This window comes from Diorhabda carinulata, chromosome 4 (genome assembly GCF_026250575.1).
Source record: "Diorhabda carinulata isolate Delta chromosome 4, icDioCari1.1, whole genome shotgun sequence".
Taxonomy (NCBI): domain Eukaryota; kingdom Metazoa; phylum Arthropoda; class Insecta; order Coleoptera; family Chrysomelidae; genus Diorhabda; species Diorhabda carinulata.
Window position 1 is genome coordinate 4,466,039 of NC_079463.1, and position 288,358 is coordinate 4,754,396.

The 288,358-nt window shown below is 32.0% G+C and overlaps 14 protein-coding genes across 22 annotated transcripts; 6 read left to right on the forward strand and 8 right to left on the reverse strand.

The window, feature by feature from the left end:
- Positions 1–3,223: 3,223 nt before the first annotated feature.
- LOC130892268 (frizzled-4-like) lies at positions 3,224–39,470 on the forward strand. The gene is made up of 5 exons (XM_057797549.1): positions 3,224–3,901; positions 5,352–5,620; positions 30,662–30,828; positions 36,128–36,491; positions 37,727–39,470. The coding sequence occupies exons 1-5, from the start codon at positions 3,344–3,346 to the stop codon at positions 37,950–37,952; spliced, it is 1,584 nt and encodes a 527-aa protein (XP_057653532.1). The 5' UTR covers positions 3,224–3,343; the 3' UTR covers positions 37,953–39,470.
- A 408-nt stretch (positions 39,471–39,878) lies between these two features.
- Positions 39,879–42,195, reverse strand: LOC130892269 (evolutionarily conserved signaling intermediate in Toll pathway, mitochondrial). The gene is made up of 3 exons (XM_057797550.1): positions 41,679–42,195; positions 41,169–41,606; positions 39,879–40,406 (listed from the first exon to the last, which is right to left on the reverse strand). The coding sequence occupies exons 1-3, from the start codon at positions 42,019–42,021 to the stop codon at positions 40,015–40,017; spliced, it is 1,173 nt and encodes a 390-aa protein (XP_057653533.1). The 5' UTR covers positions 42,022–42,195; the 3' UTR covers positions 39,879–40,014.
- Positions 42,196–43,957: 1,762 nt separating this feature from the next.
- LOC130892270 (uncharacterized protein CG7065-like) lies at positions 43,958–54,765 on the reverse strand. 2 transcript variants are annotated; one of them, XM_057797551.1, is made up of 15 exons: positions 54,608–54,765; positions 54,113–54,240; positions 51,276–51,584; positions 51,013–51,183; positions 50,666–50,942; positions 49,958–50,185; positions 49,665–49,845; positions 49,283–49,564; positions 48,914–49,230; positions 47,725–47,941; positions 47,465–47,601; positions 47,088–47,357; positions 46,520–46,776; positions 45,887–46,360; positions 43,958–45,481 (listed from the first exon to the last, which is right to left on the reverse strand). In XM_057797551.1, the coding sequence occupies exons 2-15, from the start codon at positions 54,176–54,178 to the stop codon at positions 44,030–44,032; spliced, it is 4,638 nt and encodes a 1,545-aa protein (XP_057653534.1). In that variant the 5' UTR covers positions 54,179–54,240; positions 54,608–54,765; the 3' UTR covers positions 43,958–44,029. The 2 variants fall into 2 exon arrangements, with proteins under 2 accessions (XP_057653534.1, XP_057653535.1); XM_057797552.1 differs by lacking the exon at positions 54,113–54,240 and having other exon boundaries at positions 54,608–54,741.
- A 15,810-nt stretch (positions 54,766–70,575) lies between these two features.
- On the forward strand, positions 70,576–149,667 carry LOC130892953 (orexin/Hypocretin receptor type 1-like). Its single transcript, XM_057798704.1, has 8 exons — positions 70,576–70,799; positions 86,993–87,221; positions 88,572–88,885; positions 110,956–111,103; positions 121,063–121,281; positions 141,845–142,019; positions 144,447–144,559; positions 147,227–149,667. Exons 2-8 carry the CDS (start codon positions 87,035–87,037, stop codon positions 147,460–147,462), a joined length of 1,392 nt encoding a protein of 463 aa, XP_057654687.1. The 5' UTR covers positions 70,576–70,799; positions 86,993–87,034; the 3' UTR covers positions 147,463–149,667.
- Positions 135,789–139,546, forward strand: LOC130892952 (facilitated trehalose transporter Tret1-2 homolog). The gene is made up of 2 exons (XM_057798703.1): positions 135,789–136,060; positions 138,024–139,546. The coding sequence occupies exons 1-2, from the start codon at positions 135,919–135,921 to the stop codon at positions 139,367–139,369; spliced, it is 1,488 nt and encodes a 495-aa protein (XP_057654686.1). The 5' UTR covers positions 135,789–135,918; the 3' UTR covers positions 139,370–139,546.
- A 3,301-nt stretch (positions 149,668–152,968) lies between the features above and the next one.
- Positions 152,969–161,158, reverse strand: LOC130893506 (prostaglandin reductase 1-like). The gene is made up of 6 exons (XM_057799707.1): positions 161,024–161,158; positions 158,375–158,477; positions 157,673–157,864; positions 157,015–157,288; positions 154,404–154,503; positions 152,969–153,291 (listed from the first exon to the last, which is right to left on the reverse strand). The coding sequence occupies exons 1-6, from the start codon at positions 161,127–161,129 to the stop codon at positions 153,062–153,064; spliced, it is 1,005 nt and encodes a 334-aa protein (XP_057655690.1). The 5' UTR covers positions 161,130–161,158; the 3' UTR covers positions 152,969–153,061.
- A 1,048-nt stretch (positions 161,159–162,206) lies between these two features.
- Positions 162,207–166,343, reverse strand: LOC130893507 (prostaglandin reductase 1-like). The gene is made up of 6 exons (XM_057799708.1): positions 166,181–166,343; positions 165,033–165,135; positions 164,504–164,695; positions 163,502–163,775; positions 162,987–163,086; positions 162,207–162,462 (listed from the first exon to the last, which is right to left on the reverse strand). The coding sequence occupies exons 1-6, from the start codon at positions 166,341–166,343 to the stop codon at positions 162,233–162,235; spliced, it is 1,062 nt and encodes a 353-aa protein (XP_057655691.1). The 3' UTR covers positions 162,207–162,232.
- An 8,171-nt stretch (positions 166,344–174,514) lies between these two features.
- On the reverse strand, positions 174,515–182,695 carry LOC130893508 (probable serine/threonine-protein kinase clkA). Its single transcript, XM_057799709.1, has 7 exons — positions 182,451–182,695; positions 181,443–181,727; positions 180,800–181,077; positions 178,981–179,063; positions 177,664–177,699; positions 175,642–175,774; positions 174,515–174,684 (listed from the first exon to the last, which is right to left on the reverse strand). Exons 1-7 carry the CDS (start codon positions 182,678–182,680, stop codon positions 174,620–174,622), a joined length of 1,110 nt encoding a protein of 369 aa, XP_057655692.1. The 5' UTR covers positions 182,681–182,695; the 3' UTR covers positions 174,515–174,619.
- Positions 182,696–184,034: 1,339 nt separating this feature from the next.
- LOC130893509 (neutral alpha-glucosidase C-like) lies at positions 184,035–193,217 on the forward strand. Its single transcript, XM_057799710.1, has 6 exons — positions 184,035–185,165; positions 185,824–186,025; positions 187,678–187,947; positions 189,324–189,771; positions 191,872–192,212; positions 192,790–193,217. Exons 1-6 carry the CDS (start codon positions 184,165–184,167, stop codon positions 193,105–193,107), a joined length of 2,580 nt encoding a protein of 859 aa, XP_057655693.1. The 5' UTR covers positions 184,035–184,164; the 3' UTR covers positions 193,108–193,217.
- A 1,041-nt stretch (positions 193,218–194,258) lies between these two features.
- On the forward strand, positions 194,259–201,668 carry LOC130893512 (beta-ureidopropionase-like). Of its 3 annotated transcripts, XR_009059215.1 has the most exons (9): positions 194,259–194,395; positions 195,497–195,756; positions 197,400–197,494; positions 197,998–198,204; positions 198,822–198,932; positions 199,046–199,255; positions 199,479–199,565; positions 199,649–199,838; positions 201,521–201,668. XR_009059215.1 is itself a non-coding variant. In XM_057799719.1 (8 exons), exons 1-8 carry the CDS (start codon positions 194,292–194,294, stop codon positions 201,623–201,625), a joined length of 1,179 nt encoding a protein of 392 aa, XP_057655702.1. In that variant the 5' UTR covers positions 194,259–194,291; the 3' UTR covers positions 201,626–201,668. The 3 variants fall into 3 exon arrangements, 2 of the variants coding, with proteins under 2 accessions (XP_057655702.1, XP_057655703.1); XM_057799719.1 differs by lacking the exon at positions 199,649–199,838; XM_057799720.1 differs by lacking the exon at positions 199,649–199,838 and having other exon boundaries at positions 194,305–194,399.
- A 1,201-nt stretch (positions 201,669–202,869) lies between these two features.
- Positions 202,870–211,900, reverse strand: LOC130893513 (beta-ureidopropionase-like). Its single transcript, XM_057799722.1, has 8 exons — positions 211,698–211,900; positions 210,066–210,328; positions 209,030–209,124; positions 208,181–208,387; positions 207,461–207,565; positions 205,693–205,899; positions 203,856–203,942; positions 202,870–203,001 (listed from the first exon to the last, which is right to left on the reverse strand). The coding sequence occupies exons 1-8, from the start codon at positions 211,799–211,801 to the stop codon at positions 202,900–202,902; spliced, it is 1,170 nt and encodes a 389-aa protein (XP_057655705.1). The 5' UTR covers positions 211,802–211,900; the 3' UTR covers positions 202,870–202,899.
- A 1,840-nt stretch (positions 211,901–213,740) lies between these two features.
- LOC130893514 (zinc finger HIT domain-containing protein 2) lies at positions 213,741–216,736 on the reverse strand. Its single transcript, XM_057799723.1, has 5 exons — positions 216,579–216,736; positions 216,095–216,526; positions 215,781–215,925; positions 214,404–214,613; positions 213,741–214,149 (listed from the first exon to the last, which is right to left on the reverse strand). Exons 1-5 carry the CDS (start codon positions 216,647–216,649, stop codon positions 213,844–213,846), a joined length of 1,164 nt encoding a protein of 387 aa, XP_057655706.1. The 5' UTR covers positions 216,650–216,736; the 3' UTR covers positions 213,741–213,843.
- Positions 216,737–216,830: 94 nt separating this feature from the next.
- LOC130893511 (WD repeat-containing protein 18) lies at positions 216,831–219,378 on the forward strand. Its single transcript, XM_057799718.1, has 3 exons — positions 216,831–217,312; positions 218,266–218,600; positions 218,657–219,378. Exons 1-3 carry the CDS (start codon positions 217,083–217,085, stop codon positions 219,322–219,324), a joined length of 1,233 nt encoding a protein of 410 aa, XP_057655701.1. The 5' UTR covers positions 216,831–217,082; the 3' UTR covers positions 219,325–219,378.
- Positions 219,379–220,038: 660 nt separating this feature from the next.
- LOC130893510 (band 4.1-like protein 5) lies at positions 220,039–233,164 on the reverse strand. 6 transcript variants are annotated; one of them, XM_057799715.1, is made up of 13 exons: positions 232,786–233,164; positions 229,591–229,738; positions 229,174–229,350; positions 228,719–228,927; positions 228,436–228,629; positions 228,052–228,267; positions 227,703–227,872; positions 227,344–227,455; positions 227,087–227,286; positions 226,308–226,418; positions 225,345–225,448; positions 223,923–224,303; positions 220,039–223,729 (listed from the first exon to the last, which is right to left on the reverse strand). In XM_057799715.1, exons 1-13 carry the CDS (start codon positions 232,930–232,932, stop codon positions 223,553–223,555), a joined length of 2,346 nt encoding a protein of 781 aa, XP_057655698.1. In that variant the 5' UTR covers positions 232,933–233,164; the 3' UTR covers positions 220,039–223,552. The 6 variants fall into 6 exon arrangements, with proteins under 6 accessions (XP_057655698.1, XP_057655697.1, XP_057655695.1 ...); XM_057799714.1 differs by having other exon boundaries at positions 226,308–226,421; positions 232,786–233,134; XM_057799712.1 differs by having other exon boundaries at positions 226,308–226,421; positions 227,344–227,470; positions 232,786–233,124.
- Between the last annotated feature and the right edge of the window lie 55,194 nt (positions 233,165–288,358).

Below are 288,358 nucleotides of genomic sequence, written 5' to 3' on the forward strand. Positions count from 1 at the left end.
TGCTACGTCCTGGATTAAACCAAGTTATCATCGATTTGCAGCCTAACCTTATTCCAATAATATCGATAGTTTTCTATTTAAATCAATTGACAAATTTCCATACTGAATGTTGAAAAAGTAGGTAACAAAAAAAATGACATGTATTAGATCAGTGATCTTATTATATTGTGTGATTGACGTTTAAAAAAGAAGAAGATAAATAACCTTTTTAGAGTATATAAATATGGACATGTTCCAATTAAAAAACTGTGAATAATATAACAAAGATAAGATATCAATAAACCAAATATAAAAACTTATTACTTGTAAGTTCTAGATTGGAGATATATGCAAAATAGACCCTTTTTTCATAATTCTTGATTGTCGCCCCTCCCAAAACATATCTTTGAATCCTCCTATGGCTCTGTTATCGAAAAAAAGATTAATTCACGTTTTATTTAGGTTTTGATACACATAATTCGCTATATTTTTTCTCCAAACCTCGTATATCTTGCGAAATAATTTTGTTATCATTAGAAATGAGCCAAATAAATCGTCTCATATACCCACGTACTTTGTTCTATTTTGACACTATTGGTTTTAACATCAAAGGAAGAAGTTTGTGAATAAAAATGGTTGAATCTACAATGTGTGAAAAGAAATGTGGATGCTTATTGGTGAAAAAACTAATAGCTCGAGTTTGTTGTGATTAAAATTTAATGTAAATGTTTAGAATAAAACTGTAAACGGAGTCATAATATACTGAACATCTGTTGGTGGTGGAAGCGAAGAAAGTAAACCAAGAAAACTGATTTTCTTTTGATGATAAGAGTTTATTTTTTTTAGTATAATAATATCAGTAAACAGTAACTATATAAAAGTTTGTATTAAGAAACAACTATATGGATTTAAAATCCTTCAAAGGTTTGTTTAAATTTTATTCAATATGATGTTTGATACAAAAATAAAATGAATTGAATTTCGTCAAAAACAAATTGAAAAGGTAGAATGAAATCTGAATTCGCGTCCCTCAAACTAATGCCTTAGACCAGCAATACCCCAACATAAAATCAATGACTGGAAGCATTTTTAGAAAGCTTCTTTCGAAATTGCGAAAGATAGCCGTTGACCTATTTTTAGGTCTCTTTTTGCCGACTTTTCAGCACCTTGTTTCAACGCAAAAGTTCTTTCATTTTCCACACATTTTCGTATATTTTTGGATGGAAAAATTTTTGTTTATCGAAGCACCTACCTTCATTAAAAAAGTCATATAACTAACAGCAATTCAGTCTTAATTTCTAGTTAGCTGGTATCTTTGGACCATCTTCGTTTAGTATTCTGTGTACATTTTAGTAATTTAGTCCTTTTAGAAATTTTTTGCATTATTAGACACTATTCTGGTCATCATCCATTCAGTTGTCTGATTCCCTTCATTATTGTAAGATATTTAGATCCTGTAAGAGCTTTATCTATGAATAAAGCCTCTTCTGATCTTATAGGAACTTAACCATTAATAATATATCTTCTGACCAAGTTCAATTCAATCTTTCGAAATTTCTTCTGATACTTTTTGGCTACTTAGTCTTTTGTTATTTGGCTCTTTAATTTTCTATAGGAACTTCTTATGGTCATCTTTGATTCGATTTTTTGTGATTTTCTTTCTCCAGCATTACACCCTCTTCTTCTATTAATTAAAACCTTTTATGCGCACATTTAATTCGAATTTATGCGATTTCAACCTCTATATTTCGATTACTTAGCTTCTGCAGTTCACCTTTCTACTTTTTGGTCTCTATAAAAACATTTTACATCAATGAAGCATCTTTCCACTATCTCCATTAGGTCTTTTGTGTTTTTTCATCGCATTTTTTGATAACTAACTCCTTTTAGAAGCTTTCTCCAATGATGAAGCCTCTCTGGTCGTCTTAGTTCCAGTTTTTAATGATTTTTTTGCGCTATTTTTAGTCCTAGCGATTTATTACGTTGATAAAACTTCTCTTGGTCAAATTTAATTCAGTCTATCGAGATTTTTCTCGCTACTTTTTTGTTACTTGGTCTTCTATAATTCACATTCCTACTTTTTGTTCTTTCTTCATTAGTAAACCTTCCAGAAAGTTTTTCCATCAACAAAGTCGTCTTCGTTTCAGTTTCTTGTGATATCCTTCGTTATTTTTGGTTATTTGGATCCTACAAGATCACTCTTCATCAAATTTAAGTCAGACTTCCGATTTTTCCTATTTTTTTGTTCCTTAATTTTCTTTAGTTCACCTTTTTGGTTCCTGTAGGACGTTTCTCCATTAATATTTCTCTTTTGACCGTCTGAGTTTGGTCTTTTGTGATTTTCTCAGAGATTTTGGTCCTAGCAACGTCTTTTATAACCAAATTTGATTATGCTTTTTGAGATTCTTCGTTCAGTCTAATTGAAAATATCATTAACCTCATTTTCTTATCACATCTCGTATATATTAGTAAATTTTCATAACGTATAGGTACATTTTTTTGAGAGTGCCTGCAGCTTTATCTTCCAATGGAAGCCTGTATAAACTTTAAAATAGTCAAGTCGAATCCAAAGTTATGAAATAAAAGCGATCTATAAATTTGTAGTGAGTGGCTTGTTTCTTTTAAGTTGACCAAAATGCTGTTCTCTTTGAAATAGAAACAACTGTTTTTTAACAATAGAAAAGAAAAAATTTATCAAAAATTTCGAATTACCTTATATAAATGTGAATTGTAAAAAAAATCTGTTATATTGAGGTTGAATAAATATATCAAAATTAAAATTTGAAACTTTTCATTGTGAACATCGTCAGTTGTTAAAAGTTTCACAAAACTCAATCAAATTAAAATTGGGCCTTGAAATCACTATTGATATTATCAATGAAATGATTAATACTATAAATAATTGAACCTTTGATAGAAAATCAAACTATCATCTCCTCGTGAGAATACTTTTGAAATAAAAAATAAAGTGAACGATTTAGTAGCATAATAGTTTTATAATGATCTTTGTTTTTCTATTAAATTAATTGTATTGTGTCAAGGTAAGAAATTTCTTAGCATAATTAATCATATTGACACATCCTCCCATTCCCCTCAAGCACGCTCATTCCGCTAACTAACCTGCCTAAAATAGCTTGTTTGGTTTTTTCAACAAGCAGGTCCATCTTATGGAGCCTGTAAGCTTAATTTGAATAATCGTTTCTACTCGGTTATTTTCGTGAAGGTTTCGGTTGAACAACATTCCAAAACCGCGTTCGTCTACCTACCTACTCGACAAGAATTTCAGTGCGAGCAAAGTTATTCTGTCGGAGGTCGGTTTAAGAGAAGGGTGTTGCGTGTGTGCTGTAAACATAACCTATAAACAATGTTTTTGTTATTGTTGTTTGGTTTCTTCTGGGGAGTTTCTATTTCTGAACCTCTAATGAGAAATTGTGAACCTATTCGCGTAGAAATGTGTATGATGTGGTATAATTCGACAAGTATGCCCAATTTAGGAGGTAATGACATTCAACAAGAAGCTGATTTACAATTACAATCGTTTTCACCGTTGATTCAATACGGTTGCAGTCAAAATTTAAAACTTTTTTTGTGTGCCGTTTATGTACCAATGTGTACTGAAAAAGTTTCTAATCCCATCGGCCCTTGTCGAGGACTTTGCGAGGGAGTGAGATCACGATGTTACCCCGTCCTTCAGGGTTTTGGATTTCCTTGGCCAGACGCCCTCAACTGTTCCAGATTTCCTGAAGTTAATAATCACGAACACATGTGCATAGACGGGCCTAAAGATGAAATTGATATCAGGGCTCCTGTTGATCCAGTTGTACAAAAATTTGACTGTGAGCTGAGAAAAAACGGAGAGGGTTGTCTGACGGGATGTAATTCTATAATTATGTTCGATGAATCTGAGCAAAAGTTTGCAGAGGTAAGATTTATTGTATTTTTTGAAAAATTATTTTAATGAGATATTTATAATTGTGACAGTTTAAATGACTCAATTTCTTAAAGTTAAATAAATGAGTATTAATTAAAAAATGTCACATTATTGTTCAATACATAAAATTGAACAGGGTCGTATTAAGATTCAATCATACATCAATGAGGAAATATCATCGTCTAAAAAATTAATTATGAAAAAAGTAAGCAAATTACATAGAAATGCAAAAAATAAAAAAAAATGAGATGGCTGCGAGAAGATCCAAAAAAGAATTGGAATATAAATGTAGACGAGAAAATAAATTACAATATTTCATTTACAAGCTAAAGGCAGATATTGTGAAATAAAATTAGATAATTTAAAGCCATTCTGACATTCATAAAATTGAGGTTATGTAGAAATAACTAGACTTGTATTCGTAAACGAGAATACTAAGAAAAGAATTTTAATGAAAGTATGTGTACGAGCGTGGAGGCCAGACATGTGTTTTCGATAATTCGCGATCGTATTTTACTTTAAATCCGAATGCACAAAGAAAAACAAATCTTACAAAGGAAACAGTGTGTTTATAAACATGGGGAATATTGCCATGAGTTGACATTAAATAAACAATCTATTCAAGCTGTCAAAATATTGTCAGTTTAAATGTGTGTTTTTATATCTAGCACAGTTTTTATTTGGTAAAATTATATACAGCGTCCTCACGAAAACATACACCATATGGAAAATTTCTTTATTATGGGTTTTTCTAAAAAAAGCTATTCTTGGTAAAATTTTGTGCATTCCCCGAAAACAAACATGCGCCAGCCGTTACTAGAAATGATACGGGGTGTGTTCAAAATATATATTGAAAAAATCAATTTTTTTATTAAATTTATAGAATATCTTCTCGTTAAAGATAAATGAATTGGGTAGAATTGTTTTCTGCACCTATTTTTCTCATATAGTAACATCTTATGAGATTAGTACTATCCATATGGCGTAATAAAATTTGTAATAATCCCATAATGTATCTCTTTTGTCCAATGAAGAGATCGATTATGATAATTAATGTTGCTGGAGAATATAATTTATACTTTTTACATAAAACTTTTTTTTCGAGCAACGAGTTGCGCTAGCACTGAGTCTAGTAGGACAGTAACTTGGCATTTCCCCCTTTTTTTCTATAAAGTTCTTCTCTACTAAGTCTTATGGATGGCTAGTTTAATAAAAACTTGTTTATATTGAAGTAATATACCAAAAAATGACTCATAGCAGCTCTAGCACTTTATGAACTTGACCGGTATCGCTAGTTTGTTATAAAACTGTTTCATAGTAAAATAATGTATCAAAAAATGCTTAATAAACTCAAGTACTATCATCTTAAAATATATTCAATCATTTCTTGTTCACTACATTCACGATGATAAACAAAACGTAATGAATTTAATTGTTGCAGGTTTGGGTGACTGTGTGGGGTTTTATTTGCCTTGTAATAAGTTTGGCATCGGCAATGACGTTAACTATTGGAGGCGGTCGTGTAAAAGCACGACCGCTGCTCAGTTTGGCTCTTTGCTATGTATTGATGAGCGCTGGCTGGGCTATAAGAATGTTTGCTGGAAGAATGTCAACATCTTGTCCGAAATCGCCTGAAGACGGACTTTCTAATATCAATTGCGCCGTCATCTTTCTACTTTTGTACTACTTTGGAATGGCAGCGAATGCTTGGTAAGCATTTTATGTTAATGTGTGTTTTTAACTGAATTTTGATTGGATTGGATATCAATCTCTGATATACAGTGTATTGTACATAATACTTTTATTATTAGATTCTATGTGTGACTTTTATTGAAATTAGTTATATTCAGAATCAAACTTTACAGTACCATATAAAGTGTTTTTTATCATTGTTGAAGTCTACGGCTATATTTGCGTTCTGGACGCGGCACCACGTTGGAATCAACGTCGCCGAGTTGTAAATTCTTTGCACATGGCCACGTTTGAGCGTTTTCCTACTTCAGATCAGATAAAACCGTGGAAGACAATGTACTCTTAGTAATTATTGTCTGGATGTTTTTTCGGAAAAAGCCGATATTTATCCAGTTAACGAGAAAGGCTTTTTTCCATACTTTAACATGTTAGAGAAGGTTTACAGAGACAAATAAAGTTTTCTCGTAAAGTTGCCCGTCAAAAGACTGAATGAAACGTGGTCAATACAATAATTAAATGTCGACGTATATATAAGAAACTGAGGAGGGTGATGTCTCGACGTTCGAAAAACTCATAAATGGGATGAAACTAAAAAATATATTGGATATTGAGGCGTATTCTGATAGAGATCTACTCTAAAAAAAAACAAAGCTCGTCCAATGAAGATATACTCATTCTAAAGTACAGAAAAAACCTTTCTTTGTGGTTTCAAACAATACCAAATAATGTGTTAAACTGTCCACATGTATTACATTACTCAATAAGTCGTGTGACTGACACACAGATGGCGCTGCCATTATCCCATCCATATGACTGACGGTGACAGCCTTTTGAGTGAAGCTGCTTTTGTTATTTTGGAAAGAATGGATTCAAAACAATTTCGTGTGTTAATTTATAATTGCTTCTTGATGAAAAAGTGTTATCCGGACTCTGCTGCATTGAAAAGAACCATTTGTTATTGGTTTGATGAATTTAAACGTGGTCAATCAGACACCGATAATGGTGAACGTTCTGGTCGTCCAATTGAGGTGGTTACTCTAGAAAACATCAAAAAAGTCCACAAATCGATTATACCTAATTGCAAATTGAAATTTCGTAAAATAGTTGAGGCCGTAGATATCAGAAGACAGTGTGTTTACGATTATGCATGGACATTTGACCACGAAAAAGCTTTTTCAAAGTGGGTGCCGCGTTTACTTACAGTCGATCAAAAACAACAACGTGTTGATGATCCAGAGCAGTGTTTGGCAATGTTTACACATAATAAATTAGATTTTTTGCGTCGATATGTGACAATGGATGAAACATGGATCCATCACTTCACTCCGGAATCAAAAGGATCATCATCTGAGTGGACTGCAGCCGGTGAATCAAGTCTGAAGTGTCCAAAGACACAACAGTCAGCTGAGAAGGTTATGGCTTCAGTATTTTGGGATGCGTATGAAATATTGTTTATCGACTATTAACAAAAGGGAGATACAACCACTACTGAATTCTACAGAGAGTGGTTGGATCGTTTGAATGCAAAAAGACGGCCTAATATGTCCACCGTATAGTCTAGATCTGGCCCCCAGTGATTACTGGTTATTCGCTGATCTCAAAAAATCCTCACCTGTAAGAAAATCAACTAAAACGAAGATGCAAGTGATGAAACTGAAACTTATTTTAATGCAAAAGACAAATACTTTTACTAGCACGGCATTGAGAAGTTGTAGAAGCGTTGGAATTATTGTATTGCTCTTAAAGGAGATTAAATTGAAATAAAATCAATTTTTGGCAAAAAATATGTTTTTCTTATTGCGTTAACTGAATGAATATTATTTGAAAAATCCGTATCGCTGTGACCAGGATTCAAGAATTAATACCATAAAGTGTGGGCGTCCAAAATATTATCCCATCGTTTCCGACCTCACTGTATACAATAAACGCTCGTCTTGTATGTTATTACTATGGTCATTTACTATAAAACTATTTTGCACAGGATGCAACAACTTTTTAGTAAAATTAAACTTAACTCAATAGCGGAATCTCCAGCTAATTATTAGAAAGTAATAGCTCCCATACGGCCAACTTTTTTCTTTACATTTCTGTATTTATCTGTTCACAATATATTTTTCAACTTTCTCATCATCAGCATCTATTATTGAAATTATTCTTAAAGACCAATTGTGTAAAGATTTACGCTATAAATTTCAAAAACAATCTAAAACCAAAATGGATCCTTATAGACCATAAGACGTATAAGCACATAGCAGGTGTTTCAAGTAAAGGTGTTAAATATATATCCATCTTATTATTAACCCTAAATTATGCATTACAAATAATAGGAAATTTGACTTGTTAATTATGAATTTTATACCGAACTTTTTCTTACAATAAATGCAGATGTTTGATATAATGAAATGTCAAGAATCAATCATGTAGTATATAGTAATGAATAATTACTTTAGTTTTCATTCCTCCAACCAGGGGCGGCTAACGCATAAGCCCTCTCAACATGATTAAGTGTTAGATCTGTTTTTTGAAAATTAAAACTAGTGAAAGCTCGGTGAATACAAAAAAAATTGACAAAGGAACAAACCTTCTACAAAGTGAGTTTGTTTCAAAACACATACAATTTTTGACCACCAAATTCGACTGCCTACAGTTTTCTCTTCTCCGTTAATTTCCCTTTTTATGAAGCTACATCACATTTGCTTCCTGATTCGTCTACCCTATAAACTGATTACACCATTATTATAACAAAGAACTGAAAAGAAAGCTAAAGAATCACGATGGAGTGAGTCTTACTGATCAAACACTCCAAGAGATCCAAAAAATTCATAACCATATTATTTAAGAAGTGTGAGGAATTTCTCCAGACATTAAATTAGGTCTTTTGACATGATATTGCTCTGTCAAAAATTACCTTAACCGTTAGGCATGGTAGAAGACGACTACTGCAGATTATGCTGTGCTAACAAGCTTTAGAGACAGCAGATAGCTAATGTCAAGCTCATTTCAGACAAAGACAAAGAACCTTATGAAGTGAGATCTTCCTTTGATCCTTTGAAATAAGTCTACGGATTTTTGAGATACAGAGTCAGGCACAAAATTTCTATTAGATCTAGATCAATTTTTGGAGAGCTTGGGATCTACTAAACGAAAAAAGCTACGCTTTCACTCTAATGGTAGCAAATTTTGTGTATATGTGGAGTTATAAATCCAAATCTGGAAAAAAGTAAGCGGTTTTCAACAAATTTTAGAGTCAATCAAGTTCATCATTAAGTTTTTGAGAAACTGTTCGATTTTTTCAAAAACAGATCCATTACATCACCAACTTTTTGGAAAATTGATAGATTTTCTCAAAAAAGATCACAAAATTTTGGAATTTCCCATAAAAAACCTATATATTATCAAAGTTGAAAAACTGATTGAATTTTCCAAAAAAGACTCCGAAAAAAATGTAATATTCGTGAAATTTCTGGAATATCCTAAAAACCCCAGTTATCACAATCTTGGGACCTACTAGACTTAAAAAACTACGTCTGTGCTCTAATCGTAGAAAATCTTGTCTACATTGAAAGAGTATTTAGTAACGTTTTAGTCCGACTCTGGAGAAAGTAAGAAATTTTCAACCACCACACATACCAAAAAATGTTGGGGATACTCATATTAAGCACGTAGCCAAAATTTTGATGTTCCAAAAAAAATACAGTAACTATTCTATGCCTTATTTATAATTGCATTTATAATTTATAACCTGCCATAGACATGTCATGATACGAGTGTTATTAAGATATATATTTGATAAAATAGCAATAAAAAGTGTGTAAACCATTAAATAACTCTACTTCTATTTGTATTGGTAGACGGATTAAGAAGACAGCTGTTTTATACCGCCAATTTTCTACCAATATAAAGTATCAATATAAAATTGCCTTTTACGTACCTTGGAAATGATCAATTTGAACTTAACAGGTGAAACTCAATTTTTAATTTGAAAATAGTGATACTATACACCCAAGTGCATCATAGGCTTCGATCTAATTTGAAAGATTAATTTCGACAATCTTCGAATGCACTGTCGTTATGGCTCGTAAAACGGTTACTATTTCGAATTTTCCAATAAAATAAAGGTAAATTTTTGAGAAAATATTAAAATTTTCCAAAAAATATCCAGTTAATCACCAAATTTTTGGAATCTTTCAAAAACATTCAATATGTCACCCAAATCTCAAAAAATTATTAGAATTTTCCAGTCAAGACTCCAGTACACCTTGAAATATTTAATGAACCATTCCATTTTTCCTAAATATCTAGTACAGATTCTGTAAATCAGCAAATTTTTGTAAATTTTTGAAATTTTTCTAAAACTTTTAATATGTCACTAAAATCTTAAGAAATTGCTAGAATTTTTCCAAAAAAAGATAGTGCAAATCACCAAATTTTTAGAAATTTTTGAAATCTTTCAAAAAGATTCGATATGTCATCTAAATCTATTAGAATTTTCCACTCAAATGTATGTAAATGACGAAATTTTTGAGAAATTGTTGAAATTTTCTAAAAACAATAAGGTATATTATCAAGTTTTAAAAAACTGGATGTTACAAATATATTTTAAAAAAGATTCTGTAAAACAACAAATTTGTGTAAATTTTTTGAAATTTTTCGAAAACATTCAGTATATCACCAAAATCTCAAGAAATTGTAAGAAATTTCCAGTCAAGACACCAAAAATCACCAAAATTTTGAGATTTTTTGTATTTTTTATAAAAGATAAAGTACATCATCAAGTTTTATAAAAACTGTTAGAACTTTACAAAAAAGATCGAGTACATGACCAAACGTATTTGAAATTGGTTTCATTATCTAAAAAGGTCTAATGCTTCACCAAATTCATGAGAAATTTTTAAAATATACTATAAAAAATCCTGTAGATAATAATTTTTTTGTGAAATTCCTAAAAAAACCAGTGCATCACCAAAATTTTTGAAAATTGTATGAATTTTCTAAAATTTTAATAAACCATTTGATTTTTCCAAAAATATCTCGTACATCACCAAATTTTTGACACATTGTTGAAATTTTCCAAAAAAAGATCGTGCAAATCATCGTGTGTCATCTAAATTTTGGGAAATTATTAGAATTTTCCACTCAAATGTATGTAAATCATGAAATTTTTGAGAAATTTTAAGAAATTGTTACAATTGTCTGAAAAAGATTCTGTAAATCAACAAATTTTTGTAAATTTTTGAAATTTTTCTAAAACATTTGATATGTCACCAAAACCTTAAGAAATTGCTAGAATTTTCCAGTCAAGACACCAATTTTTGAGACATTTTTGGAATTTTCCAAACAAATCCAAATTCATAAGTATTTTTCAAGAAAATTCAGTACATAACCAATTTTTCGAGAAATTATCAGGATTTGCAAAAAATCCAGTTCTCGATGGAAGCTTGATGAAGAACTTGAACTCACGTTGCTCAAAGAGCCCTGAAGAATAATCCTACAATTTTCTTTTTTTGTAATGACTTTGTCTCTTTTGATTCACACAGTTGGTTCGCTAAAAGTCTTCATGTCTACCTTACTCACCAGATATGGAGAAGCTTTCCACAAAATACCCAACTCCCATACTATACGAAGGGATATTAATGTTTAATACGACCCGCAAAAACCATAATACATGTAGTTATTGCTGCACAATTAACAACAAGAACAAACATGTCCATTTATAGCGTCGATCAAATTTCTCTTCGTCTACCACCTACGACGGAAATATTATTCAGTTAGACATCGTTTTCAAAGACCTAATAAACTTTATTATAAACATAGATTTAAATATCTTCGTCTTTAATCAACCAACGAACTGATTAACAATTTCCCGTTGTTTTTATATCGCCTCTGGCAGTAAGAACTTCGTTTTGAAGAAGTAATAAAACTTTTAAAACGAGATATTTTATTGCAGAACCTAAACACTTTTATCTTGTTATTCACAAGTCGCAAGCTGATAATTATTTTTTGTTTTGTCGTTGCAGACTGCACATTTTACAAGCTTTTATATAGACCAAATAACTGCGAAAATTAAGTATCGTTATTCCCATAAATCAAGGTGACGAAATATATACAAGCTGTAACCAAATGATTAATTTTAAACTGAAAACTGACCAGATATTAACACGCCTTGTTTTAACCAATGTGTAGCCACACTCTCTCAAGATCAAACATTTAACCCTCGAAGTAGTTTTCTGTCGATGTAACCTCCATTATATCTTATTCGTCCACTTCTAGTCACTTGTTTTTTATCCACCATTGGCATATTCAAGATCAAAAATGTATACTTAAAAAACATTTTTAGTCACTTGTTTTATCTAATTCATATCCAAAATGCCTCAAGATCAAACATTCAATCTCTAGCTAACAGACCTGGCAGACTTCATACTGCCTCAATCGATAATTAAAGAACCTAAACTTTTGTGTAAAATAAACTTAAAACAAACAAAAGGAATCTTTTTTTTATTAAAAAAATGCTCGGTATCAAGTTGTATTTATCGATTAATGACACATGATATTGCTTACTTACAAAACACAATTTTTCTGAAATACTGGCTATTTAAAGCTTTCTAATAAACTTTATTTTTTGTTTTGTTTTGTGGTACGTGAATAAACAAAGATGACGGTTTTCCGACTAGCGAATACGCGACGTATAATTGTCCATGCGCGAAATAGGGAAACTCCAAGTTGATTCCGAAAAATTCCGAGGATTGGCCTTGCGATTTATTTATGGTTATCGCAAAGTCCAGACGTACCGGAAATTGTAAACGTTTAACGAATCATCGGTATACGCGTGATCAAGGCATCCTCTCCTTTTGTATTCTCTCAATTTTGACAGCAATACTATTTTCTTTATCTTTCTCTCTCTGCTCATCAGTGCGGTTAGCACGTGAAGTAGCAATTCGCACTTTTGATTGACTGCGACGACCAAAGTCTTCCGCACGTAGCGGTAATCGTCACTCGCAAAGATAGAAAGATGCACTCTTTGTCTGAGGTATGGATCAACATATAAGATGGATCGACGATGTAGGAAAGTTCTCAGATCTGTAAAGAAAAGAATTTTCAAGGTTACAATGCCCAAGCCCCTGCAAGATTAGAAAATAGAACTAGTTTTTGTCTAGTTGCGAATCCCAAATTCTCTAGCGTTTTTAAGACGCGATAACGTCCTTGATTCCGCTGGCGCATGGAGGAGGACGAAACTGCATACCACGTTATCTGTGAGTGACCTGCACTCACACGGGCGCGGTTTAAACACCTGGATAAACCCCACAACATTCCTAACGACATCAAAGATTTCAAGCCAAAGCGCCTGATCGGCTTCTCAAAGGACATCGGACTTTGGTAACGTCAAGTTGGGCACGACAGACCTATCTGAAGGCATATGTGCCCAACAGCCCACACCTACGAACTATGATGAAGTTCCCTGGTTAACTGTTAAATTAAAATCCAATTCCTTTTTCAAACGCTTCACTTTGGTCGCAATCTTCACTAATATCAGAAAATGATGAGAAATAGTTTTTGTCTCTCTAAATCAAACATACCCTCTTAAAGAGTACAAATAAGAGAATCCTCAGATTTGTTAAAACAAGAAAATCCAAAGATATGTCTGTTTAATCAAGGATAGATTCCTCAAAGAAAGTCTCCAGGTACTATTTTAATTCATAAACTGTTTCATTATAGAAGCGATTTTCTCTGGTTGTAGGAGAGGCTCCAGTTCTCTATAGAATCAAAAATTGTTTTCTTGCGGAAGAGTTTGGGTCTAATCTCCAAACACTATTCCTTTCTAAAATCGATATAAAAAAGTCCATCTTCTACGGTGCATCAAAAACTATTTGCTGTTGTCCATCTCGAAATTCTCATCGTTTCTCAAGTCGACATAAAAGATGTTAAAACCAAGAAGTCCTAGAATTATTTCCATAGAAATACTCTAAACTCTTTACAAAGATGACAAAACATCAAAGTAAAATTTCTTAATGAAGAAGCTGCATTTCAAAAATTTTGTTTGTAACGACATAAAGCAAGTTTCCATTTAGAAACTTTGGTTTCATGAACTCATTTCAAAATGTAGAATAACTCAAGTTATAAATGTGATATTTAATCTAAAAAATCCGTGAAGGTAAGCCACTGACTGATTCAATATCCATTTAAATATCGCCGTTGCAGCACCGAAAGAAAAAACGAAGAACTAAAAGAGAGTCGAGAAAATACCTGGCCTTCCACTGTGACAGGTCCGCTTCTCTCGTTTAATTTATAACTGGAAGACTAGAGACCCTTGTTACCTAAAAAAGAAATATTAATAATTCTCTTTAATTTATACCTTGATGGCTGCATGTTTATTTACACAACGCTGGTTAATTGCCTGTTATACGAAATTAAATATTTAATGGACACTTTAATTTTATATTGGATGGTCGAAGAACGATCGACTAGAAGGTTTACTTAGGTTATGTAGTTCTTCTCGAGTATTTGCTTTAGAAGTGTTGGTTTCTCGCTCAACTTGAATCCGGTTTGTTTGTGAACATCTTCAAGAGAATAATTTAGATAAATAGATACATATTCGTATCTCATAGGATTGCGTATTTGTGCTCGTTGGTGGTATAATTTGTTTTAATTTAATAAAATTCTAAAAAGAAATACAATCTTTTGTTGTTTCCAAGATTTTTTGTATAGTTCGAAAGTCACCGATCCTGAAGACTCGCATATGAAATTAAATTATATAAATTTCAATGATAAAAAAATGAAAAAGAAAAGTGAATATTTTTAAAAGCAAATGTCATTCTGTTAAATGGAGGTGTTCTTCTATACACATTGTTTGACTTAATCCTCCCTCCCTGTGCATATGAAAAGGTAGATTTAGGAAGTGTTGTATGTAAAGAGATAAGGCAGGTAAAAATGAAAACGCAAGAATATACCCGTTTTTGTCAAATTTGACAACAAAGGACCAAATTCGTCTGCGTCTGATGCCAATTGTGAGATACGGAATTGACAGTATTTTTTCCAAAGCTAATTTTATGGTTGGTAGAATTGGAATTAGCTGTATTGGAGCAACATTTTCCACTGATAAATCAGCGGCGTCGCGTGGCTCAATACATCGAAGGTACACAACGTCAAATACAAAAGATTTTGTCAAAAACTGATATTACTGGAAACAACCGAAATTGTTTGCATTAAACTTGTTTTTTTTATGTTTCATGTTAATAATACTTAATTAACTGGGAAAAATACAGGGTATGACTTGGAGCTTTAAGGGCTGTTATAAATTTCTTTTTCTTCAAGCTTCTAGTTCTAGAAGTCTCAATTGAAGACAGGCTAAACTGGAAACAATTGTTAGAACCAAATTGAAAAGAAATATATTTATAGTCTATTTTAATCAATAAGAAATTAATTAAATGGTGAGGCATTTGTAATCCATAGGCGTATCACTTAATTTAGTAAAATGTTTTCAAGCTATACTTGAAGTAGTTTCGTATGAAATAACTTGGCCCCCCTTTACTATATGGAATAAACTAAAATCGTATTTTAGATGAAATTTGTCGGGAAGAGATTCTTGGAATAAAAAAAAACAAAGTTTTAACTTTTATTGGGACATAGATACTTATAAATATTATGATACGTCTATGTAACATATAAGACACACGGTTTTTGAAGAGTCCAAACTTTTTTTATTGTTCTGTACAGATTAGGTTCATTATAGACATACAAACATGTATTAGCTCAGATACATTTATGAAAATTTTAGGAAATATTTAGATTATTAGGATATTCATTTCAAGTGGAAGTGATTTTTTTTTAAGAAATAGCCCAAAATTCCAGTTATGATTCCGAAAAATTGAAAGGAGTCGCAAAGACGATTATATTTAGTCCGCAGGGATTTTTATACATAAACAGAAATGTGTATCGAAGGTACATAACCTCAATATAAATATTATAAGAAATCACAGGTTTAAACTATTTTTATTTTGTTGGTTTATGTGACTGTTGACTAAAGATTTAATAACGGCCATAAAACGAAAAAATATTGCCACTTGTTAACAATCCTGGATGATTTATGCGTAGCAATATAATTTTTAAATCTGTGGCTCAAAATGGTCAAATAACCTGCTACGTGGACCCTCGTCTAGGTAGAAATTTAAAACCGACTTTTAGAACAACCATATTTTATCTGATCCTACAGAAAATACATCTGCATTCATTTATATAAACTGTCAGAGATGGATAGTTTTACGGAAGATTTTTGAAGGTAAAATATTTATTGTGTTCCAGTCACAAAACCAGACAATACAAATATATATTCATAGACATTAATTTTGAAAGTAAATAAACTAACCAACTGTTCAAAGAACAGTAGTCCTTATCAAACAAGCCTTTATTAATAAAAAAAAAAATAGAACTTGCAACTTCCAACTTTTCATTTGGAAAGTGTTAGTTCAGTCAATCTTGACATTCGGTGATAATAAATTTACAAGATGAAAATTTTTCAAAATAAAATTATTAAATTGCCCACCATTCCCATGTATGGAAAAAATTTCACTCGAGGTCAAAGGTTTTTCGCGATTTTCTGCAATACGTTTTTCCTACGGTTTTCCTGCGAGCCACCATTTAATTCAAAAGTTTGTAAAAGTTGCGATTGTCATATGACACGTTTCCACATCACCAGTGAGATTTTTCCAGTAGACCTGTTCCATAAGTTTTGATTCTGCTTAATTTGTATCCATTTCCAAGTAGCGGAAAATAACAAAGTTTCGAAAAATCTCAATAAAAAAGTAAAGAAGTTTATTCGTTCGATTCATAACCTTCAAATTCTTCTTGTTATTCTTGATCTTCTTCTAGGTTCTTTTTCTTTTTGTTTTTCATCAACATTACACCGATTCCACGTCAGAAGAGATCTTAAGCAAGGGGATGCTCTTTCTTGGATTCTTCTTGTTATTCTTCTTGATCTTCTTCTAATTCTTTGCCTTATTGTTGTTTTTCATCAACATCATGTCGATTCTACGTCAGAACAGGTCTTAAGCAAGGGGATGCTCTGTCTTGTATTATTCTTGTTATTCTTCTTGATCTTCTTCTGGTTCTTTTTCTTATTGTTTTTCATCAACATTACGCCGATTCCACGTCACAAGAGATCTTAAGCAAAGGGATGTTCTTTCTTGTATTCTTTTTGATCTTTCTCTGGTTCTTTTTCTTATTGTTGTTTTTCATTAACATCACGCCGATTCCACGTCAGAAGAGATCTTAAGCGAGAGGATGCTCTGTCTTGTATTATTCTTGTTATTCTTCTTGATCTTCTTCTAGTTCTTTGCCTTGTTGTTGTTTTTCATCAACATCACGACGATTGTACGTCAGAAGAGTTCTGAGAGAAGGGTGTACGCAGACGATGTTAACCTGCTAAGCAGAAGGGAAATAGATGTTAGAGAGGACTTCCGGAGATTCAATGAAGAATCCAATCGAGCAGGGCTAAAACGAACTGAGAACACGCAGACACGACAGCGTTTACGGTAGATAACTATACCTTCGATCGTGTTGACAACTTCAAATATCTTGGGTCTCTCATAACTGATAACAACGAGATTGCACTGGAGATACAGGAGAGAGTGAAAACGTTCTCATGCTTCTGAAACCCGGGCAATGACTGCTAGAGACGAACTGAGACTCAACTCGTGGTAGAGGAAAGGCAATTTCGTAATAAAACTTTAAATAATAAGGTCTAAAATCGAACAATTAAGTTCACAAGCTACGCAGAAACTTACAGTAAAAGCATTTCTTCACCCCATAGCGGATATTCTCAAAAGGTCATCAGCTGATGTTGACAATTTGTTAGATTCCTCAATTGCGACGTTTTTAACTTATTGAGAAACGTCAAATTAGCCTATTTTACTATGGATTATATAATCGAAATTATACGAGGTAATTTAATTAAATAACCTACTACATGTCCTTTCAAGCACATATTCACTGTATTAAATAGTTAGTCAACGACATGAATTTCCTCGGACATAATAACTCCATGGTAACTATTGTACATAAATTACATGAAATGTCACTATAAATGACAGTAAAAGGTTTAATGTTAAGTTTAAAATACGTTTCTGTGATGTACATAGACAGTTTCAATTGTACATTAACAAGAAAATTTATAGTCGGCAGGACAATGGTACCACATTCTAGTCGGCGGATTGTTCGATACGAGACGGTGTTAAAATCATTGGCGTTTCATTATTATCGAACAAATTGAGATTTAAAACTTGTTCAACAAATAAATTTTGTAACTGAATCGTTTAAATCTATTTGTAAGAAACGTAAATTAAATCAACACACATCGGGACCGATTTTATCATTACTGCGAGATGAGATGTTATTAACTGCGTAAGAATCCAACAACATAAGGTGAAGAAAACGTTGCCAAATCTATTCAAATACAACGTGGTGCATTTGAAGAACGAAATCGTGGAAAAACGGCCCCATTTGAATAGGAGGCTCCTGCATCAACCGTATTTTCTATATCTGAACCCTGGTGATTTTCCTTCTAACTAGTTCCAATTTTGTTTGATTATGGCTAACAAAAGGCTCATAGTGATTGTACAGAAATTTGGATTATTCTCTCTTATAGTTGACTTATTATTTTGTAATTAATTGGAATAAATGATCGTTTTAATAGGTTGCTTTATTCAATATCATTTTAAAACTATTTATTTACCTTTTTTTCTATCATTGAAAACAGAACTCGTTCTCTTGGTGGTATGTTTATAATAAAACTGCACTCTTAACATCATCTGAAAACTAACAGACAATTCACGTTTATTACAAAAGAAAAATAAACTTTGTTAGTTATACAATGAAAAATTAATTATATAAAGAAGCCCACTATAATTGAACCTTTACTATTTTAGCCTATATTTTTATAATGACACTTGTTTCCTTCGATGTTAATTAAAAAAGATACCATCCTCTCCGTGTTTCAGATTTAGCAAAATATATAGAGATTTTAAGAACCCTACAGCAGAACCCTCCACATTGTTTCACGATGTGGAGAATACCTGATATTTCACGAATGAAAAAGTCATATAATTGCAAATTCGGAATAGTTCCTGCAGTAAATAACAAAAAAAAAAGCCCTAGGAGAATATAGAAATACGAAAGTGCATTGTTGAAAAGGAAAAAAAAATGATAATTAGAAAGATAAACAAAATGTGAAATTGTAAAAAGAAAGAAGAATATTGAAGTTAAAGAAAATAGATTAAATATAGAAAGCAAAGAAATAAGGAATTAAAAGAGATAATGGTGAATACTGAAATACCAGAAGTTGTATGTAGAAGGCAACCGGTCATGAAATAAGATTTTAAAATTTGAATATTTAAGATATTAAACACAAAAACAACAGAAAGAGAAAGCTAGAAGACAATGAAAATAAAGGACCAATAACATTGTCACGCAAGATAATTATGTAATTATTATAATTTCTTTTCGTTCACATAAATTGTAGATTTCCTTACAGATGGATTAATCAAAAAGGATTTCCACCACGACTGTTTAATTTTATAAAACGCAGTTCCGAGATATGAAAGGTTCAAAGAGAAAATGATAAGTATTGGGAGTTCCGGGTAGTTTGAGAACAGACTTATACACTGTTTCTAATTGAACCGACCGCTTAAGCTACCATTATACTAGGATGGTAGCATCCCACTTTGAGTCGAATTTTTGTTGGGATGCTAGCATCCCGGACTGCTATTTTATTTTATTTTTTTGCCAGTCGTCAATATGGCCCCAACGAATGCTGATGATGTTACTAATTAAGAAAAGAAGGCATCGTGCAAAAGGAAGTTTAGTGTGGACCCCTTTTTAGCAGTCCGTCGTGTTAAAAAAGATTTCCATGCATTCAGTTTGTCAATCTTGTTGGTGTAGCTTTCTAACTTTGTATCCCAAATACAAGGATGTTTTTCCACTTCACATATTAAATTTTCTACGTCCAGTTTGTTATCGTTTGTTATATTTTTCAATACGTTTCAACTCTTTCTTTTTCTTTTTTAATTCTAGTTCTTTTTGTTTGGTTTTAGGCCTACTTTTGTTTTCCGTAAGCTCAGGTTCAGGTTTTTCCAGAGACGAGCCTTCCGAAGTAGCATTTCTTATGTCACCCACAACACTTTCACTCACGCCATCAAACACTTAACTTTCCATCGCAAAACACACTAAAGATATATTGTACTAGACACAGTAATCACTCGACTCGAGACGATACGTGCAGTGCAGTCAGCAGTCTTAGGCTCTCACGCGATCAAACTGCACCCGCATATGTCAAATAGAGCGCCTGCTCGGATGCTAGCAGCCTAGTATAATGCGCCGCACTTGAACCAATGACCTACAATCGATTTTGTGCATCCCGGGATGCATAAAGCGATCGGCTGCTCGCTTTTCAGCATCCCAGCCGGGATGCACAAAATCGAGCCTCCGGTGGCATTTCTAGTGCTCCTCCTCAAGATGTCTTCTCGAATATCTCGGAGCGTAGTTCAATAAATAATACGTGGAGTTTCGTCTACATCAGAATTGGACAAACTTTTTAGAGGGAGTACCAGATAAAACGAAAAATTATGCACATTAAACAGCATGCTGAAAATGTCCAGGTCGTCTTCGATAACCTCGATGTCTTTGAATCTTCACGTTTTTCTCATATCTAACTCTTAAGTTTGTCTTCCGTAACTGCATTTTTAGTAAAAAATAAGTTATTTTTGACTAGTTTTCTGGAAAATAGTGCAAACGTACCCGTCAAGTAATGTTAGATGCTACCCACAGATGGAGTCAATGTCTATGTGTACCAGTTTTCGGTGCTTTCCTTTATTCAAAACCCTGTCGCGGGCCGAAATAAACTGGACCGAGGGCCGTATTTGTCCCGCGGCCTGTACTTTGTCCATAATCTTTGCATCTTGAACATTGAATATCTTGCGCGATGTCCATCGTTCGAAAGTACCGGAAATCAAGCCAATGCTCAGCCTTAGCTGATTTCTTTCTATACTACTACCCCTCAGTACATTGAATGGCACTCTGAAAAGCGTATTTGTAGGTCGCATACCAGAACTGATAGAGTTTCACTACGTTTCTAAAAAAGTACTTAAAACTATCAGTCAATATTCGCGTCATTGTTTGTTGCAAGTCACCCACTGTACATAAGATAACTGAATTTTCCGTGAATATAATATAACAGTCATTGAATATCCACTTTCAACGCCTGATTTAGCCATGTGCGATTTCTGGTTATTCTTTGATCTAAAGAAACATTTACGTAGTCGACGTATGAAATATTTTTTTGTCTGCGGACATCCCTATATACATTAGTGCTTTTCTTAGAGAGCACCTACTACTACATTAGTAAATAGAAATGCAAACATGGAAATCTAATGGTGAGAAATATTCTCAAACTTTGTTCAAATACTGGCGATTCTTCCTTGTTTAGTTTGGGTTGACACAACAATGTTTATGGTTAGAAGTTTTTTGTAGTGAACCACTTCTCAACAAGAATATACTAAAAAAAAACATGTCCACAAGTTGTCAGTTTAAATATTTGATAATAAAGGTAGCTGCCGACTTACCTGTTACTATATGTGTTTGATGTCGACATTACATGTTTTTACGTATTGAAATTTAGAGTATTCAAAAAAAAAACGTTATATTTACCAAATATTTTCAATTTTCCGAAATATAAAAAAAACAGTTGATCTTCCAGATCAAAAGTTTCTTGATTTTTTCTGATATTATGGATCTATCCCGTTAAATTGCAAATAAGTGATCTCGTTTAAAGAGAAATAAATCTTTTCCATCAGGACACCGCTTCTTGTCTCACTTAGTTGATTGCTATGGTTGATATTCAAATATTGCATTTAGAATTTGTTCATCACCCGCCGTATTAACAAGATCTGATCCCCAGTGACTTTTTCCTGTTTCCTAACCTTAAAGTTTCTATCTTATATTAATCTAACTGTGAAGAATCATAAATCTACCTATTAACTTTTATTTATTATTGTATTCGTTAATAAGATTTATTTTAAACTGACCGTCCTCAACGTCTTACTTAAGCAGTTCCATATGTCCCTTAGACACTTGAAGTTCCATTAACTTATCAAATTACTTACCCTTATTTTTGTATTGATGTGACGTGACGACCATAAATATTATTAATTATGGCTTTTGTATATAATAGGATTAGTATTTAAATAAATAAATAACAGAATGCGTACCAATAGTTACATATACGAATACCCTTTTCAAAAAACGACCTTCACGCTATTACAACTTCCTAAAAATCAACCTTCAATAACAGAGAGCGGCTGTTAAGGTATGTACCATCGATTGCTTGGTCGTCAACCTGAATATTTCCATCTCTCTCACGCCGAGCTGTCCAAACCAAGAAAACGTCGTGATTCAACATTATAACAAGTGTAAAATATTCGTATTAAATTTTTTGTCTTCGGTTTTAACGAGGCGTTAAGCAGTCAATGTTACGATCTCCACGGGTTCTTCACGGCATCCCATGATTTGTTATTAACCGACCGAGCGATGTTATCTCTTTCAATGGATTAATGGTGAAACCAACGTCGAACAGTCGTTAGACCAGTGAAGCGAGACTTTTTTTCCATAGATGCAAATTAAATATCACAAATATGTATTCTGATTTGTTAATTTTTAGAAATTTCTATAATATATAAAAATTTGATATAACTAGATTACAGTACTGATTATAACAGTTTGACACAGTAGAAAATATTTATAGACTAGATCACTGAGTTATCGTTCAGGCTCTACTATAATAAAATGGATCGAAACAATTTGAAAATTAGTGTAAAGCTTCATGAAATTTGAGATTTTTGCAAACACAATCTAATTAATATATTGACATAACTACTTGCCATCAGTGTATATGTTGTTACCATCAGCATGTGATTGTTAGTACTCCCTCAGCTGTGAGTTTTATACGTTTATGTGGAACCAGTCACAAAAATGAAAAAGAAAAATTAACCGTAAGTCCATTAGTAAAGTTAATGTGAGTCTGGTAATGCAAGATATGACTCTTTTCACTCGGACTAAATAATCAGGTCAACCTTCAATGAACCAGAGGTATTCTGTGGTTTCCCATCAAATCACAAAACGATTGCAGTAAATTTTTTACCAGATTGTAATATTGATAATTGTTTTCAGTGTTTTCTTGACTTTAAGAATGTTCAAAGTCGAACCAACCGCAAGGCATGAGTGTAGATCCGATTCGCATACTCTTCGCGGCTCGTTCCCTGAAAATTGTCGGTTTTTGTCCGGCGATAAAGGGCTCGCGGTCGCTCAGTTTGCTCAGTCGCTCAGTAGCAATTATTTCTTTAAGGTGCAACTATAAATTGCGCAAAGTAGTAAAGCACTTTCTGTAGTGTTTTCACTGTCCATACCTACTACAAATGAACTTTGATTACAAGACGTACATAGGCGTCAAGAGCGCGAACTATACTGTGAGCCCGGCGCGAACCTGCAAGTGTAGATTGTTGGCAATATTATTCGCGATTAGCGCTGCTATTTACGCCGTGATTCGCGTGCAAGTGAGGATCAGCTATAATATATGACGTTAAAAAATTTGCCTGGTCTATATACCTATTATTTATAGACTAGTAAAGTCATTCGTTCTACACTCTCTCATTTAATAATGGCAGCTTCGAATACGTTTACAGTATACACTATACAGTTTTTTTGTCTATATACTTTCACATAACCGTATTTCGTTGTTAAAATCTTTGTACTTAAATCACCAGGGATTTCTAAATAGATCTGAAGTAGCATTTGTCAGTTCGAGTGTACTAATTAGTTAAATTTCTGTCGAGGGTTGAATACAATGAGTTTAGCAATGGGGTTCGAAAAACTCGATGGGAATATAAAAGTAAACTATAAGAACTTATAATTAATAATATTTGTTGTACTAGTCTTCGGGTAATTCTCATCAAATCTTGAAATTACCTATCAATAAATGAGAATGAGAATAAATGAGTTTTGACTATTTAAATGTGAGGGAATGATGAGTGAGGTTAGAAAATGATTTATTCTTTATGAAATCGTATTAATTATTTTTTACATATATATGAAATTAACTTATAAATTATGAAATAAACCAAATTGAGTTTCAATAAGCAAAAATTTACGAAAACCGGATGGATCTAGTTTGATAATTACCTCATAATTCCCTCCCGTTTATTCAAAATAAGGAAATGACTGTGAGAGAATGACAAAACAAATCATAACTACGTCATCAAAATTGAAATACAATTTTTTTATTCGTCACTGTGATGGAATGAATGAGTAAAATGCAATATTTAAAAAATTTCAATGAAATCTTCTTCCAACAAACTTGATGTGTCTATGATATGAAGTCTACTACCAACTGTCAAAAATTAATCGGATTATTAGTTCTCAAAAATATATTTACTTATCAACTGTTGGTAATACTGTAAGGGAAAGATTATTTTTCATGGGACAAATATTGCGTTAACATTAGACAAATATTTGATGTGTCTATGATATGAAATCTACTACCAACTGTCAAAAACTAATCGGATTATTAGTTCTCAAAAATATACTTACTTATCAACTGTTGGTAATACTGTAAGGGAAAGATTATTTTTCATGGGACAAATATTGCGTTAACATTAGACAAATATTTGATGACTCATGATCTTAAATTCAGAAAAAGTTTGTTGTATTTACAATAGATAAGTCATAGTTCCAAACGTATTTTTGAAAAACTTTTTTGATAAAAACTTTCGACCATGTTCTAATCTGGATATTGGGACATAGTGAGGGAATGATTTTTATCCTTGATGATGTTCTTTCGAAGAAAAAACTTCCTAAGTCGGTTAGATTTATTTTAAAAGCTGCTATGGCAGGAATTTCAAGATTTCATGAGAATTGTCCCTTTATAAACACCATTCAATATTCTATATTACATAGGAGATAAAATAAATGCGTCATCCATATTTTCATGTTAATACAAAGTTGTATTCGCATCACGGTACTAATTGATAATTTACCCATGGTGAAATAAATCTAAGAAACACCCTCGATAATTAACAGACACACTAAAGTCTTTGGTATAATTCATTCGGAAACTAGTTTCAGTTGCACTGACATCAGGGAGTAGGTGTTTCTGAAATTCTCTTCGTATTGCTATCGTCAAGTTCATGCGTGTTAAAGTCGAGCAGAACAGCTTAAGAAATTAGCACACGAACGGAACGGGTGCAGAAATAAGAGATAGAAAATTTTTATATCAATAATAATTACTGTCTATGTGAATTACTTCATATTTAATTTAATTAATGAACTTTTAAAAGAAAATTATTTGCAGATTCCATTAAAATTATATAATTTTGTTTATTTATGTATTAATAACACTGGTCAACAAAATTTGAACTTATAAGGATAAAGCTCATAAAAAGCTCTATATTTTTTACGTTAACATATAGCACGGTCAAAAATATCTCGCCAGGAGCCAAATTGACTAACTTAACCAAATCTCCTTTAATTATATAAGTAAACGAACCCTTTGTAACCACGAAAGGAATAGTCAATTTGATTCCCGTCGAAATACTTTGTGTCATAACAGCCAAAAGGATAACCTTTTTTATAGAGCTTTTTATGAGCTTCATTTTTTATTTGAGACTTTTTTCTCTAAAATAAATATTTAGTAAAATTTTTATAACTTTGAGGTGGGTTGAAAAGCAAACAAAGCGATGCATCAATAAAAATTATTTTAGGGATTATCTTTAATATTATATCGCCTTCGATTTTTTGTAGTGAAACACAAATTTCTTGTTATAGATACTCCAATTCTGATTGAAATATAAGTACAGGCGCATTTCCTACACATTATTATAGTAGACTGATTTTTTTACGTAATGTGAACAAAATGGCCTCAGTAACCCTACAGAACCATCTAATGGAGACTAACTTGTACTTATCAGTTTTTCTTAGATAAGAAAAACACTATTTTCACATAGTTAACAATTTGACTACTTTGTTGTTATTTTTTAAAAACTTGTTGTTAGTCCAGTGATTGTTTTGACCAAAACGACCAAAAAATGCAAATGAACCGAGAAAACTGATTTTTAGATTTCAAATTGTCGGTCACCCTAGATTTCCTATCTGGTCTCTTTCGAGAATATTTTTAAAAAGCACGATTGATGAAGCATTCAGTAGTTTTCCCATTGTAGATTCCATATAATTGTATTTACTAAGGGTCGTATCATACTAGCGGATTGTGAGCGTCTTCAAAGCGGAGCGATCACACCGCGCTCGCGCAGCGAATTCGTTGCGAACGAGAAACGAGGTCGCTGCGAATAGCAGCGTGGACGCCATTTTGTACTGTCGCGTACAAACGTTAATGAGGGTAAAGTTAACGTTAACGTCGTTACTGATAAATCTGACAACTTCCTCTTTTAGCTTTTTAGATCTCAAACTGTTCAAAATGGTCTCCATGTTTCTCAATTTTTTTGTCCCAGTTGTGTGTGTAATGAAGCTGACTACTGTTTGATGTCAATTAAGACTAATTAATTTTCCCGTTTTAATTAGTTTCCTAAGCAAAATTAATAAAATGAATCTTTCAATAATCCAAAATTTTAATACCAGTAACATAAATTGAATCCATCACTTGATGGACTCGATGTTATTGATGACTTTCTATTTTGAAACAGGTAAATGGACTTCTCCTGATGGAATCCAGATAAAATATAAACCAATTAATATTCAATAAGATAAGTAAAACCAATTCCAACGCCGATCAAATTTCATGTTTATTTATAAGTAATATGTCGATATAAAAAACAGATAATTGAAATCTTTTAAAACTGACAGTGAAGTACAACTCGATATAATCGAAAAAACGTCTTTCATTCATAGAGAATCATCTTGTCTATGGTTTTACTTAGTCTGTTCTCTAAGATACTCTCGTGGGTTTTAGTACCTACTTTTTTAAAAAGTAGTAAAATTAAACCTATTTCCTAATCTGTATGAATTTTCTATTATCTTACTAAATTTTTAGAAAATTTTTTCGATCTCTTGCATTTTCATTTGGACCATATACTAATTGTTTCTACAGTTTCTACATTAAGTAATCCCAAAATCAAACGAAGAGCAAAATAATAAAAGGGAATGCGCCAACTCGTCATTTTAATACTTACCATAAGATTTTAACTTCTGTTACAATGTGATCGTTGTTGTCATGAAGATTAGACAACTCGTGATCGTGGTTGTCATGAAGATTAGAACTTATAGAAAATTATATTAAAACTGAACTTTATTTTTCTTTTGTTCTGTGGTATACCATTTTCGGACATACCCCTGGTATTCTGTTTTAAATTATCTTCGAACACAGCTTCGGTTAGAGCCCTATACGATCGAACGATGCAATAAAGAAAAAAAAAACTACTCCGTTGCTATAATAAGTTACGACGGGTATTATCTGGTTAGAATATGTCAGGTAACGATGTGGGCGTGACCGGACTGCACGGAATTTCTTGAAGGATTAAAATCAGTTAATATTTTGACATTGATTATATGTTTGGATTAGAGAAGACAAACAAGATTTATAATCTGTGTTTTATTGACTTTATCTATCAAATTAATTTTGAAAAATAAATTATTAAGAAATCGATTCTAATTTTGTTGATGACGGTGTTCAATAAGGAACGACTGAGCTAGTTTTTTGAAATTTGCTGCTCGACATTTTGACTTACAAATTGCAACTCAAAAATGTTCACGATTATATGAAGACAAATCATCACGTATGAGGAATTGGTTTGGGGTAATAGGACCGGTCTAAACATTACGAGAATTAGTCTTTTGTAGTTTCAAGTAAAACGGGGGCTAAAAGAAAATATCCTAAATTTTCCACCTCTCCTTGTAACAATATCAGATGAATTTAAACGTGGTCAATCAGACACCGATGATGGCGAACGTTCTGGTCGTCCAATTGAGGTGGTTACTCCAGAAAACATCAAAAAAGTCTACAAATCGATTATACCTAATTGTAAATTGAAATTTCGTGAAATAGCTGAGGCCGTAGATATCAGAACACAGTGTGTTTACGATTATGCATGAACATTTGACCATGAAAAAGCTTTTTCAAAGTGGGTGCCGCGTTTACTTACAGTCGATCGAAAACAATAACGTGTTGATGATTCAGAGCAATGTTTGGACATGTTTACACGTAATAAATTTAATTTTTTGCGTCGATATGTGACAATGGATGAAACATGGATCCATCACTTCACTCTTGAATCAAAACGATCGTCATCTGAGTGGACTGCAGCCGGTGAATCAAATCCGAAGTGTCCAAAGGCACAACAGTCAGCTGGGAAGGTTATGGCTTCAGTATTTTGGGATGCGCATGGAATATTGTTCATCGACTATTACCAAAAGGGAGATACATCAATAGCGAATACTACATAGAGTTGTTGTATCGTTTGAACAAAAGTTTCACTGATTCACAAGTCGATGGCAACGGTAATTGATCGAATTACACTTGGAAGTGCTTTCTCATCCACCGTATAGTCCAAATCAGGCCCCCAGTGACTACTGGCTATTCGCTGATCTGATAAAAATGCTCGCTAGTAAGAAATTCAGCTCAGATGAAGAAGCAATTTCTGAAACCGAAGCTTATTTTGAGACAAAAGACAAATCTCTTTACAATCACGGTATCGAGAAGTTAGAGAAGCGTCGGAATGTTTGTATTGGTCTTGAAGGAGATTACATTGAATAAAATCGATTTGTCGCAAAACAATTTTCATTTGATGAGAATATTAATGATGAGATAAAACCTGTGACATATAATTTTTGGAAATTATAATTTTATAAACTTATGTTGCTGAAACTATCAAACAACTTTGATTTAGAATACTTTTTTAAACAATAAACCAATAAAATTGAAAACTACAATAGACCATTGTCTCTTTTATATATATTATATTGTGAATTACTCGTGCAATTTTTCCCAGTCGGTAAAAGAACACAACAGGTTCGAATATAGGAACAATAGAGCATCTTATTAACTCGACAAGATCGTTTATTTCTCCATCGTTTCGTTATTTTCCTTTGCCAAGTATAAATATCTTGGTCCGACAACTAACATGCCATAAATCTTCAGATAATTTGAATATCCACTTGTTTCTAATATTCGGAGAATTCGATTTAAATAATGCCTGCTGCTTAAACTTCAATCTTTAATTAGGTGGGATGCATTCGACTTGTTTGGAAAGAGATTTTGTTCAGAATATAATTTATTTATTTAAGCTTGCTATAATTTGCGATAGATATGAATCATATCTGAAATGCTGCCCTAAAATCTCATTTCTTGGAATTCCGCAATGAAGAAGATTGAATCAGGTATTCTGTCAGTTGCCAATCGGAACGTTTACGCTCAGATCGGATGTTGCATATAGCATTCAAAAACTGTGACCTCAATCCATATCTTTATTGTATATTATGTCCCGATTATAGCAAATTATGAATGAATTTATGAAGAGTGGTTTGATTAGAATCAATCAATTAAATCCATTAAGTATCGATCATTCTTTTGTCTAATGTATCTCATCTGAAGTACCCCAACCCGGCGCTTTTGATACTGAATAAACGGATGGGAAACAACTAGATCCATGTAGAAGATAAGAAAATTGACAAACGTTGATACATCAAATGATATTTCGGTTATCTGCTTTTAAGTAAACATTTCAAATTTACAATGATAACAGATAATATAATAAATTGAGTATATCAATATAGACATAAATTATGTAAAAAATAAATTATTTTTATTGAAATGAAATGAAAAATAAGGAACCGATTACAAAGGTCCGGATAAACCAACGAATTTTAAATTCAAATATTTAAAAGTGGTATATAAAAAATAAACTTGTAGAGATACATTTCATAAACAAAAAACATATGACACACAGAAATTTGACATGTCTAAGTAAATTATACAAGCTTAACCACGGTTTTACTAGTAAATTCAAATATTCGCCAACGACGTTTTTTGAATGGATTCGTCGATTTCCGTAATCGCGGCAGCCCCAAATTTGATCTTGAGATATCGTTCTCAAGGTCAACATCAAAACCACGAAATTTATTATATTTTGTGAATGTTGACGTGAAATTCCAAGCACTACTAAATGTAAAGTGACCAAATGACCAAGAAAAGGTACTTAAATTTACAAAAATTGGAACAGTAAGTTTTGGAATAGAACAAATCGGTGAAGAAACTACTTCGTCACTGGATTTATATTTTTGAATTTACCCAACATCAAAACCACAAATTTTATTATATTTTTTGCATAGGACGTAAAATGCGAAGCACGTCTCCCTGTATATAGATAGCATGTTTCCGGAATCAGCAAAACTGAGTGAAAAGTGACCAAATCACCAAGAGAAGGAACTGTTGCAAAAATGAAACAGTAAGCTCTGAAATACAAGAAATGGTTGGAGCAACTTCTTTACTTGATAGGTGAAAGCGTATTTTTAAGTTTACTTTACTTCAAAACCACCAATTTTCTGCGTAAGAAACATAGCTACGAAAAAGAAAGCATTGAAATTATAATAAATTATCAGAGAAGATTTTTTTGCTTGATGACTGTAATAGTATATTACTTGACTTTAAATTTTTATTGTAAACACTAATATAACCTCAAAAAATCATATTGTCTACTTCTTCAGTCTTCTTAAATTTGGCCTTTTGCTTTTCGGCACCCAGCCAGATTCATATTGTATTCCCTCTATCGTTCGAGACCATACAAGAAAAAGAAGCATTTCGATACATGTATGTTTTGTTATGTTTAGTACACATGTGAAATAAGCTAGTTTATTAGGTAAAAATGAATGTACGATGTACGACAAACAATTTTATTCTGTTTTTTGCATAATTCCAAGCGGGAAAAACGTTTCTTGATTCATATGCATATTCTACTTTTAACATAAATCTAAAGTAAAATATGTGTTGGAATCTCTAGTTTATTATATTTTTTTCAGGTGGGTATGCCTCTGCGGTTGGTGGGTAGCCCGAGTTGGACTTTCCTGGTCTCCTGATAAAATGAGAAGCTTAAATTCCGTTCTCCATGTTTGTGCATGGACTTTACCGGCTGCCCAAACGGTTTCAGCTTTAGTTAGAAGAGACGTGGACTCTGACGATTTAACAGGTAAGCTAAATACCGAATCCCAAAATATTTCTCGTCGCATAGAACTAAATCTTGAGATTAAAGCGGATCCGGTTAGATAATAAGATTTAATTGACATAAATTCTCGAATAAATTGCATGTGAAGTTGTCATTATTAACGTATTTGTCTACTTTTTCACTTATTTTCATTTGTTTTTGACGCCCTAATCGACAATTTAACCAATTTACACACTCCAAATTTACTACATCATCATAGATAGATGAGACAAATGCATGGCTGGAGAAGTATTATGGTGACCATGAATAAAACGTGGATTGGACTAGCCAAAATTACAGCTTATGTGTTATTTATCAGACGACCTTAAACGCCAAAGATAATGCACAAGTTGAGAAAAATGGCGATCAAATTGGATCACTTTCTTCATATCTGTCCTCCAACGACTATTGGTTGTTTTGAAACCTGAAAACTCCTCTAAACCAAAAATTGAATCGAATGATGAAATCAACAATGAAACAGAAGCTTATTTTTATAAATGTTTTTTTACTAAACATCCTTGTGAGTTTCTTATTTCAGCTCGATTCAAAACTTTACGTTAAAGCATTGTTATCGTCTTTTTGGTCGGCAGTGTATAAAAATTGTTAATTTGTTAAAACCTACGGCATATTTATAATAATTTACTGCTCTATAGAATCGCACTAGTCATCTGAACAAACACAATAAAAACCAATTATGACGGAACTCGATTCTTCAAACCGGTTCATATAACAAGCATGAAAAACTTAAGATGGTTTGACGGACCTGTCTCGTTTGGAAGATAAAGTCATTAAACAGGTGAATATCGCGTGGAATTTTAAATGCGCCATTTTGACGCGTGTTTGAAAATACTCTAAATGGTTTTTCTAATAATTTAACTGAGTTGATAATAGTTTTATTTGGCGTGTCTCGCAATTTTAATACCGACGCTTTTTTGATTACTCGATCGTGTTTTTTATTTATACTAATCAGTTCTGATTAAATCTTCGTTTTTGTTTGAAAAATGTACGTATGAAAACACGATAAAGCATCTTAAGAAAAATATGTGAATTGATACGGGATGTGGTGACATAACATTTTATTTGATTCTGTAGGCACGTTCCAAAGTTTTGTTTTACATAGTTTTGAAGATCGAATCATGTAGGTGACTTCGATAAACGTTCTTTTTTAATTCTGAAGGTCTTCTGAACTGCTCACTTAAACCAAGAGATCAAAAAACCCCATAGAAACAACCACAAAAGGAAAAATCGAGAAAAAAATCGTCCCTGAATAAAATGAGGCGTTCTGAGAAGTGTTGGAATACTGTTCTTATGAATATTATTATGTCAAAACCATCTATTCATTCTTTATATTTCAATATATTTATTGGCTCTTATTCTCTAGTCCACGTCTCTTCTTTTTTCCATAAGACTCAAAATTTTGTTTACTTATTGGAATCCTTAACCGTTTCTCTCTATTCGTGATTTTAGTTTTAATTATTTCGAATCTTTCTCCTGTAAAACAATCACTAGTTAAAAGTTTTACTCCAAGTTTTTTTTGCTACTTGAACTGTATTTATTAACAAAAATATAACACTTTTTTTAAAGTCTGGCAACATTGTAAATATGTGATCTCGTAGTCCTTCAGTGACGCGAACCAAATTTTTATAATATAAGCCTACATTACAAATTCACGTTTCCATGTCTCTTACTTATTATTTCCTTCCATAATAAATTCTTCGTTCTTAAAATCGATCTGTAGATATACATTTTTCAAATCCTGAGATCTTAGCGGTATATTATTAATTTTTTTATGAAACCGGTTTCATCCTATATTTTATATTCACTTCCACTTATGTAGATGAGAATCTACTTTACAGGTACTAATTATATGTATACCCCTTGTTTGTTTGTACAACTAAAAAAAAACTATTCTTTCGAATACATAATAACCGTTTACGATATAAAAAAAATCCAGTATTTGTATTACGGTTGTTAAGTCGAAAAAAGATAATAGGCTCATAATTGAGGACAGTCTTTTTTGGTAGTAATCGATAATCGATTTCCAATCTTAAGGAACGTCATTATATATGTTTGTGTGTACCGCAGACTGATTGATAAATAGAGAAAGCTTCGATTTGGTTTCAACAAAAAATAAATATGTAGCACGGGTTCATATTTCAGCCTCTATTCTTATAAATTACTTCATATGTCATCTGTGAAGTCTATGTGTCATTTGTCACGAGCTCTGTGTCATATGTCACTGTTCTGCGTCTTGTGTTATGTATAATTTGTGAAGTTTCCCTATGTCATTCACGTTTTCTTTCTATCGCCTTTTGATACTATAAAGAAATTGGACTAAAAAAGACAGAAAAAAGGTTTTTAAGGTTAGGATTAAGTTGCGTTCGATAAGGTTAAGCACGGAGTGAAATTAACGTATACCACAGAACTGGTTCTGTTGGATCGCATGAGGCAATCTAAGAAAACAGCTAATCTACGTCAAACTGGTTGCGTGGGGTAAAGAAATGAGTTTTTCGTATGTACTCGTGGTAACTTTTCTTGTTTTTTTCGCTAGGGAGAGCTATTTTTAATTGCTTTTTTACTTCATGGAGTTAAAAAGACTCCATAGATACTTTTTAGATTTGTATTTTACTCAGTTTTCAAGTCGACTTTCAAGCAATTTAAAAAATTTAGGACATTTGTGACTGTTTTGTGCCTAAATTTTTTGAACATTAATTTTAACTGTTGCTTTCATGTTTATCAAACATGAGTGAACACTTTCTAAGGTTGCAAAATGATAACCCAGTGGTAGTTAAAAGGTACAAGGACAAACTTGAAGCTTTAGGTGGTATGATGAAAAGAGCTTTCGTCAGAATCCTGCTAAGTTTCCAATATATTTTATTCTAAAATCGACCAAATTAGGTTGCAAGCCACACAAAGACTTTAGACAAAGCATTCGTTTATTCCACGGCGGGTATTTTCTATAAAATCTGGGGAAATGCGTGTCTAACGCATCAACTCACTTGAAATATTGATGATAAAATGTTAAATTTTACCCAACAATATCATTTGGGGGTTGAGATTAATTTAGAATTCGATTCAACTAATTTCCACTAGAACTCGTGATATAAGCGTATATTCTAAATACCTAGTCCGGTCCTTAACTCGACCGTCAATAAGGATAATTATCAATTATCCGATAATGAAAATTATTTTGCTTTGCATGCTAAATAATTGTGATATATGCAAGAACTGCTTGTTACGATATAATCGCTTCGGATACGGTCATCTGCTCGAAATAAGTCGTCGTTTATTAAAATTAATTAAGTTCGTATACTATAAAGAGAAAATATTGTGATAATTCTGTTAAACATTTAAATGTAGTAATTAGAGTCTCAATTCATTCTAAATACTACTTTTCATATTCAGTTTCACACGTTAAGTCCGACAACAAGGTATTCGATTACATTCGGCCCTTTTAAACGTCAAAGTTGTGTGATGTTGATCTTTGGTACCATCTTTGTTTTTATACAAGGATTGTCTATAAAATATAAGGTTCCCGAGAAGCTAAGGACGCTACGTAGCTTGGCTCTTTTTATCCCAGTCTACAACCTTCATGGAAATCGTGAAAGATGGAGCTACACCATTTGATTCTCATGCCAGGTACGAATTACGCTGTGGTTAGTTTTTTATGTGCAAAAAACCTTCCTCTAGTGGAAAAAGCAATGCTGAAAGATCGAAGGGTGACGGTTCGGGACGTCAGCGAGATGATATCTGATGTCAGCAAGTCCTGTATCCACAACATTTTGTGAGTCGGTTAGAATATGCCAAGGTTTGTGCAAGATGGATCCCGAAAATGCTGAAGTATGAAAACAACACAGAAAAAAATTTCCAACTTGTCCGAGATTTGCCTGTGCTAATATTAATCTAATTAGACATTTTCTTTGTAGAATAATGTATCGTTAATAGCTAAAAAAACTCATTCTTTTGCTTGTAATTGAAGCGTGATACGTTGAAACGCTTCGAGGGTTGTTTGCCAACTTTTCTGTCAATTTACGATCGCAAACAAGCGATATTCAAACCAATATGCAAAACAGCTGCCTATACGTGCATCAGATTGCATTCAATATGCTTTGTCTTAACCGCGTGACATTATTCACGACTAGTGACTTGAAAACAAAAGATGCAGTTTCCATTTCATGTACATCTAGATGGAGAAAACTCGAGTGCAGACACACAGGACCGTCCTCAATCAAATAACATTCATAAGAACGAAAAAGCTATGAATTATCATTTATAAAAGTTTTTAAAAATTCTCTTTTTCGTGTATTAGATTCATTTCCAAGAATTTTTGAATATCAAAAAATTATAAATTCAATTATAAAGATTCAAAAAGTCTTGAAACGGAATCTAATACACGAAAAGTAGTGTTTTGAAAGTGGATCACGTTCGTAAGATGGCTGCTACATATTTTTGAGATGTAAAAATTGAAAAAAGAATAATTTTTCTTGTTAAAACAGATTTAAATTTTGATATTAATGATGTAGGTGATCTGTTGATTAATATGAACTCGCAAATTGTCAGTGTTAAATCATATTATGATGAAAAACTGCGAATAGTCGAAATGTCAATTTTTTCTTACAAAAATTATTTAAAAAATGATCGTATGGAACGGTTTTTGGACACACTGTGTCCTGAGTACGCCAACTAACTTTTTACTGATAAGTGAAATTAATTGATTTTCAAAAAACAAGTAAAATGTGGGGTAAAAGTGATAGCGGGATAAAAATGATTCTTCCCGCTTTGGAAATTGTTATATATTTTGTGGGATAAAAGAAAAATGTTTATTTTCTTTTACCGACAAGAAAGTGGATTGAAATCTCGTTCCGTCAAAAAAATTTCTCTCCCGTTATATGCGCTGTAATTTTTTAAAAATTGAGCAAAATTGTTTCATCACGTCCGAATATTGCATAATTTGGGGTTGTGTGGCCCATTAAAAGTGCTTGTGGATAAATTTGACGTCTTGCAGAAATATCATTAAACTTTTGCTGTCCTCTCTTTAATTTCGAGACAAATTCTGGACTAATGGGGTCGTTTTAAGTAAAATCTGATTTTAGAAAATAAAAAATTCAGATTTAATGTCTTATAATTAGATTTTTATTGGAACATGTCCCCCTCATCACAAAATTCCAGATCAAATGAACTGCAAGAAAAAAATTTACTTATTAACTTATTTATTTTCAAAATTTGTTGTTGTGAGAGAATGTTCCACAGCAATTCATACTGAAAATAATCCATTATTTTCCAGGTACCTGCTATATCGGCAACAGAAACTCAACAACCCTCTTGACTTTAGTTTTGATTCCGTATCTCTTTTATTTCATTATTGGGACCATCTTACTTCTCTTAGGATGTATATACGTTATGAGAAAACCGCAATCATTGGCTTCTGCACCTCTTACAAACGCAGCTCCTAGGAAAGAAAGTGATTTTTTGGGCGCGATTTGCACATTGTATGCTATTCCTACATTTTGCGTCATGGTCAATATCTGTTATGAATATAATAATAGGGAAAGATGGTTCGCCGGCGAGAGAAAACCGGCATTGTGGGCATTTTTACTTAAATACTTCATGAACTTTTTCATCGGAGTCAGTAGCGTTTTCTGGATTTGGTAAGTATATACATACACATCCTCAATTATAGTCGAAGATAAAATACGAAATCTTGTCATATAAACATTTTTAAAAGAGTATTATGCATTTCATATACTAAATTTAAACTTGACGATCTGGAAATGAGCCACATTTTTATAGAACACATTAGGCTGGAACCTATTCTGGCGCCTTCATTCAAAAGTTTGGAGAACGGACATTCCTAATAAATAATTTTTCCTCAAAAAGTTATTTATTGATCAAATAAAGACCCAACGTTCTAAATTCACGCACTTAAGTCAGGGTCTATTTTACTTTTACCAAAAAGTTTGTGATGTAACAATAAGTCCTTAAATTCTCGAAAAACCAAAATAAAAACTCTAATCCTGGAAACAGCCACTCTTCTCAGATCGAATGTTGAAAACAAATCAGAGTTGTATACTAGGCAGTCAAAGAAAATCCAAATTCTAGTTCTTTAAGCATTTCTTAAAATATGCTAAAAAAAGAGTTTGTCTTGCAGCCAGATTGCCATCGTTCCCATTTACTTGGTTCAAAGTACATATCATCTATGAAGTATATTGAAGTTCTATTTAATACCAAAAAGGTAGATAATTAGAGGTTAACTTGAAGCTTATTTTACACCCCTATCAGAGCTGATTCAGTTCGCCTCCAGTTCCAGAGTTCTAGTAAACTATACTTTTTACCAAGAGGATAGATCTTAGCTCCTAGAAATTTCTTATCCAAAGCACTTTGTCTAAATGCTTGCATCAGCCACACATTCTAAAACTAAATAAACAGAATTTGGAATTATCAGTTTTCAGTGTTCTAAGTTTCTTCCCCCCACAGAATCTGTATTGATCAGTTTCTGCTAGACCTTCCAGTGCTTCTTGAGCGGGCAGTGTTCTAAGTTTTACCCCACCCCCCACAGAATCTGCATTTATCAGTTCCTGCTAGACCTTCCAGTGCTTTCTGAAATGGTAGAAATCTGTAATAAAGTATAAACTTCACAGTTACTTTTCGAAGTAAGGGAAGGCATTGCGAGAGTATTTTTTTCGACATTCTTTGTTCCAGACCAATGAATTCCCTTTTTCTGATCTCTCCATTTGATTCCTATGTGCCAGGAAACTAAAAAGATTCTGTTATACATTTCGTCAATTTTCTACTGCGCATGTCATTTTCAAGTTAACACATGGAAGCTCATTGTTTTAATAGCTTCTTGAAAGTCACATTTTTGATAGTTGAATTTTTTATGTAGGTCTATGAAAAGTGTGTTGGCTTGGAAATCCGTCTTACGACGACTTGGTCCAAGAAAACAGCCGCCATTGAAAGTACAAACAATGCCACAACAAATGATGCGTTACATGCCTACACAAACGGTATCTACTAGCTTAAGTACCACTTCTAAGCATTCTACAAGAACGCATCCTCATAGAAAACCCAGGGTGCATCATATGAGAACGGGAAGTGAAACAATTATATAAATCTGATTGTATTTCGAATAGGTCAACAAATGATACATTATTATGGCTTAATTGTAATATTTACTAAGCCAAAAGCGATGACGTTACTTTTTGTTTTTGATACTCACAATTTTTTTTCTACAATCACTTTAGTTCGGTTATTAATATGAATTTTAATTTGGTGGTTGAAAAATTACTTCATTTTATTTGTGGTATTCAAATATTCACACTACACGTAGTACATTACTGTTCATCCCGTAATGTATATTATTCCAGTATTTATTAAAAGATATTAAGGAAAAGTTATCAGTATAAAAAGACATTATTGAATAGTAATCAATGATTTTGTAAATTGTACCAAAAACGTTTGTTTACCAAGTGATTGTAGAAAAATAGTTAAGGGGCTAAGAGTTATCGTTATTCAGAAGACTACATTGACAAATTTTTAGTTGCACCTCGTAAATATTAATGATCTCTAAGAATGGGTACATTGTTTAAAGAATAACGATAATTCTGTAGACATTTTGTTTTCCTGCCGCATGTACATTAAAGGAGAGATGAAAATATAAATTTGAAGATTTTTTCAAAAAAATCTCCTTTATTTGCCTTTTGTAAATAGTCTGTGATTATTTGTATACAAAGTAATTTATTTTTTACGTGTCAAATAATTAATCAATGCATATATTTTTATTTTATAACTTTTTCATAAATAAAAATTGTAAATATTTTTTTTAAAATTGTTAAGAATAATTTTAGGTGTCCTTCTTTTCTGCTAATTGACTATTTCTCAATCGAACAAACTGTGACAATAGTTTATCTATTTATTGTTTGTCAAATCTTAGCTAAAATCAAGAAATCGCCAAGAAAAACCACCTAAATAAAATTACCAGCTTCTTGAATTCTGTATTAACAGTAAATATAAGTGGACACATTTCATCATTTACCTTCACTTGGAAATAATTTTTTCTCCCATTGTCTTGTTTGCAATAAGAGAAGAATCGAATTTATAGATTATAATCCGTATTCTTATAAAATCATCCCTGAATTAAGGTCTAGGGCAAAATAATTTATTATATGAATTCATTAAAAAGATCTAAAGTTCCTGTAAAATTTAACATGTATGTAACATATTTAATTCAATATTTATTTAACATGTTCTGCTTCTTATTTCATTTGATGCGCTTATTTTGTCATTTTTATTTATTCCACAAAAAATATTGTCAGTTTTATGACAATTTGTACTTCACTATCATAGGAGAGGGTGTTAGACTTAAATCTAAACTAAATCCTCAAAGGTATCAATACACTCACAAGTATTTTTTTCTGTGCCTTCTAATTGAAAATACTGTATTTATATCTGTGCCATTTAATTTAGCTACAGTATTTCTCGAAAAAGTTCTATTTTTTATTATATAATAATATTTTTATACAAATATGTTGTAATATCTACTTATCCATGTATTTATTTAGTATTTAAGTTTGTGTAAAATGTAATGTGATATATGTGTAGGAGTAGTTGAATAAATAACACTTTTGTTATATTATTGTTTTATTTACTTGTAACTTCCATCAGAACTAAACTAATGGCAGGTATGTTCAGTATTTTTCACATTAAACAACAGTTTGGATGTCTTCCAATTATTATAACAAATGGAATTCTTAAAATCACAATTAGAAATAACACAAGACAAATTGTACAGAAAAACTGAAATGCATTCTCCAAGAAATAAGTTTTCTTCTACATCTCTTTTATGCCCGTTGGAGAATAAGATTATTGAAATTTTAGTTTTCATTTTTATTTTATCCATTTTCTCTACTATTTCTGATTCTTTGCTATATTTTTCCCCTCCTTCTTGTGCTACTTGTAGTCAAGTTTTCCTTATTGTTCAACTCGATTTAAAAAAAAAAACTAAATAGTATCTGCACAAAACATAAGTCAATTCAAGGTAAGCTCACATTTCAATATGTTTATTTAAATTATATATTTCATTACATAAGAAATAACAAAAACATTTTACAATTCATATTACCAGTTGCAAAAACATTTTACTTCAACAATGCTCCATTTTCAATGTTCTTTACCTCACGTTTCTTCTAATTTCTTTGTTTCCACTTTATTTTGTTCATCTATTTCTAAATTTGTAACTTCTTTACTAGCTGATCTTAATTTAAACACAACAGGCACTTTTCCTAAGTTGGGATAACCATCTTTTTCTAAATGTCTAATCCAAGATAATAATGAGTCCTTACTGGAGGTACCGGTCGCACATACTGAAAATATCACTCCATCATCTTGTTCATGAACAGAAGGTATCACTTTAACATGTTTTGCAACTGGAGGCTTCAATGTGAATAAAGACACGTTCAAATCACTCACGTCATCAGGATTTTTATCTTGTTCTATTATAGGTTTTGCTTCTCCTCTTAAGATGAAGTAGTTTATTGGATTACCTTTTATCCAAACTTTAAAAGAACCTAAAATAGTGTAAATGATTAATTTTCCCCTGTACCTTTACCAAAATAAAAAATTTCTAATTAAAATGAAAGTCTTGAGCTACATGTTGCAATTAAGAAAATGTTTGTCTAAATGATTTTTTATATTGGATTTATTCAGTTTCATATTACATTTTTTTTGGAAAATAACACACTATCTATACATTTTAATGTAACAAAGTTTAGACCCAAAGGAGAAATATGATTATAATTATATTCATTTTGAAGGCATGGATGGGTTAGCTATATAACTGCAATCAATTAAACAGAAAGTGAACACGAGACCCCCAAATGAAATATTGGCATCTAGAGACCTCTAATCAATTAACTAAATCTGTACTGAATAGTTGAAAGGGGTAGATCCACGAAAGTCTGTCTCCGACCATCAATGAGAAATGTACAGATTTATAGTATACATATACAGTTATATACCAAAACTATGTATATAAGCAGGACAGATAAAGGAACACAATTTTATTCTGATATAGGAGTGCAAAAAAACTCTAAATGCAATAATAGCAATAATTGAAACAATAACAAGTAAAGCTAAAAGACATCTTAAATCAAGATGATTAAATGACTAAAAATATACAAAGGTCTAAGAAATAAGAAATTTATATAAAACCTTACATTCTATTAGAATATGATAGAAACATGAGGTTGATATGATTTTTTTATATCAGATAACTTAATTCCTTGTGTAATAAAATTAAATTCAACAAGTAAAAATTAGTTTTGACTAACCTTCTACAAAAATTGGTTTATCTAATTGATGCTCATTCAGTAACCGCCTTTGAGTTTTACTCTGTGCACTAACAATCCATGTATCATCAATTGAATCGGGGATTTCTGAAGTCTGATAAACACTCACAACAGAATTCACATCAACACTACTAATCCTTTCGATAGCATATTTTGCTAAATCAAATGTGTCTTTAGGTAGAGGATCGGGAACAGGCCAAGGAGATAAGTTTTTAAACTTGGGCATCCAGTACATCATTCTCCAATATTTTCTAAGCGGATAACCTCTTCTTCCAAATATATTGAGTAACATATCTTCCATTTCCATATCTGGCATCACACCATTATCTTCCATTTGTTCTAATAAATCTATAATACATTGTTGTTGTTTTGGATAATGCATGAATTCAGCTTGAATTATGTTCTGGGGAATAAATTTTCCTGAAAGAAAAATCAAGTTAGGTAGCTTCATCAACCTTAACAATAAAATTTACAAGCTTTAAACATATTAACCTTTGGGAAGAATATCGATAAGTGATTTATACACCTCTAAATCTCTATTAACCCCAAATTCCTCCATATTCTTTAGAGCTGAATAAATAAACTCGACGTGTCCTCTTCGATAAATATGATCCCTATTTATGAAAATTTTTACCATTTCCAGATACGAATTTTTGTTTTTATTTTGTATATTTTCAAAAGAATCTTTTAACGTTAATGCTGTGGGGTTTTTCTCTTCCTCTTTGTTACACCTGGTTGCAGAAAGTCTCATATATTTAGGAAAATTGGCGTTAAATTGACATTGCTTTGATTTAGAAAGAACCGAACAACATCGTAATATCTTTTTTGAAAACATATCGGAAAATATAATTATAATTAATAACCTCTTCTACATCATTAAACTAAACTCTTCTTCTTTTAGTATTTTTTATGTAATAAGGAACCTTCCTTGTCTAACAAAAATCCATTTCTGTTTCTTGAATGCAGAATAATAATAGCTAATAATTTGGACACACTTCGAATGTAGTCTGATGATGTATTGTACTAAGCATTCACGGTTCCTGAAATACTTTTTTATGTGTTCCACAAAGCGGCTACGATCGTTATGGTCTCAGCGAGAACGTCTCATGACGTCATAACTAATGTTCACGACGATCCTTTTCGAGAGGTAGGTCAAAGTGAGAGTTAAAAGAATTCGCGGAATTTTCAAAACTCAAGCAACGCCGATTGCAACCATAAGAATATATCTCATTTGAGGTATGCGGTATGGGATATTATGAGTACTTTTGATATTTTGATCTTACTCTAATGTAAATATCTAAGCACTTCACTAAAAAGTTCAATAACTTATAAAATAACCTCTTGAAACTTTCGCTTCATTTTTCTGTTTTGCCATTCCTTTATATTTATCTCAAGGCTCATAACGCCTCGTAATCCATATCACTTGGATTTACGATTATAACGATCAGTACTAAGTGGAACGGGAAAGATCGTGGTCATGAACGTGATTGGTTAGCGTGCTTTGTTCAGAATATGTTCTATGAACGATTCATGTACAGCTAAAATTTGAATTCAAAAATAGTTAAGAGAATAAAATTTATATAATTAACTCGCTGAAGATTTATTCTTGATATATAAAAGTATAAAGTTTTTTATAAAACGTGTAATAACCAAATGATTAATATTTATGTATTATTTATTCTGGTTGATTTCATGGAAAAAATATTATTGCACAACCCAGGTAAATGTTACATTTTGAGTTTGAATGGTTCTTCTTAACTAAAAATTAAATTTTGCTAACCTTTTTCTATGCAGTTTTGGAAATATGCGGAATGATGCTGAAGCTATTTTACCTCTTAGAGGAAAAATTCAAATCATACAAATTAGATACCTACTCTATAGCAACAAATCTGTAGCTTCCATTCTTTTCAGCATTTCAAAGCCATTAGTATTAGTTTTATAATGTGTGGTTTATGTTGTTATTGAGTTATTTTTTTTGTAAAGAAAAAATATTAAACGAAAAGGAATCTTAAACAATAAAACACAGTGAAAAAAATACAAGCTTAAATTCATAAAAATAATAATTTATTTGAAAGTAACCTATCAATTATTAGTATTCCTTCCCCTGGTCCTAATGTAAGCTTCTAATCGCTTTTTATGGATCGAATAAGTTTCTGGACTCAATCTTATTTGATGTTATAACATGCTTAAGTGAGCGCTGTTTTGAGGTCCGAATTCGTGGCTGGTGTATGATTTCTAGCCCAAACTTTTCTCTCAAGTATATGCTCGATAATATTAAAGTATAAATAAATTGAATTGGTAACTACCTGTTTGACAACTTTCTTAATAAAATATTGATATTAATGTAAAATATTAATTATTAGATTTTGATTGCACATATATAGTAATACTACCTGGACTTTTATCCACTTGTGACGGTGGTTAAATAATAGTTATGTTAAGTGTACGTCATGAAAAATAAAAAAACGTGTAATTTGATTTTGATTAACAAACTCGATTCTGTGTTACAGGTGAAAATTATATACTTAATGTATATTTTGAGTAACGTAGGCCTTCAATATGGAAGTTTTAGTAAACACTTGCAGTTTGAATATTTCACATAGATTAGGGTAAAATTTGTATCAAAAATAATATTCGTGGATATATTTAAATGTAAAATAGAGAGGTGCAGGTAGTACTTTTTGGACCTAGTTTTCAGAGAGATATTAATCCACAAGTAGCGGCATTGTTTGATTTATATTATCTTGAAAGTGAGTTTAAGAAGAAAAAAATCCACATTAACTATTGTATAATTATCGTACAATATTAAACTACAATTAAATATAAAACTAAAACTTAAGCATTTACCACCTATTCAAGTTACCACTAGGTTTTGAAAAATCTGGAGCCGGTAACCGTTGAAAGTTCCTTTGATTACCAGGACCTGATCTATTTTTATTAAACGCGTCACCATCAAACGGACCCTTACCGAGCCCGAAATTTCCGGCACCTCCTAATCCTGGTCCTCCCTGTCTTGTACCCATCATTCGTGGTCCATTCAATCCTGGCGCTCCTAGTGAATTCAAAGGCTGTCTATTAATTCCGGTATTACCAAAACTTCTATCATCAAATCCGGGCCCTAATCGACCTGGGCCACCTAACGCTGCTCTATCCTGTCCTGGTCCAAATCCTGATTTAAATCTATCATCAGATCCTGTCCCGAATCTATCTGGCACAACCGGTCCCAACCTATCGGGGCCTCCTAACCCAAGTCTGTCATTTCCTCCTGAACCATACCTATCTGGAATTCCAGGCATTTGAAAATCTAAAGCTGACCCATGCCTATCCAAGCTTCCTGGACCAAGTCTATTGGATCCGAATCGGTCTTGACCAACGGGACCAAATCGATCAGAGCCTCCCGGTCCGAATCGTTCAGGGGTTGGCCCAAATCGATCAGAACTACCTGGTACGAATCGATCAGGACCTCCAGGTCCAAATCGGTCGGGACCTCCAGGTCTAAATCGATCTGGTTCTGTGGGTATAAATCGATCAGGGCCTACTGGCGCAAAGCGATCAGAACCTCCTTGTCCGAATCGATCAAAAACTCCAGATCCAAACCTGTCATTTTCACCTCGAAGTGGCATTCTGTTAATATCTGGTCCTCTAGGTCCATCATTTTGATTTGATCCTACATGAAAATTTTTATTAGTTACGTCCAACGGTCTATTTATATCAAAATGGTCTCTGTCTATTGCACCACTGTTTTGTCCTTCTTTTAAGAAATCTGATTTCAATTGTCCTAAATCAAAATTCAACGTTGGTTGATTGTTTGACATTGTTGGTTTAAAATTACTTTGATTATCATTTGCCGACATATTTTTAACATTATTCACAATACTCGCTAAACTAGCAACATTAATATTAAGTAATCTACTTAAATCCATAGTTGTTGTTGTACTTGTAGGTGGGGGATTAGACGAAGCAGGTTGGCCTAATCCTAACAAATCAATATTTTTAGTTGTTGTAGAATTGTTTTTACTAATATTACTCATAAGCTGCGATATGAGATCTTTAGCGTTGGTTAAATTGGATCTGTTTTGGTCGTATTTCATCGTTTCTTCAACTACTTTCTTATTTTGTTCCATTTCCTTCTCTTTTACGTTTTTAGAGACGGTTTTTACAACATCTTCGAAAGTATATTCATCCTCTTCTGAATCTACATTGACTTTTTTATCAGATTTATCATTTTCTGGTTCCGCTTCATTGTGATTATCTTTTTCTGTTTCTTCTTCTTCATCAGATTCAACATTTTCCAACTACAAAAAAATTAACATATTAGTATATTCAAAAATGATCTTGCATTTTATAGGTCTTTGCATTGACTCAATGAGTTATAACTTCCCTCATAAACTAGTGTTGCTATGTTATGTACATTTAACAAATCATTTCACTCTAGACCAGTGTTAGGTTAATCTTGTAGCACTCTAATAGCTTTTTAAGAAAAATTTCTCTTTTCTGTGTTTCTTTTAATATGTAAAATAGACAATTTTAGTCATTAGATAAACATTCCAAATCAAACATGTATGAAAACCACAGTTGTTAGTTAAATTTATAATTTACATCATTAACAGTAATTTATAGTTTGTATATGTGATTAATTGATCCTAAATGAAATATCTTTTCCGGCCTTATTAGGTAAATAACTATTTTGTAATTGTTACCTCTTCGTTTCCAAGATTATCTTCAAATCTATTTGAGAAGGGACTACCCTTTTCACTAGATTTACTCCTGGTTTTAGATTCTTCTACACCTTCATTGGAACAATCTTTGATGCTGTCAATCGATTCATCTTTTGTTTTTGAATTTGGTTCCAAGTTAACAAACTTTCTCAACTTTTCAACTCTGTCCGGTTCTTGGTATTCTAATTTTTTCAGGTAATTTATCAAGTTATGTTGTTCTTCTGTAGATAAATCTTTGAAATTTTGCAGAAGCGTTTGTAAATCAGAATCTGACAAATTTTCCATGTTACTTATAGACGTTTTTCCCGGACTTGGCGTTAATGGTTCTGTAATTTTGTCCAAATCGATAATTGTTTTAGTTTCTTTCTTTCCAAATTCGTTTCCACTGATCATATTTAAGAAACCAGCCGTTGTTATAGGTTTGCTGACTACTTTAGACGCTTCTGCCATACCGACCTGAAAATTTTTAAATTGTTTACAAACATCCGGCGATTATCATGAGTTTCAGCAATATTGTACTTATCTGCGTTTTGCTACATACAATTTTTTGGCACCTAATATTGAAATTGATATTTTAGCAATTCTTCATTAATAAAGACATCATTTTCAACTTACCACTGCATTTATAAGTTGTTCTAATTCAGCTTGAGTTACGTCAGTCTTTCCCTGAAGAATTAATGCATTTGCAATTTGTTTGGCGATGGCGGCTTTGTCTACTTTACCAGTAGCAGTAACAGTTGGTAATTTTGGAAGCAACTTTTCTCGTTGTCCTTTTCTTTTTCCTGCCAAATGGATTAAACTTGCTATTTTCTTTATCGCCTTTTTGAAGGCTCTTTGTTGTATGTGGTCCACTAATCCAGCAAACATCTGACCTGAAATTATATGAAACATACTAAGTATGCCATGAATGTGACACAATTTTGTAATCACATTATTTCCACTACCACTATATCAACACATTACCTTATTGAGAAATGTGGTGCAAATATTTACCAGAATCATAGAAAAGAGATTAAGGGAAATATTAGAAAAAGCTCAGTTTGAATTCCGACCCCTTTAGAGGTACTCAGGACGAGATATTCATACTGAGACAAACAGCAGAGAAAGTAATAAGAAAAAAAGAGGAATTTACACCTGTATTTCATCAATCTTGTAAAAGCCAAATTTAACCGAATTCACTCACCTTTCAATTTTTCTTTAATAGTTTCAAAAAGGACACAATTTATTTCATTGTCCAAAAGTTGTTCAGAACTGTTAGCCTCACTTTTTTCCATCGCCAAAGCCTGAGCCAAAAGATCGACAACTTTGGGACCCAAAGATCCTAAACGTTCTTCAAGCGCCGTAAGAATACGAAGAACATCGACAACATTAACTTCCACGTCATCGTCGTTATCTTCGAGAATCGGAACAACATCCCGCATACTTGGAGGTGGTAGATAAGGATTTCTGTATACTATAAAAAATGTTTCTAGTTGTATTCACGAACATTAATTTAATCTATGGTTTTTACAACGATGTTAATACCAGTAGTTGTAAGGCTAATTAATTTCACTATTATACCTGAATCTCTCTCCCAAGGTAGATCAGCTACAGTCCTAATTCTTTCCTTGCCTCGTAAATCTCTTTCGAATGAGCTCTCCCTTATTTGTCTCTTCTTTTCATAACTCCTTTCCCTTGAAGGCGATTTGGAATCATCCCTGAAAATGATTTAAAAAGACATACTGTATATTTTTTATATTGAAATTATAGAAAGGAGGTAATATATTACCTTTCTTTAAAATAACAAGATTAAGATGTAATTATTGTAAGAAAAAAATTACCTTGAACTGTCCGATATGTCACTGATAGGAGAAGCATTTTTGATTCGTTGTTTATCATTTAGTAGTTTCTTTTTACTCTGGATTGGGTAGTCTCTAGATCTAGATCTCGATCGAGTGTAACGAACAGGACTACGATTTTTCTTGGTAAGATTCCTTTCTCTAGATATTCTCAGTCGAGGACTCGGTGAACGTCTCTTAATTTTTCTACTTCCTTCACCTATTAATATATGGAGGAATTAAAATATACGAAACAGGCTGGAGAATCAGAAATAATAGAGAAATCGATGAAATACCAGGCAATTAAAAAACATTAAAGAGGGTTAAGATGGAGGACAATCTCTATGAAGACTTACAAATAATTAATGGGAGAGGATTGGGAACGTTGGTGAAGAACAGACCAGTTTGGAGGCCCCAACCTATAGTGCAAATTGGAAATGTATCACCTATATTAATAGAGGTATCCAAATTATACAACAGTGATAGAATACTTTCATTGGTAATCTACAATACATATCAATTTACACCAACTTGTTGCCAACCAATTCAAAAAAATTGAAAATTCCAGACCTAAAAGTTTCTATTGAATAAAAAATATTTCTTAACAAGTGAATAAACAATGACAGAGTTTATACCTTGTTCTTGATGAAAGAAAAAATGAAAATGCTTAAAATGTTTCAGCAGTATAAGAAGAAATGTATCCTTAAATCTCATAAAACAAGACTAGTATCAGTACTTCATTTACACTTTTTGTGAAGTTGTGTTACAACTGTAGTTTGCTATTTTGGTTTTTGGGAATCAAATCAGAAGTCATAATCTCTTTATTTATATATATTTATACAAAATTTTCACAAAAACTATATATACTTACAAATATGAAATCTGATCAGCTTTCTTCTATTTATTGGGAGACATTTTTGTGTAATAAAGGAACATCTGTGAAGTGTTGATGTTAGAGGAATACCTTCAACCCTTTTGTCAATAAATTCAATATCAATAAAATACCATATAAACCGAATCATCAGTACTTCTATTAATATAAAATAAGTTGCCATGTGAGGTGGTAATTATGATATTAAACTTACCATAAAGTGAGGGAATATTATAAGCAATAAGATACAACAGGAATGACATTTAAATTTTCGAATATTCATTTTAACTATTTTAGCTTGAATTAGTATGAAATGTTTACCTCTGCTTTTCGTTGCATCGTCCCAAATCACTTTTCTTTCTTCATCTTTATCTTCGATAATGATAACATCATTATCCTGATCGGGAAGTGCAGCCATGGGAAGCGGTTTCTGCACATTCATAGAGGTACCTGCTCCAATTTTAAATTTAATCGGATTAATTTCTTCTGGAAGAGCTAGACGTTTTCTCAACGCTTCTTTGCGATTCCTCAATTCGTCACTGTGTAATTCAACTAAACGTTTATTCCAGAATTCTATCCATTCTGGTTTGAAATCATATTTGGAAGCGTCTTTGCCTTCGTTTTTCAATTCCTTGTACCTACAATATGAAATGTATTTCTAATAATTTGAACCAATCATTAATTTTTCACCTCCGATTCCAAAATTTTTTCCATTCTTCATTATAATGAGGATGTTTTTCTGGATTTTTCTCATGTTGTTTCAATGTTTTAAACATATCATTCTCAATAGCCCTTGCAAGTTTTTTGTATTCCTCCATTTTTCTCATTTTTTCTTTTTCTTGTTCAGATTTGAATGAGGGAGATTTGGATCGACGTCTGATCGGAGATCTTCGCCTAGGAGATGGAGACCTACGTCTAGTAGGTGATGGTGTTCTACGTCTAGGAATAGATCTACGTCTTGGAGATCTCCGCCTGAAAGAAATATGTTCATCATATGATTAAACTTTTACATCATTTCTCAACAATGAGACAATTTATTGTGATTTCAATAGCTCAATACAGAATAATGTACCTTCCATATGAAAGCTGGACATCAGGAGGTTTACCTCCTCTTTGAGAAGCATACATATCCCTTCTATTAGCTTTATCACTATTGTCACTCCTATCAGAAAGACTCGATAGACTTGATAAAGATCTTCTTCTGATTGGTTGTTTCTGAACAATTTGAGTCGCCACTTTATTTGGTTGAGGTGCTAAAATTATATATACATATATATATATATATATATATATATATATATATATATATATATATATATAAATGTTTTCTTAAAAAAATTATTAATTATAAAAACATATATTAACCTCCACCCTCTTTGCTGTTCTGTATAGGTGGTTTCTGACTCTGAACTACTGTTGAAAAAGCTGGTTCTTGTTTCCTCGGATTAGTTTGAGCGTTTCCTTTTGTCTTTTTTGAAGGCATATTTACGACGGGAGGAGAAGGACTACGCTTCTTGAAAGGTTTTTCTATGTAAGCTGTTGTAGCACCCCAATTATTTGAGGAAGACGGCTCATTCTGTTTCTCTTCTGGAGCTAAAATATGTAAATTGCAATTAACTCACACACACATGAGGTTTTTCTAATTAATAGGCATTGCATATTAAAAAGAGGAAGGTTTTAAATTATTGTGTTGTTGTTGTTTTCGATATCTCAATAAGAATGGATTTTAGAAACAGTTTATAGCAAGAAAATGTTTTATAACAAAAAGGCAAGTTGAGAAATTATTTAGGAGAATTGGTATTTTATTTTTTGAAGCAATATAATACTTGATCACATTTAAAAAGAGATCAAAGGACCAACTTTGAATACTTGGAACATACTATATCAATTTAGGTCTATAGTATCGGAAAATATTTTTTTAAAACAGGAATTTCATTGTAAATTCATTAACCAATTTACCAGTTTAGATGTTACTGAATTGTCACCAATATATTCCTTCTCATTTCAATAAGAAGCTAATATTCTACTTTACGATTATATACAAGTTTGGTAGTAGAAAAAATATTAACTTACTGTCTACATTTTTCGTTAACTCGTCGTGTACGACAAGCTCTTCGAAAGTATAGCCACTCATTTCTGAGAAGTGCCTTCCTTTGCCAACAATTTTAAGATAGTGCATCCTGTCCTTTTGAAACTTATCCTTTTCGATTGGGTACGGTTTCAGTCGACCGAATTTTTTCTCTATACCTTCAGCAATTTTTTGCAGTGTCGTCTGCCAATTTCTTCTATACTGTTTGGTATTATAAGGAGCCAGTAAACGCCAACAAGTCGGAAAATGTTTTTGTAAGTACTGAAAATTATTTTTCAAATCCTCAAATCAATACTTATGAAACATTAATGGACAGAAAAATTAATTTTACCTGAGAAATATGATTGTAACTAGCTAGATGAGTTAAAACAGTACGTGGATCTCCTCTTTTATCACATAATATGCATAAATAATATGGTTCCTTTGAAGGATCGTCATCTTGCAGTTCTATAAGATATTCCAAAGCCACCAAAGGTCCAAATCTGAACCCATCTAGACGTTCCTAAAACAATATACCAATAAAATTAAAATCTACTTCTAATTTCATAAAACCAAAAATATACTGTACTGTTATCTGGTAAAATAACAAATTACCTGAATGATAGATACTCTACAGGCATCTTCAAAGCCTGGTGGTATTGGTTCTCCTGGTGCTACTTCGACAACAGTTTCAGGAGGTGGAGTATCATTTTTAAGATTCTCCACATTATGGTGTGTATTAAATATGGATAGAGCATGTCGTCTGCCCAACTCATGTTGAAAAACACGTCCCATAACTGGACATTCACAGGCATTACAATACCAATGCTCAGATCCATTTTGAATAGTTAAATCAAATACGTTCGAATATTTTCCGTTTTTTAAAAAGGCTTTTTGGGAAAGTAAGCGCTGTTGTTCACTTTCCTGAAAATTAATAATTTATAAAAGTCTTGTTATGCACAGACAAAATATGATTTTCTTAACGGATATAAACTAAAATTAAGAATTATGTGGTACCCAAATGAAAAAGCAATTAGCCAATGAACTGGAACAAGTATATGAATCATATTTAGAATTGACAGTATTCTTATGAACTATTAAGGGAAGAGTGCCAAATAAAATGCAAATGCAATTATATTCGGCACTGACATCTTCAAGATCATAAATCGTAAGAATTTCTGTCATCTCTATTATTACATTTTTGAAAATATATTATGATTAGAGGAACTTACTGGATTTACATTTTCCACCAGAAAAACTATATATTTAGTATTCAGTAGAAAATAAAAACATACATACAAATAACTTAAATGGAAACCAATATGTAGATAGTTTAATAGTAAAGTCTAATAATTTACTCCAATGATATAATACCATCTATTTGTTACACTTTTCTTTTTGATGTTACACTTTTAATACATTTCACAACCCAAAAAATGGTCTAATAATGCTTATTTTTTAATCTCAAACTTTAGGTTTCGACACAATATTTATTTTTTTTTTTTCATAAAAAAGTATAACAGACATTAAAAAAGGCTCCTCAATACTACAAGACAACATTTTCATCTCAATATAATTCTCCAATATTATAGAACTTTACAACCATAAAGTGATTAAGCTCCTCCTTGGTTTCACATTTGCCAAAAGTCTCTACAGTGATGCATTTAAATTGAACAGCTATAATCACTTAATCCACGTCTTTATATCTTTCTCATTTTTTTTAAATGAGCTAGTATAGTGCCTCTATCAAAGAATAACTCTTCTTGTCTATTTTCTAAAATGTAGTTTTTCTCAATTTTTTCAATAGTCACAGCTCTTCCAGAACATTTAGTGCCTTTAGCGACCAAGTAACCTAAGTTTTTCTAAACGTTAGTTAGCTGATTTTTATCCATAAAAATGCACATGTCACATATGTCACTCATTTTTAAATATAATATATGTCACTAGAATTAAAATATTGTCGAAAGGTAAAAGGAATTTGGCAAAACAAACTGGCCAAAATAAAATTTCATTCTAATCTTTATCGTTTTAAGTAGTTGCACTTTTGTCTCCCGAACTACTTATCTATTGGTTGTAGATTTCATAATGCTTGACAAAGGTCACATTTAAAGATGTACCAAAGAATTTGTTGCAACCAAATTCCTTTTTTAAATTATAACGTTCACTACACACTTTTTCAAAAACACTGAAATTATCAACTAATAGAAAACAGCATTTTATCTTAATTCTAAATTCATAGAGATATTTGAAGATTTTCCCAATCAGGCTTTGGTTAAGTAGAAAAGAAGAAAATAACAAGCATAATTGGACATATTTATCTACAAAATTTAGAGAAAATGATAATTTTTTTTTCATATTTCTTGTAGTTAGCAAATGTGTTAAATAATCGAGTAATCAGTTAATTTGAAACTGGTTTAAACCAAACTTAGTTCGGTTAAATTATACCGAAATATAAGTTTCATATAAGAGCAGTTAATATTTGTAAGGATATGATAAATAACTTGAACCGCCCATACCTCAGACCTTAATTTCAATCTATTGATGGACATCTACTCCAATAACAAGATAAATAAGTGGAAATAAAACAAATACATTTACTTATAATAGAAGTTGTATTTTTAGATGAAGCTATAGATTTTTTTTTCAAGAAAATATAATAACTTTATGAAAACAGGCACGTATTTAAATTATAAGTATTTATTAAAATGATTTGACAGAGTAATTTTCCAGATTTACAAAGAAAGTTTTTGTTGTAATTTGATTATATATTGAATAAATTTAACCATGGACAAGACTTAAAACCAATATGGTTATGTCAAATAGCTAAAAGTTATATTTATGTTCATATAAATAAGGATATGAAGGTTTTATCACCAACCTACGAAAATTATATTAAACATCGTATCTAAGTTGATTTACATAAACTTAGATAATGAAGTACCATATAGCAATTGAATGCTCTTTAAAACATTTTATTGGTAGTAGTGTAACATATATTAAATGAATGATTATAAAAGTTTTAGAGATGATATAGTGTAAATTTTAATGTGGTCACCAATTCTCTAAGCATAAAAGAACCTTGTTAAATAAATAACGTGCTTACCATTTCTTAAAAATATTCATATTTAATGATAAAAATATGTGCGACATATTCACATTCACTAGAAACCTGTACCATGACTTGATATACATGAGTGTTTAAGAAAATTTGATATTTTTTGTTGAATTCGTTTTTCATAGGGTTACATAGGTATTTACTGTTTTTTTTTGAAAAACAGTATTTGTACATACTTTGTTGTGATGTTTAAAAATTTAAACATCATAATGAAAATTATTGCAATCTGCAATATTGAAATAAAGATTAAAATAAAAAAAATCCTTACTTACCTACACTTGTACAAATTGTAAAAAAATCTACACATTTCAATAATAAAAATACAAGAATTAAGTACCTTTTTAGTAAGTGAAGAATACATAATCGGAGGATCATCTTCAGTACCGGGAGCACAAGGTTCCATTTTTTAACACTACACTTTTCCAGAAAACGAATTTCTAATGTAACAGCAGTATTTATAAAATGCTGAAAAAAATCGTTGGATTATTTAGAGCTTCTATCATGAAATTTCTATTAGTTTCCAGTAAGACTTACCGTAAAAATATACATGTATTCAAAATACCTGCTAAAAAATTTTATAGTCGTAGGTTTATTTTTAAATTTACCGCCACAAACACATCACATAATGGCCGACTCAAATTTTCGATGAAAAATTTCTTTCAACCAATCTTTTCACACAAATACACAAGATGTAATAATAACGTTTTGATTATGGGAAAAGATTAATAGACAGTATAAAAATAATTTAATTTTTATAAGAATACAGTCGGCGAATTAAAGCGTATGCATATGTTTCTAAAAATATAGTTAATATAAAATTAACTATGCTTACCTAATTTTTGTGTATATAATATGAGCAATAACAAAATATTGAGCAATTTAATAACTTTTTGGGCACTAAATTACTCTCAACCAATATATCTTCTAAAAACATATAGACGCTAATCTGAAATTTGACAAATTGTCTATTCTGACAGATTAAAATGATATGTCAAATTTCATTCAGAGAATATAAATATCAGACTCTTACATTTTTTTAACACTAAATCTATGTAGTATGACGAGAATTCTATTTTTTTTTTCAGGATAAAGTCGAAATATAATTTTTTAGTTATCTCATTCAATTTTCAATAATATTGAAACATTTTCAAAGAATTTCTATAGGCAGCACATATATTTTTCTCGTAATATATGTTGCCTATCAGAACCTTTATTGAAAACGATAGATTTGAGCTTAGATATAAATGTGAGTTCATAAAAAACAAAAGGACCTCATATTTTTATTTCCATTTAAACAATATTTTATATATTCAGAATAAAATAATACATATTAAAATGATTAATTAATGGTACAAATTATATGTTAATGTAATACGTGTTGTCTAGCTGGTGGGTCGGGAGATCACATGGTCAATGATCAATGGCAAAATGTAATAATGCCCAATAACTGTTCACTTAAACCGTTCAGGATACGACAATATGTAGTCACAATAACGACGTCTGTTCATAATAAACTTAATAATAGTAAAAAATAAATTCGTTTCGTGATACTCTCAATTACTTTTGTTGTTAATTCACTTATTCAACACAAAGATAAGCTCTCAAAATAATTACTCAATACACAGGCCGTATGTCTTTTATAAAGAAATAATACAATTAAAGGTTGCTATCCTTTAGTTCTTTTATGTTACGGGGAGATTAGCAATATTAGTGTACTGGCACTGTTGCATTTTTTGCGAGCAGTTGCCGGGGTATATGAATAAAAAACAAAATGCCGCAAAAGCAGAGACCAAAAGATTAAATAGCAAAAGAGTTGCCATTTTTAATTATTATGGCTCTGGGAATACGTATACGCTGTTATTTTTTACAGAATGTAACGAACAACGAAATACAATAGATACGTAAATATAATATAATATAGTATACCGAGTGTTGACTAAAATGATATAAACATATTGTCACACACCAAATGGTCCGAATTATCGAGTAATAGAGTAATAGAGTATAGAGGTTTATTTCAAAGTACATTATCGAGAGTGATGATGATCTTTTGTGTTTATTTAAAATAATGTATGAAGGGTTTGATAAACAGATACTGTCTTCTCTTTTTTTCAAAAATTTGAGAAGTATAAATCTTCTGGTGCTTCGTTGTAATTGTTAGTGGATCGAATTGAAGCTGGTTTGAATAAAATATAGTGAAAGTCATCAAAATAACATAGATTTATAAAAAAGAAGATGGTATGAAAAGTGGCGGGAGCTTCGCGTGTATTATTTGCTTTAAGGTTAGAATGTAGATATATAAGTTTCAAGCATTTTCTATTAAATACTTATTTAAAATTAAATTATTATTATTATATTGGACGATACAAATAACAAATGTAACCCAACAGTCGTCTAGTAACCAGAGCACAGCTGACTTAGTTTATTTAAGTATGAAAATATTCTTTAACTATCTAATGAATTTATTTTTTAATTCATTGAAATTACCTCATCGCCGCGTTCTAGTTGCGAGTGTTTTTTGCTTTAGTCTTGTAACTAGAGAATAGATAATCGGGAAAGAACAAGTGTTTTTGCTTTCGAATGTGGAGCGGAAACAAAAAAAATCGTTACCGTTTTAACAATTTTTGTTTAGTTGTAATTTTATTACAGCTCGCTATATCCGCTAGTTGATTAAATTTGTCGAATACGGTAACTATTCGGTTGGATGGAAATACTTTTAACTTAAAGTTAAAAATTTGCAGCTAAGGCAAGCCATACATTCCCAGTTGTACTGTTCTCGACATAATACGAGTTTTATGTAAATTGAACAAAACCATTTACTTAAAAATACAGAAACGACTAAAAACTTCATTCTGTTGAAATTTTCCACAATTCCATTTGTCTTGGAATCGAATTTCGTAAAGTCGTAGAATAATGAAGATAATGATGTTCGACAAAAAATAACTAATAAGTAGTGGGTACATTATTGATTTTAATTAAAAGTGCAATTGACATGGATTTTTTTTACACTTCCGAGACAAAAAAAAACAATCAAAGCAGTGGGCTGCGAAGGGCATAACTCCCTTGTTATATCACCGCTCATTTATTTTTATGTAACGCTTGTTTGGGACCACGAAGGCACACGAAATTTTGAACATCTGTTACCGATGTCTATCGCAAATTTCGTTCTTCTTCAGATTTTTCATATGAAACCGTAAATTTTCTTGAATTTCTAGTTTGCTACCGTATCCCATTGAAAGAACTTACGGAGGGAGACCATGGAGTTAATATTAAAGATAATCTGAGCTAGAGTAGCAATTTCTGTTATAAGGGAAACTATTTAACACAATTACTTGACAAAGTAATGACAGTTATTACGAAAAATAACCGCAATTGTAAAATTAAAAAGTACTTCTCATTGGACATGAATAACAGAGAATACAGTAGATATTCTGTGTTTTAAATTTAAATGAACCGCGAAAATAAATTAGTTCTGCCACGTACAATCGAGGGCACTGGCATCGAGAATCCTTTATGTTGTTTCCACTAAATAAAAACGAAGGTAACCTAACCTAACCTAACCTAACCTAACGAAGCTTATACTTATTCTTATGGTATGTTCTGTGTCATTCAGTATGCATCGTACTCTAGATCTGCCACTTTCTAACCTAATTTGTCTTTGAGGAGGTCTTTTTGCAAAGAACGCCCACATAAAATGTAATAATATTAAACGATGTATGCAAAGAAAAACACGTAATGGTCCAGAGATCGAAGAAATAATATTTTCTAATTGTAAAATTTCCAGCGAGTTTCGTAAATATGATTTAATAAGAAACTCGTAAATTGGGACTTTATTGAATGGATATAATAAATTCCTAGTTGATAATTGAAAAGTTCGTTCAAGTTGTCGGTGTTTCATTATTAATTTTTTATCTCTCGTATGTTAATTCTGTATAGCCGAGTTGGGTACGGCATAATTTAAAAAACTGTATATATTTGATTTAAAGCAAATACGCCGAAATAAATTTCTCTGTTGACAGTGCGAATTTTAATACTTGTGAGTAAATTGAATCATATACAGGGAATGCTCAAAAAATCGCCGTTTTTAATTCCCAATTTACTAAATTAATAATAAACATTAGGCTGCAATTTAGCAACGTAACCTGTTGATCCAAATGTACTACCTATATAGTAATAACCTTAATTACATAATTTGTACTGCTTGCGTATCCTCTAGTTTCCGGAACCACTGCGAAGGTTAGTGTAAACTAAGCATACCAAATAAATATTCATTTCTCAGTATGTAATCTATATTCGTAGTTTCTGTCGGTTTCATAGTTTGTGATTGGTAATAAAATCAAAGTTATTACTATAAAATATATATTTGGCGCAGTCGGTAGGATTATAACGAAAGATATCCAACGCGGAAAACTATTAGTTATTTTATTAGTGAAGTGAGAATCGAATCAATAAAAGTTCCATCCAAAGAAATCCAAGACCAAGGACAAATGAAAATCGTACTATTAGTGGAACTATTTTCATTTATTTATTTATTGTATATGTTAGCCTCCTCTAGTACTTTTTCTTTCTTTAGTGATAACGAGAACTAACTAGAGTTAACTTCAAATACCGAAAAGTTTGAGATAATTTTTTTCAAAAGACAGTAATATAGAAATGGCAAATCTTTTTAATTTAAGTGAAGTTAGTGCCTAAACCATTCCAGATTTTGTTGGTTACGAAAATAAGCTGCAATTTTTATTAAAAAATATCGATAGTAATATGAATCGGGGGGTGTAATTTGGGCGCTAACCATCCTTCTTTACCTGTCTGACCAAGAAGGGTAGATAATCCGACATGTATTTTCGGCGCTAAGAAGTGCAGGTAGGTCGAGTCATAAAATAACCCAATAAAGGGAAAGTTGAGAGATTTTTAAGTAGGTTATTTTATATGTAATATGTACTTAAGTACTAAATAAAAATATAAAGAAATATAAAATTTACTTTATTCTGTAGAGTGTTACAAAAATGTTGTGAGGAAACTTTATTAAGGGCAGATTTTTCATTTAAAAAAAGTGAAAAGTAGCCCCCTCTAACGGTAAATTTTTTCAGACCTTAAGTGATAATAGATCATTTCTCTTATAGGAAAATCTAAAAATACAAAAATATATCTTATTATAAATGTCGGTGATTTAATAAATAACTGTATTTCATAAATCATGTACTTCAGTCGGTTAGGGCCCAAAATACACATTGGATTAAAATGACCCTTCGGTCTTGGCGTCTAGTTTACATGTTGTAAAAAGTACATTAATCCTTTAGCGCCCAAATTACATCTGCCTATATGAATAATTGTAAATTTTGAAAACTAAATCATCTACGTAGAATTCAAATATAAAAAAATATTTATTATAATTATGTATGCTGTTCCCAATGTGTTTATAATCTCAAATTTTCTGCAGTTTTTGATGATCTCACCCCCTTGGATTTTGGTTTTCTAGCGTTGAACCGGTTTCTTCACATTTACTGACCTTATCATGACATTTGCGCTAACAGGAAACTAATTCTGAAAAATATAGTTTTATGTGTTTAATATCAGTTTTATCTAATTTTAGAAAGTTTTACTAATAAATCGAGTTTATAATACCCTCATACCCAAAGTATTTTTACAAAACATGTTTTTTTACCGCATAGTTGTTACATTTGGACAAATTGTAAAATTTGAACGATAATGAGATGCAAACCTATTCAGTTGGAATTTGGGATTTAATCCGCTCAGGCCATTTTAATCTCTTTTTGAGAAATCTTCGTTTGAAACATATTTATTCAATAGCTTTATCAATTTGGTTTTTCCCAGTTTCAGATATATTTTATAAAATAGTCATTTGAACTTAATTTCTTTTTCTAATCATTAGTATTCTCTTTCTAATTTGAGTTCAAGTATTTTCTTTTTTCTTGAGACCAAAATTCTTTGACAAACTTAACAAATTTAACCGAAAATACCGTTCAAATAATCAATACCGCTTAAGATAAATATTCCAAACTATATAATTAAAATTCTAATTATTAATTTATTCAGTTAATTTCCCGACTTTATTTTAAATCCTTTTAAAACTGAAATAAGTTGATAATTGAAATCATACAGTGTTTTTTGTAATCTTAGATTTCGTTCTCAATTTACTATTTGTTGTTGAATATTTTTTAAAAACCAAACTTTGTTATCATTTATAGTGAGTTCGCCCAGTTTTTTTACGTTTTCTTTTTTATTTTCTATTTATTATTCCGTTAATTCGTTGTCTAATTTCTAATGTTATTTGTTCATCCACTTAATAGCTTCCATAATTGTTGCTTGCTTTTTCTTCCATACTATTTATACAGACAAAATTCGTAGAGACGTAAAATTCCAAGGTGTAAGATTTCCCAAACGAAACTAATAAAACAATAATACCCTATTATTCGAAGGGATAAATTTCAGTTATTGGTCGTCAAAATGTTCTAGCGCTCGGGAATTGTTCAGGATAGAAAGAGAATTGGAATAAAGAGTAAGTTAAGACGCAATAGGAATTTTTATGGTCCCGACATATCAGCATTACCGATAAAATAAGTAATTTTACGTTAAAAAATGTGTGATCACATAATTTAATGGTCAGTTTTTATTTTCTGATTTTTTAATGATTCGTAAGCAAAATTCGATTAACCAAACTAAAGAGTTCCTGAAAACTTTTTGTTTATTTGAGCTCGACGGATTTTACATTTTCTTTGTTCCCCAACGTATATTGAAAGAGAAACCTTTATTTTCAAAATGGTTTTTACCAGCGAATTGAATTTTATCACAGTTTTAATTTATTCGGCACAAACATTCATTTCATCAATACTTATACACGAATTATCTCAAATGATTTATTGATATAAACTCAAAGCCTCACTTAAACATTTGCGAATTTGTCTCTTAACACGTAAACCGCCGAATTGTAACAAATAAAACAGTTTCATATCGTTCACTAAGATATTCAAATATGAACCAAAATTCAATTTTTGCCACTATTGCACCTCTGATCCTAAACGCAATAATTTTATCATATTCTGCGAACTAAAGTAGATTTTGGAACAATATTCGAGGATAATGACGTAGTGGTACAAGATTTTGATCCTGGGGAACCTGCAAATAAAGGAGATATAAGGAACTGAATTTCGGAAGTTTTTGAGTTCCATCCGAATTTTTGCTGCTAGATGGCAGCATCTTTTAGGTTTGAGTACGTGTAGTGGGCGGTTCCACTGTAACTGAGCTACTTACAGATTCCTCGAACGGCGTCTAAACGGTGCCGTGGTTAGGTTACGTTTGGTTAAATTGAGCTAGATTAAGTTAGGTTAGGTTGGGAGAAGATGCCTGTTTTCGATTTTCTATTCTTTTGTGGACCATTTTATCGGTCGCGCGAATCGTAATTAGTAAAAAAAAAACCCTTATCTACATCGACCTCTCCGTAAGCGAAATATAATTAATCACTTTCTCATTTTCATGTACATTATTTATGTGAAATTTCATCAGGATTGGAGGTAGGTGATATACTAAACTCAATACAATTCATTTGGTCCACAGAGCCACAAATGACAGTTCAAAAGAGACATTAGCAAACAGCGCAATAAATATTTCAAGTGTAAGAAGATAAAATTTAAAAAAAATCGTTGTAAAGTCCTCTGGGTGAGCAAACGTTTAAATATTTGGGACTACTGTGATTGAAGAAATGAGTGTTATGGAGGTTTGAAGTTTTTTTCGTGTTCTTATAGCTTTTTTTCTGAATTAGTTTTGTAACCTCACCTTCCCTTGCTGGATACTTTTTTTCAAAACAATTTTAATCAACAAATAAATTTATTAAACAAAATAGTATCAATTGTGTATCCAAAAGAGCACAAGCACAAAGCAGTTGTAAATTAAAAACACTGGGACTTATCTATGGAAAACAGGAATAGTTGCAGCCTTCAACTGAATCCCAGCTGTTGAGGTTGAATTTAATGGGATGGTGGTGTACTGGTTGAGTGCTTGGTGTGGTTGAACTTCAGCCTGGCAGCTGTAGAACTGCGGAAAAAAATAAAATGAGGAACACAGATGGAAATTACTAAAGAAATTGGATTTATATTTTTTGAAAATATAATCAAACAGGAATCTGCTGTATTCTATTCGTTCTGTTTCCAACATAAACAGAAAATACGAATTTACATGAAAAATTCAAAATTTGCTTAGAATAAAAGGAAATTAATAAAGATAACTAGAATGTTTGAGCACTATATATATAAAAAGCAAAGTTAAAAAGATATTTAGAAAATTTACCAGTGAATGTAAAGAATAATATCACATCAAATTTTACTAAATTTACTTTGATTTTAATACTTTTAGAGTGTAGATAGAGGACGATTTAGTAAGGAAACTGAAGTTTAATTTAATTCTACTAATGAATTTTTTTTAATTCGACATCAACATAACATGAGTTAAATTGCTTTATGATTTCTCTTCATGACGGCTGTAATAAAATGAATTTAATTAGATTCTTTCTTATATTTAAAACAACAATAGAAACTATTTTCTTAGCTATTATGATGACGGCAACTGGATTTTCTCGAGGCTAAATATAATTAATATATCTTTTCGCATAAAAGAATGGAGTTAATTATTTTCATGAATGTTTTCTCTTTGAATACTTTGCTAAAAACCGTAAATTTTTTAATATTAAATCATTCCATTAATGAGCAATCCTCATTATAAACATTAGTCCAAATGAGGTTTTGAAATTTTTGAAGTAAATTGTGATTCAAATATTAGATGCTGATGATGACAAAGTTAAAAAACATTTGGTTGAGGAATATGAAGGATTTTAAATAAGTAAAAGTTTTCCCAGCAGTAATTTCATATTAATATTATTTTTCTTCTAAATTATTCTCATTTTGCGATCTCAATATTCTGCAAATGGTATATGAAATGTTAATTTAGTATAGTTGTTTACCGCTTTCATGATTGTGAAGTTATACTCAAAAAGTTGGGTAACTTCATAGCATCAAAAATATTAAGTGCTGTCCAACTTCGAACTGAACTTACTAATTAAAGTTTACATCGGCGTGCATTTGACAATTTAACCAATTATTGATGTTTATATAGAGGATAATTCAAAACAATCAATTGTTTTGTGTGATCATTGAAACAACGTCAACAAAAATTAGACTAAATTGGGCAAATAAATATTTTATTATGGATTGATTATAAGGGTATTTTTTGTGCTGAAAACATATTAGATAGCTGTGGGATTATCAAGAAATGACCTACAGGACGTACAATAATTTACTTTATTTTTGGTTAGGTTATTTTTTCATATTTCTACGAGAATCTATGAGTTTTCTGGTCTAAAACGATTGTTAATAGGGGTGGTGAATCAAGCTTTTTTAATAATATTCGTTCGTTTGTTAACGAAAAACGAAGTATTTGTGAATGTTGATGGTAATAGTGTGTTCACTATGAATATAAGCAACCATTAGTTTCTAGAACGTGCTTTGACGTAGCGAAACTGCCAACTTATCATCACTAATATAATCACTTTATATTTTATATTGTTCAAAATGGTGACCACCCTATAAGTTTCTGAAATGATATTTAGAATTGAATAATCTTCTTAAATTCTCGCAGTTACTGAGTTTCAGTCTCTGAAGACGATACTTAGTTATCGAAACGCGCGTCAGTATAATTTTTGGTGTAGTGGTGGAGTAAACAGTGTGTTCAGTATGATGATAAAGTTATTGAGAGTACAAAGTTTACCAAGAAGATAACTTGGTTATTGTAATTGAAATTGTAACATTAAATGACTTACAAAACAAAACTATTTAAATACTATAATTTCGATAGTGTAAACAGTGTGTTCATCATATTTTTGCAACTAATAACTATCCAAGGTAATATATGCGCCTCCTTGTATCCTTATAATTCATTGAACGTGACAGAAACCCGATTAAATTTCAGCATAAATATTCGTACGAAGATGACAGCGTAATGTGTTTTGGGGAGACAATATTTATCTGTGTTTATGTCCGAAAACGATAAATTTCAATAGATAATACTGACGCACGATCGGACATTCTCAATATTTTTATTCTCTGACCATACATTTTGTTTCGAATTCTTTAAATTGAATATATGAATTTCGTACGTGTAGTAATTTATAGTAAATTTCACAAATCACCCTGTAAATTAATATAGAAGAGGAGTTGACACTGGTAAAAGTATTGAAAGTTTCCCTATGGCTAACCTTGTATACAATAACATATAAACTTGATTTAAATCCGGATAGCTCGTGATCGTAACTGACGGAAACGACATTGCATAAAAGACTATCTGTAGTTTTAAGACGATGTACAATCTAAGCAAAACAAATCAAATCAATTTCCAGGAAGACGTCGATATCCCATAGACAATCGCAAATTGTACTTCAGAATATATATCAATGGAAATCGTTTTGATCTAAACATTGTTTATTTATTTTTCGTAAAAATGTCAATCTGTCAATATTTACTCGTAGTTCTATGAAGAAAAATTAAAATGGTTGTCAGGAGGTAAAGAATAAGAATGAAAACAGTTGAGTTGAGTTTACAAGTTGATAATGTACTTACTTTTTAGTTTCCGATGTAAAATTAATTAAAAAGTCTAATTAGTTCTTAAAAGAACTGATTTTAACAATAAATACACGTTCAATATAAAAATTCGCTTAAGTCCTTGGTTAGGTTAAGTTAGTGTTGCTGCTACTCGCCGGTAGCAGTGATGGGGAACGTGTGAATGTTCGCCGTTTTTTATTTCTGTAAATTGTTAGTTTTTGACAAACGTATTTTTTACATCGAGGTATATTGATTGTTTTTTGTTTAGTTTATTCAAACGAAATTATTTTTTATTAAACTTAAACTAGTGTTACACTATATGATACTATTTTGTTTAGTTTTTTTGTAATGTGTCTCCAGCACTTATTCAGCTCTATATGTATATAAAAAACATTTTAATTTGAAATTATGCTAATGAATCATGAGCTCCAATATTATTTTCCTCATCCTCATGATCGAATTCAATCATTAATTCATTCAATCACCCAGCACAAATTAAAAGCTCTCCGAAACGTGGCATGGAACGATTCCACTAGGGTTTTGCAACAGTTGCACAACGGTTTCATCGGCGACCCTTGTCTCTTTTTTCTATTATTACTGTCAATTTAAAGAAACCATTGCGTATGTCTTGAAGTTGGACTTGTGAATAAGACAATCGATCTTTGATAAATCGTAGATTCCGTCAGGTAATGGAAAACTTCCACCGATCCTACTATATCTGTCTATAGTTTAAATTTACTTTTTGATTAAATAAATCGTGACATTAATGCAATTAGTTATATTTTCCTTCGACTTTTTATATCGTAAACCTTTTTATATGTTTTCCGTGATGATTTATCTTGATTTTAGTTCTTTTTTGATATAAAATGGTGTTGACTCGATCAAAATTAAAGTATAAGTATTTGATCATATTTGTTGAAGATTATTAAGATTCTTCTCTTCAGACTGGAGTATTTTGTTTGCCGTTTTTATTTTGTTTATCATATAATCATCCAACCTTCAACAGATCTTGCTCTTATGTAATCGGTTTTTTAACCACTGTAAAGTTTTTTCCGCTGTCACTTCTACTTGAACATGTCTGGTTCATTTTTCATCAGACCAATACCCATCATTGGGGAACAAACTAAATCACATCTTTTTTTTGGATTAAAAAATATTCACAAGTGTTCTTGGATATTAAAAGCAGACACGGAGGGTTGGTGGTTCTCTCAACTCGTTGAACCAAGTCATCTGAAAAGACAGATTTGCGTTCTCGGCCCCCTTCATCTTTAAACTTTCGACACCATTCACGCACAACACCATCACTCATGAAGTTTTTCCCATACACATGAGTCATTCTCCGATGGATTTACAATTTGGCAGGAGTATCAATAATGGCGGATATGTTTACGTGGCTGTAGCATAACGCCGACTGACGCCTGAATGTCAACAATGGTGGAATGTATAGAGCGAGTACTTCGCAGTCATCTACAGGGCATTCTGCCGTGTAGTGTCTGCACGGAGCGATCGGAGGTTGAAAAAAAAGCTCGTATTATGATGGAGGGGTGAAAACGAACAAAAAAAAATTTTTATATGTAGGTCATTTAACTAAATGTGGAATAAACTGCGAAAAGCGTGATAAAAAAGTGATGTAGATTACTGCGATTTGTATTCAGATATGTCAGTGAAAAAATTAATAAAAATAAAAATATCCAAAAACGTAAAAAAAGTAAACTCTGGTGGTTGTTAATAGTTAGGTTAAGCTTTAGGTACTTACCGATATTTTTAGAATGTCACGAGCAAACTTTAATTACAGAAGTAACTTCGATTATACTTATAATTTTCGTTCACTTTTTTAATTTAAAATATTTTTCAAATTAGCAAAACAAAACGTTTGACAACACTGTCACTTGTGGAAACATGGAACACCAAGTTTAAATTTTTGTTATATTGCAATTTGATTTCATTTGTATGTTTATTCAGTTATTTTTATGTTTGTTTTGTAGTTTTTACAAGCTTTTGTCTACAATTTTTTGACAATAAAGCAGCCAGCTTTTTTCATGAGCATGATCAAACGCTAGATAACAAGGAAAAGATGGTTAATCAAAATCACATAAAAACATGTATCTGTATAATATGTATGTCATTTGTTATATTTAATATATTTTTCCGACGATAAAATATTTTTATGACACAATCATGTGAAATTGAGACTGATTGTCGACGTGAAGAGGATTTATTCGAGAATTACGGAGACATTTCATAAAATGTTTATGGAATATGGTTAAAGATTTGTTACATGGGATATTCCGTGTAACGGCATGATGAAGTGTCGCCTTTCGCAACAGAAAAGGGGCGTAAATAATAGGGCAGATGACAGCTTCAAGATTTAGGGATTTTGTAACTTAATTGTGCAAATAATTTTTCTAATATAATGAAAAATAATAGAAAGAAAAGACATTTATCTGCATTACAGTATAGTACGTATGGAAGGTGGAAACAAGTATGAGAAGTATGAACAAAAGATACTAAAAATTGTTTGATTAAAAACAAAGTAAAAAAAGATAATGTGAAATTTGGATTCATCTATCATTGGTTAGCAAGTTAATCAATGACTGGAATTGTTAGTGTAAAGTTTCTTTACATGTTGGTGATGAGATGAGAAAGACCAATAATTCTTGAAATAAAAGCGACTTTTCCATTGTCTGTTTTTCGCATAAAGCATCGCAGATTATACAATCAAAAGCAACAAAGACATTCGACTTTAACTCACTGGTCCTTTTACAGCTAATGAATTAGTAATTTTGAATTCGTCCAGATAGGATGCAGATAACTTTTTGATATGGTAAATTCGGCCAAAAGACATTACAAATTACTTTTATTACCTATAAGCTTATAAAACGTAATCTATAGATTGTAGATAAAGTTTACTTCGTTTGTAACTTTAAACTACATCGTTAATTTGAGATATTCTGCTATTTAGGTAAGTTAATTAGCAGATCAGATGCATTTTCAAATTGCGCATCAATGGTGTAGCAGCTGAGACATTTCAATTAGAACTACTTTACTTCAAATATTCGGATTATATAATGGATATGAACATACATCGTTTCCTTTCAAGTATTTAATTACGAAGGAGAAGATGTATTTTCACTATAGATTGAAAAGGCTTTACATTTCAGAGCGTAACGTCTATAAATGATCAACTGGATTATATACCAGGATAACATTATCCTTGTTTATGAATGTAGCACGAAGAAGTGTTTGATTTTAAGTACATGAAGTTATTTTGGGTTTCTGCCCCTCCTATTTATATTATTTAGAACAACTTAGCTTATGATTGACATTAATGAAAAACTCTTAAAAGTTTTGGTGTGTAGATGATATTTTGCTCAAAAACGGAAGGATTTAAAAGTAGTCTATATTAGTTGTTTTTTTGTTCTAATAGCAATAGTATTGAGAATGTAAAGCATCACAGAATTAGAGACTAGTCATTACAAGTTATGATATATTTGAATTGATGCATAGGAATTTTTATGAAACACTCTTTGTAGCTTTCCACCGGTTTTGCCACATTGTTTTCTAGCAATTTGCGTTAAAAATTCAGTTTAAAACACATATTATACTCTACATAAAGATTCCAACGTTTTTTCTATGATCAAAATCATATTTGGTATTTGTCTTCAGTTAAAACATTTATAGATAGAACCACGGCTACAAATTCTATAATTTCCTCTCTACCAACTGGATTAGTTCGTTTGAGGTATGAATTTACCTTGAGGAATAGAAATAAAATATTGGGACAATAGAGTGGGTGCGAAACGTAGAGTGTATTGCCATCATTAGGGTTTTTTCATCATCATCAACATTACCTTCAGTTGTCATTTTAACGTTTACACTTTTGTTAGAATTTCTCCAATTATTTGTATACATTACCGACTATTGATAGGTTTTAGGGTGGTTATCAAATATCTTATTGCTCATCAACATTTCACTCATTCAGCTTCTTTAATCGATTTTTTTCTTCTTGCATTTGTGTGAACTATTGACACCATCTTTGTGAAAATCCTGATGGAACCTCTTGTATGAGCATTTATGGTTAAGTAAATAAATTTAAAACAAAACAGTAAGAGATTCCAAAATATTCTAAACACCTTTACGTCTATCATAAATCTCTGTCCCACATAGGCCATAAACTGTAACACATACCTTATCAATTTCAACAATGTGGAAACAAACTCCACAATCATAATAGCCAAGTTACCAAGGATTATAAACGACCAATTTAATGAGTGTGTTGAGATCTATACGACGCTTTATACACAAGTAACCTACGTTAATTTGATGATAATATCCCGTCAAACTCTCGCTTTCAGCAATTTATCTTCTTAATTGTATACGTGGTATTAACTATGCTTCTTTTCACTGAGTTTATATAACGAATCCAATCAACAAATTCATGGAAAGCGTCTATGAAAACTGGTTATTTTGAAAAATTTCGACACATTTCTGGGTTCATCAGAAAAGTATTAACTGTTAATTAGAGATATTCACTTAGTAGTTGAGAATTTCTTGTAGAGAGACTGTTCACATTGTAAAGGTAAATTCAAGAGGATTATGAGGTTGAACTGTATTCTATTGTGACAATTACTTCCTGAGGAGATTACGTACTCGTAAAATATAAACATTATGGACACCTGCACAGGTGATACTCGAAAGAATCGATTTTTCGATCTTGCGTTCGTTGCCTGCAGAGGTTGTCCCGGTCTACCTGCACAGGTTTACCTCTCTGATGAACAGTAACGTGTATGGCAACCATAAGTGATAAAAAAGATAATTTTTCTTCTTTTTCTCACAATACGTCTATCACCTGTTCTTTCCTCAATATTTAGATTGACACTCGACTTCATTCGTGGTCGACCTCTACTACGCGTTCCAATTGGAGACTATTTTTACCAGTATATCGTCTCTCATTCGTCATATAGTTGGTTCCATTGTTTTTTACGCTGTAATATCCATTGATAATGTTATCTATGAGAGGTTTCATCTCTGTGGTCTCCAAGAGTTGTTTCTGATGTATAAGTTATTATAAATCTGTTTGCTGCTTAGTAAATTCGTGTCTTTGTTTCTTGACTCAGGTGTTTGTTTGGTTACACAAAGTTATGAAGATATCATGTGACCTTATTAGCTCTGACTCCTCTTACCTCGTCTTCTACGTCTTGATATCTGGTTATGTCAAGTCCAAGATACTTGAATATCATTCTCTGTTGTATTATTTGTCAAACTAGTTCAAATGTTCCAATTTATATTATACTGTGAGGTGAAACGTATGATGAAGATGATATTCGTTTTCGGCACATGTCATGGCATCATCGCTCATTCAGTAACTGTTGTCTAGTCGCACCTTAGAAAGGATAATTGTACCCGTTAATTCTTTCATTTAAATAAAGTGTGAGTACATTCAAAACGACTATATTCTGTCATAGTCATTATAGATAAGCTTTTGTACGACATATTTTATATGGGTCATATTTTTTATTTTCAAAAACTTATCGTCCATCTAGACCAGCTTGTCCCAACCTTGAGTCTTGACCCAATGTAAACGATATTGGAATGGGTGACGGTGAGTGCCGTATCAAATCGATTGAACCATTTTAATTGGGTCCAAAATGGGTGGTATGTGTCATTTTTATCAAATAACTAGTTAAAACTCAACTAACCAAAGAAAAAGTTCATCGATTTTCGTACAAATGCCATTTTGAAAGAAAAATAAACGCATGCAAAGCTTATGAGACTTGATTCACCATCAAGTAATTTCCCGAAAGTATACGAAAAATATTTTGGATGAACAGACAAAAATGTTGAAAGAAACGTTGATATAGACGTAGCAAGTAACAACAATTCGTTAATCGCAAATAGTTAATATAAAAGAGGACATCAACAATTGTTCTACATCAACACCTTAATACTTTTACGAATATTGAATATTTAACTACTTATCGAAGTATTTTAAGTTTATTTGAATTTTAATAATTTTATGAAACACCGTTATTGCGAACTGAGCTTTTACCAACTTTAAAAATTAACCAATTTATAAACGATACAATCATAACAGATTATAAACTTCAATAGAGCGAAATTTGGTTTCTCATTTTGGTTAGAAACGCACGCGCCAGTTTCCAACTACCACCACAAGTAAGTTGACATAGGAAACTTTTCATTTAAAGCTCGTTCTGGATGTGCAAAACATCGCGCGGAAAGTTCAGTGAAAATTCGCGAAAAGCGCGCGTAAACTTTTACCGAGCTTTGATGTTCATTTATTATTGAAAGGAATTGTGGTTAAGAGCTTGATGTAATTCTCAGGCATTAAATAGATTTATTTAAAGAATAATTAAACGAAATTTTGGTGAAGTGACTGGAAATGGTACAGTTTAAGTGCAGGTAAAATAATTTAAGTTTTATAATTTGTTATATTTGCAACGGAATGCTCAACTATAATATATTTGAAAGGTGTTTAACACCTAAATAGTTCCCAAACGTCTAAATACATCTTTGTCTAAACACTACTACAATTTTTGATGCTGTTCTAAGTAACTAAACATCTACAAATTTAGTTCAATTATTTTTATTTTTTTGTCAAATGTAAATTTACTTTTTTACTTAATTTTTAAGTCAGTACTGATACTTCCTCTATTTCCATTGTATTTTAGTACCATTTAGCATCAAATTTCGTGTGTACGAGCGCAAATACAGATACAAGATTTGATCTATCACAGGAAGCATCTAAGTCTACAGTAGACTGCAAAAAAAATAAAAAAGATTTGTCCTCAGGGTGAATGGCAAAAAAACTAATACATGGAAGAAACAGGCCTTTTAGGACAGAATACGAGTAATATCATTTTGAAAAAGTTGAGTCCTTCGAATATCTAGGTGTGCTGATTACGAATACGGATGATGAAACGAAAGAAATAAAAAATCGATAGTAAAGGGTTGTAGAATAAAAGGGTCCTCGAACAATATTCTTAAAGCAAAAGCCCATAATAATGACCAGGCCGAGTGTGCTGTTTAGATGTGAGTCCTGGGTGATAACCAAGAAGAGTGCTGGAAAAATAGGAGTATGGGAGAGGAATAAACGCTGAGCTAAAAGAAATATATAACGAGTCTAATATTACTCAAATAGTCCAATTGCAGAATTGCCGAGAGACCACAAAGAGAGAATTAGAAGAAGGAACAGAGCTTAAAAATTTTGAAATATATATTTTGCGAATTTTGTAATTGTTAGAAATTATCTAGCCATGTTCAAAAAGCAAACCAATCCATTTATTAATAAATTCTAATGTACTAACTTCCGGTATTTGGGATCTCAATAAATGGATTCCGTTATCTCGAAAACGGCAGATTATCGCTTTTATTGTAATTCTAGACCGTGGAGATACGAAAATCTCTAATTTCATTTGTTTTTTTATCTTCAGTTTGCTTTTGTTCTCGCAGTTTGTAATTTTCTAATGGTTTTTGCCTGATATTGCACATTATTGTTTAATCTTTGATGCAAAAATGACTTTTCGATAAAATTACTAAAGATAAACTTATTTTTTTTTCTTGTCCTATTCCTTTATCAAAATAACTGTCTTTTGTAACTCAATTACCGCTGTGAATATGCAATAAAGTCAATAAAGACATAAAGAAAGCAAGGTTATCATATACGTTCTTCATTATTTAGTGCGTGACATTCTTGGAAAATTAATTTAGAAATATTCATTCATAAGCTCGATATTGAAATAAAAAAGCAATAAAGGGGTCTGATTAAATATTTTGCATTTGTACGGTTAGCTATTTATGCGGTATATTCTGTCGATAAAATGATTTATGAAATTATTCATACCCACCTATGACGCTACGACATTTGTTTTCATTTTAATTTCGTACTGAACGACAAGAATGCCCTATAAATATAATTAATAAGTAATTAATTAACACAGTCTTTTGTAGATCATTTGACAAGAAAATTTTTTGTTGTACATCACTCTAGTTCTATTATAGATGTCTTTGAGATCAATTTTATTGCGTTCATTTTGATTTTAACTCAAGTGCGTCAGAGACAATTTTTTATATTATTTGTTTTATATAGTTTAGGACGTTTAGTCTACTCAGATAACTGCCGTTTTGATTCAAATCGTTGTGTTGCGATTCCGAGGGCGATAATTATTTGGAAACAAAATTTTTCAAGTTCAAATGTTCACGTAAAATTGTGTAAAATACGATTATATTTCATCTCTATAACACCTACTATTTCTCTCAGTATCACTCTGCAATTCTTAATCACGAAATTGAGGATTTTTTTATATTTATATTCATTATATTCATTCTACGAGTTAATAATGGTTGTTTTTTGTAGATACGACTTACCATCATAATCATTTTTTTTTCAGTTTTCAGTAGCTTGAAAAACCCACCCTAGACAATGCTAAAAACAATATATATATTGGAGTAAACGAGCCGAAAATGTGTTATCTGGTTTATTAACCCCTAATCGACTCAGTGCTCGATGGTATATTCAATTAAAATGTTTAATTTTATCATTTGTTCAAAATTTAAAACAAAAATTCTTAATTGTTATGTTAAATGGATTGCTAACGGATCAGATGGAATCTTCCTGTAGAAACTCTCCTGGCTTAAGTCAATCTCCAAAAAGTCAAAGTCATGGCGTAGAAGTCTGAGAACGCCAACTGCCAATTCTACGATTCAACCAAAGAGACCACAGAGCATCTATTCGGCAAATATTCTGTCCATTTGAGCCAAAGGTTTAGATACCTCGAAGGAGTAGTACTAGTGGGATAAAAACCTTTAGAAAAATTTTTGAGAAAAGAACAATGAGATGGAAAGTCAAGCAAAAAATACCCAAAACAATACAATCTAGTTCTTACGTGAAACAGATGGGATGTTCCAGAAAGAACAACTTTTATGTTTCATCTTTTGGGCCTGATTACAAACTTTACAAAAGGCATTTGGAAGTGAATTCATTGAAGACTGCTCATAGCTCAAATTCATTTCATCCCGAATTTATTTTTTTATATATTGAACCAGATTTCCATCAAGATATGAAAATATGTTAACGAAAGGTTTCCAATTCATAAATGTATTTGGAATATCGAGTAGAACGTTTTGGTAATTTAAAATTTGTGAAAAATTATAGTACATACATTTAAAAATACACCAATTAAATATAAAGTAAAATGAACTCAACCATCAGTGGACAAATTATTTGCCAAATTCCCTTTGCTTATTCCCATTACAATCAGTTTTTCGAGACATGTAATTCACTCGCTTAACACTCTTCAGAATAAACAGTCATTCTAAAACGTCAATAGAAATAGTCCTCAACGCTATAACTCAGAATAACAAGTAATCTTTAATTTCCAAATGAATCACAACCCTAACCCTTTCATTCACGGTTAACATTACTCTCCCTTCTGATCGATTATGGTTTTTTTTATCGCTTGGAAGTTTTTCTTAAGAAAACAATCACTTACAATAGTAGAGTTTCTGCAATCACATTTCTCCTTCTCAAATACCTGTCAGTCGACAATGTTAAGTTTGAAGGCACCTATTTATTGTTATTAGAATTATTACTGGTGAATGAATTTTCGCGATAAATCTGTCGATTTATTTCATAACAAATTTGATATTTCTTCCGAGAAACTTCTTTTAGTTATGAAATAAAATACAAACTTGATGAATTTCATCGCGAGTGGCATTATTTCACAAACAAAGTACAAAGTATAAAAGCTTCATCAGTTGAAACGGATATTAAAATTTAATCCAAGAAGGTGCAGTTTTAATAACATCTGCTTGTAATCACTGATATCAATTTTTCGTATATTAAATACTCGCTTGTACTTGCGTAAACGCTATGATCTCCATATCCTTCAATTTTTTGGTACATTTTGATATCAGATTTGCGATTGATATCTTCTTTCGAAATCTTATAATTATTAGTTTGTGATGCTGTCCGTATTTATCTTCGTCGTTAAAAAAAAAACGAAGCTGTTCGAACTTGATAGCATACCATTTAATTAATTTCGAGAACTAATAAAAGAACTGGTACAGAACACTGGAAGCTTAGAATAAACCTCATGTAAATACCAAGCAAAAATTAGAAAATCCGCCCTAATAGAAACATGGAAAGAAGATAACTCTTTTCGAGTCTAGAACCTTGTTGTAGAATCAACACCGATGTAATATTGGAAAAAAGAAAAAGACTCAACTATTCGAACGACTACTACTGGGAAACTAAGACCAGAAATGATCAGGATTCATTAACCAGAACAAATTTGTACTGAAAATTCAACAGATGTGTTATCGTCGTCTGAATTGAACCCCAAGAAACTCCAGCTAGTGGAAAGAAGAAGAAAAGACAGTAGATTCTGTGAATAAGAAGAATAAGAAGAGGAAAGCTTTAATGAAGAAAAGGCAATAAATATTTTCGGACACCGTATTCTGGGATCCTAATTCAGAACGAGATGTATACTACAGCTTACAAATATTCATTTTTTGAAAGAAATTTGAAATTTAAGACATGATCTACAAGAACTTTTGACTTATCTTACTATTTTGTATGTTAATCAATGACTGCTCATGCGTATTGATAGTAGACAGCCATTTAAGACGAAGAAACGAATTTTGAGGTTCAAAAAACTATAAATAAATTAAACTACCCTTCAGCTGATCGCATCGACTCATCAATCTATCAGAATAGAAAGGATCATAATATATTATGACAACTGAATCGGTTTCCGAACGACAATGAACGTGATCTGGGTGAGTTACCGAAAATTTTGATCATGATCGAAGTAACCAGACGATAGTTTCCAAAAAGTACTAATATAGAATATTAGCAGTCGACATTTGAGACCAGAAAAAGGGATAGTTGAACATCTAGTTCAAGAGAGAGTTATGGAGAACGAGTAAATGATATAAACTAGATTATACAAAAAATAATAGTAATAATTAATAATTAGTTTATTCAAATTTTGCGATCCGATTAGCCATCATTGGAGTTATAGCTCGATAACTGAGAAATGATAGATGATATCTTGAGTTTGAGACGTTTTCATTAGAGATTTACAGAAAACAATTCACACTTCAATACAAATAGAATCAATATTTGGAGGTTTCCATTGATAAGATAAATTGAACTAATTTATTCTGTTAAGAGGCTTGTCACTTATCACTGGATACTCTTAATCTGTTTGGGTCATTTGGTTTCCGAATGACCTGATCTAGAAGCGGTTAGTTGATACTGATTAATTAATATTGAAACGACGATAGGATACAATAGTTCCGATACCTTTGGATAATAAATATGAAAATGTTGCAGGAAATAACCGTCATCTTAATGAAATTGCTTCAGAAACACGCTGTTTCTTCCTTCTACAATACTGTATCTGGATATAGAAGAAGTATGGAAATACTCAGATACAAAAAATGACAATAATGAGATTTTTATCATAATTAATAAATCGAAAATTCTGCAGTACATTACGAGTATAATTAACTTGAGGAACGTATTTAGTTGAACTTGAAGTATAAATTATAAATACTGAGAGAGCAATTGAAACCTACACTTTCTATTTGAAATTTTTCACAACCAAATACCTACATCGTAGTTGAGGATTATTAAAATTAAACTCATACGGTGCGAGGATGGTCCCAAAAGTACCTGGCCCAACAAAGAAAACACAAAAATTTTGGAAAAAAAATATATTTATTTTCCAACGTTATCTCCATTTAGATTCATACACTTTTCCCAGCCATGTTCAATAAGTTAGATACCCTCTTTTGCAATGACAGATGTGTGTGCGTTGTTTTGATGAAACAACACTTTCTTCGTATCCAAATGCGACCGTTTTTGCTTGAAAGTTGCAATAAGTTCGCCTAATACTTGCCGTTGATAGTTTTTCCTTTATCAAGATAGTCAATGAAAATTATCCTACGCGCATCCCTCAAAAATGATGTCATGACCTTGCTTGAAGATGGAACAGTCTTTGCCAAACACTCGATGGAAACATCTTCACGACGCTTCCTTAAGTCCAATTTTTTAGTTAATTTGCGATGTGCCTACGATGTATGCTGGCAGAGTAAAATCTAGTTCAGCTTTTATATTGGTTGGACTAATGCCTTTCAAATAAAATTATTGTCTCACACAACGATGATCAATTGTGTATTTTCTAATACAGGTATTTTTCAAGCAACTATTATTATCTCTAGGTCAGGTCAGGTACTTCTAGGACTGTTCTCGTATAAGGTGATGCTGCACAATATCGAAACGCTCAACTTTTGGAGCCTTTTCCATATTTAGATGTTTTCCTGGATCAACTATACTTTATTAATATCGAGGTGCTTGCGGCATAATTCATGTCTCCAGTTTAGCCTTTTCTAACTGAAAGATTTTTCAGAACTTAATTAAGATGATTGTTATGGTTTTGGTATGTTATTTATAGTTGTTTCTACGGTGATCCACGGCCCTAACATAAAAAATGGCAATTATTTTCATCAGTGGAGATACTAATAACGTCGACAGGCATTGCATGAATGTTCTTATGCAAGAAAATCACGTGTATTGACGTATTGACCTTCTACATTATAACTAAATTTTATCAATAATATTTCGAAATATTATTCCGAACTAGCAAAAAATGCAATAGTGGCAATGCGTCAAATGGATTCTAGAACAAAATAAACTGCCAAAGTCTTCAATGCGTTCTACTTAACTTGCAATGTCAAAAATTGTTTCTATACGAAACAAAACAAACTATATCAAATTGTTTCGATCGTTCATGCTCTAGTCCTTCCCTGTGGCATAAAACAGATGGGAGTTCTGAAAAATTTGCATGCACAAATAATTCCATTCCGTTTTTTTTTTCAGATAAAAAAACAAAAGAGTTTGACTTATGAAGTAGAAATCAGAAGTTGATGAAAATAAGAAAAAAGTATATAAAATCGTAGAGAATATGATTTTGAAGTAGATAATAAGGAAACTTTTTCTTTGGAATAGCTATTGGAGAAATATAATCATATATTCATAAAATTGACTTTTAAGGAGAACAAACTGGATTTACACTAGTAAACTGTACAATCCGGCACAATTATAGGAACGTAGATGTACCATTTCAAAGGATCTGATCTATAGAAATGTTGAATTGAAAAAACACACGAAAAAAAAATAATAACAGTTTGTAAACGATTTCTTAATATTTGGATGATAATTTCTTGGGATAAGTTCATAATTTAAGCTCTTCGACATTATTAAGAACTGGATTTATTTGCCGAATCCTACTCTCTAGTTAGTTCTACACAATCTCTATCGGCCGAGCTGCCCAGCTCATTTGAGCGATGCCAAATTCAATAATGTAGTCTCTCAGTACACGTGCGATGCTGGGGCGTGTGTTATCGTTCATGAAAATGAGATTTTTACCGATAAATCGGACAAAAGGCATGACATGGTGTTCTATAAACACCTTAATTTATCGATGTGCAGTAAACGTTCTACTAGTAAGCTCTGAAACATATGCCACCCCATACCATCACTGCACCTTCACCATATAACACAGTTCCGTTGGAATTTGATTGATGATAACTTTCCTTTCGATGTCTACATTTCTTTCTTACTCATTTAAGATATTCACGCCAAAACGTCAATGAACAAAACGTGACTCCACTCATTCGTCCAATTTCAGAGCTCCTAGAGAAGTCAATGTTGGTACATCCAAGCTTTGGGGCCTCTGCTGACACATAAGATTTTAAACCTCTTCTAACTGATCTTTCGAGTACGCTGACTTCTTCTAAATGATTCTCCATTATCATCGGTCATCTACAGCGCTACTTGCCCGACTTTTACCATGTCCTCTGTACATATACAATCCAGTGTCCCTATAACGTTGAACGATGCGTTGTGAAACAATATACGACTGACTGAGCGATAGATGTGTCCTTCCTCGATCATTGTTACAGCCCTAGCCGCAGAAGTTGCTGGTAAATCACTCTTTATGTTACAGAACAATGTGCACTATTTGAATGTAAACAGTAAAGTCATCCATAGTTTCCAGTATCCATTAAAGTTATTTTCAGAATACACAATAAACGTTAAAATAAAACATTGATTAATTTTTGAAATAAAAATAGAGTGTAGTTAAAGAAGTCTGTTATGAAGATATTAACACTTAAAAAACACTTCAATTATATTATAAATTGAGACGTTACTCTTTTCCAAAATCACCAATATCTATATTTTTATTAGTTGTGTATGATAACTGTTAATTAATTCTTCACAGAATAATAACATCATTTATATTTGTGAGAAACTAATAACTAATTAATAAGAAAAAAGGTAACGGCTTCTATTTAAATTTGAAAGTGACAGATTACAATTATATAGAGTGATTTTTCACATTCTGCTAATGCATTTTTTACTATTGAATAATGACCGAGCATGCCCCCTTTTTAGATGTATTTACCCACCATACAAAGAGAGAAAACAGGATGATTGATTACAACGTTATTTATCCTATAGATAGATTCGTGGATGTGGTGTTTTGGGCGTCTTATCTCATGGTTTCAATGAAACTTGTTGAATATTTCAGAAACAGTACCGTATATCTTTGTCAGAAATTATTTAGTATTAGAATTTTCCTTATTTTTCTGCTAATAAACATAATTCTAGTCTCATTTTTTCATCGCAGTGATGATATCTAAATCTATTTCTCAAATAACACGATGTCTGTCCTATTTAAACATCATACTAATAACCAAGAATCTCATATTTAGTACAAGTCTCAAAAGAAAGTTTATTAATAAGACGTGTGACTGACACACAGATGGCGTTGTCCATTGTCGAATCCATATGACGTTTAGAAAGTACCAACTTTCAAAAAACTATGTGTAAAATTTCGTGATTTGATTTGATTAGTCAGGAAAAAGTGACAGCCATTTAAGTGAAGCTATTTTGAAGAAAAAAATACAATACAAGCTCAGCAATGGCTTCTTTTTTCTGGAGAATACTCATTATTTAGAGTACTTCAAAACAAAAAAAACATTTTTACTCATTTACAATTATATTTCCAAATAATTTAAAATACTGTGAATACATGAAATATTTTATATCTATGCGTCTTTAGCATTGCTTTGCTAAAAAGTTTCAGGAGATCCAATATTTTTTTATATAAATCACTGTATCTATATCCATATTGTTATAGGGGATCTGCCTCACGTATAAGAAATGTCACATCAATCAAATTTGAAATTTTCATAATAACGCTGTATCCGAGGTATCGTTTTAAATTTTCTCGATACTGCAAATATAAGTAAATTGCCTTTGGGTGCTTGTTAAATTCCTGAAATAATACTTAAAAGGAATAGCTGACGCAACTGTATAATTGCTAAAAAGGCTTTGAGCTTTATCAATAAGAAAAAATATAATAACAAATAATAAATTTGGTTCACAAAGGTAAGCCTCTTTTGAGGTGCAAATGCAGAATCACTCAAACTTGTCGATTGTGCAAAAATAAAATGATTGGATTTCACAAAATTATTATAGGGACCTGAACACCGTATATGTTGATAATTTTTTCATAATAGCTATTAAGAAAAGGAATATTTAGTTATTTAAAAAGTTGTACGTACTGGACTAAAGGAAAATGAAAAGACCTCCATCGTACCTGCACCTTTCTGTGGTATCAGCTACAGAACAATAGAAAAATCACTGAAAAAGAAGGTAGTTACGAACAAAACCAACTATTGGTACAACCTACAGGGGTGAAACAGGCAAAGACTCTTCTGGGAAACACTACGGAGCTCCAGAGCACAACACCTAGAAGTGTATGAAATAGAATATCTCTGGCAACTCCAGTCATCTCACATTATAGACTTTTTGAAAGGAGTGGGATCAACAGCTGTAATCTTACCTAACCTAACCTAACCTAGTTAGTTTTATAATACATTTGGAGCTCATACGGATTCTCTAATTAGATATGGAGTTATATTTCACTCGATATAATAAAGAAGAAACAATATTAATAAGTGATTAATGAGTGCCTCTAGTTACATAACCTCAAATAATATTTATGTAATAACCATTCCATGCTCTGCAATTGAAGTAAACAACTAGAGGCTATCTAGCATCCGAGTACGTACTTTTTAACGCAGAAAATTAGGAAAAATTCAAATTAATGAAAAATGAAATAGAACTTTACATAATAACCCTCCAAACTACCCTGTTTCTGCAATTCACCCTTTTAAATGTTCGTAATTCCATAATTATTCAGTATAGACAATTCTGAACCATCTTGTATATAGTTAAATATAGGTTTTCCGAAACTTAATATTTTCACTCCCTCATATTAATCAACAGAGATATTTTCTCAGTATTTTTTGAATTATCTTGTTTTCTTTTCCTCGAGATTTTCTTTGAAATCTAATACTGGAGCCCATATCATTAACGTCGTCGATAATGCTTCATTCATGTAAATGATAGTTGAATACTTCTGGATTTTTCCTCACGAATTGTTTTTTCGAACGATCGCAGATTTATAACACTTCTATATAAATCTTAGGTGATTATTTTGTTATACAAAGCTTCCTATAATTAGAATCGCAAGTCAAATATTGTTTCTTTATTTAGAGATTTTAATTTCTAGTTATTTGTTTTCAACGCGAACTCCACTTACCAATCATAATTCCTGTTATTATTTTCCCAATACAGATATAGTTTTATCGATGTTATTTTCCCATTTATCATAATCCTTGATAAACTTACTAGTTATTATTTCGATATGAAAATTATGTGTTGAAAATATATGTATATCCACTTTTCTCCATAATTTTTCCGAATTGCATAGTCATAAAAGCGTTATCGACTGAAAAGGAAATTATAGAAGGAAATTTAACGCTTTTGAAGGTTATAATTTACAAGAGTTAAAGGTGAAGCCAACAATAGGTGTACTTTTATTCAACCTCAATCGATCGTTTATTATTAGTGGGATGATATGGCAAAAATTTGGGCTTGTACAAGGTTGGGCGAAATACGTTATGAATTTTAGTCTGTTGAAATAAATAGAATACAACATTACAACAACAGATATAGGTGTGGACATAAAATCCGTACATACTGCTTGTATTAATTAAATTATTTGCTCAAACTACAATTAAACACATTTTATATTTGAATGAGCAACTAGTTCGCTCCCTCTACTAATTTTTGTTATTAAATTAAATAATGTTTTTTAATTCTTCATGTGCTTTTACTTCCCAACGTTTTGTTTCAAATTTCGCCGAAAACGTTCGATTGGCCTCAGTTGAGGCACATTTGGATCATTTGTAGACTTCCCAATAAACAAAATATCCAACTCGTACAAAAGCTCCCACAACGTCTTTTGCAGTTGCCGTTCTGGTCAATACACAAAATTTCCTTCAGAAAACTTCTCTATGAAAAGCATTAATCTAGATTTTAGATATAGGTCATAGAGTTATCGAAATGACAGACGTATGCTGAAGAACGACCACGAGAAGATATCGCCAATCATACCAACACTAACACGGATAATGATTTCCAAACCTTTAGCGGGCGAAAGCCCGTTGTCATTGAGACTTATAAGTTTTATTTTTTGTTCCAATTGTTGCTTCTCAGAATACTGGGGTGCCAATTTTCTTGATTTTTGAACTACATTCTTGAGACATTTAACAACTGCTCAATTACGAAAAATAAATGATAACATTTGTCTGGGTTTGTTTTTTAATTATTTACAAGATTTTTGGGGGTTTTCCACTCCGTTATTCAACGCGAACTTCAGTGAGACCCCCAGCAAAAGACTTGTACCATTCGCCGACGTTTACTTTTCACCATAAACTACAATTAGTTTCTGATTAATCTTCACAAGTGGAGAAATCGGATTATTGTTATAACTTCGCAGTTAGCGAGAGCGGGATCAACACTCGTGGTGACGGCTGCCAAGCGAACGCTAAGTAACGTCAAGAATCGTGGAGCGGGCTCAAAAGTGGGGGAGTCACTGCGCACAGCATTGTTGTCGGCTTAAACTTAGCACATTTCTTCAAGGCTCTTGCCTATATAGAGGCGCTGACACAAGAAGAGAAGCAATTCTGCATCCGTCACACTAAATATTCTATTTTAACTTTTCCAAATCTTTTCATGTACATTTTGCGATATGAAACTGCATGTTTAAATAATAATTAGTTGGAATTTCAAATTATCACCAGATATTTTTTCTTTCACACATTCTTAAATTCATTAGGAAAAATAGCCGCATTCGATTTATATGGCTCAATAATTTTATTATTTGGGATAAGTACGTCTCATTTACCCGAGGAATAATGAAATTAAGCTCTACACTATCGGCAGGCGACCTCATTTCACTTGAATTTAACAAAGGATCACCACAGTAGCAATTCCAGGTTCTAAAATTACACTATAAGTTGATTACAACTTATTTTAGTCTCATATTTATTTCAGAACAAATGCAGCTAAGACAAAATGTTTCTCAAGATACTATGATACAAAATTTAATAACAAGAAGTTTAATCAATCTGAAGTTTCATCACAAATAAATGTATGCACGTGGATCTGGCTAGAGGACAATGAATTGAATATCCGTCTAATAGAAATTGGTATATTAAAGTATAAGTAAGATCTTCAAAACACGTACGATGGATTTTACTAAGCTAAAAAAACAAACCAATGTGAAGTCTAATAAAAAAGGCTAGAAAATATATTGCTAATGAAAAATTATGTGAAATTAAAAAAAGTTTGTAGAAACAAGATTGGAAGTATATAGCAGAGCGAAGAGCTAAGAATTTCCTTTTGAAAAGCAAGAGATACAAGGACAGAATCATAGGTTATAAGGGTAGAACCAACAACTATATGGAAAGAACACTTAAATACATAGCTTGAACATCGAAAATTCCATGGGAAAGAAAGTGAAATAAACACATAATATCATCATAGGCTACTACCTTTAAAAGTCACGGAAGAACGAAGAAAAAATTTAATACATAGCTAAGAACTTTCTACTAAAAAGCAAGAATATATAGCTAAATAGCTAAAAACATAACACATTCTATAGAAAAGCAAGAAAAATAGAGATTATAGTGGGTAAAACTGTCATGACGGTTCCATAATAGTTCCAAAGGTATTGCAGAAGCGGCAGCTTCTACGTCCATTTCGTGGCCGGTTTCACGAACGATTTAGAAAGAATGTGCCGTGAATTCACGACATTAATGTGAAGCCGCCATCAAAAGCAACAAAAATATTGAATAAATAACTAGGAACATTGGAGTTTTATAAGAAGCGAGACAAATGCAGGATTACACGTTAAGATTTATTGTGCCCTTTATCATAGTTGTTTCAATTCGCCTGTCAGTTTCCAAGCTCCAGCTAAACCCAATATCTGTGCTGGTTTCGATGTGGCTTGTCTGAAACTTATAACTACAAAGAATTCTAGAACTGGGTGAACTAGTTCCTTCCCGATTCCTCTAGAAACTTAATTAGTCAGTTTCTGTTATTCTCTAGTATCATCAAGTGCTTTCTAAGATGGCAAAACCTTGTGAGGAAACTAATGAGAAGGTGTAGGTAGTTTGGGTTTACTTATATGCAAATACTTATTGGATCTAGAATAACCAGAACATTTTGAAGTGATCCAACTTGAACAGACAACTCAGGAGTGTTTCTATTTGGTTTTTCCTGTTCTTACTTTCTAGAGAAGACAACTCCAGAGTTAAAACTTATAAAAGATTCTAGATTTTACAAAAGATTGGGTGAACTGCAGTTTCTTTCCAATCACCATAGAATCAATTTCAATTTATGCCATTCTCTAGCACCATCAGGTGCTTCCTAAGGCAGCAAAACCTTTTAAAGACGCTATTGAGATGGTGTAGATAGCTTGAGTATAATTAAATCCAAATCTTTATTCGATTTAGCATAATCAAAGTTCTCAAGGAACTTTTTAAAGTGATCTAGTTTGGAAAGACAATTCCAGAGTGTTTCTGTTTAGGTTTATGTCTTTTTTTTTTCTATTGAAGACATATCCAGATTGCAACATGTTACAGCATATTTGTCTGAAGCTTATCATGGCAAAACTGAGCTGCAGTTTGTTGTACATTCCCCTAGAATCTACTCTGTTAGGAAATTAGAGAGGTGTAGGTAGTTTAGATTCCAAAACTTTTCGAATCTAGCATAATCATAGTTCTGGGGGAACTTTTGGAGTGATCCAGCTTGGAAAGACAACTCCAGAGTGTTTATGTTTAGGTTTATCTCTTCTCCCTTCCTAATGAGACACATCCAGATTGCAACATGCTGCAACATATATGTCTGAAGTTTTTCATGGCAAAAGTGAATTGCACTTTCTTGTACATTCCCCTAGAATCTACTCTGTTAGGAAAGTAGATAGGTGGAGGTAGTTTGGATTCAAAAACTTTTTGAAACTAGCATAATCATAATTCTTGGGGAACTTTTTGATTGATCCAGCTTGGAAAGGCTACAGCCCTTGTATTTTAATCAGAAATAGATATAAAATTAATACAGAGCTAAGAACTGCCTCCTGAAAAGCAAGATAAATAATGATAGAACGTCATCATAGGTGAAATGTTAGAAGCAACCAAACGATTAAATTAAAAGCTAAAATATTCTATTGAAAAGCAAGAGAAGCAAATACATAATATCATTATAGGTTGGAGTTAGAACAAGCATGATTAAAAAGCTAAAAATTTTTATTAAAAAAGCAAACGAAACAGGGAAAGAATGAGGTCAAAGATCAAAACGTCAGAAGCAACAGAACGATTAAATAAAGAGTTAAGAGCATTCTATTGAAAAGCAAGAGACAAAAAGATAGAATATCGTCATGAAAAAATTAGATTATCGTCATAGTTCATAATTTTCCCAAGTCACACACAGATGGGATAAAAACTAAGAGCTTCCTATTATTTTTCCGCTGTTTTTTTGTAATAAGAGTTTTCCCTTTGGTTTTAACTCTAACAAAAGATTACAATTTGAATGTCTCAGATAAGATTCTCGCTTGTACAAATTACCTCGTAAAAACCATATATATTTTTACCCTACCCTATAAGTGCTTTTGTATTGTTTTACGAATTTTCCATTTTATATCCAAATCTCGTGAGGCGGCTCGGATATCTTGTTTTATTAAATGTCCGGGGAGCACAATAATTCCATTTGGTCATTATTGAAGCACCAAAATTTTAACTTTTGTTTTAACATTTTCGAACTTTTGAAATTGAGAAATTTTATTTTAGACAGTACCCCGAGGAATGATCGAATTTTGAACAATTTCGAGCGTTATTGGACGTGAGATCACAGATATCAATCAAGCAAGTTGAAGGGACTACTTTTAATAAGAATAAAGATATTCTCTAGTCCCTTTGGAACGTTATTTTTAGGTTCAACAGTTCAAGAAACTGTACTTCAAAAATTACGGAAGGGAAAATCAATCTAATAAATACATTTTTGATAAACAGACCTTTGATCTTTAAGTTTCCAGGAAATGTTTTTTAAAGGTTCAATTGGTAATGTAAACAAAGAGCAGGGGCTGACTGGCTCAAACGCTTCCCATGAAATAAATTTTATAATAGTAATATTAACAAGATCATTTTTTAAAAATTGATTATATTTGTATTACGAGAAAAGCGAAGCTTTCAAATGAATTTATTCAGAGAAATCGAAAAAGGGTTAATGTAAGTGTTCAAATTGATACCCATCTTGATGCGCAGTCCTCTTGCAAAAACGCGATCCTTGAGAAGGCCCCACAGGGAGAAATTACAGGGTGTGAACCACTCAACGAATCCTCGTCAGCTTATCCATTCCTCAAACATTAAGGTACTGCGTGTATTGTGGCGAAGCTCTATTGTGTATGGAATGACGGATGTTCGCGAGTGTTGGATCGTTATTCATTTACCTAAGTAAATCTTCGAGCCTTTCCAGATAACTTTGGCCCGTCACGTGACTCTAAAAAATGTACGGGTCCACGTGAACCTCCCGCATGGATAGATGTTAACACACACACTCCAGGCAGGTTTAATCCTCATTTCATGAAGACGCGAGGAATCTGGTGGTTCCAGTAGTCCGATTGATTGTACCGTTAAGCTTGAAGGTTGTTTCATCCGATTACCTGATTGCCCCTTTGCAAAACGATACCAACACAAAAACATTTTTGAATGAGTGAATCCACATTATCGCGACTCAAATTTTTAGGTACATAAACCTTTCAAACGAACTATAAAGAAATATAAAACGGATATATTTCTTGTTCCTGATATTCTATTTTTATTAAAAAAGCTCAGATGCTTAGGATTAATATTAGTTAGATATCTTCAGATAAATTTGAATAATTTTTATACAGAATGCGTAATTAAATTTTATATAATTGCTTTTTACCTGATATTCTACTTTGTATAGGACATTAATTTGATATATTTAACTGCAGTTTTTGCAGCAATTGTTTACCTACTTGAATGTTGACCATGACTATATCAGGAAAATCTGTGGATGCTGTATATGTTTTGCTAAATGCCATCACAATCATAATTTTGGAATAATGTACGCAATCTTTCTTTTCCAGAGAAAATATGGCGGATATTGTTCACAATTGAATCGAACCAACATGTCATTGGTATACAGCAGCTTATTCAGCTTTCTTCTATTATTTTGCCAACTAGTAAAATCACGTCCAGGTTCATCAAATGATTTCAACACTACAAGCTTTGCCGATGTTGGTAGTTATAATTTAAATTATGGAGTTTTTATACAGGAAATGGACATAGATTATAACGTATCTACTGATTTTGAAGGTAATAATTTATCTCATTATTCATTCGTATCATTAAACAATTAATACAATATTTCCAATCATTCGAATGTTTTAAATTTTATTTTTATATCAAGTTGCTATATATTCAATTTGGAATCTTCTCCACGCTATCGTTATTTTGTTTTGTCGGGATACAAACATCATACTGTGAATCTTCTTTCTGAATGCTACAATCAATAAATAAATACCTAAATCTTCTACCATAATCCTGATAATTATGTGAGAAGGTATAAAACACGTCTTCTATCTTCTTAAACTGCGACAATATTAATTACTAGATTATTATCGACAATAATCGTTCTTAGGTATTTAAATGAATATTCTATTCCAAGTTTTGATTCCAATCTGTCCATTAAAAATCCTTTTATCTAGAAAGGTTGATATACCTTCAGTGGACTTATGAAACTAAACTCTGTTTCCATTAAGCTTATTTCCACTAAATTATACTACAAAGATTTTTTTTAAATTTTGCGAGCTAACTGACTACACCAAATTTCTCAATTGCTTTCTAGATTCTAGATCTAAAAGTTTTATTAGTTGATTTCGAGTTGTCTACGAAGGTTCGTAAGCAACATTCCAATGAATAAAATAACTTCCTAGCTTTTATTTTATACAGTTGAATAGAAACATGATCTTTATCTAATAAAAAAACAATACTTACTTCTACTGTAGCAACACTTGCAGTTGCAGTTTATTTATATACTTGTCCAAACTACCTCAGCTGTTGTTCGATGTTTTTTTCTCAGTATATGTTATTTTCTACTTCAATGTTTTGGTTTAACCCTATCATCATCAGAGACATTTTTGGTATAGTTGTAATAAGCAGTATGTTCAGTACGAATATCACTAAATGTTATATTATCATAATTAGAATGATTCTTCAAAAACGCTACCAAATTAAAGAAGTAGTCATAATTCGCAGGAAGTGAGGATCTTACTCTGCAGTATGAGAAAAAATCTGGGTCCAAACGCTTACGCAGGAATTACACCAAGGAGATCATCATTTTAGTCGGGGTTTTGCCGGGTTCCAAAGCAGTTGCAAACTGATCCGATGTTTACCGATGAGCTCAACCAATTCACAACAGACCAGTACATACAATTGGTCAATTTATAAGGTTCTAATAAATTGATATGTGGCCACTGCAATCATAGATTTATTGAAAGCGAAATTTGACCATAAACTGATTCCGTTCCAATTGGTTGCCAAGTTTATATGGTTTGATATTTCTAAATACGATTCTCCAGAATTATTTTTAAATTTGAACTTGTTCAATTTCATACTATTATGTTTGTCAAAACACATATTATATATTCACAAATTTTTTTGCAGATGATGCTGGAGATTATAGCAACTTCACAACTTTCGACGAATATTTGCAATTCATTCATCCAAAACCTTGGACATGGGTTTTAATTGTTCTACATTCTCTTGTTTTCGTTATCGGTTTGGTAGGAAACTGTTTGGTGTGCGTGGCGGTTTATAGAAATCACACGATGCGTACCGTTACAAATTACTTTATAGTGAACTTAGCTTTGGCTGATTTTATGGTGATTTTATTTTGCTTACCACCTTCAGTGACATGGGATGTCACCAGTACGTGGTGGTTTGGGACGGCATTGTGCAAGATTGTGCTTTACATGCAGGTATTGTATATAAATGTATTTATTCATCACAATCTTTAATAATGGTTAGTTTGTTTTGCTTGAAAATAATAATTTCGCAAAAATATGATGAAATGCAAAGAATATCTTTTTTCTATCAATTACTGTTATGTAAAACAATTTCAAACTCGTGTCTTGGTAGCCATTATTGAGTAAATTATCTCCGCCTCTATACATTGCTTCAATCGTTTTCAGCGGTCCTTTTGTATGAAACAACTGAATCACATAATTATGACATTAATAAAGTTTCCTAATCAATATCTATACAAAAGGTAGATGCCTTAGAAAAGGAAGGAAAGCACGCACTATTATAGGATTAAAACTTTTCTTATCTGATATTTTTTCAATAGATTTATCAAATGATAATGCAGGGATTTTCTGTTTTTATCTATTCAAATTATTATATTATCGTCAGATTCTCATAATAAAAAATTATTTGTCTCTATCTATCCTACTGACAGAATCACCTTTTTTTTTTGAAACACTCTGTATACGCGTTGAAAAATATTCAATATTACATGCTCTTATTGTACTAAAATTTCTTATTTATTGTAAACACCCCACAAAAATTTATGGATTCGCGAGTATGAAGTATTTTTTGAAACCATTTTATGAATACAATTTAAGAATACAAAAAGTTATTTTTGTAAAAGAATTATTTCTATTTGGACAGAAATACAACCAATAAATATCTTTCTCAATTTTATTTTTGCCTTCACAATATTTTTAGACTATTAGATTTAATATTGAACAACATTTCTCATATTTATAATTTTATTTCGTAAAAGAGGAAAATTTGGACCACTAAGACAGTTTGCAGTTGACTGACTTCCGCATTTATTACAAATTTTTCGGAATTTTTGAAATTTATAATACATTCTTCATCGATAGGCTTGGATTTGTTCTTTTATTTTGTATAAAGCATATCAGATGATTTTTTCCTGTTGGAATCTTATTTTCAGTAACACTTTTTTATATTTTTATTTTTTGCAGTTATTCATTTGATTTGATCCATTGTGATTTGATTTCTATTATTTTTTTCACAACCATAATCTTCAAACTTCTTAAATTTTCACTTTTCATTGCGGATAATCTTTTCTCCTTAGATTCCTCTTTCTTTTTCGACCGACATACTCTTCATCTGTTCAAGATATAATCGGTATACTGGTTGCTCCCAAAGTACATGTATGAGATGTTCGATTCAAGTCGATTGACGCAAAAGTTTTCAACCAAAAGCACAGAGAGGCTGATGGTGAGAAATAGCTTCGATAACTTAATCTAACCAAAACTAGAATAAATTAGTCAAATTACTTTCAAGTTGGAGCAAATCATATTTATTAATTTCAATAGTGAAATAAATGAATTTATGAAATTGAAAATGCCGTAATCTGCTCTAAGGGCGTCTGGCAAGTAAACAAACAACCAAAGAAGCACAAGAGGAAGATGGAGAACAAAGAAAATTACCAACAACGCCATCATTCAGTTTTACGATCATCTTAACTCAATACGGTGTTTGTTTTTTTGTTTCGATGACGTCCAACTGATGATGGCATCTCGATTATTCAAATTGTACAAGCGTATCGGTCGTTCAGCCTATAACTAGACACAAATAATTAATACTAACATTAAAATTGAAAACTTATTATCAACGCATAAATTTTGGCCAAGAGCTGAAAGATAAATGAAGAAATTCAATTGAAAACAATGTAAAAAATTGACTTGAAGATCAATCTGTAGTGGTAACAAGATGTTTATTTGTAGTTCTTGAGCCAGCTAATTTACGGTCAAAAAATTTCGCATGAACTCGAAAAAGGAGTGCATTGTGTAATAAAATATAGTTTATACGTCGAAAACATTAATATTTTTCACATGATATTCTGAGAAAACTATTCCATAAAAATAATGAATGTAGAACTAAAAATAAATACATACATGTATTTCCATAATATATTTTCTGAGAACTGGAGTTATACGTCAGGTCTAATATCCTTCAAGGACGTGTTAGTGTCCTTTTCAATTACAATTTATACATTGAAATGTCATAGTTCAGTTGATTACTTCATAAACTCTAACGTTAGCGTTCATGTGACAAGATTGGAGTATCAACTAATTCAATATACTGGGTGCTCCGAGACTTGATGCTAAAAATTCGGAAGTGATTAGATGACGTGAAATAATGTTGTGACATAAAAAATTTTCTCATACGCACTCTTGTTTCTAAGTTATATGTCTTTAAAGTTTAAACATTCGAATATTTTGATTTCGGATGTCCATGTAGTAATTTGCCGTAATAAATATTTATAACCTACTATCGGAATGCTATGGGCGGGTCATGCTCAATTGTGAATAATCCTTAATCGGAAACGACCACATTTGGCTAAGAAAAAAGTGTTGTTTCATCAAGACAATGCACCAACTCACCAACTAAAGTTTGAATTGCTACCACATGTAACCTATTCGCTAGATTTAGTCCCCTTGGATTATTTTCCTTTCCGAGACGTCAAAAAATGGCTTAGTGGTCGAAGATTTTCCAATAATGAAGAGGTGATGTTAATGGCTATTTTGAGGAGCTTGGACATTACAAGGAAAAGTGTATGGAGTTGAAATAAAATTAAGTTGAAAAATAAGTATATTTTTTTGCAAAATTTTGTGTTTTCTTTGTGGGCCTAGATACTTCTGGAACTCAATTTTTCTTGTACATCTGTCTATTATTCTTATAACTCTCTATTGTACATTATTTTGTCCCATTTTAAAGCTTTCTTTTCCTTTCGTCCATATGTTCAGCATCTTCATATAATAGTGAATGTAGATTTACTTGTTTTAGATTTTTATTATGTTGAATTTTCCATTCATTTCCATATTAATTACTTTATGATAAAGGACTCTAAAACAATTAGTTATACGATCAAAGTCCATTAATATTAAGTTCGTATTTTTCAATAATTTTTGAAAGACCAGCTTGAGATATATTATCTACACATGGTACAAGCTACATTCTTTGATAGATCGGATGAAATCTTGCGCTTTCGTTTTTTTATTGCCAAATAAAAACCTGACATTTTCTAAATGGAGATAAAAATGAGAGAAAATTCTCCATTAGCTAAGATTTACGTTCGATGCATTCGAAGCAGATTTTCAGTATTTCATTGATTTAAACTTTGGTTCGCATATATAGGTAAGAATTTTCATCTGAAATTACAGTATTTTCCGGCACAATAATTTTCGAATAAGAATATCAGCACCTATTCAATTCTTTCATAAAAGCAAAGCTGTGTTAAATTGAATCAGTTACCTAATACTAGAATTTAAAATTGAAGCCCAGTTTTTGGTTATACTTGTCAAATAATCATTTTTGTACTTATGTGGAGATGAATGTTTAAGTACTAAAGTTTTAGATAATTAATTAGTCAAATACTTGTGGTAAAACGAAGTTTTCTAATCGCACCGTTTCCAGAATTTATCGAAGCTTTGAAATAATAGAAACTATCTGGAATATCACAAATTTCTAATGAGAAAATAACTGATATACTGTGAGCAGTTATAATAAATCCTTCTTTTTCAACAAATCAATTTGCATCTAATTGAGAAGTAGTCTAAGTTTAATACACGGAGTGTTGATATAAAAATTATTCATCAACTTTCACGAAAATTAACCAACGGTACAAATGATTTGTACTTTCTATTTAAATGGAAATGTGAATTCATATCTTGTAAGGTATGGGAATTAAGCAAATTCTCACGTGTTTCGTAAAAGACATCCTCACTTTCACGAAAAGGAAGATGTTTGGGGAGTTATCCTTGATATAATATTAAAATAATGCAATAGAAACGTTAGTCATTGGATATATATGGTGGTTCTCTATACCATTTTGATGCAGTTGAACGGTCTCTGCCTTCTTTGGAGCCGGTTCTCTCTTTTCAGTCCATTTTTTTTATCGTTCTTTTGTTTTGGGTGTGAAGTGATGGACCCACGTTTCATCTATGGTTATGAAACGACGCCACTCGGTTTTATTTCTGTGAAACATTGCCAAACTCTCGATGAAAACATCTTCACGTCGCACAGCTTTCTCATGTTTAAATTTTCAGTTGATATGCGATGTACCGCACTTTTTGAAATGCCTACCATGTCTAGTAGCTCGCGCACTTTCAATCGTCGATCATCCAGTACCACTTTGTGGATTTTCTTCAACATTTCTGGAGTAGCCATCTCTAGGTCAGACCAGGTAGAGGTTTTGAAAACAATTGAATTGTATACTATTGTAGGGTGAAGCTATTTGTAATATATATATTCCTCAAACCATATAGAATAGTTCTATTAACTTTCCATATTAAACAGAAACAACAAACGTAAATTCATCATGTACCTAAATAGTATTTCTCTGTTAATAAGGGTACACTATTGTTAAATAAGATTTAATCACTTGGGTAATATTCCCGGAATGTAATTTTCCAAAACGAAATAGCAAATTCCAGAATTCTGAGTATCTACTAAACTATAATGTTCAATGGTGTCCGCAGAATATTTTTCCAGGAAGGAGCAAAACCGATTAAGGGTATTTAATATTTTCATCAAGGTCCAGTGCTGAAGTTTCCCGTAAATTACTCAAGATTAAACTGCTTGAAATAGTAATTTATATAATAAGTGCATAAAGTGGCATTTTTTTCACGAAATGAAAAAGTTCCATTCGTGAAACAAAGATACTTTATGCATACATCATTTTTTTTACAACATTATACAAAAAAAAAATAAATTCAAATAGAAATTTAAGCTCCTTCGATAAATTACCATTCATAACGAACGCATCAGGATTCAAGTGTTAAGTTAGGAACTAAACCTGACTGCTTTGATTGATAACTAGAATAAATAGTATTGGAGAAATATCCAGGTGTAGTTACTCGAAAGGGGGTTCTCTTACAACCCTATATACTGCGGAATAAGATCGAAGAACTTAATGGTACTGAGCTTCTACCACATCCATCATTTAGTCCGGATTTTGCACCATCGAATTAATTTAATCAGATCCATGGCGAAATATTTGCGTGGAAAAATATTTGAATGTAATGGAGTTGTGAAATATGCGTGACTATTTTTTGCATCTAAACCCAAAGAAGGGTTTTTTTTGAACATTGGGATATACTTTGAATATCGAAGCTTTAGTTTATGTGATTATGATACCTGCTATAGATATAATATGCCTAAATTTGGGCCATATTGATGCATTACATAAATATATTTTGAATTATATTATATAAAATATTAATATCGGATACATTCGTGTTTGTGTTTCTAAAATCATGGCATCACCTATTAGTTCCACAATAATAAATGGGTCGTCGATGTAAGTTATCAATTTGACTCATCTATAACAGTCTTCAGTAGATGTTTCTGTTTACGATATCTTTGAACACACTCAAAAACATTATGATAATTATGATGATAACGAATTATGTTCAGATCAGTATATAGATTGATAAAAAATTGTCGTTTCAACTAATTTTAAGTCTATATCAAAATAAAATTGCCCTTTGGTATCTTCCATGCAACTCGTTTCAAGAGCCTGTCTTCGTCCATTCGTTCCAAGTGACCTAGTTATGGTCATGGTTTGATCTACTCTCCCATCCCAACTCTGTCTGCTTTCCTCTAAAAATTCTTAATATTTTTCTCTCCCAAATATCCAATCTTTGTTTGGTTTTATTTGTCATTATCAAAGTTTCACAGGCGTATGTCAGGGTGGGTCTCAACATTGTCTCTTTCCATGTTAATATTCTTCTAAGACTAACTGCAAAGCTGTTACTTTTGGCAAGTTTTAGTTCGATTTTTTTTTCTTCTTGGCATTTATTATCTAGTAGAACACCAAGATACATGAAATTTTCTAGTTTCTTGAATTCTATCAGCGTTCCATTATGTTTATGTACTTTAAAATTGTTTTTTGTCTTACTTCCACATTTATTCTTTATTTCCATAAACTTTGTTTGTCATTATTGAAGTGTAGGCCTAACTCTTTAGCTACTGTTATTAGTTGCTTTGTGGTTTCTTTAAACTTTCTTCTGTTTCTTCCTAACAACATCATCGGCATAAGCTAAGCGTTGGTGACTTCCAAAGGTAGATTGAATAGTACCGTTGATAGGGGGTACCCTTGCCTTAATCCTTGTTGTGTTTTGAAAGGTCCACTCTTCTTGTTATTAATTTTTATTATATTTGTTGTGTTCTCTAATGTCATTTTCACTAGTCGAATTAGTTTGTTTGGAATTTCTAATTCTCGTAATATTTGGATTAACTTTTTTCTTTTCACACTACCATAAGCTCTTTTGAAGTTAACAAAAAAGGTCTGTGTTGGTATCTCATTTTCATAATAACCAGTAATCAGATGTTTTATCATAAAGATTTAATCGGATACTCTTCTACCTTTTTCTGCATATATTTCCAATAGCTATGAGATATATAAAATATTATTTAATACATCTATATAGTACATCTAAAATTTTATATGTCGCATGTGAAATTTTCCTCTTAGTCTTATCAACATCCATTTCCTTAGAAGGTCCCTAAATACGTTAGCCGCAATTTGCTTAGAATCGATCGACATATTTTTCAAGCCTCGAGCCTGTAATCACTTTCGGTCTATACTTGATTAATTTTTGTTTCTCAATTTTCACACGGGCGCTATATTGTTTTAATTTTCCAGGTACTTCAAATACTTGATTTCAAATTAGTTTATTGTACAACGAGCACAAAACGTAGCATATTTTGTACAAAGTATAGAAACCGAGCTGTAGATTAGTTTTGATAATCGTACGAGTACAAAATATATGTTTCGGGTGGGTTGCAAAATATTTTTTTCGATGACATTTTAATAAATAACTCAATATCAGTAGATAGAGGACATTAACGACACAAATAAGTATATCTCTAGGACTTCTCGAAAACTATAATCATGTTAACCCAATAATGATCTGGATGTTCAGAAACTAATCCACATTCTAGATCACAGAGAAGGTTCTATGCCAATAACAGTATTCCATGCTGCTTTCTGATATTGGAACCTCCATTTCCTCTAGATTTTTGCCTATTTCTTTAAGTTTTCATCGGTTATTTCAGGTCAGCTGGGTGCCGATGCTATAGAAACAAAGTGCCTCAGATTTCCACCGTTTAGAAATAGAAGTTTCCTTTTTCTAGTAAATGGAATCAATTGAGCACAATTCCTGAACGATTCTGAGATACATTACTAATAAAAATTTACTTATACCGCAGAAACATTTCATACTTTTATATTTTCCATGTTCAAAATGAAAAAAGTTGTTTGTTCAATCACAATACAAGATGATGAAACAAAATCATCGGAATACATTTTTTTATGACACAGTTTTATCTCGAATTGGAAAATACGTAGCAATCTCATAATTGGCACTATATTACGATCCTTCACAAGTTCGTTGAAAGTAGAAATTTACTCATGAAGATTTCTTGAGTATATCCATTACAATACCTTTTGAGAGCCTTAGAGTGGCATCTTGAGGTTATAAAACGTGATTTCCGCTAAGTGAAATGAACGTTTATCGCTAAAATAGGTTTAGTCCAGTAACTTTATACATCACAGCATGCGTCAAATCCCTTATTTCTGATTTTCTGCAGACTTGTTTATGATATTGACCTATTGAATACGCAATTTTTGTCAAAAATCGAGAAAACCACGGAAGAAGCGGGTTCTTTTCTGAAATTTTGGCGATTAAAACCTTAAAGGACTGATTTTCGAAAAAACTTTTTAGTGAGTTTTTAAAGTAGAATAAATTTGCTACAATTTGGTACTAGAACTACGTCTGCAGATCCAATAGTTTCCGAGATTAAGCCTTTCAAAGTTTATTAATTTTTCGAATTTCGCAATTTTTCGAAATTCTGTCATTCCGATTGAATTTTTACCCTGATTATAATAACGAAGCTCTATACTTTTATGATGAGAGGTTAAAATAAAATGAAAAGGGTGAACGATGATGTTTAAGTGTGAAGAATGGAATAAACAATATAATATATAACAAACATACGTCTTGTGTCCACAATTTCGACATTGGACAGATCGTCGCTTTCTAGGATATCTACTACTATTTTTTGGTGTTGTTTGCGACCATTAAGTAGTAATTAATCCAAGTTTTCTTTTTTCAGTTTTCGGCCTCTAGCTTATTCCCAGTTCATTTTTTGGAATATATGTCTATATAAGAAAATGTGGATTACTAAATTTCCAACAAATTTGATTTGACCGTTTTCATTCTAGTTATTTTATCAGTGATAGCATCTTCTGTGTTTATCCTAAAGAATTCCTATGCGTATCTGTAAAATATCGACGATATACACGAATCGTATAAATAATATAATAAATAAAAAATATTTATTCATTAAACAATTTATTGATGAAATATATTTTGTTATTTACAATAAAGTTTCAAAAAAATTATATTAATTATATTATATATGCGTTTGTGTGGTTGCATTTATACAAAAAATGGTTTAAATATTATTTAGATGCACTGCTGTGCTCAAAAAATGGTTGTAATATAATGAAAACAAAAAACTTTCCTCCAGACGGGCTGAATCACAAAAAACGCATTTCTTCTAGTTTTCTTTAATTTACCCCCACTCCTACCCATTGCTCGTCAAATTTTTTTCAATAAATGATTTTAGAGAAAATTAAATTCTCTACAACTTTCATTCTATAAACGTTTCGCTGAGATCAAGTCTTCCCCCTGTTTTTGCGATGGTAAGTGGAGCGAAAGTGAAAAATTTGCCGAATCTCCAATTTTCGACCTTTTTCGCCTTCTCATAGCTCGAATATGCTTGGGCCTACAAAAAAAAACTTTCAAAACAAATTTGTTGGAAATTTAGTAATCTACATTTTCTTATATAAACATATCTTCAAAAAAATGAGCTGGGAATGAGCTAAAAACCGAAAACTGAAAAAAGTGCCGATTTCTAACAGTTTTTTGAAGATGGCGGAAGAAGCAAGGAGGGGGGGATGACGGAAACTTGGATTAATTACTACCTAATGGTCCCAAACAACATAAAAAAATAAAAAACGATCCCGCATTTGATGTAAGCTGAACCCCCTTTTTGAGCCTCTATTGACTGGATTATACTGCAGCATCAGGTATATTGTCACAATAAATTCCACTGCAGAGTCTACAGACTAATGAGCATTTTAATTATGTTCTATACAACTAATAGTAATGAGATTGAGTTTAATATATTTCCATTATTTTCTGTTTTGAAAATATGACAGAATGTCTGGAAGAATTTTTAACAAGTTATATTTACTTACAACATTCTTATTCCCCGGAATAAATGAGAGTTCTTTTTGTAGTTGACAAATTTCGTATCCAAATGTTGGGACAACTAAGTATACAATATATTTTGACACCAAAAATCATCTATTATCGAGAGAAAAAAATATTTTCACATCTATTAAAGTTTTAAGTAATATTTTGTTGTCAGAAAGTTTTGATTTGGTTCTTGTTTTAGTTAAATGTAATTTGAGTTTCAGCAACTTTAAATCGAATTGCATGATCGATGGATTCATTACAATTTCCTAGAACTTCATATAGAATAATATTGCCATTTATTATTAACTATATACTAGGATATTATGTGAGTTCTGTTGGTTTCTACTGGGGAATCACCGAACAAACACAGGAATTTACATGTTATACGATCCTAAAATATACCATAGGTTTTTAAAATAAAGTATTATTAGAGAATTGCTCGCGTATTTGGAGCCATACCATGCTCGACTCAATATAGAAGAGAACAATTCGTTTTATAGACGACCCAGAGTTGACCAGAAACTTGGACAGCTTAGAGTATAGAGCGACCCTTCTTCTATGCTGTTTTACGGCAAATGCTCTTGCGAGCTATCCATCATAGCACAGAGCATCATTTCCAACAGGTATTTCATTAACACAGTCGTCTGCAGATACCCAGAACGTCAATTTATCACGACTGCTTTCTGTTGAATCAACTACCAATGCACGTCATAAACTACAGGAGGTCAAAATCAATATCCACACGCCAGGCATCACTTGGACTCCTCGAGTGTAATAAGATTTGCTTTCTTGTGTTTGATTTTTACATAAAAAATTATCAGCAGTCCTTTCAATATTTATTTCATTGATTCTACAAATATTTCATATTCATATAAAAGCTTCACTCTAGAAAGAGTCTAAACAAACATTAACATTAACATAGTTGTAATACTTTTCAATAATTTGTGGACAAAACAATTTTATAACATTTATTACCACAAAACGAATTACTCATTGAATTTACCATTATGTTAATTCTAAATTAGCATTTAATTTATTTAGTCTCGATGTAAACAATACAAAGTAAAAGCCAGCATCTCTCTGAAACCTAATAGGGCTTGTAGACAAAGTAAATGACTTTCTCATCAAACACTGATACGAATAGGAAATAGGTGACTAATAAACAAGGTGAAAATCAAGAGTCTTGCGATCGATATTGTTTTACTTCTTGCCGTTCATCAACACAGTCAATTCGTGGAACATAAATTGAATTAGAAACAAAAACTATGGAGTGGAATGGAATTAAATACACGCTAATAATGAACATATAAATAAATCTTTCTTCTGGAACACACTGTTTACATTGTCTCTCCAGAAACACAATTGCACTGCCTGAAGCGCGTTTTGAACCTATCGTCTTCAGAGACTGAAGGTAAACTAGTTACTGAAGACGATAGCTTGATAATAGAAACGCAGGTAGTGTAATTGTGAGTATTGGTGTAGTAGTAGTGTAAACAGTTTGTTCAGTATGAATATCACCAAATCATTGATTTCATATTCGAATCAAATCAATATTATAATAAATAATCATTCCGGAAACTAAGAAGCTGTCAAGTAAAGAGACTGACTTGGTCAGAAAGAAATTCAAAATAACGCTGTCGGCGCAAAAGTACACGGTGAAACATTAAACGCTGACCATTACTTTGGAATTTGCGAAGTACTATTCAAAGCAAGAAACATAAAGTTCGCCGTACAGCATTTTTTGTGACTAAATCTGACTGACTGACTTTAAGAACTTCCTGTCCTCTGATGAGCGTTCTGGCTATGACGAAGACGTCTGTGTCAGGCTGGTTTTATTCACCGAAGTCAGAGCTCTACAAAACGATAGTTCATCTTACAATACGACAGGGGTTTCGATTTTGGTGGTGAAACAGTTACTTTAAAACACTGCGCAAACTATGGAAAGCTATTCAAAGTAAGAAGTATAAAATTCTTAAAGTACGTTGTGCTTCACCAAGACAAAGCTCGTTTACTTTGGGCTCGTCGCACAGCAACTTTTGTGACGAAATTTGGATAGAAGTTGTTTGATCTTCTATTTTCGGCAAGGAAAGGAATGCAAAAGTTGATCTCATGAGACGTATCTCAATTCTGATGGTGTATATTGAAATTGTACTTGCTAGTGATAAATATTTTTCTCAAAGTTCGTCGCAATGGAAATTCACTTTATAGATGTGTCTCGTACTTTGATGCCATTCAAATTTGGTAAAATTTTGCGTGTATTTTTGGATATATACAAAAGAACGTTAGGTACAGATTTTTTTCGTGGTTTTACATTTTTATACTACATTCTTCTTCTTAACAACCAAAATATTTAACCGATTCCTATGATTTGAATATTGATAATTTAATTTTGTATCCAACTCAATATTAACATGACACTGACATTATAATTTCAATTTATTTTTGTGCCGTCAGACAATATCAATTGTTTCTTCGAACAAATTAATTTCTATCCGTAGATTTCAAATCAATGTTGTTTGCGTCGAAGTAGCATTAGAAGCAATTCTACTAATTATATACGATAATAAATTTTGTTCAGGGCATTACGACTTGTAAGTGACATGGAAACTTCAATTGTGGTTGAGATGAATTATGAAACCAATCAAAACTATATGAAAGAGATTCTGAAGATATTTGAATTATGTAATTAAACCTGACTGCGTTTTCTCTTTGTATTATAGATTTATAAATAAAAAATAGGCTTGTTACAACTACTTGATTCGTTTTTTGGATACCTCTCAAATTTTTAACTGGAGTTAAAACTTTTCTTTGCTCAACGTTGTTCAACGTTCGGTATAAATTTGGACACAGAAAGTTAGGCGAAAATAAACAAATAATTGTGATTACAGTTTTGACAAAAGAATTATGCAAACATTCAATAAAGTGCACGGAGATTTGTGCTATTACCTCCTCGTGTTTATGAGAAGGTCGTGAATCAGTGAAATATGACGAAAGACTTGGTGCACTCAGCAAAGTATATTGAGCGTTTACGACTTTACCACTTCAACAGTTTTTGTCCTGTTGTCACACTGCAACGCTCTACACCAAAAATAACAATTTACGAAATTTTTAAAGAGCCACAACATTTTTTATTGCCAATAATAAATAAGACTAAGTATACATTTTTTCGGAGAAAAACTAATCTTTTATTCACACGAAAAAATATCTGTTTATTCATATATTTGTCGTGGAATTATTGGATAATTACCTATCATTTAAGTAAAAAAAGAAACAACTATACATTTACTTACAATCCTAATTTGTACTTCAATAAGAAACAATTGGGCGAACAAATTCAATGGGAGCGTTGGCTTTGTATGGTTTTAGAAAGTTTGGATAAATTTGGTTCATCATTTGTTTCAAGCTTCAAACATGATTGTAAATTTACATTGACTAGTTGGCTTCTTACTTTACTTTTAATTATATTCATGCACGAATATATCGATCCGAAGATTGTCAGCACTCCAAATTCCAACTCGCGGCATTCTTTTCAAAGCTGTCCATTTTTAATACGTTGAGTACATACATTTCTGGACGTCCTGCTCTTCTAACTTACTTTTCGATTCCACCACTCCACAAAATCGATCCAATGCGTTTCTAAGATCCAGTTTTAATTCCAAATGTCTCAATATAGATTATTTGTGTTGAAACGATTTACTCAGCGAATGAAATAATTAACTGATTTGATTATCTTCTGCAAAAAGAACAAATTTAAATTCAGCTCATTCAATTTCGTTTTGATATCCACCATAAAATAATTTTTTTAACCATCTGTTGACAGTGGTAGAGTACCAAATTCATAACCTCAACTATTTTGGCCGGACAATTTTGGTCATAAAACGCTTCTTGGTGCAGTGAAACTTCTAAATTTCTTGGTTTATTTTTCTCTAGAGAATTATTGTTGCTCTATCATTTTTTCTTGTTATACTTCTGGTTCCATCAGTTACTATTGAAACGATTCTATTTAAATCGATCCTCTCTAGCTTTAACCTTGAAAAGACATATAACTGATAATAAGAGGAACTTGTGACGTTTTTTACATCACATGACCCATCGATAGCAAGGCAGAAGAAAGTTGAATATCTCCTACCTACAAATATGTTACATTAGAAGACATTTTAGCCATTCTATCTTGTACTGTTTTAGAGGATAATGGCACGTATGGGGAAGAAGGCGGAAAAAAGTCGCTTAGAGATGGATTCGCTGCCTAATTCTCCTTAATAGATTTAGGACGATTCTAAAATTTGTTTTTTAGATAAAATCAAAAATATTTCCGTATGAAGTAAAGAGCCGCGGCCTCACATCCAAAGAGCTTTGCTCTACACTAACACCATATCACGTAAACATGATCAAACTTGCTATAGAAATTGGGAGGAGCTGGTTTGTGGCACTGCAGGGTGATTACCGAGAGGGGATGACTGCTTAAAATGTACCACACTCTGTAAATACCTATTCAACCGAATTATTGTTATTTAATTGCAATTTTTAGTATTCAGCCGCTAATGAAATATATTTGGAATAAAACTAATTCGTAAAACGCTATAAAAATTAATGAAAACTTCGAATCAATTATGTATTCAACTAACTTCATCCCACTTAATGATATATAACTGCAATTTTCTGTTTTATTATCTAATTAAATTGGACGTAATGAAAATTTTGAGTTTAATAGAAAATTTGAGTTTTATGGTAATGTCGGTTCTGGTATATATAATCTATATGCATCTCACATGTACGCTACCTCACGTCGAATTCTCTATGGTGTAGCGATAGTAATTTGCTCCAAATTTGGAGCCCTTTCGAATAACTGCGTGTCTCAACCCTTACAAGAAACATGTGTGATACTAGTTTATTGCTTTAATGGTCTTTACAAGTAACCGCAAATTTTCACAGCTCCTTTATACCTTATATAACCAAATGCCTACCATATTTATGTGTAATTAGAATCATCTAGTTTGAAAGAATCTCTATTGATGATAACCAGCTAGAGTAAAATTATGTATTAGAAAAACTGCTAATCATTCAAACAACGAAGCACAAAATTTGACGTGGATTGTAATTATTTTATCATTTCATTTATATTTCGTGTTTTGTTTTTCGTTTTACTCACATCAATGTTAAAAAAATCTCTACTGTTTCGATTATTTTTCTTTCCATATAGTTTTTTCATAATTAATTTCCACCCTTTTAGTGTGTCATCCATTAACATAAAGTATACTCCTTAAGCTGTTTTAGTCTTTTAATAATTCATAATCAGCCGAAGATGATAATTCTGGATAATGAACTAATTTGTTATTCCCATCAAACCAATTTGTTCAGATGTCTCGGAACAAGACTTTAATCAATATATCATTTAACATTGACGATATTATTCGTTACTACATATCCACCAAAATAAAATTTGTAATAACTTAGAAGAGGGACTTTGTTTCCAATTTTTATGTGATTCAAGTTTCAATATATAGAGAGGAAGGTTAGGTTAACAGGGTGATCTCCACTTTTCAGCCGAGATCCACTCGGAGGCCTTAGACCCATTGTGATGCCCTTGCTGACTATTCAGTCAGCACCATTTCACTCCCCTTCCATTGCCAGGTCCTTGCCCCCTTCCCAAGCTTTTCCAGTCTGCAATGAAGTGATTCAGGTCCTTAACACCCAGCTCCGCTGCTTCTTCCAGACATTCCAATGTTTCACTCCCTATGCATTGTAGTCGTATCGACTACATTGCCTTGCAGTGACACATTAGGTGTTCTATTTTCTCTTCCTCTTCTACATTCTGCACAGAGAACGTCGGTTCTGATACTCATGTTCCTGAGTCTAGAGCCTACTGTGCAGTGACCGGTAATCACTGCTACGACCTTTCGGAACGCGGTTTTCCCATAGCCTAGCAATTCTGTTGTCTTCCTCTTCTATAGCACTGGCCACAAGGAGCGTGAGATGGCACAGTCATCTCTATTACTCCATCTCTTGCCGTGCTCTCCCTCTAATATTCTATCTATCGTATCTCTCAGCAATTTGATCGGTGGTAGTGGCAAGCCCACCGTTTCTTTCCCGCTCCTGGTCGTTCCCAATTTGGCTAGTTTGTCTGCCATTTGATTCCCTTATACATTGCTGTGTCCAGGTATCCAACAGAGTCTAACTTTTCACGAATCCATGACAGGGCTTCACGACAGCTCACCACTGACCTAGATCTCACTGCCGTAGACGATAGTGATCTCAGAGCCGCTTGGTTATCCGTGTAGATTGTGATGTCACGCCCCGTTTCATCTCTGCCTCGGATTAGTTCCGCGGCTCGTTCTATTGACCACAGCTCGGCCTGCAGTATGTTGCAGCCATTTCTAAGCCTTAAGGATTCCCTTATTCCCAGAACTTCAGAGTATACTCCCGCTCCCGTCCGTTCGTCCTTTACAGACCCGTCCGAGTTACTTACTGTTCCTGGGTTCTGTTCCCAGTCCTCTCTCGTTGGTATGAGGATGCTCAGATCTATATCAAAAGTTAGTCTGGCGGTAGTGTAGTCGGTGCGTTGTTTCAACACACCTTTGTCTACTATATCCGCCATATTCTCTATCTCCCTTAGTATCCTGGTGTGCCTATATATGGATTGTTTCTACAACCCAGTATAGAGAGGAATTTGACAATCCAAATTATACAAAAAATGGCATATTAAAAACCACTCGCTCATCGAAAATGAGGAGCAGATACCTTAATTAAAATCTACAAAAGTAGTATTCGATCCATGGCTTTCCACACTGCAAAAAAATCGTGAACACAATTAAACATAAGGATAATAATAGAGGAGGATGCCCAATAATTCTTTCCAGTAATATCCATATAATTTTTATGATACAGTTGAAAAGTAAATATCAAAAATCAATTACAGTTTTTCTGAAATAATTCCTACAAACACCTTCAATCACCCTCCTTCTGGATTCCCTCACCTCTCCATAAATACTGAGCTTTACGCTCAACTGAAAAATTAGTTTGGAAGGATACGTGGAATATACAAACCAGAAAACCAGAAGCTCTATTTAATAATGATAAATAACTCAAAACCGAACTACAGCATCACTTTGTATAGCGGCGTAGCGTGGACTAGCAAAGTGTCATCAGCGAGTATCCTGTTCTTTCCAAACATGCTTTGATACGACATACTATTCATGTGAAAAAATATAAATGAGTGGTGGGAGAATAGAGAAAAGCATATACATTGTAAAAAAAGATTTTATTTTATAACTTGAGTGATTTAATGTTTTATAAAAGTAATGTTTTTCGACTTTTTGCTTCATTGAAGTGCTTTAATAAGGATTTGTTATTAATTTTTGCTTCAATTAAGAGTATTGCTAAACCAGATAGTCGGGTACCTATTATTTTTCAAGTAATTTTTAATATTTTATAACTTCTTCCTGTGGATGCTGCGATGCAACATAATTCGAATAGCAATGTAAATAGTTCATTTCTAATTCCATTTCTTCAATAGAGTTTGGTAGATGTCTTTTCTTTCACCATTTTGAAGTACTACACATGAATCATTACAGTGCTTTGAAAGCTGGCAAAAATTTCAAATTATTTATGTCGTACAAGAATAAAAAATTGTTGTAATATTCAATGAGTGTAGTAAATCTTGTGTTGATGTAAAAAAATCAATTCTGAATTTACTTTCAGCGGAATTAATAGGCTTTTTTCTTTCCAAGTCATTGAAATCCTACCACTGCTATTTTCTATGAATTCGTATGCTTTTGCAGTACATTTATTAAAGCCTGTTTCCTGAAATTTGTGACATTTGATGGCATCCTATCTAAACAGACCTCGCGAGGTCCCTTTGAGTGCGATGCCGTGGACGAGGGCCTAGTCGGGCCACTGTATATATAATAATATCTCAAATAATACTCGAATTACCAATGGTTATGGAATATGCAAAGAATATCCTCTCAAATGTTATATGTGCGATCTGAGCGTTGTATTTCATAAATAGATGGTATAGAGATTTTTCTAACAACTGTGTTATTTATACCGCAAAAGTATATTTATTTGGTATAGAAGAAAACTTTTTTTTTCGTTCGCATGTAGTGATTACGTAACTTCTTAAGCTGCTTATTCGTGTCGGTATTCGGAAAAACTTTCATATACTTCGCAACAACATACCCCAACTTCGAAGCCTACTACGAACCAGTCTTAGGGGAATGCCGCAAAATGAAATTTATCATCAAAGGTTATATATAGTTCACTATACAAAAATTCTTGTCAACTTACCTTCCAACAAATTGTTGGAAAAAATGAAATTACTCATAGTTGATCTTCTAGATTAAAATGATTAATGAAAACCTATTTTATAAGACTCTTGAAATAACAACTTTTCAAGGAAAGAAGTAATTTATATTGTTGTTGATATAAATACGAGTAAAAACAAAAAAAGTTTACTAATTGGTACAAACCACTTCGGTTTTTATTGCTTGCACCAAGGATTCTCAAAAAGTCGGTCAAAATTTCGAAATAGCTTCAAGTTTAGAAATAAGGAACGCTAAAAAGGCAGATATGTTTTCGGAAATAGTTTTCGTCATTCTGTAAAGAGCGAAAAATAATTTGAGAATACTTCGACCCAACACTTGACAGGTATTCTAATAGACTACCAATTATGAGAAGGTAGTTCAAATATTTCCGGGATGCTTATGCAGAAAAAGAAAGAAGCGCTTCTACAAAAAAGAAAATCCAATTCTGCAGCTCTGACGAATGAAGTGAACAGCAAAATTGTAAAAAGTGATAATGACAACCTACCAAATTGCTTACAAATAAATTTCTACCAAATATCCTGCATGGCATGGTAACGAAGCAACCTTATGACTTGTGGAATTGTTTAAGAACGAAGTCAACATTTAAGGTGAATTTCCAAAATATCACAGATCCTTTGAAATTGTTAACATCGAATAAAGGATATCAAGATAAGTGTTCAGTGCGTCTGTATTATAAAATCGGTGTTGAATACACGATACATGGCAACAACGTTTTATTTACATCATTTATCCACCAGAGTAATGATTCCTCACTCTTTGAATCACTCGGTGTATTCGAAAATGTATTTCATTCAATGCATTACCAATTGTAGCATGTCGAGGAAAATAAAATTTCATCGTTATAGATGTCAGAATCAGCATAAACATGTTCATTCTCATCGAGTTTGAAATGTATTAAATATATAATACGTATGATGTAATATTAAATTCTTAAGCATGGAATTTCTGTTCGAATAATAATTTCAATGATATATGGAAAAGATGCGACCAGATGACAGATTTTTTGAATATTAGTAGGCTTGAGGAGAATTTCTGCCTTGTGAAGCGTCTATAATTTCTATGAACGGGATTCAGCCTTCACGAATTTCATCTCTATATTATTCTTTTAGTAAGTTTAAAAAATTTTTCCTTTCTGTTAATCTTGCAGTATAAATTTAAAGTTTATATTAAATGAATAAGTTCCTTCTCATTAAGCATTTGTCTGTATTTCAGTACTGAATATTTACAAGTTGAATGTTGACTCGACTTTATTACATTTTCTTTTTCCAAATGAAATTACCGTCAGTTTGCAGACTTAGTTAAAAATTGAGCAGAAGGAGAAAAATGTGTTTAAATCGAATGGAAAATGCGAAGCAGAACAATCAATTTAATCAAACAAGAGCGCGGGGAAAATTGCAGAACTATATAAAGAATTACTAATATGGTAATTAGAATTAGATTAGATATATTAGGCAATATGAAAAGTAAGATTGTTTCCGCCCATGTCGATATTTTACTGGAACTTACATAATTGAAAATTCGACTTTTTTTGAGTTTGAGTTTGAGTAAAGTTGAATTTAGACCAAAATATGTATATACGTAGCACCAATGTATGATGTTTTGATCCTGTTTTAGATCATTTCTTTCAGTGCTTTCTATGCACTTACCATGAAGGTAATAAAAGTCAGTCTGTTTAGAAACCGAAAGGTGTGTACTACCAAAAACATTTTGCGACATTTATCCAAATGCATTAGATATTCATGAAAGTTAAAGATGGTTCTTTTAGTTAAAATTTTGATCTCTCCGAATCCTATCAATCAGGAAGTGTCAGATTGTATCTCAAACATTTGTAGTAGAGTGGAAAAATAAACAGAGCAGGTCACTCGTTATCTTCCCGAAGTCAATCATCACATCAAATGTTATGTATTGCATCAAATAAATCAGAAAAAAACATTTTTTGATCGCGATCATGAGTTCCACGTCATAATCTAAAACTTAAGAAGCAATGACTTTCCAAATGAATTCTCATGAAGTACTGCAAGATTTACATTCCAAACAAACGATTGTTTGTGTTTGATGGAGTTAAATTTCAAGAATAAGAATTAACTTTATTTTAAACTTGATGACTCTAAAACTAATGATTGAACAAAGAATGCTGAATATAATATAAAATGAGATATAGTTTTAAATATCATAATTATTGGGTTATCTACACATGTCTACTGATAATATACAAAATATGTCTCGCGGAATTGGTAACGTCCTGGAGCTTGGACAAACTGATGATGCGGTTATTTATGGTGAACTAATTTTTGATCGAATAGTATTCGGCGATTGGCAACAGATCTGCAACACGACTAATCCAAATTACCTCAATTTTGTGAGAAAGCGTTGCTGAAACCCTTCAAATCCCATGACCTTCTACCAATCATATACAAGATATGTTCAATTGGGAATTTATCAGTTGATCTTGGTTGTTAAATATATATGTAAATATATGTTAAATATATTGTACCAATTTAACAAAACAGCAAAAAGTTCAATATGATAATATCAGCGGCAAAGACAAAATCAATGGTTACTTCCTAGACACCGATCAGATGTCAGCTTGTGGTAGATAACAAAATAATACACCAGGAAATGAAATTTAAATATCTGGGAATCGAAATATCTGGACACGGGGACGTGGAGACGGAAGTAAGAAACCAAGCTACAAGAGCCTCAAGAGCAGCAGCATACCTAAATGACACAATCTGGCGAAATAAATACATTCGAACTGAAGCAAAAGCCCGCATATACAAGACCGCAATCAGACCTATATTATCCTATGCAGCAGAGACCCGACCTGAGACCTCTAAAACGAAACGGATATTGGAGACTACAGAAATGAAAATAGTTCGAAGAATAGCGGGAAGAACACTAATGGATAGAGAAAGGAGTGAAAACATAAGACGAACATGCGGGATAGAAAATATCAATGACTGGGTACTGGATAGAAAGATAAAATGGAATGAGCACATTGACCGCATGACGGAAGAACGAATTGTGAAAATATCAAGGGACAAAAAACCAGCAGGACAAAGAAGCCTTGGAAGACCTAGGAAAAGATGGAGTGACAACCTCCCAGGTGACTGAGCAGAGGCAATGATGTGAAGAAAAACAGGCAATGATGCCTATACACTGGAGGAAGAAGAAGAAGATCTTGGTTGTCTAACCGAAAATACCTAGTTCTATGACTTCGAGTATCTTTTTTGTAGGAAATTAATAAATTGGGTGTACAAAATGCTTATAATGTATAGTAAGTAGGGGCTGCATCTGCAATCTTAGATAAATAAGGGGGTTGTTTAAGTCAGGGTAGTCATATAAACAAGAATATGTAATCAGTCTTATTAACTATCGTTAGAATTATACATCAATAAGCAAAATGTGAACTAAATACAGTCCTTATCGTTTTAACCCTTAAACGCCCATGGTATCATATATGATACCATGTGTTCAATAATTTTTTTTAATGGGCGTTAAACCTTTGGACCTAGTTCCTTTTCTCATGGTAAGGGAATTTCATTGTTAATGTGTTGGTCACACTGTTTTACGCCCAAAGAAAGTTACGAAACGATCTTCCTAATACAAGCAACATTGAGTTGGGAAGAGCTACTTCATACATCATACTCGCCCTATGTCAGATCTTTCGATTTCCAATCATTCTGATCACTACTTGGTGGCAGATCTGCCACACCAAGATCTGAAAATTTGCATGATGTACAAAATGACATATCGAGATATTTCACTTGAAAATCAAATGATTGCTATTAGTTAGGCATTGGAAATTTGCGAAATGGTGTGGATTGAAAATTAAAAAATCAATAATTTTGTTAATTATCCTTTTCGTACAATATTCTATTATTCTATTGCAAGATTATTTTTCATTATTTACGATGTTATGAGAATCATTCGTTTCTTCTTTATTTTTGCATTAAAGATTTTTTCTCAACTGTTTGTTAAAATTCTCATAATAACTTTTTTTATCTTTAATGCTGAAAGTTTATTTTGTATGTATGTTTCTAAGTTTCCGTTTGATTCCGGTTTTAGTTTTATTCAAACTGAACTTTTGCAATTTCTCTTTAAATTTTATTCCTTTAACCGAACAGTTCATGAGTGCGAGATGGAAAATATTGAAATTCTACTTTTTTATATAGTTACCGAACAAATTGAGACACTTATCATAGTGTTGAGTAAACTTTGAAATATCGTTTTTATAGAATACTGTCGATGTAATCTCAGCACACCTGCAGCTCCTCGTCGTCGTCAAAGCGTTGCGTTCCCAGCTATTCTTGAAAACAAAATAAATATCGGAAATACAGACAAAGCGAATTCTTATATTCATGTTTCAAAATTTTATACATTCTACAGCAACCTATCAATTTTTTTGTTTTATTACAGAGTGTTTCGGTGACCGTATCCGTACTGACTTTGACTTTCATATCAGTTGATCGCTGGTACGCGATTTGTTACCCGTTAAAGTTCAAATCAACTACAGGAAGAGCTAAAACGGCCATTGGAGTCATTTGGATAACAGCAATGGCATGTGGTGAGTATATTTTTGGCGCGATAGCATCTTGACACGCCATCGTCGTATAATTTTCAGATCAAAAATCGATGTATAGCTAAATAATGTATATATAGTTTTACAATTTTACTGTTACTTCAAGATATCGACTTAGCTTAAAGAATTAACGTGAATTGTTGATAGAAAGTATATTCATTATAAGAGAGAACGGTTACAATGGAATTTTAAAATTCGGTGAATTCGCGCGACGCCCTTTAATCTGTTTTTTATAAATGACGGACGCGTCTTCGATAAAATTTTTATTATAGAAGTCGGGTTATCACAGTATTTCTTTTAAATAATTTCTAAGAAAATCTATTTCATTATTTCTTGTGATTCTTTTTGTTCTAGAGCTTTGTAGAATTCTATTTGTGGTATATAAATAAGTTTATGTAGCGCAGTGAGTTAGTTGTAAATAAATAGTCGTAGTGGAAAGTACGAATTAATGAAAGTAATCGCAGAAATTATCTAATTGATATTTATAAGTTAATTATTATAAGTTAAGTGTATTGTGCAGTGTAAATAAATTAAGAACGTAAGAGACAGTGTTTATTAATTTACCCCATGAATACAAAAAGGAAAAACCGTTACATTATTATTTCCATCCACCTGAATCATTGGAAAACATTCATTACATTGGTCAACAAAATTTGAATTTTTTTTCATCATACGAAAACTCTGAATGTACTATGGTCGCCAAATAATAATATTTCAATAGAAAACAATTGACAGATCAGGTTTCATAGTGATATTAAGAGATATATTTTTATAAAAAATACAACGATCACTAACACTTATTATATTCTTTAGTTTACGATAAATAGCTATGATTTTCGTGTATGTTTGCCTTCTGGTAGGTCCCGCTAACTTTTCTGGACCTTTTTACTCACAGCACCCAAATTCTTGGAGAAGAAATCCAAATGAGAGTTCAGGATCTGTATTTTCAAAGACATAGTACATACCAAAGCTTTGTATGAAATTATAATCTCATTGATTTGTAATTTTCTGCTTCATGAATTTCTAGGAAATTTTGAACAACATTTACAAAACATTTCCAGGTGACTTTTACCGGATCATTCAGATTTCCTTCAAAGTTTGTATTCTTCAATCTCCAAATCCAATTTTCCGATTCCAATTCTCCAATTCCAATTCTCCAATTCCAGTTCTGCAATTCCAATTCTCCAATTTTTGCCTTGCTGAGTCTGAGTTCGGGAAATTTCTCTTTTAGGTATAAGATTCCATTGTCATAGTTAGGCATAGTTTTTACAAAACCAGTCCGAGCTATATATGCAAATGTGATAGGTATAGATATCGTTTTATCTATAAAATATTTGTAAGAGACCCTTTGGGAACCAAATAAAAATTCACCACAATAGGTTTATTCTTCGGATAGAATTAGTCTACTATGACGATTTCTAAATTTTTTAGCAACTCTATCATAGATGTGCGAATGTTTGTAGTCAAAGGTTTCTATTTTCATTCTCTTGTATTCCATAAAATTTGCATAGAGCTCCTTTAATTGTTTATAAAAATGATAAAATTCTCCAAACATTCTCTTGTGTTTATAGTGTGTGAAGAGAATTTGAGTTCTTCCGCTTTTTTAACATGATGATATTAAATGGCATTTATGAATTTCTTTTTCAGAATCACTCATTTAAAAAAAATATTTCCAATCGATCAATTTCTCAATGGCTTCACTTGTACTACAAAGCAGATATCGTCGCTATTATCGAAGCTTCACAATAAACGGTATATCATAGAAACTCTTGTCGCTGCTCTCATCACTGCTCTTATCATTTATCGCAGCTCCAACATAAACTTTCATGCAAAGGAGACAAAAATAAATTTTCGAATCCTCGTTAATCAGGATAATCAGATATTTTGATCGATTAATTGCATTTTCGTGAGTCTTTAATAAGTTTAAATTGAATTTGATCGCTCGAAATAGGGAAAAATCGATGCCAAAAATATACAGATTGAACTAATGGAAGCGTTTTAATTATTTTTCTATGTAGCTTTCTTAAAATTTCCAATTATTTATTGTACTATAACATCGTGAATATGATTAAATGTTGACACTTTTAAGTCAGTACTACACGATGCGTCTAATGCTTCCAACGTTGCACACTGGTATGATTGGAGGAATGCTTCACTTCCAACGTTAGCATTGAAATGCTGGCTATGGAAAGTCGGTTTTTCTGACCCTGATCAAAGGAGTATCCAGCATTGGAACGAAGCTGGAAACACCACCCTCCCTGGATGCTATGTCTTTTGTATAAAAAACCAAAGTTGTTAATATCTTTTAGTTCATTTTAAAATAATTTATATCTGTTGTATGCTGTTCATCACTTTTTGTCGCGTTTTCATTTCTTTAAGTAACTGTAGGTAATATTCCAGATTTCATTCAATGTTCAGACGTACGTTGGAACGCGAATGTTGGCGCGAACGTTGGACCATCGTGTATTACCTGCTTTAGAATCAATCACTCTTTCTAAAACCACGTGCGCTTTATATATAGATATAATTTAGTTTACACAAAATGTTTCCTGTTTGTATGGTTCCAGAAAACACCGAAAATGACAAACATTCGATAAATGTATGTAAATAGATATAGTAATTCGAAACGAATCGGATGTTGTTTCAATAGAGCCAAATGGTTAACGACAAGAGAATTTTAAAATGAAATCGAATATTGACTGTCTGTTTATGCCAATGTGTGTGTAGTAAACATGAACTCTTTGACTTCGCGAACCTATTATTTTAGTTTTCAGGTCAGAAAGTTGATACTTTTGTTTATTGGTGTACAAAACAATAGTTCAGTACGATCATCTTTGAAATTGTATTTTAGTGCAATTTTCTATAATTATGAAAATTCGAAAAGAGCTTTTGTTCAAAATATAACAGTTTCTATTAAAACCCATTTTTTTATCAACTAATACTTAAATTTCCTGTTTTTGTTGGTATGTGGAAAGTCAACAACTATTTTATTGAGGTGAAACGTATAATTTGATTTGTCTATGAAATCGATCTACACTACCAGCCACACTAAGCAATTGTGGAATTCAACTGTAGTAACTGACCTGCCTATAGGCGTCAATCCAAGCAATGTGTGCAAATACCCGTGTTGATAATAATGTCAGAAGATAAAACGCCCTATTTCCTTCAACTTCTTTTTTTTATCTATTCCTATTTATGATTATACTCGTTACTAGAAATGTATTTCAATTTCTAATATTTCTATTGTTATATTGTCCCAATTTAATAAAGTTTGAAACTAATTGTTCCAGTAAATTCTTTCTTTATATTCCTCAATACTATTTGTCTCTTGTAAATTCTGCGAAATTATCCATTTATTCATCTTTTTCTTTTGTTTCTAAATACGTTATGAAGTTTGAATAGAATTGAACCCCTTTTCCCGAGAGATTGTAATCGAGCACTACTCCAAAGTATAGACAAACTGTCAAATTATGAAGCGACAATTAGATTCCACACTTAGAATCCATATGTTTCCCAATTTCCATACAATAGTCTGAAATAAAGTGAATGGATATTGAAATATTTCCAAAACTTGAGGTTCAAATTCGGTTATAAACCTCGCATAGATTTCTTAAAATTAAATTATGAAATCAGAGTTTGATTACATAAATAGTACAGAAATAATTCACGCGGTTTATCTGAAAGTTTCTGAATGAACAATGAAACAAGACGCTTTTCTGCTATGATAATTTTCATTTTTGTCCTCGTCTGACGAAAATCTCTCTTCTGCGAATGAAATTTTAAGGTTGGAAAACAGGAAATAGTCGCTAGGAACAAAATCTGGTAAATAAGAAGTGGGAAAAGGTTCGTTTTTCTGATGGAGAAGCAATTTTCCTATAGATCTATTTATCCCAAAAAACGGTCGCCATTACTTTTCCGGTCGATGAAAGCGTCTTTGCCTTTTCGCAGCAGGTTCGCCCTATGCAATCCACTGTTCTGGATGGTTTCTCATTTCAGGAGTGTGGTGAATACTTGTTCCATCTACAATGATGAATCGATGCAACTCATTTTGCTTGAGTTGCGTCAATAAGTCCTGGGAAATGTTCATTCGTTCTAAAATGAGCAAACGCTGCAGCCAAGACCTCTTCTATCTCTCTAGCCTTAATCCGACGATTGTATAATACCATTTGGTGAATATTTTCTTAATCTAGGGAAGTGCAAAGTGAGCCATCAAAATATGAAAAAAATCATCTACTATCGTGATTTTTCTTCCATTGACGATTACTATCATTAAGGTTCAATAATCTAGATTATGCTTCCTGCTGATGACTCTTTTCCTTCTATTTTTTGTTTCCTCAACAAATCGAATACAATTTCAATTAGTTATTCATCAGATGAGGATTTCTGAGTAATAATCTTAAGCTTCTTTATTACTAAATTAAGCATTTGAAACAATAACAATAATATTAAGTAGTTAAATGTATGTAAAATCGGTCATCTGATATGAATCATTTCTAATTATTTTCTCTAAGATCATTCTTCAGTCAGTGTATAGCAAATGCTTTCTTCTAAGTCTCTAAACTAAAATTGACGGCCATTCAGTAACTTTTGGTGAATTTTGTATCAGTTTTTGACCGTTCCAAACACTCGTCGTCAGTCGAGCTGATGGATTAAGCTACTCATGATGTTGCAGAGACTCATTGTCTAACTTCTTTTTCACTTGCGTAGACGTATTGACTAAAAACTAAGATTCAACGATAGCTCTATACACAATTTTTTCCATTTTATACGATTGTTAAACTAAGAGTCCAAAATTGTTGATCGGTTTTAGTGAGAATCTTTCAAGGCATGCGCAATAATATTGAGCGCTTCAGGTTGATGTCGGAAACTTTACAGACAGCCCTCGTAAAATGAATTTGATACGTCAAACGTTTCCAAATAAATCATTTACACTGAGATTAGTTTGTGAATATCATTTCATAAAGCTAATTCAATCATAAACGGCAAGATCTTATTTAAAGATCGACGTTTCGAAATCAGACGTTTCTCTCTTCTCAATTAAATTCCATTTAGCTCCTAAGTCGTTCTCCATTAGCATACTTCTACGCAGCTACTTCGATTACAACGAAGCTGATTTTAATGGGAGTCTCTTTGATAATAATTCCATCAAACCCTTACACCGAATGCCAGAGAAAAAAATGTTAATGGAACTAGATGTCTATAACCTATTCTTATAAATTATTATATCACTTGTATTTAACAATTAGAATTATAATATTTTTTGCACAATTGCTGCTAGATGTTAGAAAGAAGTTGTAAAGACATAACCTCATTTCTCTTGTCGTTGCTCTAAGGTAAATAATCTTCATGCGAACGAACCTAATGGAATTATATTAAAAATTTATTTTTGTATCAAAAACCAATAAATTAGAAGAAGCTATTTATTTTCTCCTTTAATAACAGATAATTAAAGCGAACATCGCGGACTACCGAACAATAAAGAACTAAATCATATCATCAGATGTGATTTATAACTTAAGCCCTTTGTAAATCGTAGGTAACGCCTCGTTGCGTTGTTCTAAAGCCGAAGACTTTTATCACAAATAAAAAGAAAAATCAGCGCATTAATATTTCGGGAGGATTTGCACACGAGGGGAATAATATTAAGCAAATAAATCAGAAGCACTAAGAGGTGTGATTCACATTATTCAAATTTTTTCATAAAGATAAACTTCAACTTTTTGGTATTGCCAAAAACTAGATGGGGGTGATTACAGAAATTTCTTATTAATGATAAGTACATTAATATAAATATTCATACTGTTTTTTTCACCTTTCAATATTTGGATGATGATAGAATGAAATTTGTTGAATAATATTGTAATGTCTAATAATAATATTAAAAAAAATGACCAAACACGGCGCTAAATCGTGATGATAAATTTATGCACTCAGGACGACAAATCAACAATTATTAACGGACAAGGCATAATAAGAAAAAGATGAGGATCTATAAGTTATAAAAGATCAATAGAATTGAATAAAAAAACATTGTCTCAACTGGATCTATATCTATCAAACAACAAATTTGATCAGAATTGAGGAAAAAATGTTTATGTATTTTAATACAAATCTTCATCACCGTATCCAAAATTGGCTCCTTTCAAGTCAATACAAGCATGTCATCGCTCAATCTAATTTTCTAAACATTTGTTGTAAGCTTCAACTGATATGGCCTTCAGTTCCTCAGCTTTTGGACCCATGTCACTATCTCCAAAACCGATTTTTGGTTGAGAGAAAATTCAAGATAAGATAAGCATTATGCGGATTCTAAGAAGATGGATCCATTGTAGCGGAAAAGACCGATTTGATCTTCTTGACCATAAAGGCAACATTTAACAATATCCAAAGATGAAAATCGAAGAGCTCTTCATCCAGAAGAAAGAATTCATAAAATATTCAGGATTCCCACTAGGCACCATAATGAATTTTCCAAGAAAAGGCGCAGACAAAACCTCAAAAGTCACACAATCGTTAAGTTGATTAATGAGAAATATCGACTACCACCAAGAGACTTTTGATGTCAGTCACAAACTCAATACTTCTGTAAAGCGCAGAGATATGGGGAGAAACTACGCAGATAAAGAACCATCGCAGAAAAGTAGCCAGGATCCAAGGCAGAGCCGCTCTAAGAGTATGCAGTGCATACCGTTCTGTATCAGAGCCAGCAGTACCAGCAATTGCGAGAATCATTCCAGTATATCTGCTAGCACTCAAACGCAGGAGAATATACAAAAAAATACGCAAAGAGGAAAAGGCCAACGGAATTATCGATAAAATCAAAGCCGCGAAGGAAGGAAGATTCGTGATAATTGAACAATAGCAGCAGATGGTTTGCGTTCCTCTCACCATGTACCAAAGACTGAATAGAAAGAAGTCACGGAGAGGTTAACTATTACCTCATCCAACTACTGCTAAGACACTTTCGATTCTACCTGTTCAAACAAAATCAAGCAAGGGACAAAGCAGAACACACATTCTTCATATGCAGTCTTTGTGATTTACAACGCGGAATACTGCAAAAAAAATCAGCAAATTCACTAGAATATCGTAGGGATTAGGGATTATAATTATGAACGCAAAAGAAGAGAAGTGGGACACTGTAGTTAAGTAGGTAGAAACAATTTTACGGTTGAAGAAACGGGACGGTTTGTTCGATGATCAGATCACGTCAAGCAACAAATAAATATATTACAGAACAACGAATGAAGAGAGCAAACGAAAAGTAAAGAACAGCCATTCTTTGGAAGGCTAACGGAGGTCCAGAATTTCCGAGAGAGCCCCACATACCGGTCGGTCTCGTATGGCCACTGAGGGTGCGGATGCGCATTTCCTTCCTCTTCGGATAAACTTTTTACTTCCTTATGTTTAACATCTGGTACTGTTTATAATCTTAGATATTTATAATTATCGCTTTCTTCTCATTTAGTATATTTTTTTTGCGATAAACTATGTAGTAAGTAAAGTACGACTTTATAAGTTTTTGAATAAAGACAGTCTGAAGTAGACATTTTGAATATCAATCGAATGTTTGCAATATTTACAAGAAATAATGTTTTGACGTGAAATTTTGATTCCGTGTTTAATTGTTGTTTCGGTTATTATATCAGATACAAATATCTCCCCAAAACAATCCTGTTCGGAAAGTTTAGAAACCGCTTTTCTTAATAATGCCTGACATAGAAGCAATTTCCTCAGATAAGTATATTTACACCCGAAGGGAAATTTAGCGGCTTCAAAAGAACGATATTGTGTGGAGAATAGCTTTTTGCAGTAATCAGTTTCTTGGAAAAGCCTATATAAATTTTAATCCTTTTATCGACTTGTTTGGATTCATAATTTAAGAAGCTAATTTCTATAGAATATTAACAAAATAAATTACTAAACCAAATTCTGGTAAGTGAATGATATCAAAGTGAAAGAAATTAAGTATGATACACTTATAACAGTTTTGTGGCTAAATTTAAAGGATATTGGACATCATTTTAATACTAGATGTAGTATATTTGTGTTGTGAAACGCTGTTATAAGATAAGATCTACAAATATGATCGAAATCTCATAAAAATTGAGGCGTTATTACAAAGATTTTATGAGAAATTTGATCTATAAAAATTCAAGTAACGACTTAGACGACGCTATTTGAATACTATGAATTAGATAGTAAGATACATACCCCAGAGGTGTCACAAGTTGAAATAAAATGGTTGTTAAAAGACAAACAAGAATTGAAAATATTGTCTAAAGTTTAATAATTTAGTTATTTTGAAAACCTATACAAAAACTTTTGTACAACAATTCCAAAAAGTTTTTTTTTTCTATTACTATTTAGAAACTATTTCGAAGTTTAAAATATTGATTATAATTTTTTAGAATATATCATTTTGTTTTATACGAGTATGTATGTTTTGTATGTTATATGATTAACAAGATTTATTCCTAATTCGATGAACTAATATCCACAAGCACACACATCGACAACTTACAGACAAAATATGATAATCTCTTATTAAAAATATGTTCTTTTAGAAAATTATGATAAATGGTCAGAGTAAACAACTTTTCAATTCAATTTACAATAACAAATAATAAGTTTTTTTAGAAAAATTATTTTATTTATGTTTAAACTAATCATCACCGACATCTATCCACCTTGATTCTACAATTTCAAAGCTTGAAGCGATTTACATTTTTCAGAAACTACAAAAAAAAATGGTTAATTACTTAATCTGTTCTTCATAGTGGAACATCGATCACGTAATCTTTCTTTAGGTGATTGAATAACTATAAATCACATAAGACTAAATCATTATATGTTAACCGTCTGCAGTGTGACCATGCATAATAATATGTAACATTGACCTGCAAATATTGACTGACTCAATAACTGCTGGTGTACTAGTTTGCTGTAACTGTAGGTTGATGCTCAAGCTTACTTGCTGTCACTACGAAAAAAAAACTGCGTACATAACATTCTTGGCGGAATTTTTGTGTTTTGTTGATTATTCTTCCTGACATCTCACACGGCTCTTCGTTTCTCTAGCTTGCAAAATCTTTTTTGCTTATCTATTACTTCTCATTCTTATTCATTTGTCGAAATATTGATTTGATTTACGCCAGATTTCTGTAGTTCTTCTCTCTCTTCTCAAGGTCAAAAGAGAATTCGCTTTAGTCAGTTTTTACGCAAGTTCATTGGAAAAGTTTTGATCTATTGCATTGGGATATAAATTGCTTCCTTTTTATAACTATTTGAATTAGTTTCTCTTATAATAAACCAACAGTAATCCCCTAACATGTTTTTATCCCAAAATCCTTAATTTTGCTCTTTACAAACCTTTAAATAATTGATCTTATCTTATGTAATCTATCCAATAAATTGGTAATAATTACACTGTAATTTTCACTTGTTTTATTTTCCAAAAAACTCGATTTACCGGGACACACTGAATGTGGTAGATCTTACGAAAGTAATATGGGTGAAGTAGCAATCATTTTCAAGATAACTAGGTTCTCTCCATAGCATAGGTGAACCAAATAGAAGGTCAACGTTCTCTCCTGATGACCACCGGAGTCAGACGATTCTACCGCTTTTCCAAAACACATCAGGCACCCACTTTTTATATTGATTTGCAACAGGAAATCCAAAATAATGGAGATATATACTTTTTAACGAATTTACATGGTTTCTTCTCTTTCTTGAAACTATAAACTGTCCACAAACTTCACAACAACGATCAGTACACTTTCTACTCGACATTTTAAATCAATCCTAAACAAGATATATGTCGTTTGAAGCGAACGAATAGGAATACTTGTTCGAAACATATTTTTTTCACTTTCTTCTCATAATGTTATCTTAAAGGACTTTGAATCATACAGATAAATTAATTGATTTATTTTTTACAGAACTTCCTGAACCGATTTACTTAACAGCAGTACCTTATCACAAAACATATCTCTATCTGACACAATGTATGCCTACATGGACGACTGAAACCGATTTAATCTTCGTTCTGGTCAAAATGATATTTTTCTACATCATTCCTCTGCTTTTCATGTCGGTAGCGTATCTGCAAATCATCAGAGTTCTTTGGAAATCTGGCAAGGCACCACACCAAGCTATGGGTACGTAACTATATCACAAATAAATAATTTGAACCCATTTCGAATGAATTCTGAATGTTTCAAATGTGCATGCTTTGTTTAGAATATGTTCTGAAAATGCATTCATCCACGAAAGATTTATGACCTTCTAGGTTGACATTCTATGGCCTAATTACCTAAATATTCTTGTCCACAACCGAGTTTACATTCGAGGTATTCAAAATTAGAAATATGTGTTTCACGAAGACATAATTGGCACCCAAACTGCACATGAATCTGCAGACAGAACATTTTCCATTGTGGTTTGATTAATTTTAACTCATCGTTATTCAACTTGGATTTTTTTATTCGAATTGTATATTTTAATACCATGAATGGAACAGTCGCCCAGGTGTATAAATCGTCTCTGGTAAATCAACCAGCTATTGCTTCAGTGTCTAAACTTTCAATGATTAAAAAATAGAGCAATCCAATCAAATATGAGAATGATTATTTATTTTTTTAAGCTAAATATAAAGATAAGAAGCCATTTACTGCTGGTACTAGTACTACAGATAAAAACAAGAAAGCAAAGCAATTCAAAATGATCTATAAAATTAATTTTAACTATTTATGTGTATAATCCAACAAATTTTTCACGAGATTATTCTTAGTGGCCCTACGTACGATATTTTAGGGCCATATCATACTAGCGGATTGCGAGCGTTTTCAAAACGGAGCGAGCGCACAACGATCACGCCGCGCGCACAGCGAATTTGTTGAGGATGCTCAATAGACGTAGGTGCAGTTGGGAGATTCGGATATTGATACAGAATTATTTCTGAACAAAATCGTTACGTAATATGCTACCAAAAAAGCAGAGAAATTAATGATCGTAATTAAAAAAAAAAGACATGGGAAGAGGATAAAATGATTAGAAAGTTAATGCAAAGGATGGACGAGAAGATGAATAAAAACAGAAAAAGTGGTGAAAGTGAATCCGAATACAATTTGGTTGAAGATTTATAATCCATTCATCCAGACTACAATAAGGATGCCAAAAAATCCAGAGCCACTCCGAAATAATTCAATTAATTCTTCACCAAGTGTTTATGACAAGAACAGTAACGATGAAGATACAATTTATAATGATTTTTTTTTCTGTAATTTCCTAAATCCTGGTACTAACCCTCTACAAACACGTGACGAAGACGTTGCATTCCTGCCACGGGTCCGCTTCGCCTCGCATCCGCTCATAAACTGATAATATAAGACTGTTAAGGTTGGTGAGGGTTGCAGTTAAGAGGTTGAAGAAAAGAAATTATTGGCAAGAAATGCGTACAATATAAAATCAAATAACGTGTTTCAGCATTTTATTCGAGGCTTTCGAACAGTAATCATTTCGAAAGAGTTGACTCAACATTTTCTATTGTTACTAATTCATAAATCACAAAGCTTCAACCGCCTACACAAGATTTGTTGCTTTGTATTCTATTGTGCACCAATTTGTATTCTGTTATTGAGAAAACGCTATAAATATAATTGTGATTGAACGCAATTATTTGGACGCTTTATTTTTATTAATCAAAATATGAACAAGTCTGCATTATTAGAAGTATTTCGATTAATTTTAGAAGTATTTTGAATAAATAAATTCCATTTTATACATAGAAAGTTAGTAGATGAGACTTTTTGTCTGAATTATTCGACCCTGAACTGTGGCTGTTTATTCAACTGAGTCCAGGACATTTGAGAATAAAGTTGCTGATTCAAGGAACTTGAAAATGTCGATATTATCAATTCAGTTCATTACAAAAGGAAATTGAGAAAGTTATCCCATTCAACTGAAGTGTATGAATATGAACGACAGTATTCATAATAATAAAAAATTCCCAAAAACTGATCAGTAAGAAAAGAATATTGATTGTATTTGTCCACTTTCGGAAACGATTATAACCTTTACCGACTAATAATTTGTTGATCAAATCTTCCAAAAGTTTTATGTATCAATTTTTGTGGTGGTTAGTAGCTGAAATTACATCTGATTTTCAAGCAATTTTACAAAAGTTAACATGTACAAATAACAATAAAACCTTGTCACAATCTAATGTCTAGTTAATATAATTGAAAGTTTTGATCATATTCCATTTATTTAAATCCTCGGGATTTTGGAAAACAGTAACTTGCATCTTTATAATCTTCAAGATTATCCAAGAGATATAGTGGCAGATTTATTGTGTTCCAGACAACTTTCAGTATAGTCGAATCGTCGGTTTTTAAATATTAAATAAACAAGCCTTGCCGCAATACAGTTAAATTTACCAACACGGCATTCTTCGCTAAATAAACCCCAGCCTTACAAATCTCAGATTTATGGAGCAATAATATAGTAATTGAGATTGGATTTCATAGCTTAAGGCTTAGGAGATGGCTTTCGTCTACACATCCCTGTTTTATTGGCGAGGAAAGGTGAACGAGAAAATGTAAAAATGCTTCCCACTTAGGTGATATGTCCAGTGTAGTAAGGCGGATTCTAATTACACAAATGTTATTGTTTCTTATTTAACCTTATAGAAGATTAGAGCAACTACAGATCTCAGATCTCAACGTATATACGGTAAGATGCAATAAAACGTGCACATTGTATCAACTCTTTTTGTGGGCAGCAAGTTTAAATCACAATGAGTTACTTCGACGAGAAACGTCGAGCTTTTCACGGGAACTGTCATTCATACACTGTTACCAGGCGATTGAACTAATCTGATTATGGACTACGATGAAATAGTGAAGCTCCAAGTGCTAATTTAATTAAACTTTACGTGAAGCGGTTTGTAGAGACTGGTTCAACGTTTAAACCGCAAGCAAAAATTAGTCCCAAACATCTAGGATCAAAGACAATATTGAGAGTGTTTTGTAGATTGTTTGACTCACAGTTATAGCGACGAAATTTGCAACAAATTATAAACTTTGATCCTAAACTGCATCTATACAATGCGATTGACACAAGAATTTAAAAAATGTGACTTCGGGTAAAGGCTCGCATCTACTAATGAAATGCTTAATCGATTTTTCAGTTTTGATATTAGTTTTTCTCTGATGAGGTCCATTTCCATTTCAAAGGTTTAGAACTGTCAAAATTGTTGTTACTGAAACAGTAAGAATCCCGAACTTAACCACCAGAAACCACCGTATAGTCCTTAATATGAGCAGCAAAATCGTGTTGAGGAATAATTGGAGCTTTTTCTTCTAAAATCCACAAAACATGAAACTTTAAGAATAGTGAACTTGGACTTCCGTAATAATTCGGTTCTGGTGATATTTTCTTTAAAGATGAGCAAATCAAAGTCATAATTGAAGAGGATTGTCATATAACTGTTGCGAACCGGCTACATGTATCGTACACAACAATTGAAAAATACTTAAAATGTCTTGGGCTGGTTAAGACGCTTGATATTTGAGTCAACATTTGTGATATTCATCTTAAACAAAATGAAACCGACCCTTTGTTGAGAAGAATCATCACTAGTGATGAAAAATGGGTCATGTTCTGTAACATAGTTCAAAAACGCTCATGGATCAAACAAGATGAATCAGCACAAATCACATCGAAAGTTGAAAAACAACAATGAAGCTCACGCTATCAGTTTGGTGGGATTGCAAAGGTGTTCTGTTTTTTGAGCTGCTTCCTAGGAACCAAACGATAAATTCTAATGTATATTTGTCAACAGTTAATGAAAGTGGATGAAGCAATCAAAGAAAAACGGTCAGAATTGTCAAATCGGAAAGGTTTTGTGTCCACCATGATAATGCAAGGCCTCACGCATCTTTGGTAACTCGTAGAAAACTATTGGAGACTGGCTGGGAAGTGATGCCACAATCCCCATACAGCCTTAATGTGGCACCATCTGATTACCATTCATTTCGAAGTTTGCGGAATTCTTTGCATGGTCAAACTTTCACAATCGCACCAGGATCAGTTTTTTGCTGATAAGGATCAGAAATTTGTGATTGTGCAAAATGGAAAATATGTGATTGATTAAAGACTTTTCCTCGTTTTATTTTATACTATTTTATACTACCAAAATTGATTTTTCGCCTTCAAATAATAGATAGATAAAACGGTTGTATCAGTAATAATATAGGTAACACGAGTTACGTGGCTCAATTATTCAAATAATTACCCTTGAGGGATGAACCACCCACAGAAGCTCCACTACAAACTTGTATAACTTTCCTTTTCCTGTAAGCCTCAAAGAGATTTCCAAAGTCCCATAATAGTGTAGTAAAGGTAATCACTTGATTCCACTATATCCTCGATTAAGAATTGTTGTAATATATTAAATAAAGCCATCCAGATTATTATAACTGAATTAAAATTAGAACAAGTGAACTGTGGTGAAATAAATTGCCTTTATGCAAAATTATCTCAACCATATTATTCCTGCTTCTGATTTTATATTTACGTATCCAGTTATAATTAAGATAAAAGGTACTGGGACACGTCAAGCGACGAAAATTGTAAAAGTTATTTCATAACATTCATCACGAATTTTTAAACCGGTGACAGTCGTGCTTATGAATCTTTTTAAGGGAAAAAGATATATCAAGTTTAAACATGACTTTATAATTAAGCATTTCAAGAAAATGAAGTTAAATACCAATTTTAGTGAAAAAAAAGATGGGAAATTTCTATCTTTATAAAAATCAGTTTTAAATAATTTGAGAGCGTTTTTTTACACATTGCGACTGATGGTGACATGATTTCGAAAATTTTTGTTTGCATTAAGCAATCTAAATAACTTGCCTATTAAAAATGCTGCTTCTAAAATTCGGCAGTTACTTGCCCGACAAGGAAATATAAAAAAGAAACGATAATATTTTAAAATTACTGTAAACTTTCATTAAATTGTTCTACGAGGATGGTCCCAACAAAAGAAAACTCACAAAAATATAACAACTTTTCAACGTAATCTTATTTCAGCTCCATACACTTTTTCCAGCGATATTCAATAAGTTTGATACCCTTTTCATAATAAGAATTATTAAGCTCCTCAACATAGCCATAAACTGCAAACATTGCCTCTTCATTGCTGGAAAATCTTTGACCACCGAGTATTTATTCAAATCTGGGAACACAAAATAATCCGATCTCTAGGTCAGGCTTGGTACTTCTGGGACCATCTTCGTATATTGGTCCACAATAATGCCGGTTTCGTGGAAGACCAACCTTGTGAAGCCACCTTTTATTGAAACGAATGTCACTAGTAAAAAAATTACTTTATCTCGCTTACTTCACAGAAGATTAAAGTGCATGTGTTGCATGATTTGCATCTTTACTGGTCATATCTTCCACTACATCTTCATCTGTTATTATCTCTTTTCCTATTCTTCATGAAGCACCATCAAGTTTACATCCTCTGTTGTCATGTTCTCTTCTTCATTATTTATTTTTCAGAAATAGTATTTCGCAGCTTAATTATCTCTTTGAACAAAGTCATTTCAGGCAATGAGTTGCGCCAAAAACAAACGTTTGCTTCTTCTGCGAGGCAATTTCAAAAACGACATCATCAAAAAAATGAGCCAAAATATGTTGAGCCTCTGATATCTCTCAGATGTCAACACGATTATCATTACCTCCATTATCTATTTTGATGTTATTGTCGTTAAGGCAAGTTTTCTACAGCTTCCAAAACAGGCAGTTCAAATGCACCAATTCGGGTCAATTTTGATCAGATTACGTATGAATTAGAATGAATCACATTAAAATACTTCAAAGTCAGTATTCTGGCAGTCTAGCTTTTATTCACTCATTGATTGTTGGTAAATTTCATTGATGAGATTTTGCGGCTTACAATTCTCTGACTCTGAAACCACACAGCAACTTCAAAAGCTATCCAACTTTCTTCTTTTCATACCTTGTTTGTCTCTGTACTCATAAAAATGTTAATTGCTTTTGGAACTAACTAGAGATAATGTGGTTTAAATTCAAATGAGCTTAACCACAAAAGGCACGGATTATTTTGAGAAGGAAAGGCAGACTTAATACACTCTTAATAAATTCTAGAATTTTTTATTATATGAATAAACGTTTTTTATATATTATATTCGATCATACGTTCACACAAACGTAAAATCAGGTTTTTTTTCAATTTTAACCAAATGTAGGTTAATGAATGGGGAAATGGTGGATAGTGTGGTTTATCGAATTAAACTAAAAGGGAATTTTGAAATTTATTGCACAACTGATAATCCGTAATGATACACTCCTCCAGTACTTCAACGTTTTATTGTTAATCTGCGCTGGTTGTGGTATCCATTAGCAAATCGATGGCTTTATATTTGAATAGTTACGAGGACTATTCAAAAAATACTGAACGATTTCGTCTATGCAGCTAAACATTGGTCATGTATATTTTAATATCTGTTATCTAACCTAGCCACAAATATCCTAGAAAAATCCTAAAAGCTAAAAGATACAGGGAATTTACCGAAAGCCCATTTTTATCATCAATTCTCCACAAAATCCCTTCTGGGACATTCTATATATTATTCAAGAAACATATTTGTAAATTGACCCAGTACCGTAGAATTAAATTGGGATTGGCAAAACTTGAACAGCAATAATTATAATTAATGGTGGTAATCAGAAACCGAAATTAAATTTTAGTGTTATATGTCCACTTAGCCAGCCATCCAGTTTCTCACTCGGGCTTTCAATAAAGGCTGCATTGATCTTAGTTTTCCATATAATTGTTTAAAGAGATTATATTCTTGAGCTGAACAATGAATCCTTTTATACAAATCTTACATTGTGATTTAATGTTGAATTATATTCTCGGAAGGAAACAATTTCCAGACAAAAAATACGTTTAAAAATAATTTTTTCAATTATAAAATGTATATTTTCAATGATTTCTTTCTCTTTCTTTTAGTTTGTTGTTTGCTTGTGAATGAATCTGCAATCTCGCGACACAATTTTGTGATTGAAATTATGAGGTATATAAAGACTTTTCGGAAACTCCGATCGAATTAACCCAATCATGATCTGAATGTTCGGAAACTAACCCGGATCTCGTTCATTGTTGATCTGATAAAGTTAATCGGGTCATATGTTATAATCTTTTCTACTCTTGTAGACCGGTGGGTAAATTTTGACGGGTTATTTTATTTGTCTATTGGTTTTTTAAACTTTAAATGGCTGTAAACTATTAATTCTAATGAGCAGCGTCATTGATAGGTTACTGATGTTTGCGGTTTTTGTACTATTCAGTATTTCATCATAAACTAGTATTGAAATTATGTGCGAAATCCGTGTGAGTGAGAGTGAAATTGAATAAATATTATAGAATCAAGAGAAGAAGAATTAACTCATAAAAAGGTGACAAAAATCAAAAGTTTGCACCGAAAAATGAACGCGACGTTCTGAAACTGTGATCTAAATCTCGTTCTGGGCTAAAATCAGCAATCATCTGATAGGTGATCTACCTGAGCCCGGTTATGGTTTCCGAAAAGTCCTTTAGAAACATCATAAAAAATATCTACTGAAAATGAACGTCTTTGCTGTTTTTAATATCCTATTTTGATTGGAAAAGCTATAAAAATCAATCAATCATTAATTAATTAATCATTAACCGTTATTTTCATTTTACAAGACTGTCAGTTTTGGTTGTTTCGTGCTTACACAAAAAACATTCAAGGTACTGATTCGTTCGAGGTCTTTGGTTAGATGTTAGGACAGGCGTCAATAAAGAAGGAGACTGATACAGAAGTTGTAAATCAAGTTGTATATTATAGCATATTCCAGAATAAGCGACCCAATAGAAAAATACTATTTTTGTCGTTTATATTCGATACCAGTCTCAAATGAGCTGTGTTAGGTTTGAAACTGTAGATTATCTACTCTCCACAATACAGAAAGAAAACTGGAAAAGTTCTAACGAACAGCTCAAAATCTAGTTATTATAGATGATTCAAGGTTAGATTAAATATTCAATCCGTTTTAAATTGATTTTCAGGTGGAAACTTAATATTTCGTGTATGTCACGGACTCATTTAGCTTATACTGCATATATTGATTGATTTATATTGTTTAACATCGAATTCGGCTAGGCAGTGCGTTTTGTAAGTGACATCCATATCAATTATCATTCCTCTCATCTATGTGTTTGTCAAATGTCACTTTTAATCTTTTGTAATTAGATAGGGAGTGGATTAAACTATAAAATGAATATTTTCAAGTCAATCTAAAGAAAAAAATAACCTGTACTTTGAGGGAAGCACTCTGTACTTTATCAAGTACATAGATATAATTTTGAACTCATCTGCGGACGGAACGGTATATAACTGTATTTCTAGTAATAGCCCAGGCATTTTACAAAGTCTGGCATGTTGAGCTTTTCTATAAAATGCAATTGAACAAAATATGGAACTTCCTTCTTCTAAATTTACTATGGAGGTACTTATTTATCAATTATATAAGATATATCGATCTTAATCTGTGTCCTTTTGCGGTACTTATGGTCATATAATTCCATTAATGTTTTATTATAATGGTGACGCTGGATAAAAAACGGAAACTTTTATTAAACTCTATGAAGTCACCCATCACGTATACTGTTCTAAGTGATTAATTAGATAATATATTTAATGAAGTAATAGAGCAGGAAGTAAAGGCAAAGTTGATAATGTTAAAGACTCGTTTACAAAAGCAATCTACCGAGTAGTAAAACTTCACTATTACCTCTGATGCAAATAGCCCTTGATAGCTAGTTTGTGAACTATTCAAAGCTTTTCATTATAATCTTATGAAATGCCTAACTAAGTAGCTTTCGAACAGAGGTTGCAATATTAAGAAAAAAGACACATCATTAAGGTAGTCTTAGTTTTCATTTTTCCTAATGACACAGTAAAACTGGAGTTTTTTTTAAACAAGAGACACAAAAATAGATTTCAAATGCATGTTGTTATGAACTGAATGATGTAAAATTATTATTAGAACGTGGTGTATATGGCGGCAACTAAGAGAATTGATATTAACGTCAATAACTGTATTTCCTTCGAGTAGTACCTAAATTAACCCAATCAGCTCCATATTAAAATAAAATGAGAAGATGTGGCGATAGAAAACGTCCATGGCGGCTTCGAAAAATCACAACCTCTGAGGATCCCAGAGATAACCTTTGCCTTCTTCAGGTGGCAGTGAAGAAATCTAATAAAATGAAGAGATTGCAGTATGCTAAAAAGGATTTTGGGTGTCAGAAAAAGTGATTGACGCGGGTCAAAGAAAAAACGGATCCATGGTTAGATCCATGGGTAATCTCGGCTGTAAAACACTATTGGTTCGGGATGTTTTGGAAGAAGGGCGACTGGAGACCTGATGAAAATGAAAGGGATTTTGAAGAAAATAAGCTATATAGAAATATTGAAACTGTGCAAAGAGAATTTGAAAGAATCGGAAAGGAAAATTTATTGTGTTGTTGTGGGCCAAATCGGACAGAGAAGTCAGAAAGCAGTGTCCTACAGAATGCCAAAATTGTGCACTGAAATAATAAAAGCAAAAGAGGGTAACATCGATGTACAAAAATTTAAATTTATAGAAATTAAAGAATGCAGTTCTTTTATCACTATATTCTTATTTATATGTCACACAAATGACAATATTCTGGATATCAATATATAGTGACTATCACATATATAACATCAATAGGATTCAACAATCGTACAATAATAAATCTCCATAGGGTTTAATTCGACACGCATGACGCGCCTTTTAAAGAATGAATCCACTCTTTCGATGCGTGTAAAATAAAAGCTCCATCAAATAAAGGAAAACAGGATAATCACTTAAGAAAAACCATCTGCCATTCTGGATCAAGCTAGTAAGCCGATTACTATCAACTTCTGATGTATTTTGTGTGTTTGATAAATAACATTAGTTTTTCTGTGTCAGAAGAAACGTTTGCTGTTTTATTTCCATTGACAGGTAACAAAAAACATTTTATTATTATGAAATGTTTGATTTAGAATATAATCAAACCTTCATACTAAAAATACATTGCAATTGCGAGCTGGTGAAGAGATACATATCGACAAAAGCGTCCATCGGGTTCATGTTTATCTATGACCAACCATAATTAATATGAATGTAGTAAGTATGCATTGACAAACAAGAGAAACTGTCAGAGAACCAAATGATGGTCAGTCGTTTGTAATAAAGATTATAGAGAACGAAAAAATTCACCGATACAAAACTCAATTTATTTACGAGCTCTCAAGAGATGTTTCGGACAGACGTTTGGCATTTCATAAAATCTTCATAAGGCATTGTGATGAAAATCCAAATTAGTGTACTACTTCCATATGAAGTAACGTTTTGTTTAAGTGTTAGAGTAAATCGACACAATTGTCACCATCGGACTCTAGAAAATCCCCACTGGTTTCACATAAAACACACCAAGCGCCTCCTGAATTAAAAATTTCGGTAAGAATCGTTAGACAACGATTTAATGGTCCTTATTTCTTTCGCGAGAATTTAACAGCAGGTATATACCTGCAGGTATATACATCTTAATATGGCAGTTCTTCCGGGCCCAATTGCAGCATTTCCAGATTCAAATAAAAGAGAAAATATGGTTCCAGGATTTGGTTCTAATAAGATGGTGAATTGAAGAAAGGTGGATTGAATAACATGATTGTATCCGTCTCCATTATTTTCTAGGGAACATTCAAAAAGTCGGATCCACTTTATCCGACTAAACGATTCAGAAGACTTGAGAGAATGAATTAGACATGAAATGACTTGTGTAACTAAGGGATATGGAGAGGAGAATAAGCTCAGTCGTATCCAGCTTTCGAGGGAAGTCCTGGTACCTCCATTTTGATTTGTTGTTGTTACAAAACCTATATATTACCGTTTTTTCAAATTTCCCGCCGAATATGAGATCAGAATGGCAGCCCACGACATTAGTACGTTTGCGAATGTTGCCGCTCCGTATATGATAGTTAACTTTGAACATCAGGTCAATGATCGTTTTGATCTATGTCAAATAGTGAGCTGGACACAGTTTGAAGGATTCTTGTAAGAAATACTTTTGTTTAATGGACGGTTTAGTTAATATAAAAGTTATTTTTCTTGTTTCTTTTTCTTATGTTAAGACACATGGTACAAAAACCGTGTGATGTGTTTTTTATGTTAAAAAATGTACTTTTTATAAATTTTGCACAATACTTCATCGTAATCCTATATATTCATAAAATGTTACAACCTTATTTAATAAAAAATATTTCTTTATTTGTCATGATATTATTTGCAATTACGAACAATTTTTACGCATTATATAGCTCTGGAAATCACAAATTAACATGGTTAACATCCAATTCAAAACGTAAAATCCAATTAAAATGTTAATATCTAGTCAAAGCCGATAGTTTCATATTTTACAGGACGATTTGAGGAATAAACTTTGTCATTTCATTATTCTATTCTTTTGGTTTGTTCGAATTTGATTAGTTTTGTGTTCTTTTTCAATTCACCGGGGAGGTAAATCTTCCAATTTGGTATGAGGATAAAAACGTCTAGAAGTCAACCACTAATCCAAATTTCATGATTAAGGTATGAAACTACAGGTACGAAAATTGAAACTAATTAAAATAAGAGTTTTCAGTTTATTGGGATATTTCAGTTTTTATTTGAATTAAAATTCTTCAAATGAAGAGCTTCGTGGTTGAAAATAATTAATTATCGATGTATTATGAACTCAATTTAGTTTTTACGCTTTAAATTAGCGAATATATTTTTCCTATTTACGTTCAATACTCAACTCAAACTAATTTATATTGAAATATGGAAAACAATGTTTCAGTACATTGTAAAACGAAAACAGTGGAATATGTTGGAAATTTTCAGCTCACCTGTAATCACTTTGATATTGTGGATCACATGACAAATATTCCGCTTATTGTATTCTAACCTAAAATTCACTTTTCAATACAAAATTCAAATAAAAATCTTTACTAATGTTATAAATTTTATTTTTTTACGCTTTCACGCGAAAACTACTAAACCGATCATCATGAAACTTTGTACACTTAAGATACTTTTTATGAAAAAAATATTTGTCAAAAAATCACAATCCAGCCTATTCCAGTAATGAAGTATGAAACGATTTGAATTTTTGAGGTGTCAGTTTTGTGTATTTCCACTGAGCTTCCATTCTAATTCAAAAGAGTTCAGTTTCCCGTCAAGCTTAGCTTTGAAGTTACTAGCACTGTTAAAGCACAATTACAGACATTACGTACATTTGGAAAAGCCATAATCAACTATGAATAACACATATTTACACCCGACGGAAAATATATTTCAAGTTTGCTGTTGTATTTAAATAAAGTTTATTTCAAGTTTCTTAAACTTCATTGCATGTAATCATTTTTAAAAATTGATAATCCCAGCAAAACAATAAAATATAGTCGTCATATTGATTCATTTCAATTGTAAGGAACTCTGATATTAATTTAATGACTTCAATGCGAGAAAATATTAAATAAACTGAGTTTTTTTCGTACAACAAAGGTTGAAGATGAATTCAGGAGGGGGATCCAAAGCGAAAGAAGCTCGCATTATCAAGTCGAAAGTGAAAACAATGTTCATCTGCTTGTTTGACTGCCGTGAATGAATTATTGTAGACATTCCGAATGAATGCTGTATCACGACAATCTACTTATTCTCCGGATTCACCGCCCCGTGATTTTCTCAAAACCAAAAAACACCGTAAAAGAAACGCATCCAAATGAACAGCTTTGACGAGGGTGATATTAGAGATTCTGGTCGCAAAATTTCAGAAAAATGACTTAGAGTCTCTGTATTATTGCATAAGGATATTATTTTGAATATTATCATGGTCATGGCCATGGTCAGTCCTCCTATATATTCACCTGACTTTTCAAATCATCATATTTATTTCTAACTTATTCGATTTAATGTGGTTATTTAACAAAAATATTCTAATCTAATCAAAATTTTTAGTGGAATTGAATTACTAAAAAATATCAGACTACATACCATAGATTTGGATATTGTTAAGCTGAAAAAGTCCTTATTAACGTGAAATATTGTTTTTCATCTTTTTAATTTTCCAAATTATTCTGTTATATTCTTTATAATTATTTTTTAAATAATTCTTTATTTTCAAAACAAAAAGAGTACAATTATTTGTTATATAACACAAATAATTTTTGTTCAATAAATTTTAATTTAGAATTTTTTAATTTTTGTTAACTCAGAGACTGTGATTGAGTCAATATTATCGTCCTTAATTTTTCAGTATTTTAAAAAAATAACAACAAAAACAAAGTAATTTTATCACTGATAGAAAATCATCTGCAACCTATTTATAGAAGCATTTTCATTTGAGATACGTAGATAATACAATTAGATAAGTTAGAACAGGGCTGTATGAAAAGATTTATAATCTTAAATGTTGTAAATTTGTGGACTACCGGAATTTTTATCACGTCCCAGTTTATAGAAAAATATGTTTTCGCTCGCACCTCGTAGACGACAAATCATGACTAGACAAAATTACTATTAAACAAAGAGACTGTTTTTAGATAATACAAGCATAAATGACTTCAATTTGAATATTTTATCTTATTTATCTTATGCAAATATTTACAATTCGAAATTTTCAAGACGGAAGATTATACTTGTAGAAAAGAGAAGCTGATTTAAAAACAAATAGAAATCTTATTGCTGAATAAATAGATGTATTGTGAAGTAATAAAGATTCAAATAAGTACCTACGGTACGAAAAATTAACCGGAATTTCCAATGTACACTGCGCAACAATCCCAATGGAATGGTATTATGATCATGTCCACAAACGACTTTTCCAAAATTACACAGTTACTGGAGTCCTTACCTCTAAAAATGAAATTAATTCTATGTGGCGATCTCAATATTGACTATTCCAGTGTGTGGGCTACTCAAGAATGTCTTGAGTAAATTCTTGATTTGTTTGGTATACGAGGTCTGGTTATTAAATAACGAGACCGCGCGTCTTGAGGGTGTCCTAGACGGATGTGGTAAAAAACAAGTAGTGCAGTAGCGGTTTGAAACGAACGTGTTTTTTTCTCTTTACTTCTCTTCTCAATTTCAATAAGTAACACGATGTTCGACAGTTTGCAATTCAATTAGAAACGTTTAATTATGTTCCAGTAATTATTTTCAATGAATAATTACAATTTATGATAATTTTCTTCAGAATGTTTCTTTATGGCGAACGGCTTTCTATCTACATATCTCCTAATCCACAAATTAAATCGAGTTAAATACAGAATGTTAAAAAATTGATTGAAAAATTCATTGTTGCCATCTTTACATCTTGTAAAGAACTTTTACACACAAATAAAACTGGTAACTAATAGAACTTTCATTTTGAATGAAATAAAGATGAAATTATATATTTTTCTTATCCCGTGAATAAATTCCATTTTTATCAGTTAATATATTTTCTACTTCGTATATAAAAGTAATAATTCTAAAATAAATATTCATTCTTTGATAAGTTACATTATATAGAACGAATTATATATATTATATATGGAATAAAAACACTAAATTTTATTAGACGAATGCTATATTAAAAGTGGGTTATGACACGGGGAATTTCAAAATAGTCTGAAATGGATTCGACAACTTTAAAAGAAGTGAAATATATCCCAGAAAAACCCGATATCCTAACATCTGATACAAAGGTACAAGAATTCAAGCCGGAGAATGGGGAAAAGTCTGATACTTTATATCTGGTAGCTATAGTTATTGGAGGTAAATATTTATCAGATACTTATCCTTTCCAATTCAGAATATTTTGATTTCGTATTGAAAGTAACCATTCGTTTCAATATATTTTTTTTTCTTTGAATGAGTTTTATCAACTTGTTATTTTCAGATTTGAAAAGCTGTTAGAAGACATTGTTTAATCATATCATCACTAAATTTTAATTAGGATTAATCGTTATATAGGTTAAAATGAACATAATCAATCATAAAAAATCGACTTCTTTCAGAATGCTTTGCGCTGAGATCAGTTTCCAAAGAACTGTGACTCAATTTAAGAGAATCTTCAAACTACAAAAGAGAGCTGTTATATATGCAGGAACTCTTCCTTCCTTATTTATCTTTGAATCTGTTTGCCTAATTCCTAAGCACGCTTCACCAATTTCGCAAAGATCGTTGCACTTAGGAACGCGGAGCACGACCTTTACCTATCAACTACACGTTCAGAATTAGTAAAGGGCTCAATATTTTACAATGCAAAAAAAGCACAATCATTTGCCAGTTGAAATCAAATCGATATCATCTTTTTCGGCATTCCGCAGTAATTTGAGGGCATATTTACTGGAAAGTGCCTTCCACTCAGTAAACGACTTCTATTCTAATCACAATATTTTATTCCTATATTACTACCTTTAATTTTATTACTCAGTGTGGTTTTTTGGTGTATATTGAAATTTTATTTTTGTTGTATCTTTATTTAGTTATTTTTATGTTTTTTCTTGTTTTCACAAGCTTTTGTTTAAAAATTGAAACAATTTTTTGAAAATAAACTATTTCTCTCTCTATCCACTAAAAACATGTTATAAAATGTATTATTTTTTGTTAATTTCGAAAATTTTATATAATCGTGGATTATCCTCAATATTCAGATATTGGCGAATTTTAGGTTTTTAAAATATCAGAATAATGTTGCTAAAAAACAAAAAAAATTCAGATTTCAAGTCAGATTCAGTATATTATAGGAATAATTCACGTCGCGAAATTGCAATTAGCACCTGGGAATGATTGGTGCCGTAATGATTTTACTATCTAGCGATTGCCGTCGAGTAATATCTCAAAGCATCAGTTCTTTTGTGCTGCGTGAAGAAACTTCAACTGTGTGCAAAAATGGGAGTTGTATCATTAATAGCCGTTCTTGTCAAAGAATCGAGAGGATGGATCTCATTTCCTTCGAATTTCGTCTCATCAAAAGAAAAGCTCATCGGAAAAGTATTCCCCAACATAAACACTAACCACGAAAACTACAAGTTCTCAAACAAGCGAACAATTTTGGTGGATTAGAATGAAGATGTGAATGATTAAAACTTTATAACCTAGAATCAAATCGATGGTACTCTACATTCATTTAAATCTATTAACTGCGAAACAAAGGAAAACAAAGCTTGATAGTAAATTAGTTAGTTGTAATTTCGAGGATTCAAATGATCCCAACGAATATATTCTTTGTGTTTAAGCGAATTCAGTTACCGTTTAATCCTTCCTTCATCATTATGATTAACAAATTGGCAAATTCTTAATTTTTTGTTGTCATAATATAGAAAATCCATGTTTTCCTAATTCAATTATACGTAGTATCTTCACGTGCCAGAAAATCAATTCTTTGATTTATTCTTGTGACTGTTGGGCTAGAATTTCTGAAACTGTTGGTGATATTCGTAGTGAACACACTGTTTATATTACCCCTACACCAACACTGTCTGACGTTATCGTTTTCAGAGATATGGTTATTGAAACGCATGTGTAATTTTGAGTGTTTTTATAGTGGTAGTATAATCAGTGTGTTCAGTACTTTTGCCTGTTGAAAAGAGAAAATTCGTATACCAAAAAGTGCTTCAATTAAGAGATTTAAAAGGAGTGTATCCAATGCTGCACAATATGTACATAATTACTGATTGAGGGTTTCAAATTTACTGTTTCTCTTCTAGCAACTCGTTTTTTTTAAATTTTTTAGGTTCAATGTTGGCAGTTTTATCTGGAGAAGCCTACGTTTGGACTTCTGCTGTAATACCAACTTTAAAATCTAATAACACTGAAGAAAATCCACTTGGTCGGAGTATAACCGTCCTGGAGTTATCGTTGCTTGCCGGTTTACCATCTTTATCGATGTTGTTTGGCGCTTTGATACATGGTTATGTTTCGGAAAAAATAGGAAGGAAACGTACACTCCAATTAGCAGGAATTGGAATTGTTTCCTCTGCAATATCTATTGCTTTCAGTAGAAAAATAATACTCATGATCATAATTCGGTGTATATGGTTCTTTTTCTTTATGGGCGGGTTAACTGTTTATCCAATTTATGTAACAGAAATATGCGAGGATCATAATAGGGCCAGATATGGATGTCTGTATTCCGCTTTTCTACCTGTAGGTAATCTCCTTGGCTACTCTTTAGGATCATTGTTTTCATTTAGAGATTTCACTTTGATAGGAACATTACCATTTCTAATTTTCTTGTTCTTCTTCTTTTTTGCGCCCGAATCTCCTGTTTATACATTATCTCAATGTAAAAAAGATAAATGCATTCGTACATTAAGAAAACTCAGGAATAATAAAACTGAAAAAGAGATCCATGAAGATTTTATTAAAATGGAGGCTACCATAAAAGCTAATGCTAGTGGAAAGAAACCAAATATATTATCTCTATTTGAAACAAAAGAAAGAAGATATAGTTTGATGTTAGGTAGCACGCTCATATCTTTACACATGTTTTGTGGAATAGGCATCATATTACCTTTTATGGAACCTATATTCCTTGCAGCTGGTACCAAATTTGATAGTAGTAGTATGCCTATTTATGTAGCAGCAGTAAAAATAATCAGTTTTTTACTAACATCATTGGTTATTGAAAAAGCGGGGAAAAGGTTGATGTTATTAATTTCGTCTATAGGAATTGGCGTACCTTTATTTGTATTAGGTTTATTCTTCCATTTAAAAGCAGTCGATTCTCCATTTATCTTACAATTGCAATGGTTACCGTTAGTTTGCATAATAAGTTATATCATATTTTTTTCTTTGGGCGTTGGACCGGTACCAGGTGCTATAATAGGAGAGTTCTTCACGTCAGATTTACGAGCAGCAGGTTTATCCGTCGCGATGACATTCTTGGGAATCTTATCATTTTTATCATCGTTCACGTTTCCTATTATAGTTGAAAAATTCGGTATGCAGTGGTGTATGTGGCTGTACAGTAGTTTTTGTGTATTGGGGGCCATATTTATATATTTATTTATACCAGAAACTAAAGGAAAAACTTTGATAGAAATACAAGATTATATTAAATCACGTTGTCAAAAATAGAATGAGAGTTTTTACTCTAAAAACCGGCGATATTACTTTGAAGTATTTTTAAATAATATAGAAAAGGTAGAACTAAATTATTTATTTTCTGTGATAAGAAAATTGTATTTGTTTAACTATTGTTGATTTAGAACAATGTAATTTTGAGATCTTTTAAAATAAATTTGTTTGTTTTGATACTTGATTTTATTTAACACTTTATTGGCATTTACAATCATGGACAAAATACAGAACAGTGGCCGTAGCGTATTAGGTATCAGTATTTTTTTGCCACTAGGGAAGGGAATGGAAGAATGGAAGCCATTTTGTTATTGATTTACAAGCGCTCCCTCACTCAGGTGCTTTTGTTGTCACTTCTACGTTATTTTCCTATGGATTGTAGAAAAACCTTATTTTTTATAATGAGTAACAAACCAAAACCGATCAAAATATCATTAATGTCCAGTACATCGCGAGGCTCTGCAAAATAAGACTAAAAAGTACCAAAGCCGTAAAATTATTACTAGATTCGAAGATATTTATACAGGGAATAATATAGATGCTTTATACTACATAACCGAAGAAAGTGGTAGAGTAGTTTAGAACTTGATGAAGAGGAAGAGGAGGTGCCGGCCAAATCTGAACAATTTCTTCAATGTCATCGGATTTAATTGTCGCGTCGATCGTCGGCACCTGCATCAGCTGAGCTGTCCGCCCAACTACAGTTCCAAGCTATCCAGCCCTTAGGGATGACACTGACGTATCCTCCGGCTACTCCAGATACGGTAAATTCCACTACGTCTCAGCTGCCATCCAGAACAACATCTACGAAACTTCGAACTACGATTCCAGTTCGATGAGAGATTGTTCTTCTCCCCGGTTAAATAATAATTGTTTTGTTGCACAAGTTTATTATTTTAACTAATAATCTTCGTTTCTAATTCAATTTGATTTGTAAGACGTATTATTTTTATTCAGCTTAAAAGTTGATTATCACTTTTATGTGATATCTATGTTGCATATTTTGACAAACAAGTAGTCAATTGCTATGTTAATTTTGTATCCTGATTGCCCATCACTCGTCGTCGCGTATATATACGTACGACAGCCGTTTTTTTTTCAACCTCCGATCGCTTTGTGCAGTCGCTACGCGGGCAGAAGAAAGCGGGCGTGTGCTGTAGACGACTACGAAGCTCCCGCACTACACACTCCGCCATTGTTCACATTCAGGCATCAGTCGGCGTTGTGCTACAGCCACTATTGAAGTTTAAAGATGGCCGTAATGATGTGCATGACAAAAGGGGCCAAGGACACAAATCTGTCGTTTCAGATGACGTGGTTCAACGAGTTGACAGAATGTTTGAAGAAAACCTCACATTGCTACTGAACGGTTGGGTTACATTGGTGGCAACTTTCTTTGAAGAGGGTATTGAAAAGCTTGTCCACGGATATGACAAATTTCTCAATCTCTTCGGTGATTATGTCGAAAAGTAGCCTTAATAGTGCCAATCTTTTGGTGATAAAATTATTGTTTTATATGAGCTTGTTTTTTATTTATAGCCTATCGGAGGTTGAAAAAACAAACCTCTTATATATGACCTTATATAAAATATATAATTGTAAAGAAGCAAATTTACAATTTTTCAATTTTGGTTTGGTTTATCAATATTTTATTCAATATTTTTTGTGAAAATTTCACAGTTGATTTCCTATAACTTACTACTGATTTGTCTTTTCTATTTTACAGCAAATTGCCTTAAAACGGAAATATTGAGGCTTTTCGGAAACTATGATAAAGTGTAATTCACGTTCAATGGCGTTCGGAAACCGTTTATAGCTATATGATACGATTATTTCTAAAAGTAACGAATTAAACAAAAATAATAAAAATAAAAGTTTTGATCTTAAATCTTCCACTGAACTTTGAGTTAGAATCTACAATCAGTTGATAGTTTATCTAATCCATAACCCCGTTGTGCAACTAAATCGCTCAAGATAGGAAATTGTAAATTTCTATCAATTTCTTAATGTTCACAACGCGCGACAGAAAGAAAGAAAACATCCCTAAAATGATCCCAATCGCAGCCCTTCAGATGAAATTTTTCGGAGCCGTTAGTTCATTTTTCACTCTATTTGCATATCGTTTTGTCAACGTTCCAATAAAATAATCCAAATTGCAATGTATACTTACAGTTGTTTCCCTTGAATCTCTGATCACATTATGTTTCCAGAAGAAAACAGTGACCATGACTTTGAGTTCGAATCGACAATATCTTGAAATATCGGTCCATCAGCTCCGGTTTCATTCTGTTGTTTTCAGGAAGAATCCAGGAAAGCTCAAATAGTTATCAGATGAAATAAAGCACTAGGTTATCTCATTAGTTAATTTTTTTTTCAATGTCGTGGATATAGACATGAACATTAAACATTCTAGAGCTACTAGCATCTTTCCCCAATTTTTTATACATACTTGACTCCAAATTTCATTTGTTACAGATTTTACAGGTAGCAGACTCACTAATAGATGTCAATTGAATTCATTTGCTATGAATATGAATACTAGTACCGAGGGACAGTTAAGATCTAGAAGGAAAGCTGCCAAAATGCTTGTTGCTGTCGTCATCATGTTTGCGATTTGTTTTTTTCCAGTTCATTTACTATCAGTTCTTAGGTGAGTATAAGTTTTTTCTATCTCATTAGTTTTGCATAGCCCTTCGAAGGTAAAAACTATACTCATTGGAATAAACATTACAAGAATTTTTGACGTTTTATAATCAAATCTAAGTTTTATTCTATATTTGGTGAATGCAGTTTTTCATTGTGTTGATGATTTCTTAATCTGTTTTCTAACTATCGACATGTCTATCCTATGTAAGCAGCGCCATACTTTTTACAAGAAACTTTTATAATATTACTCCACTCATTTTTTGGTTTTAGTCTATTAGATTTTAAAGTTATGTTGTGGACCTTGGAAAAACACTTTTTTCATTATTTTTACAGCTTAATACAATAATGAGTGGGAATGATGCTGTTTTAGAATTTTATAACAAATTGATTAGAAGGATTGAAGTTAGTGATTGATTAAAGTATTCCGAAAAGTTTGACCAACAAATTCTTTGGATTAAAAAATAATATAATATATGAAACTGAATAGCAAACGCTTCTAAATTTTAAACCACGACATATCAAGTTTATAGATCTTCTCTTCTTAAATTTTGTTTAGTATTTGTGGTATAATTATAGCAAAAATTGCCCATGAACTGAAACAGTATTTTTTGCTTTCCTTTTTCGAGTTACTAGTTGTAGTGGAATGATTTTCGGTTATTCAGTGTTTTAATTTATTTTATCAATAGCCAACAGCACTTTAATAAATGTGCCAAAAACATACACTTACAAACAATAGGCTCGTATCAAAAAATCCATTGCTCTGGGGAATAAGAATTGAGATGAAATAATTGAATTAGAGAAACAGAAAGTTCAGTTTTTATTAGTAATGGATTACGATTTTATATCATAAATACGCCATGGGCAAAAACAAGTTCAACCTTACTTCGAAATATTTAATGAAATTATTTTGATAAAAAATAACGGGTTATGTTTGTCACTTTCTTCAATCCCTATGAAATACATTACGTAAATTAGTTGCTATATTAATTCATTCCTCTTCCATGAAACAACATTCGTCAGCAAAATTAACGTATAATTCGTTATTTGACTAAAATATCTTAAAGTTTCTTTCACTTGCCTAATTTTGTTATCATTATTTCTATTTGAACTAAATTTTTTGATAATATTTTAGCATATGTATGAAATTAAGTTTTCCATTAAACAAACTGTACTTTTCAAATAACGATTGTTTCTCATACTAGGATAAAATGAGAATTTTGACTGTAGTGACACCCTAGACCAATTCTAGCAGTTCTAGATTTTCTTGGGCGTTGACTTTTCTTCTTCCATTTGCCTCTCCCTGCCGCTGGCGATCACCATAGTAAAGGCTGTACGTTCCTCTGATGAGCGAAAAAGTTCACCAACCCTTTTTATTCCTGTTCAATAATTCTGAGCCACGACTGTTGCTTTCTCCCAACTCCACTCCAAAATATGACCAACCAATATGAGAAAAACGATTTTAAGTGCTCTCGATTTGCTTTTAAATCGGGATTCTAGATTTCGATCTCGAGGGGGGTTTTTAGATTTAGAATGTAGAGACTCAAGTGCACGGAAGCCTCATTTACCTTGTTTTTATTGATCCCTTATCAAAAAAAAGTTGTTATCACGTGAAGGGATCAAGCCTTCGAAAGCTTCGACCGTCGGGCAGTTTTTAGTTATCGTCGCCTTTATTTCCTCTTTAGCTCTCACAGCTCAGATGAAAGCTTCTCTAATTGCGCAGGGTGCGTCATTATACTTGTCTAAACCCCTTTTCACATTATCGGCTTCACAGGTATTCAACCATAATTCTCCTTGGCTCATGGAATGAATCTAGTATTTCTGATTGGTTTTCATAGTTTCACGAGGAAGCTGTGACCGGCTAACCGTTAATCTATTTATATGATTCGCTCTTTCGAGTTGCCACATGGATGAAAAACTCGGTTCGGATTCTAATACATCTCTTAGCGATATAAAGCCTCCCAGTATAAACGTTTATATATTTATGGAAACAATTTTTGGGGATCTAATCTTCGAACGTCTTTATTTTAGTTAAACTGAGTTTTCGCAAGCTAAAATATTTTTGTTGATTAGATGATCTCCGAATGTGCAAAGGGGGTATCCTCAAGAGAATCGGTTGTAGGTACTAATCCGAAGAAGAATTTATATAATCTTGAATGTAGGAGAAATGTGTTCAAAATCAAATACCTAAACGCTCACAGCAATCTTGCTGATTACTTTTGAAAGTTACAATTTAATAATTTTTTGCCAATTTCATTGCAATATCATGCGTAACTTTTACTGAGGATCGATCGATAATACCGAAATGCCCTATTTGAACCAAAATTTTTCACGCCATGCTTTAAATCTCTAATTTTGTTTCAATGCATGATTGACGTTTTGCGTGCGTTAAAAAATGGGTTTTCCATATGAACATTTCAATATCTTGTTACAGAGTGACTGTGCAGTTAAGCAACAGTGATACAAATATTGCATTTTCATTAATTTCCCATTGGTTGTGCTACGCGAACAGCGCTGTTAATCCAATTATCTACAATTTCATGAGTGGTAAGTTCATTTTGTAAATTCTATAGAGTATATACATATTTCACACTGTTTGGAAAACTATGTATTCCATGTTGAATTCAATAGCCGAAATGAAAAAGGTTCAAATGCGTAAAAAAACTGAATTTAGTATTATAGGGAAATATGAAAAACAACCAAACAATTCATACATTCATATACAGAAAAAACTACTTACAAAAATAAAGCAAAAACGTTTTAATTAAAAATTAGAACAAGTATGCTTTTTCCATAATCATTTCTATAAACTTTCATCAATTCCAAGTTAATTGTTTATAACAGTTTTCAATATTCTCAGAACGTTGATTCTTTCCCAATATTAAATACCCGAAAATAAATTTTTATTTTTGAGCTCGATGCAAGCTCTTCACTAGTTTAACAAGGGAACGCGACTGTCAAGGAGTGGTGTGTGCTCGCTTCCTCTAACCCTTACTCGCCTCTTTATCCTGCCGCTTCGCTTCGTGTCGTGAAGACGTGAATATAATAATCCAAGAGTCCGTGAGTGCGAGACCCTCAGGTTTTGATAAACGGTGAAATTAGCGACTCTCAAAGTTCACTAAAAGCGCAATCTGCCAACAGTACTCCAATCGCCCTATGATTATTCTTATTAAAAATTAGCTACTCACTTGCAGAAACAACAATATTGATGTTAATTTCATGTGGGTACCATCCCACTGCGAAATAAAAAGAAATGAGAGACTGGATCGAATAGCAAAAAATGCATAGAACAACAAACAATTAGTTTAGAATAATTACATTGTACATACCTTTTTCAAATCATTTTTTAAGAAGAAAATCCAGCGAACGAAAGAAATATTGCTGGAGAAGCTACTTCAAGAAAATAACTAGCGTGATTGATGCGAAAAAAATATCTTCAAGTCAAAGTTTAGTTAGAAAATGTTGTACAGACAGACGAACGTCCCTGAAAATATATTGATCAACTGGTTTGTGATAATGTAAGAAATTGTGTTAACTTTAATTGAATGGAAAACAGAGTTTAACGAAGTTAATGGGATTATTTAAAATGATTGACAGTTTAATGAATAAAGACGAAATTTGGCTGCGGCTAATTCAACTTTATCGTATACTCGAAGAGATGTATTTGAAATAACAGACAATCATATATCTATGTTACACCCGGTCTCGTTTGAAATAAATGGAAATCGCTGTCCATGTGTCTAGAAGAGTTGAATCACTGAAATAAAGTGATTCCGGAAATAAATAGATTATAATGATGATCATTATATTGAAAAAGGTGAAACTTGGGAAATAGAAGCTCAATATTTCAATTTTTTCTCAAGGAACATGATAACAATCGAAAATTTCGCTATTGAATATCCATGGGAACTAAACGTTTGAACTGGTATTCAAGGGAATAGTATTATTAAACTTTTGATTAGTGAGGAAAATCTAACTGTGAGCTCTACTTAAATGTCTTCACATTCACTTGGAATAACTAGTATGGTTTTGCAAGAAAAAATTAATTCAATTCCATCAAAATGGAGCTCTACTACCTTAATTTCTTCCATAAAGACAGTGACTGAGATATATTTCATTTCAATGTATTGATAAAGACTTTGTTTATCAAACACAGCGTCAAGATTGGGATTAAGCTGTACGGAAAGAGCTTTAGGCAGAATTGTTTTGAAATGTTTGAGTTTGAGATCAGACTATATGCCTACTTATGAAATATAAAACATTTCGAAAAATTTAATAAAACTTGTTACTTTTTATCAGTTTTGTATATTTCATCACAAAACACGTTCCAGATAAAACATCGTTACAGTTTTACTTTATGTTTAAAAATAATTCGCAAAGACATAATTCTATTTGTATAAGAAATAAAACACTCATTTTTGTGCTGTCCAATTTTTCATTTTTTAGATATTCTGTCTATCTTCTTCCATATATTTTCTAATTTAGTCACACTCACGACTCGATGTGAAGGCCGTGAAGTCAGTCATGTCCTTATGCTTTTAATGGAATTCTAAAATTTGACGAATTTGCGGCGCATTTCACATGCTTTTTATAGACAGCGGCGAGTTGTTTGTATTGGTTTTTTTTAGAACTAATCTTTAAAGAAAGATTTTTTTTATTTGATATTTTATTTTCTAGAGTTTTTAAGAAATCGTTTTGGGTATATAAAGGGGTTTGTTTAGGAAGATAGTTTATAATAAATATTTATAGTGAACGGAACGAAATAAATAAATTATATAAGTTAGTTAGGTATTGGTGAATGATTAATTATTGTCTAAATTAGTTAAGTCTAGTGTTAGTGCTTAAATAAATTAAGTGAATCAAACACAGTGTTTAGGAAATCACCTCTCCGATAGAAATAGTATAAATAAATAGGAAAAACATTACATTTTGCTGGAATAGCAATGTCAGCATCCTATATAATTTGTTTAGACTACAACTAACAATTTGTACGATTTTAGATTGCAAGTGTGAGCTAATTTTATTAATTACTTCCTTAAAATTATTCTTTCACTGATCCCTGTTTATTATATCTGACAATTAATTTTTATATATAGTTATGAGAAAAAGTAGCTGTCAGATTGACAGATTTTTATACATTTTCTTCTAATTCATGGCACTTATCGAATCGAATTTGGCATTTTTTATTTCTTCTTCGTATTTCTAATGTTACAGGAAAATTCCGTAAAGAATTCAGAAGAGGATTCGACTCCTGCTTTAAACACAATCTCGAAGATCGTCTTCATTATCAATCGGGAGGAGGAACTCTTTGTAATAAAGATTCGGGCTTCGCATCGAGAACTCAATCGAAATACGACTACGAGTTACATAGACTCAATACATCCAGAGAACCGGACACGAAACTTTTCAGAAAAAATACTAGGACTAGTGTTTTACAGGTAGACATATAAAGTATTAAAGTTTATGAATGAGGGGTAACTATTTTGGTAAATATAACATTGTGTATTAAAAGTGTGGTTAAAATTACTTTTGATTTGTTATAGAGCTAGTATTATCACTATATGTAGTGAGTTTCTAAAGACTTTCGCATATTTAAATCGACAACGATATGACAAACGACAATAGAATTACCTCGAATTGTCATACATTTAGATCAACATATCATTAAAATGATGACATAAGTGTCAAAAGTAGGATTATATAAACCAAATGTGAAATAATCATTTGCACTATCACTACTTATATTCCAAGAAATTTTATTATGAAATACATACTTATGCCCTCCAAAAAAAACTTCCTTGTCTGCTTCAAATTACTTCAAGAGAATTGAAAAGCATTTTCAATGCTATCGATTATTTTCTAGAATTGAAAACAATTTAAATTGTCTTTAGAAGAAATAATTTCAATCCTATTCAAGGACCCTCGATCTATTATTAATTGGCATCGTTTTGAAAAGACAATGAATTTCCGTTTTTAAGAAAGCGATTAAAAAATTAGTCCTAATAGATGTTTTGGCAGTAGTCCTTATAAATGTACGGTCTAAGATTGAAAATCGATAACTGAACGCCTTTAGAAGCTCTCCGTATCATAATTGGATATATGTGGTTGAAATTTTTTTCATAAACTTTTAATAGAACGAGTCAACTGTTCAGACTAAACCAAATATCATTTGGAAGAAAAATTAGAAATGAATCATGGAGCTAACGGTTGTTTCGTATGAGATTCTGTAATGAATACACTGAATTGTTGAATTTTTCTATCAAAATGTCCTTATAATTGACCAATAGGTGGCGTTAATGAGATATGACACCACTATTTGAATATTGAAGTTCGTTGTTGCGGAAGCCAATTGCAATTTAGAAATTGACTGAGTAAATTGTTGATGGTGGACGTTTATAGGAAGTTTTTCCACAAATCACCTCATTCAACAATAATGCAGGAATCGCTTTGTGCAACTTTTGGTAATGAAGCACCATCAGAAATGACTGTTTCGAATTAGTCGAGCTGCCATCTCTAAAAATGTGGATGCCTAGCACGACGTTATTAATAAAATTATGTCAATTGGAGAGAATTCATTACTAAAAAACGTCTGGTAATCATTATTCAAGGTAAGTATAATGTTACAATCAATTCTGAACTGTTTAATCACTTTTTGTACCTCAAATGATACTAATTTATTTGGTATTTGGTTACAATTAGCTACAAACCACGTCAATAAACCAGAGATAATTGACCATGTGGAACTCAACCAAATTAAGGAGTTAATTGCTGCGAAAATTGTGAGGAAATTGATAATTTCCAAACTATAATTTTGGAATAGGTTTTATTTGGTCCGAAGGACTATAATTGGTTCATATAAACCAAAAGTTTTGTAGACGTTTCCAACACTCTCTTGGATTAAATAAATGAATTCAATCAGCGTTAATTGTCCTCTTAGTTCTAGTTAAAAGTTTCTGTGTTCTAAATCAGGACTATGACGGAAATGTCTAATTGAAATTGTTTGAAGAGTCGTATGGTTATATCAGTTGTGTGTGGACGAGTGTAGTCATGGTAGATTGATATTATCCCAGAAGACAACATTCCTCTTAGTTTATTTTTAATGACTCCCACTTAGTGTCGTAAAGTTTCGAAATAAACAGGTGCAATTCAATGTTCCTTAGCAATGTTCACGTGGCGGTTGCACAATTTATACTGACGCCTTATTGTCGGCGAAATTTGTAGTGCGAAAATTGCGCAGTCGTCTAATCTGCATTTCCGCTTTCTGTTCGCATAGCTTCATTTTCTTTAGTTCTTCCAGATAACTTTAGTTTATGTCAGAATAGTTACGACTTGTATGAGCAACTATTACGCTTATTGTAGGTAAAAGTCACTTTATGTCATGTGCAGAAATTTAAATGTGTTATTTCAATTCATTACAAATACCTTCTATTCAAAAGAATCCAGCACAAATGGAATCAATCCGATTTTATCTAATTAATATTATAAACGTCAAAGTTGCATTACTAGAACAAAAATATTTTTTATCAAAACAAAGTTCTTAATACAAATAATAATAAAACAAATTTCGTTTTATTCTCAGTTTTTGTTATTATTTATATTTTAGTTAATAAATTTGTCTGATTTTTAGCCAATAAAAGTAATTTTTTACAAAAAAATAGTTTCATTTGGGATAATTAAGAATCGAAAGTTGATATCGTCGCTGGTTTTTTTATTATTTTCTATTCCTTTTGGTTCCGGCGTTATGTCCTCCAGTTGTCTATATCAAGTGCTCTATGTCTTCTTCAATTTCGTTTCACCAAGTCTTTCACAACCTGCTTCTTCTCCTTAGCCACAATGGGGTCCATTGCTTTAATCTCTTGATCATTTCACTTGGTTTTTTTTCTTTCATGCTTAGCCCAGTTTTTGTGCTTTTAAATATCTCACTATATTTCCCTTTCCCATCTCTTCTGTTTCTTCGTTTTTCTTTGCTCTAATTTCTCCTTCTTATGTTATGTTTGGACCTGCTATAATTAAAGTATGTTGATTACTGTTGTTTCCACCAATTTAATTGAATTAAATACAAAATATTTCGATTTCTCCAATTTTTTTGCCATTAAAAGCGAGTGTGGTGGTTGAGGCTACACCTCCCACTTTCCTACTGTACTCTTAACAATGTTAATAGCGTCAAGGTTTAATTTTTGAGATCCCCTCTCGTATCTAATTTTACAACCAACCCATGATAATACAAATAAAACACTATCATCCAATTTGGATTAATCCAATATAACAAAATGATTTTACGTTATTTTATGTCTCTACCTAGAAGTTTATACAAATAAATTTGTTACTTAAAAGGTAGAAGCAAACAAAAAAGCCGGTTATTTATCAGCAATTTTCTTGGTTACTTACGATGCGTTAGCAAAAAAAAGGGTTTATTTCCTCTAGAGAAATAAACGAAAGAAGTACCGAAAATAAATGTCACTCCAACTTTTTCATTATGTGGTGAAATAAAATCGAATAGAAGAGAATTTTCACAGTCTCTAAAATGAAATAAGAGATAAATTTATGGAAAAAAGAACAGTGGTCGATAGTATAAAAGCAAAAGCATGAAATTGTTTATTTTCTATTTGAAAGGAAAACTCTGGACTGTTTTATTTTTCTATAGCAAAAAAATTGTCAAAGATGTAACAAAAGAAAAATAAATCCATTTCATAGAGACTTAAACTTATAATTCTTGGATTTGGATAGCATTTTTCTGCATTGACGTGTACTAAACCTTGAAAAACAACGATGAAGTTAATTCAGATCATTATGTTGTCGTGTTATAGTTGTCCACAGGATTTCTTAAGAGGACACAAATTCAACCCAGTTTATATAATAATGTAACCTCAATTTACATGTAAATAAGATTGTACAAGGTCTTAATTGAGTTACCGTAATTCAGTTATTTAAATGTGGGAAGAGTTGGGGGACATAGCGTCATCACAATAATAAATAACAAACGAGTCGTCTCTTTTATTAAAAATTCAATCGATTTAATTTCTTATTTTAGTAATAATGTAGTAATAATTGCCTCGAGAATTCGTGTAATGAATAGCTTGTTTAAGAACTGTCGCGAGACACGTCTTAGAGGCTCTCGACACGAGTCTTGGAGAGTAGAGGACACAGAAGTGCTCGCCATTCACGCTCTCGATATACTCAATTGCTCGCTTAAAAAATAGACGTAATTCAAGTGATTTTTATATCGAAAACGGATTCAATTGATGAATTTCTCGTTCTCAGAAGCAATTTAACGCTCGAGTTTCCTTGGGATTCCTACCCCAGATCAATCACCTCGAGTTCCCGTTTCAGCGCCATCTCTTGGTTCATTAGAAGTATTAAACACGCAACAAAAGTTTCCTTTCTGTTCTTATCGGCATATTTCGAAATTTAATATTTAGTCCAGTTATTATTCGAAATAATTCAATGGAGTTACATCAATTTCTCCATTGACATAATTTTTTGGGAATTTCGACGTATGTGAAGAGGTTTTGTACTAGAAGTAGCAAAACTTAATTTTTTATATTTATGTTTATTAGGCAGCTTAGTGCAAAATGATAAAAATAACATTTCCGATAACAGGAAGCCATCTGTTAAGACTTACTTTTCGTAGATGACAAAATGATGAATGAAAATATGTCTGAAAATTCCGATTTAGGAGTGGTCATCTTTAAGCAAAAATTCATCGCTGTCTTGCATTTTCCATGTCAGTTTGACAAGCAAAAGAAGAAATACGAAGAATTTCAATGATGTACGTAGTAATAATTTCGGTATTTTTATACTATCGCGGTCCCTTCGTTGGCTCTAGCAAACATCAGAAAGCTTACTCGAGTTCCCGTTTCAGCGCCATCTCTGGATTCATTAGAAGCACTAAACGTACACGACAACAAAAGTTTCCTTTCTGTTCTTATCGGCACATTTCGAAATTTAATATTTCGTCCAATTATTATTCGAAATAATTCAATGGAGTTACATCAACCAAAACAATCGTGAGCATAGTTTCCGAAAAGAAATATCCGGTGACAAAACTTGTGGATCTCATAATAATTGTTTATATCATCCAGTCAATTATTGTATGTATATTTATTTTAGGTTGCTTTACATTCTTAGAATTTCCAGACTGTATGAAGAGTATCGTTTTTGCCGCTGATAGGCAATTTTATTAGTAAATACTAGAGGGTATATAACTGAGCTGATACGCGATAGTGATTTAATTCTGTGGCGGATGATTTCGAAGGAAAAACGCAGTCTATAACATCACTAAAGCACAAAAAGAAACAATCAACTTGTAATCAACTCAGTTTAATGATTTTCAAACTGTACAGATGATTTTATGAACAACAAAAATTATGAATAAAGTTCTTCCTCATTACTTTTTAGTTTTTATTGTTATACCTAGTCGTGGATGAAATATTATTTATAACTTATATTAGTTTAAATGATAAATTGATCGAATTATCGTCTGCGTGAAATTTTTGCCATTCTTCTCAGGCGTAGCTTTGGAAAACAATTTATATTCCTGTGATGAATGTAAAACAATCCTGACGTTCTTAAATCTCTGAATGGAACGTTGAAATAGATTTGGGACGATAAATGACTACTGTCAATAAAATCAATGTCTATTTTATACAAGTAGATTTGATGTGACTCCTCTGTGTAGCTATTTAATTGAACTACCCTTTTTGTAAGGAAAGTTTACAAATGAAAATGATGCACAGTCTTCAATATAATAATTACATTGAGAATATTAGGCACACGAAAATAGCGTCACTTTTTTTTAATATTGTAGCCAATTTCTTCGATATTGACGCGTGGTTTGTAAACTACCTACACTACCACTATACAGTGACTCACAATGATACTTTTTGAAGCGTTTTTAGTGTAGTTTTAGTATAAATAGTGTGACAAAATTAAAGAATTAATTAAAAAGTAAAACACTTTTCGATACAATTCATTTATTCTTATTGGTTTCCTTGTATTATTAATGATTGAAAAAAACAACCAACATATTGTTCAATATTTATGGTTCGCTTACATTTTCACAATAGCTTTTCCTACATTGACCCCTTTCAACATTTCCAAAAAAGCTTTAAACATGTTTTCAAATCCTTCTGTAATGGTTTCACGATACTTGAGCTTCCCATTCTTTATCCATTCTATATTTTGTTCAATCCCTTCATTCCATCGCTCCACCCATCTAGTCACTAAGAAACCTTCAATTCTTATTTGTTTGTCAAATATGTGCATGCCAATGAATGGTGCTAGAAGCAAACGAAACAATAATATTGACACTTGTGTTAACAGATTAAATACTGAACGATTTAAGACATTAAGTACATAAGTCCGTTCGTGAATGCATTACAAAATAAAGCAGTAATATTCGTCTGGACAACCTCTATCAATAGTTTACATGATATACTGGGTGGGATAGACATTTTTTAACAAATTTCAGGAATACCAGCAGCGTGGTGGAGGCTACTTGGACGATATTATTTCAAAAATTTCAAGAAATAACTACCCATTACTATGCCCTGTATTTTAAACAAACATTGTGCTTTTCATCGCACTTTCAAAAGCGTGAAAATTGATATCCTACCCTATAAAAAATGAAAGTTACCTTTTTACTTCTCTAAAATGTTTGCAACATATACATAGAATACGACTACACGCGCTTGAAGCTCTTTTCTGTTGATCCTAATATCACATTCGACGACTTAACTTCATACCCTTTGGATGTTCGAGTCAATACAGAAGAGAGCAGTTCGACTTATAGACGATCCTGAGTTGACTGGAAACTTTGACAGCTTGGAGCATAGAAGGAAGGTCGCCGAGCTGTCTAGCAAAATCCCGCCAGTTTTTGCAAGGCCTACTCGACAAGCAGACATTGCCCATGAACGTCCAAAACGGCAATTGATCGGGAGTCTCTTCATTAAAGAAGCGTGAACCTGTTGAAATAGCGACCAAGGCATCTTTTTCCCGAACACTTCAATAGTTAAGGAATAATATCTTCCGTACGGCAGGCATCACTTGAACTACTCGAGTTTCCTGATCCACTATCAGCTATTCCGGACGAGGAAAGAATTTTCTAACCTGTTGCCTTGTTGCCTCTATTTTTTGGCACAAATTCATCTCAACGCATTTATCCTTTTCTTCTATCATCTCCAAGTTATCATTCCAACAATCTTCTATCTTTCTATTGAAAACCAAAGTATGGTTTGGTTATATTGAAGATGATCTTTAACATCTCTTTCAATTGTATTAACTGATAACATTCGTATGAAAGATCGTTTTTTTGTCGATTTACTTAATCCAAGTGAGGTAATCCCTGAGCTCGTAATATTTCGAAGTAAAATAAGTTTCATAAGATATTTACCTTCTGATTTTTCATTGTATCCCGATATGGTGCCGCATATTGAAACTCTTCCAAAGACATTCATCTGGGAAATAACAATCGAACTAATTTTTCCTCCTACCTAAAATTATCAATAGATAAACAAATGATATAAGTAATTAACAAGAAATCAATTCGAAATTCGTATCGTTTATATTTCGTTTTTATAGTCACTTTCTTTGTGGCAAAACAAAGCAATCGAATAACGAGTGGCCCAAAAGTCGCGCAACGCTAACACAAAATGCGCATGAGTTGGTTTCACCCTACTAGTACAAGGTTACGCGTTTCTACCGAATATCTTACAGTTGTTCGTGTGTAAAGGAGCGGTGAGGGTATTTAAATGTGTAACGAATGTGTAACCATGGCAACGGGATCGAGTTATCGGTTCACAATTGCGGAACGCGTGTTTTTAGTGACCTCGTACTACCGTTATCATGCCGATTATCAAAACATTTTCTCCGATTTTGCCGAAAAATTTCCTTTGACTAACAGTCAAGTTCCGAGGCGTGAAACTGAGAGTTTTGTTGAAACACCGGCGCGATCAATCCGTAAAGCTTGCCATGAATTGGAAATTTCTCGTTCCAGCTTGCAGCGAATAATGAAGGAAGTAGGTATGCATGTTTACAGACCACGTCTTTTACAAGCATTAACAGAAGACGATCCGAACCGCAGACTTCAGTTTGCTGAGTGGTACGTAATTCGATGTGAAGCGTTCAAAGACTTCTTTAAAACCATTTTGTGGTCAGATGAAGCACAATTTAAATTAAATGGCCGAATCAACAGACACAATTGCGTATACTGGTCTACAGACAATCCGCATATCACCATCCAAGAAGAATTAAATGTTCCAGGTGTAACGGTATGGCTTGGTGTTTGCTCCTTCGGAATCATTGGCCCTTACTTTTTCGACACAACAGTAACAGGTGCTGCATACTTTGATTTGTTTATGGAACTGCGCGAAGAACTGAATAATAACCCGGATTTTTCTGGTCGTGTGTTAACTCTTCAACAAGATGGCGCGCCGGCCCATTACGCTGTAATTGTTCGCGAATTCCTAAATCAAAATTTTCCGGATTGGATTGGTAGACGAGGTCAAGTGGAATGGCCACCAAGATCTCCTGACCTGACTCCTTTAGATTTTGCAGTGTGGGGAATTTTAAAGGATAGGGTGTTCAAAAATGCTTTACCAGATGTGGAGACCATGAAAAACATAATCACCAACGAAGTCGATACGATGAATGCAGATAAACCTACACTTGCGCGCATCTGTAAAGCGATGTCTGAAGTGCACAGAACAAGAAGGAGGTCATTTCGAACATCTGTTATATGATGCCAAGGAGTCAGCTTTTGCCTTGCTTCAAACTAATTTTGTGTATTTCGTTTTTTTTTTCGAATAAATTTTGTACTTTTGCTACGCAATGTCATTTTTTTTAAATTGGTTGCGCGACTTTTGGGCCACTCTGTACATTTCATTCGTATAAAATGAAACAAACACTGACGATTTTTATAATTAAAGACTATTTTGTGCAATATTTCCTTTGGGTCATTCGTACAGCTGTTCACCTGATCTTGCAAAAAATTTTATTTATTTTGAAAGGTCACACAAATTCAGCGCCTTATTATGGAGGCATCCAAAATTGATTCTTTAAAAAAACGCGACCTCAAAATTCGGAAAATTTGTAGAGAAAAATGTTGCCTTACAACTGCCAACGTTAATAAAATGTGTCTATCACCTGAAATCAATATTTTAATGATTTTCAAACATACTCCGTAAAATTTTCGATATAAATAATAACTTTGCTTTTTAGCGAGTTTTTTAAAATCTATTTTTTGTGAAAAATCATCTCTAAATTGGAACAAAATTGAGTACTGACACTATAATATACTACTATCGCATTATTTGACGCGAGCTTCGATTACCAACCTAATGAGAGACTAAAAGTCACGTGTCAAATAGTGTGCATAATATTACTCCACAGCTATACACTATAAAGAAGTTTTAGTTCATAAATATGTAAAAAGAAACCTCCCGTGTCGGCTGGTAACGACGATCTCCCATAAAATTATTTTTCCTTCCTCGATAATTCCTTCATCGTCATTAGATAAAACCCGATACAAATTCCACATCATCGATCGTCGGCGTTGCAGGTTTTCTGCGGTTTTCCTGTAACCTGGTGAAACCTTCCACCAGACGATAGGTAATTTGCAAATATAATGGAAAAATAATCGATCACACCTTCCGAAAGCTGATTCATGGAGTCATTTTTTGCTCATTTTAGTAGATACTCCCTAATAATTCACCACAATCAAGCCCTTTTAAAAGAAAATTTGGAAAGTTTGCCGATATGAGGGCAATTCCTGAAACTTCCGTATCCTGTTTAAAAAATGTCCCTATCCCTCTCAAAAATAAACCAACGAGATTCGCTCTTACGTGAAAAAGTAAACATATGATTCCGTAATAGCTTTATAATATCCAATTTATAAGATAATTTCATGAGTAGCCATCTCTCTGGTTGAGAAAAAGATATTTTTAATCTGGTGAATAATCCATAAAAACATTTAATCTTTGGGATACAAATGATATATAACTTACGTTATCGAAATAGCAATCCACTCCATTTGGTGCTAATTTTTTCAATATTTCCGCAATATCATCTGTTTTATAATTGATGAAATGATCGAATCCCAATTCTTCTGTTAACCATTTACCTTTCTCATCAGATCCTGCTATCCCTATTACTGTGCATCCTTTTATTTTCGCTATTTGACCTACTTGGTTGCCTACTCCTCCGGCTGCCCCAGATACTACAACTATCTCTCCAGGTTTAGGTTTGCAAATTTCAAGAAAACCAAAATAGGCAGTATTCCTGGAAAGGATTATCGTTATCTAATCTGACGTGAAAACAAGTACATTTAAAAAAAATTCAATACATCTTACGGTGTAGATCTGCTGTATATTTTGGACAATAAATTGGTTCTATTTCTATCTATTTACCTACGTTTTATGTAAGGAAGAAGAGTGGAAAAAATCAATTTTGTATACATCGTTTATTAGTTTTAGTCCATACAAGCTTATTAAACCATTTTGTATGACCTTTTTGGCACTATTTTGTGTATAGTTTCCTAGTCTAGTAGAAAATATGCGAATGAAAATATGAAATCAGGGTACCATACGACAAAAAAATTATTTCTTCTATTATAGTGACATTAAAATCATGTGAAATAGAATTTAGTCAATTTGGAATACTTACCCAGTCATTCCAGCTACTCCAAGAGCTAGAGATAAAGGCAAATTTTTCAGTTTTTTTGATACGAATCGCGGAGCTGTTCCTCTACCTACAGTTCCTTGTACGTCCCCGGTAGATATTGTATGGGTCCTCCAACCAAATTGACCAATAACATGCTCTCCAACAGGATATTTTGGGTTTTTGCTGTCTATTATCCTACAAATTTGGAAAATAATGACAACCAAAATTACATCCAATAGATAACTGATAATAGGAATCAATTTCTTTAGGATAATTTTACAAACAGTTCGAGAACTTTTTAGTGAGTCTCGGCGACGATTTTCTGGTTTGATTCAACATGAAAATAACTCAATCTTCTAAAATAAAAGTCGCGTGTGTTCCAAAATACAATGGACACAACTATGTCAACCGATTGTTGCATCCGTATAGATGACTGTCTATGATTTGCGGCAACCTTTTAGAAAGAAGTTCCTTTATGTTAAAATGTAAAATGCAAACTCTGCTATAATATATCTTCCTGATATATACTGTACCTCTCAATTTCACTTTGTCATGTTCCATTCACAATTTATAGAAATTCTTGTCAATCTCTTATTTACATTATTATCTTTATCATAACTCAACTAATAATAACTAATAACTACTTAACAAATGCTAAAAATTACACAAAAACCCAGTTCATCCATGTATTATAAAAATACTTACTTAGCAACCTGAGATCCAATGAAAGTTTGTCCAATTTTCAAACCAGGTTCATAAGCTCTCATATATGGATCAACACTTAAGTAAACTGCTTCGGCAAGAAATTCTAAAAAGTATTCATTGGGGCGTAAATTTATAAATACAATTTAATGAATTATCAAACTATATCGAATCTCATAAATCAGGAGTTCGTCGCCGTAATCACCCAGCTTGATTCTTGATCGAATCTGTTTGTTGATACCTTTAATTTAATAGATTCGGAATCGGGTATCATTGTTTTAACATAACAATCTGATATCAAGATCAATCAGGAATTTAAATCAAACTATAAATTTAAGCCTGAACACACAATACTCTGCTTTTAACAAATTCTTTTCACCAACTGGAAAGGTTTAATCCTCTTGAGTCTCCTCTCTATTCCTTCAATTTGAAATAGCTCGATTACCTCAACATTGGTGTGGTGATCAAGTCTGACCATGACTCCTGGAAAATTTCACTACAGTTTGGTTAACAGTGTCTATATCCAGATCGTTGTGGAGACTACTGTTTCGAATGTACCAGGTGCATCCACGATGTTCATTAGTACCTTATACTCAAATCTTTGAAGGATTTATAGACTACTTTGACTAGCATTTGACACAGTTGAATACCATACGACCAAATGGGCTTGAGGATATGTTTATAAAATATAATCATATGTACAAACAGAATGGAATTTTGATGTTCACATGTATAGATTTTGATTTATTTATTTTAATCCTTCACTTTTTTGTCCAATCGCCTATTTTATTGATTGCTAGTTTAGCAGGATTGTTTACAAAAGCAAATTTTATGCAGCTCATCATTTATATTGATACAGAGGAATTTGACATTTGTAAAATTTCTCCGTTGACATAATTTTTTGAAATTTTGATGTGTACGGGGTTTTGTACTAGAAGTTTTATTTATGTTTATTAGTCAGCTTAGTGCAAAATGATAAAAATAACATTTCCGACAACAGGAAACCATTTTTCGTAAATGGCCGAATGATGAATGAAAATATGTCTGAAAATTTCGATTTTGGAGTGGTCATCTTTACAAAAATTCATCCCTGTCTTGCAATTTTGCTGCCAGTTTGACCAGCAAATAAGAAATACGAAGAATGTCATTGATGGAGGTAATAATTTCGGTAAATTTATACTTTCGCGGTCTCCTCGTTTTTTTGGCTCTCAAAAGTCTTAAAATCTTCCGATGAATTTTTTTTAAATCTTCGTTTTTAAGGTGGGCTTACGAAAAAAAATATGGGAATAAAAAAACTGAAAACTTGGTTAGTTTAGGTTAGGTTAGGGGGTGTGTGCTAAAAATTCAGAAAAAGTGCTAACTTTTGGTCTGTTTTTCAAACACTTCCCCACCCCCTGCCTCACGCTCCATTCCAAATTCTCTTCTCTGAAACAGTCAACCTTAGTAAGATACCATTTTTTTATTGGTGAAAATTTACAATTTACAAGTTAAATTCTAATATTGTACACTTGATTACAATAAGTGATTTTAAGAATGTTAATTGTTATTATTTTTAATTGTAAAAACATGATAAATCAACATTTTTGTATAAATTTTTGTTCAATCTGTTAGTTTTTTGTGTAGATTATGAAATAAAAAATATAGCAACTTCATTTTAGCATTTATAGCACTAAAATCAATATAAGTTTAAATATTTTTTTGTTTCCATATTTTTTATCATAAATCCGCAGTAAATACGAAGATTTTAAAAAAAAATTCATCGAAATCGGATGTTATTTCCATTTTCTAGAGCCAAAAAACTAGGGAATCATGAAAGTATGAAATTACCATCATTAAACCAAGAGCTTAAGACCTCATTATGATTATTTACAACAAAAATATGCTTCCTTGACTTTACTATTTATTAGGGTAATTCATTTCCGAAAAAAAACTTTTGTCGGTACTCAAACAGAATATTACTCTACATGTAGAAAAAGGAATCTCACTATAGTTCTCAATATTAATTATAAGTACTTTTTTTAAATAATAATACTAATACTTACTCATTTTTTACAATAATGCAAATCAGTTTTATGGACCTTGTAGGGAATTTTTTTCAAAAACTGTACTTTAATGACTCCTATTGGTGAACTAGTGCGAGTCACACAGAAAAACTCTAAAGCGATTTTGAAGAGCGTAAAATTCTCTACAAGGCCCATCAAACTGATTTGCATTATTGTAAAAAGTATTAGAAAATTGAGAAAAATAATTTTTTGTACATGAATTATAAATGGTTATACTTTATATTTAAATCATAAATACTTAAAATTGATCAAAATTAATGAGATGTATATTTATTAACATTTTGCTAAAACACCAAAAAAATGTTTTTCCGGAAATTAATCACCCTATTATTTATATATTATTGATATTGATATTTACATATCAATACAGTATAATACAAAGTCGAAATTGTGTAATTGATTACTTGATAGACGGTATAGTTCAAACGAGTTAAGTATTTAAGTGATAATCGTAATATATTGAAAAGATTATGAATAAACGTCGATCAGAGAACCGCTAATAATATTGACAAAACTCATAATTTAATTTCACACAGAAAACTGCAGAATTATTTTTGTATGAGTATCAGCAAATATTCGAAATACTTACCTCCATTTTTTAAAGGTGGCAAATCTTCTTCAATCAATTTAAGGTCGCCATCTTTTGGCCATCCATCAAAATGTCTATCGAGTATATAAACCTTAGCCCTCACCATATTTGTCACTTATTTCAACTAAATTCAAATATCGTAACTACATTTATAACACCGATCTTTGATCGCGAGATAAGCATTTAAAATCATTTTTCGATAGATAACAAATATTTCTAATTAAAATAACATAGCTATATACTTAAAAAAATTTAGTATTATTTACATTATGACGGAGCTTATATCTCACTAACAATACTAAATATCACTTATCACTGAGAATTGAAAATACGAATTCGGGAGAAAAATTTAGTTTGAATTCTTATGAATTGAAGTGGTTACATTGATTGTGGACTTGTCAGTTCACCGCTTTCCTCGATCAAAGATGGATCGACCAAATGAGCTCAAATATCTATTAGATTCACCTGCTATTAACCTTCTCTTCTTCTTCTACCCTAAGTAATTTTTACATTGTGCTGTCTCTTACAATTTTTCTCTATATTTTTGTGGAAGGAGGATAGTATGTGGATAATTTATATGGCTTCTCAGAATTTGATGATCTGGTATATTCAGCCTCCACTTTTCTATTAATTGTCGAAAGCTGACAGTGATCGCTCTCAATAAAGTCAGGCGAACAATTGTTTTGAAACTCATTGAGTAATTTTTAGATGGTCCCACGTCCACAATAAATTGATCTTTAATAAACAGTGTGTTGCTAAAAAATTGCCATTTACTTTGGATTTCTTCGTGGGCTGCATCTCCAGATATCTTCGTTCGTAATTTGTAGCATTTTTTCCTAATCGTATGACAAAGCCCGATCCACTTTTGGCAAATGTCCCAGACTCACATCTAGCTTTCCCGAAGGTATTAAGTTATTTGAATCTAATTTCAAATATTTGAAATGGAGCGAAGTCATTGGAAATAAACACGTAAAATTGTATTTTTTTTTTCAGGTTTCTAGCTACTGGCAACTCTTTTCGATCCATGCCTTTCGTATTCAGGATGTCATTATTTTCACGTCATCTACTCGCGATTTCTTTGCATCCGGAAGACTCTTATGTACGTTAAACATTCACTTGTTCAAAAATCCCCTACTTTACTGTAGTAATACCTGACAGGTTGATTGTAAAATAATAAAAAACATCAATTCAATATTGTTTATTTTTCACCTACACTTTTACAATAGCTTTTCCTACATTGACCCCTTTTAACATTTCCACAAACGCTTTAAACATGTTTTCGAATCCTTCTGTAACGGTTTCACGATACTTGAGCTTTCCTTCCTTTATCCATTCTATATTTTGTTCAATCCCTTCATGCCATCGTTCTATCCATCTAGTTACCAGGAACCCTTCAATTCGTAACTGTTTACCAATTATGAACATATCGATGGAAGAATCTGAAAAAATTGAAAAATTGCGAGAGATAATCAAGGAAAACTGAAACTACTTTGAAGAATAAACGAGAACAAGCAATCTTATATTCTGAGAAAAATCTAAGAATAACAACGAAAATAAAGCAAATGATAAAAAAAAAATATATGAAGGACTTAAACAGCTAAGGGATACGAAAATATGAAATATTGAGGCCTTCTTGAAAAAATAGGGAGTGTAATTACTCGACAAATGATTGCATATTATACGACAAGTTTCAGTTTTCTGAAAAAATTTCAATTTATTTGATTTTATTCTGTGTAAAAAAACAATAAAATAGTTAGCGAATAAATATTACATATACTTCAAAAATTCAGAACTAGTATAAAAAGAAAATAATTTATGGAAAAAGCAACAAGAACCCTATAATGAATCTCTTACTAAATCAAAATTTATTTCTGCTCGATGTGCAAGAATTTCTATGTAGCAAGCGGTGAACGAACGAAAATATTTGTGTAACAAAAATTTTGAAATTATTTAACACATTTACTTTTTGCTGCTTCATTGTAACCGGAAATAGAACCGCATTTTGAAACTCTTCCAAAGTCATTCATCTGGGAAATAACAGTTGTACTTATTTCTCCACCAACCTACGGAAATTGTAGTTTATGAATATCATTTTATAGACATTGTGACCTCATCAAACTAGGATCAAATAATACTTGGTTTGCACGAGTGCAAATATGTACAATACATTTATTTTTATAGTAATAGTTTGATCAATATTAGTATTCTGAAATTTTTAAATGAAAACCAAACATGTATGCAATATTTCGCATGAAAACTTGCACACAAAAAATCTATCTGCAAGATAGATGTCGCTATTAATTAATGCTGATCATAAGCTCGCTTGCCACGAAAAATAAAACGAAAATTAGTTTACTTTCGAACTAAATCAAAGTTTTTAAATTAAAATTGTTGTAGAACATGTATTTTAGATTCTAGTTTATCTATTAATAGTAGACAACAATATTCCAAAATTGAAATTCAGTGGTAAATACTTACGTTATCAAAATAACAATCCACTCCATTCGGTGCAAATTTTTTCAATGTTTCAGCAACATTATCCGTTTTGTAATTTATGAAATGATCGAATCCCAATTCATCTGTCAACCACTTACCCTTATCATCTGATCCTGCTATTCCTATAACCTTGCACCCTTTTATTTTAGCTATTTGACCTACTTGATTTCCTACACCCCCTGCTGCCCCAGAAACTACCACTGTTTCCCCAGCTTTAGGATGACATATTTCAAGGAAACCAAAATAGGCGGAATTTCTGAAAAATAAAATTTCATAATCTATACATTGCTTTCCTTCTACCAAATTATTCTCAATTTCTAAAAAAATTCGGGTGGAATAGAATAGATTCCTTCTTTTTTTTAGAGCTGCGTTAATTTTTACTGCAAGCACAAGATGCAGCAATCCATTCTGGTATATCCAATCCTGACTTACAAGTGCATTTAGATCTATCGGGATATTATTCCTTCATCTATGTCTGGAGTTTCCTCAGCGACTCTTGACAGACAATTTCTTTTCCCATTAGTTCTCTATGAAATGAAATCTAGTTCAAGCAATCCTCTGATCATTTAATATAACTAGTTCTTTGTTATCTCACGTTCTCTATAATCTTATCAATCTGTTCTATTCGAAACCATTTGATAGTAGTTTTTAATGTTTCAGGCTTTTGACTAAAAAATGTTTTCAATACCAAAAGATACTGAACCAACTTTTCATATACTGTTTATAGAGTTGTTAAAGTATAATAAAAAAATTTCACAAATTGAGTATTAATTTCGAACTAATCACTCATCCCGACAAATGATTTTCTTTTAGTAACGTTGTTAAACTTTCTTCTTGTTTATATTCAGACAAAGAATCTACATTTTTGATGGTAGTTAACCAATATATTATCTATATTGCAGCTGCTATAATTTTTCCCACCTATTACTTCCTTAGGCGTCAATTATAACAAAGAAGACAAAGTTATTTAACCTAAATACTTACCCCGTCATACCAGCTGCTCCAAGAGCTAGAGATAATGGCAAATTTTTCAGTTTCTTTGACACTAACTGCGGAGCTGTTCCTCTACCAACAGTTCCTCTAACTTCCCCAGTTGAAATTGTATGGGTCCTCCAACCAAATTGACCAATAACATGCTCCCCTACTGGATATTTAGGGTTCTTACTGTCTATTATTCTAAGAATAGAGTTACTTTATTTAAAAAAAAAAACGTGAAAATGTTACCCGAATGTTAAGCCGAAGTTTATTTATTTGTATCAAAATTATCATTCGTATAATAATCTGTGTAACATCAAACAACAAAGTTGCACACTTACGTTCCATCCTTCTTTGTTTTGGAGAATTTCTATTCAAACTAACTTTCAAAAGTTCGAAACTTGAAACAATTGAAACATACAGACTATATTAGACAACTATTTGTAAGAGGATTTGTTCGAATCGTTATTTGGTTTGTTCTTTGGAAAGTTGAGATATCTAATCAATAAACTCGTGGAAATTTATGTAAAATACTTACTTGGCAATCTGAGATCCAATAAAAGTTTGTCCTGGTGAAAGACTAGGCTCATAAGCTCTCATATAGGGATCAACACTCAAGTAAACTGCTTCAGCGAGAAATTCTAGAAAGTATAAGTGGAATAGGTGTTTTTCAATCTAGTGATCATATTTAACACAATAGTTTCATCCTGATTCACGCTAGTTAAATCAATAGTTATCATTATATAGATATTACTTTGAAACATGTAATTTAAATAAGTTTTTTTCTAGATAATTATGTAATAAAAGGGTTGATAAATAATGAGGCTATTTATTCACTGCTACCACATTCTTCAGATACCGAAGGTCTCTCTTTAAACAGAAGAGACACCAGACTCAGACTCAGAATGCTTGGTAACCTTCAAACATCATCTAAGTGAATTTTTTCGTCAATATATCACAGTAGATGGAAATTGGTTACACCATTATGCCCCAGAAAATAAAATACAGTGGAAATAATGAATTCATCTGGTCAGGCTTCTATTATGCCGATCTAGCAGCACTTTAAGTTGATAGATCTGAAAAGAAGCGATCGTATTTGTTGTATAAAAAAGAAAAACAAAAAAATAGCCGAATTTGATTACAACCTATTGCCTCATCCACTATATTCATCTGAACTAGCTGCTTCCAATTAGATCCTCTTCCCAAAATCGAAAAAGTAGCTTTGATAACATGTTGTTGCAGTTTTTATGTAACGTGATACACTTCAGAATAAAGTTCAAATACACAAGCCAGTCGTCGAAGTATGAGGCGCGTGAATAGATGCACTACTCCAATTACTACAAATACCCATTTTTCTCAAAAATTTCACTAAAAACATCTCAACTAACTTGCAATGACTATGATAATACATCGTTATATGATTTTACGAAACCATTTTCAATTTAGTTTTTCTAAACCCGTTTTGAATCAATAATTTTCCTTATGAATAATGTACAGACCTTTAATTATAGATTGAGACAATTATCTCGTTTTTCTGGCAAAACTGAAGATCTGACAACTATGTAAATGCCACTAGTACATCGATCTTATTACAAAACTCTAAGAGCACAGATTTTCTTATAAATTGTGATTGAATGGTTTCGTTTTTTATTCTCTAATATACTTTTGTAATATTGAAAAACTCACCTCCATTTTTTAGAGGTGGTAATTCTTCTTCCACTATTTTCAAATCGCTTTCTTTTGGCCAACCATCAAAATGTTTGTCAAGAACAAATAATTTTGCCTTTACCATGTTTGTTACTGAACGTTTGCTAAACGAATTGAACCATATAATTTTGGTATCATTCATTTTAACCGACGATCTATAGATAACCAGTTGTTGATATGAATAGATAACCTTTTTTGTAATTTATATCGAAATCAAACGTTCATATCAGCATTCTTAGCAATAGGAATTATAAACCGTTTTGTAAAACTCATTTTTTAAATCTATTTTGTTCAAAATTGACGTAAAAACATTTTTATTTCATGATAGATCTATCTAAATGAACCATATCGATAACAAATTCTGTCAATTGGTTTTCCTTTATCCCTCCGAATAATATGTGGGAAAGAAATAAAAAGCTTCCATGAAAACATATCTATAAGTTTAGTTTGGATCCCTCACGACTCACGTAAAGTATTAAATCGTTTTCTCTCAACTTTTGCGCGTCTAACGTGGGTGTTTTAATATCCAAAAAGAAAAGAATATCCAGTTACTGAACTGAACATCCTTTAATTCAGCCTCGGCGATAAGTTTTTAAGCTTTTCAACACGTTAAGGGCCGATACAGATTTTCCACTTGGGACCTCTACAACGTCTGTTGTTGATAAATGACTATTAAAGTCTGTCATATATTTTCTGAATTATTCTTTATTTGGTAACGTAATCTTTATATTAACAATTAGTTTTTATAAATGTCTATTAAATAATATACAAATATTCTTTTTACTTTTATCAGTAACATTATGTTGAACCCCACTTTTGACAATATAAATATTTTTTTATATGGAAACGTATAGAAAAAATGGAGAAATCAACATTTTTAAAGGAAATGAGGATAATAAATGAAACAATAAAATAGGAGAAAGAAGGAATTAGAACAAGAAAGTTATGTTAAAAGTTATGATAAAAATGGAATAAAGATACAAAACAAATAATCACAAGATATCATCTTCTTTAGCAAGGTGATGATTTTACTACGTAGAGGACGAAACCTCTATCTACCTCTATCTTGAAGTGTGAATGGACCTTTAGAAAATGAAAATCTTTAGCAACTACATCCTGAAGTTCCTGAAAAGAGTGGGATTAATAGACTGTAAACTGTGATCATCCCTAGTGTCACAGCGAAAGAGATGACACAAAACATCCTTTGAGTCGCTGTGTGTATGACACCCTTAAAATTATACATGGATAACTATCCCCACAATAGATAATCCAACGAGGAATTGCCAAGAAAAAGTGTAAATGAAGGAAAAAGTAAAGAAGAAGAAGAGCCGAGGAGAAAATGGATTACCAGACAGATCGAAGTGAGGAAAAACTTCTGGATGGAATGAAAGTATTTACTAGTGAAACAATAATATGTGATAAAGAAAAAGAATACACTGTCTTGATACTACCAGTGAAAAGGCATGGGATTAAAGCAGGAGAAAGACGATTTTTTCCTCATTTTATTATTTTAATCAGATTAACTGTCGCATTAATCACGTATCCTTTCATAACCCTATAGACAATATTATTATATATGTTTCCTAAACTTTTTCTTTGCAGTATTTTACTTATTTCACTAATTCAAAATGCGTTTTCCTTAACTTACCAGTTTTTAATGATATAAATGCTAAAAAAGTATGTGAAAAAACCAAAATATCATTTTTTTTCAAGTTAGCTTTCACACAATTATTTGTAAACTGAATCCTTCGTACACAACATCCAGTTTCATCCAAATAATAGACTTCACTTTATAGAGATAGCTTAAGACATACTCATCGAACATGAATGCTGTACGTCTATGTACTACTGGCACCATATGTGCATAAATAATAAAGAAAATGATATGAAGTATTTATTATAGGACAGCCTAACTCATATTTTCCTGTCATATGACTGCTTGAAGGTTTAAGAAGGACGATTCGAGTAGTTCAGAATATTTATCTTGTTTCTTTTTAGATGTAAATCCAGGAAAACCCAAGTCTGTTTTTTATTCCATATAACTGACATCTCCATAAAACTATTCCATGGGAAAATTTAATAAAATCATAAATCCAGAAAATTGAAGTTTGTTTCTCACAAAATTTTATACTCTTTTGAAGTGTTTACGATTTTAGATTGTTGATAAGTAATCTAATAAGGTATATTCAATTAAAGATTATTTTTTGACTATCGAAATATCAAGGATGTGTATCATAATAATTTTAAGAATTATTTTTACTACTATTTTACTATTTTTATCATAATTTGTTTCATTACTTGTTAACAACTGATAACCATGAGGCAGCTATTTGAAGGAAAACATTGAAAAATAAAAGAAATTTTCAAAAACCACAATAGCGTCAACCTGATCGTGATCTGAAACGCTGATTGTTCTTTGGACACTAATCGGATCGTAGTCATACAAGAAATGTTACTTAAATTTCGAGAGAGACAAATAAAACAAATATTCATGATAGAATATGGCTTCACTGTTCTTCAAAATATTCTTAATTAATATACACTTTTAAATCCGTTTGTACCAATTGTCGAAGCATTTTTTCCATTCCAATTAAGGTACCTCCAAACATGTGATTTGACGCATCAACCGCTTCTTCAGATGTAGAAAAACGTCGATCTTGCAATTTATTTTTGGTCTGCGGAAATGAGAAGAAATCATTGGGTAACAAACAAAAACTGTACGGCGGATGTTTTGACTGTTCAAAAACGTTTTTGTTTGAAATGATCTGTTAAGTTGAAATTTTTGCAGCCGTTGGTGATATTGATATTCGTACTGAACACACTGTTTACACCATCACTACACCAAAACAGTCTATAAAAACGATAACTTGGTTATCTTCCATCCTACGTCTTTAAACAAGGGAAAATAGAGGGTCTCGATTGCGGACCAGCTGCGGACAATGCAGAGATAATGAGGAAGGGTTTTAGTGGGTCCTACAAGTATATTACAGCCCCATACAATTTTTTAGTTTTCTTCGCATATTACATAACCCTTATATAACCAAAATATTCATTATTTTTTTTTAAATTCAATCATTAATTCAATCAATTTATCAAAGGAAATCTGAAACACCATATTCCGGTTCCCTTTGTGTATCAGATGTCTGTGAATATTGGAGATCCAAAAATGAAATTCTAATCGAAATTATTCATTTATTTTAAACCGAATCCATACTTTCTCGTCAATACGTCATTTGATACTGACTCCAGGGTCGTATCTCGTTCGAAATTATTTGTAATTTACTTTGAAACGTATTTACTACACAAGAACAGATCGATGTAATTATACAAATTATAAGACCAACTAATATGATGATAAATTAGATTAACCAAGCACAATCAAATTGAATATTCAAACAAAGAGATAACTTACACAAAAACGATTAAAAACTTTGTTTAGATTTTATATAATGGAGATAAATTTGTAAACCTAAAGTTAATATAAAAATAGCAGGTATGTTAATAATATAAAAAAACTTTTCTAAAAAAACGATTTAGCAAGATTTCAAAGTGCTCAGGATAGAGATCGTAGGTAGCAGTGAATGTTGACATTCATGAAGTCAGAATTTAATTGTTGACAAAAAAGTTTTTACAATATCAAAAGCGCGGGCGCTTAAATTCCATATAAATATTTATTGCCCAAATTGTTTTTACAATATATTATTTTTCTTCTCAATAACTGAAAATGATGAAAATCTATAATGAATTGGTAGCAGACGTTATTTATGCAATCAAAGGCGTTCTGGGGTAACTCAAACTCTAGTTTAATATGAAACTAACAATTTCAACAAAGTTTTTTCGAATTGTTCACTTTTTCATAATACCTTGAGTAAATGATTTTGGTTTTCAGTTGCCTTAATTCTGTTATGAAAAGTTGTTGACCACTCTGCCACCAATCACCTTAATATTTATGTGACTACTTTCAATTTCAATAATAAGAAAGGGCAAGGCGGTTCTCCTATAGAAAAAAAATTCAATTGCCAAATTGAATGCCCTTTTCAACTCCTCCCGATCTTTATCTTTTACCTTCCAAGTCACCGCATGGATTCGACTCTTTGTATTTATTTAAAAGGCTGAGGTTTGCTACATATTGTTAATACATCTTTCTTAAATGTGACAACTGACAAAAGAATGTGAGTTCTGAGGTTCTGTGATCTGAGACCCGTTAAATAGAGCATGGAACGAAGTAGAGACATTAACCTCAAAAACTATTTTGTTCTCAATTTATCAATTAGGTAATTTGTTTCTATTAAAGTTCGTACCGTTCGGAATACGAAAGGTTTGAATGAATGTCACTTACAGTAAGTTTATTTTAAACAAATTACTTATCACACATGTTTTTTATAAAATCTTTTCTTGTTAAAATGAAGTAACGAATCAATCTTCCCGATTACTTTAAAAACACCTCGTATATTTTTTTTATTCCATTTCCCAAATAATACGCACTTTTATTGAATTGAATTACCCAAAGGTTGAAATCTGATGAATGTATCTGGAGGGTTTCATTCACGGTTTATTTATTATTGATTCAGAATCAAATGCGAAAGGTAGATATTTCTTTTTGTTGTTTTTCAACCAACAAATATTTGAAATCAATCCGGTGAAAGATTGATTGAGATAAATTTAAGTGAGAATTAAGCTGCTATTTATTCTTTGAATTAAAAATAATAGTGAAACAATGTTTTTTGTAGAGATGAAAATTGATATTTTTAAAAAGTATTGAGAACGAACCAACTAAAACCAATGCCAAAGCAATCTTTGGATTATAACCTTAAATCATACAGTTAGTTATATGGAGCACCAGTAAGAGGAAAAGGTTCAAACATCTACTAGGACTAGCATCAACTAATGGGAAATTTTGCAATTCAATCGATTCCAATTGCAAGCGTAGGGCATTGCGACCAAGTACTTTCCCTGATTCACTGTAACATTCCATCGTATTGTTCAGTCGAAGAACCACTATTTTGATATAAGCTACGCTAGTACCAGCCATCGCAGAGGATACATCTATGTACGTATGTGACTCCTTCGCATAGCTATAAGAAAATGGCTTCCATGACTCAAGCCCCATTTTTTTTAGCTGATACTTGTTTATTTTACAACCATACCTCCTTATTTTTGTTATTATCCTTATGTTCATGGTTTATTGATATTTATTGAAATAAAAATGATAATATTATTGTCCAAATATAAAAATGTTTCAAATATATTTCTTCTGGTCTCTATTTCTAACATTACTACGACTACTATTTGGTGGATTCTAGTTTTGAATTTTGTTTCTCTACAAGGCTTGAGTTGGGATACTTTTGAATAAGGTTGTTTGCGTGTGTGGGCTCCTACAAAGAGTCAAGAACATCAGTAATTGCTTTATATCCTGTCCTCGGCCAATTAACGAGATCATCAGGTCATACGCACACCGAAGAAATGGATTCAGGATGTAGTGGTTCGCCTAATGCCGGAGAGAAGTCATGTACGAAGGCCAGGTAGTTTTCAGGAACGTCATATTATGCTGTTGCTTTTAGATAAATAGCATTAACGCAATTTCCCCTTGAGTTTCAAGGAAAAGGACCGTAGTAGGAGCCACGAGAAGGCGAGTTGATCAGCGATTGCTTTATTTCCTGTCTTCGGGTAATTGGCGAGTCCACCAGGTCATACGGACGCTGAAGAAATGCGTTCAGGATGTAGTGGTACACGTAATGCCGGAAAGGAGTCATGTACGAAGCCAGGTAGTTTTCAGGAACGTCATATTATGCTGTTGCTTCTAGATAAATAGCATTAACGCAATTTCCCCTTGAGTTTCAAGGAAAAGGACCGTAGTAGGAGCCACGAGAAGGCGAGTTGATCAGCGATTGCTTTATTTCCTGTCTTCGGGTAATTGGCGAGTCCACCAGGTCATAAGGACGCTGAAGAAATGCGTTCAGGATGTAGTGGTACACGTAATGCCGGAAAGGAGTCATGTACGAAACCAGGTAGTTTTCAGGAACGTCATATTATGCTGTTGCTTTTAGATAAATAGCATTAACGCAATTTCCCCTTGAGTTTCAAGGAAAAGGACCGTAGTAGGAGCCACGAGAAGGCGAGTTGATCAGCGATTGCTTTATTTCCTGTCTTCGGGTAATTGGCGAGTCCACCAGGTCATAAGGACGCTGAAGAAATGCGTTCAGGATGTAGTGGTACACGTAATGCCGGAAAGGAGTCATGTACGAAACCAGGTAGTTTTCAGGAACGTCATATTATGCTGTTGCTTTTAGATAAATAGCATTAACGCAATTTCCCCTTGAGTTTCAAGGAAAAGGACCGTAGTAGGAGCCACGAGAAGGCGAGTTGATCAGCGATTGCTTTATTTCCTGTCTTCGGGTAATTGGCGAGTCCACCAGGTCATAAGGACGCTGAAGAAATGCGTTCAGGATGTAGTGGTACACGTAATGCCGGAAAAGAGTCATGTACGAAGCCAGGTAGTTTTCAGGAACGTCATATTATGCTGTTGCTTCTAGATAAATAGCATTAACACAATTTCCTCTTGAGTTTCAAGGAAAAGGACCTTAGTAGGAGCCACAAGAAGGCGAGTTGATCAGCGATTGCTTTATTTCCTGTCTTCGGGTAATTGGCGAGTCCACCAGGTCACAAGGACGCTGAAGAGATGCGTTCAGGATGTAGTGGTACACGTATTGCCGGAAAGGAGTCATGTACGAAGCCAGGTAGTTTTCAGGAACGTCATATTATGCTGTTGCTTCTAGATAAATAGCATTAATGCAATTTCCCCTTGAGTTTCAAGGAAAAGGACCGTAGTAGGAGCCACGAGAAGGCGAGTTGATCAGCGATTGCTTTATTTCCTGTCTTCGGGTAATTGGCGAGTCCACCAGGTCATACGGACGCTGAAGAAATGGATTCAGGATGTAGTGGTTCGCCTAATACCGGAAAGGAGTCATGTACGAAGCCAGGTAGTTTTCAGGAACGTCATATTATGCTGTTGCTTCTAGATAAATAGCATTAACGCAATTTCCCCCTTGAGTTTCAAGGAAAAGGACCGTAGTAGGAGCCACGAGAAGGCGAGTTGATCAGCGATTGCTTTATTTCCTGTCTTCGGGTAATTGGCGAGTCCACCAGGTCATACGGACGCTGAAGAAATGCGTTCAGGATGTAGTGGTACACGTAATGCCGGAAAGGAGTCATGTACGAAACCAGGTAGTTTTCAGGAACGTCATATTATGCTGTTGCTTCTAGATAAATAGCATTAACGCAATTTCCCCCTTGAGTTTCAAGGAAAAGGACCGTAGTAGGAGCCACGAGAAGGCGAGTTGATCAGCGATTGCTTTATTTCCTGTCTTCGGGTAATTGGCGAGTCCACCAGGTCATACGGACGCTGAAGAAATGCGTTCAGGATGTAGTGGTACACCTAATGTCGTAGAGTAGACATGTAAGAAGGCCAGGTAGTTTTTGGGAACGTTGCTTCTAGATAAATAGCGTTAACGCAATTTTTTTGAGGTTTGAGGTAGTATGACGGATAGAGATGAGATGAGATTATTATCTGCTTTGATAGCAGGATTGCCAGTAGCCATGAGCTATTCTTATAGTATCTCGAAATAACTGAACTCTTCGGTGTTTGTAGAAAATAATACTTTGGTTAAGAAAATGGTAATAAATCTAAAGGACTAACATCCAAATGGTCTTTTTAATGCTTTTACAGTTAGAATTCGGTTTTAAATTTATGGTAGTATATAGAAATAATGCTACTCATATATGAGGCATTAATTTAATTATTAATATAAATTTTTTATTTCTCCTATTGCTACTTCCCGTACATGTAAGTGCGTTGTACCACGTTGAAATCATTCCTTCTCTGAACTTCGTATAAATCAGTTACGTTTCTCAACTTAGCCTTCTATTGGGAATCATTAAAATTGGAATCACGTGGTCAAAGACATCACACGATTGTTTTTTGACAATTAAAATACGAAAAGAATAGGAATGCGTGAATTGGAATCGATTTTTGAATCGAAAAATCTCCAGTTCAACAGACGTTATGCTGGAATGTCTTTGTAATTCAGATAGACATCGAACCGGGTAATCGCGTGAAGCAAATATTCTTTTTTTAAAACCAAAAATCGTTGAATTCCTTTATATTGTAACAGTCTCACGTTCTAGAAAGAATTGTAAACTAATCTAATAGATTAACATACAGTTTAACATTATAATGATTGTCAGGTTTCCTTCTTTCACCAATTATTTTATTAGTACAAGCTATTGAAATGATTATAAATAAATTGCAAGTCACTTGAAGCTGAAAATTTAATTATTCATTGAAAAAATCACAATACAAATATTAATATGAGTTGCAGACTACTGTAAACATATTTTCTATTCTGTATATATATATACTTAATCAACATCCAAATTTAGGCACTTGGCTAACTCGTTAGAATACTCACAGCCGTCATTAATTTCTACAAGACAAATATTAATGTTTTAATATAAATATTTGCTTCAAATTGTGAGAGAAAATATAAAATTTAGTCACTTTAAATACAAATTGATTAATAGAATCTCAAATTCTCAACAAAATTACCAACAAGAAACGATGTGTGGGCATAATTGCAGCAACACTCATTGAATTTTATCAGAAATTATAACCTTTTACCATCAACGTCATTCAATAGCTCATCAGTGAAGTTGCGACACTATTCCAAAGTAATTGCATGTTATATCGTAAATGATTTGACGATATAAATCCATATTTCAACTTTTTTATCTAAAGTTAGTTTGAAATTCAATGTTTGTGGGAAATTCTATTTTTGATACAAAACGAGAATCAGTCAAAAATAGTAACTTAAGAACGGGAAAAGACATCACAGTTTTTTTCAAAACTATCTTTACAAGAGCAGCCAGATCGGATTCGTAGTTTTGTTATATGATTCTTGTTTTTGGAAGGAAAAGACATCACTCTGGATAACAAGCGCAACGTTAAAACACTCTCAGAGTAATGTCTAACACTGTTTAAGCTCAACTCGAGGGAGTTTCTGCATCATTCCGTGACGGTCAACTAAATATGGTACTTGAAAGAAACAGAGAACGTGCTCCAAAGAGAGCGAAAACTGTCCTATCGGTCTGAAAGATGATAGTTATTATATGCTGGGCTTAAAAAGTGTGATCAACATCGAGTACCTATTCGATCGCAGGGCCTAACTACTCGTACGCCCAATTATTGGGGTCAATTCGAGGCTGCCACATTTAGCGAAGGAAAATATGATAGCACAACGTCTTTGCTAAAGCCAAATTTGTATACGAGCTATTGTCCCATCTACCATATCCACCATATTTAGCCACGTGCGATTTCTTTTTGGTTTTAGACTTTCAGTTATTTTTAATTCAATTGAATTCTGATTTTTTTAAAAATAACCTACCACTTGTGGATAATCTGTTGAAACATTTCCTAATTTCTCTTAAATATTTAATTCTTTTCATATCGTCATCGGTTACATGTTCTTGGATCCATTTAATCATCAATGTTTCCGATGGTAATTCATCATCATCTAGCTAGAATCAAAATACCACATTTCGGAACGAGTAAATCAATAGTGTAAGTAAATGAAAGTTTAAATTTGAAATAGCATCAACGAAGTGATAACATTTAATGAAAACAATGAAATAATCTTTATCTACAAGCTTATTGAATATCATTTTATGAGGATTGTCTGAAAATTTAGCGACCTCAACCAGATTTGAGGCATTCTTACTAAAATTTTAATCATTTTGGACGCTTATTTCCTGATAAACAATGGTATAAGTGAGTTGTCATTTTGCTAAAAACGGATAAAGTAGAGTATCGAACTGTCATTACATATTTGTTTCTTCAAGGCAAAACGCCTACGCAAAGTTAAGAATTAAATGGAGACTCTGCACCATCATTTACGACCCTAAAATTTTAGCTAGCTAAAATCAAACGTCACCATATAAGCTATTTACGTGTTGGGTTCCGCGTTTGCTCAACTGGAACGTTTCTCAGGCCTTATAGACGCTATTTAAGCAAAATTGTATCGTTTCATAACTGTAGATGAAACCTGGATCCACCATTACACTCTTAAAACGAAAAACTAGTCAAGACAGTGGATTACAAATGGCGAACCTGCGCCTAAAAATGCAAAGATGTTGCATCGGGCGGTAAAGTGATAGCAACTTAAAAAGGAGACTTTGCTGAAAAATAAAAATAGTTAGGAAAAAAATATCTTGTTTCTTTTTTAGGTCGAGAATGTTTTCAACAACCTTACGAGAGTTATTGAAGTTGAAGTTGGTAGAACTAGTAAACATTCGATGTCACTAAAACGTTCAAGCTAAACGTTTATAACTCTCTAACAATTTTGCTGAAACTTTAAATAATTATTCCTTGTTGAATACGGGTAAACCTAAATATTTAACGATAATGAAATAAAAAAGGAGCAACTATATTTTTGTCGTTTTATTATTGTGGTTTCAGTCAGTTAATACTCATTAATTAAGAATTGATATCAATCAGTTCCAGCCACTGCTTTTTAATAATTCAAATTAACCATGTAAGTTTCTCTAAAATCGATTCATTTGCTATCGAAACTGATGATTTTATATTGTCTGTTGTCGCTTTACGTTTTACAAATTTGACGCTATAACTATTTCAAATTGCGCTCTAGTCTAATTCGTACGACATGACCGCATTTGACGCTATAATTCATCGCCAAGCATCAGCATGAAATTGCAGAATACACCGTTGGATATATAATGATTTGTTGATTCTTAATATTTTGAAAATGCTGTCTGGTACTAAATTGAAGTCTTTAAATTGCCACTTTTCTAGAACAATCATTAGAGATTCTCTGAGGCTCCTGGTTGAAAAGCTAAACCAATTCTGAGACAAACTGACACTGGCATTCACTTAAACACTCATTATCATTAATATGACACAATTAGTAGAAAGTGAAAAAGCAAAATATGACAATAATTGTCATCTGGAATCTCCATATTATCAGAATAGAGTAAAGGAAATATAGTTTGGTCTTTATCAAAAGATGTTATGACATTGACAACTTATATACATAATTATATTAATCTATAGATCACCTACAACATCAACTTTCCCAACAACTATACAATTATTTCAATAAATATGATACTAATGTAAATCATACAAGACATTTCACTAAATTAAAATCAAAAACTCCCAAAAGCAAGTACATTGTAATGATTGTGTAGTTGTTTATATAGGACAGACATCTCAGAATTTAGAAAATAGATTAAACGGGCATCAATACGATAAAAACTGCATTATAAAAATTTAAAAATTCTTGGTACGGAATTAAGTACAAAAGAAGAGAATTTTTAAAAATGATAGTAGTTATAGGTGAAAATGTCGATTTTTTACCAAAATTACCAACCTATTATGAATTTGTACTCACCAATTCCATGTTGTTAAATATACATTGACTCACGCACTGAAAAATAAAAAATTATTGACTCAATGACTTTGGTTAGGTTAAATTAATTAGTGACACTCATCTCCCAAATACATGTATGTATACGAAGGTGGTTTGACATAAAAGGTTGACAATACTCATATTACGATAAATATATTATAAATTTCAACTGTGTTTCTGATCTTATATTTTAAAATGTTTCACAAATCTGACTGAAAGATTTGTTTTAACACACATATAAAGAAAAGTGTTTTCTTTAATAATTAAACACTATATTTAACGTGGAAAACAATTAAAGAAACCGAGGAGAAACTACGTGCATCCCTGCATCTCTGCTTTTAAAAATGTTCATAAGCTGTCTAGTTAGGTTTCATGATTGCTTAATATCGATTAAAAGCTCCTTCGTGCTTTATAGAAAACAGAAACCGTTTTTTCGGTGTATAAGATCATGGTAACAGTGTTTCATGATTTTTGAGGAGTAATCTTTATTGATTAGTTAGAGAAAAGGAAAGAAACATCAATTTGACTCGTTTTGATAACGAAAACACAACCATCTTTATCGAAAGAAAGTGTTTTGAATTATTACAACAACGCGACAGCCCATTTTCTGCTAATTTAGAGAAAAATTAGCCGTACTGGGTCCCACAATTTTCATCTAATATGCTTCCTTCCAATTATCTTCTGTTACCATTAAATGATCTAATGAGAAATGATTACAGACGAATAAAGATGTAATGGCAAAGACATCGCATATTTGTCAGAATGGTTATATTTTAATACTTTGAAAAATTTGAAACTCGCTGAAATTAGTGTATAGAGATTATGCTGTCTCTACAAATACTTTATCAATCTCCATCAAAAAACGTTTTACGAGCTTAGACCAACAAAAATATTCATAATCATGTGTTCAAAAAGTCTGAGGAGCTTCTATGGATTTCCAAAAAACGACATACACTGATGGTCTGTTTTCAGAGAGGTCACTGCCCCGTGAAGACAATAGGCATGGGAATGGATAACAACTGGAAATTTTACAAGCAGTCTATAGAGACACCAGAGCATCTGTTTTGAGAACGTCCTGTCCATTCCATCAAAAGACTCGAAGGAATAGTGAAAACACGTGGAAGTGGGATATAAATACCCCAAAAAAACCTCCTTTGGTAGGAGTCTACGTAGGGGAAAGCAGAATAATGAGTCTTGTACAAAATATCTTCCAGGTATAGTTGTAGAGTGGCTGAAATGCCAAAGCAAATGCACAAACAATCTACAATCTACAATAATTTATAAATAATAATTGTTTACTTGGTTATCATTATTATTGCTATCGCTGTTAGTTTTGCTATTATTGTTACTTCGTTTTCTTCGTCCGTAACTGTAGAAGTCTTCTGAAACAATCAAAAGAACCAATATCTTAACAAAAATTGATACCGATGATGTTTCCTGTTGGATTTTGTGATTCTTTTCTATTACTAAAATACTAAATTATATCGATATACGTTAAATAGAGATGCTAGGTCGATATTCGTCTGAATTCCATATTCCCAAAAGAAGTTTTACCACAGGGCTTCAAATAAAAACCCCCACTCATCCGTATTGAAGTAAACATGAACAGTAGACCTTGGAAGCAATTGCAGAGCGTGTTGGACGGAAATCAACCCTAATGGTGGGTCCACATGAGACAGACTTCCATAAAATTCTAGAGAATTTTGTCTGTGCATACTAGACAGTACAGACAAATATCGGTGCGATCCGAAAGTCGGAGTATGCGTGTAAGTCTGCGTATTTATCGTAGCTAAGAAATTTAAATTGTATTTTCGAACGGAAAATAATGAAAATTCTGTACAGACATTCTATCCAAATGTTTGGGTAATTTTTTTTACTTCATAGTCATAGTTTGGACCCACCATAAGATCGAGCTCGAAGCATATCTGGGACAACCCATAAACGAAAATTATATTTTACAATGTTTTTGAAACAATGAAAAGTAACATTTTGATTTGGAATCCCGACTACTTAAATTTTGCCCCGATATTTTGAATCTTGCAACTGATAAACCTACAATCCATTTTGGAATCCCACTGCCACTACGGAATATTTTACAGCTTTACAACACTTATTGTGTAATACAAGTTGCTGACAATGGCGACGATTTGAACATTTAGATCCTCTTCCATGCTCTCTTTTATAGCGACTACATTTGCTTCAAAGCATTGACTTTATCAGTAAGAGAAAACGAAGTCCCAAAACGATGTATTGCTTATAGAATCTGCCGCTTTAGAGGACCTTTATGATAAAACATTTCAACAAGTTCCAAGCGTTACTTCAGTGTATGTGGATGCACAATGAAATATCAAACCAAAGTAAACAAAAAGTAACTATCAGCTGTTGAATGGCTTCTCGAGTAAACCGGTGATGCCAATTGGGAACTTCTGAATAAAGCACTAGTTACTATTTTCAATAGCATATACAAATATACAATTAGGAACGACAATCAATTGCCCGCCATCATGCGCAAGTTCATTCCAATCCTTGTTATCAATCCAACTCATTTAAATAGTTCTAGCTCAAGATGTATACGATTTGAACCCTGTATGAAGGAAGTTTCAAATGCAAATATAGAAAACCGAACACAAATACAGACGTTAATTTCGTGCTTATAAATGAAAAGATGAGAATCGATCAGGCGGATATTTTTTGATGTCTTGGTGCAGCTTGCAATAAATGGTTTAGGGATTGAGAATACAAAACCAAATTAAATTAGACATTAAATGAGACAATAAGTAACGAAATGGCTGCGGATAATACTCAAGAGAGAGAGGATTATGAGACAAACGATATGGAGAGAACAATAAGCTATTCTTTTGATAATTACATAAACGTAGCTTCAGATATTAGTACATAGAAATCACGAAAACTGAAATCACATCTTATTAGTACGTTTTTCCATTCCATTGCTGCCATTCCAACAAATTCTTAGAAGAACATCCTTATACCCATGGCACCCATCTTTCTAATCCCTCATTCAATAATCTTCCATCTCTTTTTTTACTAGATTTCAAATTTTTTTGTGTTTTATACACTGTACTCTCCAATTAATGGACAAAGCTTACTCAATACTCACCATTGCGATCACGTATATTTTGATGGGCGTACTGTCTATTATATCCATAGATCCCTTCATCTTGAGCGGATCTCATATTACTGCCAGCCGTATTATCACGTCCGTTACTGTTATAGTTATAACTATAACCTTGATTTTCGTTACCATAATCTAATTCATGACCATTATTACCACTGTCAGTATTGTATTGGTTATTGAATGTACTGCATCCGTACTCATTGCAGTTACAGTTTTTATTATTGTTGTTATACCCGTATCGATCATTATTATTACTGCCACTGTAACAAAAGATAATTCATTGGGACATAAATTTATTTGAGATTAATCTTAAGGACCCGCGCTGCTCCACAGAAATGACTATGGCTTTATATACTGAGTGTTCTTAGACCAGCTTAAAATAATCAAAACTCGAGATATGAAAGAAGAAACCTATAAAAACGGAAATTAACGAGAAAAGGTCATGTTTGATTGTAACTTAAAGAGGGCATAAGTTGAGTTACCTCTGAGTGTTCTTAGACCAACTTAAAATAATCAAAACGAATTACATCGAATGATTGATGACAAATCTAGACATAAATAGAGCCAAAAAAGGTCGGTCCACAATATTATAGCTCCAAAAAATATTTTAGACAATTATACTTACCTAGAATAAGGATTATCGTTATAGTAATCACCATGATTACTATTTGAATCAGTACCACTATCACGGCTATTATGATCATTTCTTGTATAAGGATTATTATCATTATCATTATAATCATCGCCATTATTTCTCTTATCAAAGTTGCTATTCGCATTTGAGTTATTTCTTGAGTTCCTATATCTATCATTATTATTATCGTTGTTGTTATATCCAACGTATTTGTAATAATTTCCGTTGTTAGCTATTCTTCTGTATGTATCAGAAGACTGTCCATTTGTTGTATACCTTGAAAAAATAGATATATTTCATACGAACAGATTGGGTGAGGTATCAAGTTTCTCTCAAGTGAAATTTTAAGGTTTGGAAACAGGAAATAGTCGCTCAACGTGCTTTATCCTGATGAAGAAGCTTTGTTTTTCTTCAAATACGGTCACTTCTTTACAATTTTATCCTTTATCTTATTGAAACAATACTTTAATATTTTGGTTTTTTCCTAGTCGTAAACAACAGAGAATATTATTTAGAAAATACCAAACTGATTTGAACGCTGTTTCCTTAACTCACAGAACTCGGTGGAAACGCTCTGTTTGTAATACATTCTAACCGAAATGTGTACATTCGATTCTCAATAATTAACACTGTATAATTTATCAAAAATTTCGTTTTTTAAACTAATAATACGACGCTAATTTGTAATCAATATTCTAATTAAATAGATATTGTTGATTTAATCAAATTACTACCTCAGTATTCCACAACAGAAACTTCAGACCAACAGTTGCCATTTAAATCGAAAAAAAAGTATAAAAATGATAATTATATAATTCAAATAATAATAATAATAATAATCAAAACAAAATATACAACATTTTCTCTAATTATACTACATAAAAGAATTTTTTCGGCGTTTCGCAACCGATAACGACTTGAAAACATATGCAGTTCCCGAATAACCCCCGTACTACGAATGTATAAGCTTTTCATCCACTAATTCTATGAAATACTGACCTGTTATTATTATTTTTGTTATTGTTTGAGCTACACTCATCTAATACTTTTGAAATTTCTGTGTGTAAGATATCGTCGTCCTTATTAGAATCCTGATTGTTATCTCCGTCATTAGATTTCTTATTTCTAGAATACCTGACAAAGTCTTTCAGTTTAGTGTTATCTCCTAAAGAATCACTAATTGCTATTAAAGATACAATTAAATAGATGAAAACGGATCGGGTCTTCATTTTTTCTATTCTGTATTTAAACAACAATATGATGAATTAAGAGGAGTTTTTATATTAATACTCAATACTAATTAATCTGTCTAGAATTGATAAGAGAGGTCACTTAGAAAGGATGTTCGATATTAGTAATTATTATGTATATCCGTTTTAACTGTGGCTTGACAAAATAATGGAGAATCAAATTTTTTAATGATATTAATAGTGCCTATTAAGATTTAATTATTAGGGAAAAAAGGAACCCGGCGAGGCAGAGAGGATTTTTGATTTAAATTATACCAAACATTAGAAAAACTAATTTTGTGATTGAAGTATATCACATAAGATAGTTTCTTTAATTTCTGATTTCTTAGACCTTTGGATATATTAATGCATTTAAATGTTCTTTATTTTAGGTCTCTTCTGTTTTAAAATTAGTTTTTTTTAATAATTTTTGACGTTTCGACTTTTCTTTAAGTCTTTATCAAAATATGATATTGACACTGGCAATTTGCGTATTTATATTAATCAATAGATCACCTACATCATGAATATCACAATAAGAATAAAATCAAAATAGAAAATAAGACAAATTAATTTTTCCTTAGTCTTTACATCACAAATATGTAGCAGTCTTAATCAATCAAATTATTTGTAGTTTTATTAGAATTTACAAAATAGAGCTATAAATTTTAATCAAATTATTTAGGTCTTTTCTATCATTCATAGCTTTTTCGTTTTTATGAATGTGAACCATTTCTAAAAATTCTCTTTTTCATGTATTAGATTTCGTTCTAAGAATATTTGAATTTATGTTTTTTTAATATTTCATGGTGATTAGTTTTATTTTTTTCGTATTGATGCCTTTTTAGTCTATTTTCTAAATATTGTGATGTCTGCCCTATGTAGGCAGCGTCATAATTAGAACAAAGCAGTTGATATATAATATTACTTCTTTTATTTTTTGGTGTTTTAGATTTCAATTTTGTGAAATATTTGGGTAAACTATTATGTCCTTTATGACTTATCCTAATATCTTATTTATTAAAATAATTTTATAGTTGTTGGGAAAGTCCTTCTACATTTAGATGTATTAATAAGATATTTTATCATAAACTAGTCACGTGTTTTTTTCCGTAACTACAGTCTTTGAGGCACAAAGTATTGGTAGAATCGGGGACACATAGGACAGAGGTTTTGGTTAATTTGTTATTTTTTGTATTTGTAAAATCTTATTTATTGATTTAGTGTCCCGGATTTCCGTGGCGACCCAGGATATGACTTGAGCCCGTGTACAAAATTCATTGTATCTGACGTATTTCGTTAACTGGTAGAAAATAAAATTAAACAGAAATATTATCTCTCTGATAAAATGAGCACTTGTCAGTTTTATCTTATCCTCTAATAAAGGAATTGACTACTTACTTAAAATCTCTCACATAGTTTTCAGTGCTAAATTCATCCAAATAATATGAAAATCTTTTGAGAATATAACGCAAACGAGGAAAATGGATGATGATCGAACATTTATTCAAGTACAAAACGAAGTACGTCGCGACTTTAGAAACGAAAATGTTTATAGTAAGAAAAGAGTGACGGTACGGTCCATATTGTGCCAAGTAAACGTATTAGGATGGTTGTTAATATGTGTATTTACAATAACAATACCTTTTTTAACATATTACTTGGTAATAGATCTAGGAACATACAAGCAAGTAGAGACTTACACGTGTTTTGTTAACAGTAAATTTAGAGTGCCTTGTGGAAAAGTGAATATCAGTGAATCCCAGTGCGTAAATTTAGGCTGTTGCCACGATAAACCTACTCAACAATGTTACCATTATTTGCCTTCGAAATACTCCTATGATTTAAAAGGATCAGCATATGTCGCGTCCCGTTCTTTTTCCCCTTTTAATACCAAAACCGTACCAAAAATGGCAATCACCATATATGAAAACACTACAGATCGAATTAACATTATTCTTCACCAAGAAAACAACAAAATGGAGGAAAACATATTGCATGAGAAAAATTATATCGTGAAAACGACTAAAGAGAAGCTAATGGTGGAAATTTTTAGACCGAACGGAGATCTTTTATTATCTACAGCAAAAGGTCCGATTATAGCTTCAGAAAATTATTGGGAATGGAACGTTTATCTTACAAATGATCATTTATTCGGTATTGATCGAACTTTGATTAAAGTAAAGGATAATTCTACATATACTAAAATCTTTTATAAAAATCAAAATGATCATACCTCGACGCCTATTCTTTGGGCTTATAATAAAGGTAAATTTCATGGTTTGACTGTATATCACGATGGTCCCCTAGAATTAACGATTCTTCCATCTCATCTAATATTGTTAAAAAGCTTAACCGGCGGCTCAATAGAATTAGAACTAACAGTCGGTCCAACACCCAAGGATTTATACAATCAACAAACACAGAACAGGATCACAGACAATCAAAGTTTGCCTTATTGGGCTTTGCAAACATATATGTGTAGGTAAGAATTCAGAGTTTTATATTTTGGAAACTATTCGTTATGTACCAGAAGCCCATGGAAAATATTTCCAGATTTGCAAAATCGTCGTCAAAAGGTGTAAATGTTTGATATATCTATTGAAATGGCGGTAGGGGTTAATTGAATATTTTTTTCTAAATAAACCTAACTTTAAATTGACACTCAACTGCTCCACAGAAATCAAAGAAGTTTTCGAAATTTTTTGAAGCTGGCTATTTAATTTTTTCTGGGATTAGGTTTTATTGATTTATTCTTTGAGAGTAATTTGATTTTTGGCTCCTTGGAAAGGCGTTGAAGTCGGAGGCAGTACTTTTCTACCAGTTTCTATTCATATTCAGAAGGATGTAAACATTTTAAATGGTCTTTCAAAGATGTAGTCGTGTCTCTATTTGGTGAATATATATATTATTACAAACTACCAAATAACGATTCTCCTATTCCAACATTCGATCTAAAAGTATCTGAACCAAAGTCGATATCGGAGTTTTAATATCAATAAGAAGTTCCGAGTTTTCGGAATCGGAGTCGAATCTCCGTAAAATCCCTAGTTTCGAAGGTTTGCCACTCATACCACTTCTTTCTATTATTTTTCTCTATGCAAATTGTAAAAAATCTCATTTATTCCAATTCTCATTCACAGAAACCAAGGTACTTATTGGAATGTATCTGATCTAGTGGATAAATCTAGTATAGAGGATATCGCCGATATGTTTTGTGTAGATGAAAATCTATTCATGGCAATGGTACTACAAGTGAAGCATGAAAATTATTCCGGCGACGCATTGAGTGAATTATTAGATAAATATTCGGATAAAAAATTTCTTCTATCTGTACCTTCTCAGGTAAGTATAATAATCTCTTAATAGGAAATAAATTGGATTTTGCTGGACCAGACAGAAAGATTTTCGTCTCCTAACATTTTTTTCTATTAAAATCTTAATAAATAAATTACATCCAAGTCGTTTTCTGCTCAAATCATAGACAAACAGCAAAATTATTATTTGCAAATTGTCTTATTTTAATTTAATCATTTAATATTTATCATCATCATTTATTCTATAAACAAGTTGACACATCATTTTAGTACTGATTTCAGATAGAAATACACACTTTAGATACTGTATTTGATAAGATAAATATATAAATGATTTCTTAATAAATTGCACATAGTGAAACCAGGAATAACTACTAGGTATTACTTGGAACATCAATCCTCATCTTTGTGTTTTGTAAATAACAAATTTTTGTGGATATTTGATTCACACAGACCAAATAAATCGATTTTTTTATCTATATGTTGTTCTGAATCGATTTAGTGGACCTTGAAAATCAACATTTTTTTTGTTTTGATAAAAAAATGAGGATTATTTATCACAGACAGTTATGCACCTAAAATATGATCCTATACTTTACTGTTAGAACAAAAAAGCTCTATTCATCGCCATGTTAATTGAATAGCCGTAATGAATCATCTATTCCTTGTAAGGCTGCCTTTTAATTGCTGGCAACATCGCAAGTGTTGAAGGGAACCGCTTGGATCCCAGTAGACTTCACAGACTATTGTCTATTAGATATTGAGCATTGGGAACTATAAGTTATATTATCTATTTTCTTAAAATTTTTGTGTAACAAATACCTTTAGAAAATGAATGTTTTTTATACCTGATCTGATACTTTGATATGGTAATAAAAATAATTGTTATTATCGAATTCCCTGCACAAAAAATCCCTGATTTTACTGATAAGAGATCCCAGAGATTGTTTATTATGGTATCTTTTATGTTTATCATAAAATGGATTTATATTTACATTGTAAATACAAACTTGAAAGATAATCGATTTTTCAGAAATGAATCTTTTCGACCTCGTTTTTTTATGAAATCGATTCGAGTCGACTCAAAAATCGATCTTTTTGAGTCGGTTTGATGTTTGATGGCACTTAGATTTGGATGCGCAGTATCAAAAGGCACATTTTAGGACTCAGTACCGGCTGGGCAACTAGAATGACCGTGATTCATATCTCAGGAACGGATTATATAACAGCTTCAGGAGAAACAATAAAAATAGTTATCCCCAGAAACATGTGGAAATTATTTTCAGAATTATAGGTTCACCACTAGATATACGTAACTTTGAACTTGTTCTAAGATCATAATTTTTCTTAATTATGTTGAATTTAAAAACCTACTCATTGCTATTTTCTTTTGTGGTGTTGTCATTATTATGAATTTCGTTTTATCTCCGTTGACTCGTAGATTCACTGTCCCTGCCGTTTCTATGGAGCTTTTACAAATTTCCTTAAGTTAAGTTAAGTTAAGTTAAGTTAAGTGTATGTTTGAGTGACATTTTGATAAGACTTTTAACTTTTTTGGAATATTTTCTATTTGCGGTATCGTAAGCTTTGAATCTATGAACAGTTTATATAATAACAATTTATAATTATTTTGTCAGAGTAACCTTCTGTATGAAATAAAATGTAACATCTACGTTCTAGATTCTGGAAAACTCAACTCTTTATTATAAAGCTAAAGATCTTGGTATTTTATATAATTATAACGAAACTACGTATAAAGGAAAATATTTAAGACAGAACGTTTCTTTTCCGGATTATAGTCATGAAAATATTTCACAGTTTATTGAATATTTTGATCAGTTTATCGAGGAACATGTAAATGGTAGCGTCGATGGTTTTATATTGAGCGAAAATTGGCCAAAGGACGAAGGATTTCACATGGATAATGAAAGTTTACCTTATATTACAAAGGTAATAATAATATTCAAAATAACATATGAATTTCTAAAATTTATTTTTATGGATTCTTCTCGTATTCAACATTAACTTATAAAACAATGATTCATTCTGTTCTTTTCTTACTAATGTAATAGCATCTAGGAAAAGTATGTTAATTGAGTAAAAGTAAAGGCCGGGACACACCTATCATGTATCCTTCCGATCCTACAGTAGGATGGGTGGCTGAGAGGAAAATGATACTAGAGATTGATCACAACTTTCCAACACTCTTCAAAATATAATGTACTGTTCCATTTTTTTGTTTTCCTTTTTTTCTAGTATACTCCAAATTTCTGGGATTGTAAAAAAAATGAAAATGAGAAAAGTAAAACTAATAAACGGTGTCTATAAGTGATAACTTGTCTAAAATATGTGTGTTACTCAAACAAAGTTTAAGTGCCAACAGATTAAACGCCGCCAACATTCTAAAATAATTTTGTCTCGTTAATGAACAGATGAGGTGGAAATTTAGAATATTCTCCTTCTACGGATCTTTTCCAAACAGAATGTACTCAAAATTTGCGTTCACCTCTGTTTTCCATGGAATCTCTTCAGTTTTCTTCATCTTTCATTTTCAAACAAAGTGCCAGCATACCTAAAATTTTTGAACATTTGGGCAGAGAACCTTTCGCGATTTTAATTGAATGGAGACTGGCGAGAGTAGCTAATTTATCTATCCGAAGCTGAATTTGGAGTAAAATCGCACCGGAATCGGATGACAAGTGTGTCCTGGCCTTAGTTTGGCATAAAATATTCAAGCACTGTAAAACCGGAAGAAATCATTCATTCTGTAGATCTTGATTTATCCAAAACCTGCGTTTTCGGCCACTAGAGTTCTGCGATTTTATTCATTTTCTTATTCCAAACACAAAGCAATCATGGACCGTTCGCGATATTGATTGAATCAAGGTTATGAGTATGATAATACTCAATCATACCAATCCCGTACTGATCCACTTTTGAACAGAACGCGACGACGAGTGTTGTGGAATTAGTGTCTGTCATGGTTGTAGTCGGTATAGTGAAGTAAGTGGTTGTAGTTGTTGTCGCTTTAATCACGTCGTAGTAACCTCATGTCTTGTCAAAATTTGATATATATAAAATTATTTAGTTAAAAAGTCAGTAAGTGTAATCTTCAAATAGTTGCGATTAAATAGTTTCCGTTTCTTCTGTTAAGTTCGTATGTTTGCTTGTGGCTGAACCCGATTCCCCAAACAACGAGAAACCCTATTCGCCGGATCTATCACCATGTGATTTCTTTCCATTTAACCATGTTGTTATCGAGCAATTTTATAAATAACAATTTTTATAGCATCATTTTCATTTTACTAATGGTGAATATCTTTTAGAAGTTCCAAGATGCCATGTCTTACACATTACAATGGAATGCAACTACAAATAATACCCTCCATATTAAAAAACACAATAATTACGGTGCCTCTCAATATGAAGCTTTTAAATCCTATTACGAATCTAAAGACCCTGAAAAAATTATCATATCAGCCACAAAGTCAATGGATCAATATGAAACAACAATAATACAAAATGTAGAAATATCTTGGACTAATTTAAGAAAATATTTGTTGAATTTAATGTTCGCTAGCATAACGGGCAACCAATTAATAAGTCTTCCAGTATGTGGTGATACGGCGAGTTTTGATCAAATTCTTCAAGAAAAACTTTGTTTACGTTGGTATTTAGTAGCTGTAACCATGCCCTTGTTCAGGATATCGTCTCCATTTCCATATAGAGGTCCAGCTGATCTCGCTACAATGTATGCTCAACAAAGTGCTGCAGGTAAGAAAAAATAGTGGCTAATACCTTGGAGGTAGTTGGAATTTCGTTATAAACCCTATAATTAACTTTCTTATCTATTAAAAAGCTTCCTTTAAACTGCTACGATAAATAATATAGAAATCAATAGTTTTTGATACATACACGTTCATGATTTTTCACGAACGATGACAATTATAAGCAATATCTACATTTACAAATAGTTAATACAAAATTTTGATGCATAATCACATCTTTAGCTAAGGAAATCAAAAACAGGATGTAAACTACTGATGGTATCCTGTCGAATCTAGTTCTGTATCTAATACAACATTTTCCACTCCCTCGTGCACGAAAATAGGTCAAATCATTTTCAGGACTTAAAGGCTAGTAAAAAATTCGTACCAGATGCTACAACGTGGCCTTAAGACTGTGCAGTGTTTTCATGCAATCATTATAGGTGGTCAATAGCCTTTTAAATAGTTTAAAATATTTTCTGTCTCAAATTCCGCCATATTTTCCATGTTATCTGTTAAAAACAGTGAAATTAAAATGAACGTATATTTATAAATAAAAAATTAACAAGTAAAATTGCTTTTCGAAGTAATCATAAATTCCCAAATACTCGGGCGTTGGTTGGCCCCATGTAACATTTGCAACTCGCGTGCAAAGTATAATGTTTTTTGTTTTTCCTGTTCTACATTTCGTGTGTCATCAATATTATTTTCCTTGGAGTTATTTATATCGATATTATTATCATCGTTGACTTGATTATATTGATGGTCAGCTTTATGGGCCTCTTTTTTCTTGGATCCTTGATTCCAAATACAAAGTTTACTTGTACATGGTACATTTTGTTCAGCAGGTTCTTTACATTGCAGCAACATATGCACAACGTTCTAAACTTGATTCTTTACATTCTCAAGTCCCACGTAAAATTTTACCACTTTCAGAATTTATCATAACTGTCAACATATAGCTTCCCTCTTTTTATTGGTTTTGCTGTACTGTAATCTAAAATGTTTGACTCATTTTCTTCATCGTCATCACAAGAATTATAATTTTTTTTCTCTACTATGCAAGATGAAATCAGATAGTCATAGATAGAAGCTTCATCAAATAATTTTGGCAAACTTGTTGATGGAAATTTTTGCCATACAATAGGGAAACTCAACCAAGGACTATTATTTACTGCTTGACCATTTCGTTGCTTGTCTCGTTCTAGCTTCAACTACTTTCCTTTGTCTAGACTTGGATCTACTGGGACAAAGAAAAATGCAGTTTTACTTGTCATTAAAGTTGTGATTCTAACCCCTCAACTAATTCTGCCTTATTTCCACCTTGAGAACGTCCATGACATTATAACCATCGTCTTAATTGAATACAATTATGAGCTTCTACCGTTGGATGCACTAATGATGCAACTTCAATTAATTTTTCATTTAATTTTATTGGTGACAAAGGTAATACAACTTGTTGCCCGGCCATATTCAGAAAAAGTTCCCGAACTTTCATATTGCAATCGCGTTAAGCTCCCGAACATATAATGTAGTTTCCTGAAATTCCCATCTAAAGTTTTTGAAGGATGTTGGGTCATACAAAAGTATCTTATTTTATATCCTTACTTCACAGTGTATTAATTATCTTTACGATAAATCATAGATTCATCCCTAAACAATACGTTTTTTGAAATATTTTCTATCATAACCTCACAAAATTACATCTGTTTGATATTGTTTGTACTGCAAAGCAACGCGACACAAAAACATTTGAAGCAGCTCTCGACATACACTTTCCCACCCTTATTTTTAAACTGATAGATTAAGATTCTAATAAAACAAAAACTTAGAGAGATACATTAAAAGTTAGTCAAAATGTACATCGAAATTTATACGTAGAATATTGTCTTGGTATCCATAATACTTTTATGAGGGTTGTAATCACTAGTTTTTCGAATATTTTGGTAGTTAGTCCTTAAAGTTAGTCCTGCTTAAATTTTTCTGACCTACTTGTAGAGTAGAGGTGAAGATACTGAACCGAGAAAATTTTATAATAGTCATTTACCTGCTGAATTTTCGCATGAATTTAGGAGCACCCTGTATACAGATATTTTTTGTATTCTAGACGCTGTAAAATTGCGAAACATGCTGCTCCCATACTTTTTCTCTATTATAAAGAAAAATGAACCATTAATACGACCAATGTTCTACGAGTTCCATGAAAACAATGACACATTCTTCATGGAAGAACAATATATGGTTGGAGATAAGATTCTTGTTGCACATCCACTAACAGCTGATAAAACTAAGCTTAGTACATTTCTTCCTCCAAAAATTGGTGTGTGGTATGAATATTGGGGAGGGAGTGTATTCGAAACCAATTATACAAATTCATATGTTAGCCTCACTGTTAGAGAAACGGACTTTCTGGTTTTCATTGCCCAAGGAACAATTATACCTTTGAAGGTAAGTAATCCACTATAAAAATACTGCATAATTCAAGAAAACTTGATCTTTTAATAAATATTCCGGCTCCGTAGTTTATTTATACACTTGTGTACGATGAGATGTCGAAACAATTCAAGATAGTACCTTGAACAGCAAATCTCAAGCTTACTGTAATTTGGAAAGCTAAAAGTTTAATTTCAGTAGATTACCTTTGAAAGGGAACTAGAATTACACTTACTTATTATGCTAATTCTGAAGACGTTGAGCAAAAGTGTTCTCTTTGATAGCACACCCACACATACAGGCACCTAGTCCAAACCCAACCCTCTCTAAGAGTTCCATCCACTCCCCTCATTTTATCCGATGAGGTCATCAGTCTTCTCGACTGCTCACTCTCATTCCTAATTCCATGAGCTTAGTGGAAGAATTGCGAGGTCAACGGTAACTCAAATGGAGAAAACGCTTCGACAATTGGTTCAAACGCAAGCTTATGAATATTCGTTTCTATTTGTAAATTTAAGAACTTGAGTAGCAACATTCGTATCCGCAGATAGATTTCGATAAATAGGTGAATGAAATATTATTTTCATTGCAGGTGGACAATATTGTAGATTTAATAATTGCCATGGACGGAAAACCATTAGCAGAGGGAGCAATGCAGCTAGACGATATCTCAATAACTTTCAAAGCTAATGCTACAGGTGTCGAAATAAATATCATTTCACAGGAAGCTTGGAATATTACTTTGGGATATATCAAAGTATACCATTATTTAAACGATACAAATTCTTTACCATCTAGGAAAGATATAAACACAGCGATCGAAGAAGAGTATACCTTCACTCCTTTTATAGATCCTCCTACCACGGAAGCAACTACAACAGAAGAATCTGAAACTAGTCCTGAAAATTGAAACTAATGCTGTAGATATAGACAAACTCGTTTTTGGATCATTCTAGTCAAAATATTTTATTCTGTCAATTCAACAATTTTAAGTGAATAAATTTTATGTTATTTGATTAATATTTTTTTAATCTAGTAAACATTATTCCTAACCCATATTCCATTGAACTCATCTTCAACTACAACATTTCGTCATTTGTGCGCGACTAGTACGAAAGCAGGAATTAATAACAAGAGAAAAAGAAGTAGACCAAGAAGAAAATATGTAAATTAAATAAACGAAATAGAAGATAAGAAAGGAGCAACATTAACTGAAATAAAAAATAAGCAGAAGATAGAAAAAGTATCTAAATGCCTGTAAGAGACTTGATTATTCGCTCTAAATCAAGCTGATAATTGTTTTTAGAGGAGCTATGAAAGCGCCAGCTAGGGCAAATCTCTTCATTTAGTGATACACAGATTACCTCTAAAGGCTATATCCAAATTATCTAAGAAGGTACAGATATTTCAACTGAGAAGACTCAATCAGTGTGTCATAGCGAAAGACCCGATCAGATATAAATTAACTGTAGACAACAACACGACAAAGAAATGAAATTCAATCCCCTCGGAGCACCGATATCAAGTGAGAGGAAATGACATGGAAAAACAAAGCGAAGAGAGAATCTATAAAATATGCGTAAGACCTATCCTAAAATAAAACAAGACACGAATTATCAATAACAAAAGGAATAATAAAGATGTTTGAAATAATAACTAACAATTGAGGAAGTGAGCTTCAGAGTTAGAATGACAAGTCAGGATATTAGAGAACAGCTAGGAAGTCAACGTGGTGTGAGGTGGGCTAGAGAACCTAAACGAGGTTGGAGTAATCAGGTCGGAAGAATATCAGAAAAAACATGTGCAGAATTAGTTGAAAACCAGGAAGCAAACACACGGAGACTACGAGGCAAATATAAAAGCAAGAATGTATCCTTTTCAAATCAGTCCATACTCTATACAACCGAAAGAGGAATTCATTTCTTATTATTCAAATGTCCTAGTTGTTTTAAATCCCAGGACAATCTAAGTAGTAACCCCGGCTATAATAATTGAAATAGAATCTATGACACGATCTATTTTTAATTATTTATTTTTGTCTGGACTCGTATTACAATTACTTGGAGCAATAAAACATTAATTCGTTCAATTAAAATGTCACTTGAAAAAGAAGCAGACAGTATTGAATCAATTTTACAGAAATTACCCGACAAAGAATTTCGACAAGTGTGGAGAATATTATATGGAGACGGTGGACAGTAAGTAAGATTTAAAAATATATTTTTCCAAGTTAGACAATCAATTATAATATTTTTCCTACTGAAACACTTTCTTTAAAAACTATAGATAATTTATATTATATTGTAATTTTATATTGATATAGATTCAAATATACCAGGTTTGGTTCCATAAACAAAGTTTTTTCTCCCAGTATAAACCTCTAGAAAACAACTTAATTGACGACAAATATCTTTTATATATGTATTATTTTTGATAGCTATAACGAAATGAGTAAAACTAGGATGTATACTAAACACATTTTTATTCACCATAGACTTAGATCAAGAAATAAAAATAACAAAAAGACAAATATAAGGTCATACACTCGACAATAAAACACTTTAAAATTACGGATATATAGATGACAGCAATTAGGCAGAAAATTATAAATCTGAACAGTCATAACTTAAACATATTAAATGATAGTCTATAAATAAATTAATAATAAAATAAACGAAATAAGATGAAAGATAATAAGAGTAAGACACATAAAATAAAAATAGAAGAATCAAAAATAGTAACATTAAAAGTTTTCAATAACTTGATATGACATTAACACAAGAAGAAACATTATTCAATGCAATTAACATACATTTTCTGGTCAAAAAGGAATAGAAATAAATATAAAAAATGTCACAAAATGGGGAACAACATTATAAAGAAAACTTTGAAATTAACTGCAATTCAAAACGAAGGACAACTAAGTAGGTTTGTCCTCGTCATGATAATGAAGAAGATATATGAAGCACGAACTTACAACAAAAAAGGAATAAACGAGAAGGTACAGCTAGACGGAAGAAATTAAGATAGCAGGAGAAAAACAAGGAATAAGATAACAAGAAATAAAATACAAGACACAGGATAAGAAATAATAGAGATAAGTGAGGAGAAAGGAGCCCACGGAATGATTTAACTCCAACCAGCCGTACTCCTGAAAAAGTACAAAAGATATCATGTTTAAATAAGTACATTTGAAAGACGTATTAGTTGAAAACTATCTATTGTTGACTGAAATTCAGCTTAAATAATACTCTACTGACTTCTTTGGCGAATTTACTAAATACTTTTATCTATTTTAGAGACTTAGACGTATCTGAGAAATGCATGAAGCTAGCGTCGAGATACAAATTGGAATTGGTTAAGTATAAATTTAATCATGTAGTTGAACAACTTAGACCTCCTCGATTAATTAGAGTGGCACTATTCCAACAAAAGCTACCGGTACCATTAACTTTTCCAATTTATAAAGTAAAAACGGAAATGTATACTTTAGCAATGGATGCTGTGAAAGTAGCTGCCAAAGGTGGAGCGAAGATATTTAGTTTACAACAAGCTTGGAGTAAGTAGTATAGATTAACATAACTATGCTCAAAAAGCAGCACACTCCAGAAATAATCTATTTTCTAACGATATAATTGAGAGGATAGAATAGATACTATCTTATAAATAGTGACCGTTTTTAATTTTTAGCAAGCTCTTTAAGACTTTTCAAAAGCTCTTTTGAATTAAAATTTTTACTCACGAAGACTCTCACCATGGATCTGAATACATAGTAACCTGACGGTACGAAGTTCGTATGAAATGCTAAATGTGGTAGAAGTTCATTACCACTAAGTTCTTCGATTTTATTCCGCTGTATGTAGTGTTGTGACAGAACTCCGCTTTCAGTTAACTAAAACTGGATATTTCTCCTTTAAAATCTCATACATCCGCATCATTTGTTCACAATGTACCTCGGCATTGATACCTCGACCGTCTGGAATGATTTCTAAGTACATAAAACCTTCATATTTCCATCAGACATACAACAAGACTTTCCGCTAGAATCGACTTCTATTTGTGAGGGGTTCTGGTAATTGTTCTTTGTGCAACCACTGCGTCTAATAAACCGATCATCTTTCGGCAGGACTAGTGGCTGTTTAGAGATCTCTTCTCGACGTTTGAATTATTTAAAATGGCGATGTCTGGTATCTTTAGAAGCTATAAGGGAATCTCCACTATTACAACGATTATACCAACGCTGTGCCGTTCGCACATCTACTGTGTATTTCAATTCAATTTCATATATTTTCTTCATGCTTCAAGCTTTTATTTTCTATAGTGTCTTAACAATATACGAAGACAGAATAATTAAAAGAGAGTAAAGCAATTAGAGAGTAATTATGATACTTTACTAAATTGAGGCGTAAAAATCGACACCTTCTGTATGAAGCACAAATTTCCTCGACCGATGTCATAATACCTGTAAATATTATGATACTAAAAGGTTTCATTAGTTAGTTGTATCTAGCAGGAGCCCTTTGAATGGAATTCAAGAACCTGATATATTGCGTTTTTTTTTCAACCTCCGATAGACGATAAATAAAAAACAAGTTCATATAAAATAACAATTTTATTACCAAAAGATTTGTACACTTACGATTACTTTTCGAAATAATCACCGAAAAGATCAAGACATTTGTCATATCTGTGGACAAGTTTTTCAATATTTTCAATCTTCGATTTTCTTTAACAATTCTGTCAACTCGTTGAACCAGGTCTTCTGAAACGACAGATTTGCGTTATTGGCACATCATTACGGCCATCTTTAAACTTTCGACACGATTCATGCACAAAACAATCACTCAAGAAGTTTTCCCCATACACACGACTCATTCTCCCATGGATTTCTGCATCACTATTATAGAAAACGAATCACACTTCGCAATTTACAATAGACGGGAACATAAATAATGGCAGACATGTTTACGTGGCTGTAACACAACGCCGACTGACTCCTGAATGTCAACAATGGCGGAGTGTGCAGTACGGCCCTCTTATAAATTTTTGTCTAAGCATTCCTACGAAGATCTGTCATTATCTTTTATCACAAATTTTAGGATGACCAGTATAAATTGTCAATTGATACACGTACATCCGAATTCGGTAGTCCATTTATTGTGCCCAACGGAGGGTTAAATTATAATTTTCAACTATTTTTAGATATGCCGTACGCCTTTTGTAGCGGGGAAAAAATGCCTTGGAGTGAATATGCGGAAAAAGCCGAAGAAGGGTCGACAACGAGAATATTACAGTCGGTGAGATTTTTTGTACTTTCAAAATTATCTAAAATATTGGAATACTTTCTTATTTATTTAAAAATATCCTGAATTGGTTGTATACATTTAAAGACTTCGTATATTTTCCAATCCCCACTTTATTTACTTATTGCTATACTACTTATATTTTAACTGCACTTTTCACTATTCACTAGTTTATTTTCACCGATCGCGATTCGAGTTCTCGTTATTAGCACGATTGAACTTTCAATACTACTGCTCCAACGTCGACGATTGAGTTTTTTATTGTTCAATCCTAGTTTCTCCTTTTTACTTTTGTGAGTCCTTCAGTACGTGCTTACATGTTCACTGTTAATTTTGTTTGTAAATAAAGTTTTCTCTTGCTTAACACGTTTTGTATTGCTCATTTTAATATTAATTATTAACTGTAGTTAATATACATGAAGGAGTTTTAAATCAAATGATTTTTCACTCGTTCTTATATCGAAATTCGAAGTAAATGAATATCAAGTACATTTCAGCTATCTCAAGAAAACAATATTGTTATAATATCAACAATCCTGGAACGAGACGAAATATTTGAAGATCGAATTTGGAACACAGCTATAGTTATAGATAATCATGGACGAGTTTTAGGAAAACAAAGAAGAAATCATATACCTTGTGTAGAAAATTCCAATGAGCCTACATATTACTGTGAAGGTGATAGTGGACATCCTGTTTTTGAGGTAATACATTAGATTTTTCGAAGTTTCAATCTAATATAATTTGATTATAAGTAACCAAAGTGAGAAAGTACGACGTCAGAAAACAAGTTTGTAAAACTTATTTCTTTCAAAATAATGAGATATTAGGGAGGAAGATACTTAAGATGCAATTTCATATTGACGAGCGAAGCTGGCTTAGAAGTCACGTGGTATAATTTCGACTGCAGCGTCAAATATAAGAGTTCAAAACGCTTACAATATACCACCTCTATCGATAGATTGCTTTATTGAATTCTTAGTTTAATTGATTGAATTATTCTGATGAATATATCGTTAATGTTATTGTTTAAAAATTATAAAACATTAATCTCGTAGTTCATTTCACTTTTCATAACATTAGTAAGCATCTGATAATTTTTTGCTATAATACCCGATTTGAAAAGCTAAACAATGTTTAGTTTTGGCGCTGTATTAATTTAAGATGACACTCTAGTTAAAATTGTACCACGTAACCTAAGTTGACGGTCTAAGCCAACATCTTGCGTGAATATAAATTTAAACCTTCCAAGATTTTATAAACAATGGAAAAAAGAACTTTTGATGTTGATCAAGCATTGTTTGTTTTGCGATGATTTTAGACTGAATATGGAAAAATCGGTATCAATATTTGCTATGAGAGGCATTATCCACTGAGTTGGTTCGCGTTAGCTTTAAATGGTGCAGAAATCGTATTTAATCCATGTGGAGCGGTAAGAACCTAATAATTAAACCTAGTTATCACATTTATCGATTTTATATAATTAATTCTCAGTAAACAAATAAATATTTTAATAAAATTTATAATGAAATATTTTTGGTGTAGATTGGCGAAGAAGCTGAACTTCTATGGGGTATTGAAGCTCGCAATGCTGCAATAGCGAACGGTTATTACGTGTGTACAGTGAATAGAATAGGAATGGAAATATATGATCATGAATATGAAGATGAAGAGGGTAATTTAATACATCACAAAGACTCCGGACTCTTCTTCGGATCTAGTTATGTGACTGCTCCAAATGGATCAAGATCCCCGGTAAATCATTTGTTTATTGTATATGAGTAAATTGGGTATGAACTATGTTCGTGTAGATCATTGAGTATTAATAGTTTGTTGTATTTGAATAAATTTAATCACGTTACACTTTTGATTTCGAACATTGAATCTACACAAATTAAATCTTAATTATTTTCTAATCTAATCTATTTCTAATCTATTATCTATTAGATATCTTGTAAATGCCACATTTTTCTTCTAGGGTTTATCAAGAACAAAAAACGGACTACTTATAGCAGAGTTTGATTTGAATTTGTGCCGGCAAGTAAAAGATAATAGAGGAATTGGGGTAAATATTTTTTAATAAAACAAAAGTTACCATCTGCAATAATAATAATACCAATAAGATATAATTAAATTTCATAATTTTAGGTCCACTTTTAGAGAACGTATTTGAAGATATGATATTTTCCTAAGCACAAAATATAATATATCTCTTCAAATAAGAAATGGGAGAGAGTGAGAACTTTGAGAAGAAAAAATGTATAAGTCCGGTTCTGCTCAAAGCAGCAGTAATTTAAACTGTTCTCATATTATTGTCACCAGATGGCGTTATTTAAATGTAAGGCTAACATTACTAACAATGAGATGAAATCATTAAATAAACCATGTACCAAATTATATAATCAAACTACGTAATTAGTGGCGTCCTAGGTATTTAAAATGTCGTCCATCATTTTCTATACATTAAATTAGTCATTGACATTGACATACTTCGTTTTGTTTGTCGTATTATTTCAATAATATGATCTCTTGTTATGGGGCTATTGGTGTAAACGAAATCTTTCATTTGGTACCGCAAATAAAAATCTAATCAAGTTAGGTCTAGAGGTCTCGGTGGCCAGATAAATAAACTTCCAAGAATTTGTCATGACGAATGGCTGAAGGTGTGTCTTCTATTTAAATTTGTGAAGAGACATCACAATATCTAGAATATATGAAACAACGCCCTCTAGCATTCACGTTGCTAATAATATTGATTAGAATTTATATGTTTTGTATTGATGGACAAAAGATCTTTCAAACAACATCAAGTTCATAAAAATCGAATCAGCAGAACCGGAACAAGGTTTCCACTCTTCTCCATCTCTTATTTGAAGGGATATACCAATTTTCGTGAATTGAAAAATAACCAGAATTTGTTTAAGAATTCGATTATTATCGTATTATAAAGTGCCACTTAATTAGGTAGATTTTAAAAATTCTGAAAATAAGTCCACTTGTTTCTCGGGACTACTTTTGAAATAATTTTTTTAACTGAAGTTGTAATACGAGGGTAGCTTCGTTGACCTCGCAATTTATTTTTGAACTTCGGGAATAAGAAGAAATGATTGCGTGCCAAAAAGGGCGGATGACCAAGCAATTCTATGTTTTAACTGTACAAAACCTTTTTAATTGATGTGTGAGAGCCTTCTACCGATTTTTTTGAACACTTCTAGCAAACAAATGCTGGTGTCCCAGATCAGAATTAACCGTTCTACGTTGCTCTAATGCCGTTTTGTCTAAAAAAACAGGCGACTTTGCTTTCAAAGCTTTGCTTTGCGATTTGCTTCAAAATGCTTCGTGCGTGAATAACTTTTGTTGGATTTGGCTTGTTTTAAAAAACCTATACATACATCTTTTGAAGCACCGCGATTGAATGTTTTCAAGGTTTCTTTGCACCAATCGACATGAGCGATTGTCAAATTATGTGGTATCCAACGCGAACAAATCTTTTTTACAGCTAAATATTCATGCAATACAGAATGTATGCGAGTGGAACTAATGCCTAAGTATGCCTCAACCTCACGCAACGATGTTTTCTGGCACAACAGCCGATTTTAGACGACCTTCACAAAATTTGCGACCACAATTGAAATCGGAAAACCAGCGAACCACGGTGGATCGAGACGGTGCTTTACCACCAAAAATCGAAGCGAGTTGATCGGTATACCGATGTTGGTTTAATCCACGTCGAAAGTCATCGCACGAAAATCTTCAAGTACCTGTAGACAACTCAAATAGCACTCGTATAACACGTTCTGCATACGTTCAACATAGTGGCAGTGTCAGATTTAACATATTCACAAAGTGTATAATAAGAGCAACATCCATTTTGTGTGCATTTATGTATATGCGTCAAAAAGTTATGTACAGATGATGAATATGCAGACTTACGGTATAATCTTTGCATATTGGTATGCTATATGTATATACATGTAAAATTATCTGGATTATTAGGTATATTTTTTTTTTTTTTTCTAGCACACGCACATGCTACCCAAATATAGAGATCTTCTTTTACAAGCCACAAATTCAGATTTTAAGCCGCAAGTTATCAAAAAACACTGCCATTGTTATTCTATATAAAAATTAATTATTTTGAATGAAGGAAAATAAATTTTTCTTCTAATTTTGTGTTTATTTTACAATACTGCGTCTATTTTTTTACTAAACATTTCGATTTCTAATCTATTTCTATATGTGAATAGTTTCACTGGAGTGGAAGGAAATAAAATAGCTGACAGACTCGATAATATAGGAGCAGACAAACCCTTCATGGGTTTGTGGTATCAGCTACAGAGCAATAGAGAAAATATTGGAGAAGATAATGGATAGGGGTGAAACCAGTTACTAAAACAATCTACTAAGGAGCCGAGATACTCTTGAGAAACTGCAACCCGAGAAGATGTACTGAATTTATCAGCATAAGCAAGAGCAGCCCACTAGTACTAACAAGACTCCTGTCTGGGCCCTATCAGGTCAATAGACACCTGAAGTCGCTAGACTCTCTTACGCAGAGGACAAGTGTGGAACACTACAAAACTCCAGGGCACTAGACCCGGGAGGGTATGAAATAGAAAGCGACAGCCATTCCACATACTGAACTTTCTAGGAGGAGCGGTATTAGTTACGTATAAATAAGAATAAACCTTTTATAGGTTAAGTTCTTACATCACATAATCACCTTGAAAATTAAAAACATAATAAACTCAATTTCAAAATAAGTTTAATTTGAATCTTACTGACATTAAAATGATCCTGGCAACAAAATAATCACATCTCACAGGATCGTAAAAACGAATAATACTCTCAAACCATTTTTGTTGTATATTCGAACTTCTTGGTATCATAAAACAACTTTGCCAGGTGTTTTATTCGTGCTATCTTTACATCCTGGCACAAAACACGATTTATATAACATTTTTCAGATTAATCAAATTTTAATAATAACGTTTATTTTAGAATAACCGATTCGTCGTATTTACTTTGTATAATATGTTCAGTGTTTATTTTATACCTATAACGTCAAGCAATGTGGCGGCTTTACTGAAATGTTTAAATTACCTACAAAATTTTTGAATTTTCAATTTTTTCTTCTATAAATATTGATCAAAGAATTGAAAAATATATTTAATAAAAGTTGTAAATAAACTAACCAAAACTATTTTTTTAAACCATTCTAGTACCTACCCTATTCAATAGAATGTACAGTTTGTATATATTCCCGTTCGAATTTAATTAAGATTTTTCGTAGTTGTCTTAAAATGAAAACGTATAAATTCTATTTTATTATGAAAATAGGGCGAGGTTTCAGTAAGAAAAACAACTCATTAAGGCACCAATAAACTTTATTTAACAAATTATTGTGGTGGTTTACATGATTTTCGTATAATCTGAGGAGTAAAATCCGATCTAGTAGCACGACTTAGTAAATCAGCGTACAAATCCAATCTTTGTGACAACTGAAAAAAGAGATTAATTGATAAAAAATTTAGTGATAAACACAACAACAAATTGATTAAAAGCATGTATAACTGTCCCATAAACTTAAAATAATTAGAACTTGATATACAGATGTCGATTTTCTTTTACAGACATATTTTGTAATATTAGTTTTCAAATATGTATTTCACTTAACGGAATAGAGCGTGAATATGCTATGGAGTGATCTTAACTTTGATCTGCTGTAGAACGTGAAAATATCGGAGAAAAATAGTAAACAAAAACAATGGTCAGTGCGTGATCAGCACGTGAACATCCCCAGCGCATCATTATTGGTCCAAATAAGCGGCACCATAATTTAACACAAAAATCCGCGTGAGAAGGATGAGCCCCGCAATGCTGCAGAACTACTTCGCCTAAGAAGAGAGTTAAAAAACTTCATTTTAACGCTAGCGAAAAAAAAAATTATTGTGAATAATTATAAAAATGAAAATGCCAGAGAATGATGACAGAAATGTTGATGACGTTATTTCCAAAACGGCAAATATTTCGGGAGTATCTAGTTAACGAAGATAAGGATTTTAAAAGATCAAAATGTTATAATTTATTGGAAGAAACGGGATTTCAATACAAAAAACGAAGAAGTTTATTATTAGAAAAAGCTTAGTAATTGTGTGGAGGCGAGAATACCTTAGAACAATTAAGAAATTTCGTGAAGAAAATTTATTATCTGGATGAAACATGGGTAAAACGCTAGACTTACTAAGGTTAAGTTTTGAGTGGACAATATTCAAGGCAAGCATTCTCGATGTTAGCAATAAAAATACGCAATTTAAAATTAGATTCAAGCGTAAAATTTCATGGAAAGACTTACTTGAAAACCCCAATGATCTTTTACTTGTCTGCAGAGATTTAAATCCATTTCAGCTATAAGTAGGCCATTTTTGGTCCTGGATAGTCCCTATAATGTTTTTAATGTCAGTGATATAGTCAAAAAAGTAAGAATAACAAAAACTCATGAAATGAATGCGTTCATTATAATATCAGAGATCATGTGGATCTCTACCAAAGTTCTAATATCGAAAATATCACAATGCAATATAAGGCATTAAATTTTATGACAGTTAGAACTATTTTTAATGGAAAATGGACTCACAATCATTGGACTGAAAAATCCTCAATAAAATTGAGCTTCGAGGTAGACGGAATCTTAATTTTTGAGATCGTATTCTATTGGGATATATTTTTTTAAAAGAAACAAACAATCTCTGGGAATTTAACTTACGGTTCCGATCATAAAAATTTTCCAAAACTAGATTTAAGGGGTTAAAATTGACTTCGAAAATTTCATCAGGACCGGCTAAGGAGGGGTTCAGAAAATATTAAATGATTTATACTATTAGGGGAGAAGGGAGGAATTGGAAGCTACTAAAGAAAAAATTTAATAAAAAACAAAGGTATTGATACTTTAGGAACTTTTTATTAGAAATTAAATCCTTACTTAGATGACTAACTTTCACAGCGTTAACTTTACATTATTAGGCGTTAGGCTACCTAATTAATTATTAAAACAGCCTCTAAAATTTTTATTCCTAATGTACTCATTTAAGGCAACCTCTGCAACAATACCATATTTCCTTATTTTTTTATTGTGTCAAATATTCTAGCTAATCGTCGCAAAGATTCTCAACACCTTATTCAGGCGTGTCAGTTTTATACACAAAAAGTTTTTTTACACTCTTTTCACTTTTTATTTTTTGTTGGCTGCTTTCTTCCGTTTTTGTCCTTTTAGATGCTGCGACCCATATGATGAGAGTAGTGGAATGGAAAGCATTACCACTTTAGCTACTTCACAAGATTCAAAAATGCTCCTGGTGGACCGTATTTTTCTAACTGCGGTGAGTGACACCGTCGAGGGAAAATAAACAGATGTGGGTTGAAAAATCCTGAAGCATTCACATATTTCCCATGATGTACTGTAACTTTTCGTTCCCTAGACACTAAAATTTTTCTGTTTGTGGTATCACAACATTTTCCAAAGTTTCAAAGAATCGATCCACTTGGTTTTATTAAACGCAAGTATCCTATAGATACTTCTCGCTTAAGGTTTTTTTATACTTTAATAGGGATGTTGTTGGAAAGATCCTTCTAGAAAATCTCTGCCCGCAGCTTTCTCGACTTCATTAAATCGATATGCAACACCAAATTTTTCAACCATAGTGTAACAAACTTTAAAAAACTGAACCTTCGTCTGTCCGTAACATTTATTTCACATTTTATGTAAATGATCAGCTAGAAGTGTTGAATTTAGCTAATCTGAATCTCCTTTTCGATGTGCTTCAGGGTATTAAAATTTCTTTTGATACCTTGTATCGCCACGCTGAAGTTTTTTAAGGGCATTTTCTACGGTTCCAACAATCCAAGAGCATTTTGTGGTTGCACAGCACGTGACACCTGCAGAGTTTATCGTCGCAGGAAAACACGAATGCGCCCGAGTGAATAAGAGTTATAGTTTTGTGTCTCTAGTGGCACCGCTTCCATAATTCTGTCGTTCTCTTAGACCCCTTAAAGTACGAGAAAGGCAATATATCAAGAAATTAATTTATCGATTAGTTTCAATGTCTCCCAAATATAAAATTACCCAATCGAGTAACATACAATAAATACATGGTGAAAATTGTACACCTTACAGATAATTATGTATAACTTACTGGAGTTCTAACACCGTTAGGTGCAGTAACATAACTGGATCCAAAATAATAGTCGCTTTCTCTATGAGGAGGTTTTCCATCCCCGATTGTAAAATCGTTCTCAAACACTTCTGTTCCTACTCTATTGACGGCGCACGTGAAATAACCATTAGCAATAGCAGCACTTCTAGATTCAATCGACCAAAGCGGTTCGTTGAAAGATCCTGCCTACAAAAAATTAGGACAAAGAATATCTCTTGAATAAGCAAAAGTTAGAGATAAATAAATGTTCTATGTAACTTTATGAAACGATTTCAAATGTAACAAATAAAAAGGGTCCAAGAAGCAACCTCAATCCTCCCTTTATTATATTTCCTCTTTTTATGTGTTTCACGCTTAGTTTCAAATCTCTACGATTTTAATCTTCTCCATCGGTTAATTTCAACTCAATCAGAGTAGCATCTCAGAACATCCTCAAGTCTAATGGGTCAACCAAGAAAGTAAAGACAATAAAGTTAGGATTGGTTACTATATTTTAATTACATGTGCTTAGAATTACGAGTATGTAAAGAATTTAATAAAATATTAAATGAAAGCTTCAGTTTGAATCTGTTTCTTTATTGCCTTACACTTCACTTCGCTTATCATTTTGGCTAGTCATTTAATTTGATTTTCGCCTCTATTTTTCATTGTAGTTTTTGAAAGTCTTCCGGCTTGAAATTTGATTCTAGTTCACTAAATATGTTCAATAAAACTACCGGATACATTTTAAAGTTCTTTTCTCACGATTTTTGTGGTGAAAAATCTTTGTGAATACAAAAAACACTGAATGATGAAATTAATCTCCAGCGCGTAGATACCAGCAATGAAGAATTTTTTGTTGATTATCGACTCACTTAATTTCATCATCTCCTATTAAATAACTGTGACTTTTAAAAGATCAGCGATCTTAGCACCCCATGTATAAAATTTCGATGGACCAATTAAACCATCTGAAAAGTGAGAAATTGGTCATAAAAAGTTTTGCTTTCTCTCTGTAATAACGAAAAAACTTAGCGGGCCGAGTTCTCGGCTCCCCCTGTTGTGCTCTTCAAGGAAATCAGATGAAGACGTTGATAAAATCACGGAACATACGAAAAAAAGGTCGAAAGCAAGGCAAAGCTTGGGTTTTCGAAAAAAAATTGACGACTGTGCGGAGCGCAGAGGAATTTTTTTAAAAATTGACAGTTACAGTTAAACAAAGTACAGTCCTGCAGTAATAAGCTTGAGAGAGCTTGAAGTATAGTTTTTATTGTTACCGACGAATATGATTTAGATCACAAATTCCGGTTCATGTTAACGTCGAAGTATTTAATTGGTCTATCACGCCAATGTTCTGTTCTTAACGGGGACGCCACGTGTTAAAGGTATTTTATAATTGATTTTCATGGTAATGTACCGGCCCAAATCATGCGCGTTACTAGTGACACGACAATGATAACTGGCCAAATAATTATATAAGCTGACCAATTATCAGCGAATGCTTCTCCAACGCAGCAAAAGTGAATTTTTTTATTTTTTTCATGAATGAGCTGCTAAAAATTTTCAATGACCTTGTAAAGCTTCAACCCACAATAAAAAATTTCCTAACGCTGACCAATTAATAAAACCAATTGACATTTTATGACCAATTTCTGAATGGTATAATTGGTCAATCGAAATTCCGCATATGAGGTGCTAAGTTCGCGGAGCTTTAGTGAAATTTCAATACAAAATACTATGAGTAAATGTATGGTAATCTAATACTTACAGCTGCAGCTGGATTAAAAACTATTTCTGCCCCATTGACTCCAAATATTAATGAGTTGATTGGATGGTGACGACTGAAGCATACGCCAATCTTTCCAAATTCAGTCTATTAAAAAAATAAGTAAAATCATAGTCTACTTTATCGAATATTTGATTTTTCTTATATATACAGAGTGAGCCACAGAAACTAGCTCATTGCGATATTTAACAGTATTTATTAAAGTTCAAGGAAATGCAGAATCACGTCGATTTTTGGTAACTGACGTGTGTCATCGGTGTGTTCCAACATTTCCTCAATATCTAAAAAATACTGTCAAGCATCGGAGTGGACTGTTTTATTTGATCCACGAGCTTTACTCGAGTTTTTTGTTTCGCAGATTTAGCATTGTATTCAAACCAATCGCGTCGCTTTTGAAAGTGGAAGCCGTTGAGATTCAATTGAATTCTCAACAATATTAGGGAACAAACCTAACCAAAATTATCATTAAAAATTACGCAGATTCGGTTCCCTCTCTCATGTCTTGCTAATTGAGCATATGACATTCGTTATTCTATTCTAATTAATATGCAGTTTAAGATAGAAACTATCAGTTTAATTATTTTTATTAATGGAAACTAATGGAAAAAATTTAAGTTTTAAGTATTTTTTGTATTCGATCGATTATCATTCAACAAATTATAAAGAAAAAAAATTAATTTTCAACAATTGCCATAACCTTACTTCAAAGACGGGATGTCCCGAATTGCCTTCACTGCAATAAATAGCTTCATTTATATCACCAGCCCTAGGAATATGATTCTTCCTTTGTTTTCCCAAATAATCTCCATGATTGTCGATTACAACTGCCGTGTTCCAAATAGAATCATTGTAAATATCATCACGTTCCAAAATTGGTGAAATTATAACCATGTTGTGGATTTGAGCCAACTAAAATTCATCAAAAGTGAAATTTATCCAAAAATGATAGATATGAAATAAATATACAGTATCAGACCCCGAAATTTCTAGTACCAGAACACTCTAGAACATTTAGACGTACATAACTTTGACCTAGTTCTTTTTGATCAATAATAACACATTTTGGATTTTTCCAGATCAATCAAAAAATTTCTACAGATTTCTAGAACATTTTAAATCGTCATAATATATTGCACACACAACGTTCTAGATCATTCTAGAAATTTCTCGAGCATTCTAAATCGATCATAATAAATTGCACTCATTTTCGAACTTTCCAGATCATTCGGGAAATTTCTACAGCTTTCTAGAACATTGTAGATCATTCTAAACCATTTTAGAGCTTTCCAGAAATTTTTAGAACTTTCCACAATATTCTAAATCGATTATAATAGTTGAAAACTTTCTAAACCATTCCAGAAATTTCACATTTTCGTCATCCACAACCACTCACCGTGACCTTCCCTTACTTTAACCTGGAAACCAAGGGGTATTTTCTACCCTAACGGGAAGTTGACTGGGGTCGTTGGTGATAGAGAAAACCGTGTCTTCACGTACTAACAAAGCATTTTATATTTATAGATTATAGAGTTTTTTCGATAGTACAATTACCTCTTGCAGCATCTTAGTCGTTGGGCCATATTGAGCACTTTCTGCATATTCACACCATGGAGTTTTTTCTCTAGTACAAAATGCGTATGGCATATCTAAAAATCAAAGAAAACTCACATCTTTTCTGATACAGGGCACTCTGGGCAATACAAAATACAAAATAAGTACCTCAAATTTGAAAGTATCGTCAAGACAATATAAAAATATGTTAGATACTATCAAAGCTTGTCATCAATTTTTTAAACATCTTCCGTATTATTCTTTATGGGCCACGAATAGCGTGGTTTTAAGCACAATTTTACAACAGAGGATGCTACAAATGAGCTTGAGCTAACCAAAACTATGGAACATTCTAGGTAATACAACATTAGTTTTTAATTAATCGATAATGTTGATAATACCTTCATCATAATCGTCCAGTTTTTCAAAAATGAAATGCATACATTCAGCAAAACCAAAACAGTCAAGGTAAAAGCATGGTTTTTAAACCTAGTAACTTCAGAATTACGTTTAAGGGTGAATATTCGACTTCATATACAAGGATGTTCCCAGAAGTACCTGACCCAACAAAGAAAAAACAAAAATTTTGGGAAAAAATATATTTATTTTTCAACGTAATCTTCTTTTAGCGTCATACACTTTTCCCAGCGAAGTTCAATAAGTCACATAACGATGATCAATGTTTTCCATGTTCGTAAATTCCCTGAGAACGTCCGCTATTGACGACTGCCAAACAAATACTAAACAACTTGGTGTCTTCAAACTTCGAACTATACAGTTTGTATAAATTCTGATAGTGATATTTTTCAAAGCAACTACCGCCATCTCGAAGGAATGCCAAGTACGTCTGGGACCATCTTTGAATGTTCCAAATAAATATCCAAGTTAAGTAATTTTTAAAATGCTTATCGCTTTGTAGCATTTTATATTATCATGAGTATAATCCAAATTATTATAAATTAAAGTGTCAGTTCCATTTGTGTATAATTGAAATACAAAATAACACGTAATATATTTGTAGTCTATATCTACTTACTCCAAGTTTCCGGAAAACAGAAAATATTCACTCCTCCTCTAGCTGCTATTCTTATTGCTTTATTAGCAAACTTGAAGAGGGCGTATTTCATCTCCTGAATAGGGGTAGAAGTAGGAAACGGTACTAATTTATGCTGAAAGAGTCCAACTCTAACAACTTTAGGACTCCGTAACTGCTCATCTCTACAGTTGAAACCGCATGTTACTAATTCAATATTGTATTTGGAAGCTAATTCTTTGGATTCTTCCGAAACCTCAATATCACTAAAACAATATTGACCCCATATTTAATCTATTATATATATATATATATATATATATATATATATATATATATATATATATATATATATATATATATATATATATATATATATATATATATATTATATACGCTTAAACGAGATTAAAAGTTTAAGGGGGCAGTCAAAGTACAGTTGAAGTACTTTATTGAATATATTTGAAATAGATTTTATTCATAGAGAACCGTATTTCAATAAAAATCGTGGATATTGGTGTTAATGAAACGTTTTTTATATCCTTTTTTTATTTGGCTATGATCAAATATGATCAACATCAATTTTTTTAATGGATTATATCAGAAGTTTTGAAAAATAAATCAAAATCACTCCACAGTTCTTTTTAATTCGTACTTGTGAAACTTCTTTCTACGTAATAAACGATTAAAAGAATGGCATTACGACTATACGCCTAATATAGAAAGAGCGTTAATTAACAAGACAGGAGGAAATAAATCCTGCCAATACTTCAAAAAACACATCAATAACATAGAAGATAGTGTACTTCAAAACATGACATTTCTCTCAAGAGCTAGATTAACCACAGCTAGTATTAACAAGCGTTGCATTGGACAGTTTGAGTGGAATAAAAAAATCTCGCATTGGAAATTTTCCCAACAATTTACTTCCATACCAGTCGTGAACCTATGTGACTTTTAGGTTTTCATCGATCTCGGAATGATATGATATTAAACTCAACGGCTGAGATATTATAAAAGAAGTTGTACCGATCTGTAAAACGCTTTTTAACAGATGATTATAATTTTCTGTCAGTGATTAGCTTCACTTAAGATAGGACCGACAATCAAAGTCCAACATCAAGGTCATGATCATTGCTTTCTTCAATTGTGAAGGTATATTGCGACCAGACTTCTCTCCACGGGGAGGAACAACTGTAAACAATTATAATACAATACGATAGAAGTTTTTCTGTATATTCACATCCACGTTACTTACCAAATATAACACCATTCGACTTCTGACTTGAAAATAAAAAATATGCTAAAAGGAAAACGATAAGAAACCCACGTCACGCTTCAATAATTCTTCCAGTCATGGATTTATTGTTGATATAAATGTATAGATAACCAAGAACACTACTTTTTAATAAAATTATTCATCTTATTTTTGATCCCACCGTGTACTTTATATCATGGAAACGGAACTAATATTTATATTTGTTATAAGAAAGTTAAACTCTTTTTTTTTAAAGAAATGTCTAAAATTGTAGGTTTGCTTTGTTGATGAAAAATTAAAAACTGAAATGAAAACCGAATCATTTCTTAATATTGAAAATATGAATGAAGAATTTTCATAATTGATCCATAACTTACTGTGTTTCATTTCCGTAAAGAATTTTTCTAACTCTATCGTAATCCTCCTTAGGTAATTGTCTTAAAGCGCTATCCACACTCTCGAATTCTTTAATTTCCGACATTATTTTTTCCGTGAGAAAAAAATATAAATACGTGAAATTGATCAGACAGAATGATTAGATGTTACCCGATCACTTCATACTGTTTAAAAATAACCCTTCGAATTAATAATGTACTAATTGGCAAGCAGGTTGACACATTGCCATTTGCCTCTTGAATTTTTGCTGGGGAGATATTCTATTTCAATGTGCATATAAATAAATATACATGGATATTTTCTTTGGCGAATGAACTATTTGTTTTCTATATTATTTTATTGTATTTAATAATAAGTTATCACTTTGTTCTTGGGAATAAAGGAATATTGCGAAATTATTTCTGGTATAAAACCGGATACGATTCGATTCAGGAGATCATAGTTTGAAGATATTTGAAGTTCATTAGTTTTTAGTTGTAACTGAGGTTCTCTCAATCTCTCGTGTTTTTGGTTTTTTTTTTTGTTTAAAATCTAACGAATATTTTATTTATAAAAATTAAAAAAACTTGAGTACATGATTAGTTCCACGTGAGCAGTTAAATTTGTAAATCGACTTTAACAAGGAAAAGGAAACGCTGTATCATCAAAATTTCGTAAAAGTTCGTTCTATACAATTATCATCATTCTTTATCATCAAACAGCCAATCGTGTCCACTGCTGGATATAGACCTCCCCAAATAATTGTGACTATGCACAGTCCCTAGCAAATGTCATTGAACTGCGAACTATCCCCTTAATATTCTCCGACCAGCGCAACCTGTAGGTCAGCGTCCTCTACTTCTAAGGGAATCTTCTCTTATTCGAGTCAAAGGACTCGAAGTTCGGAGAATTGAGATGGCGCGTTAGTAGCAAGTGGAAAGACTTTGAAAACAGCGCCAGAAGTTATTAAAGTAGGATTAAATTCTTATTTGAAAGCTATAATTATTTCAACAAAACTATTAATAAACAAATATATATAATAATCGGGCTAATACATGACTGTTGAATAAAAGTGCACACTCAGAAACTTTTCGCCTAAGATTATATACTCGATCTGTCGCCAAAGATTATATACTCTGTCGCCGTGTACGAAATACAACATAAATTGAATGGAAGCACTTTTTTGTAACTTTATGTGTAAAATGAGAATTAAGATATGTGATTTTGAAAATGCTGTTTTTTAGTACTAGAGATGAATAATAGCTTAAACTAGTCTAGATTATATTGGAAGGAGCAATTATTCATTAAATGACAAACCTTTGCAAATAAATTAATGTTTTGGGAATGGAAAAAGTGTAGTGAAAAAATCGTCGGAATTTCTACCTTTTTGCAACTAAATTTGTAGAATTTGGGACTTCATTAAACTTGGAACATTATCTTTTTTTTTAAATTACCTGATCCTTTACACCTAATTCACTACTGGATAGCCTTTAACAATAAATCATAGTTTTGGAGTGGAATATTTTCAACTATAGTTTGAGCCAAAACGGTTTGAGGGAGAAAAAAGCTTTAATAGTGAAATTTGTAGGGAATTTTATGTACTTTCATTTTATATAGAAAAGTCTTCCACGAAAAGTTGATAGTTTCCGATTTGTAAGCAGAAAACTACCAAAACATGAGATGTTTTATCTTTTTATGTATTTGCTTCAATGTTCCATCACGAAATTTCGTTAGCAAACCTCAGATTCAAATTCAGCACCTCAAAAAACATAAGAAATTGAAGAAATCAAAACTACCATGAACCAAATAAGAGAGGTTTAATTTCTTTTTCAATCAACCTTATTTTATTACTTCCCATGGGACCCTTTTCGCCTGTTCTAATTTTTTAGCTCTTTCATAAGCTTTTTCTTGTTTTATACTACCTCTCACTGAAAGGTGTTTTGGCTTTTCTATATAAGGGATTGTAGTCTTTGTTTCACTTAATAATTGGTTCAAATAATTTTCCTCTTGTATTTCCTATTCTTTTTGGTAGAAAATAAACAAAGTTTAATCAAAAATAATTTTTATTCACGAATAAATTACAATGATGTAACTTAAATTGACCTCTAATTTATAAACAAACAAAAATAAAAACATTATTCTCACATTTTATGCTTCAAATTTATCCTTAGCATAAGATAAAAAGTAGTCAATTTTTTTTACATGATGTTTAACTTTATCGGGTTCTTCTAGCTTAACTGAAGGAAAATGATCGTTGGTAAATTGTTTGGAAAATCCACCGGTGGTTTCGTCATTTTCAGATGTTTGAAGTGATTTGACTAGTAAGTTCTTCAGATCAGATAAAGCGCACAATATATAAAACGTTGCGTCTGATTTCTTAGGTCCATTTAGAATATCATTGATATCCTGTCTCATTGTTTGAATATTTTCACTATCACTCACGATCCAGTCGCTCTGAAAAAATATAACGATGTCTCAATATTAGTTATAGACCTCAAGTAATAAATGAAAACAAAATTGTTTGTTGTGAAGAAATATAGTGACTTATTTTATTATTTAAACATTTAAGTTATAAATTGTATCTGGACATGAGGGCATGAGACTAGTTGGAATAGATGCAGCACAATTACTAATATAAAAATCAATCATCATATTTTACAATATTAAAAAAATTGTATTTGATATATTGAAATAAATGAGATTCTCACATTGACACATTCCATTTCGACGGATTTTACAGCAGTTTCAAAATCTTCAAACTTTTGGTCCCTCTTCAACGTCAAAGAAATGGTCACCATACAACTAACAGATTCTTTTGGAAAATCAAAATGTTCTCCATTGAAATATCTGACTGTGAAAGCATAAGCAGTCAGAATGTTGATCAAATTATACTTTATACACACTGCAGGAGTTTTCGACTGAAATAATAAAATAATATAGAAACTTTTACAGATAAAATCAGTCGTGAAACAATTATTACTTTATGGTTAAGTCGAGAGCAAATATCTCACAAATTAACATTCGCAGTACACATTACACACACCAGTGCGATCAAGATTAGAATTATATCCTGACTGAACACATCCTGTTCTGTCAGTTGTTATAGGTGTTGGTTTACTGAGTATTATTTAAATAACCCTGCTGGTAGGAAGCAAGTAAAGGGATAGGGTTTCCGAGGTTTCTCAGCCTTTAGTAATTGTTATTTGGTTTAATTATTTCTTTCTGATATTTGGCATTTTTTATTGTACTATTACTCTTCTAGTTGACTGATAAGCAACACTTATATTCCATATTCTATTTAAAGAATAAATAATGTTATTATTAATAAGTTTCTGTTTTGATTTATTAATTACCTATTAACCGTCTTATTTGCTAATTAATAAAAAAAATTAGATGGGAAATATAAATGCCTTAAAATATTGAGTGATTTCACAAAAAAGAAGCTAAATTCCTATATCCATATGTGAGATGCATGTTCTTCAAAATGCAAAAAAATCATGTTCCATCTGAAGGGTTAAATAATACAGTTGTCTTAATTGGCAGATTTTTCAAGTCATGTCTTTGTGCCATGTTTTAAGATGAATTTAAAAACCTATGTTTACATAGATTATAGACTCCTTGAAGATCTAGTTTTGATCTCAAATTGTATTTTTGTCATTTTTTTGGTGCTTCAATTAATCTGACCAAAGACTACAGATTTGTAACTAATAAATATGCAACTGGGAATAACTATCTTTGATTGGTGTTAAAAATAAAAGTATATGTCTCTTTAGTGACATCAATACATTTGTAATAAAAATGGGAAAAATTGCCCTACAATATCAAAAGAAAATCGACTATTGGTAAATCATTTTTCAATTTCATAAAATTTATTACTCTCCAAAATTAGCTAAAGACAATTGAATTTGCAGTTTAGTGAATAAACAATTTCCACCTTTCAAAGTTGTTTGTGTAGCTAATGGTTTCAACAACCTCTAAAAACTACATAGAATGGAATATTATGAAAAGCAATAAAATCTTTTATCAATATTGATACTAAAAACAACCAATTGATGGTCAACAAAATGTAAATAATCACAATTTACCGTTAATGCCGAGAAATCTTTAATATCACATAATTTTGGACAGTTATTTTTATATTCTTCACTCTCTTCAACAACCTCTACTTTTTTACTATGGTATAACCACCATGGTTGCCAGGATGGTATTAAATTAGCAATATCTTCAGATCTAAAAAATGAATATTGGATCTGTACAATCTATTCAAATGTATGTATTTCAGTTACTCATTGTTTTCTATTTTATTTTTGGATACATATATGATGTGGACATATAAATAAAAAATGTTGATGAGAGCATTTTCCTCTACTTCACAGAAATATCAAAATCGAATAGTTACTTTAAAAACGATACGAAATCTTGTCTCTCAGTTTCTGTCAGTTTTTCCCACACTTTTTCAGCATCGTCCAAATTGATTCCTGCTAATCTTTCCCCAATATCTAGCAATTCTTCTTCATTATCATCAGAGTCGAGCTCATCTGGAGAAAATGACTCTAAATTTAATATATCTTCGAATGTAATACCCGAGCAGTCAGTTGAGGATTCATCACCGTCGCTCAATATTTGGTTTCCTTCATGAAATCTTTTCAGAATCTGTAACATCTTTTCTTTTGATTCAGAGTCATTTTTGTTTAAATTGAGTTCTTCCAAAATATTGGCTTTGTAAAAAGTTTCACTGCATTCTAAATGTGAATTTGACTGATAACAATCTAATGAGCAATACAGTATATTACATTTGGGGCAGGAATACTTCGCAAAAGCATTGTCGCAACTACAAATAAAAAATATTAGGATATTTAAATACAAATTAACCCATAAATCACATTTTACAAGTATTGGTCTCATCTAACTCAATAATTTTAGCAGAAGCCATTTTACCGCATGTACTTATCATAAGAGAAAAGTAGAAAATTAAATCAAATCAACATTCAAAACATTTTCAATGGTAAGATGGCAATTGACAACTAACGAACCCATTCAAGAAATCAGTATCTACAACTGTAGAGTGCCAAAGAAAACTATATTTTCAATTAGGTAAACTAGGTAGACATGACGTCATACAACAAAATGAAAATGAAATTACTTATTTGAAATAAAATGAGATACTTTTTCATGTTTATAGAGTTGAAAATTTAAAATATGTGATCGATGGAATATCAAAATTAGACTTGTACATTTGTCAAATTGTCAACGATAACATAAGCCAACATGTAGTCAACCGAAAAAGGGCCTAAAATTGAAATTATTTCAAATAATTCTAATATCCCCATTTTGAATACAATGATTTAACTTTAAGTTTAATATAAATTAAAACTTATTAAATAAATATGGAAATTAGTGATTTGTTAATTACAACTGCACAATCAGATCAACAATTCTCAGCGTGCTTATGGGATTACAATACATTGAATGTACGTAAACATTACAAAAATGGAGGTTCTGTAGCCCCAAAATGCTTTGAATTAGTAGGAAGAGACTATTTTTTAGCTTCTCAATTGGGTAAACCATTATTACATTTATGGTTGTTAAACAATCAAGACATCGTGAAAAATTTCAGGTACTTACGAATATATTATGACTCGATTCCCATGCGGACAAGCTGTTTTTTATGCTTATTTTACTTTACATGACAATATAAGCTATTATGATTATTAATAAACACATACCACGCTAAAAACCATATGTTTTTCTAACTTTTAACTTCTTACACCTTTTTTTATGTTGTTTTTCTTGATAAAGCAGGTGAATTTCAGGTCTCTTGTCTAAAAAATCAGAGAAACATCAATGTTTCAACCAGGTCTTTATCAAAGTATTACTTAACACTTTTTATCATTATCCTAATCAATATATCGCCAACATGAATATCAAAAACAAAAATCTGCTTTAACCACAAAAAACAATATTTCCTTAATTGTGACAATTCAAAAATATGTAGCAGCCATAAATCAAATTACATTGAAATTTATAAAATAGAACAATAAATTCTAGTCAATTTTTTTTAGATCTTTTTTTATCATTGAATGTTCTCTCATTCCTATTTATGTGAACAATTTCTAAAAATTCTGGTTTTTGTATTTGATTCTGTTTCAAGAATTTCAATAATTGAAGTATGTTTTTCTAATATGGTTTGTTAATTCTTTTCCATTTTTTACCATATTGATGGCTGTTTAATATATTCTGTAAATACTGAGATGTCTGTCCTCTGTACATAATCATTACAAGTTACTCAATATAAAATTTCATTTGGTTTTGGGTATTTTAGATTTTAGTTTAGTGAAATTTTTTGATAATATATTATGTTCTTCATGATTTATAATATATTTATTGAAATAATTCAATAGTTGTTGGTAAAGTCCTTGGTAAGGAGAAATATTTTGTTTCTGTTTTGTCCCTTAATTGATTTTAGTATCTATTTATCAAGTTTTTTCTGTATTTGAATCTAATTTTCTATCAAAAGAGGCCTAAATTTAGGTATATACATCTTAAATAAACAATTTAAATGTTTTTTAGATTAATTCTACCAGAACCAGCAAACTGTTTAGCAGTATGTCCCGAAAATACGTATTTAGCTGTAGGAATAAATTGCAAAGTTTATATTTGGCATTTATCGTCCGGAAAGCTATTATCGGTTCAACAGAAACATTTTCAGCCAATCACTTGTATAAAATTTTCTAATGATGGTAATTTTTTACTCATTGGTGGACAAGATGGTTTATTGATTAACTACTGTTTGAATGATTTGGTAACACTTTCAAGTAATTTCTCAACCCAAAGTGAAATGGGGAAAGTTGAGCCTTTGTACATAAAAAAGGATCATTCCATGGCCATAAAAGACCTTCACATAGGTTAGTATTCCATACAAGTAATTCATCATCAAAAATTAAGTCAATTTATTTTGCAGGTATTTTTGGAACAAAATCCCGCTTTTCTACTGTATCAGTAGATAAAACTTGCCGTATTTATAATTTACTAGATGGTGAAATATTGCGGAACATAGTATTTGAAGATGGTTTAACAAGTGTAATATTTGATTCTTGGTTTGGTACGCTATATGTTGGTACAGAAACTGGTAATATAAAAGAATGTTCCCTAAAAGAAGTTTCAAAAGGTTTAACACATCATGTAAACGAAAAATCTAGTATTACATTGAGTGGACACACTTCAAGAATTGTATGTTTAGCATTGAATACTTCAGAGACTATATTAGCCTCAGGAAGCTTGGACAGCTTTGTTTATTTATGGGATGTTCAACTAAGACAAGTTTTAAAACAAATAAAACACAATAGTCCAATAACTAATGCAAGATTTGTTATAAGTTATGAAAACTTTTTTGCAGAAACCATTAAACCCGAAGTAATAATTCAAAGTTTAGAAAGAACTATTGACACATCAAAAGAACTTGTAGTGACAAAAATGCAAGATGAAGATTTAGAAGACGATGAGGATGATTTTAAATTGAGTCATGCCCAAAATAGAAAGGAGTTAATCGTTGATAATATGAAATTAAGAGGGGTTAATAAGCAGTTGTATGAGACAGCTGTGTTACTTGCAAAAAAGTCGTTGCAATAAAAAACATCAAATAAATTTTTTTAAATGATATTAAATCGTTTGTTTTGATAACAATTGTATAGTTCATTCTTTTCCATTTTGGATTTAGTGAGCTTAGCTCTCCTAAAGACATTACTATTTGTATTATTTCATTTAGATTCCAGATTCATCTCGTACTGTAAAATCCAGGTGCAGATTTTTTCACAATTGAAATATGCAAAAATATTTTGCAAGGTTAAATGGTACAATGCACTCAGACATTAGGAAAAGCTTAACTTCTTGAAATCACAAAAGTACCCGCAGATTCCTAGCAATTTCCAATAGATTATACATGGCTTAATCAGTGAGTACCAATATCCTTGGAGAATGCTTGTTTTTTTTAAGAAAATTGTAATTATTTGAACTAGGATCTTAAGAAGATTAAATATGTATAATGATTTTTGTTTTTTGGTCAAACCGAAGAAGTTTGTCTCTTTTTTTTTTGGAAAAAAAGTACTGTTTTGTGACAATGCCTTACAAGCATTAAAAATGTTTATAATATTTGAAAAATTCAGTATATTTTGATTCTCAAATAGTCCAGATATATAATATATTGATCACAAAAAAACACTACTTATAAGAAAATACATAATCACATCCTGATACTTCAAGTTTCCTGATATGTGTTATATAAAATAAATCTCAACATTTTCTAAAGGATAGACAGGGAGAGATAATAACAGAAAAAGAATCAAATAAAAAACATATATAAATACTTTATTTAGGAATAATATAAAGGACGGATACAAATTTTATAATGTTTTGAAAGTCTTATGACATGGAAGCATACTATATAGTTGATCTTGATGAACAGTAAAACAAAAATGCATGCCAAAATGGTACTTTTAAAAAATTATTAAGTTTTGGAATTAAATTTATCTTTTATTTTGTTTCATGTCATTTTACGTATAATTATTTTACTGAACAAGAAGACACTTTTTCTGATTTGGAATGGCACTTCAAGTATTCTGTTTCTAAAAAAAAATATATTTGCATCTACCCAACCGAGAATGTTCAGAAGATTTTAATTTGCAAATAAATGGCAGGCTGATTTTTCTCTACAATTCACACATGAGATTCTGAAATTATTTAAAAAAATATATTTACTACGAATTTGACATATACCTTTGTACCTGTTAATGTAAAAGTTTCGAAATTTAAGTACACATGGCATATTATCAATAATTATTGCTGTAAAAAGGCACTAATAGATTTTTTCAATAAAATATAAAATGATTACAAATAAAATCAATTGAAAGAATAAACCTTCTAAGTACAATAAATTAATTTTATCTAAAAAAATATAACTCTTAAGACAATACGTTTTAAAATTATGTATATCAGTTTTTAGAGCTGATTGTATTATCGAAATTGGTCATTCTTGTACACTTTTCTTAAAAATGAATATATTTCTTTTAAAGGGGTAGATTGAGAGGTTAAATAACTACCTAACGGCTTAGACACGGATTTCATATTTTGAAATTGTCACTTTCAAAATATTGTGTTTCCAATCACTATGACTATGCAGAGAAGTTTTTCATGATTGAGGTTCATCAAAACTTATCTCCGAAACACCAAAACACAAGACCATATTTCTTCATTAGCATTTGATTGTCCAAAAATTTCAAAAATAAGCAAGTGTCACTATCATTAAAACAAGCGTGAAGTTGTCATTCTCTTGCTTTTAGTTCAAAAATTAAAAAAAACTTGATTTTCATGTTTCAGATCAATAGCTACGACGAAAGTGGTGCTAAAAATTCCTCTTATGCTTGTTTTTAAACGGTCTGGAAAAATCAAACTAATTACTTCAGAACATGTATAATAAAGTCATCTAATTAGATTTTGCATATGATATAAAGTTTTTTTGAAAAAATATTCCAAAAATGATCTTCAAAAACCGGGCTCTTCAGTGGTGTTGCCCTTAAGACTCTTCTACTATAGATGTGACCATTTTCCATCCATTTATTTTATTATATACTTGATTTAATGGAAAAATGTAAAAATTGTAGTAAAATACGTTTCAATTGAAATGTTTAAAAAATAGTGATATATACCAGGAGCACTTTTTTGGACAGAAACAGAATTTCTGTAGATAAATTATCATTTTGACTCAAAAACTACCATGTATTTACATGAGAAGTGGTGAGTTATAATCAATTACACAATATTATTTTATAATCACTACTAAAATATGAACGCTGCAATAAAAATAGTAAAATAAAATAAAGTTTTCAATTTACCCCTTCAAAAGCTGTACTATTATTTTTCTAAAATATAATATAAATAATTCTAGACTGTCATAATAATGAAAGCCAAACTATTATATCAAAACTAGCATATCTCACTGTAAAAATACTAAAATGTGTTAAATTTAAAAATAGTGCATAATCTGCAACATTTATTTAAATTAAAAAGATTTATAGGAAACAAATTCGAGACCAATGCAACATATTTATGGCCTAAAGTAATTCACCAACTACACCCTAGTCTTGGAACTACTAATATTAACATCGAAATATTTAAGGCATAGTTCAATATTTTAAAAACTATGAATTGCAAACCAATCGAAATAATTGTATTTATTTTGTTATCAAGAATTAAAAAAAATTACCTTCAAGAAAAGCAGTTTCCCTTGTAGAAGACAAAAATGTAACAGAAAAATTGAGGTGATTAAAATATAAGTGAAAGTGGTCTATTCTGTAACTTTTCGGTTATTTGTAACCATTGGGTTATTAATGGCCGCTTGCACTGTTTTGCTTGATCTACTGTTAAAAATAAAAAGCTGTTTAAAACTAACTGACCGATTAATTTCCTTATCCTTGCCATTATATGATTTCAACCATGTTGGTACTAGAAACTAACTTCAGGGAGCACATTTTTTTGGTTATGTTATCGGCGTATAGTTATTTTTTCAATAGTAAAATAGTAAACTTTGTAATAATAGATAATTTTGTTATGGTCAGAGATATGTTTTCAGAAGTTGAACTTTTAATGACAAGTCCTGCTTCATCTTGTGAAGTTGAACGCAGTTTCAGTGCATTGCTTGGGCCTCTAAACGTACCATGAACGAAAAAGATTAAGTAATTTTCCACGTTTATAAATACATATTAGATTCCTTAGAATTCGTAGCACTAGCTCAAGAATTTATAAATGTGAATACAGTTTTTTTGTAAATCTGGAAAAAAGATAAATTATTTTATTACAACAATCAATTACTTTTCATAGCGACGTTAAACAAGCCCAATGCAATTATAATAAGCCAACCTTTTATTCATTATAAAGAATTCTGTGGACACCCCTTTTGAGAGTTAGGTTGTTGCGCCCCTGACCTGCGGGATGTAATGGATGAAGGTTAGGTGGTGAAATAATGGCTATATGAGTGCAGTCAATGCACCGTATCACTCCTGGAAATTCATACTGATTATAAAACATTTGAATATTTCTATTAATATTCTTTGGTGCCGTTGGAAATCTTACCCACCTATTTAATAAAACGTTACAGACCTTCGATATACAACAACTAACAGATGGGGAAGTGAAACATTGTTCCTGTATCCATATGTTAGCATCCATGTCTCAAGTTCAGTGTTCGTAAAACTTTTAAATGTGTGGAAATACATGAAATTCTTATACCTTTATGTATATATGGTAAAATATTTTTTATTAGAGAATGAACGGCATCCTTATTTAGTCATTTCTGTTCATTAGATGTGCTTCGTTGCTAAAAGTTAAATGTGGAAAATAAACCTGAAGATTATATACATTATAAAATTTGTCATTTACTGTAGTCCCTTTTTGTGTCAAACAGTTACAACAAAGTTTCCTGAAATAGCCATTTAATCTCAAAACAAAATGTTATTGAAGTTAAGTTATTCTATATCGTTACACCTTGTCGATATATATAATATTATAACCAACTCTATAACCGATGTTGGTTACATGTATGACTAAAGTTTAGATTATAGAATACGAACAATGCGTTAAATATAACTATTGGTTATTTATAACCAAAAAAGTTACGGAATAGACTTCATGGTCCTCTTACCAAAACTAGTACACTTTAAAAACAGTAACAATACCACTTTTATAAAAAATTTAAAGAAGTCGATCTTAAATGTAAGTTTAATAACCTTAAAATTTGATTGCAGTTTCTAAAAAGCTCCAGTATACAAGTTAGATCATTGTATACTGTAAAATATAGAGTATTCTCTCATAGCTGCGTTGTAATCACAGATTTTCGTATAATTGTCGTTTCAGTTGTATCGACCTTTGAAACTGGAGATGAAACTACATCTGAAGAAACCAACCAGGGCGAAACTTTGCTGAGTGTAGGACTAAGAGGAGTTGTTGGTTTTGATTCAGATCCGTCGTCCAAGCTCGTTTTATTCTGAAATTCAATATTTTCACAGTTTTAATAATTTGGATGATATTAACAGACTTGTAAAGTATCTAGAAAATTTGATTATGTATAATGAAACAACATAAGCACGGAAATATCACAAAATTGATTTAAAAACGAGTGAAACAACATTTATTACCTTCATTATTAATGAAAACATAAAATGCAATGCGATACTTACTTCCTCATCAGATTCCTTTGAATCACTATCTACAACTTCATCCTTATTGTCAGTTTCAGAATCACAAAACGGATTATTAGGATGAAAGACACTGATAGAATTAAAAGGATTACCATTCCTATCATTCAAGAAATCAGCGAACGGATTCAAATTGATTTTTTCATCTTCAACTTTACAGATCTCCAATTTACCGTCGTTCTGTCCAAAGAATGTTACAGTTACAGGTGTGGGACATCTCTTGTGATCTTTATCTTCGTTTTTATTTTTGTTTTCGTCTACTGATTCCTTTTCGATTATTTTAGGCGATTTTAAAATGGAATTAGTAATGATGGGTGGCAAACTCGGTGGACCACTGACGGATAAAGTTAATTTATCCCCGCCCTAAATGTGAGGAAGCGTTATTAGAAGCAAAAACACACACTCTGGTGGAACATAAAGCGAAATAAATAGTACAGCAACATTTAAAACACAACAGATAATATAAACTAAGTTTTTAATATATAATGTCTCAATTAACCTCAGAAACTAATTTTGATAAATTTTATTTCATGATGGTGATATTTATGTTAGTTGGTAATCAAAATGCAATAACAATTCAATTATATTTCCAGAAATATGAAAAATTTGTTATAATGTAAATTACCATCATAATAGTAGCCACATTACCCAGCTCTTACAAATCAGAATTTATGAAACCGTTTCAGAGAAAACCGAGACATTCTATATATATACAGAGTAGTTCCTAAGTAATCTAAAATGTTGTATTGGGTATTTTGTCACTCCATTTTAAGATGAAAAGTTCTATTCTATTCACATGCTACAACTGCATGTGATTTTTAACAGAATATTGGTAGCAAAATGGGAAATGTTTGCGATTTTATTTAAAGTCCATTGGCAATATTGTATATGGAACAGATAGTCAGTAGTAGGTAGCAACACGTTGAATGCGATATGGATACAATAAATTATCTTTTAGATTATTCTAAACATTTATTTTATCAGCAATTTTTCTAGTACTCGTTTCTGGTTGTTGGTAAATAATTTCAAGAATCTGGTTTATCAATAATTTGGTTCTCACATTTCTGGGTAGTCCAATAATCTTTAATTTAGCAAAAATTCCAGTCTCTTATAAAGGAATATGTACCTTAGTAGAAATATCAGAAGATGGTAAACGATTATTTGGATAATGCTGGGCATACATACGCCTAGTCTCCATGGTATTGCCATTTGCTAATTCATACAAAAAGTGCATATTAGCTATTTCAGTATTAGTAAATTCAGGCATCGTTGTTAACTTAACACAAAGAATCCTTATGATAAAAATTTCTTATTATTCTTGATTTAAGATAAAAATAAAAAATGATAGTTAAAAAAACAATAATATTATATTAAAAAGCATGATTCAAATATGATAGCACTCACCACAGCTATAAATGTTGCCGCATTTAAAGAAGTTTCCTCTTCTTTTGCTTGAACGAACATTTGATTGGTTAATTTTTGATTTTGTAATTCTTCTTCAGCTTTAGCTAAAAGAAGATAACAATATAATTATTTATAGACTTTTATATATAAAGCGTGAAATCATAAATTATAATGATTAGATAGTGTTACTGACTTTAATTGTCACAATTGTTCAGTTTTTATAAGGGATTATAAAAAAAATAAAATGATCATTCAGTTTTCTAAACTTGGAAAAAAAATCTACTTTATATATTCGGAGAAAAGATATTGAGATACTTGAGAAGCAAAAATTTCAATAGCATATATTCTGAGAGATAAGGCATTCTACAAAATATACAAATCCACACAGAAAAACTGATCTAATTATATTTTTTTTTTGAAAAATGATGTTCAATATTAACTGATTTCGATATCACTTTCATTATTATATATGTTGTATGCTAAATTGTATATGTGTTTTAATTTCAGGAATAAAAAGTACTAGAATTTGATATCTACTGAAAAGGTAGGAGAACTTTAAATTAATAAAACAGCTTAAAACTCTAAGAAAACCACAATTGTTTGAGGTTCATGGTTAAGTTGTTGCCTGGTTATCACACATTACATATTTTATAGTATCAATACAAAACGATTGTTTATTTATTTATTTATTTATTTTTTCATTTATGGTGTCTTATTGAAAGTTTTAACTGTCAAATAGTTCAAGAAGTTCCAGAAAAAAGTGATCCATTACAAAAGATTTAAAAACAAATAAATATATAGAAATTAGTTCATTATACTAAATATACAAAGGTTGTACAGAAAATTTGATCAATAATATAACTTTAAACCAGATTCGTCAATAAGTATCATTAATAAGTGATTAAATGAAAGGAAATAAACATTTGCCACAATTAATATGAGCAACGATAAAAAGTTACCAACCCTTCAAGATGTTACATTTAATTTGTCCTGGTGGTAACGGTTTTGCCACACCAACAATTTTAGTGATATTATTCGGAATCTCATTTGGAAGTGATTTTGAACCATCATTTTCTGCTGTAACAATAACAATTCTATTATACATTTTCATTCAATTTAAGCACATTGTCATTGATGTGGAAATAAAATTAATTTTCATATTTTAACCACTATTGTATGAAATGCAGAGATTCAACAGAAAATGTCAAAAAAATAGCTTGAAACAAGATTGAAGGAGCCCATTTAAATGAGCTTAAGTGTAGATATGTTGGTTAGATTTAATAGAACTACCAAGCAACTATAAATTACATCCTATAGGGACTTTACCAGCCAGAGCTGTTTTTTTGCCCTACCACTGCTTGCATTAGATCTCTTCATGGTAACTTTGGTGGAGAGAGATTAATATTTCTTTTTAAGCAGGTTAAAGCCGTTTATAATTGGTATGTAAAGCTATTAAACTAAAATAACTGAATATCGAACACTTTGAACTAGAAAGTAAATAATGAAAGACAGAAACTAGTGGAGAAAGATGATAAGCAAGATAAAAAAATATATATTCTCTAGCAGAAATAAGTAAAAAAGAAAAGATGGTGAAAAACGGATCAGAATAACTCTCCAAGAGCTGTTAATACTCCTTTTAAGGAGTTTAAAGCTCTATATAATTAGGATGTAAAGCAATTAAATGTGTATAAATAATGAACAATAGTTTTTTTTCAGCATCAATATTATAACATTTATCTTACTTTCAATTTCAGTATTCTCATTTCTTTTGTCGTCTCTAGCCATTCCTGTTAGAGATTCCTTAGCCAAACTTTTAAACAGGAAGTCCAATTGACTATCATTATTTGAGGGAGTTGGGCTAATTGGCGGTAGTGGAGATGTTGGTGTAGTTGGTTTATTTCTTGGAAGAGTTCCGTTTCTACTATTAACTGATGGTACAGGACTACAAAAAAAGTGTTTTAGTTTTATTGCCTATATATAATTCTACAGTAAAACTTACCTCTGTGATGTACTCCCACCAAGTGATACTTTTCCAGCTGAACAAATAGATGCCTTTCCAAAACTATTCTGTCCTATCGACGCCCTACCGAAACTGCTTTGACTGACCAAACCTACGGATTCATGACCTAAAATTCCAAGTTTTTTCTGCTAAATTGTCTCGATCGAAGTTATTATTTGATCAACTTGTCTCCTAGAGATACTATTATTCAACAAAATTCTCCGCAATTTGCACAATAATTTTCTATTTTTATTGGGAAGGGGATAGTAAGAGACATAACCAAATCAGAAAAGAATGAACAGAATTTATCTACAGATGAAGAAATATTGAAATAATTAGATAATAAAATATATTAATACCTGTTGGAGTTGGGGTCGATGGTGTTGGAGTTAAACTCTTTGTAATATCATCTTTAACGGTGCAATAAATCGGTTCACTAGCAGATTTTTCACTGCTAGTGGAAGACACTTGCTCTCGTTCCTTTTCCCGCTCCCTCTCTCGCAATACGTGACTCTGCCTCCTTCCATATCTAAAAATAAAAATTTTGAACAGTTAGAATCAAAATTACTGTAATCGTTCTATCGTTAGAGCAAATGGAAGCTACTAACTACTCCACGACACCCTCTATTTATTTTGGTGTTAAAAACGATTTTCTTCGTCCCCACGACCCTTCAATTCTCCTAATAATATATTGGATACAATGATTACCTTTGACTTGGTTTCCTTTCTAATTGTACAGTTCTTCTAGCTTTGTTTTGGAATGTACTCTGATATTCTGTCCTTCCTGAATAACGGAACCTGGATCCCATCCTGAAAAAATTTTGTCTAGCCGAAGGTCCTTTCACGGGTGCTCTTAAACGGAAAAACCCGTGATGCTCAACAGCACATTTCCATAAGTGTTTGCACGCCTTTTCATTGTGTAACCTAAAATGTTTGAAAGAATAAATATAAAAACTGCCAGCAAAAGAAAACTGTAAACAATATTCTGTAAGGTCGGAACAAACAACAACATTGGACGGATGATTTTTCGTAACTGTTTAATTTAAAAGTTTCTCATTATAGACACAGAAAAAAAAGTTTCCTCAAACATACCTGAAGACGAAAGTATGCTCCTGTTCTCTTCCTTGATCATCATCCTCGACTACCACTAAGGTCAACTTTTTTTTCTTAAAATTCAATTTTCCAATTTTAGGCCAGAAAAATAAACCTATCTTTTGATTAGGTTCTTCAAAAACTAATATTCCTGTTGGAGTTAAGCCTAATTTATATTCCATACTGTCTTTTCCCTGAAATAAAAACCAACAAAACATTAAAGTATCGAGGCCATCCTTATTAAGACTAGTATACTATCATCAGGGAATACTTTTTAACTTACAAGTACTGTATGCATATCCACACCATACATCTCCAACCATTTAACTTCATTTAAATAACTCTGTTCTGCGTTGGCTGGTGAGAGTCCTTTGCATTTTTTGAATTCTTCCAAAATTTCTATTTCCATTTCCTCAGTTTGGTTCGGAACAAAACGAAATTCTGAAACCGTAGCTGGAGTGTGCTGCGTTTCATCATAATCTCCAAGTTCAGCTGTATTTCAAATAAATTAGACAATATTACTTGTTGAGTTTATCGTTGCAATTAAAAGTTCACTACTCCATTTAAGACTTCATATAAAATAGTGTCCTTGTATAAAATTAAAAAAAATTATTGCAATATTTCAATATTTTCAAAATTCATAATTATTATTATCAAACTGTAAAACTAGTTTCATTGAGGTATCTACATATTCCTATATTTTGAACATTTATAAATATTTTGAAATTATTAACTTACACTGTAAAGCAAGAGCAGCTAATTTTACAGCAGTTTTGTCAGGACATTCTAATTTTCCTTCTAGAATATCCAATTTGAGTTGTAAGAAAAACTGATATCTAGTCAATTCTTCTCTTAGGTTATTGGGTTCAGAAGAATAGAATTTCACTTTAAGCCTTAGAGTATATGGCGGACCAACTGGAAAAAAAAATAAATAAAAATCCTATCAAACCACTGATTTTGATATAAAATGTTTTGATATAATGAATGCAATAAACCGATTTGTTACATCAAGGAGTTTTTAGTCCCCCTCAGTATAATTTATATGATCTAATTCCATACTTAATAATTTTAGAATCAGTTTTGGTAAAAAATTATTTTATTCAGACATATTTATTAATTTGAAACAATAATATTAATTTTGATGTATGTACTCACTTTTTATTTGTTTTTTAATACTTTTTGTTGGATCCAACCAATGTTTAACATGATTTGCATCAGTAAACTGCAAACCAAAATAATCTTTCTCTATTAAATCCAAAGAGTAGAACACTTGTTCATAAAGATCTCGTGCTTTTGCTTTTTTCTGAAAATAAAGATTTATGGTTGAAACTAATTCTAATACTTGTCATTTTGTGTTCTCAAAGATTGTAGATGGTAAAAAAAGTTGTCCCCCGATTATATCTTCTTATTCCTAATAAATGATCTTTCTGCTTTCAATTAATTATTTAAACAAAAAATATTCAAATTTCTCTTATTAGAATAAATTTTATCAAATATATTTAGTGATAGAAGAACTTAGATGTTTTTAAGAGCTTTGAGTATATTATAATTTAAACACTTTCATAAAGATATTAAATCAAATATATAAGAATATTTAACCACTAACTGAAGGCCACACTGTTTTATTACTTGTAGGTCAATGATCAAAACAATGCTGGTTCTGTTCCACTAAGCACAATAATTATTGTTTTCTTCCTTAGTTTGTAATTAATGAATTTTCACTTCCATTTTCAAACAAAAGAACCAATAGATAACTGTAATATACCATGTAAGTATTTACCAAAAATTGTTTGTCACACATCACTTCATAAAAACTTGTTTTGTAAACAAATTGTAATTCATGTCAAAAGGAAATAATTTTGTCCTTAAAAACGTTTAGAAAATCTTGATAGAATATTATATTGAACCTTAAATCAAGAAAATCTAGGGTTCACAATTTTTTTAGTACTTTCAACTTGAAAATCTTGAGTTTATAGATATTTGTTCAATCTATAAAGTATAAATAGCTCTAAAAGTTTAAAACAGGCTTTTTTGGATCATTTTCAAGTTTGAAAATGTTAGTTTTGATGTTGCTCCTCCCTTATACATTGAATTATTATACCTATCGAAAAACCATTGATATTCATTTGCAATTTGTACTACAGGCCTGTTAATGAAAGACAGGTTCTTTATATTTTTATTGGGGACAAAGAGCATGTTGTATGTCACTTTAAAATTGTAAATCAAAAGATCAAATATAATTAAGTATTTATAGCTCAACATGTTAAAAAATTTGAAGTGATATTTTTAATTTTGTCTTCTTGGTAGAGGTGTATTTTCGTTGCAGATTGTCACTTAATAATCTGTTTCATAAATATATTAAATGAGATACTGAATTTATTATATTTCTGATCAAAGAGAATATAATATTTTGTAATAGACCTTTAAGGTACTTGCAATAAGATAACCAAACCTTGATTTTACTTATAACAACTTATATTCAACATTAGATATGTAAAAGAGTAAGGTATATGTAATAATACTGGACAATTAATATTAGGTAACAATTTTCCCATGAGAAGAAGGTAGACTATTTTTATTGTGTAAAATTGTGAGAATTAGGTTATTTATTTTGAAACGAAAACATAATAATTAATTATGGTTCATTTACTATTAATATTTAGAAATAAATAAAAAAGTTATTATGTTATACAAATTCTAACTTTACAACTATTATTACATTAAAATTTTCAAAACTCTGACTAAATGACAGAGCTTCTGAAAGTCACTAAATATTTTAAAGAAATATTTGAATACTTGCAGCATATCATGTTATCATATAAATACATCAATTAGTTCAGATTACTAGTGAAAAATTATTTTTCAAAACATTTATATTGAAATTAGATAACAGAAAGCTTGTATAGTGTCTACTAAACAACATGGTACTGATGATGATGTCATAGTTTGATATTTAACAAAAAACGTTTTAGTATGAACAGAAAACTCAATAAGGGAGAATATTTGATCATCTCTGCTCCCATAAAACTTGTTATACAGATAAAATGTAAAGATCTATGGGTGTAAACATTAATGATAATTAATAGAAAACAACTGTGAAAAGTCAGATGATTTTAGAAATTGGTCAAGTGTGTGTTTAAATATTTGAAGGGAAGAATTTTCAAAGAATTGAAATATTCATTTGTTCTTGCTTTACTGACCAACAGCCAAATTTGTTTTAACATAACTAGCATGAGTAAGTATATCTGAGATAAAAAACTTTAAGGGTTGAATATTTGGGATATATCAATCAAACTTCAACTTAATTTTTGCCAAATTTTAGAATTAGTAATGTGTGAATTAAATTACTCTGTAATTTAATGTGTTGGGCTAATACAAGTCTGGAAGATTCACTTTAACATTAAATAACTGTTATTAGTCCATTATAAAATTTGTATAATTTTGAACTTTATAAAAAACACTTGTTAAAGTAATTTAATTGGTGACCTAGATTTTTACAGTTGTATAATGTTGTACCTGTTTTGATAAATATATTTTTGAGGTGATTCACTTGTTTATGTTATACAATGATAATAATAATGAGCTTCTAATATATCACTAGAAAAAGCAGTAAAGTTGGTGTAAAAATTTTCTGTTATCTATTGTGACTTTCTTATCAAAATATTTGAGTTGTCTCAAGCTCCCCCTGCAAAATAAAAAGAGGGTTTCCTTTAAAGTTATCACCAGATACGTTGATATCGTTTTTTAGAGCATAACCTTAAAAAAAACATAATTGTAATACTGAATGTTAAATTACTGATAAGAAGTGTTTTCAAATTTATCTACATGAGTAAACACTTTTATATAAAGTACAATTGGTTTAAAAAAACTGAGATTCGAATTTACACATCACTCAATGTTTAGTACATTTGTTAATAGATATTTTTAAATAAAATTTAGAAAATCTTCAACAGATTATATCAAAATACAACAATACTAAATTAATTTATGGAATGCAAGAATTGGAATGTATGAAGAAAGACCAAATGAATAAAAATTTAAGGTTTTTGGATTCAAGTTGAAAATTGAGAGCATACTAATAAAGGCTTTTTAAATGTTACTACAGATGGTAGGTACAATCATTTTATTTATACCTAAAAAACCGTGAATCTTCGGAAATATTAAGAATATATTTAGAAGAATTAATTCAATGTGCTTATCACAGGTTTGCAACTATTTTTTAAAATAAGGTTTGTGACAAGTTAGGATAAATATAATCTAGTATACCAACACGCCCACACAAACAAAAAGTAATGTACATCTGGATTTTAAATTTCAATATTATTAATTAATATTATAAATGATACTTACCGACAATTCCACTGATAAATCGGTACCATCTAATAAAATAACCCTACATTGTAACAGATTTTTATTTATCACACTTTTATTCGATTTTGCATTTGTACTTTTCGATGATGCATTTCTAGGTTTTCTTCCACTTAAAAATCGGAACATTTTCAACACTTATAACTCATTTCACGTTTATGTTTGACTAATGCGTCTAATGCATAGGTTAGAATAATAACTAACATACATTTACATTTCATAACAAATTACAACGAATAAAGTATTGCTTTCCCTCAATACAAGGAAGCCATATTAACGTTATTGAGAAATTCGGCAACCCAACAAACTGTAGAAAAATGCAGAGCCACCTGTTGAATTTGTTGTGTTCTTTTCCCCATTTAAAGACCGACTCAGTGTAAGATGTAGTTCATCTATGGTATAGGCAATCATTATACTAGTTCGCCTATTGTGCTGCAACTCTTATCACCCATGTGGATATCTGAATTATACATTTAAATAATATAATTATCTTAATAATTATAAGAAGATTTTATTGCAAAAATTAAATAGCATTTGACAAACAGTAAAGTAATATTCGTAATATTATATGAAAGGTAGAGGTAGGAAGAAAAAATATGAAAAAGTGTCAGTCAAAATGTTTTAAATATAAGCTGATTCATAAAATTGTCTTTTTTGGTTGTAATCCGGTATTTACAGACGATATGGAAAATAATGAAGTGAAAACAAGCAAAACCAACATACCACCATAAACAAATAAACAGAAAGAGAAGTAACCCCAACATCACGCTCTAGCGTCATACGTAAAAATAACGTGACAAACGCAAACGGATGTGATTGGTTCCTTTCTAAAGCTATGAAAGTTGCTACGAACATCCGACAGGAGAAGAAAAAATTTGTTTATGTTGAAAGTCACCAACCGATCGGGAAACGGCAATTAGGGATGGCGTCATGCATTTCAATGTTTTTAATTTTATAACATCAAATATCAAAGGCAACGGCAAATGAAAAGTCAAGTTTATGAATCGACCTTCTCGAAATTTTGTACAACAACGTTGAAATTTTCAATATTGAATTATTTTGAATTTTTTTACTCGGCATATTTAAATTCATTTACAATCATTTATATTAAACCCTCTGACTACTCCAGTACCATTCTCGAAGGTTTTTGAACTATTACATATCGTATACAGCTGGACATCAATTTTTTAACTTAAGAGATATCAGATACTCCTTTTTATTTCTACCCTCCTCAGTTTATAATGAGTTCACTTTGGTGTCGCCACAATTCATCCAATGCAAGAAGAATTGTGATATATATTAGAGCAGGGAGAAACTCTTGTCATAGTCACCAGCTTTTTTATTACTAAAAATAGAAATTTTTATAAAATATTTCTTACAGTTGCCTTTTCTGCTAAGCACATACTTTGCATACTTTGTTTTCATACCAAAAACTAAAAAAATATTCGATATTTAGAATTTTTAACTATCATCTGTAATTTTTGTTCTAATTTATTGCAAAAATAAATCTCTATATATTTTATATAATTTAAAAAAATACTTCCTTCAATTCAAAATGGCATCCTAGCTCCCATAATATCAATTTCAATTTTCGAATTACTTAACAAACTGTATATCTAAAATAATAAACAAAGAAAAAGGAGCACAATCTTTTTTATTAATTAAACTTTTATTCGATGATTCTAATTACGACCCTGTTCATAGATAATAAGTGTGGATTGTACATTAATAAATTGAATAATTATAGCATTGATGACGATACTGCTTGTTATTATTGTGAACGTATATATCAAAATATGAAAGTTGATCTTAATAATATTTTTTTGAAATATTTACTAGTTTAGTTTGGTAATATATGTTTCTTACTTTTTATTTGTTAAAAAAAAAACCTTTAAATACCTATCCGGTAAGTGGCGACCCCACGAAAAGATTAGTTAACTAGCAGACTCTCTCATAGTTCTACAGATGATTGATAGATGGCAATATACAATAAGATTTGAGTTTAAGCACGTTTTTAAACAAAATATTGTTTATAATTCTGAATGAACGTCATCAGTGTGCATTATTAATTTCGATAATAATTCAATTGACGTTTCTTAATCATACATAAAATTACGATTGCCTTGTGTATCAAATAGTTTTTGGAACTTTCAGCGAGTTTTTTTAATTGTATTAAAATGATTCATATGACATGACCTTTTCTCAATTAAAAACTTCTAATCTGGATATTGTTAAAACAAATCCCACAAATTTAACCAATTTTATTGCATAGAATTTCTTCTCTAAAATATACCCGGTAAGTGGTGACACTCAGTTTACCGGTATTATCGATAACTAGCTTTTAATATAGTATTTCTGTTGTGAATAGAGGGCGCCAAAATGTTTTCATTAAGTTAGCCATATTTTATCCAAATTATTTAGATAAATATAATGGTCAATTTATCCAGATATCGTAACAGATATGGTATAATCATAATGATTATAAGAATTCTAATGCTATCAACGATTTGTACTGTGCAGTGAAGAAAATTTTAAAGTGCTCTTAAGATTCAAAGTTAAGTGCTCTTGATCAATCGTCCCATGTAGTATCTTCACCAAAAATCAAGCAGAAAACAATATAATGCATTGGTTACAACTACAAATCCAAACATTTTTGGCAAAAATATCTTGAGTAAATTTTCTTATTTAGCTTCTGTCTCTATTTATACTAGTTTTTTTTTATTTAATTTTAGGTAATGGTCTACTTTACAAAATGATATTTATTAAGTTAAAAAAAACTTTCATAGATTACTCGACGGCGACCTTGAATGTAGAGTCAAAAATAATTATACGAGGATTGTATGAAATCTTATCAAAACCATTTGAGAATGCATAACGATTAATTTAATATTTTTTTACCTAAGATTATATATATTAACAGGATCAAGGTGGAAATGTCATAGAGTTAAAATTAAATATATATAGAGAGAGGTGTGCATACTAGTGTTAGAGGAAGAGAGAACTTCAGTAAACTACTCTCTACTCTATTCTGATTGGATAACCATGACGTCCAAGTTTCGAATGGTGGAAATAGTAAAGGAATAAGAAGCAAAAAGAGAGGGATAGAGAGTGGTACACTGATGCTATTTCTCTCTCTTACAATAGTATAATTTGACTTCCAACAGTATAATTACTTACTATTTTTTATGGAGTAGCGGGAAACTTTGCTAGCTCTGTTTATGGATTTATAATTTGTTGAAACTAGTCAGGATTCGCTTTAAAGCAGGAAGTTTTTATCATTTGTGCTCTAGCCAGAGGTTTCAGGTAGGTAGTTTGCTAGTATTTCTATAGATCTGATGTTCTAATTTTAAATTTTATTATTAGCTTATCAGTTAAGTTTTAGTTTTTAAATCTTTGCCATTACACTAACTGATCCTCGATTTTTAAAATACGTGTAAAACAGTTTAATTTTTCTTTTTCCTATATTGTAAACAACGCATTTTGAAGAACGTAAGTAACAATTATCAAAAAGGTTTCGATTGCCCTTGACAACGGGCTGTAATTCCAAACTTGACGACAAATTCTTAGTCAATTTACTATCCTTGGATGAAACGTGTATTTTGTTTACTTAAAAAACACCCTATACATAGGAAATATTTTAGTTTTTTATTTTATAAACAACGATATAATAACAATGATTTATTATTTTTGTTTTGAAAGTGTTCGAGGCTTAGGATACTTGGAAATATCCAAGTTCACGGCATCCAAGCTAGATGAAGACTTTGATACAGCGGATTTTTCGCGAAAGTACACCAAGATCGCAGATGACGCCAATGTAACCTGGAGTGGTCGAGATATACAAGCTTTATATTCTACCACAGGCAAACATCTTATTAGTATCAAGTCCTGGTCTAACGCGAACGGTTTTTGTTTAAACACTGAGAAAACTTTACCAGCTCTAAAACTCTTAATATGATCCTCAAATTCGATCAAGTTTCTCGGTCTACATATTGATGCTCTGTACATGTAGAAAATTTTGCAAAAAAATATCTTCTGCTTGTTTTGCGATTAAATCTGTGTCTGAAGATATCGTATTGCTTTAACAACTTACTACTCGTTGTTCGAATCGCATCTTCGGTATGGTTTGCCTTTTTGGGGGTCTTGTAGTTTACACCTCTTCGAATCTATCTTCAACTTAGAGCAACAAAATTTGTTGTTTGGTTTACAAACACTTTCACAACTCAACTGAGAGACCCATTCGTACCTACCCTACTAGAAGAAAGAATGTGGATATTTACTTAACTATACCCACTTCTTGTTAGTAATTTTTTCGTTTTATCATAGATCCTTTGTATTGTGATTGCAATAAAATCTGTATATATTCAGTTTCTCAGAAATCCGAGCGTTATTTCCCCTTTCCTCAACTCGTCTTGTAATCAATGTGATATTAGAAAACATCTGCCTGCAATTTCCTTTTGACCTAGAAATAAAAAATCAAAAAAACCGTTAGCTTATTCAATAATGACCATCAACCTTATGTGCAAGCCAAAAAGGGTGCTAAAACGTTTTCTCATACTGGTCAGGCAAGTATGCAAATCAAGGGTCAATATTTTTATTTTTAACCCCTTCTTTAGAATTGGTCAAACCGGTTAAGAGTACAATTTTTATATTTAGGGGTCATCCGACGAAGAATTTCTATAGAATTCATCTCGCTTTTTGATCATCCGACAAGGGATAATAGAGGACAGGTAGGAAATATGTGTTTGTTTAGCACCCCGTTGAATTATTGTAGTCGAAATCTACCCTGAGAGAAAATAGATCGAGATGTAATATCTTTATTAAATTTATTTAAGAAATTGTTGGGTATTTCTAAATACATACTCATAAAATTCATTCGGAATCATATTAGGAGAATTTGAGGGGCTAATATGTCTTCAAGATTCAGTATAAAGGTGAAGAAAGTCAAGAAAGTGTATGTAATAGAGTATTTTTCCTTTTAGACTAATTAGCAGAGTTTAGGGATCATCCAATTCGTTGATTTATGTTATTGGAAGAGGATTAATCTACTCAACTATGGTATTTGAATATTCACATACTTTTTAGAGACTAATGTACTTAATTTTATAATTTTTCCATTTTTATGTAGGAGTGAGTGATAATTTCGAATCCAAAATTCGGTTATTTCAAATATAATTACAGAAAAATCTAAATATTTCTTAAAATTTCATATATGTGTCTGATCTAATACAATACAAGGTTTTGGGTCTTTTTTAACCAAAAGCTGTACAGAACAATAGAAATAGGTTTTTAAAGGCCAAAAGTCCTGTGTATAAAACATTAAATAAGCGTATCATAAGATTTTTTTTCAATAAGTAGTAACCTATTTTCCAGCATAGGTTAGATATATTGTTTGTAGGCTCTTATCTCCTCGCCTTTCCTCGCCTCGTCTCGCTATGTATCCGATTTGAGGGAAATAGGTTGTTGCCTACAATATCTAATTCGATCAACATCAATCTAGTACAATTCACGTGTCCTGCTTTTTTCAATTTTAATTTTCAAAGATTGTCACTTCAAATCTAACAGGTGATCTAAAACTTTCGTAGGCTAGCATAGAAAAAATCTTTTATTTGATTTCAATATTCCATATAGTTGTCTTAGAGGGAGATACAACGATTAGGCTTCAGTTTTGGCAATAACCTTTTCATCGGCGCAAAATTCCTGTCCAGGGAGCATCCTCTTGAGGTCTGAGAATAAGAAAAAGTCGCTGGTGCCAGATCAGGAGAATATGCGGAAGCTATCGGTTTCATTGATTTATAAAATTGTCAGTACTCGACTTTTTACGCATTTACTCAACTGACTGTCGATTGGACTTCGGTGTGAAATCATATATTTCATCCATTGTAACATATCGACACAAAAACACTGCTCAGAATAATCATTTCGTTGTTGTTTTTAGTCGATCGTGGGCTCGCGTGGCAACCATTTTGAACAGAGCTTTTGCATACCCAAATATTCATTCACGATACGTCCAACACGTACTTTGATATCTTTAGAGTCTTAGCTATCTCAGCTTGACTTTACGATTATCTGCAATTATTTTGGGGAGTTTTTTTGATGCATTTTTCGATGACAGCCTCTTTGGAACGTGTATCGTTCTCGGTGTTTTTCAAGTCAAGCCGTCGTTTTCATTTTTTATCTATTTTTTCAAACTAACTAAAGCTGCTTCACAAACTAATTGTAGAATTGTTGTCAAATTGATAGACAAGTGAAAATCATATGGATTGTAGTTTCAATTTTTGTCAAATTTTTATCTGTCCTATCAATGATTTCAGTTTTTTTTATCTAAGCGTAATTTTTGTTATAAAACGTCTTTCCCAGTACTATTTTTATAGAAAATGTCTTGAATGGAACACAAGAAAATTTGAAAAATAACTCGATTTAACATATTCAAAGTAAAAAAAAAAATGAAAATTGATTACCGAGCTGCCCTACTCTCTCTTTCTACCCCTCTCTTTTTCCTACTGACCAAACAATCCGTTATAACTTCCACACACATCAATTACATAAAAATTGCGCTTCTAAAAAATTGAAAAGAGCAGATGTACCCTTTTATGAGCCCTCCGAGTGACCTTTTCTAGGTAAATTTACATACTGGTTTGACCAGTCTTGTAAGCCAAAGACTTACCCCTATTGTTCTAAGGGTTGACCCAATTCGTAGCCATGAATGACCAGGAAGGGAGAGATCGCTTAGTGTCTTTCAGTTGCGTTTTGATTTTTGCGTTTGAGGGCAAATTCAAATATTGTTGCTATTACAAAAGTGAAAAGTTGAGTTTGTGAAAAGAGTTTAGAATGAAATATTCAGTTCAGAGAATTTACAATGCAACAGGCGGGATATGATTTATGGGAAAGTATGTATTTTAGAAAAAAATTAGTTTCATAAAGGATTTGACACTTGAAATTCGTTAATAACTTAATTTGTGAACAGAATTTTTGTAAAAATATTCCATCCGCCGTCTTACTTCTCACTAATTTAGTAGTTAGAATCAATAAAAGTTAAGTGGCTAAATAATATGTCAAATGGAAGTGTTGATTGAAATAGATTGGAATCGACGTTCTTAAATCATTTATCATATATAATAATAAGTATTACATGTTAGTTGGCAACATCACTCTGCTGATCATGCTAGTGACCTTGAACTCGTGTGTAATAGAATCATATAATTTGATTCTCTATCCATAGCATGTACTATGAATATAAACCATATTTAATCATAATTAGATATAGATTAGAAAACAATAATCGATTACTTCAGATTATGCAAGTAAAACCCATCGTATTTTTTGGTTTTAGTTGACTCTCTGAATCCATTTATTAGGCTTCGATGCATTTTAAACACCTCTTCTGGATACTATTTTTTTCCAACGTAAGAACTTCACCATGCTTTTGAATCAATAGTAATCTGACGGTGCGAGGTCTAGACTAAATGCTAGATGTTGTAGGAGCTCAATCCCACCAAGTTCTTTGATGTTATTCCACGTAATCAACACTTTCCGTTCGAATCGACCGTATTAATGTACGGCAGTGTTTTTTATTTCATTTTTTTAACGATGTTCATTGCTTTGCTTCAGATACAGCTTGGGAGAATCTGTTGATTATGAGTTTTAATTTGTAGGGTGAGTCGGCTCCAGATTTCGTTAAATTGCTTACAGCAGACGGAGGAGAAATTGGTTTTTCCTCTTCTTAATGTCAATCCTAATACTCTGCACTCCTAGACGTGTTCATTGATGAGTTGTTTAATATCTATCAGATAATTTTTGTACCGAATTCCCGTCTTCTTCCAATTCGAGTTCGGAGTTGAAAAAAATCGATTAAATTTAATATTTGGTCTTCCTTTGCTTAATATATTTTTTAGTAAACACATTAGCCGCTTGCTTCGACATTTCTTGTTCGATGTTCACCAATAAGATTCAGTGGTAGGGTTCTTTTATCATAAATATCGACTTCATTCTTGAATAATTTCACTAAGCATGACCAACGAGCTTAACCTACTGAACTGGTTTTTCTGTCATCTTCAAAAACTACGTCTTTGAATGTGTCTATTTTCGGAAATATTGGAAATCGTTCTCACAATTCCCTCCTCAAAATCGGTGACGTTAGGTCGCTTCATATTAAAAGCAACGTTTAAAAATATATATGAAAATGTTCGTCCGCAAGAAATTCATATTTGTTTTTAGTTTGTTCAGAGGTCTTAAAGATCCAATTGGTTAGCTTATTTTCAAAGCCATTCCGATGCTATTTCTAATATAAAAACAAGTTAAAAAAAATCAAATATCCTACTTGATACCCCTGATTTTATATCGTCGAAATTATAGAGGAAAAATTTAATTCATGGAACGAATGTTTCGTGAAAGGAACAGCATACGTCCTAATGTTGGAATCTGGAAGATTTGCTTATTAATTTTTCACGTATAGATTGAAGTTGAAAATAAATTAACTTCCCAGAAAACATGGTAGTTTTTCTAATCGCGCCCGTTTTATAGATCGGAAAAGAAATAAAGCTTCTATACTTTGAAAACTTCGTGAAAAGCATTTTGTAGAAGCAAAACTTGGCACAGAAAGTTTCAGGGTATAATTGTTTTCAATTATAATCATTTTTAATTGGAAGTTTATTCGTTGAATATAAACTATTTTCAATACTATGAATTATATTTTGATATACTAAAACTTTACCTATACGAAACTCCCTTTTAGTTTGTGATATATCGTTTGAAAGGTTCTCCATTAAAAATTGTAAATAAATTCAAAATAATTCAAAAATGTTTTCCACCTAAAAATGAAACAAGCTTTTCTTCCATAGTCATTTTTATTTTTCAAGTCTCCTGTTAACTCTATACATTTTGGCATCGTCTAGCATGACATGTTGTTCTGGTACCTTCTGGATATATCTTTGAGCAGTGAAATTACCTAGACAAGACCGATATACAACCTGAAGATCTAATTTTTCTAAAAAAAAATTGTGCTCGTTAGAGTTAACGGGTCACTTCTAAAAACTATTTTTACATTTATATTTTCATGAACACTAGCTTTTACCCGCGGCTTCGCTCGCATCGAATCCATTAAATAAGTATCAGAAATCATTATAATAAAAAAGAACGAATTCTGTAGCTATATTAGAACCTGAGATATAGATCTTTGAATGTAGAAAAATTGCCAAAAACCTACTAAAATCCATAACTCCACATTGAATGTCCGCGCCTAGCTCCTCTCGAACTCAACCGATTTAAGTGCTCAAAAACTCAAAAGAAAGAGGATGTTTCAGCGAGTGTTCTGAAACCAAAACGAAGTCTCTATCTTGAATAGAACCTGAGATATTGAGGATAGAACGTGTGTATGTGAAAAACTCCCATAAGTAATGTACAGGGGGAAATCGCATTTGAGTATAACTTGAGAATGGTGAAAATTGGATGAAATCCGATGGTTGATGGCTGATCTGGGCATCAATACCTTTCATTAAAAAAAAAAAAAATAAGCAAATCGGTTGGGTAGAACGCCTGAACGGACTCGGAATGGAAATAATCAATTTTTTAATATATAAGATTACGAACCTCCTTTCCTGTTTAACGTATTCATTTCCTAGTTGTTCCAATTTTCTATTTAAGTTTGGAATATTATCCGTAAAACACCTGGAGATTGACCTTTTTTATTTTCTTTTATTACCTTTACCGTTTTAAATTTTTTCTAAAAAAGAAACAACGAATCAACCGCCTTCTTGGTTGTTGGTCTTATTTACAAAGGAAACGTCTCGTCGTCAGTAATTTTAAAATGTAAATAGATAATAAAACCTTAACATCAAGAGTAGAATGCTTTTTCCAGCTTTCCACTTCTCGTATTTTCCTAATAAAGAATCGTTTCAAAGCCGGGCATTTTAAAAGATTTTCTTTGATGCTGAGATATTTATATTTATGCTTTCTTTGCAGCAACGGTACATTTTATGTTAAAAGTTCTTTTGAAAATCAAGAATTCCTTCATCCCTCAGATTTTATTACGGATAAAATCAAGAATTTCAGCAATATATATTTATAACTATATATGGTTATTTGCAACCACTCTTTCCACATGAAACAATTCGACACCACCAGATACAGATTCATTACAATAAAATTTGTTAAAATGCGAAAAAACGATGAAATATAATAAAATAAGATAAAAAGCAATGGGAAAAAGTAATAAACATCAAGATAAGAAACGAAAAAGTGCAGTAAAATACGATAAAATACAATAACATACTACGACATAAAATAAAAATCAATAAAATCAGTATGTCTGGCGACATTTATTCAAAAATACGAAAAGAAACTGTAAAATAGGATAAAATATGATAAAAAAACTGGAAAAACATGATCAAATACGACAAATTACGATAAAATAGATTAACAATCGATAAAGCATGATGTGGTATGATGATTGATTTCATTTATTCAAAAATACGAGAAAAAACTTCAAAATACGATAAAACATGATAAAAAACTGAAAAAAGAAACGAGAAAATCTTATAAATTACAATAAAATACACTATCAGACGATAAACATCGATAAAGCATGACATGGAATGATGATTGACGACATTTATTCAAAAATATGATAAAAAAACTGAAAAAAAACGATATGACAAAGTACAATAAAAACACTATCAGACGATAAAAGTCGATAAAGCATGACATGGTATGATAATTGACGACATTAATTCAAAAATACAAGAAAACACTACAAAATACGATAAAATATGATAAAAAACTGAAAAAAACGATAAAATATGAAAAACTACAATAAAATACACTATCAGACGATAAAAGTCGATAAAGCATGACATGAAATGATGATTGACGACATTTATTCAAAAATACGAGATAAAACAGCAAAATACGATAAAACATGATAAAAAAATAAAAAAAAACGAGAGAATCTTACAAATTACAATAAAATAAACTATCAGACGATAAACATCGATAAAGCATGACATGGAATGATGATTGACGACATTTATTCAAAAATATGATAAAAAAACTGAAAAAAACGATAAAATATGATAAAAAACTGAAAAAAACGATATGACAAAGTACAATAAAAACTCTATCAGACGATAAAAGTCGATAAAGCATGACATGGTATGATAATTGACGACATTAATTCAAAAATACAAGAAAACACTACAAAATACGATAAAATATGATAAAAAACTGAAAAAAACGATAAAATATGAAAAACTACAATAAAATACACTATCAGACGATAAAAGTCGATAAAGCATGACATGGTATGATGATTGACGACATTTATTCAAAAATACGAGAAAACACTACAAAATACGATAAAATATGATAAAAAAACTGAAAAAAACGATAAAATATGAAAAACTACAATAAAATACACTATCAGACGATAAAAGTCGATGAAGCATGACATGAAATGATGATTGACGACATTTATTCAAAAATACGAGAAAAAACTGCAAAATACGATAAAACATGATAAAAAACTGAAAAACAAGATAAAATACCACAAATTACGATAAAATACAATAACAATCGATAAAGCATGACATGGTATGAGGTTTGACGATATTTATCCATGCCCGTAACGCAATAATGCTTGGCAACATTGTTTTTATTAGTTTCACTTATATGTTTGTTTATTTGCAATTTGAAAATTCAACTAAAAAGTAAAAAATAAGTTAAAAAACACTTTTATAGTTACTATAAAGTCGATCATAAATTAAAAAAAAAATATGCTTTTAGCAATAATCAAACTGTAAAGTCTTATAGTTTTCCTGTTTCTTCAATCAATTATTGTGGCGTTGTTGTAACTAACTTATCAATCCATATTTGAACATATGCCTCCTTCGGCCTTTTCCAATCTTCTCTGTTTTGTCACATTTATCTGTTTAGATCCTGTGTGTTTATTTAAGTTTTGGGTTCTTATTTTACTGCTTTTGTATATCTAGTGTCTAAAATTTTGCTCCAGCTTACGTCCTTTTGTCTAATGTCTGAGACTTTTCAGGCTTGATAGCAAGCTTTGACCCTTTATTTGTTTTTGACTTCGAAAAAAATATTTCATGACATACAATACTTCGATAAATCACCAAAGAATAATTTTGAATTTATGATTTATAATACTCATTGCCTCATTAGTATATAGTTGACAATAATCAATGTTGAGTTGTCGTTATGTTAAAAATTTCGGTTGGACAGAAATCGATAAAAGTGAAGAGAATACAAGGAAATTTGAAATTTCTCGTCACAGCTCACAATCGGACATTAAGAATTCCCTTTATCTCTCTCGCACATTTTGATTTCTTCGATTGTCTGTTTCTTTTCTACTTATTATACAGTCGACCCTTTCGAGAAGTGTAAAAGTAGGGTGAAAGAATAAAAGAGGGGCATAAACGGGGGTGGTTGGGGGTGGATTGAAGTAAAAAAGGGGTGAATTTACATCGGAAAGAGTTGATTGCTTTCCCTGAGAGTCGGCCATCTTACTTCTTTATTATTGGCCATTGCTTTACCAGAACATTGCCCGATAAAAAAGTTTTTACGATTTTTTCAGACCTTCATTAAAATTTTTTATGAGGAACTCACGTCAGCCGTTTTGTATATAATCAATAGAAACATTAACATAAATATATAGAATGTATTTGTTTGATAATTCTATAATCGTTCGTATAATGAAATCTGAAACTTAATTTTTGGCTTGAAGTTTTCCCAAAAAATTATTGTAAATTTGTTTATAAAGCACAAGTCTATAAACATTTATAATATTCAAACATGAGGAGCTGACGTTCATATCCTTTTATCACAAAAAATCTATTTAGTATCATGTGGTAAACTTTTATTAATTAAACCAAGGGCATTCGAGAAGATTACTAATCAATCCTCCTAAATCAATGGCGATGAATATAACCCAATAACTCACTATTAAACTAAATCAAGATCTTTATCGGGTCTTAACAACATAATCCATATATTGCGATAATATTTGTGATTCAAAACCAAACATACATGCCATAACATCTCATAATATTTAATCTCAAAATATTTATAATTAGGACAAAAAGGACAATTAAATGATAAACTCGCAAAAACTAGGTTATAGTAAATAATCTATGATAAGGTCCTACTAAGGTTAAAATATTATATTTTATTGCAATGGGTACGAACTCCTCAGCATTCGGATTAAGACCTTGAGGATCTTTAAAGCTTGAGTCCCTGCCTCGATCTCTAGGACTATCGAGAAGAGAGAACTCCACTACTTCGCCCTCTGCTTCCTCGTGGGGCCGCGCGTTTTCGTTCTCAAGTTGTTCGAAAACGTCTACGCGTGCCTCGATGTTTTTCCTTTTATGAGGAATTCGAGGACTTTCTTGTATCTATCCTGTTTCCGTCTATATTTGATTGAGTCGATTGTACGGTTAGGATAGATACTCTGGAGATGTTTGTTAATGAAACGGCCAGTATAGGCGAGTTCGTGTTTGGCCATTTATATGTAGTTTTCATTCTCGAATTCAACGGGGGCATTAGGCTTTTCGTAGAGGTTCTCGAGCTCCTCATTTTACTCCACGGGGTGTGCTCTCCGCATGTGTTGTCGCATTCCAGCGTAAGACTTATAAGTTTGTTTGCATACGGAGCAAACATTGCCGTCAGCCAGGGGTGCACCTCGGCAGCGTAGCCTTCTTAAATGGGTCTGAAGCCCAGTATCAGTGGCGAAAGTTTTACCACATATGCACAAGACTATAGTTCTAGGCCTGAAACTAGGTCTGTCGTAAGTTCGATTCAGTTGTTACGGGATAGTTGGATAGACAGGAAAAGACTTGTCTACCACTTAGATAAAAAGTCGGAAGGTGTACTATCCCTAAAACTAAAACCCCCAGGAGTCTGGAGGTAGGCACGGTCCGATAAAGGAGCCAGATAGGTGACCGTGGGGCAGTCTTTGGATGATCCCAATCTCTTAGAATAGACAAGAGATGGACGGGTTGGATCAAGACTTCCTATCTGGGGCGCTCTGTACGATAGCCACGCCAAAATAAATTCTAGCGTGGTACCGACTCTACCACGAGGAGGTGTACAGAACTTGAATAGGAGGGGCTGCAAACTTTAAAAGCTCACAACCGGGGTTTCAAAGGCTATGAATTAAACAGAAAAGGTCGCCCTGTCGCTTTCGAAACGCCTTCAAAAATTCCGGTCGCAATACTCTCTCCACTACAGTTCCTAACCCAAGAGAGAATTAGAGAAAAAATATGTCTAAGCTATTACTTTATGCATTTCTGGAAGGCATGTTTTGTAATGGCTTTCATATGTTTTAACTTTGTCTTCTCAATGAAAGGAATTGTTTTAAAGCGTTAACCTTTTAGTCCTTTTTTTCATTTTCACGTAGACCACAAGGACAGACAGGAAAATGCGTTTGTGCAAATGTAATCACGTTTTTTTTGATTGATCGACCAAAGTCTTGGAACACATTTGGTATTCGCATTTATAGGTTTTTAACCGACTTAGTTTCGCTTTAACATCGCTCCTCGGAGTTACTCAATATCACTATTGATAAATTTGAACATTTCGTGAGCTTTTTAACACTTAATGTCAACTTCTAATGTAATATTTATGATGTCGTATCCTAAATCAACATCAAAATCATTGTTTGAGTTAAAAATATTTATTATTTTCTCTAATATCTTGAAGGACTGGAATGATTCCCAAAATATTTATTACTTTCATTTTCATGAGTCAACTACAGCACTTATCAGAGCCTCTTTTATGGTTTCTGACTGGAAACAAATACCTCGAACTGGTAAATTGAGCTTTGTAAAGAAAAACAAAAAGTTGACCGGAGTAACAGCAAGGAAATACGATGCTTGATAAGATTTGTTGATCTTTCAAGTTCAAATCATATATAAATAATGAAAATGAATTATTGTATTCAAAAAAGTTAACTAAAAATTTGACGAATCAAATTATTAAGTAAATTTTTATGTATCTTAGGTTTATTTAAAGACGTAGATAGTTGACCAGAGTACGAAATACCGTCTTATAATAATTTTGGTTTATACTTTTGCAATTAGAATTGTTTCCTAAACTAATCTTTCAATAATTGATCACGGGCATTAAAAAAAGTAAAGCTCCTCAATAAAACTATTCGGAGCTAGAGAAGTGAAATCTGAAAAGGAATTAATTTTCCGAAGAATATTGAAAAACTTTTAAAAGGGGATATATACAGAGAAATACTTTCGAGAATAAGAAAGCTTTTTAATATTCCGTCTCGATTTTCAGCAGAAAATCAATAAAAACAAGGATCTCATTAATTTTTTGCCCTTGCGGAGATACAGGATAGGCTTAGCCGATATTTTTATATCGCGGCTTCATTGATCGAACAAATGAGAGAGGACCAAAAAGTAACCAAAATTATAAGAAAAACTATTTAATATCAACTTTTTAAAGAAAATAACATTGTGCCATTCAAAGTACTCTTCACTACAACTAATTTATTTGTTCCACCAATGTTTCGACACATTTTAGTAACCATACGTGGCTAGGTTGAGTAAGAGACGTTGAGCATGCCATTTTAGCCATAAAGTATTTCATCTCTTTTTTAAAGAACACTGTTCCGCAATCTTTCTGTAAGTAAATGATCTCGATTTTCAACATTTTCGTCGATTCGTATAGTCGATAGTCGTCCTCGACGAAGTTTACTTTCAATCGACATCTTTAAAGTACTAGTTCAGTTTGATTTTGGCAATTCGTTAGATTACTAAATTGGAGTTAACATATTTTGTTCTGTAGCAGTTTTCCAAATACGCTAGTAGCTTTATAACAGCGAGAAGGTATCTAATAGTAAGTAAAGTAAGCAAGCTTTCCGATAATTTGTGGTAACCGATGAAAAGCTTCCGTTCGCATTTATTTAACATGATTAAAGTTGTTAATCACGTTATGATTTCTATTTTCTTACAAATTTATATATCTTATTGGTTTTTTCTGCTTTTATTTTATTAATTTGCCGTTTGGATGTATCAATTTTAAAAAAAAAACGTCCCTGAAAACCAATTTTTCTTAAAACTGGTTTTCGATTACCCCGTCAAAATTATCAAGACTCGGTCGCCGGTCCCGATGTTTTTTGATGACTTTTCTCTTCTGCGCTCCCCTCAAGATATATCTTTTCGCCTTTATCAATCACTTTCGAACGCAACGGGGAACATCGTTCGGAAGGAGAAGGAGGTATCACTAAAAGGGAACTCTCGACTTTTGAAGAATTTTCTTACAGGATAAGCATTTTAAATAATAATTTGATGCACTTTGATGCCGACAGAAAGGGAGTTTTTGATACCGAATTATTATTGCATGAATGATGTTGTTTTGCAAATAAGGCATTATTCGTTTTGAAATCTAATTGATGTTCATCTTTTTTAGCATTCCGCCCAGCCATTGAGAAAGCGTCTTTGTCGCTTACTGGAGCAGAAGATATAATTAATGATATGATTTCAAATTCGGCGGAGAAAGTATCATTCTAAAGATATCATTTTGTACGGTGTGTTGAATAAACAATTTTTACGAAGATAATAAAAGTATTTTATTTGTAATTTTCGCATATTTTTAATATTAAACGAAATTATAACAAATCTATTCAATAAGTGCTTGTTGAATGGGAAAGCAATCCCAGAAGACACATTAATAATATGCAAGAAATGAGATAAGAAGAAGAAGCGTCGCAATTATCGTGGCATTAGTGTAATTAGCGTAAAGAGAAGGTTGTACAGCAAACTATTGATAATAAGTTTTACAGCAAATATTAAAAAAAAGTAAAGCCAGGAATTTAGCCTCTCGAAAAATCCAACGACACGGTACCGTTTAAAATGTTGTTTGACATATTAACGAAATATGACCTCAGCAAAGTTAATTTTCCAGCTATTCAGATCATTTACAGAAAATCAAAAAGGTTTGGAACAAGGGTGCAGTTTATCACCAACATTATTTAAAATAGACATTCAGGAATCTCCGAGTAGCTGGATAACTAAAATTAAGAGAATTGGAATTGAGATAGAGGCCAAGTGCCTAACAACTCTATTTTTCCCATACGACCAAGTTGTTATAGCTTACGACGACGACGATAGAGATTATATGCCGAGAAAAAACTGGAGTTTGAATATGTTTGAATTTGAAAAACAGAATAACTGTCGGTAGGACACACACAAGGAAACCAGGAACTGTAAATAAAAAGGTTTAAACGATGTAGACAATTCAAATACTTAAGAAGAATAATTTCGGAAGATAGAACAACAAAAGTTGTAATAAATAGAGTGCAAAAAGAGAAAAAAAAACTACACAAACGCATAGAAGCTGAAAACAATAGGTGCAGGATATCCAGAACACAGTCGATCAAAAAAAAAAACAACGTGTTAATGATTTAGAGCAGTATTTGGCCATATTTATACATAATAAATCAGATTTTTTGCGTCAATATGTGACAATGGATCCATAATCTCACTCCAGAATCAAAAAGATCATCCTGCAGCTCGTGAACAAAGACCGAAGCGTCCAAAAGCACAACGGTTAAGGCTTCAGAATTTTGGAATGCACATGGTATATTGTTCATCGACTCTCTCCAAAATGGAGAGATAATCGATAGCGAATACTACATAGAGTTGTTGGAAAATCTGCCTCATATGTCGAAGAAAAAACCACTGTATCACCAAGACAATGCACCAATTCACAAGTTGATGATAACGATGGTTAAATTGAATGAATTATACTTCGAATTGCTTCCTCATCCACCGTATAGTCAAGATCTGGCTTGCAGTTACTACTGGCTATTCGTTGATCTCAAAAAAATGTTCGCAGGTAAGGAATTCAGCTCAAATAAAGAAGGACGGCATCGAGAAGTTAGAAAATCGTTGGTATGATTGTATAGCTCTTGAGGGAGATTACATTAGTGAATAAAATCGATTTTTGGCAAAAAAATGTGTATTACTTAGTTAGTCACACGACTTATTGAGTGATGTTGCTTAATATGGTCTTGGCAAAACGTTTTTCCAGCATTGTACAATATTTAGCTATTCTTCTATAAGCATTCAATGAAAATATATTTCTCACGCCACCTCACTAAAAGCTTTAAATTGTGAGAATTTTTCATTTCTTATCTATTTTCCAATTTCTGCGGTCTAGCATTAAAGCCATTAAAACTGTTTACGCAGCCATTCTCTAATAAAAAAACCTTATAAATTATATGTATTCAAAAGATTGTCAAAAGTTATCTCAGACCTTAAAATTTAAAACGTAGCAATTAGTCGCTAATGGTGGCGAAACAAAGAAAGTCGTTTTTCAAAATTGTTTCTCCTTGAATACACCTTATTCATTAAAAATACACTCTGCACAACTTTTGGTTCTCTCTCTGTCGTCCTGAGAGTGAAGGGGACCTACTCATCCTTGTTTTTCTTCCTGGGAAAGATAAGAGGAGACATCTTTTAAATACAAGACTGATAGCGTTCTTAATTTGGAAACTTAGGCTAAATTGAATTTTCTTTATAACGATATGCACGATATTGACGGGAAGTGTTTTCGGACAAAGTGTTGAAGGCGTATCGGATAATTTTTAAGTGGATGTACCAGACACCACCAATTTTCCTTTATTTAAAAATTCATTAGGCGGCGGCTTGTTTAGAATATATTTTAACTTTAAATCAAGCCAACCGCCGCTGGCTCGCAATCATATTATACGGTGTTAATCGACAACTATAAATAAACCAGAATCATTTTTTTATATAACTATCACATAATCTACGGTCTATTTCAGAATTCGAAAAATATATTAAATGGTTGAAAACTATAGACAAAGCAGAATTAACCGAAATATGTAATATATCACTCAATAAGTCGTGTGACTGACACACAGATGGCACTGCCAATGTCAAATCCATATGACGTTTATGATGTACCAACTTATAAAAGACTAACGTATGTCGCTATAGTTTTGGTACAAAATGTTCCACAAATTACTTACAATAATAATTGTACGTACGTTCGTTATGAATACCATTCGAGCAATGAAAAAAAATCGATTATTATTTGATTGTTAGCTCAAAGGAATCCTTAATGTATCACTTGCAGTTACTCGTACTCGAACATAGACAATATATTTCTATTATTCACACCTCTTGACATCTTTTGCGAAATATCACTCAAATTCTCGTAAATTAGAAGTTTATTATTTACGCTTTTTTTTATAATATACCTGAATATAACTAATTCATGAGTTAAAAGCCAAAAGAAAAACACACAATTGAAAAGAAACAAAATAAAGGAGTCTCCAGTTTTCTATTCCGCAAGTTCATAATAAAAACAAATTCTTAATGAGTTTCCAATACCAAAATAAACTCTAGTAAAAGGTTCGATAATTCCAGAGGAACCGAGTTATAAAACGTTTCAAAAGTTTTCTATAATTGATGAATGTACCAAAGTCTTTCTTCATTCTTTTAATTCTCATTCCAAGCTAAGAAAGAGTCGAATGATTGAATGAGGAAGACTCCAGTGTCGCACAATGAATTACAGATCAATTTGAAACATGTAGAATTCAAATAGAAAAAGGTGCTGGAGGAGATAATTTCAGTTATTTAGGTTCTAATTTTGTTATCATTAGATCAACATTAAATTATTAAGTACTATTATTGGTAGAAATTACAAAACGAAACATTGAAAAACTAATATTCCCTATTACTTTTCGATCCCCCAAGCTCTACTTTACTTAAATTAGAATGAAGTGTATTCATTTATTTAAATTATATTAGTGTACAAAAAAATCATACAAAATTATAACAAATTTGAAGCATCATTTTTCTAAAATCATGAAACAACATCTGATTTTTTCTCTTTATATAGAAGTCCCAAAGTATCTTTCGGTATTGAGCTCAAAATTCCAATTATTCCAGCTTAAATCAACAAGTATATAATATTTAATATTTTTATTTCGGTAAAATAAGATTAGATAGCGATAGATTCTAGTAAACTGTATCTTTGAATTCTTAATTTCATGTAATTTGATCAGCATCAGAATCGATTAGTATCAAAACAATTGCTGGTATGTGTTATATAGAGATTCAGAAAAGAGCTAAATAAGTAAAAAATGAAATTAAAGATGAAAACCAGTATCAAACAAACTCTTGTTGTGACTTTAGAGGCTACTGGACAACGTGAGAGAATTTGAATCGAGCTTTCACAAAACTCAACCTGTTTGATCGGGAATTCTTCCCAGATTGTTGTACTTTGAAGTAACTTTTTTGCTTAACTATATTATTTTATCCACTTTGTGCTTTATTAAATATATGTGAATGAATCTGCAATCATACGACACAAACAACGTACAAATTCCATCAAACATCATCAGTGAATATTGGAATGTACGCGTATGGAATTTACTTTTTGAAACCATTTTCGTATTGTTTTAGAAAAGAAATCTTGCCATTACGAAATCGGTACCATGTTTTACAAAGGACAATTTATTGAAAGTAACGGCTCAACAGAAAATTGTAAAAACCTTCTATCGATTCTAAAGATTTTCCGTCCCACTCAAATCCTTCTTTCGTATCCTTGTCTTTCCAAAGAAATAACAAGTTCCAATTATATACAAAATTAAAATTCATCTCATTGAAAAAGCGAACGAACGAACTCCGTTTCTATTAAAAGTTTTTAAGAGAATTTTCACCCTAAAGAAATGTACGAGGGGGCTCTTCATTAAAAACTTAAATTACACGAAGTGGACGATTGAGTTTAATAATTTTAGTTTTCATCTATTTATTAATTTGGTATATTTTCAAGTTTAATGAAACAATATATCATTTTATTTCATTCTTAATAAAAAATTGTTTACATGCTAATTACCTAAATAGTTTGCTTTGAAATGAATAGGTATAGTGGGTGCTATTTATCTTTCCAAATGTTCCTCGTATATTTTATTTGTTAATATTTTGAACATAAATCTAATTGACATCACCACCATGTTATATTTGTGGGAATTGGAAACTTCCTGTTTTCTTTATCTCTGTATCCTCAATTTCTCGTAACAAAAAACCTCCCAAGTCCTCATTTTCAAAAAAATACGGGGCTGCGAGATCATAAGCCACACCAGAGAGTCGTTCTTAATGTGTACATTAATTTTACAACATTTATTGAGGTGGAAGTGTGCCTCATCATTTAAATTGATTTCTTCTGCCAAATCACCATTCACTTCAACCTGTTATCCACAATTACGAGTAATCACAACGCTTAAAATTGTTAGTAGGTTTCAGTTCAACCATATAAGTGTGTGAATTCAAGTCCTCATTCAAAATGCGCATCAGTGATGTCTGTAATATGTACTTTAGTCGAGTTTGATCGATTTTCAGCCACACTATCGGAATCGTCAACCAAGTTTTCCGCAGAGCGCGCTGGTCGAGTTTGTACAAATGTTTTCTCAATTCCTACAAATTCGTTTTGCAGAAATTTCCATACAATTCTTTCGGTTGTAGACACGTCGATTATACGGGCCAAAAACTTCACGAGGTGCACGAAATCCGCTTTGATTTGAATTGAATTCATAAAAGGCTTTAATAACCAGAAAGCTATGCTTAATTGTATCCGTTTCCAGGTTTAAAATTGTCACAAATGAAGTTCAGTAGAAAACTTGACTCACAATTATCAGGGTGCATTATGTTTGGACTTCTTTTTATTTTAAAGAAAAAATTAGCAATTGAAAATTAGTACTTAAACTTATTAAAAAAATATATAATGTCGAATATGCGAAAACAACATACAGATCAAATTCTGTGAAAAAAGTTATGAGAAATAATTGAACTTCGTCGTAAATGTTTTGAAATTGTTTATCGCTTCACTTTTTTTCACTTTCAATTCCGAATGTATTACGAGGATCGTCCCAGAAGTACCTGGCCTAACAAAGGAAATGCAAAAATTGTGGAAGAAAATGTATTTATTTTTCAACGTAATCTCCCTTCAGCTCCATACACTTTTCCCAGTGATGCTCAATAAATTCAATACCCTCAATCCTCAAGTTCCTCAAAATAGACAGTAACTGCAGACATCATCTCTTCATTGTTGGAGAATCTTTGGCACTGAGCCATTTTTTCAAGTCCGAGGGGGCTAAATATGGCGAATAGAGTAGCAATTAAAACTTTAATTCATCTTTTTTGGCCCTTGCAATAACGGATGTGTGAGCTGGTTCATTGTCATGATGAAACATCACTTTCTTCTAGTCAAATGCGACCGTTTATGATTGATTCCTTCGCTCAAACGTTGCAATAAGTTTGCCGTAAATATTTATTCCTTTATTAAGATAGTCGATGGAAATTATCCCAAGCGTATCCCAATCAACCGACGCTGTGACCTTGCCTGCAGATGGACCAGTCTTTGCCTTCTTTGGAATCGGTTCTCTCTTTTCAATCAATTGTTTTGATTATTTTTTTGTTTCGGGTGTGATTTGATGTACCATGTTTCATCCATGGTTATGAAACATTGCTAAACACTCGATGGAAACATCTTCACGACACTGTTTTTGTTCCATTGTTGGCAACCGAGGCATCCATCTTGAGCACAGCTTTCTCATGTCCATTTTTTCAGTTAATATGCGATGTACCGCACTTTTTGAAATACCTACTACGTCTGCTGGTTCGCGCACTTTCAGTCGACGATCATACAGTGGATTTTCCTGCTGCTGGTCTGCAATGCTGGTCTTCGCAAGTCGCACGGCCTCAATTAAATAATTTTTTCCATGTTTACAATTTACTATTGATGGCCGCCAAAAAAATACTTGAACATACTTGAAACATACGCTGTTTAGAATGTATACTTTCTAATATAGTGGTAATTTTCAAGCAACTACCGTCATCTCTAGGTCAGACCATGTACTTCTGAGACCATCCTCGTAGAGGAGCGTATCTTTTCATAAATTTGTGTATCCCATAATGCTAGCTGATTAAGTTCGGATCTATGAGGGCTATTTATAAGACAAAAAATGTTTTCAAAGTAAAAAAAAATACTATTCTCAATCTAAAGAGCGAATGAAATTTATGGTAGCCTAGCTTGTGTTTGTCAAACAAAAAAGTCGATGAAGAGAGAGGGCAGCGGTTTTCATCAACATTGGAAATCAGTTCTTCAGTCACTGTTGTTCTAGTGAACTCGTGAACACAATTTATACAGTAATAATACAAATAAATCAATTATATAGTTTTTTGTTTTATTCTTGATAACCGTATATGTTTTAGAATCATTGAAGCCACGACAGTGAAATTTTCTTAGTGTACTTATGAATCAAAACACAAAATTGTGAAAGTCATAATAGTTGCTAAGTGGAATGTGCACATTTACCCCCAAAACAAAACACATTCATTCTGTTTCTTACTATTCAAATACAACCCTCTCCGCTGCTATTAATTCTACAGTTTGATGGTAAACAATCAAGAGTACCTAAAAGCTAGTGCAGACTATTTAGGAAACAAAGTGAACTTAGATTTACATTATATCAGTTGAATCGCGAAATATTTGTCTTACAAAGAATAGAAAGAACACAACGAGATAAAAATTCAAGTTAAAACGAGGGCGAAATGAATGAAAACGGCTAATTTACATTCCCTTGTCCTTTTCCTCACTGTAGGATCTCTTCGTTTTGTATTTGGACGAAATGAAAAATTTGCTTTGAGCCGTAGGTTAGAAAATTTTAACAAGGAATTACTATTTTAAATATTTTTTGCGAGGAAAAAAGGATATCATATAATTATATATTGGAAAAATGTGAAGAGGGAGTTCAAAAGGGCTTAATTGAAATTTCCTTAGGAGCTATGACTATATTTGCACGAGTTGGAACGTCTTCAACTAAGCCTTTTAAAAACGATTAAGTTTTACATTCAAGTTATTTATTCAATTCACAGCAATCTACAATATATGTTTAGTGTTATGAATGTGTCTGAAGCTACTACTTTTCAGTTATCAAAAAAACTATTTTGTCATGATTTATTGCTATATTTCATCCAATCATTCACCTTCTTTAAAAAAAAAGACGTGAGCAGCAGAGCTCCATCACGAAAGTCGAATTTTTCGTCGAATGAAGAATTTAACTAATACACAAACAAATCTTTCCATAAAATGAATTTCTTGGAAATGATATTAATTCTCAATCTTATTTCTTTATATGGAAAATTTGCTATTCCTCAATAACTTTTCTCTCTCTCGAATGAAAATTCATAATTTAAATAGACCCGGTGGTCTCGAAGCCTCTTGTTCAATTCCAATTGACAACAAAGAAAAAATTGTCATAATGACAAGAAATTTCGAAAATGGGAAGTAAAAAAAATCACCCTAGCAACGATCATACTCATTCATTAAATAGGAGGTGGTCCAGTTCAACAATTACAACGATCAAAATGATTCCGGGCGTTTTGTGCTAGAAGAACTGAAGAAGAAAACTTTGAACTTGAGAAAGACAATTCTTCAACATCTTGCATGCGAAGTTCGAACCCTCTAGTTAAAGTTTTTCTGGCTAAAAAATAAGAAAATATAACAAAAATGACCATAAAATGGAGAGGGGTGGAGATGGAAAGTTTCGACCTTAGATAGAAAATCATCTCGCAACTAATTGAACCTACATGTGAAATTTCATTTTTCAGTCGCTTTTCGTTTGACCTGCAGACATTCGAAAAACCATCATAATCGTGTTCAGGAGGTCTCAAAACATGGGAAAAATGATGTGCCCCCCATTTTTCTTCTAGTCATGCCTATCGTAATAGTCTAAATTTTCCTTGAAAAATTCGACTTAAAAGAGTAAGTTCATTTGGGTAATCGAAACGAAAACTTGGAAATCTGGAAATGATGAGGAATACAGAAGCAATCGAGTTGTATCTATACATAATATTTGAAATTTTTTTAATTTCTTATTGTTTAGACCTATTGATATGTTTATGTTTCGAAATGGTTTTGATTTTCGATCTCTTTTGTTTAAAAATTAGTTTTCTTAAATAATTTTTAAAAGATAGACAAAATTTGACATTTCGACTTTTCTTTGGGTCTTTATCAAAAAGTACGCTGATTGTCAGTGTCAATATCATTAAAAAAAAAAATAATTTTGAAATAGAAGAGAACTGAAATCAAGAAGAATTAGAAACATAAATTATAATATTACAATGTAGAGGATAATAGATGCAAACAAGGACATAAATATAAAAAAAACTTCTGTATCTAGAGAAGAGCAAAACCTTATATTACAAGGTTTCAAATAAATAGAAGAAATAGGATGAAACATCTTTTCAGAGTAGCAGTTTATCTAGACGCTTTCCTCAAAGCACCTGCTGCTTTCGAGGAAATATAAATCCTCCATGATGAGCTAAATCTATGTTATGTTGTTGCCAAAGAAACTTTATACGAATGGAGAACATCCTTCATCAGACTACTGTGGAAATAGTTAACGATATTCATCAAAGTTTTTAACGAAACAGAAATAGATTAAATTTTCATACCTTTAGATCTGGTTTGGCGAAAAAATCAAAACCGATCGTTATACTTCGTGAAGTTCTGTATAAAATACGATTATAATAAGCACACCCTAAATCTATTAACTTTCCACGGTTTCCCGTTTCCGTTAGCTGATTATTTTCTACTTCCTCAACCTCAAAAATGTCTACCCCAAAAATCATATGTTTCTTCCCCCGAGGGGTTGTTGCCTCGGCGTCGCTGACTTAAGCAACTATAGCGATAGGGGTGAATACAATAATTCGAAAGAACGATAAGAATTTAAGATAAAGTGTATTCGTAGATTATACTTTTAATCATTTAGGATTTCGGTACCGGCGCGTTTTTCTCTCGCTGACATTGAGATTTCCACGAGAATAACAGCAGGACCGGTTCAACCATTATACTTGGTATGCAGTTTTTTGATAATTCAATAGATGATTAAATACATAATAGTGGTCAAAATAGTTAGGTCTTAGTCTACTCTTTTATGTAAGTGTTTGGTTAGTACCCTTTGCGCCAAATGTTTGCAATTTTGTTAGGAAATATCAGGTCTACCAACTAACCTCATTTTCTCATTAGGAGCAACCAAAACTCTTGTTTGACTCTTCCAATCCTTGGCTCTTTCTTGCCTTCCTTGAAATATGATTTCTTCAATTACCTTTTTTTTCTAATCTTTTTCTTGCCATTACATATCGACTTTTTCTTTATGCACGATTAGCGCAAGTGCTAATAAATATCCAGATCTTTTTCATACATCGTTTCGATTGGGGAATGGGAAAAGCTGAAAGATCTTCTTCTCAATGTCGCAAGCATTGAGAACGGCTCTGTACGCCTATTAAAACAAATACCTCCCCAAAGTTCAACTGTACTGTGAGCAGTACACTCTCTTCGATATCTGAGTATGGGGAGAAGAGTCCGTATAAGAACAAAACTGTCCATACCCTTTGTTTCCATTCAACATTTCAATTCACATGAGAACGCCCGTAAACTTCTATAATTCAACTCCGAAGTCGACCTACTGTTTTAACCTGCAGAAGGTTCCACAAGGAACTGTTGGACAAGATCTCAGAGGTTCTATCGGAGTGGACCCTAGTCAGAGAACAAACACAAGGGATGATAAAGGTCCATTTGTACGTCGTTCTTTCACGTTATTAGATACTCGATGTTTACGGAGAAGCTGCTAAAATACTTCGTCAGCAACTTCTCTCTGAATATCGGAAATATAGTATAGAAAAAAAATTTGGATGCATAAAATAATTAATAATTCTAATATGAATTGAACGTTTATAAATTTCCCTAACGTATGTGATTCAGATAATGAATTCGCAACTAACGATGAAATTATGATCACCAAGTTATCGTCATCAGAGGCAGAAGATATTTCAAAACCCATTAACTTCCTACCTATTTACCCTAAATTTTTATTGATTCATTCCTTAACTATTAAACTATAGTCTTGGCTATAAGGACTAAACCTAAACAATTTAGAGAGCTATGTGCTCTTTAAACCGGAATTAATAGATCTTTTAGTCTGCCCAACGTACTTCTTGACATATTTCGCAGCTAACGAAGCAATTATGATTATAATATTTTTATGTATTCTTCATTATAGTTCTTTTTTTTTAAATAACTGTTTGAGGACGTTAAAGATATATTGCAATGTAAATTTATTGTCGTTGCAGTCAACCAAAAGTGGTTATTTGGATATTTCCCATGGTTTTCAAATTGTGAAACAATACAGATCATAAAATAGACTCAAAACATCGGTCTTATCATAAAAACAACATCAAATAGGAGAGTTTTATAAACGTAACACGTAGTTTATTAGTATGGTGATGAGACAGTCATTTACTTCTATTATTGTGATAAATTTATTCAGTCCGGCCTTGTAGGAGGGCTCAGCTTACGAAACGAAAATATCCAGATATTAGATTATGTACTTTAAATCACAGATTGGAAAAGGGTTCAACCCTTCTTGTTTTTTATTTATTTTCCAAGGAAAAATGAAGCTTCTTTGATGAAGGAAGATTCAGGTTATTAAGAAATTTGAAATTTAAATGAATTGCTAGGAATGGATGTTGGAAGAGTTACAAGTAAGGAAATCAAAATTGTCGAATACGGAAAGCATAATGAAAGACGATAAAATTGATATTCATTTAGAACTATGCCAAGGTAATGTAGTCGATACTCTATATAAAAAAATAGTAATTTATGATTAATGAAATTTTTATCTTCTAAAATCTCCTAAATATCTAAATATATCAGGTTTTTTAGATTGGTATCAGCCTGAATATATGAAACTATCTGCGACGTACATAGTTGGTACCTTATAGTAGTCCTCGATGAATATGGGCAAAAGTTTGCAAGAAAATGAAGCAGAAAACTCCGCAACTTCACAAAAGGAAAATTGAAGAAGCTTGATTTTATTGAAAGAATTGCCAATACCCAAAAATCCTGTTTTTTAGAACTGGAAAGCAGTACCAGCTGGAAACTGCAGAGCAGGAACAACTACTTCATATACAGGGTGTTCAGGGATACAAAAATTTGGGAATGAGTAGATGACATGAAAATAATACCGTGACATATAAAACATTTTTTATACGACTCCTCGTTTCTGAGTTATAAGAATTCAAAGTTGCGAAATGAGAACTTATATTTTTAAGTTTATCTTCTAAATTATACATTCGAACATTATGAGTTTTTGATGGATGATTACGTATGTTAATGTGGTGTAATTAACGGAATAAATAATTCTACACTACTATCTATTCAGATAATTCGACTGAAATATCTGAATTATTCCAATATTTGAATTCCCTATAATTCTAGTCCATGTATCTGGACGGGTTGTAAGATGGTTTTGTAAATATGCTCCTCAACTTATGACCCAATTGTTTTCTTTGGAGACTATATGTTTCCTTCAGTTCATATCGTGTCGTATTATGTTGAGATTTGCTCTTATTTAGTTTAAATTTTTCATTTTGTCATCCATTGTTCTATTTTAGTCAAGTTATTTTGGAAGTTTTGTCAGATGCAAGGATTATTGTGTCACCAGCGAACGTGACCGTGGTAATTTTTGGGTATATTGGAAGTATGGCATGGTATAGTTTACATAGAATGCCTTTATACCAGACTTTATCAAAAGTATGTCCGAGAATACTGTAGAGCAACTTTTCTTACTTCCAAAGTCTTGGATTCTCTCTACAACTCTTTGCACTTATTGAATTGTTGAGTGTTGCTGTTTGGATTCAAATTGGTGTGAAAATATTAATTTCTTGTTTTTTTGGATAGGGATTAGTTTAATAAGTATAAATTACTTATCTGTGTTAATTTCCAGTTCGACAGCTACGTCAAGAATAGAAAACCTTTTTCTGGGAGCTGCTGATTCATTTCTTCTTTGTAAAAGATAGTCTTCAAAGAAAAATGACGGTTGGTTTTTGGAAAAAACAGTCTCTAAAGACAAATAATGACTTCAGACAGTCTCTTAACACAAATGACGGTTGGTTTTTGGAAAAGACAGTCTCTAAAGACAAATAATGACTTCAGACAGTCTCTTAACACAAATGACGGTTGGTTTTTGGAAAAGACAGTCTCTAAAGACAAATAATGACTTCAGACAGTCTCTTAACACAAATGACGGTTGGTTTTTGGAAAAGACATTCTCTAAACACAAATAATGATTTAAGACAGTCTCTTAACATAAATGACAGTTGGTTTTTGGAAAAGACAGTCTCTAAAGACAAATAATGACTTCAGACAGTCTCTTAACACAAATGACGGTTGGTTTTTGGAAAAGACAGTCTCTAAACACAAATAATGATTTCAGACAGTCTCTTAACATAAATGACAGTTGGTTTTTGGAAAAGACAGTCTCTAAAGACAAATAATGACTTCAGACAGTCTCTTAACACAAATGACAGTTGGTTTTTGGAAAAGACAGTCTCTAAAGACAAATAATGACTTCAGACAGTCTCTTAACACAAATGACGGTTGGTTTTTGGAAAAAGACAGTCTCTAAAAACAAATAATGACTTCAGACAGTCTCTTAACATAAATGACAGTTGGTTTTTGGAAAAGACGGTCTCTAAAGACAAATAATGACTTCAGACAGTCTCTTAACACAAATGACGGTTGGTTTTTGGAAAAAGACAGTCTCTAAAAACAAATAATGACTTCAGACAGTCTCTTAACATAAATGACAGTTGGTTTTTGGAAAAGACGGTCTCTAAAGACAAATAATGACTTCAGACAGTCTCTTAACACAAATGACAGTTGGTTTTTGGAAAAGACAGTCTCTAAAGACAAATAATGACTTCAGACCGTCTCTTAACACAAATGACGGTTGGTTTTTGGAAAAAGACAGTCTCTAAAAACAAATAATGACTTCAGACAGTCTCTTAACATAAATGACAGTTGGTTTTTGGAAAAGACGGTCTCTAAAGACAAATAATGACTTCAGACAGTCTCTTAACACAAATGACAGTTGGTTTTTGGAAAAGACAGCCTCTAAATACAAATAATGACTTCAGACAGTCTCTTAACACAAATGACGGTTGGTTTTTGGAAAAGAGAGTCTCTAAACACAAATAATGACTTCAGACAGTCTCTTAACACAAATGACGGTTGGTTTTTGGAAAAGACAGTCTCTAAAGACAAATAATGAAAGAAAAGAATTAATTTTGTGTTGTATGTTTTCTCCATGAAATATCATTCAATAATTAGTAGATAAATCTAATAATTTTAAATTGTTTTGTTGTTAAATCATTTTGAATGCTTTTTTAAAAATTTTCAATCAGAAGGGACTTAAAATCAAGATGATTTTTCAAGAAAAACATATAAAAATTATAAAAACTAAAAGTATAATAGTTGATGAATTTCCTTTTCAGCGTCGACCTAAAGATTTTAACGGTCAAAAGGTCAAAGAATTATGAATGTTCAACATCCCTATACATACGTACCCTTGCACAGTCTAAAGCAACAACTTTTGTAATGGTAATCAAGAGAAAGGCACGTGGGGTGTTTTGCAGTAGGTATTACATTCAATGACCACTGCACTATGGGATATCTATAGGATATTTTTTTAATCATTTCAAATGTGAAATTGAGAATAATTACATGCGACTAACCACAGGTAATTAATGAAATTAACTCGGCAACAGCAGTGATAATTAAATATGGAAAAAAGTTTAGTTCTATACAATCATTTACTGCCCCTGTGAATGTATCTCTTTATTAAGAGAGGATATTTCTATTGAAATTTTTCTTTAATTATAACTTTCAAATATAAACTAGGTATTAATTTGATATTTGATAGTTTAAGCTCTATAATTTTGATTTTTATCAAGATTAGTATCTGTATGCCGAGAGATCGACCAAAAAGGCAGAAAGAATTTACTTCACGAATTGATTAAACAGTAGACACTTTTTCCAATTTTTTAAAAAAGAATTAACGACGTATAATCAAATATACTGTCTTAGTAAAGATGTGCAGTACTCGTAGTAGTTCTAATCATATTTATCTTGTATTGGTGTTAGTTAAAATTATCCAGGAATCTTTACGAATATCATTTATGTAATCTATCTCTTAGTTGGCATTATTATCTTATTTGTATGAAAATGCTAACATCCAAAATAGTAAGACTGAAGCTTTTTTGCATCTAATTAACCTTTAGAATTAGAAAAAATCACAGTGGGTAAGGTCGGTCGAGTACGGTGGACGTTCCAACATGCTGATGTCGCATTTTAGGAGGTAGGTTATAATAGATAAGGTAGAAGGGAATGATTCCTTGTGTTTATGGATTATGGTCTCCCACAAACTCAGTCTTTGTCATCTCACATCCTTATTCATGGCAGTGGAAAGATAATAAGACAAGCATTTCGACACCAAACTCGCAATTAGCTTTCTTGTAGTATTCTTATTAAAATATAAAAATTTTTATGTAACTGTATGTCATTGAGACTTTATACATAATAAATTTGTATGAAGTAAATAATATCATCTTGAGGCATTCGAACAAAATTAACTTTCAAAAACGAAATAAAAATATTCGTACTGTTAAAGTTGGAGAGCAATGTAAATTTGTATTTAAAATATTCTGTTTTAAATTTCTTGCAATAAAGACGGCTATTTCAGTTTAATTTTTCATTTTAATTCAGTTTTGGCTCCGGGCTTGAAGCGCATTGGCTCCGTTCGGGAGGAGAACAAAAAAGATAAAAATGGACTGGTAAAGGAGAGAAGGGTGGAGAGGGATCTGTTCAAGAAAAGCAGCGGGTTTTTATCAGACTGATGGCAATGATGGCGAGGCGGGAAAGAATAATGAAAAAAGCGCTCCTCGAGAATTGAACGAAGGGGGTGTTCTCGTTTTCTTTCTTTCTTTGCTTTCTTTCGTTGCCGTTCAGGGACAATTACAGGGTTGTACACTTGCAGGTTTCTATCACATAATAATTTTATTAAAAAATAATCAATTTGTTCAGTGGTAATACATTTGAAGGTCGTACGTCTTTTTTGTGCTAAATAATTCGCGCACAAGCACATTACTGGGGGCACTAATATCTCGTTCAATTAGTAGATCGAGACGTACCATGGAGTATTGGCTTTGATTTGTACCATCTTGTTCTAGAGCCGTTATGGTATTTAAAACTTTGAATTACTGGCTTTAATATAGGTTTGTAAATCAGCAGCTTATTTTACAGATTTAGTGGATGAATCAAAAGTAATGTTTTAGTTCCAACCATGTTTCCTTTTCATATAAATATGGGTTCTTCTTGCTAACCATCGATCTAAGTGGAATCTGGAATTAAACCGTGTTGGAATTACAGAAATTCTCAACGTTTCGGCTCTCACTTTGTAGCCATTATCATGAGAGGAGTGGGAATGGTGTGGTTATTCAGTTATTGATAAGAAGTGGTCCGATGTTAATCTGCCTACTCCACGCAACGAATAATCAGTTTTTACGTTATTCCATGGCTTTAACCTGTCTAATCCTAGGAATTTCATCGAAGAAATGGAAGCACGGTGGACACTAACTCTATCACTGCTGGTATTGAGTTAACTACCTTGCATTGCAGGCTTTCGTGCCACAACTTATATCTAATGTTTTCAAGATCATCGTTGATTTGTTTAACATCTTTGTAAACTTGATCAATAATCTGTGGTTACATGGAGTTTTTTAATTAGTAGATTTTTGAAGACTTTTGAGAGAACTGGTTGAAGATTTATGAGTCTATATGAATACGAAAGGTGTTAGATTTTCCAGGTATTTTTTCAATTGACTTAATAACAATCTTTTTAGTTTCCTTGCTGCTCTGTTAAATTGATGTAAGACCATACTTTTATTTGGTCTTGGTCCAACCAATATGAAGCGGAATTTCTGTGCTATTGCATAACGTGGGTTCATCACTTCACAAAACAATGGACTGAAAAGGGAGAATCGACTCCATCTGTAGGCAAGGCCATGGCGTCGATTTTTTTTCATCGGCATCTTAAAAAAAGAAAAAATCTCAACGATTATTATGCAAACTTCTGGCAAGTTTGCATAATGCAATGAATATAATAAATGAATTAAATTTGAGTTGCTACCTCATACATCCTATTCGCCAGATTCAGATTATTTTCTGTTCCCAGAATTAAAAAAAATGGCTCGATTGTCAAATATTTTCCAACAATTAAGGGCAGTTAATTTCTATTTTGAGGAACTCGCTGATTCTTATTATAAAAAGGATATTTTCGTAAACTAAAACGGCAAGTTGAATAGATTTCATACAGGCAATCGAAAAAACGATTAAATATGTCGACGAAGAAAAAGAAAGTACACAATAATTCCGGTCCATCATCAAGAAATTGCGTAAGAGGGACGAAAATCAATAGCTGCTACCCTAAAAATTGTGCGATGACGGTTGAAGTGGAGAAATCGAACGGACAGAATATTTATTCACCCTTCTTTTTAATCTCATTTCCCCTAATGAGTCTCCCCACCAGTCCACTCCATTTTTTACCACCTCCTCTTGCGCTCTCGCCCCCTTCCACAGGCAGTTTTTCTTATTATTAGGGACTGTCAGCTTCAGGCCGTGAAAAATGAGCGATATTTAAGAATACGGAGGAGGAAATTAAAGCGCTATTTTTCATTTCTTATTTTATAAGGAACGAAATATCAATTTTGTAATCTTGTAATTTTAAAGACGATATTAAATTCCTGAAATAGCTCACTTTTTGTTTTAAACAGAACTTGATTAAATATCAGTTTTATGAAAATGTGACACAAAAATAGAATTTTGGTAAAAAACACGTAATTCTATAATCAATTTTCAAAAGATAATCAATTAAGAACCATTTGAAAGACAATATCCGCAATTTGAAGAAAATATATATTTCTGTGGGTATCCATGAATTTTTCTATAGTTTCTTCATTTATAACGTGAGATCTTCATCATAACATGATGTATAATCACTTTTTTTGGTATTCATCTAGTAAATCAATATTGTTAATGTCAAATCATAAACCTTCCTAGAAATAAAAGCCCCCAGGATGCTAGAAGTTCATAAATGAGACAAGCTTTACTTTAAATTAGTTCTAAGATCAGGAGAATTCCAAATTTTTAACAAAATTTATACAAAAAAGCTTAAGAAAAAATGTATTTTTAACTATACAGGGTGTTTCTATATTTGTCTGACAACGCTTTACAACAGAGAGATAACAAAAAATGATTCATTTTGATATAGGAATGAGAACCCTTATGGGGCCTAGTTGCTGAGATATAGGGTGTTCAAAATTTTAAATCAAAATAAAAAATTTGTCACGAATCAACAACACCTTTAATTTTTTTTTTCAAATTTTGTGACGAATATGGTTGATAAAGTAATATTTTGATATAAACAAATTTTGGAAAAATTTTACCAGTGGCGCGCTGTCAGGGTTAGTTGTCACTTTTTTACGCTACTGGAACAAATTCTTTCTAGAAATTTGCCTCTAAACAAAAGTCTGCAAGCACGGAAGTAATTTAGAAATTGATTATATATTAGATTATTAGTTTCATAACTATAAAAATCAGGCTATTTAGAATTAACTCTATCACCACGCCACTGGATAAATTTTTCCAAAGTTTGTTTATGTCAAAATATTACTTTATTAAGGAGCATATTGGTGGCGTTCTTGATTTATGAAATTTTTGATTTTGATTTATAATTTTGAATACCAACTAGGCCCCGTAAGGGTTCGTATTCCTATAACAAAATGAATCATTTAGTGGGATCTTTCTGTGGTAGACCGTTGTCGGTCGAATATAGAAACACCCTGTATAAGGAAGATTTGTATAGGTGAATTATTACACAGGCTTTTTTCCAGATATTTCACTCAAACTTTAGAAACAATAATGATGATATAAATACATTGTTTTTAGAAATTATTAGATGGTCAATGAATAAAAAAAATCCTATATTATTTATTATTTAGATTTCCAGTTTTTACATAAGATACATAAATAGAAAATTTTCTTTTTTCATTACAACCATCAACCACATACTGGTTATTGGTATAGACAGTACAAGTTGAATTTTGGTATTTAATTCACATCTATTTGTTAGATTGAGTTTATGTTTAACATTTGTAATTTTTGAGGCTGGTTGTATGATATTTACGTTCAAAAATTTCAGATATTGTTCCGAGAGGTGGATTGGATGATGATTTTTCTGCGTTAAAAGCTGGACACTCTACGATTATGTGTTTGGGTTCAGGTATAGCATCGCGTGTATCTTATACGGAGACAAACTTCATCTCTACGACTGACTAAGCACTGACCATAGTCTTCCACTTCACGAAGGACGTTAACCATTCATTGGCCACTTTATATTTGAAGGTTGATTCGATATCGAAACTAGTTAAAAGTTTAAGCTCTCAGCACTATCATTATTTACAGCTTCACCAGTGACCAAGTTTGCTTTTTGGTTCCTTTTTATTCCAGTATGGGAGGGGATAACACAACAATTTTTTTGTTGTTATCTTGTATGTATAAATTGAAGTTTCTGCTTAAATTTGATCGCTAAGAAATTTGTAGTATGAATGATTTGAAGAGTTTGGATTGAGCTAAGAGAATCCGTGAATATGAGATGAGCTGAGTAATGAATTTGATGCTTTTCACCGTCCAAGGTGGAGTCTGAGACTATTTTATTGGAGAGAAGAAATCTAATTCTATTTCTAGGATTTAATTCTGAAATATGGTGGTTATGGGTTTTTGTGAAAAAAGAAATAACACGGACTAAAGTACGTATAATTAAAAAATGGATATTATAGATAGTAAATTTTGGAGTGAGTGGCTTTAATGACTGTATAAATATATAATTGAAAGAACCGATTCTCTAAATTATTGGGGATCATGCAGAAACGAGAACCAGAGACTTGCTCAACAAATAAATATACTTGAAGAAAATGTTTCTGTATTATGTTCAGCGTGTTGTGTATTAGCTTTCTCTCAGTATTAATAATGATTTGTTAACGAATAATTGATTTGATTTCGATTTTCCATAAAAAAATCTTAATAGAAGTCAAAACCTCAAATTAAGTGTGACGAGAAGTCATCGAAATAAATTAAATGGTTCCTAATTTCAACCGTTGATTGATTTAGATCTTTAGAACGATGAGAAATCGCTCTCATCCGCTCTGAAAACAATACAGCCAGCGTGTTAAGCCGCAGCCACTGATAATAGTACTTCATAATCTTCATTGGGCCTAAAAAATGTCGATGTGAAAAGGCAACTCAATGTTCGTTGTGCTGTGTATAATATTCGGTTGATTGGATTATGAAGGCACCTAAGTAGGACAACGATGTTTATATTTTCTTTGGATATAGATACAGATTATTTGGAAAATCTAGTTTGTGTCATAACACATGTGAACATTGAGTCAATTACTTCACCGCTTTGCCTATAATGACTCCTGATCATCAGTTTCCAGTTCTGAATAGTTTTCGAGGAATTGGACTGTAGGACAGTCTGTATAAAAATATACCTGTTTTGAAAGCGGACGATGTTTTTAGCTCGGTATCAGATTCCGAGTATCAATAATATATTCCACCCCAAGCCGGTATTCTGAAAGACAAAAGAGATGCGAAATGTAAATAGTGTTTTTGTGATATCTTTTTAATGTTCTCCTTATCCCGACATTCATTTATTTCTTTGCAGGAGCGTCCGTCTTTTGTCTTGGCCCAAACAAAACACAGCCTTAACTACCTTTTGTCCAAGTGTCACTTTTCTTTTGTTTTCGTCTTCTTCTTTAGCACTGCGTCGTAAAAGTTTAATGTTGGAAAGGTTTTTATCAGCTGGAGTGAGTACAATTTCTTTATGTAAATTATTTTCCTACTTTACAATTTCGATACGATTTTCATAGCGCGAGTCATGCTTTTTTTGGGTTTAATTAAAGCTGTGAATACGACGAAATCATATTCTAAAATGACGTGAAATATAAACAGGGTGTAATCGGTAAAATGACAAAGAGTTGGATGTTTTCACAAACGTGAAGTTGCGTTTTTTTTCCAATAATTTGACGATGAAGAAAATCTAAAAACAAGAAAGGAGATAGGATTAACAATTGATAATAACAGATCGAATTGCCTACATAATAACTTACAAGGCTTTTTTTGTACTATACTAGAAGATCATGTGGTAAAAAAGTGGTTTAATTCAAATCGTTTTATTCGGTTTTATTGGGAAAACAATTGATATTTTATAGACAGCGACACCTCTTGTTTGTAAATGTTTTCAAGAAGAAACATTTTCAGAGTGCCAACATTCATAATCATTACACTAAAGAGTTATGCTTCGAATGAGGATATAAACATTGTATTTTAGGGTACATTTAATGTACTATCATAAAAAATCATACCAGGGGGTTCAGAGAATCATTGGAACCAAAATGAAGCCTACTGTTCATCTTTCAGATAGTCATATTGCTTTATAATTTCATTCACGGAACTATTTCTTTGATATCAATAGTTACATTGGAAGTTGAGCTGCTTCACTTTTGGTGTACATCCAAACTGAATTTATTTAGAGTCTTTCATTGCTTATAGTGAGAAAAATGTTTTGTTTAATTAGTTTTTGATCATACTGTAGCATTTAGATTCGTATGACTTTTTTTTGTAATGGCTTATGAAATTTCTATTTTTTCTGGATACTTTTTTACCCATTTCCTTTGTATGTTATTTTGTATTATATGGAGATGACGTTTTATATTTTATAAGGTGTCTAATTAGACAGCAATACCTTAACAACCTTCTTGTTAATATTTGTTTTCTCACTTATAGATACATTCTATGGATTTTCTTTGGTTACAGGTTTCCAGGAGTAGTTCTGTCACAAACATCTTAGATTATTTCAGTAACTGTTTTTTCCTATCTACATCGTTTTCTAGTATTTTCTATATTCTCCTGTAATCGATTTCAGGTCCTAAAAAGTGTTTTTTCGCCCTTTCTTTAGCAAGTCTTTCTGCTATTAGTTATTTTTGCGTAGCTCCTTGTGTTTGTCCAAGAATTTTCAAACCTGCTTGGATCTCAAGGCAGGCTACTTGGCTGTTTTTAATTATTTCTTTCAAAATTCAACTGAATACACTTTTCCATTGCTTCTTTTTAAACCCTGACAAGGTATGATGAGGTCAGTCAGTCTACTAACTTCACATAAGTGGGGATCTCATTTCTTCTTGTGGACATTGTCTAAATAATTGATAGAAATTGTATCCTGTCCTACTTTTATTTCTGTTGTTGTAGTGGGTAGTAGTTGTGACATCCGACATCCATCGCATTCAATACTTTTTTGACAACCTCAAAAGGAATATTACCAAAAAGCGTCTTCTATATTTAGGATGTGTAAGATGCATACAAGAGGTCCAACTAACAAGGAATGAAATGCCCAAATAAATTTTTTCTGTGATTAGAGAAGAATTAAAATGTTACTAGCTTTTACCCGCGGCTTCGCTCGCATCGAATCCATTAAATAAGTATCAGAAATCATTATAATAGAAAAAAACGAACTCTGTAGCTATATTAGAACCTGAGATATAGATCTTTGAATATAGAAAAATTGCCAAAAACCTACAAAAATTCATAACTCCACATTGAATGTCCGCGCCTAGCTCCTCTTCAACTCAACCGATTTAGGTGTTCAAAAGCTCAAAAGAAAGAGGGTGTTTCAGCAAGTGTTGTTAAGCTAAAACGAACTCTGTAGCTATATTAGAACCTGAGATATAGATCTTTGAATGTAGAAAAATTGCCAAAAACCTACTAAAATCCATAACTCCACATTGATTGTCCGCGCCTAGTTCCTCTCCTCAACCGATTTAGGTGTTCAAAAAGTTCAAAAGAAAGAAGGTGTTTCAGCGAGTGTTCTTAAACCAAAACGAAGTCTCTATCTTGAATAGAGCCTGAGATATTGAGGATAGAACGTGTGTATGTGAAAAACTCCCATAAGTAATGTACAGGAGGAAATCGCATTTGAGTATAACTTGAGAATAGTGAAAATTAGATGAAATCCGATTGTTGATGGCTGATCTGTGCATCAATACCTTTCATTGAAAAAAAAAATTAAGCAAATCGGTTGGGTAGAACGCCTGAACGGACTCGGAATGGAAATCATCAATTTTTTTATTATATAAGATATAAAAAAATAGTGTTTGACAATTATTGAACTTTTTCAAATAATTTTATAGAATTTCCATTTATATTTATAATATTTATTTATCTTATTATGTTTATACATATGTTTTGTATCTCATTATCAAATTTTTGTCATTAAAATCATATTTCGTGGCAATGTCTTATTTATTAACCTACCATTTTCAAACAACGCTTTTTTTACGCAATAAATGAATGAAAATAAAAGAGAACCGCGATAAAATAAATTTCTTCCAGTTACCTTATTTTTCGTCCGTACTTTTGAAAACTTTTAATTAGGAAACTCAATTTAAAATACTTTAAGAGGGTTGAAATTATCGAATGGAGTTCATGGGTAAAAAACATTCCAGGATTAATTAAAATATCGGAAAAATCGTCTAGCAATTACTTTAAGCGATTTATTGAAGGAAATTCACTTCGTTCTACCATTAACATGAGCTTTCTGGGTCTGCTCAAAGTTATGATTCACAAAATAATTATTAAAAAATTTAATGAACGACTACTAATTATCAGAAATAGAAAAGAAATAGCACCGCCTCAATCATTTAACTTATTTGTAGTTGATATTAATTAATAAATCAAAAGCAATAAAAAATTTTAAGTAAATAATAAAATAAAACACTAGATTTTAAATCAAAACACTTAAAATCAATTTAAAAATAAGTAGCCAGTAATTTTCACTGGAAAGTAGGCCGATATAGATTTCAACATTGGTTTGAAGTTGTTTTTTCACCTGATGTTATCGACAAATCCCTTTAAATAAGATTTATGATTCTTCATACCCAAGACATGTGATTCACGCATGCCATTGTTCCAAAATTCAAAAACGTATGCAAACTCTCGTTCAATATAACGTTGGTGAATTATAAAAAGTATACAGACGACTAGAAAATGATACAGAAAGACTCTGTCTCAGGGTATATGTTGAAAAAACTAACTTTATGGAAGGTAACGGCAAATGAAGATTTAGAAAGAAAATAGATCTTTCAGTGCGAAAAACTAGGAGTCTTCGATTACTAGGAGTACTGTTAATGGAGGAACTAGAATAATGAAGTCCCTAGATAATATTCTGCAAGCGAAAGGTTTTTACAAAACGATGATTAGATCAACTGCACGGTTTGGATGTGAATCCTGGTTACTACTAACCCATAAGAATGCTGAAAATCTAGTGCAGGAGAAGAATGTGCTTCGAAAAATACTGGGAAACAACAAAATCGACAACGAATCGTGGAGAAAAATAAGGATTGTAGAATTGAGAGAGATATATTACGATTCTAATATCACACATATAGTCAAAGCCCAAAAAGTCTGATGTTTGGAGCAGGAATTAACTAGGGACTACAGAAGGAAGGAAAGATAAATCAGAAGGTCAAAAGGCAGGCTAATCCAAAAATGATTAATAGATCAGACATCAGATTTGCGAAGATTGAGACTAACCTAGAGAGAAAAAAATGAGAGAAAAAGTTTGATTCTTCCAATGTTCCTAATAGTAACACAACAACAGGACCTACCAGCACTTGCCTCATCCCTGCGATTTCCTATCCGTTCTCTTCTAAATTCGCAATACATGAAACGCATTTGCTTATGGAGGACTTTTCATAAATCAATATGTAGAAGCGGCATTTATGTAATTTGTCATAAATCACACCAAATTCTTATTGTCTTATTATCTTAAAAATTTCATAAATTAAATATCTAATTATTTGTAATGTCCCACCTACATGTCCACTATTTGTTCTTGTTATTCCCATGTGGGAAACTCCAAAACTTTCAAAGCGCAAAAGTTATTTCTCTCCCATTCCGTTAAACGCGCTAATATTCTTCTTAGAGTTTCCCTCGTTTTTCCGACTCGCTAGGAAAGTCGAGTCTCGAGTTTTCCACCGAAACGCTTTTTAATTTTCTGGCTGGCTATCGGAAACAATCATAAATAACTGTTGTATTTTCCGCAAACAGACTGTTGACATTACTACATTAAGTTTAGTTTTTCGTTTTTTATCCAATTGGTAACGAAGGTAACCTACATGGAAAAGATTATTGAATCTAAATAATTGAATCATTTTGATTGTAAATTTGGATAAAAAAGTTCAAGTAACAGTTAATCAATATAAAATATTGATATTTAGGACATGATTCTTTCTACTACTCTACATATTATGAAGTATGAGTATTCAACAATTACTTATTTCATTCAAATTTCATTTTACGATGTTATTAATTTACCTGGCCCAGAAAGAAAACACAAAACCACGTAATTTCCTTTTAGCTTCATACACTTTTCCCAACTAGTAACTGACGACATCATCTCTTCATTGTTGGAAAATCTTTGACCGCCGAGCTATTTTTTTAAGTCTGAGACCAGGAAATAATCCGAGGGGGCTAAATCTGGCAAATAGGGTAGCAATTCAAACTTAAATTCATGAATTTGGTTGCATTAACGCATATGTGAGCTGGTGCATTTTCTTGATGAAACAAACTTTCTTCTGATTCTAGTGCGGCCATTTTTGCTTGATTTTTTCACTCAAACGTTGCAATAAGTTAGCATAATATTCATCGTTGATAGTTTTTCGTTTTCAAATTAATCAATGGAAATTATGTTTCTAGCCTTGTTTCTGATGTTTCTGGCCTCGTTTCTGATATTTCTGGCTTTATTTTTGATGTTTCTGGCCTTTGTTTTTTATGTTCTGGTCTTGTTTCTGATTTTTCTAGCCTAGTTTCTAATATTTCTGGCATTATTTCTGATGTTTCTGGCCTCGTTTTTGATGTTTCTAACCTTGTTTCTGATGATTCTGAACCTGTTTATGACGATTCTGGCCCTGGTTCTGATATTTCTTGCCTCAGTTCTGATGTTTCTGGCCTTTGTTTTTGATGGTTCTGGTCTTGTTTCTGATTTTTCTAGCCTTGTTTCTGATATTTCTGGCCTCATTACTGATGTTTCTGGCCTCGTTTTTGATGTTTCTAACCTTGTTTCTGATGGTTCTGAACCTGTTTATGACGATTCTGGCCCTGGTTCTGATATTTCTTGCCTCAGTTCTGATGTTTCTGGCCTTTGTTTTTGATGGTTCTGGTCTTGTTTCTGATTTTTCTAGCCTTGTTTCTGATATTTCTGGCCTTATTTCTGATGTTTCTGGCCTCGTTTTTGATGTTTCTAGCCTTGTTTCTGATGGTTCTGGCCTCGTTTTTGATGTTTCTAACCTTGTTTCTGATGATTCTGAACCTGTTTATGACGATTCTGGCCCTGGTTCTGATATTTCTTGCCTCAGTTCTGATGTTTCTGGCCTTTGTTTTTGATGGTTCTGGTCTTGTTTCTGATTTTTCTAGCCTTGTTTCTGATATTTCTGGCCTTATTTCTGATGTTTCTGGACTCGTTTTTGATGTTTCTAGCCTTGTTTCTGATGGTTCTGGCCTCGTTTCTGATGTTTCTGGCCTCGTTTTTTGAAGTTTCTAACCTTGTTTCTGATGGTTCTGGCCCTGTTTCTGATTTTTTTAGTCTTGTTTCTATTGTTTGTAATACAGTATTTTTTAAGCAAATATTGTTATCTCTTGGTCAGACTATGTACTACTGAGACCATCTTCGTACATTTCCTCAACAATATATTTCCCTACTTTGTATAGTGTGTATAAAATAGTAAGAAATACAACCATGTTTAATTGTTTCGTTGTTGTCAATGGTATTCATTCTCACATCGCCCGTCTTACCACCATCTGGTATTCTATTGAAATGTGTATGGTTGTATTGGTCGCTCTTCGTTTCGCTCTAGTCGAGGCTTATATTATCACTAAGCATTTCAAAGAAGAATAGGAGTAACTCCAAATGGTAAAATGTACCAACCGAATAAATTGATCCATTCTAAAGTTTCTAATACTTCCTTGTAATCTATTATTTCTACGCCTATGTTCAAATGATATCGAGAAAAGCATTAATTGCCGAGCAGAGGCGATTTTATAAAATGCTTGGCGCAAGTAGATAAAACGAGACAAAAATTATTCGTTCCCTTTTTATTTCTTGTCGCGTTTTCCCTCGATTTCCCTGAACGTCCCTTCACCTCTTTCTCCCTTCCGCTCCGTACCAGTTCGCTTTAAGACAAGAAAATCATTTATCAAGTCTAATTGTCTCTTTCCATGTCTGTCTCAGATATTTTGGAAGCGATTTAAAAAGTTGTACTTGGAATTAATACCAGCTGATTATAATAATTTTTGATATTTTCATCTGAGAAATGACTATCGTTAACTATCCTATTTCGATCGGTAAAATGTGATAATTAAATATACTTTGAGATGTATGAATGTAGATTATTTTCAAAATTCATAGTTAGAGCAAATTTATCTTAGGTATCTGTTATTCATAGATTAAAATTTTGGACGATTTTCTACAATACCATAATATTTGTAAGCCTTTGGATCCATATGATTTAATCACGGATTAATAGTTGCACGTCGTCACTTGTCCATCAACCTAAGTAAGAACAACCTACGAATACTAACAAGAGTCCTATCGGAGCACTGTCGCCTCAACAAACACTTGAAGACACTAGCTAATATTGCATGCAAATTTTAGTAACACAGAGAACGAAATCTCTATCCACAAGTGAAACATTACGGAAGTCCAGAGTTTTACACTTGGGAGTGAAGATATCTGGTAGCTATGGCAATCCCACATTCTGAAAGGAGTGGGATTGACAGATCAGCTGTAAACACTGGGTACCCTCGTATCGCAACAAGAAAGGGGGTCACAATAGATCGTTTGGGTCAATATTTTGTAGAGGCATTGGATCATTTTCATGGCAAGCAAAGAATCATTTAATTACTTTTACATACCGTAATTTTCCTCAAAGTATTCTTGTATGGTATTGAAAATTAGTTGAACATATCTGCAATAATAAGTTTGTAGATCAAATATAGTTGTCTCTTCAGAATATGTGAATGAATTTATAGTCCACGTTTTCGTTGCAATATGTGTAAATTTTTGAGACCGCCTTGTATAATATCGCCATTGAATTTAGCCAAATGGGATAGGTTAATTGTAATTATCAATAAGTATATATTTCTGACTCGAAAATATTAATTGCTTCATCTGAAAATTATATCTCAATTTAAATATTGATTAAAAACATTTTAATGAATTGAAAAAAGTTAAATGTGATAAAAATTAACGACTCGAGAATGTAAATTTTCACCTTATTGATTTGAATGTTTCTGTCACAGTCAGCGCCATCTAGTGTTAAATAGCCAAACTTCAAATGTTTCCCAGAAGGTCTGTACATAGAAGGTAACTGTAATATATAACAGTTTTCTATACACATATGAAAAAACTTGGACGAATTTGGTGGGTAATATTTGTAGGGGTAAATCGTGCAGGTAAAATTACGAAAAAAGGGTTTATATAAAAAACTGAATTACTAGGTTAGTTTTTATAATTTATATATACGTATGCTTTTTGATAAAAAAATATAACAAAAACTTTATAAGGTGTTTGATGAATAAATTTAAATTTTTTTTACTGTCGCTTGGTAAAAAATTTATCTTTTTATATACCATTTAATAGGGGCTAGGTGTGATTTTGTATGGAAATTATTACAAAAAATTATCAACTCGTTTATTTACAATCACTAGATTTCTGATCCTGTGCTATGCAGACGATGCGGTACTGTTGGCGGATAACGAGGACGATCTGCAAAGGCTACTGTACCAATTTAACAAAACAGCAAAAAAGTTCAATATGATCAGCTGCAAAGACAAAATCAATGGTTACTTCCAAAACACCGATCAGATGTAAGCTTGTGGTGGATAACAAAATAATACACCAGGAAATGAAATTTAAATATCTGGGAATCGAAATATCTGGACACGGGGACGTGGAGACGGAAGTAAGAAACCAAGCTACAAGAGCCTCAAGAGCAGCAGCATACTTAAATGACACAATCTGGCGAAATAGATACATTCGAACTGAAGCAAAAGCCCGCATATACAAGACCGCAATCAGACCTTTATTATTCTATGCAGCAGAGACCCGACCTGAGACCTCTAAAACGAAACGGATATTGGAGACTACAGAAGTGAAAATAGTTCGAAGAATAGCGGGAAGAACACTGATGGATAGATAAAGAAGTGAAAACATAAGACGAACATGCGGGATAGATAGTATCAATGACTGGATAATGGATAGAAAGATAAAATGGAATGAGCACATTGACCGCATGACGGAAGAACGAATTGTGAAAATATTAAGGGACAAATCACCAGCAGGACAAAGAAACCTTGGAAGACCTAGGAAAAGATGGAGTGATCACCTCCCAGGTGACTGAGCAGAGGCAATGATGTGAAGAAAAACAGGCTATACACAGCAAGATGGAGATGAAGAAGATTTCGAAAAAATGAGGGGAGTTCTAGAATCAAAAAAAAAAAATCATTTACTACATCTGAAAGAGCGAGTAAAATTGTACTTTTCTACACATTAATACACCAACCCATATGTTATACCGATTCTGAAAATATTTCGTTTGTTTTGATGTTCACAATCAATTCAAAATGTGACGTTTTTCACTGTGGAATAAAGAAAAAAGTTGCGGGACGATAGATCCGGCGAAAAGGGTGGCTGTAGTCAGTTTTTAAACTAAAAACTGCGACAAACTCAACGCGCAGTACTATACTATAAAATACTTCATGTACTGTCTGTCCAGTTGGAACGAGATCCTTAAGGACCTCGTAGCGGCTTTCAACGAAGCAGTCGAGTATCATTTTCACTTTCGATTTGTTTATACGAGCTTTCTTGGATCCTTTGGTGATACCCTCTGTTCACTTCGATTCACGATTTTACCATAAAAATCAACTTTTCATTTGAACTGTTAACTGACGATCCTATGGAATTAGAGCACGTACCGCTGCTTGCTCGTGTTCTATGCGCGCCTCGATCAGTCTTTCCGCTCGTGTTGATGAGTCTTCTACACTTTCCTCATGGAACATCTTATGTTAAGGAAATACTTGTGCAAGAACTTTCACAATTTACCTAAAGTTTCAGTTGATTGCGACTCTTTGCTAGAGATGTCGCTTCTTCATTTTTGAGACCAATACAATACACGTGTATAAAGCTACAGCCGAGAAAGAAATAGTAATAATACGAGCACAACAAAAAAGTCTGTCTCATTATTATATTGTTGGTAGAAGCGCTTTCGGTAATCTGTAGTTCCTCATCGTCGTTGAAGCGATGTGTTTCTAACTAATTCTTATTTTCTAAAGATTCTAGATACAAGATCGGGACTATGAAAAAGATGATGAAAAACACTAAAATTTTAATGTAGTTTGCAGTGTGAGGCAAATAATCAGTTTTTTGGGACGCTATGTTCAAGACAAAAATTAGTAGCACGAACTGTAATACCAAAAGACCCCACATCTTATTGACTTTAAAATTTCTATGCTAGCATTTAAAGTGACAATATTCAACTTTTACAACTGTTAATTTGAAATTTAATGAACACAAAACGTCAACAGATACTTTCATTGATATTAGGCAGTCATAGATTTTTATCTATTAAAAACATGTTGTTTCGGACGATTCATTGCTGTTGTGCTCCTAAGTATTTCTTTATCTTTGCCCTTTTTTATTAAAATAATATTCAAAAATTCAAAAATACGAGTTATTAGTTGTTTATGATCTACGTAGAACTTAACAATTCCCCGCGCGTGCCTAACCACTAGGAGCAGCGTGGAACGGCTAATGACGAGCTAGGCATCAAGCCAAATGTCGGATTTGAAGCGTCGTTCTTGGGTTTGTGTAAAAAAGTAGAAGAGAGAGTGTAATGAAACAGTAGAGGGTCGTAGGTATAGGGGTTTTATCTAAAACGTACTACAAGGTATATTGGAAAGCATTAGGTTGATTGCATGCAGTTAAAAAAGTAGGAAGGTTATAAAAAAAAGGCAATTTGGAATTCTATGGGTCAGACGTCGGGTGCCGAAGGAATATCGTTTTATGAGGTAGTTGTTAGGGGAAACGGTGGAAGAATAAAAAAAATTGTAATTGAAAGTGTACCTGTAATAATGCATTTTTAAATACTTGGGTCAAAGTGCACATGGAGTAAAATTTTTTGTTCACTCCTTAGAAATAATAATTGACCAACTAGATTATTGAAAGGACAAATTTCAATTTAATGCAATTAACAATTATGTCGTCAGAAGTTGCCAAATTTACAAATGATTGAATATTATGTTTTTGAAAGTAAAGATCGACCTATTTTAGGATGTTTATAAAAAGTAAATAACGAGTTACCGCGTTCTGTATTTACAGCAATCATTCTGAAACTACTGTCTGTTAGGAGTGAACAAAAAATTTCAATTCCAAGCTGTATCGATTGACATGGTAGTCAAAACAAAAGTAGACAACAATAAAATTTAGATAACGTTAATCAAATGTCACTTCTCCGCATACTTACAAATCAGTTTGATCGGCATTTTGAAATCAGTTGTTTCCATCTTTGTTGATGTTTAGAGAATGGCGTTACTTAAATGTATAGTTAATGTCTTCTCAAGTTGATGCTTCTTATTATATACGGGAAACAAAACATGCCGATATAGTTTTGTAACATACATATTACGAGGGTTGTTTAAAATGATTCGGTCATATCAAAGAAATAGGCGGTTACATAAATGATAACGTCCTCGTCTGATTAAAATCTTTCCTGCAACTGAAACTTCAAGGTTAGGAATCGGAGGCTGAGAGCCATATCCGGTGAATATGGCGGGTGTTCAACCAATTCGAAGTGCAATTCGTAAATTATAACCATGACGATCACCGAGGTGTGAAAAAGTGCGTTAACCTGATAGGAAATCACTTTCTTTTTCATCAAATGCTTTATAATTTTCTATTATGGTTTTAATTTTGTGAACGATGAATACAATCTCGGCCGAAGAAATCGTTTTTACATTTTTCGAAACGGGTTAGATGTTTGCAATCCAATGTTTATTCGATTGGGATTTCTGTCCAAATTGATAACATTTTTTATTAAATTTCAACTTAATAATTTAAAAACTGAGGTATAGTATAAAATCCTTGATTATTAAGAAAATTTCAATCATGAATTATCTACTTTTAAAACGAAGGTAAGAGTATGATTTAAAATTATTTATTACTCATATATTTATACATATTATTTATTACACTCACAGTTTAACAACTATAAAATAAATTTTATTGGTAATTATTTGTTAGAAATACTTTCCAATACATTTTGCAGGCCTGTTGAATCTCTTTTCTTCTGCAAAAAATTTCCTTGTCTTCTTCATATGCTATTCAACTTGCTGGTGAATCCAGCACTGAGTATTTTGCAAAGAAGTCGCTGGTACCTCAGTGCATGTTTTGGAAGTAATTAATTTGTTATCGACCTCGCATTTCATGCAAAAAATTTAATAAAACCTTCATGTCGTTTCTAAAACGTCCTCTATCTTAATTCTACAACTGAAGTTTAGAATAAAATTCAGTAAATTTATGGTGATACTATTAGTTGTTCTACAGCTGCCAGACTAGAGCTAAGCTACCGGTACAACATCACTAATTACCCCTTCCTGAGAAAGAGTTTTCAGTCTGTGTAAAGTTACACATTCTTCTATCCACCCCTATCAAGGTTGATTGATTCAAAAACATTTTTTCAAATCTTCATCTCAAATACAAAATTCGAAGATATCAACTACAAAATTGACGAACTTCTGTGCAACCTTTGGTATCCCTACCTTAAGGGCTGAATTTTCAAAAACACTGAAACACGTAGTTAATATTTTTCAATCTCTAACTCTTAATGTACATAATAAGCAGATTCTAGCTCAATGAACATATAAATTTTCATCGCAAATTTAGGAACCCTAGATTTGCAAAAACCAAAGATTTTTTTATCGGTTACTCCAAATTTTATAATTGCAGTTTCACTACCTAGTTTTGGCTTTGGGATGATAAATCAGTGAGGAAACTTTCTTCAATATTAGGAGGACCACTCTACCACCATCTTTACAAATTCACTGAAAACGCTCAATATTATTAAACAAATACAAATACAAATCTAAGACCATCCTCAAATGAATTTATATAGAGATTATTTATATTTAGAGATAATGTGAGCCCTATGATCTTCAATTATTTCAAGGTCTGATCAACAATTGCTACGAGTGATGGATGGAGCTTGCAATCTTGACTTTGCGCTCTTTGTCTTGGTCTTGGAGAAAGATCAGTTTTAGATCCGGAAAACCAAGAAAAACACCGAGCAGTGCAGGACTGCGACTCATGCGGTCTTTTTTCTCAATGGTCTTATATTAAAATATTACTTTTAATAATAGGGTCGAAATTTTTGAGTCGAAATGAAGAGGAAGATCTTCATTTAAATGTCAAACCTTGATAAATGGCAGCAACATCCTGTCCTAGGTACATCACACAGAAGATGTTTAAGAAGAATTGGAATGTAGGTATTTGGGATCAAGAGAACAGAAAAAATTATTAAACGGAAAACGATTTATTCATTTACTAATCGAAACTGGACTGCTACGTCATTTCTCTTCAAACCACTTTTCACACCTTCGATCGCTTTTAACTTCTCAGCATATGTTATTGCTTTCAGTTTTCGTTTTGAATTTATTTTCACTCACAAAAGCTAAAAGTTACTGATACATACATACAAATAAATTACTGTATTTGGACTTTAGTTTACATTTGAAGCCATTTGGTACGAAACAATGGTCTATAGGGAACCTTCGTTCAAAATCACTCATTGAAAGATGATTGAAGTTACGTCGTTACTTTGAATTACTGAGGTGCGAAGCCCATATTATATTTGGGAGTCGGGCCTGCCCGGATTTGGTAGAATTCTAAGATTCGACGGTCGCGCCGCTTTTGATGATTATTTTTTTATTATAGCAGACGGTTCATTTGCATTGTTTCTATTTAATAATTCAATAATTTCTAGGACGGTTTATTTATTTGTTTTGTCTATATTTTCTAGAATTCTTTTGCTAGCACGCCTCTCATCACCAAAGGGATATCCCACCTTTTTGTTGTTAACTAGAAGCCACCTTTGAAATTATTGTAGATCTTGACAAATTCATATTACGATTGTTAAATCATCCGGGGCAGTTGGGGCCTACTACTTAAATATTATGAAGTGTTACAAGTTGTAACTTCTCTACTTTGAGGCATCTGTAAATACATCAAGTATCATCATAAGTTTACTCATTGAACAAATGATTTTGATCCGTCAATTGAGCGTTAAAAAGCTCAGAAGATTTAACAGTTCATTCTGTTAGGATATATATAAGAAGTTTCTGTAGCGCAGTTTAGTTAGTTTATAATAAACAGTCGTAGTGAACTGACCGAAATAAGAAGTAATCGAAGAATTTAAATAAATTATTTCAGTTAGTTAAGTGTTAGTGTTAAGTAAATTATTATAAGTTAGTTAAGTGTTTGTATAGTGTTCGAATAAATGAAGAACGTAAAAGACATTGTTTATTAAATCATGTCACGAATAGAAATCTTATAAATAAATAAGAAAAACAATTCGTTAAAGTTATAGAGGGTTCGTATTTTAAGTAAAAGAGCTTTTGGGACTCTGAGGAGAAGGGAACACAATGAATTTATAAAGATTATTCGTGATCAAGTTCTACTGTGGTAACAGCAGTCCTTGTCTAGTTCTACGCTGAGTAATTTGGTATGTGTCTTTAAATTTATTGAAGTACCTACTACCTGAAAACGTTTGTTTTTAATTTTTTATATTGAGTATTCTGGAATAACTTTCTTCTCTTCACAGATCCTTGACGGAAGTTCATATAATTACGAGAAGCTGACTTGAAACATGAGAAATAATGTTGCAAACACAAATAAACATCGCTAGAATCAAGCAGCATTCAAAGTTGATTTTAATGTAAAATTATTTTATAAAATAAATAATTCTATTAGTCCCATAATAATATTTCCGTGTACGATCTTGTAGGACCTTTATAGTTTCTTATCTTTATTGATTTCTATAATATTCCTCCCTATTTCTCGCAGGTTTTGTCGAACTCAAACATCATTATAAGCACCCACCATTCCATTCTTGCGATCAATCCATCATCCCATTCTTAGTGATAGAAGACGTCAGGGCTGTTCGTTTCTCTCTCCGCCACTTACCCGTCGTTCGACGTTAGTCGTCGTAGTCCCGTTTTTTCCTCCGGGCTCGCTTCTAAGATAAAGTTAAGAGTATTGATGCAAAGCTCGAGGCCCGCCTATCCGCGGTTACCTAGGTAACAGCCTCTAACCAATGAGATATAAGTATTGCGCGTCTTACATGCAGCCAACTTTTATATTATGACTTAAGAGTGTCCCGCTGTAAGGCTGAAATTTGCTTGAGATAGGGGCAGTTTTTAAAAAGGGGAAAGGAGGGGATAAGGAGTGGTTAAGGTGCGGAATGGGATGGGGTGGTTGAAAATAGGATATTTTAAGGGAAGTTCCCTGATCCTTTAGGGTTGCTTCGTTCCGAGATTGAATTTCTAATATGTGTTCTGTTTTTGATTAAATTTATGCCGCTAGTTTTAGTTTTCGGTTTCTCTGTCTCTCTTCTGCAGGCGTGGAATTTTAGCTCCAGCTTTAAATTGGGAAAGTTTGTTTTAAATTAGTCGCTATGAATTATTACACTAAGATCGTTATTTTCGATTTATTCGCTATTCTATATTAATTACTTCTGCCTCGTTTATACCAGGACGAACTAGGAATGTATTTTTTTTTAGTTGATCGAACTTTTGGGGTTTTCCAACAGGAGATTAACGAAAATTTATTACTCAAAGGGAAATTGAAAATTGATTATTTACCCGTTAAGAAAGTGTAGGTTATTCAATTTGAATAGGTATATAAAAGAACACGCAACACCGAAACTACCAAAACTACAATTACATCATTTCGACAGTAGGATCCTCAAACTAAACTAAAAACAAACTAAAAAAGGATTTGTGGGCTAACTATTCTTAAGAGAGTTATATTGGGGATGGAAATTTGTAATAATTTGTTGGATGTCACAATAGAAGTATACGATTTGATTCTGAACTAAATATGATTTTAAATCGTTCTGTCAACTGTCACTCATTGATTGAAAATCGCATGTTTTTACGTGTCAAATTTAAAATTTCTTTGAATACCATTCGAGAATATGACATTAGAAATAAATGAAAGAGAATTATTCGTGTATAACAATAAATAATTATAAACGATGTCACAATAGAAGTATACGATTCGATTCTGAACTAAACATGATTTTTAACCTAACCTAACCTAACCTAACCTAACTGTTTTGTTAACTGTCACTTGTATGGTTGAAAATCCCATGTTTTTACGCGTCAAATGCAAAATTTTTTTAAATGTCATTCGAAAATGTGACATTAGAAATAAATAAACGAGAATTGTTAGAGTTTAACAATAAAGAATTATAAACGATGTCACAATAGAAGTATACGATTCGATTCTGAACTAAACATGATTTTAAATCGTTCTGTCAACTGTCACTAATTGATTGAAAATCCCATCTTTTTACGTGTCAAATTTAAAATTTCTGTGAATACCATTCGAGAATAACACATTAGAAATACATATTTCTGTTGGTTGGATAAGTTGGAATCTTTCAATTAGATAACAGTCGAAACGTAGGTATAGGTACCAGGTTTTTGGATAGACAGTTACAAAGAATACTTCATAAAGTGTCACTTTTTTCACGATGGAAAAAGTTGCTTACATTATTTTTTCTACAGCACTATTCAAAAAATTAAATTGAAATAGAAATTTGGGATATTTTAATCAAGTTCCTTCGGTAAATTGAAACTTATTACGTACACAAAATGAATTGGAAGTTGATTGTAGCAAAGGATATTCAGAAGAACTAACAACTAAATTTTTGTTACACTCGTGAATTTTCTATTTTTTTTTATTACAAAATAAAGCTATAGAAGGCTAGCTTGAAAAAGACTATAGAATTGTTATTAGTTCCTTGCAAAATTCGTGAAGAACAATTTATTGTTGTTATTTTAGTCGAAGAAGTCGAAGAAGTATCTACGTCGAAACTTATGGTCTGTATATTCTTCTGGAACTTAAATATTGCGCAATTAACGATGAAATTTTCGTGTTTATAACAGCAACTTGTTTTATACACTTTCCATTTCTATATGATAGGAAGAAGTGGATGCTGGTTGCGTTTTTTGGTCTCAGATTAACATATTTTTGATATAAATGTATTAAATTCGAGTTTGAAATGGTTGTGTACGCGTTTTTGAATCTGGAATCGTGATGAGTAGAAACAAGATTTGGTTGCGTATTCTAGTATCATCATGGTATTAATATCTAATTGTTTTAAATCATTTACAACAAACAAATTGTTTTAACAAACTGGTAAAATTTGAATACAAGAACATATTCTAGTTCCAGTTACGAGTATAGTTTATCCATCTCTAAATACCACGTCGATTTATTCTTCCAGAATTCAGAGTTTCGATCCTAGAACTTATTCCAGAACATCATATATACATAAGTTAAAGGATATGAAATGTTATATGCAAAGGATGAGGAAGTTCGGAATTAATTTCATTAGAAAGTTTCCTAATTTAATCTGTCATGTGCCAAGAGTTTGGTAAAGAAAAATAGAACTGGCATTACATCACCACAGCATTCTAATTAGTTCCTTGCCAGAGTCCAAACTGATAATCAAGTAGGATGTTCACTGATTCAGGTAATTTGTTGAAATATGTCACTAGAAAGTTGCTTAAGCTGCTGTAAAATGGTTTGGTTAAGGATAGTTGAGCATTTGAACACACAATTTCCTTAAAACTGTACAGACAATTGTGGAAATTATTTTGGAAATGAATGTACCCACTAATAATATGTTTTCTATATGCTTCAGCTTGTTTCATGGTTTTTAAATTGTTTTTCTTTCAACTAAAAGTTTTTTATATGTGATTCTCAAAATTGCTGTCGACAATCCTCACACAACTACATTGGCTAGATGTTACAGTAGGTGTCAATAACGAAGCAGACTGATAACTTTTACATAGAATGCGCAATGGAATTATATGTATTTTCATTATTTTAGATTAATGCCTTGAACAATAATTCTGTTTGTACTATGACCAGATTGACGCATTTAAAGAAAACGTTCGAGAAATTTATATGGTCTTATTTTCATGATAATTGAGTATAAATGTCTTTGTTGATACATATCTACATTCGATAATGTGGTTCAGTGAGCTAGAGGGTGAGTTTGTGTGAGCAAATTTTAATTGAATCACCCTTTATACAAAGTGACAAAACAAAGCTTTTCAAATGCGACAACATGTATATTCCCACATATTCGGACTTATATTCCTATATTCCTTGTTCGTGTAATATGCAGTTTTACCAATACATATAGGGTAATTCAAAAGATAAGACCGTTTGTATATCGAAATTAATGATATAAATATTGAATATGTGCGGGTGTAGGGACAAAATATCCGTATATATTTAGATAGCTTAGTAAGTAAAGTAGGCGTTGACAGATAATTTTTTTGTTTTTCGTAATTTGGCAGTTGTTAAATGTCTCAAGTATAACCATCACGTCTCTGTTACAAGTCTAATTTGAAGATATCGTTTACGGTTAATCACTTTCAAAGAATGGGAATAGCCAGACAATATGAAACAATTTTCCGACGCTGAGATTTTTCCATCTCTTATATTACGAAGGCAGGATTTTTTCTTCCTGCCGATGCCTTTCTTTCCCTTTACTCTGCCCTGATTTATGTTCTGTAGTAGTAGGTATTTTTCGTTGCGTAAGATGTGTCCTATGTAAAATGTTTTTCTTGTCTTAATAATTGTCAATTGCTTTCTTTTGCGACAAATGCGTCCAAGTACTTTGTCCTTGATGATTCTGTCAGTCCAGGGTATCTTCAGGATGCGTCTATAGAACCACATCTCAAACGCCTCAAGTTTTTTGATCATTTGAGCTTTCAAGGTCCAAGTTTCCACTCCTTACAGCAGAACTGACCACACATAACATTCCATGAATCTTATTCTGACGTGGAGGTTTAGATTTCTGTTTGCAAACATTGAGGAGTACTTGACAAATGCCGATTCGAGCCATTTCAATTCTGATCTTGATTTCTTCGTCTGGATCCATTTGAGCGTTTATGGCTGAACCAAGATACTTATATTTCTGCACCCATCTGCAATAATTAAAACTTCTATAGTTCCTAATCCTTCTCTAAAGCCAAACTGCGTTTCATCTAGTTTAGTGTTTGGCTCATCAAACTGATCATTGGATATTTGTCACAAGACTTGAGGTTTTTCTTTTTAGGCAATGGAATGAATACTGATTCAAGCCAGTCTTTTGTAACTTCTCCTGTTTTTGTTGAACAATTTTGTAAGATGGGTCAAGTTCCT

Coding starts and splice junctions, on each gene's coding strand:
- LOC130892268 (XM_057797549.1), top strand. CDS start 3,344: ATGTTTTTGTTATTGTTGTTTGGTTTCTTCTGGGGAGTTTCTATTTCT. Junction 3,902..5,351: donor CTGAGCAAAAGTTTGCAGAG/GTAAGATTTATT, acceptor TAATTGTTGCAG/GTTTGGGTGACTGTGTGGGG. Junction 30,829..36,127: donor GGACTCTGACGATTTAACAG/GTAAGCTAAATA, acceptor ATTATTTTCCAG/GTACCTGCTATATCGGCAAC.
- LOC130892269 (XM_057797550.1), bottom strand. CDS start 42,021: ATGTTTTCAAAAAAGATATTACGATGTTGTTCGGTTCTTTCTAAATCA. Junction 41,607..41,678: donor TATCGATATTCTTCCCAAAG/GTTAATATGTTT, acceptor TTTTTCTTTCAG/GAAAATTTATTCCCCAGAAC. Junction 40,407..41,168: donor TAAACCAATTTTTGTAGAAG/GTTAGTCAAAAC, acceptor ACACTATTTTAG/GTTCTTTTAAAGTTTGGATA.
- LOC130892270 (XM_057797551.1), bottom strand. CDS start 54,178: ATGGAACCTTGTGCTCCCGGTACTGAAGATGATCCTCCGATTATGTAT. Junction 50,186..50,665: donor GTTAACGAAAAATGTAGACA/GTAAGTTAATAT, acceptor TACATATTTTAG/CTCCAGAAGAGAAACAGAAT. Junction 49,846..49,957: donor GAACAGCAAAGAGGGTGGAG/GTTAATATATGT, acceptor ATATAATTTTAG/CACCTCAACCAAATAAAGTG.
- LOC130892953 (XM_057798704.1), top strand. CDS start 87,035: ATGTCATTGGTATACAGCAGCTTATTCAGCTTTCTTCTATTATTTTGC. Junction 88,886..110,955: donor AGATTGTGCTTTACATGCAG/GTATTGTATATA, acceptor GTTTTATTACAG/AGTGTTTCGGTGACCGTATC. Junction 144,560..147,226: donor TATCTACAATTTCATGAGTG/GTAAGTTCATTT, acceptor CTAATGTTACAG/GAAAATTCCGTAAAGAATTC.
- LOC130892952 (XM_057798703.1), top strand. CDS start 135,919: ATGGATTCGACAACTTTAAAAGAAGTGAAATATATCCCAGAAAAACCC. Junction 136,061..138,023: donor GGTAGCTATAGTTATTGGAG/GTAAATATTTAT, acceptor TAAATTTTTTAG/GTTCAATGTTGGCAGTTTTA.
- LOC130893506 (XM_057799707.1), bottom strand. CDS start 161,129: ATGGTGAGGGCTAAGGTTTATATACTCGATAGACATTTTGATGGATGG. Junction 158,478..161,023: donor GCCACCTTTAAAAAATGGAG/GTAAGTATTTCG, acceptor AATACTTTTTAG/AATTTCTTGCCGAAGCAGTT. Junction 157,289..157,672: donor GGAGTAGCTGGAATGACTGG/GTAAGTATTCCA, acceptor AATCCTTTCCAG/GAATACTGCCTATTTTGGTT.
- LOC130893507 (XM_057799708.1), bottom strand. CDS start 166,343: ATGAATGATACCAAAATTATATGGTTCAATTCGTTTAGCAAACGTTCA. Junction 165,136..166,180: donor ACCACCTCTAAAAAATGGAG/GTGAGTTTTTCA, acceptor TATACTTTCTAG/AATTTCTCGCTGAAGCAGTT. Junction 163,087..163,501: donor TGGATTGTTATTTTGATAAC/GTAAGTATTTAC, acceptor CAATTTCCGTAG/GTTGGTGGAGAAATAAGTAC.
- LOC130893508 (XM_057799709.1), bottom strand. CDS start 182,680: ATGAAGACCCGATCCGTTTTCATCTATTTAATTGTATCTTTAATAGCA. Junction 181,078..181,442: donor AACGATAATCCTTATTCTAG/GTAAGTATAATT, acceptor CTTTTGTTACAG/TGGCAGTAATAATAATGATC. Junction 175,775..177,663: donor TATTTAACAACATGGAATTG/GTGAGTACAAAT, acceptor TTTTGATTCTAG/CTAGATGATGATGAATTACC.
- LOC130893509 (XM_057799710.1), top strand. CDS start 184,165: ATGGATGATGATCGAACATTTATTCAAGTACAAAACGAAGTACGTCGC. Junction 185,166..185,823: donor TTGCAAACATATATGTGTAG/GTAAGAATTCAG, acceptor TCTCATTCACAG/AAACCAAGGTACTTATTGGA. Junction 192,213..192,789: donor GAACAATTATACCTTTGAAG/GTAAGTAATCCA, acceptor TTTTCATTGCAG/GTGGACAATATTGTAGATTT.
- LOC130893512 (XM_057799719.1), top strand. CDS start 194,292: ATGTCACTTGAAAAAGAAGCAGACAGTATTGAATCAATTTTACAGAAA. Junction 195,757..197,399: donor TAGTTTACAACAAGCTTGGA/GTAAGTAGTATA, acceptor AACTATTTTTAG/ATATGCCGTACGCCTTTTGT. Junction 199,566..201,520: donor AAGATAATAGAGGAATTGGG/GTAAATATTTTT, acceptor TTTTTTTTCTAG/CACACGCACATGCTACCCAA.
- LOC130893513 (XM_057799722.1), bottom strand. CDS start 211,801: ATGTCGGAAATTAAAGAATTCGAGAGTGTGGATAGCGCTTTAAGACAA. Junction 210,329..211,697: donor CTTTACGGAAATGAAACACA/GTAAGTTATGGA, acceptor ATATTGTTTTAG/TGATATTGAGGTTTCGGAAG. Junction 208,388..209,029: donor CGACTAAGATGCTGCAAGAG/GTAATTGTACTA, acceptor GATGAATTTTAG/TTGGCTCAAATCCACAACAT.
- LOC130893514 (XM_057799723.1), bottom strand. CDS start 216,649: ATGATAAGTACATGCGGTAAAATGGCTTCTGCTAAAATTATTGAGTTA. Junction 216,527..216,578: donor GAGACCAATACTTGTAAAAT/GTGATTTATGGG, acceptor TTTTATTTGTAG/TTGCGACAATGCTTTTGCGA. Junction 215,926..216,094: donor GATTTCGTATCGTTTTTAAA/GTAACTATTCGA, acceptor TTCATTTTTTAG/ATCTGAAGATATTGCTAATT.
- LOC130893511 (XM_057799718.1), top strand. CDS start 217,083: ATGGAAATTAGTGATTTGTTAATTACAACTGCACAATCAGATCAACAA. Junction 217,313..218,265: donor GACATCGTGAAAAATTTCAG/GTACTTACGAAT, acceptor AATGTTTTTTAG/ATTAATTCTACCAGAACCAG. Junction 218,601..218,656: donor CATAAAAGACCTTCACATAG/GTTAGTATTCCA, acceptor TTTATTTTGCAG/GTATTTTTGGAACAAAATCC.
- LOC130893510 (XM_057799712.1), bottom strand. CDS start 232,932: ATGTTCCGATTTTTAAGTGGAAGAAAACCTAGAAATGCATCATCGAAA. Junction 228,630..228,718: donor TGGATATGCATACAGTACTT/GTAAGTTAAAAA, acceptor TTTTTATTTCAG/GGAAAAGACAGTATGGAATA. Junction 223,730..223,922: donor CAAAGGAATCTGATGAGGAA/GTAAGTATCGCA, acceptor ATTGAATTTCAG/AATAAAACGAGCTTGGACGA.